This window comes from Chelmon rostratus, chromosome 21 (assembly GCF_017976325.1).
Source record: "Chelmon rostratus isolate fCheRos1 chromosome 21, fCheRos1.pri, whole genome shotgun sequence".
NCBI classification, from domain to species: domain Eukaryota; kingdom Metazoa; phylum Chordata; class Actinopteri; order Chaetodontiformes; family Chaetodontidae; genus Chelmon; species Chelmon rostratus.
The window spans coordinates 17,774,387-18,053,465 of NC_055678.1; the positions used below are offsets into that span (position 1 = coordinate 17,774,387).

General features: G+C 43.2%; 9 protein-coding genes across 19 annotated transcripts; 6 read left to right on the forward strand and 3 right to left on the reverse strand.

Annotated features, from left to right (window-relative positions):
- The first annotated feature begins 51,036 nt into the window (after window positions 1–51,036).
- LOC121625126 (glucagon-like peptide 2 receptor) lies at window positions 51,037–58,942 on the forward strand. Its single transcript, XM_041963186.1, has 13 exons — window positions 51,037–51,126; window positions 52,804–52,894; window positions 52,972–53,076; window positions 54,118–54,239; window positions 54,386–54,492; window positions 55,959–56,115; window positions 56,224–56,383; window positions 56,868–56,928; window positions 57,023–57,089; window positions 57,403–57,491; window positions 57,851–57,989; window positions 58,075–58,116; window positions 58,574–58,942. Exons 1-13 carry the CDS (start codon window positions 51,037–51,039, stop codon window positions 58,940–58,942), a joined length of 1,599 nt encoding a protein of 532 aa, XP_041819120.1.
- A 5,146-nt stretch (window positions 58,943–64,088) lies between these two features.
- pts (6-pyruvoyltetrahydropterin synthase) lies at window positions 64,089–67,626 on the forward strand. The gene is made up of 6 exons (XM_041963078.1): window positions 64,089–64,216; window positions 65,038–65,117; window positions 65,245–65,267; window positions 65,444–65,500; window positions 66,755–66,825; window positions 66,920–67,626. The coding sequence occupies exons 1-6, from the start codon at window positions 64,125–64,127 to the stop codon at window positions 67,041–67,043; spliced, it is 447 nt and encodes a 148-aa protein (XP_041819012.1). The 5' UTR covers window positions 64,089–64,124; the 3' UTR covers window positions 67,044–67,626.
- A 7,117-nt stretch (window positions 67,627–74,743) lies between these two features.
- LOC121624808 (putative uncharacterized protein MYH16) lies at window positions 74,744–123,089 on the forward strand. Of its 3 annotated transcripts, none has more exons than XM_041962718.1 (24): window positions 74,755–74,886; window positions 81,686–81,844; window positions 90,344–90,571; window positions 93,125–93,229; window positions 95,722–95,808; window positions 96,570–96,715; window positions 99,170–99,260; window positions 109,095–109,151; window positions 113,849–113,935; window positions 114,676–114,921; window positions 115,040–115,157; window positions 116,151–116,278; window positions 116,396–116,592; window positions 116,679–116,811; window positions 116,898–117,114; window positions 117,679–117,815; window positions 117,998–118,101; window positions 119,466–119,658; window positions 119,739–119,942; window positions 120,044–120,169; window positions 120,256–120,426; window positions 121,032–121,232; window positions 121,319–121,465; window positions 122,288–123,089. In XM_041962718.1, exons 1-24 carry the CDS (start codon window positions 74,803–74,805, stop codon window positions 122,438–122,440), a joined length of 3,519 nt encoding a protein of 1,172 aa, XP_041818652.1. In that variant the 5' UTR covers window positions 74,755–74,802; the 3' UTR covers window positions 122,441–123,089. The 3 variants fall into 3 exon arrangements, with proteins under 3 accessions (XP_041818655.1, XP_041818652.1, XP_041818654.1); XM_041962720.1 differs by having other exon boundaries at window positions 81,686–81,823; XM_041962721.1 differs by lacking the exon at window positions 81,686–81,844 and having other exon boundaries at window positions 74,744–74,886.
- On the reverse strand, window positions 122,200–178,569 carry gas7b (growth arrest-specific 7b). Of its 2 annotated transcripts, none has more exons than XM_041962723.1 (14): window positions 178,173–178,569; window positions 158,692–158,809; window positions 149,107–149,184; window positions 147,659–147,747; window positions 145,887–145,940; window positions 142,484–142,573; window positions 140,531–140,646; window positions 138,871–138,945; window positions 134,743–134,821; window positions 130,749–130,877; window positions 129,948–130,071; window positions 125,913–125,992; window positions 125,627–125,725; window positions 122,200–125,392 (listed from the first exon to the last, which is right to left on the reverse strand). In XM_041962723.1, the coding sequence occupies exons 1-14, from the start codon at window positions 178,350–178,352 to the stop codon at window positions 125,279–125,281; spliced, it is 1,425 nt and encodes a 474-aa protein (XP_041818657.1). In that variant the 5' UTR covers window positions 178,353–178,569; the 3' UTR covers window positions 122,200–125,278. The 2 variants fall into 2 exon arrangements, with proteins under 2 accessions (XP_041818657.1, XP_041818656.1); XM_041962722.1 differs by having other exon boundaries at window positions 145,887–145,943.
- Window positions 178,570–186,534: 7,965 nt separating this feature from the next.
- Window positions 186,535–201,546, reverse strand: LOC121625321 (myosin heavy chain, fast skeletal muscle-like). Its single transcript, XM_041963404.1, has 38 exons — window positions 201,343–201,546; window positions 201,119–201,262; window positions 199,142–199,298; window positions 199,024–199,051; window positions 198,809–198,923; window positions 198,587–198,679; window positions 198,434–198,497; window positions 198,252–198,350; window positions 198,010–198,113; window positions 197,786–197,924; window positions 197,553–197,671; window positions 196,769–196,918; window positions 196,526–196,696; window positions 196,125–196,431; window positions 195,941–196,035; window positions 195,724–195,811; window positions 195,514–195,631; window positions 195,321–195,444; window positions 194,883–195,019; window positions 194,500–194,755; window positions 193,731–193,973; window positions 193,475–193,651; window positions 192,430–192,575; window positions 192,252–192,342; window positions 191,785–192,174; window positions 191,569–191,695; window positions 191,360–191,478; window positions 190,874–191,070; window positions 190,615–190,798; window positions 189,683–189,848; window positions 189,334–189,458; window positions 188,939–189,247; window positions 188,650–188,853; window positions 187,809–187,934; window positions 187,457–187,627; window positions 187,159–187,359; window positions 186,938–187,069; window positions 186,535–186,552 (listed from the first exon to the last, which is right to left on the reverse strand). The coding sequence occupies exons 1-38, from the start codon at window positions 201,544–201,546 to the stop codon at window positions 186,535–186,537; spliced, it is 5,838 nt and encodes a 1,945-aa protein (XP_041819338.1).
- A 5,657-nt stretch (window positions 201,547–207,203) lies between these two features.
- rsph1 (radial spoke head component 1) lies at window positions 207,204–210,277 on the forward strand. The gene is made up of 8 exons (XM_041963406.1): window positions 207,204–207,254; window positions 207,441–207,554; window positions 207,987–208,092; window positions 208,184–208,274; window positions 208,505–208,640; window positions 209,204–209,275; window positions 209,854–209,962; window positions 210,222–210,277. The coding sequence occupies exons 1-8, from the start codon at window positions 207,204–207,206 to the stop codon at window positions 210,275–210,277; spliced, it is 735 nt and encodes a 244-aa protein (XP_041819340.1).
- An 800-nt stretch (window positions 210,278–211,077) lies between these two features.
- On the forward strand, window positions 211,078–214,104 carry adprm (ADP-ribose/CDP-alcohol diphosphatase, manganese-dependent). The gene is made up of 3 exons (XM_041963004.1): window positions 211,078–211,850; window positions 212,232–212,354; window positions 212,903–214,104. Exons 1-3 carry the CDS (start codon window positions 211,277–211,279, stop codon window positions 213,226–213,228), a joined length of 1,023 nt encoding a protein of 340 aa, XP_041818938.1. The 5' UTR covers window positions 211,078–211,276; the 3' UTR covers window positions 213,229–214,104.
- An 809-nt stretch (window positions 214,105–214,913) lies between these two features.
- On the forward strand, window positions 214,914–228,187 carry map2k4b (mitogen-activated protein kinase kinase 4b). Of its 4 annotated transcripts, XM_041963288.1 has the most exons (13): window positions 214,914–215,076; window positions 216,897–216,932; window positions 218,625–218,657; window positions 219,864–219,966; window positions 220,547–220,721; window positions 221,882–222,001; window positions 222,115–222,234; window positions 222,332–222,383; window positions 222,570–222,697; window positions 223,364–223,441; window positions 223,574–223,722; window positions 223,881–223,926; window positions 224,916–228,187. In XM_041963288.1, the coding sequence occupies exons 1-13, from the start codon at window positions 214,965–214,967 to the stop codon at window positions 225,027–225,029; spliced, it is 1,266 nt and encodes a 421-aa protein (XP_041819222.1). In that variant the 5' UTR covers window positions 214,914–214,964; the 3' UTR covers window positions 225,030–228,187. The 4 variants fall into 4 exon arrangements, with proteins under 4 accessions (XP_041819222.1, XP_041819223.1, XP_041819224.1 ...); XM_041963289.1 differs by lacking the exon at window positions 218,625–218,657; XM_041963290.1 differs by lacking the exon at window positions 216,897–216,932.
- A 1,847-nt stretch (window positions 228,188–230,034) lies between these two features.
- Window positions 230,035–252,867, reverse strand: myocd (myocardin). Of its 5 annotated transcripts, none has more exons than XM_041963285.1 (12): window positions 252,681–252,867; window positions 247,406–247,471; window positions 238,098–238,282; window positions 236,730–236,834; window positions 236,262–236,590; window positions 235,358–235,514; window positions 234,718–235,251; window positions 234,084–234,581; window positions 233,312–233,452; window positions 232,766–232,894; window positions 231,410–231,467; window positions 230,035–231,166 (listed from the first exon to the last, which is right to left on the reverse strand). In XM_041963285.1, exons 1-12 carry the CDS (start codon window positions 252,733–252,735, stop codon window positions 230,628–230,630), a joined length of 2,796 nt encoding a protein of 931 aa, XP_041819219.1. In that variant the 5' UTR covers window positions 252,736–252,867; the 3' UTR covers window positions 230,035–230,627. The 5 variants fall into 5 exon arrangements, with proteins under 5 accessions (XP_041819219.1, XP_041819217.1, XP_041819218.1 ...); XM_041963283.1 differs by having other exon boundaries at window positions 230,035–231,244; XM_041963284.1 differs by lacking the exon at window positions 247,406–247,471 and having other exon boundaries at window positions 230,035–231,244.
- Window positions 252,868–279,079: the final 26,212 nt, after the last annotated feature.

The following is a 279,079-nucleotide window of genomic DNA, read 5'->3' on the forward strand; positions in this document are numbered from 1 at the left end:
CAAGGCTAGCTGTGTTTAAAACCCTGAGTGTGGAGTGGAAAGGAAGTATATCTCAGTACAGTATTTGGCTGTTTTTGTGTTGCAAATTCAAGCACAGCTCTATTACCGTAAATGGAACCCCAACGACTCCCACTGAGCCATTACGAATCAAATGAGTGAAACAGCGGCAGAAAATGGACCTCCAAATGACTGAGAATCAATTTACCCTGCGTGTGTTATTGGTAGGAGCGTGCCATGCCGTATAATTAAATGCCTGCGTTTTAGATTTTGAGAGTGTGATGACAGAGCTCAACAATCAGGTGAGATTTAGCGGAGGAGCATGCAGAACAGCGGGCGGTCCCGCTGAGGGCTCACTGCCGCCGTCGGAGGCTGCGGGGGTCGACGGGAAATCTCAGCTTGTCTATCTGAATCCCAGTTGTTTGTTTGCTCTAGTGTTCGTTCCCTCCCTCATTTAAAACGAGGGTCTGATAGGAATCCAAATACCTGGCCGGTCACTCACTAGCTGCTGCAGCCGGCGCTAATCCCTCACAACAAAGAGGAATGTCGGAGTCGTGGTGTTTTAGCAAAGGCAGCTTGGTTTGTTGAATGTTGACTATGTGTCTTAGTTTTAAAGCAAATCACAAAAAACAATTAGCTCACTCCTACCTAAAGTCATCGATCCATGCAGATTTTTTTATGTGTTGAGATTTTGAAATATCACAATACAGGTGAATTCAATTACATGAGTATTATTATCTCAGAGCTCAGTTTTACATGATATGATCTATAAATGTTTAATAGAAAAGAGTTTAATCGTAGAAAAAACTGTAGACGCTTCTTGTGTTGTTTTTTTCACAGTTGTGTTGAAGTAAAAAGTGTGCTTGGCAATGTTTTTTGGTTGAACTGGGACATTGTTGCTGAAAAGTCATGTTGATGATGTGTTTTTCAATGCGGAACAAACAAAATTCCCTTCACCTCCATTGACTTACTGCAAAACCATAGGACATAAAACCAAAACTATCTGCACAGTTCAGCACCACTATCGGTATGTCAGATATTTGCGTTTGCTTTCTTTCAGGTGAACTGTCCCTTTAATGATGAGCGGTCTTTAAACGGGTGAGAGGTAGAATGGTAAGTGCATTGTGTTTTATACAGCGCTTTTCTAGTTAAGTTACCTTAACACTTCAACATGCAGACTGGAGAGGCCGGGGATCAAACTATTTCAAAAAGCCTCTCCTCCTGTAAAGCTTTAAAAAGTTTCTGATGACTTGTTATTAAGCTCCGGGGAAGTTGCATAAATTTATCCAATCATTCAATCATCGATTTGGGCAATTAGCTAATTTCACCATGTGGCCTGCATAGACGTGTTTGTACGTTGCCTTGGCTGTGTTCAAAAGTTGCAGCTGAGCTGATGACTTTATTAATGTTATACATCACAGGCCATCATTAACAACAACTTTCAGATGTCAAGCTGGTGCTTATCCTCTGGAATGATTTGCTTTGTCTGTTTGCCTCTTCATGAAAACTCCTCAGAAGGACAGTTTGACAACTGGAAGTTGGGCACGCTCTTGTTGTTGTTGCATTTCTGTTACTGTGTGGCGTAAACAACAAACCACGTGTTAATGAGTCAGCCTTAGAGGTGCTGGTAGGCAGGTTTTTTAGCTTTGAACAGAGCCCTGCTGGATGCTTCCCTCTGCTTCCAGTCTTTACCTGCTCTAATCGCCACAACAACAAAGCCCATTGGGGCAAATTGTGATTTGTGATATTGGACTTTATAAATAAAATTGAGTCAACTTGACTCCTGGCTGTAGTTACATACATAGTGGGTGAGACATCCCCATATAACTCTCTGCTAAAAAGTAAATAAGCAGATTTCCCACCGTAGACTAAATTCAGCAGTGTGTGTGAGAGAGAGGAGCTGTGCTCACTCAGCCAAGAAGACTCTATTGCCACTGCCATAATTTCAAGGCATTAGTTGAATAACGCTAATGTTTATCCAGGCAACAACACTGGGGCAACTGGGCTCTTATGCCTGGTATGAGACAGCATACTCCAGCCTCTGAATGTAGAAACACACATGGAAACAACAAACTTGGATGCATCTTGCTTGACTGAACGGTGCTGCTGATGTATCTATGCAAAAAGATTTACATGTTAAATACACTAGTTTTTAATAGCTTTTTCAAGTTTTAATAATGCAACAAGATTTAGTAAATCCTTGGTTTTAAGAACTCAGGAAGCTGGTGCAACCCAATCTGGCATTTCGCTAAAGTTTTATCTTTCTCTGTGTCTCTCCAGCCCTCCTTCTTTTCTCCCCCCCTGGCAGGAGTGACACTTCTCCTCCCATGCCATCCTTAGTGGGCACCTGACAGGCCCAATGAGAGGCAGCCGGCAGGACAGTATTGAAGAATGAAGTGAATAATTTATCTGAGCATCTGGGCCCATGTCCCTCATTCATCTCGGCCCCCCCCCTCCTCCCTATCTTCTTCATCTCGCCCATCTCTCTCCCACCCTCCACCCACACATCCGTCAAGACGAGCTTTTCTTCTTCTCTTTTTTCTTTTTTTGGACTAAAGCCTAACCGGGGGCCGCTCTTCTTCTTCCGTGTGCTTGCCCTCACCCACCTTCATTCTCTTTATTTGTGTAGGTTCTCTCTGATTATTATAAGCAGATATTTATGAAATCATCAATGAATTGGCGAGCAGTGAACATTAATATTCACTGAAATATGACTCAGATTGTTTTTAAGGTCTGCTATCTGACTGTTTTGGTGGTTACTCTATGTCTGCTGGATGGATTTAAAGTTAAGCGTGGTGAGTTAGAAATGTGTCGCTGCTGGTAGGTTTCTGTGAGATGTAATTACAGAACGTGAAGGTGCATTCGGTTTGAATGCAAAGCACATTTTCACCTTTACTCGCGTGAATTTGAGTGAATGTTTTCAACCATTGCAATGGATTCATATTTCTACATGTACTTTTTCCTTGGTGGCAGCTTAATTTAGATATATCTCATGCAGTCCAAAGAACAAAAGTTGGTATTCTGCATTCACAAAAATTTTGCATATCCTTGGCAAGAGTAAATACAACAACAGAACTTGAAGCGTGCGGCAGCGGAGAGCAATGGAGAGATCCTGTGAGGACGGACGACTAGGGAATGTATTAACAGCCTGGAAAGTTACGGAGGGTTGTTTTTAATCCCTCTGCCTGGTTTCATTAGAGCGTGCCGTCATTCGTCATCGATCACTGGTTGTCATGGAGGATATGTGGCAGCCTCGAGCCCATCGGCTCTGTTCCATTCTGAAACATGCTGGGATCTTAATGGAATGATTCACTGTGAGAGGGACAGACAGACGGGGGAGAGAGACAGTCACGCAGACAGAGAGAGGTCGCAGCATTCTTTCACCCCTCTGGCTAACAGTGAGACAGTGAGATGATATCGCAGTGTGGCCTTAATGGCTTCGGCTGTTGTGGAGTGTGCCGTCGGACAGTGTTGAGTACATTTCCTTCACGGGTCAGCAACGCAACAGTCCTGAGTCTCCCAGTGGTTTCCAGTTGATCATCTACCAGCTGTTTATTCTGATAGTTCAGCTTCATTGAAATGAAGCTGCAGAAACATGGCTGCTAAGGCTGCTTGGACCTGCAGTTCATGGGATGTAGTGTGAACCAAGGAAAAATAAGATGCACTGCTGTATTTTACCACTGGTGCGTTTTGTGCTTTTGCAGCTAAGTTGCTCTCATTTGTCCACTTGGAGACACCTCTTCTGTCCCCAGGTAGACATTACAGACGTCAGGTAGACGTAATATCATGGGCGGGACAGTTATTGTGTGGTCATTGTGTTTCACTGACATTTTAATGACGAACTACCAAAACACTGAAGATTCCCTCATGTACTGCAATGGTGTTGCCACGGTAACCAAGTGATCTTGCATTAGCCTGCATATATTGCTGTGCTGGCAGAAGGATTTTACAATTTGTTTTTGAATTCATGGTAGAATCACACAAAATCTGTTTGGTTGGTTGGTCCACATTGCTTTCACACCACAAACACACTTCTCAGGGGGTCTCGATATGGCACAATATGATTGTTGGGCCAGTTAGGTCAGACTGATAAGACCAAGTTGGAACACAACTTTTTCAATCTGGTTCAGTTGGTGTTGAGTGTTGTTTTTTTTCTCTGGTAATATGAATTGAAATGCTTGATTGTAAAGTAAAATCAACCAATCCAACATCAACATTCTTGCCCATTGCTTGGTTTGCATTTACCTGCCATCTAGCTTGTTTTACCAGCATTTACTCAGTCCTTCATTAAGTGCTACTTTCTGACTGTCAAGAAAAAAGAAAGGCCAGTCTGTCCTGATCGGCCTTTTCATATGACAATGGGAGTCATCCCTTTCTCCCAGCTGTCTCTTTACCTCACTAATGATTGTCACTTTGGCCGCACAGTCCAGCAGTGTGTTTTTATGATCTTCGCAGGAAGAGTCGGGCTGCCACTTCACATGAACCCCGTAATGTCAGGCTGCTGTTTATATACCTGACAGCCAGCCACAGCCTTGGATGGGAGATAATGGTGCGGCTAGGCTGTTCAGGAACAACAGGATCAATAATCTGTCTTTTTTGACGGGCCTAAACGGAGCGGAGGGGTGGAATGAGAGAAGATAAAGGGAGGAGGAGGGAAAAATGAAAATGAAAACAAGCATAATAGGATCAGGGAAAGATGCAGGCCAGAAGAGTTACAAACTTGGCTTTTCCTCTCATCATACATCCTTATTTAATACCCGGCTGGCAGCTTGGGTAAATATTTGTGTTTTGTCAGCCAAAGGAGCCGACAAAGAGGCTGCGTGTCAAAGTGTAATCTCACCTGTCAGCAGCATGCCATCAGAGGTTAGAAACACTTTGGAAAGGAGGGTAATAGAACATATTAGCTTGGCCCTCAGGCATGTTTGGTTGCTTTACATTTACTGTATGACTAAATGACAGTCGGCTTGATCCAGCCCTGCATTTATTGTTCTAGCGCAACATTCACTGACGCTTACAAACTGAAGTGTTCAAACTGTAGACTTCAAATTTGTGAATGATGGTTCATCTCAGAAGCACAGGACTCTCCTGGATAATTTCATTGAAACAACTTAAACGTTTTTCTTTAGTTTCAGTTTGGCAGATGGCTCCAGGTCATCTACTCATCACCTTTACTGGTCTTCACTTTGTAGAAGTTTGTAGGTTTTTTTTATGAACTGGAGACTATGGTTACAAGGTATAAAGTATTTAAGTGCTTTCCAAAGGCAAATGGACTTGCTTGAGGTTCTAGACGATGTTTAGCCTCTGATCCAAGAGGCTTCCTCCGTTCTCACTGGCTGCTGGGGAGTCCCAAGCCTTTATCCTGTTGCAGGATCATTGACCCACCCGCCTATCATGTGAGTCGTTACAGTCCCATGGTAGGGATGGTGAGGCGGGCAAAGGTCCAAACCATGGTAGACAGGGTCTGGGTCTGGGTCGACTTGCCGTATTGTTTGGATGTGGACTTTTGAGCCCTGTCCTAGAGCATTCCTATGTGACCTTGGGTATTCTGATGTTGCCTGCGTTTCCTGTAAAAAAAAAAATTCTGCACTAATTGTTTTTGTGCCACTTGGGGGCAGTAGAAGCAAACTATAGAGACAAGATTGGGTCCGGCACTACAAGTGACCACTTTCACATATGTGTAGTGACCTAATTATTAATATAAAGATATTGATGACAACTGCTTTGAGTATAACTAAGGATCACACCCTGTTATATTTTGGAGCTTGCTACATCATAACCGTGTGAACTGCTCTTTAAACTTCTATTAGAGAATGAGTTTCAGCCACCTTTTTATGTGAGCAAGAGATAAGACAAACCACAATCTAGTATCTACTTGAGGAAACAGTCATACATTATCAGACTGACCTTTTCTTTCAAGCGGCCTCGCCAGAAAAACACGGCATCGCAGTTGCTAAATTGACCTAGAATTCAAAAGCGAATTGATTTAAAGGAACAGTACTGTTTTATTTTTATTTTTATTTTTTTTTTTAACGAGGGGTTGGATGTACTTATCTACCTGTCTTGTGCATCATTTTGTGCATATTTCCCCAAACTAGAGCTTAACATATTCAGCTTTTTGGGAAACGTCGTTCTCTCCAATGAATTTCAAATATGGCTCTGTGGGTTGGAGGAACGCTTGGCTGCACAGCATGAGTATGTGATGATGGACCCACTGGTGGCTCTGGCAGGCCTTAAAAAATCAACTCAGTCACGTTCTTTCACAAAGAGAATGCTGTTACTCTGCCACACAGGGCTGTTTTTTGGCATATGCAAGCTTGGCGGTCGTCTAGGGCACCACCAGCTGGATGATAAACAATGATCTACACCCTGAAATTAAAGTATGGACCCATTCTCGATGGGTTCGTTAGAAATTATTATACAAAATATTATAGAAAACAGTGTCTTTATGCAGAGCTGAACAGCTTACCTAATTTCAACATATTTAAAATGTGCAGTTTAAGTTGTAAAATAAAGGAAAAAATGGTCAAAAAGAGACTTGAAATAAATACTGGATCACAAAACGTGATGAGGACAGCCATGAATAAAAGTCCCGTACTGATAACAGCTGCAGCTCAGTACAGAAGTGACAGAGAGTGTTTGAGGAAGCAGACAGACACAAGACACTCCTGCACGGATGCTCAGTGGCCTGGATGATGTTAGAACCATACAGAGATTTTAATAACCAGGTTGTGTTGTATATCATAGGCTGAATATCATTAACATCAGTATAAGTTAAAACAGCAACTAGTGTTGTGAAATAAAGACACTACATTAAAGTTAAATTCACAATAATGTAAAAGTGTTGTGAAATTTTCCTGAAAAATCTTAATGAAAAGTCAATCTATCCAGAAATGATCCCTTTGGACATGGTCTTTGCACTGAAAAGCAAGAAGAAGCTGAACACATCCTTCAATAACAGCCCAAATCGCACCACTTCAGATGAAACATCAGGTCTGACCTGCAGCATGTGGAGTCAGAGCTGCAAATGCTCCACTTTCCGTCTGTGTCATAAAATATTTCAGCATTCTGGTGAAATGTGACCTTGTGTGATGAAAGCGAATTAAAATGCAGTATAGATGCTGGTAATTTACTGGTGGCACAATATAACACGTGTCCCCATTTTAAAAAGCATTATATTATACTGTATGATATTGATGAACCCTATTCTTTACAGGAAGTATGTAGGAGATAAACAGAAGAGTCTGACAGAGGGTGACTGAAGGCGGTGGATGAGAGGGTGCTGGGAGCCTCTGCGCAGTGAAATTCAATCCCTCACAGTGAGACAAATTGTTCCATTAGCGACTCGCTGTCCTTTCAATTTCTCAGCCTGTTGATTAATAGCTAAAGAGCACTGTCTGTCACAACGGGAGTCTAACTTGGCATGTCTTCCCGGCTACTCCTCAGCCAAGGCCCCGTATAATGAGCCTGTGCTCTCGGCGCCCAGCAGCAGATTGCTTTGATGCCTATTTACCCAGCTTCTGTTGGCTTACCATACAGAAATGCACAAATCCACCCACTCGCCCGCCCCTCCGCCTGAAAATTAGAACAGTACGCTGACGGTAATGGAAAAAAAATGAGATAGTACCATCACTACAAATGAAAATCAGCGTGGTATTGTCACTCACTTTAATGTAATGCAGTAAGACGTGCATTTCCAATTTCCATCACCCCTTAGTTAGAGTTCTGGTCCTATGGCTTGACTGGGATCATCAAGAGCTTTTACTTAGAAGATGGACAAACCCATGGAGCTGCATATTTCAGCCGTAAGACGAAATAAGAGAATGGCAGCAAAAATCAATTGGCTCTGGCTGAGACGTTCAGTAATGCCTCAGTGTCGGGGTGGAATGCTAATGTTGTTCTTGCTCTTGATCAGTGCCCTGTGGAGACGGACAGCCGGCTTTCTCATCCTCTCTTTCCCAATTTTCACTGGTTTTATTCCCAAGAATTCTGACTTAAGTTGCAGACTGTGTCACATTAAAGGTGATTTTGCATATTTTAGCCTACATTTAATTTAATAACGTGAAATAAAGCGATCCGGTCCTGTCTCAAGAGCTTGTCTGCAGAAATCAGCACGAGCAATGAAGATGTGTCATCAAGCTATTTGACAGTCAACAAATTAAAGGGGCTCTCCTGCAGTTTAGGGATGCACTGGCATAAATTTGGGGGACTCACAAGGGACAGATTAAAAAATAAAGAATCGGAGCAGCAAAGGCTGAGATATGCTGACTTTTTGTCACAAGAATGGGTCTCTGAAAATACATCGCCTAGAACTCTTTCTCCTGAAACTTCTGTTTACAATAGAAATTTATCACCAATCTAATTAGTGTTATTTTCTTATTTTCTTTTGCATCTTGTGCCCTGTGTGTGAGAAAGTTTGGCTTTTAATTACTAAAATGTTAGTTAAATATTGGAAAACTAAATGTGTGTTTGGTGCTTTAGGGAGTTCCTAAGAAGAACAACAGGACTGTTTCAATCGTTTCAATTGTTTATGTTCAAGTGACAAAACCTTGTGAGGTCGGGTCGGTCGACAAGATGCTGGATTTTAACACTTAACCAAGTGGTTATTAATGTAACCACGGATGCAGGTCCCCTAACCTTTAACAAAATTGTGCTTTTAACCCAAGCCTATGCCTAACCAAGACATTTTTGTGCCTAAACACAACCAAACTTTGTAAGTTGTGGAATGCACAGACAGTGACATCCTGCTGAAGATCACAAAACGAAGCTCGAGCAGAAGTTCAGTCAGGAAGACTGTTGTTTTGCATGTTTAGTCATCGTCTGCAGCTGTAGAGTGACGCACCTTCACTGTTAGCCAGTCTTCTCGCTGCTGTTATTTAAATATGATTCTCTCTGCCTTAGTTCTTTCGTGCTGCCCTCCACCCCCCCATCACCGCCCAGTCAGCCACCACCACCGGTACCTGTCTTGCTGCTGCTCAGGGCGATGCCCCTCGATTGCAAAGTCTCCCTCTGAAGTCTAAGTGTCAAACACTTTCTGACGAGACTTAATCATCACAAATCATCTAAATGTAACCTTTTCCTCAGTCTACTCGGGTTTCTATCAGGTCCTGTCTATTCACTAGTTTGGGTAAGGAGATTGGCAGTAGCACTGAGCATTTAAGCAACTGATTTCCAACCCACACAACACGACACACAGAACGTAGTTTAAATGTTAATGTTCAGGTATTCAATTTCCTTTCCTTCAACTTAGAACATTCAGTTTCCACACATTGAACGTTTTTTTTTTACATGAAATAAAATTAAATTCACAGTATCAACTGAAAATTACCTGACCGGTATATTAAGAAAATAAAGACAGAAAAAAAAGGTTAAAAAAAAAGAAAAGGCGTTTCTTTCCCTATAAATGTGTTAAATTGTCCTTTTTATTCCTGGTTTTTCATTGTTTACTCATTTATTTATTGTCTTTCAGGGTCTTCCAATGAGAAACAGGTTTACAGCAGGTTGTCAATCAGCTTTGTTTTAGCACAAATGCCAAAACAATTTGAGAAAATGAATAATAAAAAAAATATCTCAGAAAATAAAGTGCAAATAAAAGGTGTCACTCCTCAGGACTGAGCCTGTCCTACCACACTGGTGTCCACACTGTGATCCTGTTGATCCAAGAGCCTCCGTGCAGCATTAAAACATAACCACAAAAATGCTTATCATTCTTTTGTTGTCACAGTACTGTAAGACAACAAATATGTTTGAATGCCTCGCAGAGCGTTGAGTACTAATATCTCATGACTTGGCAGATATGGTCATTTAAAATGTGGCCCCATTGTGGATAAAAAACATAATCTGGATGGTACTATTTACAATAAAAATGTTATTTTTCCACATAATGTGACCTTTCATTTGGTCCTCCCTGCTTGGTAAATGTCCATCTCTTTATAACTCAACACCTTCAGTTTGTAACACGCTTCCTGTTCGCAGTTTCCAACCCGCGTAACCCCTGATGACGTAATGAGGGTCAGTTTCTCGGACTTGACTGTAACTGGCGGACTTAAATGAATCTCTAAATCACCAACTTGGAAGGCCTACTGTGATAATCACCCTCTTCACTCAAGATCAGTGAAGGAAACATGCAGATGAGAGGATAAGAATAGCTCATTTCCTGTGTCCTATCTCATGAAGAAGTACAGATCCTGGGTCAAATTTACTGACGCCAGGTCCACTCCAGTGCTGATGTAATCATAAGTCAGGGATATAGAAGATGCAGAGTAAGTTGGGGGGTGCATCTCAATTCCGCCTCACTGTGGAGTGGGCCCAGTAATTGATACATTTGTAACTGTGGCTGTCTTGGAAGCCACATCCAACCAGATGACAGCGGTGACATGTTTCATGCGTCAGAGAAATGACACGTGCAGTGTTAAGACCGCATTGCTGCCGTTTGCGGTCTGTTGACTCTACTCCAACAGATATGATGTGTGCATGCGTGTGTGTGTGTGTGGACAGGAAAGGGAAGGGGGGTGTAAACAATTGTTTTCATGATTTCCCCCATGACAACTAAATGGAAAAACCTCCCTGATTGATTGCAGTGAAATCCAGGCCCTTACAGGCGGGCACGAGCTGTCAGCCACAGATAAACTGTTCTTACTCGCCTGAAATGGAAATCTACTTGACAGGTATCAGCCGTGAATTAGGTCGTTTCTGTGCAAAACAGCCTGCTTTTCGAAAAAGCCTTTTGAGGAAAATAGATCATTAAAAAAAACACCAGGAAAAGCAGCTGGGTTGAACTGAACTGCAAGTGTGATGTAAAGTGGGCTAGTGTGGCTAGCAGTCAAACCAGTGCGACGCGTGAAGAAGAAGGAAGAGAGGCTCATCGCTCCGTCTTAGCGGGAGCGCTGAGCTGTTTTGCAAGAAACTGAATAATAAAAAGCTCTGATAAAATATGGATAAAAAGCAAAAAGGGGGAGACTTTGAAAGAGTTGGAAATCCAGTGTGTGATACGACTCTCTGTGAATAAAAATGCTTCCGTTAAAGAAGCTTGTGGGAGCGGCGGCGCCGACTGTGTTTCTGATGACATTAGCGCTGGCAGGCGGCACGTCTCTGGTGAGTTACGTTTTGGGGGAAATTACTGTCAGAGCGCACTCTGTTATGCGGCATAACTCTAATCTCCGCAAAATCATTTCATCTCATCACCTGCGTCATAATCGACCATAACTTTAAAGCTGCACTAATCAATATTTTTATGCTAACAATTAAAAAATGACGGCAAGATGAGCTCACAAAGAAATATCACTCGACTCAGTTCAGTTCAGTTCAACTCTGCTTTTCAGCTGCTTTGGTTTTATTACAACTTAAAGATGCTATCGCTTTTATTTTGACGAAGGGCCACGTAGATTTTTTGTGTGTGATGGACACACAGATAATCATCACCCATCTCACCAGTTCCCCTCAGCTCCATTGAGCTTTCAGTTGGTGGTCCACGTAGCGACGCTCGCCGCTGGAGCTCTGTTGCGTTTGCTCTCGTTTTGATTTGGTCGTGTTTCAAGCCCACAACTTTACCATGTTGGTTCGGTGTCACTGCCGAAGAGTGAACTTCCATTCACTTCAGAAACTCAATGCTAATGTTGTCTGCTGAATGTGTAAATAGGCAACTGTTGGTGCTGGTGTGGCAGTAAGTACACCTGCACTGTGTAATGATTGAGGCACAAACCAGCACTCTTGCATCCAGCTTCAACTTGCCCTGAAAAAAGCTCCACAAATACTAAAAATAAAAGAAAAACAATAGGCACGGTCTCTGTCACATCACCCACAGTTTTCTGAACAGCTACTGTGAAGCTCAGTGACAGTAGCTCCAGCCATCTTGGCAGTGCCTGACTCCACCAAACTCCCAGCTAATCCAAAAATGGGCAGAGAGGTGGGTGGAGCTGAGGTGGGTCAAATGAGGCCAGGTTGCTGAAACCTAGGGGCTAGTTGTCACTCAGAGTGGCCATGCACATAATTATGCATAAATGCCTTAATATAATTTAAATTAGTTAATTCTATAAAAATTCACCACCATACAGTTGTCATGAACAGGCAGAACTTAGCTATAGAGACCAAAACCTTTTTTTAGGTCAGCCTGTAAACATGTTTATTCCTGCTGTAAAGTTGGGCACTTTAATATGGGGGTCTATGGGGATTGACTCCTTTTGCAGTCTCAGCCTCAAGTGGCCATTCAAGGAACTGCAGGTTGGGCACAGCTGTCCTCCTGATCAATCCCGAGCTCCATCAGAACTGTCTTAAAAACAAGTTTATAACTACACTTTCTAGGTTTGCACCGCTACCAAGCAGTTGTTGATCACTTTCGCCCCCTAGTGGCTGGTTAAGTAGAATGAGAGGGCAGCAGTCAGAAGTGTGTTTCCATCAACGTTTTTTATGCATATTCTGAAATATCACAGAAAAGCTTGATGGTAATGACAAAATTTGAAAAAGTTAAATTTTGGACAAAGGCGGCTTTTGCATTTTTCAAAAAACTGTTAATGCGTTAAATAAGAGATGGAAACACCTTTGCCAAATAAGTTCTGACGTAGCGAGCATAGCTCACATGACTGATCAGTTGTTTCCACTGCAAAACCCAAAGAAGAAGAAGCAGCTTCTGCTGTCATCTTCGTCTCTGGACAGCATGAACCACAGTCAATACTAGCTGACATGAAAGAACAATTCCAGCTTGCTCAAACAAAACCAGTTCCTGCAAACCTCCATTTTTCTCTCAGGTGTCTCTGGTTTTCAACATTCTTCTTCTTCTACTTTACTTCTGCCTAGTTTAATCGCTCCAAACCAGTTCATGGAAAAGTGCCTGATTTGCATTTTGTTGGTTTTGGCTTGACAATCGATGCAAACGCAGCTATTGTCGCTATAAAACAGAGCGGCCAATAAAATAGGTTTGTCAAAAATTATTCATCACCACAATCTAGAGAGGTCCTTTAGCATATATTGGGCTGATATTAGGTCCTGTAGTATCCCTGATTTAGCTTTGAACACACACACGAGCATATGCATGATAACTTACATGTACATGAAAACAGGGGAGCAAGCTGCACTACACAGATTTCTGACATGGTGCTGCAAGAAATCAGGAAAACATTCATGTACGCAAGGTCAAATATAATTAAGTTTCTCTACAGACAACCACTACCAAAATGAAATGAACAAAAACATCCTTATTGATTGACTGTTACGTAGCTTGAGTCCAGCCTGTTTTATGGAGACAGGGTTCAGCAGACTGGTAGCACGTTTTGGGGTGCGTGATATAAAATACAGCAGGGATTTTAAATAAATGAAATAAATCTGCCACACTGGCACGTTCGCCATATTCAGTTTTATGAGGTGATAAAATGTCGGTTTAATGCAGGTTTAAGCTACTTGTTTAATAGCCGTACAGTATGTAAATATAGCCTGGAATACTTTATAGTAATCAGTTAGAATATATTTTAGCTGCTGGTCATACGTCAGTCCACTGTGGGTCAGCGCCTGTCAGGTTCTGTGCTCAGGTTTAATTTAGCTGTTTTCTGTCATGCTTTCAGAAAAGAGTCAGAGGCAACATCATTAATCCACGGATGGAGAGGTCATGTTTACCGGCTACAGCGAGATGCTTGTGCCGTTCCCAGCAACAAATCATCCTCCAAGTCGCTCTAGAGTCACATACCAGGCAGGCAGATTTAATGAGGGATCTCTTGGTATATACCATTTGTGACCGACCGTCTGATGATTTACGGAAGCAGGAGAAGCAGCGCCGCTCAGGGGGGAAGTTATTCAGCAGGATTAAGTGACGGATCATGCTTTTTGACTTGAATTTAATAATCCACGGAACAGATTGTGCCTATTGTGCTCACCATGCCATAAGTACTGATTCTCAAATGTTTATTTTTGTAGTATTATACCATTATTTAACTCAGTTTCCTTCCCAGAAATCAAATCAATCAAAACAGACAGATACAGTTCTTACTGTTGGTTTTGAATGGGGCTCTTCTCAACATGTGTGCAATTTGTTACGGAGCGCCCAGGAAGAGATTGACTGGATGAGAAAGATCTGTGAGTGTGCTCTGCCATATTAATTGCATGGGTAAACTCGCCCTTAAAGCCACTGTGTACCAAAGCTTTATGGATTAGTTTGCTGTCACTTCCTCTTTGGAAAGCCTTCCATCGCGGTTAAGGGGATTAGGGCTCGGCTGGCATTAAGAACACTTGTATATTAATAAGCAATTGTGCCAGCTCGGCTGCAGTCGGAGCCCGGCATACACACTGAATTATAACTACACAAATAAATCAAAGGAAGTAGGTTACAGGCGAGACTGGGTGCTTTGTTTGGTCTTAATCTGACCTAGAGCACCTGAGGAGTGTACTGTCTCAGCGTCTGCCGCCCAGGCATCCTAATGAGCGTCAAAATGTCACAGACAGCCGAGGAGAGGATGGGAAAGCACAAAAGGCTGCTGGTATATCCGCATTTAGTATGCATCAGAAGTTCCTCCATGTGTCTGGGGAAGCTTCAGCTTTTAACAGAAGGTTGAGGGAAATGGACAACTTACACTGACTTGTAGGGAATCTTTGGCTGTTTGTGGAGCAGTTTGTGGTCAGGTAGATTTTTCTCTCTCAATGCATTTTTGTGCTGTAAATGTAGCATGAATGCAGTTCAGATTGACTGATGCCGCTTGTTAGTATAGGTGTAAATGTAAAAATCAATGAATTGACTGATCCATTAAGCCTATTTACCATCAACTGCGCCTCATCATGGATATGCACTTGCTATGATTAACAAAACAGTGAAAACAGAGAGAGCAGGGGATCAAATGGAATGTTTTCTAATTTGTGTGGACTGTCTGGACAGGCACTGGCAATCAGAAAAAGCAGATCAGAAAATTCAATAGCGGCTGCACAAAATGTTAACAACAAATTAGGCAAGGAAGTAAATGCAGGTGGCAGCACTGCAGGAAAACATGATGCACAATTAGACTTATTAAGTATTGATTTGGTTCAACTTGTTACACCATTAATAACGAGAGACGAGAAAGAGGCAAAGCATAAATACCGCTTAATACTTCAGCCCACTTAGAAGAAAGGAAATTAATAACTGACAAAATGACAGCAACCATAGCAAAATGAAAACACTGTTCAAAAACGAATAAATGAACAGTTGGATAACTGCCACTGAATCAGCAAACTGGGTATTTGTTAGACCAGATCTGATTATGATTGTTTCCACATTTATTTTAAAGTTTATTTATCATACAATATTTTTTAAGTTGTGCAATTCAATTTTATATTAACAAATGGACTGTAGAGATTATAATGACTCTGCAGTTCCCGTACTCTACAGAGTGTTATATCGTCTTTCAGCTCATTATATACTGTTCTGATTCTCTCTTAACAGTCTCAGGACAATGAGTACTGGTTTTAGCTGATGTTAGGTTGGTTTAATTGGTTGACCGGGCTGGACAGGCTGGTCAGGTTGGCCTTGCTGGTTCAGCGGTATTCTTGGCCAGCTTGCTAGGGGCTAAGCTGGTGTCTGCTGGTCAAGCTGATAAAGAAAATTAATCATTTTTAGAGGATTCACAAGGACTGTCACAGTGGCTGTGATCCATTCACCCCATGAAAAACAATAAAAATATGAAAAATAAACTGAGATACATGAATAAGCAATAAACACTCAGAGCCAAACAGCAGACAGACTCAGACTATGCATGAATAAAATGCAAAATATCTGTAGAGTATTTAACTTTAATTCTAAGCATAAAAGGAATTAAATGGAAATGATTCCACCATAATGTACCTATAGTATACAGTTTATTCATCGTGTAAGTAATGTAATGAGGCATGTGAGTAACTACTCACTGTGAACAATGAGTTACTCATTAGAAACATATTTTAAATACTGAATGTAATGTTATATGTCACTTGCGGAGGATTGTGCTGGAGCTGACTTCAAATCGGTTCTGACGCAGCGCTTCAGCTGCAGTTGACTGTCGCCGTCCCGCAGGACCACCGCCACGCACCTCGATTCTTCAGACGAGCACAAACACCCCACATCTGAGCAATCAGTCACACGCCACATTTCTCCACGCTGCTCAGAACGACTCGAGTCTGCCGTTCTTTCAGGAGGCTTTTTCTGAGTTCCTTCACCGAGAGCAGAGAGGCATCGTGTGGCATCTCATCTGGAATCAGGAGAGAATAAAGACTTTTGAATCCACTCCATCCCGCCATGCATATGGAGGAGGCGAGGTTGCAGATCCACAGCGCTCCATCATGTCCTAAGATATGCGCTTCATGTCAGTCCTTTAAACCAGCGCTGTAACTCACAGCGTGACAGCGTTATTGTGTTGTGCCTCTGCTTCTGATGCCACTTCACTGCTGCAGACAAATCAAGTGTGAAACTAATGTTCATCTTTCCTTCGCGATTCAAACATTTTCTTATTGATGACTTTGGGTTACTTCACTTACTTAACTACTTACTGAGTAGTTTGACAACTTTGCACTGGCAAAATAAAGAGAAACATGAAATATAAGCAGGAAGATCAAAACAGGCAAATTTATCCAAAACAGGATCAGACAAGTTTTATGCTGCAGGGCTGATGAAGGAAAGTGGGAACAGGTGTGCAGGTGACGGGGGATGGTGTGAGAGGTGTTGGCTAGTGGGTGGATCTGGAATGACAGGAGAGATTTTTTTAAACGCTTTCTAAAGCTATATTTTGTATATCCATGTGTGCACGTAAAACATGAGCTCTCACAGAGAACAAAACTGCACCTGCAGCACAAACGGATGTAGCAGCACCATAGGATGAGAGGTCAGAGATGGATGAAGCCGCACAACACCGGAGAAGAGCAGGACTGCAGTTTTTTGCAGGCATGCTGAAATTAACCACTTGTTGGAGGACAGGCTACTGTAGGAGGAGCTCTCCCAAAAACGAGATGGATGAGCCTGTCTTGAAAGATGATGATGATGATGTCAAGATCAAGTCCTACGCTGGTTTCCATGGTTTGCTGCTGTGACGGATGTGCTGATGCAGCTTCTTCTCTGCCTACAGAGACAGACAGACAGGCTGAAAACGTTCTCCTGTTCAGAAACGGTGATGAGCCTGACACTGAATCTGCCCGTTTGGCACATTGCACACCCATAGGTGCATTGTTTACACACCTCAGCCCTATGGTGCACTGCCCAGAGATACATTGCCTCCGAGGCGGCGTGCCACATCAGTTTATAGAGGCGTTTAGCAATCGTGTTGTGGTTATTGTGGACTGCTCTAAAAGCCAGAGCTCAGACATTTTCCCACTACAAACTCAAGCGAGCACACCATAAAGTACCTCACTGGCATCACACCACAGGGAGCTATCGCTTTCATTTCTAAAGGGTGGGGAGGTTGCGCCAGTGACAAGCATGTGACTGAGAACACTGGCCTTCCTCACGATGCCTGGAGGCTTGATGGTGGCGGAGCGGGTGATTGGGTAAGTACACACGATGTACATCATACCAAGTGAGACCAGCGAGCATCGTGCACCCATGTGAAGGCGAGGACATGATTTCCCATGACAAGATTGTGTCTGTGTGCTGTGCATGACTAATATGTGCCGCTGTGTTGTCATGGCACAACGTAGTTAAACTGTACACTTTGTGTAACATAATCTTGATTCATGCAGTGCTGAAGTAAATATGTCTAATGCTCACAGTACCACTGTAGGTGAGAGAAGTAAAGTGGCAGAGAATACTTCAAGTACTGACATTTCAGATGAAACTGATATTAAGAAAAGGCAACGATAAAAACATCAGTGACTGTCTTGGTCCCTCGTATTCACTCTGCTTCTCCAGGCTTTAAACAGAGGAGTCCAAACGTGTGCAAGATCTGCACCATGCATCTGCAGTGTGCACACTCCACCCAAGGCTTGGGCGGAGGTTCACTGAGGTGTTGACAGCTTAGATTATAGTGCAAAAATTATGCGTGAACTGCCGATCACTAAAATACTGGATACATGTGGAGACAAATATTTGCAGAGTAAGAAGAAAAGCTGTATATATTATATATTCTTTAATCAAAGTCATGTTGCTGTGCATGTGCATGTGCATTAAAATGATCATTAATAAATACCAACAATACCCAGGATACAAACTAAAAAAGATAAAATAGGAATAAAAAGTGTCTAAACTCAAACAAGACGTCTGACACAGTCATCATTAGAGTACACAAACTAACCACTGCGGCTGAAGTGGGCAGCGCTGGGTTCGTTTGCCCTCAGAAACTCTCTTCTCGCTCCCGTCCTGGAAATGCTTTTCATCAGCGCGATGTGGGATGGTGTGCTTGGTGCGTGTTTGAATTAGAGGAACCCCACACTGTAACGCACAGCTGCAGTGTCACATGACGTGTCTGACAGAAAAGTTACATTTGTGCGTTGTTTGATGCCGCGGGCTGTGCACCGCACAGCGCTTTAATTGGAAGTTTAATTGGAACGGGAGCTTGTTACGTCCTCTCAAGATGAACATGATGAAATGATGCGTTGTCTGTATGTGCCACATGTAAAGAGGATCCATGCTATTAAAGCCATATCAAATCTTGGCAATTTGACATGCTGATAATGTCTTTACAAGAACAAATTAACTCAGGCACAATATGGACTTTGCAACATGTATTTAAACTGACTTTTTAAAAGAATTGTAAGGAAAACAGTTTTTCATATTTGTGTGAATTCCACTGTGGAAATTATGCTTTAAAGCCACCAGGCCCCCGTGGGCGTATGGAGAATGACTTGTGCTGGTTCAAACACCGAGCTCAGCGCGGCAGCCTCGGAAATAGCGTTCAAATTCCCAACACAAAAGAAGTCGTGTCCTTGTGCTTCCACTGTAATGAACACCATGCCTCCACACGGCTCCGAGCTGCTGGGGATTCTTCAAGTTGCAAATTCTCTTTCAACTTTACTTTCCCACAGACTTTCTGCCACACAAAGGTGGACTGTCACTTCCTGTCGTGCTGATCATTCAGGTCTGAATGTTGAGCATATAGACAAAATATCTGCTGACGTCTCTTCAGGAGAGATGTGGACCTGAAGAATGCAGCACTTCAATGGGGGGAACCCATGGTGATCTTTAGTTTTGATCTGGATGGAGTCCTGATGGAGGTGTGGAAGGTTGGCATCAGCATCAAGAGCAGCACGCTACAGGTGCTGCTAACTGTACTGATAGAAAAGTGAAGTGTTAGCTTTAGCCTTACAGATTGAACTGAACTCGGAGGGAGCGCTCTTTGATTTTGAATAGAGGGAAACGGAATATATGAGAGGGTCACGACAAAGAGGCCAATACAGATGAAAAGAAAAAGCCAGAAATGCCCTCTGCATTACTGCGCAGTGTTCCTGTCTCAAATCCTTTACATTGAAAGAAATACTTGCTTGCTTACTCTGCTTATTTGCTTTCTAACGGACAGACAGATGAGAAGCTTGACACTCTCATTTTTGCATTAAGCTTGGAGCTACAGCCAGTGGGCGGTTAGCTTAGCACAAAGATTGAGGTGAGGGACAGGAAAACTAGCTCGACCAACCCAGAAGCTTTTGCTTTTGAAGTCAAACTTCCAGATGAATGTGTCAGCATGTAAATTTGAAATTCAATATGCTTCTGAACATATGAGTGGTTTCTTTTCAGACTAGAAACGGGACCCCTGTGTCTTGCGTGTAGAAGTATCATACTGGTTTTGGAAGTGAGATCTGAAACCTCGAAGCTTCCAGTCTATGGACTGGAAATACCTGCTGACCATACAGTCGAGGACTGATCCTCATTCTGCGACTGATTCTAACCTCAGCGTCTACACCTCGAACTTCCTGTTATAGCATTTTCATGTCAGCATTTAGATATTCAGTGACTGCACTTCTTAGATATTGTTGGACATTGTTGCTAATGAATATTAGATATAAGTTATCAAGGCTATTCAGATTAATACAATGACATGAATATGGTGCACTATTTAGCATGAGATCATTATATACGCTGAGCTTCTCTTAGCACCCCCAGATGACGCTCAGGTATTATGTCTTTCAGTTCCTGTTTCCATTCATTTTTCTTCCTCTCCACTTATTTTAGCTTTTTTGAAGAGATGGAAACCAGAGCATCAGCTCTACTCCACCCAGATACCCGTGGTGATGGTACAATAGAAAAACAGCATCAGTGTTTTCAGCTCTTATTTATTGCAAGAAACTCAACTGCACTCCCCTCCTCTTCTTTTTCAGTGATAAAATTTTAACCACGACAAAACAAGACATAGCAGAATAAGTGCAGAAAAAACAGAGTTTTCCCTCTACCCAGTAGAAAACACTCATTCAAGCCTATTGGAAAAATTTGCAGATGTTTGAAATAAGCGCTTTTGTAAATAAATGTTCCCCTACTGTACTGAGTTCAGCTGGAGTCAGTTTAATAGAAGCTTCAGAGCCTGTCCGGTGGACATTATTTCCTGGTTAGCGTTTAACTGATCATCTTAATTATAAATGAATTAATCTATCCATTATTTAAATTATTCATTAGTCTTCATTTTGGCTGCAACTGAGGATTAAAGTCATCATCAATTAATCTGTCACCTGTTTTCGTGAATGATCTGTTCTGAATTTGTTTACATGTTGGAAAATCGTTCAAAATGTATGACAAAGTCTATAAGACAAAGAAAAGCATCAAATCCTCACAGGTCTACAACCAGAGGACTTCTGGCTTTTCTGCTTATAAAATGACTGAAACTATTAATCAATGATCATCATAGCTGCTGATTAATTTTCTGTGGGTCTTCTATTATTCAACTAGTCATTTCAGCTCTGTTGATCCTGACGTAAAAATATGTATATGTTCAATAAAAAATACAGGGTTGTTAATGAACTCCTTAATGCCCAATTACTCACAATAAGCAATGGAAGCAGCTCTTAAAACTGAGAGGGAGCTTCTTGTGCATCATACTTGATTTCCAACTTATCATTTGCTTTAAGTTGCCAGTCATGATGTACAATTAGAAGTTAAGAAAAGAAGTGTGTTATTGTTTATTTATTAGCTTCCTCGGCCTGACAGATGAGCGGCTTTTTCTTTGCACATCTTGGAGGGAGGGAGCATAAAAGAGTTATTTTCATGTGGAGTGGAGATTGATGGAGAAGCTCCAGTTTGGAGACTCTCGTGTGGATGAGTCTCTCCTCTGAAGTCGACATCTGTGGGCACTGCTGGGCTCTCTTCCTCTTCCTGTGGTGGGACTGGCAGGAGGGGGGGGGGGGTGGCTGTGGCCCTCTGAAAGGGCCTGGTTGGGGGTCCTCCTCAGCTGCTGCTGTTGAAGGATCTGGCAGGCTGGCTCAGTGGTACATGGCCTGATTTTGGAAGATGTTCCTCTGCACTCTATAAAAGGTTTAAGAAAGCCAGTGACAGCCTCAGAGCTCTACTGCAGCCTTCAAACGGCTGTTCAAAGTCAATATTGCACTTAAGAATATAACATCATGTTTTAAATAATTGAGCAGTTGCACTTTATGAGGAAAGTAGCCATGACTTTGACGGACACCATGATTGCCCACTCTAGGACTGTGCACTACTGTATAATTGCCAACATCAAAATGTCAAAATGTAACACATTTTCTCTCAGGATCAACAGATTACCTCAGTTTTTCTTGGACAATTATAACAAACATTTTTCTGACACATCTTCTCTTGTGCTTTTTACAGGATGGAGGAAAGTAGATGGAGATGAGACGAGGGAAAAAAACATAGAAAAAAGCATTTTACTGATTGAGTGATTTGTTTTGTTTTCATTATAATAAGCTGTAGAACACTGTATCCTGTATGTTCAGGAGTAATGTAGTCGTCTAGTGTTATAATGTGTCGACCATGCTGGTTATTATTATACTCTGTGAAAAGCTTTGCTTTGCTAATAATGTACTTCATTATGATTATGACAATACAATTAAATTGAATTAATGATCAAGTTATATTAAGCACTCTGATCATGTGTGATAATGTTGCATGTGATATGCTTGTAACTAAGATAGTTGCTTCTTTCACAGCTTAGAAATCCCAGAGTTACCTGGGCCAGTTGATAACCAGCGTCATGTTACCTGATATCGCCAACGTTTTGCTCGGTGAAGCTAGATAACCCAGACTAAGACTACATCTACATGAAGCCGTCTAAAGTATTTGTGTGAAGCCGATGTGCGACCACATCTGCATTTCCAGGTCATTTTTGCTCTTTTCCACAGTTGGAACACCTGAGCAATGAGAAAGCTTCAGTTAGTTCAGTCAGTCAGCTGACCAACAACAAAACTGTTTCACAGCCCACATCTGGCATGGAGTGACACATGCAGCCCATCTGACCTGATCAATATTTCATGGCTGTGATGCCTTTTGACAAAATCAACATATAGCAGCTGGTTACAGCTTGTTACTCTGCAGAGAGGCGGCACATTCAGTTCCTTCCTGCTCTCTGTGGTCACTGTCACTGTGTTTTAACTCAGCCAAACTCACAGTATAGTTGTTTGCATTTACACATATTTCTGATTCTGCTGTCCAAATATGGAACAAGTATGAAATAGTTGTTCAATCATGGCTCATAAACACTACCTGTTAACCCAAGCTGCTGCTCTTTCTCAAGCCAAAATAAATCCAGGTAAATGACAACAGCTATGTTTCTTTGGATAAATTGACATTAGAAATGACAGAGAAAGTTAGAGGTGACCAACGGCATACTTTTTAACATCACAGACACAAAGTATGTAACTCTCACTGGGCAGCGTCATTGTTTGGTGAAAGCACTGATTTACACACTCTGGCAACCATTTTGGAAAAACCCTGTTTTGGAGGGAGAAAAACTCTGTAATCTGGATGGAGGGCTGAAATGGAGAGAAAAAGATGTGTTTACATATTTAAGTGGCTTAATATGGACATACTCTCAGTTGAACTTGCTTTGTGATAAATGCCCTAGGTTTACAATATATTAGCATCATGGATTGGATTGTTTATGTAGATTTTCTTGCCTCTTAGTGATCTAAGAAATATCATGGTTTAGTTGATGATGGCACTTTTAGTCAGGTGTGAGAGGACCTCGAATGCAAAATGCTACTGATTGAGTCAGTTCAATGAATGTTTTATTTGTATAGCACTGTCTTATACAAGGGCAGTTCAGTTCAGTGCTTTAGTTTGGTATTAAAAGACCACAGTGTTGTAGCAAGTCTAAGATCAGTAAACAGACTGCTTCATTCCTTTGGTGCATAAATACTGAATACTGTCTTAGTGGTCGTTGGAAATGCTCTTGGCACAGGGAGGAAACTTCCACCTTGTGACCGAAGAGATCTGCTGGGATTATAAACTGACAGCATGTCTAAACTGTATTGTGGAGCCAGAGCAGCAAGGGATTTGTAAATTAAGAGGAGGATTTTGAATTGTATTCAGCAAACAATGGAAAGCAAATGCAGGTTTTGGAGTATTGCAGTTATGTCATCTGATTTTGTTTTCCTGTTAGTATACATGCAGCTGATTTTTATGCATATGTTGTATGTGCATGTGTTAATTTGTTCAGTAGACCCATAAACAGAGAATCACAATAGTCCAGCCTGCTCATGACAAGTGTGTACATGAGTTTCTCTGAGGCAAACAGAGAAAGAATTGGGAACAGGGAATCTATGGGTTGCAATTCATTAGATTGTGAAATAAGAAGCTACGGGTTATTGGCCATTATTTTGGTAGCTAATATTTGTTGATAATGTAGCTAAAGGGGAGCATATAGGTTGAAAAAAGAGGGCCCAGGATGGAGCCCTGCGGAACCCCATATGGGATCCCACGATCCACTGTGTCAAAAACAGAGCTGAGGTTTTGAGTATTACGACTGAGTTTTTTTTTTTTTTTTTTTTTTTTTGTCACTGTTGATCCTCATGTCATTAACAACTTTTAAAAGAGCGGTTTCTGTGCTGTTAGATGTGTGAAGCCAGACATGAATTTAACAGTAATGTCATTATCTGTTAGATAGCAGTTCAGTTGCTGGTATACAACCTTCTTCATAATTTAACTCAAGAACATGAGGTTGGAGATTGGCCTAAGTTGCTAAGTACCTTTGGCAACAGCAATGATGATTTAGAGAACCTAGTTCAGCTAGAGTATGTTCAGTCAATGCAGTCAGTTCTGAATGTGACCTATAAAACTAAAAGTTGCTAGAGCAACCAAAGACAACACACTAACACCATAAAGACTGCATTCAGCATAGTCATTCATCATTTTATTCAAGGGAAGACACACATATACACAAACATATACACTCTCTTTCTGTTACGCATTCAGCCAGACATTTGCCTGCACCCCCAGGGCAACATACTCAAACCTGACAGAGTCTACATTCCATGCACTCTTACCCACATCTTAACACATCCACAAAGTAAGAACAAACAAAAATAAAAAGAATGGGAAAAAATATCGTATATAATCAAAGCATGCCAAAAAACCGACTCAAGGGAGCTAAACAAAGGGAAAGCTGTTCACTAGCTTATCACAATTCAGGGCTTGAGGTTATCAAAAAGGGGTGAAACAAAGGGAAATAAAGGGAAAAAGTTGTGACTGTTGTTTGTAATTTCAAAGTGTCTGACCCAACTTCTTGGGGCTTATTGGGTCTTATTTTGTTCTTAGGGCCTGTTCCACTCGGTCAAAAGGATGAAAGAAAATGCAAACAACATAGCAGTAAACCTCTCTATGGGAAGAACTAAGTGCCCTGTGCTGAAGTCAGTGATCACAATTTTCTTCTGCAGTCCTCCCTCACCATCAATTTCTAACCCACTCTAGCTGAATTTAAGAACGTCTGTGTGTTCATGACTGCTTAACTTTTTGGTCTTTTGTGATTTAATTAAAGCATCCAAAATATTAGATATGACTTTGCAACAGTTTACAGCGGCTTACAATGGTCAGATGTCGCCAACAACTTATTGTAGAAGCTACTGTATGTTTTCAGCCATACAGTATACGCTGTGTAATCTAAAAAGTCCACTTGAGTAAATGAAAACAAAGCAGGGTTGATTTAAATCTAATGACGAATCCAATTACTGAGTTTAAAGCTGCAATAATAAATATTTTTAAATTAACAATGAAAAAAATGACTATGCATAATGTGAATGGTGTGAGGTGTAGTGACAACAACAACAAAGCTAAAATAATTAATACTGGACTTACGATACATTCACAGCTAATATTGCTTTTTGTCCAGTGGATAATTAAATGGCCAATGGTTTGTGAACATGCTCATCATATAAGGTGATAGTATGTCAATGTTTGTGTTTTTCAGAGACATAGGTTTCTGCCACTTAACGAATTAACAGTTTCCGTTACAATGTAATTTCCCCACGACGCTGTTTATATGTTTCTAACCTTGGTAACAGATATTTTGAGAACAGCAATGTGCCCAGAGTGCTTTCAGGGGAAAATAGACAAAAATCCATTAATCTTCTTCTTGCCACAGGTATAAACAGAACACTGAGAATACTTTGTGTTGGCTGATGTTTGATTAAAGGCCTGCAACCACTCCTTAGGGAGTGCCAGATGACATAAAAAATGTATCTGTATATCAGGGTCCACATGAGTAGTTGCTGTCAGAGCATGCTGACGTTACAGTGACGTAGTGAGAATGCTTTCCTGCCTGCACGGCGTGTCCTTGATGTGGAGGAATAATCACAAATCAATACTCAACTCTTCTCAGCAGAAAATGGGTCTGGTATGACTATATCTGTCAGAGTGCAGTGCACAGCCAAGCAGAGGTCTGTGTACAGCTGCTAAAGGAAAATAACTGAGGTGCTGGCTCGTAGATCATTGCCTCTCGTACAGCTACCATTTACCCATTACAATTACAAGTATGTTGTCATCAACGTGAAACCAGAACATGTTGCCTTGCACCAGGTCTCACACCAAGGTTAATGCATTTGTGCATCAAAAATGTTATTTGCTTAATTCTAATTAAATTCACACCCCAAGATTAGACTAATGTAATGAGGAAGATAAAATTCATACAGTATGCTGGTTCATGGGAGAAATGGGAGAAGAACCTATTTTGGAACGAGACAACAAGGTTAAATAATTGTTGGCCTGTGTTGTGTCTTCAGCATTTCTCTAGTGGCTTCTTGCAGCCTTTGTACCTCTGTGGCTTCAGCCGTGAGTTTGATATGTAAATTACCTCCTCTAATGCACCTTGACACTGTGTAGGTGTATGGCTCATTCGCTGTCTCTTTGCCCCTGAAGCACACTCCCTTTTTTATGCTAATCTTTTGGCCAGACACTCACAAGATCCCCTGAGAGGATAACATGCACCCAGAAGCAATGCATGGAAGAACAGCAATACACACACAACAAGCACCACCTCCACTGGCTGTGTTGCTTGTGTCACTGAAAAGAAACAAAGGCATCAGAAGATTTTCATGAGGGATGAGCATTGAAAGTGTCTCAGATGCTTTGCTTTGGTTAAAAGCACACGTTAAAGTGTGATAATCTCTGTAATTGTATTTTTTCTTCTCCTGTCTTGGAACCTTTACACCGATTTTGTGTTGTGGTCCATTAGTTGAGTGTGTGTGAGCATGTGCACGTGTATCTGATGATGATCAAATGCCTTTAAAATAAAGAGATTCATCTAACAACAGTGCGTTCTTCAGGTCCTCTCTTACAAAAAGGCATATATTGAGGCTTTGACCAAGTTTAGGGTTAAAATTAGAACACAGTCTAAGCTTGAATAAATCAGAGGTGTAACAAAATAATTTTTTGCTGGTCACAAGGACGTCTCAAGTCCTTGCTATAAGTCGCAGGTCAAGTCCCAAGTCAAAACCAACAAAGTCCCAAGTCAAGAAGCATCAAGGAGGTCTATAATTTAATAATATGGGAATGATCATCTGCCTTTACAGGCACATACAGCTGAGGATCATCAGCATAGCAGTGGAAATTAATTCCATGACTGTGCATAATTTGGCCAAGAAGTGAAATAAAAGACAGAAAAGCAGATTGCCAAGAGCGGAGTCCTGAGGCACTCCACAAGTCAGTCATAGTTTTACTATAGGAAACACGTTGCGTTCTTTCAGGTAGACAAGATTGCTTGATCCTGCCCAAGAGGCAATTTATAGATGCACCATGCAGCAATAAAGAAAATAACATAAAACAGTAAACAAGCACGTTCTTTTGAGCAGTCCCTGAACGCAACACACGTAGCGGTTGATATCACGTGGCAAAACATTAGTAGAGATGCTAAGTGGTGCACTTTTTAGGATTTTTTTTGGTGTTGTTGAAAAGGCAAACCATTGTGTCTGAGCTAGTTTGTGGGGACGAGCCAATACCAGTATAAGCAGTTTTGTAAGAACAAATTAATTTTGTAAAACCAATTCTGCAGATGTAGCTGTAAAGGAGAATCCCATAGCTAGTGCTGCTTTGAATTTCTTGAGAAAATGATCTGACACTTTAGATGTGACAGGAGAGACAGTCAGAGCAGAAACCACTATTCTGTGTCATAGAATCAAGTCAAGGGCGTTAACACTGCAGTGAGTGGGTTAATGCACAAGCTGAGTAAAACCAGAAGTATCAGAAAGTGCCATTAAGTTTTACTTAGAATTTCATGTAATGGTAAGAAAATGTTTGGTTTAAGCCATGTTTAACATGTGCTGAAGAATCAAAACATGACCCTTCAAAGAATAAGTAGTTATGGATAATGGATGGCTTTGGTAGGCAGTTATCTGACATTTGTTAAACAAAATTTGATAGTCTTCTTAGAGCAGCTGTTTTCATTAATAGAAAGAAAATAACATAAAACAATAAACAAACACATTCTTTCTTGCAGTCCCTGAACACACACGTAGAGTTTGATATCACGTGGCAAGTCTATGCAGAGTGATGCACTTTCCAAGAAAAAACAAAGGATTATTTTTTTTGAAAAGGGAAACCAGTGTGTCTGAGCTAGTTTGTGGGGACGAGCTCACAGTGATGAAGCTACAAACACGCTAACCTGCATGAGCTACAATGAAAAATGCGCTTGGATAAAGTTCACGTTCTTTGGTGGAGATTGGCTGCCCAACAAGCAGCTTTCACAGATCACAATCTGACATGCAGATGGCGTTCTGCAGGAAGGTTTTGACATCGAGTCGACTAACAGCTAAGAAGCTGAAACCTAATTTAGGAGTATTGGCTGCTAGAGCCAGGCAAAGTAAAGTTGTCCCAAAGTCAGTTTGTCTTGAATAATTCATAGAGATGAAGGAAAACTCAGTGATAGCAAGTGTCTGTGTGGCCTTCATGATGGACATTACCAAGAACCTCTCAGAGCTGATCCTCAAGCTCCAGCCAGCTTCTCAGATGGTAACACTGTGCATTTTACTGCTCTGGCAGAAGTAAAGCCTGCTGTGGCATCTGAATATGCTGCTGAGTGTGAAAACACTTGATGAGAGGTTTTAGGACATGAAAAGTAAACACAACTGAACATATGTTCTGTTTAAAGTGGAACCAGCTGATGACCCTGACAGCCTGCAACATGAAACCTGTAGAGCAAAGTCCTGCTACTGTGAGCAGCTCTTTTCAGAACTGACTCAGTTCTGCTCAAGACTGACTGACCCAAACCTGGAAAAACCAGCTGCGAGTAGCATCATCATCACCACTATCATCTACCAAAGATAATAAAGCTAGCAGGCTCTCTCTAATCACCTGCAACCTGCCAAGTGCTACAGTCTTTTGTGCAGCCTCAGAATGTTGAATAAAAGTTAGATGTTGTTGCATCTCTCTCATTTGGGGGTCATTTTTGTCACATCCTCTGCCTCATCCCAGCCAGGAGTTTTCTCTCTCTCTGAGTGTTGTGGTCTGATTGCAGGACTGGGATCAGCTGTGCATCTGTCGGGTGGCCAGCTGCTCATCATCTCCAATCTTTTTTCTGCGTTTAATACCAGGCTTCAACTCCGCCATGCGGAGAGATTGTAGTCTCAGCTACACAGCTACACTCATTCCAGCCGTCTGCATCACCTTGCTTTTGCGAGGCCTTGTTTCTCTGTGCCTGCAGCCTCCATGGTCTGACTCCTGCTTCCAACCCACCTTCTTTAAATGAGTACTCTCCTCCTGACATTCTGCACTCTCTTTGCTCAGTCTTCCCATGCCAGTTCTTCTGCCTTGCCTGGCTCAACCCTGCAGCTCACAGCTCATCACCAGGTCTCCCCTGGCCAAGCGACTGCTGCCCTTCAATGAATATCGAATGTTTTAAAAAGTCCTTGTTGCGCCTATCCATGTCCTAGCTCCTGTGTTCCACATTTGGGTTCATACAGTCAGTCCCATTTAACAAATTTACTAGGCTGCTTTGATGAACTAAACAGGAAGAAACTTCTGTTCCTCTACTTTAAACAGAGCTTTAAGAGTTTTGAAAGATTTAGATATTGGAATTGTATTATGGAAAGCTCACATTCACCATATGCTTGTCTCATGCGAAGGAGGAATTTGTCGATACAGTTACATAGCAACATGTTTTATAAAAAACGTGATCTTAATTTTGATCAGCTTTAACACTTACAAAAATATAAGACAGGAATTACCTTGACAGAGGAAAATAATGCTGCCCAGCCCCTCCAGCAAGTCACATGTGCATAATATGCTGAGTTTACATAAATATGAAAGGTTCATTTGCAAACTCCATTTTCATTTCTTTTCCGAATATCGATGTCAATCTAATCAAACACTGTTTTAATTATTAAAACAGGATTGATATGGAACTGAAAATGTTAGGGCTGCATTTGGCCACCCCCACAAAGAATTTCACTGATGCCTCGTATGTGTTTGGGAGAGAAGCAAACTAAATACTGTTTGTATTCAGTAAACTTTTCACCTCGGTGCTTCTCACTCCATCAGATAAGCACTCAGAGCCATGTAACATCTTGGAACATTTCCCGCCTGTTTCCATGAGGCTGTGCTGCTGATTTCTGCTTTATCTCAAGCCTGAGAATCATGGTCCAAAGCTTTGGAAAGGAACTCTTTTACTGCTAGGAGCTATGTGCTGCATGATGAATGAAGTTAAGGATTGTATGTTGCATTTTTCAGATGGTTCATGCTAATGACTTACTGCTGCCAGTCCTAGTTTTGCTTCTATATATCTTCCTTATCCTTCCTTGTCTCACTTCCTGTCTCGCTTATCCTTTTTTTTTTCTTTGCACCTCTGTTGCTAGTTCACTTAACTCGAGACAGTTTGCTATAGGTCATGCGTTTGTAGTTTAGCTCAGAAATGTACTTCACCCTATGAGCAAAGCCACTAATCACACTAAGCACTGATTGTGCTGCACAATTGTCCTATTTTAAAAGCTGGTGTGATCCAACCCCCTTCTTAGACGCATTCAAAGCTCTGGAAAAAGCTAATAAGTAGCCCTTAAGGTCACAGTGAAAAGGAAGTTAGAGCATTTTTTTAGCTAATGTTACCTTAATGTGACATATTTTTAAATGAAACTAATTATGAGGGGTGAGTTTAATTAAATGAGGGATTTAAATCAAATAGTCCATATTTAATTGAATCGCTCAAAACTGAGCTGGGCTTCATACAGCGTGACTCTGAGCTTGTAGTGAGAAATGGAGCTGTTTGCCAAGTAGGACTAGGAAAGAGTGTTTTTTTATTATTTCACTGTGTCTTTTAGTAGGTATTGTTTTATCAATTCCAGAACTGTTTGAGTACTTGTCCTGTCAAAATTGCAATTTATGGCCTCAGTTACATTGCAATGCAATGCCAGCTGCCCATGTATTTTTTGTAAATTTTTGTATCTTGCAAAATAGTGTTCATTAAGAGACATTTTACAGTTGAAAAGAAGATTCAGAGGTTGTTAGCAGCAATTGTAATTCCAACCATAGAGTCAGGATCTTTTTTATTGTTATAATTAATGTAAATGTGGAAGATGCATGCAAACCGCCTCCATATACAGTAAATCAATATTTGATGAAGCAATATAGAGTTCTCCTCCTTGTTGTTATGAAGAGCCATTATTCTCTTGTAGAAGTTGCTTCATTACTGGCATCATGGTGCTACACCCACATCTGAGCCTTCAACATCGCCACACACAGAAAATTAATGATCTCAAATGCAGAGGCGGGAATATAGAACTCATAAAATCTGACAAACGTCGTGGCAGAGCTCGTGCTTTGTAATTCAAATTCTCGCCGTTAAATCTTGAAGCGAATGCATTCCTAAGTGATGCAATATTAAGAAGAGTTTCAGAAGCAGTAATAGCTCAGGAGATGCCGTTCATCATTTACATAACATTTCAGAAGCTCCTATTCAAAGGCTGCAGATGACTGAGATGTATGTCAAAACACGTTTTGTGTTGCATGTCAAATGTTGACACTGTCATGGACACACAGCTCCGACTCATCATGCCTCCTTCTGATATCAGTCGAGCAGTCGGGGAAATGAAGAACGACTGCAAAGATACTTATGGTTTTGTGTATGAAAAGGCTGGCTGACAAATGAATGAACGACCCATTTTCCAGTCTAACCTCAGGGAGAGTTCCCTGATTGTCTCTTGACCTCCAGCACAATGTGGTCTGATTTCATTTCCCTGCCTCTAATTGTGCATGATGATTGAATGGGTGATGGAGAAGGAGTGACCTGTAATCAGGACTGATTCCAGGGGCAGGAAATGAATTTGTGACAGGATTTATTCCTCTGATCTGTGTTTCGTATCACAACAGAGGACTCTCACCTCAGTTCAACTACTGTTCTGTGCTGATATCAGGCAGACGGCCTGTGGCACATAATTTGTGCTGCATTGTTGTCAGTTGAGAAACACATGCACCAGTCCGTATCCACAGGCAGACGGCGTCTAAGCCAAAACCATCATCATCAATCATCGAAAATGCTCTCAAAAAGTAGACGCTGTATTGATTTCAGTGACATATCAACTGTGCACAAAGAGCAGAAACTGTGGGACTGAAAGACTTTTAAATAAGCTTTTTAGGAAATGTTTGATTCGATGTCACCCCTCAAGAGGAACAACAAGCTGTGAGCAATGATCAAAACATGCAATTAAAAAGTTTGAAATCACTTTAAAGTTTGAATCATTCCACATTAAAGTTTGCCAATATAATAATGCACCAAAAAGGGCGGGTCTGAGAAATGTCTGCAGTTTTTCCATTTTCATGTTATTTTTGCGTAGATGTTGGAAACGATGCGAGGTGAGGTTTGTGTTGAAATATATACAGAAGATGGAGAAATTTTGAGTGTGCTGATGCTCAAAATTGCGTATCCCAGCTCCCAGCCAGTGCTGCATTGTTGCCAGGCATTTTAAATATTACATGCATATTAGTGATGGTTTAATTTATATGCAGTCTATCTAGATACATATACACTCATTGGCCACTTTATTAGGTACCTTGCTAGTACCGGGTTGGACCCCCTTTTGCCTTCAGAACTGCCTTAATCCTTTGTGGCATAGATTCAACAAGGTACTGGAAACATTCCTCAGAGGGTTTGGTCCATATTGACATGATAGCATCACGCAGTTGTTGCAGATTTGTCGGCTGCACATCCATGATGCGAATCTCCCGTTCCACCACATCCTAAAGGTGCTCTATTGGATTGATATCTGGTGACTGTGGAGGCCATTTGAGTACAGTGAACTCATTGTCATGTTCAAGAAACCAATCTGAGATGATTCGAGCTTTATGACATGGCGCGTTATCCTGCTGGAAGTAGCTATCAGAAGATGGGAACACTGTGGTCATAAAGGGATGGACATGGTCAGCAACAATACTCAGGTAGGCTGTGGCACTGAAACAATGCTCAATTGGTACTAAGGGGCCTAAAGTGCCAAGAAAATATCCCCCACACCATTACACCACCACCAGCAGCCTGAACCGTTGATACAAGGCAGGATGGATCCATGCTTTCATGTTGTTGACGCCAAATTCTGACCCTACCATCTGGATGTTGCAGCAGAAATCGAGACTCATCAGACCAAGCAATGTTTTTCCAATCTTCTATTGTCCAATTTTGGTGAGCCTGTACGAATTGTAGCCTCAGTTTCCTGTTCTCAGCTGACAGGAGTGGCACGCGGTGTGGTCTTCTGCTGCTGGAGCCCATTTGCCTCAAGGTTCGACGTGTTGTGCGTTCAGAGATGCTCTTCTGCATACCTCGGTTGTAAGGAGTAGTTACTGTTGCCTTTCTATCAGCTCGAACCAGTCTGGCCATTCTCCTCTGACCTCTGGCATCAACAAGGCATTTTCGCCCTCAGAACTGCCGCTCACAGATATTTTGTCTTTTTTCGGACCATTCTCTGTAAACCCTAGAGACGTGAAAATCCCAGTAGATCAGCAGTTTCTGAAATGCTCAGACCAGCCCATCTGGCACCAACAACCATGCCACGTTCAAGGTCACTTAAATCACCTTTCTTCCCCATTCTGATGCTAGGTTTGAACTGCAGCAGATCGTCTTAACCATGTCTAGATGCCTAAATGCATTGAGTTGCTGCCATGCGATTGGCTGATTAGAAATTTGTGTTAACGAGCAGTTGGACAGGTGTACCTAATAAAAGTGGGTTTATATACAGTATAGCCCTTGAAGTAAATCATAGCTGCATGAATTCCTTTATTTTTGAACACAACATATTATTATCATATAAAGATATTGATGATTAATGGTTTGTCTCTGTCCACTTTGTTCATCAGCCAAGTGCAAACTTGTGTCTGGTTTTAAAAAGCTCTGCAGCGCAGAGATGATGAACCTCTCTGGGTTCGTTACTGCGAGCAACACCTTTCAATCAGTCTTAGTGTTAACAGAACATATTCATGGGTGCTGCTTAACGACCTGTAAGCCTGGAGCTTCCAATTAGCTGAACCTTCCAAAAGTCGCGTTTTTGGCTCTTCGTGTGTTTCCACAGTGTTCTAACCCTGACCCTAATCCTGACAGGGACATTTCCGCAAACCACACTTCATTAAAATGGAAACAGAGGAATCAATTTGTTTCAGATTTTTCTCCCTGCTCTGTCTGGCTGGTAGATCTAACTCAACTGTCACTCCTTTCATTATTTACATCTGTGCTTTTCAAACTGTGACACGCGTCATGGTTACAAATGATGTTTTTAGGAAGCTTATGCAGTCTTAACTGTCAAATACAACGATAAATTGACAGCATTTATTATTGCACAGGCACAAATTCTTGTGAGATCAGACTTATTGATCAACTGTACCTCTATTTTGTGTGTGTGCTTTAAGTATTGGCCTCAAGCTGACTTTGATCTTCCCATAACTCCTCCTCAAGTTTGAGTAAAAGCAGTATATTTCACATCGTCAGTCCACCTTTTCCCCCATATTCTACATAACCCTTGCTCAGAGCGTCTTGCAGTGGTTTTGCGCTCATCTCTTGAATTTGAAATCTTGTTTTCAAGCAAAAACAGCACATGTGCCAAAATTGAAATCGCTGTGGCGATACGATGTGAGGAGATACGAGTGATTCAGAAACAATTAGTTCGGCACTATTTCATGCTGATCAGCTGGAAGGAAAGCATGCTGCACGTTCACGGCCGCGACGCACCCGCACGCATCTTCCTCGCAAACTGCCTCGCTTTCCCTCATCTGTCATCCCTTTTTCTTTCATTATCCCTGCAGCCACCCAGAGATCAAGTAATTACACCTCCAGAGCAGCATGCTAACGCCCCCGCCCCCCCTCCGCCCACAAATCTTACCTCAACCTCAGTTTATTCATCAAGTGTCAACATTTACCCTTTTATCAGGTGCGTGACTCTATCAAATCCAATATTCTAACACAGCAGGGATATTCAATTACTTCACCCTGTTTCCTGTCTTGCAGTGTGTTTACTTGGTTTATCTTGAAATTGCATCCTTGCATTTCACTTTACTACCTACAGTACATGTGTTTACTGAGGCATTGCATCTATTTTGAGGAGTACTTAAGATGCGTGCTTTGCTGTTAATTGTAATGACTACAATTAAAGCAGCGGGGAATGGCTTCACGCTGCAGCTTCAGTAAACTCACAGTCTGTGTGTCACTGATGACATTGCCTTTGATAACTTCCCGAATCAATGTGTAATTACTCATTAAGCCGGCTTATTTATACATAATCAAGTGCTGGTAATTTAAATGTCAAACTGAAGGGCAGGGGAGGGAATGCTCATTTTATTTTTATAAGTTTGGTGAAGTGACAGCAGCTAAATGTGGTGACTGTCAAAACAAACTTTGTGTGTGTGGCAGGTACACACTCCCGTCCTGCGTTCAGACTGAAGGCAACAGGTGCAACACTGCCCCCTTCAGATCATATCTTTGTCAGCTGGCTGCAGGCGGAGGAACAGCTCACACACACTCACACACACACACATGCACAGAGTTGATACGGCTGGATCATTTTGGTTTCATCAGTATTTCGTTTTCTCTGTGTTTGTCTCTTTGACTTGTTTGTCTTGCATTTTAAATGGACAAAAAGAGGAATAAAAAGGATTTCATTATCCATCTGTTCGTCTTCTATACTCCCTTTTTTGGGAGAGCTGGAGCCTTTGTAGCGGAGGTGGATGGTGAGCACATTCAACCCCAGATTGCAAGACAAAATCAGCATAAGAAGAGGAAGAAGAGAATTAGTGTGCACGCTGAATGTTGGGACTGTAAAAGCATGTTATTGCTGAACATCTCAAATGCGTGGGCCTCCACTCTACTGGGAAGGTCTGGCTCACAGTTGGCGTTCCAGTTCGTCCCAAAGGTGTTAGATGGGGTCAAGGTGAGGGATCTGCAGACTGGTCAAGTTCCTCCACATCAGACTGGAAAACCATCTCTTCACTGAGCTGGCTTTATGCATGGGGGCGCTGTCATGCTGAAACAGGAATGGACTGAACACAAACTAAGTTGTAAGCACACTGTTTCGAAAATGTCATTGTAACCTGGAGCATGAAGATTTCACTTGGCTGAAAATAAGGGGCTTAGGCCAAACCTTGTAACTAGAAACAACAGGACTCAAATGAATGCAGTGGAGTAAAAAGTACAATATTTGTTTCTGGATTGTCGTGGAGTAGAAGTACACAGCAGCATAAACTGAACCACCACTTATTTAAATACACTTAATTACTTTCCACATTTATATACACAGAAGAAAACAGCTCCCCAATCGCTAATTAGCAGATCACGTGACACCAAAAACAAACCATAAGCCACAAGTATTTATAACACACATAAAACCACACTGGACTCATCTTCAAATAGGTGTTTAATACATACATATACTGTGATCAAGGGCGTAGGTTTGCATGTAGACAGTAGGGAAATGTCCCTACCTATATTCTGGGAGGACAGAATTGTCCCTATCATATTTGAGTGAACTCACGTGCATTATCTTTGGAGGGAAGTTATATTAGATAAAACCGACGTGCCCTCCCTGAGGCTATAACTCCAAGACGACCAATTCAGGCACGCTCTGCTATTTAAGCATGATTGGCTGAAAGGGAAGGGGGGTTGAAGGCTCAAGTCACATGCACATTTCATATTTGAAATATCAACCGCCGGACACGTACATCCAAATGTTTTACTTTGTAGATATCATGGATGATGATGAGAGGGGACACCAGGAGCCGTTTCACCACCCACAGTGTAACTATTAGTAAACTAACTCGCCAGTAGCCAAAGTTGATTTTAAATGAAAGCCTGTTAGCTACCTAGCAGCACTAGCTTTCCCACTGTGGAAAATAATGTCAACTGGTGTTAATAAGCTAGGTAGTTTAGTGCTAGTTAACGCTAATGGTGTGGGTGTTGAGACCAAACCTACACCCTTGCATATGATACACATATCTGATAAAGATGAAAGAAAATACAACCATACAAAAATGTGTGATTAAGCGGGGATCAACATGAAAGGCTGCAGTGGAGCAGCCTCGGAGAGTCCACGCGAGCAGGAAAGAACGCGCAAATGTCAAACAGATTTGCATTATTATAACTCCTTTTCTCTCTTTAATCAGGCAAGAATCATCACACACAGCGTGACAGTGTTTCGGCCACACCCACGGGTGGTGTACTGGTAATTTGATGTCCTCACATCTCGGCTTCCATTCCACCTCTGCTCTCATTTAGGTTTACATGCAGCTACGCTCAGTGAGCACAGGATGAAGAGCAAACACTATTTCTTTGATTTTGCATTTAGGTTGTAATCATGTTTCACAGTACATTATTTCCTGGACGCAGGAACATAAACTTAACTCTGTGTTTAATGTGCCTTAAATTTGTTTTATTTACTGCCAAAGCAAGGGGAGCTTTGGAGAAAGGACACTTTTGTTTGTGTGTATTAAATAATGTGCTCAAAGTTAATAATGGGATGTTGGCCCAGTGGTTACTTGTAGTTATTATGTACACTCAGTTGCCAGTTTATTAGGTACACCTAGCCTACAACAGCCCTACTATAATACATACCTTTATTCTGTCTACTCCATGTAAATAAGAGGGTTGACTGAACAGCAGAAACTTGTCTATGTTTAATGCAGCACAGTTGTTATTTAAGTCAGTTGTTAGGTTTCAGTTGAGTTTTGGTTAAGTGAAACCTACATTTTGATTAGAGGACACTGAGAAACAAAAAAGTAAGTTGCTTCAGACAAAAGAGTGCATCAAATGAATATAATCAGATGATTTTTTATATGTTTGTCATTGATAACATGTTGGTTCATAGTCCTGTTCTGACTTTACAAGCCAGCACACAGAACAGTAGGTGGCACTGCGGTCCTTGATATAACAAAGATAGACATGATCCCAGAGAGTTCAAGAGCCGCGTGAAGTAAATAAGACGAGCCTGGCTGACCTTTGAGTGATGCCATGGGAAGTCCTCTCAGCTGACGTGAAGCCTTCACAGCTTTCACTGAAGGTTTTGTTTGAAATCAGTCTTTTTCCACTTGAGCAACAACGTGTAAAAACCAAGACCACTGTGAACAAACAGTGAGACCTACCACACTGCTCTTAGCTAAATTAACATGGCGGTGTTGCCGGTTGATGCAGTGCAGCGCCAAGGGACTGTTTGGGAGGGTCGACCGCTGACATCTGACACTGTTACAGGTCTGCACATCGTCTGTGTGAACATGTCTGTCGGCGTGGGATTTGTCTTCTTCTGTAGGAATAAAAAAAATGCCATTATGTAATGGGAACGGGCCCTTCACTGGATCCTCAGTGTGTAATCCTTCTAGGAAAAAGAATGTGGAGTCAGCTGGAGCTCGGCCCCACCTTCCAGTCTAAATGGAGGGATTCCTGCGAGTAGACACGTCCTTAGTCATGTCTGTAGTCAGGGTCATGTTCTGGGACAAACTGAGGTTAGTAAGAGGGATTGAGAGAGAGAGGCTTCTTCCTGTTTCCAAATGGGAGACACTTGTGGCCAAATCTGGGCAGGATGGGAGAAACGGCACAAACAGACCTCGACCACGGGGTTTGGACCCCGGCCCGAAAACAGAGACCAAATTGATAGTGTTTATGTTGGGGAATTCTGCAGGGATACAGGATGTGTGTTGATTTGTATCAACATTTTTCCTGAACTGTTTTTTTTACAGGGTGTTCATTCAATTCATCTCCAGTGACAAAGTTGGAGAGCTAATCAAAGAGGAACATGAAGTGCTTACATATATTCCGACCCAGAGGCCAAAAGTTCATCTTGATCACTGCGTCTAAAATTAGAAGATGTGGGCCTTTTGGGCTGAATAGCATCCTGTTGTTGAAACATCAGCTCGCCACGTTTTGTCTCTTACCTGTAGTGGTAAGCTATCCAGTGAAGCAGATAGTTTCAGGTTTAAGTGCCAAGGTTTTAATCTTGACAACGTTGAAAAATTACATTTTTTAAAACTCAACAGTAGCTTGACCTCCAGGAACTCTACTCTACTACTGAAGAAGCCTCCATCATAACTGTTGGTTGCTAAATAACCCGGAGACTCCAGGAAGAGTTTTACTTGCTGCAGAACAAAAATTCCACTCATCTTCATCATGTTGAGGAACGGGCAGGGGTGAACAGGTCAGAACTTTACTACATAAAATCACACAGTTTCAGTTAAAGAGCCAGGCATTTCCCTCTGGAGCTGGTGGAGACCAAAGCAGAGTTAGGAGGAAAGAGAATACCTGACTTGTATTTGTCAGCTGGCAGACAGACTCCAAGTTAATGCTATTGTTGCTGTGTCTGCTGGATGTGCAAATAGGCAGCTGTTTTCACTCGGCTGCGACTCGGCGGCCAGAGCTCAATCGCAGCCATTCCAGACGATACTTTTGATTCCAGCAGAAGCACTGCAGCAAATTTAAAAAACAGCCCTCAGCTCTGGGCCATGGAAAACATGCACCTAGTCTATATTTGATGGAAGCCGTATCAAGCTGCACAGAGGGGACTGGCCAAGAAGTCAATTTTCAATCAATTAATTTTCAAAACAGAACACCATGTGCCGACTCACGATCTTTGTATCAACGATAAACACCAACACCACAAACATCAAGGAAAAATGACCACATCGACAAAATATGAGCCACCAGAAATAAGTCAACAAAACCAGATGAAACGCTCCCAGTGGGGTATGAAGCTGTGCAGAAGATGGAACAAAACTGTGTTGCAGCTGCAACGTAACCCAATCGAGCTGGAAATCTGCAACTTTAAAACAAAAATCTAAGCCTGAAATACCAAACTTTGTGATGTAGTTCAACAAGTAGGATCTCAGAGGCAGATCTGTATGTACAAACAAGGTCTGAGACTCTTGAGCACTTCTAAACTCACCCGCCACTTGAGAGAAGACCATTAGTTTACCGGTGTTCTGTGAAGTAATCAGTGGGCATTGAAAAAGAGAAATTGAGAAATTTGTCTTGGGCAAATACCAAGTTTCCCTGCTAATTTGGTGTTGTCAGTGTAAGACATTACCTTGTGCAGCTTTAATGTCTCGGGCTCTGTGAACTGTTAACTGCCAAAGTAATAAAATAAAACCAAACTTTGGCTGCATCCCTGTTGATGTTGTGGTTTCTCCTCTGTGATGCCTGTGTTTGACAGAGCCTCTGGTCTCTCTCATTGTTAAAAGCGACTCCAGGCAGACGCTCCGCCGTTGCTCTCAGCTCTAAACCCATCGCCGTGGACACGCTCCCCAGTCTCCGGAGTTCATTGGCCGTGGAGATGGATGGGCCTGGAACGGTTTCAGTCATTAGCGTGGACGCAACTGCTGGGGCCCCGTGTGCATGGGCTGCTGCATGTGCGGGAGATGAACGCTGGAATGATTATTTATGTTAGCAGAAAGCAACATCAACAGCTATCTTAAGCAGAGCGTACAAACATGGCTTCCTCTGCAGGCCGTGCACAGAATCTTTTTTTTTTTTTCTCTTGGCTCTACCTGAAACATACTTTGTTCATTTTGTGACAATCTAACTCAGTCACAGAGTCCACGTGCAATCTGTCTTCTCATTGAAGTGAATAAGCTTATTCCGCAACCTATTCCTGTAGGGACATTAAAGTGATTGTGTCAGATTAGATGTTTTTTCATGGTGCAATCATAACACATGATTATTGTTATAGCCCTCATTGGGCCGCAGTGACCTTGCACTGGCACGATCATTCATGACTTAATGTTGTGTTTTCTCGGTGTCTGTTTGAGTCTCTCCTTCTGCATCCTCGTGCTCTGGCATGACTGTTGTTATCGTTCACTTAAAGAACAAACAAAACAGAGAAACTTGTGCGATGAAACAGCAGCCAAAAATGTCCAGCCCTGTCGAGTGTGTGTATACGGAGCTGCCACGAGGAGTAGATAAACGTTTGAAATATTAATTATTTGATCGCTATCTGCCAGCTAGGGCCAAACAATCTCCCTCCATTAGCGCGCTTTCCTGCTAAAGGGGGGAGAAAAAGACATACTTGAGGAAAACTGGAAATACGCAAAGCAACGTGACCACAGAACTTTGATTTGTTGACAGACTTGAGGATTTTTCAGAATCAAGATATGAGGAATATTTGAATTACCTGTCCAAACATCACATCAGCACGACCCCTCTCATAAATATGAACCACCCAGATGAATAAACATGTTTGATTACATCATCGCTAATGCTAATAAATGATCACTGATGGTTTTTAATCTCAGAATGCCTTTTTTAAGATGCTCATAATAAAGTGCCTTTCTTTGCTCATGAACCCGCTACCGTGTGACAACACGCTGATGGGAAGTTACAGTGGAAAAGTTCAATTGTATGTGTGACCGCGTGAGGTTATTTAGGAGTCTTTGCCCTGTGTTTAGACTGTGGTGCTCAGTGTGTGTTTGGGAGAATGTAAATGGATGATAAATCTTTGGGGTGCGGGGCCGCCAAATTCCCCCCTTTCTGTTTTCATACACCACAGCTAATCTCTCTCTCCATCTCCAGCAGGGAATCCTCCAAAAAACACGCATGTCCGTTAACAATATGATGTGCATTAATTGTGACATATTAAAAAGTCACATTAAAAATGATTAAAAGAAGAGAAAATCCGTTTGAATGCGCGGCAGGGGAGGAGAAGCATGGGGGGGGGTGCGAAGGCGGATGATGTGCAGCATTAGAAGCATCGCTCATTCTGCTTCATCCAAGCCTAAGGACATATAAAGCTGATGAAAGGAGAATTAGAGGGTTGAGTCCTGTGTCACAGCCCTGTTAACCTCCTCAATGGGCGATATTATGTCCCGCTGCAGGAGCCCGGCTTCAATTGAAAAGCGCCTTCAGCTAGTTGGTCAGAAAAGGTGTCCATAAGTTAGACGGCAAACCAGCACCGATGGAAAAAACTGTTTGAAGCAGACATTTCAAGCCGTTATCACACCCTAACTACTAGTGTATGATGCTGAAAGATGGCAGCCGTTTACATCAGCGTAGGAAAAGTACCAACCAATCTGTGCTGTATATTTAGATCTTCCCTGGTCCTCCTACAGCGTTGTCATTGCACTTTATATTTACTTATCCTGTGCTGCTAATGAGTCAGACCAGGAAATGTGGTGTCATGACTACGTGAGTCAGAGATTTCTCTGTTTGCTTGGCCTTTCATCTCCATCAGCTCATTCCAATGAATCTCACAGAGTGTATCTGTGCAGCGTGTGTTTCTATATAAAGCACAAAGCGTATGCAGGTGAAGGCCAAGGACAAGGCAACGGCGTTGCACGGCCACGGACAGTGAATTCTTGTGTCCATGTGGCGTTCCTGCTATGGCAGCCGTCGATGCAATGCTCGAAACACAAACGTCCTGTCTTCTTACAATAAAATGCTGAATAAGCAATAAAGCTGACACCCAGCTGGGGGGTCTGCAGAAGTTGCATTATGGGAATGCAGGAGCGTTTTTGGAGCTTGACTCATTCTAATCTCAGCCTCTGCTGCTTCAGTCTTCACCTTTCTTATTTAAAATCTGCCTCTCACATGCTCCACAACATCGAGTGTGAGTGCAATACTAAATCACTTATTTACACCCTTACACCCACCACCAAAATGATTTTCCAAACATTTATTAAAATGTATTAAAATCTTTAATCTCTTGATCATTTTTCCCAGTCAATTAGGAGTAAATATTTGTGTGAAAATACAGAATTGGTTAGTGGGGGATTCATGTGTGAAAACCTGTTGGCAAACCAGATTAAAGGGACAACATGCAGCTGCAAAGCCTCAGTTAACAGATCGAGCCACTTTGATGTCTTTCTCCTGTACGTTGCTGCTTGCCTGGAATCATACGGAAAACAGCGATTTCCTTCTTGCACAACCCTCAGGGCGATCACCACCGTGATGTGGTTCTGATGCCGTTGTTTGGCTACGGAGCGATGCGGTGCCTGGAGCAGTGTCTGGTGTTGACCCAGGCAGACCGGTGGACAGGATGTTCCTGGGCGTCCCTGGGCTCCGGGCTCTCTCTGTGGCCCTCAGCCTGTTTGTTTTTCCGGCTGAGAGCTGCCATTCGCCCGCCACCCACGCCATTACTCTGCCTCGCCAAGAATGTAAACACGTGGAGGATACATGCACATGTTCTGTATGTGCTGTGTATGCATTTGTTCACGTACAAACAAACGTACAGTTTGCACAACACATGAGTGCAGATGTCAAAAAAAAGGAAACATTTAGAAAATGATTGTGAACTTTTCTGCATCCTGCTGCTCCTGGATGAAGGTTTGGTCCCCTAATCCAACAGGATAGGACTGTACCGTAATGATTTAATAGTATTAATGGTGAATCCATCAATACCCAACAATAGTATATTATCTGTGTTTTCTTGTCACTTAACCTCAGCCACTAATACCTTTACAGCATCTTCAAACCAGGCCGCCTCTTTACCAGGAAGTGTTTGTACTCTTCACCTGAAAAACGACCAAAGCTCCAACTCCCAAACACAGCAGGGCAGGCCTGCAGGCATCAGAGACCCAAACAGTTTATGCACCAGCACCGCAACCTGTTTAACCTTCCACATAGCACCTGTCCTGTCCGCTAAACACTTTCTAACCCATTTGCAGGAGATCGTAAACATCTGCAGCGCTGTGTTTACCTAATACGTGTAAGAACACCACCCCCTGTGCTAACTGAGGATGGACCTGCACTGAGGTGGGGTTCAGTGGAGAGATGCGCGCTGGCATGTTAGCGCTGCTGACCTCTTTCAACTTTCACTTGAATATCGCTGAATTTATGGCTATTTGTGTGGGCTGAGGTGAACTTTGTGCAACATATCCATAACAGAAGGTCAGTTTGATTGGTGGGAAACCAGAGGACATTACATAATTCTAATCCAACTTCACGAGCATTTTCACCTGTTCTTTAAAAGGTCAGTTTAACGTGACTTTTAAAGGTAAAATCCAAACAAAAAATTGCACCACCGTTAAACACCTGCAGTATAACTCACGAAGAAGAAGAAAAAGAAGAAGAGCCGCAGGTGGAAGAGGCACTGACACCAATTTCTCCACCAACAGTAAACCCCAAAAGAGTGCCATACAGCCAGAAGATCAGCAACAAGTTGAGGCACTCGTTGGATAACAAGCTTTATTTATGAGGCCACATGTCCGTCTGAAATTGAAAACAATGCATTTCTGACCTTGCTGCAGGGGTTGTCAAAACACTCTCTGAGCAGTAAGAGCAGTTCATCAAGGTAGATGAGGTAACACCTCATCTGACAGCGACCCCTGGAATGCAGTGAATAACACAAGACCAATGATATATAACCATCTGAAAGTTGAGTTTCCTTTAACATATTAATCATGAGAACAGTTAAACACACAGGCACGCAGTGTTTCCCAAAGAGAGCCCACCAGTCATTGTGTGGCATTTTGCAGACGAGCAGCAAACCTTACAACAACATGAAATTTAAAGCTGCGCTGCTCGTTGGTTTATGTAATAGCAATGGATCGAGTGAGCAGGTGTGATCTGAATGGAGGCGTTCAGTGACAAAAACATGAAGGATTGTCCCCCGACACCACCGTTCCTCTCAGTTCTGCAGAGCGCTTTGGTGTCTTTCAGTGGATCGTTTTGGTTTTTGCAGCTCTTCACTGGGTTGATTTGGTTCGTTCTCACTGCTCTCAGAGAGCTTGTTTCCAGCCACACAGGCAGCAAAAAAGCTCAGAAAAACTGAGTAAAGCTAAACACCAAAACACAGCTAAAGGAGAGTGGATGCTGGATTTAACATTCTTCATATGAACGCTAACCCTGCCCTTTGTCTGCTGAATGCGTGACACCCAAACCGCTTGCTAGCGTGTTAGCAATAGCAAAAGGCGTTAATATGTCAGATGTGTCTTTCTTTGTAGCAGCTAAATAAACTAAAACTTAAAGATTTGTAATTCTTTGAATCTAACGTTTGATTGTTTTAAAGCAACACAACAATGCTGCATCAACTGTAAGGTGATCAAGTTTCATTGTTGTGTTTTCAGCTCCTTCTGCTGCCCTCAGGTGGCTGAAAATCAACTGATGCAGCTTTCAGGACTAGCTAAGAAAATGAAACAATCGTCTAATAATTATTTGGTGGTCACAAAACCAATTCTGTGCTCATTCATATATATTTTCATTTTATCATCAGATTGGTTAGAACTGAAGAAGAAATACAGTCACAGAAATTCTTATGCGCCGCTCTCGACATGAAGGACATAAAAGGAAGCTTGACTTCAGTCCTGAACTTTCGTTTCGTTCGATGTCTGGCTCCTGTGTTTATCTCCTCTGGCAATTATGTATATACATCTTAACCTATACCACTGCAATACACTTGAGAATTAAATACTGTTTGGTATGAAACCGCTGAAGTGGAATTTGACTCCCTGCTCGTGCTTCTGGATGTAATGCAGCTCAAGCATGCAACTATACAACTGCACATTTACACTGCAAAGGATAAATCCAGGCATTACAATCTGTGTGGATTTAAGTAGCAGAAATGTATGAGATAGAGGTATAATTTAAGCTACGTGTGAATCAGATGTATCTGCAGGCATGTTTTTAATGTGGCAAACAGAAATTGTTACAGCCTTTTTCTACTTGACTTGAAATCAGCTCTGCAGCTGGTTAGAAATTGATTGAAATTCCTGCTCTTAATTCTTTTATAATGACAAATCACTTTGTCCAGGGCATCTTGCCAGACCAGCTGCCCTTTTTACTACACCGTCTCTGATTAGGTCTGCTTTTATGAGACAGTAATCTGTTTTATTTATAGCTGCTGTAACGAGTAGAAATAAAGACCTGTGTCACTGTCTGATCCACTATGGCTGACTGATACTCACACGGTTTATGTCACCGCTTAGCTCAACATACTTAAGATGACATTGTTGAGTTGACTCACTTTGTTGTTTATCAATCTCGATCAGCTGCCGCCCCAGCTAGCGTAACTCGCCAAGAAACTTTCTCTGTTTGCTTACGCTATCACGGCCTTGGCACGTAGTTAGCAGCCCAAAGATACTGCCTGTGTCAAAAAGTATGTATATACTTGATCACCTGGGGGCAGCTGAACATGTGTAAACACAACATTGACACATGGCAGCAAAGAGCCACCTCTTCCCGCACTCAGCAGACATGGAGCATCACTAGCATTCATTTGATGCAGCGTTTCTGACCAAGCGAATGAAAGACCAATACTCTACTTTCAGCTCTGTTTTGGTCTCCATCAACCTCTGAGAAAAATATCAATCTCCTTTAGCGTTTAAAATATGTACTTAAGTGTAATTGAAGTACATTTAAATATTGCATAAGTATTATTCCCGTACATTTATATAATGTGTACTTATTTTAAATAGATTGAAAGCCTACTTTTAATAAATACACTATATTTTTAGTGACATTTAGGGTACATTTTGAAAGTGCACTTTTAAGATAATTGCTGTCAAGTACTTTTCTAGTATATTTTCAGTAAGTGTGTTAAGACACTATTAGTATAACAGTGCACCTAAAATGAATTTATACAGATTAAAAATATATTGATTTCATGCTGTCATGACTCAAAAGTGTATTTTCACTTGCTAATCTGTATCTACCTGTAACCATTCAGTGTAGCTCAGACAGATAAACAACAGCATGTCTGTAGAAGGCCGACCTCACACATAAACCTATTTCACACTTCTGTCACCAGACAATGTTAGCGTCACATTTTTTAAACTTGTTTTATTCATATCTTAAGATCAGACATCCAGAACGCTGCATCGTGCTGTCAGTGAAATAGGAAGTGTTGGAAGAATATTTTCCAAGGATCAGACAATGAGAGGTGCCAAATATTTCAGGGACAGGCAGCCATTAGTGTGCACTGAATGCACCATATATCTGATATATGTTCAGCGCATCCTGTTCATCCTCAGTTTTCAAGTCCACTTAAAGTGAATTGAAAATGTTCAAGAAGTATGTAAAACTACACTAGTATCCCACTGTAGATGTATTTGTAATTTATTATTGTTAAATTTAATGTACACTCAAAGTACAACTTAGATTACATAATAAATGCATTTCAGTTGTACTTTAAATTGAAGAATAGTGCAGGCAAATATAAAACAATTAGCATATTTGCAGTATATTAAGTATATTTTGTCAGGGGGTGGGGACTTAGGGGAACCCAGATGCAGACACAGGGGGGCGAAGATTCAAAATAAACAAATTTATTTAACACAAGGATAACTCAAGACAACCAAAACTCAGGGGACTTATGGCTAAAGACACACAAGGGAACAAGGGTTCACACAACACGACACAACACAGGGAATGACAACACATGAACACAAGACACAACTGAGATAAGGACAAGACTATGAACTATCAAAGTATAGAACAGAAAACGCTCCCGAAGGAGGAAGAAACAAAACGGCTAAGAAAGGCCTAAAGAACCTAACTAACAAAACAGCAGAAACAAACATCACTCCTGAAGAACCGGAGGAAAATATCACTACTAAGAAATAAAAACTCAACCAAAGAACAGTCTAACAAGGAACTGAAAACCGGCTCTCAAGCTGTAACAAGACAACAAAACTAGACTATAGAAAATACAATAAAAGGAAAACTCACAGGGAAACACGGTACAGACATGGACGCAGACAAACCAAGGGATAACTCAGACATGAACAGAGACACGGACATGAACAAAGATAATGTAATAAAAAACACTCACTGAAGGACTATGGCTATGGCTATGGCTATGGCTGTGGCTGTGGCTGTGGCAAGGGAACACAGACAGCAAGAAATCGCAGACAATGACCCAACAAAGACAGGAGGGAAGACACAGACTTATATACACAAGGGAGGAACACTTAATGACACACAGGTGAACACGATCAGACAATCACAGGGGCGGGAAAACACAGGAAGTAAAGCAACCAAAGACACATAAAATGAATCTTCAAAATAAAACAGAACGTGACGAAAACCAGACAAAGACAACACACAAGGGGAAACTTAACAAAAAGCCGGCGTGCATGGCACGGGTCATGACATATTTAAAATAGTCCCATTTTAGCACCTTCAGGTACTTTTTGTCCAACTTAAATACTGTTTCAGTGTAATAGGTATAAAATAAGTTGTTCCAATTTAGCACACTTTAAGTACACTTGTACTATGCTCAGCATACTAATATTTAGTATATTTTAATGTATTTTTTTTCATTAGTTAGCTGGCATTTGATGCATCGTAGGTAGGATAAACTAGATTTGTCAGGGCTTTATTTTATGCAAACAGCAGCTTGCTGTGGCCAAGAGGCCTTCAGTTGGTTACCATCTGCAACATCACAACCAGATGCCTCTAAATCCTACCAGACCTGTCAGCCCTCCCGTTTTTCCCTGGATTCTCCTGTATTTTGCCCTTCTCTCCCACTGTCCTCCCATTCAAATGTTTTCCCATAAATCTCTCGTCTATTAAAAAAGGTTAAACGGCTAACAGCTTAAAAAAGGTTGGCTGCTACGTTGACGGGAGCGTAACCCCCAGGCTCTGTCTGCCGTGTTTGCCACGTCCCCCTCCGGTAACGCAGGTGGCAACATGTGGAAGATTAGCTGTAACACAGAGTGACGAGAAGTCATTCACTCAAACGGCACCCGCCAATAGAAGAAGAAGAAGAAGACTGATGAACGTGAGAGGGATGGACTACCTGCTGAAACGGCTAAAAGTCACCAAATGGGAGAGGAGGTTCACCTGTCAATCAAAGGCCTGCTTTTTGTAAAACATGCCACAGCAACGTGAGTGGGCAGAACAAATCTGCCAAGTATAAGAGGCTCAGAAACATGCTCCATCAATGACTGCAAGGTTGGAGGGCAGGGTGCTGGAAAAATTCCCTCGTTTTTAAACCAGATGTTATCAGGTATGAAACCTACACACTGGAGCTTGACAGATGACAGCTGAATTGCTTGGACTTCCAATCTGTGATGACTGAGCTTTTGGGTTTACGTCTAACGAAGCTCAGATGAATATACCTTTTGGTAGCAGAGCGCGGACCTGGGAGGGGTTTCCGCCATCAAAAACATTATCTGGGTTTCAAATGGGCCCACTTGAAACCTCACATCACCTCCTCGACAGCCTCTTCAGCCTCTTTCCTTCCTGCTGAGTCCGGCTTGAAATGAATCCCACCATTCAAGCCCCCGGAGGCCATGTCTGCTTCAAAGTTCTTTACTGCCATTTCAATCCTTTCAAACCACAATGAAATCTTTTGATATATGTTTTTTTTTCCCCTCTGCTCTAAGCCTCATCTTTACTGTCTGTTAGTTAAGACACAATGTGGACATATGGCCTGTCACGGCTGTATATTGTCATGCTTACAGAGCAGAAAAAAAATTAAATTTCACCCCTTCTTTCGTACATCACAGTCACACATAATGGCACGGCTGGTGGACTATGAGGTCCTGAAACACAATAATATTCTTTATATTTTCTCTGCAATGGATTCTGTCACATTCATACCACGGGGACATTTGAAAGCTATATCACCACATAATAAAAACACAATTACAATTCCACATGATGCATCACTGAGCTCTGCTCCTGCAGTTCAAAGCACTAAGCATGTCTCTTCATTTCACCTACCTTTTCATATTGCAGGGTGCTTATGTCCTCTAATGATTTTTTTTTCATTGGCAATGATGATTTCCTAGATTGAAAAGCTGCTATTTGCTGTTGGCAGACCATTATGAATTTAAATGAGTTTTTCCTCACACACAGCTGTACTGTAAATGCCCATGTGACTTAAAACTGCATTAATCAATATTTTTATCTAAACATTAATTCAAATAGCTGCATGCCATGTGAAGCATATTGCTGGTAATGATCCTTCTAGTAATAATCACCTGCAGCTCTGTGGAGCTTTGTAGCTCATTTTTTCAAGTTTTTTCAACAATGAAGCTAGAGGAGGAGTGAATATTGGACTTACTTACATCAAGGATCCAGAAACACAACTAGAAATGAATTCTAGTTTTGCCCTGCGTCTGCTAGACGTGTGGACAGGGAACTGCGAGCACATTAGCAGCTTTGTAAGGTAATTATATATCAGATGTTGTCAATAGTTGTTTTTTAGCTTGTGCATGTCCCCCAGCTAACCCCCAAACTTCCTGCAGAGCTTTCTTCAAGGCCATAAAACAGACTTTCTGTCAATGAGTAGTTTTTTTGATTTTAGTATCAGATAACAACTGCAACAAAAACCTTGCCACGCCACCATTTCCTGCTATCAAACTTTGAAATGAAATGCCTTGAAAGACGTATTGAGACAGGTGTTATGCAGGGCACGAGGCTTGTGCAGGCAACTTTGGCTCCTTCCTCTCCCATTTGCTTGCCTGTGTTTGGTTTCAGTGCTCTTAGTTTACACTAGATCCCCATTAGTGTCAGAAATCCTGGGTGATGCCCAGTTACTATGTGAGATGGCTAAACAGAAGGGAGGGGTCAGCGCCTTCCCTCTCTGTCTACAGTACAGGTGGTTCACTGTTGCATGTATGCATGGATTAGGATTTTTTAATATATGTGCTTATGTCTAAGTGCGCATATGTGCTCTTAATGGCTGTTCATACATTACACCTAGCCAGTGTGCCCATTTGCTCCTGCGTGATCAATTTTCCTGGACAACAAAGTTAGCCCAGTCATGTAGCCGGCTCTCCCCGGGCCTTATCTTGATTGGTTAGGGGAGGACGGGGTGGGAGAGGCGATCTGTCGGTGAGGATCCACAGGCGCTCTCAGTTGGACAGATCCACCTCCTTCACAGCCAGAGAGGTCCTCAGATCGGAGGACTGGAACTGGAACTGCAGCCGAGGATTTCTTCACCTAGGATAACCCTCCAAATGAGAGCATCAGGAGGTAACTTTTTAGACAAGTCAAAGGGCAGTTCATTCAAAAAGCCATATAGTAGCTTGGATTCTTGGAAAATTGTTGGAAAAGAAAAAGAAGATTTTGAGCAACATCAGTGAAATTGCGGCAAACATCACAAACTGGAGAAGAGCGACTTCTATTCCCGCAAATCATCTTCCAAATTCATCCAGCAAACCCTGAATAAACCTTCCTGGAGCTGCCTGCGAGGAGATCAGCTGTATATGGTGTGGCAGGGCGAGGGGAGCAGCGCTGAGTGTACGTAGGGAGATAAAACGAGGATGAGTTAGGGGCCTTGCGAGTGCAGGGGCGAGGTATGAGGTGGGAAACCAGCTGAGAAACCAGAAACCAGCTGCTCTCAATGTAAACACGCAGCACCATGCCAACCCCGCTGCCAACCTGGCACAAGAGGACCACGGCAGGACACACATTCCTGCTCTTGCTCTTCCTTGTTATCTTCAACCACCAGGTAAATTATTACTTAACGGACACACACACACACACACATTGGGCCTTTCAGTTAACTTACATTCAAGTCAAAAAAAAGAGTTTCCCATCTGATTTACTGTTTGAGGCAACTCAACACGCCACGTATCTCATGACACACAGCAAAGACCTTGCCGACAGTTGATTGTGGAGAAATTAAAAATGCAGCATGTAGCCGATTCTTTTTATTTGAATTAGTCTTTTTTTTCCATTTGGAGTTTGGGCTGCCAGAGGTCCCACTGCTCATGTGCATGTTCTGCAGTATCCACTTCTGAAATCATTGAAAAGCACAGTTTAGTGACATGCTTGAAAAACAACTTGGTATCTGTTTTGAAGATCAAATGAGGGAGATGTTTTTCTCCAGGGATGAAGGAAAGAACTGAGAAACGCTTCAAATATAAGACAAATAAGATCACAGGGCACTTACAAGTTTTGTGCAAATTCACTTTCATCTTCGACATTATAATACAGTGAATTATCAAGGGAGCTGACTCTGCTGCTGGATTCGAAACGGGCTTATTCTCATTTATTCTCATGGGAGACAACAGAGAAGACGGGGAGACAGCATCTCTTGTCTTCCTTTCGCTGGGGATAGCGATCTGGACAGGGTCTCGACGAGGCGCGCCCCAGTGGATTGAAACGTCCTCCGTCAGCCGCCTCGCATGAGAAATCTTCGTGGCACAGGTGGCGGATAAGCCACAAGGTAGTCAAATGGACACAAAGAGGTTGCAGAGTTCAGCTGCTTTCTCACTGGGGTGTGAAGCTTGGGACTGTTCGGCCGAGATAGGGGAGCTGCTGTCCTCGTCCCTGGCACTGAATTATTGAATGGCAGAGACGGCAGCTGGGGTCTGCAGTTTGCTTCTCAAATAGAGGAAATGGCAATTTGTTTCACTAATGACAGCAAACAAAGGAAGAATCATTCCTGACTGAACATTAATTAATATGATAGCTGTCAAATACAATAACCTTTAGCCAGGGACACACCCACAGACAGTTTGCCTGCCGCAAACACAGTGTGGCACGCATGCAGAAAGCCATTGATAAGTTGCCTCTATCAATTACAAGATGACGCTCAGGTGAAAGTATCGCCACTGTAAGTGAAGGTGGTCCTTATTAAATACTCCCACCAAGTGGGTAAATACAAATACTGCAACATCCACTGCTCATCACGGCCATTCAGAGGCTGCAGATACAGTGAAATGAGTCTGGAGCAAATGCACTGAAAACAAAAATGCTAGAAAAGCGACTCCACAGAGAATTATCACCCGGCTCTGCAGTTTCCTCCAGCTCTGTGCAGCGTTTGAGCATCTTTCAGTTCATTGTTGTGGTTTCAAAGCCTGCAGCCTCACTGTTGATAGAGTTTTACCACTGTCATATCAAGCTGATTTTTCCAGGTTCCTACCTTGAACGTCCCCTCACACTGAGTCGAATGACCATATCTAATGCATAATAGGTCGCTGATGAACCAACAGAGAATTATGACCCAGCTCTGCAGCTCTACTTAGGATTCCCGTAGGATAACCAAGGAGTTTGGCTACCAAATTCCACTCTTCTCATTGTTTTTAGCGACAGGAGGCTGCTGCGTTCGCTGCAAAGCCTTTAATAAACCCACTGTAAACTACCAACAACAACTTCTCTCGCTTTTTAAATCATCCTGCAGGTAACGGGCTCAGTGCTCGAAAGCCTGATCGCGAAACGGACCGAATACTTTGAGAACTGCAACAGAACTCTCAGCGCACTCCCAGAAACTGGTGAGCCTCTGTTTTCTGACGTTAACTATCGGGATTGCTGTTGCCTTTGTGAAATCCTGATCATCCTTGTTTTACAGGAATCTACTGTAAAGGAACGTTTGACGTGTTCGTGTGTTGGCCCCACTCATCTCCTGGGAACGTGTCGGTCCCCTGTCCTTCTTACTTGCCATGGATCGGCGAGGGTAATGTCACGTTTAACCACCGCGCTTAAAAACTCAACAACTCATGTATGAGGACGTAGATTAGAAATACAGTAAATGTCATTGTAGTTTTGACCATATCACACAAACGGCCCCTTGTACAATTTAGACGTTCTTTGTCAATCCATTCATTTCAACTGACTTGATCACTGAGTGAATCACAAGACTCATCACAGGATGAGGCACAGCGCAGTTAAATGTTAAAACACTTAATTTTGCAGTCATGCTTTAAATGTGCTGCAGCAGTTTGCCGTTAGCCATGTCAGCTTCAGCTTAGAGAAGAACTTCCAGCTCTGAGGCATCAATTATCAATTCTCGAGCACTTTTCTCAGCAAAGCTCGCTCACCACGAGGTAAAAAATCGCAGCGATGACCTGGACACTGTCCATCCTTTTTGAATTTCTGTATCGCTTTCGCGTCTCTGGTCTGACTTAATAACCACGATTTGCTAATCCTCTTGTAACCTTGTCCTATTCCGTGCAATGAAGTAATTCTGCTTCTCAAGCCTCCAGACAACTTAATTGATGCCTCTGTTTTCAGCACTAAGTCCGAGAGTGATTCAGTGAGTTCAGCGCCATTTTAATTCACGGCTGTTCGAGTGCTATGGTTCAACAGACCCAGCTAGTGATCAGCTGCCATTGACGTGTTATTTTGTAACTTTCAGGAGCGTGTGCTCTTTTTTGCAACATAGCCTTTCAACATTTTGACAAGAAAGTCATATTTTCCTGTTTAGCATCAACATGTATCACTGCTAACTGATACAGGAGAGTTGCAGGGACATTATATCATATGACTCATTCAGTAAAGCCAAACTATGTGCTGTGCTGGCCGTCCCACCAAGAGATAGAAAAGGAGGCAAAAAGAATCGAATATTTGTAGAAGTGTGACAAAACCCATCCAATTTTGGGACATTTAATAATGTAAAGTAAGTAAAAAACTTACTGGCAAAAGTTAAGCTTATTGCAGCTTAAGTGCATTGAGGTAGGAAACCATGCATGCTACTGTGTCTTTCAATTACCTGCAGACGATTCCAGGAGGGCACACCGAGAGTGTTTGGAAGATGGGAGATGGCGACGGAGGGAGAATTCCTCCGATCCCTGGAGGGATGAGTCAGAGTGTAAGGAGGATCATTACTTCAAAGACGAGGTGAGTTACAGGCGGTTAAAGTTTCTGCTCCACCCGAGGGTTGGATGTGAAAACCAGGTCATTATTTGGTGATTCGTGGATTGTTTTCTTGACAGCTGTCCCAGACTGTCTCTCTCTGTGTTCTGTTCATTAATGTGTGTGTCCAGGAGGACGAAATGCATCGCCATACGGCCCTCAGGCTCATCTCCGTCATTGGCTATTCCCTGTCCCTGTCCTCCCTCACACTGGCCACTCTCCTGATGGGCATTTTGAGGTCAGTGGGTGGGGGTATAGAGGGGTTTCTGGTGGTCTTGCAGATGAATGTGTACAGTTTGTGTGAAGAATGGTCAGAAAAAGGATCATTTTGCTTCATTACGAGGTTGGTCTTATTTGCGCAGCTTTGGGCGTTATTGCTATCCGTAGCGATAACATCATACTCACCAAAGTAATAGCTGAGGTCTGAGAAAGCAACAAGAAAACCAGACCAGCCAACAAATACGAGCAGTCTGGTGATCAGACAGCTGTCCGTGTGGTAAATGGATGGCTTTTCCTTACACTAACCGGAAGAAGATGACTGTTTGTGGTTGGTCGCAGGGGGCTTTAAGCATTGTCGAGGTGAAGTTTGACAGCTTGGGGATTAGTGTTATCTCACAATCATGTTTGCATCGAAAGAACTGTTGTGTGTCCCACCATCTGAACACCAACTAAGTCCACAGGTGCATTAGATTGCATGTTTGAGAGGATCACCAGCACCATGTTGCTGCCCCCTGCTGGCCTGGAGTACAAATGCACAGATACTCACGTTAAGAAATGAAAACCCCCATACTGGCTCTAACATCATCCAAACCACTAAAACCTCAAGTGAGCACACCCAGGATGTTGAGAATGATCCTTCACTGCACAGGAAAACTATGGCAAGTACAGCAGGTCAAACTAGTCGACTGTAACCTGTGGGAAGAATCATTCACCTTTGTTTCCTCTTCCCAATAAATTTGCTAACCTGGAGTTTGGTTGAAATCCTGTCTGATTGTCTGACTGCTTGCCCCTACTTCTTTATAGTGATCTTAAGAATTAATTTGGTGAGTACCATGTTATTATTAGGATTGTGGCCAAAACTACTTACTGACCAAGACCCAGGTTTTAATAAACTGGAATTAACCCTTAACCCTTAACCACTTTTCCGCCCACCAACTGTGAAACAGTTGAATGTCGTGAAACCGTAGACGAATGGCATGAGATCCAACCAAACAGACATGCAAGCTTCAAAACAGAGGGTACATTTAAGTCTGTAAAAGGGGATAAAATGTGTGAGTACGTTTACAAGTACTGAAGTTACAAGAACTAAAGCCACCACCTGAAGTTACACTGACAGTTGAACACGTACTTGCCCTTCATTTTGGCCTTCACTTGTTATGATGCAGCCTCTATTAGTCATTCTCATAGACAATCAATAAGGCATGGGGCGGATTTACTGGCTTTAACTACGCTGATGATATGCGTGGTTTCACAGTAATGGATGGCCCACTAGGAAGAATGGGCATAAAGAGATATTTACAAGACCATGAGGATGAGCAGTCATTACAAACGACATTATAAAAACCAGGAAGCGTTTCCATGTAGTTGCATGTGTCTAGATCATCATTCATTCCCCTAATGTTATGACATATGCCCTCAGTAATGCTTTTACAGTTGCACAGGAATCAATGCCTTCCTCAAATTGCTCCTGTATCTGCTTACCAGGAAGCTCCACTGTACCAGGAACTACATCCACATGAATCTGTTTGTGTCGTTCATCCTGAGAGCCACGGCTGTCATTTCGAAGGAAATCATATTATACATCATGTATTCAAACCTACCCAAGGACGACCCTGGATGGAGCTCCTACTCAAGCTCTGCGGTATAGAAATAACTCCCATATTACCTGATACAGCAAAGCACCTGTGAATTTACAAAAGTGGGTTGAATCAGTCAAATTATTTGACTAATTTAACATTTTCCTCAACAGATAGTGTTTATGTGCAAATTCTCCAAAGTGTGCATGGAATACTTTGTGGCCTGTAACTACTTCTGGCTGTTGGTGGAGGCCATTTTCCTCCACACGCTGCTCTTCACAGCTGTGCTGACCAAGAGGCGACTGCTGAAGAAATACATGCTGCTAGGATGGGGTAAACTATGAGTGAATTGTGTGTGTGTGTGTTTATTCGTGCATGTCAGGGAGGATGATGGTGCAGCTTTTAAGGGACTCAGGCTTTCACAGTATATCTCTACAGTCATTGAAGGTGTTGGTGGGTAAATGCAATCATACATATTGGTTTGGTGCTTAATGAAGCTTCAATCCAACATCCCCACACACAGCTGAAGTGTTGTTCTTACATTTTGATGCAAGTAAAAAGTATTGAAGTTGGCCAGCAGACAGAAACTCATAAGTATATTTCACAAAGTGTACTCAACACATACTTCAAAATTAGAATTTGAGCAAAAGCATGGAATGTATGAAAATCTGAAAATGTGGCAAATTTTCAACTGAAGTTTGGCTACAACTGGCTAAAAGTAACATACAGATTATATTATGAATGATCTGAGTGATATCAACATAATGCACACATTTACAACGGCTCCGTTGACGGCAACATGTCGCTGCATCCTCAGGAACACCTGTCTTGTTTGTGACACCGTGGACTGTGGTCAAGATTTTATATGAAAACATGGGGTGAGTGTTTCATTACGTACTTCCATAATAAATACGTTGCATCAACTCAAATGTGCTTCATTGCTTGACTTTTTAAACTTCTTTTACTCCTAAGATGTTGGTCAATTGTGAACAGATGGTTCTGGTGGATCATACGGGGCCCGATCACCTTATCAGTGCTGGTAAGTGATGCTTCTGAACCAATCCTTGAAAGCCTTTCCAAGACAGTCGCTCAACCTGATGATCCCGTGAGCTCCAGATGCATCATGGTGCTCTCTGTGAGCCATCATGTCCATTTCATCCTGCGTTTAACGCTTCCTGCCTTGTGAGTGCATGTGATGTTGAAGCTGTTGTACACTGTAGCAGTCGGAGGCATGACGCATCACTAGTATCTCCATTACAGGAGCATTCTCAGAAATTTCATCTTGTCAGCTCCTAAGTCGGCAGTGTTTTTGGATGCATTTCCTTTAAGACTACACTGCATGTGTGTTGCAGGTCATTTTCTTCATATTCATCAAGATTCTGATGCTGCTGCTGTCCAAGCTGAAGGCAGATCAGGTGAAATTTACCGACTACAGATACAGGTATTTCCCCCTGCCTTTGCAATGTAACTGCTTCCAAATCCAAAGGTCAGGGAACATGTTTGACCTTGACTGCTGTTTCCTAAGTGGTGTCTTTAAACAGTACAGTAGATTCCTGGTTTAACATTTAAATGTTAATCACTCCCATGTTCAGCACAAATTCAAATGTCACCCCCATAAGCTCTGACCTCTTCACGCTTCCATAAATGTCACCACCGGAGGGAAGCTCATGCATAAATTTACAAACCTCTCCTTCCTCCTCTATTCTGTGCTTCGCTCTTGGAATCATGTGCCAGAGTAAATTTTACAACCCAGCAGTCTGTAATCACGCGCCACCGTATGTTTTCATGAACGCCCTTCAGCTTGGCCAGAGCGACACTGGTACTGATTCCCCTGCTGGGCATCCACGAAGTGGTCTTCACCGTGCTGATAGATGAATGTGTGGAGGGCAGCAGTCGCTACGCCCGCAACTTCATCAATCTCACCCTCAGCTCGTTTCAGGTAACACCTGGAATGTTCATTCCGTACCTGACACGAGTAATTTTGATCTGAATCCATTTTAACCATGAGTTATAATGTTTTTCAGGGGTTCTTGGTTGCAGTGCTGTACTGTTTTGCTAATGGAGAGGTATGTTTGCTGTACAATCATAATTCTTTATAACAGGAATTGGAAGCTTGGGAACAAGGTGAAGAAGTCATTTCTTGTTTTGTTCTCACTTGCTGCTTTGGGCCACCAATGTATATTTTTCATATTAACTGCGGTTCAAATAACTGTAATGTGATTGCATGAGTCATTGAGACAAATTCACCGAATTATCATCTAAAGCTGCAAGTTCCCCTCAGCTCCACTGAGCTTTTTACACTCTTTTTCCACTCATTGTTGTGGCTTCAGACCACAAAGTCCACTCCCATTGTCAAACAACAGACAGACAAAAGCAGCAAGCATTTAGCAGCTAGATATTTTAGTCAAGAGCTCGAGACCAAAGCAGAAATAAAAGGAGAGTAAATACAGATGCATACCTACAGTATGCACATCCACATGTGATGGTTTAAGTGGTGACATTTCTCTTTCTGCTGGATCTTAGGTCCAGACTGAGCTGAAGAAGCGCTGGCAGCTCTTCCTGTTCAACAACCACTTCCAGGTCAGGAGCTGTTTTCGCGGCGTTCCCCTCAAGCACCTGTGGAAGTGCACCCAAGGGCGCCGGCCGCAGTGCTCTCGGCAGAGCGACTCCTACGACGAGGGCGGCATCTCGGCCGCGCACCCCCACCTGCTTCAGGTGGCTGTGCGTGGGGGAGTTGGGGGGCTTGGACTGGGAGAGGTTAAAGGTCAGGGGTCGAAGGGGTGCGACACAACAGGGCTCGACTTCCTCACCAGGAAGAGCCTGTCCAGCAGCGATGGAGAGATAACGCTCGGGGAGACCATGGAGGAGATTCTGGAGGAGAGCGAGTTCTGATCCTCTGTGTCGGTGCTTTTATCACCACACACATGGGTGGCTGCATTCGCTGACAAACACATGACGAAGACTGACAGTCTTCCAACGATGGATTGCCAATTGGGCAAAAGTGCCCAGGGTCCGGACCTCCAGGTGCCCCAGGTGCACCAGGTTTATGTTGTGTCAGTTAGTTTGTGGTCATTTGATTAACTGCAAATTTGTAAGGAATTGAACCACTAAAATGCAACTTCAGCTAAGTTGGGTCTTGTGGCCCTGTCCTGTAGATGGGCCCTGTATTAAAATGTCAACCTTCATTATTGTTTGCATTGCGCTCTGAGGGTGTGTGTTCCCAAGTAAAGCTGCCTGAACCTAGCTGACGTACAGACAGACCTAAAGGACAGGTTACAGAGAGGCCCTGCAGAGGAGGCTGTGATGGAGGGCTAACACAGCCAGCTGTTTACTCCCCCGTGGGGACTGTACATACATTTCATTCCAAAGTCATCTCCCAGCTTGCCAGGCTCTTGCCAATCACAGGGGTGTTCCCAGTGTGAAATGGTCAGCGATGGCATGTTGAACTCCAACCTGCAATAGCCGATGAGAGCTGACAAAGAAGCGTCACCAGCCGCATGTTGTTGTTACTTACCTCCAGTTTGAGCTGCAAGCTGTTTAAGCAGTGTTGATTCTTCTCAACTGTGACTTCATTCACCTTTTTTTCTCTCATTGTATTGATGCAAAAGATGTATTTGTACCATCAACTCCTGCCTAAAAACTCAGAGGAGGGTTAGCAGTCAGCACAGTTTGCTATGGTTTGTCCTGCTTCCCGCCTCTCCAGTCCCCACCTGATCTCACCGTGTGTTCATCATCCCCGGAGTCTGGTTGTGAAATGGCCTCTGTCGGTCTGGGAGGATGTGTTTGGTCCCGGTGGGCCGTGTTCACAGGGAGGCTGCTGGGCCTGGGCCCCCTGACAGGTTAATCCACCCATGCATTCTTCCCGCTGTTGATGGATTTTCTGAAACATCATGCAGTTTAGCGAAGTGAACTCCAAACTGGGAATGCTGAGAATTCCAGTGATTCTCTGGGAATATAAGAGAGGTACAGAACATTTGGCCAGTGGGTCACTTCACGTGAAATCATCAGAATGTATTTTATAACTTTTTGTCCACATGAACTGTTTGATCATAGACCTGTCTGATTATTGAGACAAGGGAAGGAATCAAATGCACACTACAGATTAAAGAAGAGATTAAAGTTTAAAACAGAAAGTTACAGCATTTTCTCTCTAAAGCGTTTCTTTTTGCAACAATCCAGGACAACCATCCATAAAGGCCTTATTCAAAAGTTTTCTTTGATGAGTTAAAGCATAAACATACAATGATTTATATACAATTACAGGCACATAATGTTCACTTTGTGCATGTGTACGTGCAGTACAAATAGGCTGACTAAACCTCACAGTGATTCTCATACTAAACAAATGCAACAGCAGTGTAAAGCATTTTTCACCTTTTTATTTACCATGTAAAATATAACATCTTACTATGTCAGGCCATTCATAAATATCCATTTGACTCAACATCTGGATTGAATTGTGCATATAAATACAATGTATTTGTGGTCTGAATGTGAATAATGCAAAGGCTCTATGTGCAGCAAGTTTTACAGGCTTTTCATGTTTTCTATTCTCCTGAAGCTTGAAGTGTATCGACAGCATTGTTGTACAGTTAAAACCATCAAACTATTTGTACATGTAGTCTTACAACAATGTATGTGCACATATTAAACAGTTAAACAGGACTGTCTCCTTATCTCCTTGTGTTCCTCCTACTTTATATGGACCTGACAGACCAACAGCAGATAAACTTTCCATACAGGTTTATTATACCCACTGGCCGCCGGATGAAATGGCTTTAAAAGCCCTAACAAAAGCTTTATTCCAGGTAGGGATCTAACGAGTCCTGCTGGATCTCTACAACGCAATTTTGAAAAATAACATCCTAATAATGTACTATTGCAAATAACTATAGATTCCCCACCAGAGTGGAGGCAAACTGGATTTTCTGGAGTCTGAATGCTGTCTGGGTGACAGTTTCATGTCTGCTCCACCTCTGCTGCTTGGTGTGATTGGATGTGCTTTGTTCTGACACTCCCTGGTGTACATGTCCGCGTCACTGCAGTAAGGTGAAAAGGTAAATTACTAAACTAGATTTTCAGGAATCATTCAGTTTCTCTTTAATAAGAAGTCTCTGCTTCACCAAAGCTGAATACCATTTTATAAACACAGTTTAAAAAAAAAAAAAAAAAAAAACCTTAGAGCTTAAAACAGCTCTTGTTTTGAAGTTTGGGTTAGGGGGGTATGAATAGTAAACCTTATACTCAACAGGAAAATCACTGTGACTAAATCTCATGATTTTTACAAAAGGCACAGCCACTCCTCACAATACTGAAATGAACTAACTCATCAATTTTACCATAATTCTGCTCAACAATGTCATTAACAATTTTCAATTGTTTTTAATGAATAATAATGCTTTTAAACACTAATTGAATAAAAAAAACATCCAATTACTTTGCTCTGGCGAGTGCAAACAGCGATGCTAAAGTTTTTTTAGCTGTAAGGACATATAGGAGTGCTGAAAATTGCTAATAACATTATTAATCAGAACAATAGTCTGTACAGCCCTGATGAAAACTGTCTGGCTCAGTAGGGTAAAAACATCCTGGATGAACAAAAGTTTTACAATCGGGGAGGAACAGAGCAGTGACACATGACCCTCCTGTTCCCCCCTCTGCACACAACTGTCTGCTCACACCGACCTGCAGGGGGCACTACAGCAACATTTTGCATTTAGGCTGACAATTTGTAGCTTTTGAACCACTGGATAGAAAAAAATGGAAAGACTGAAAAAAAAATAACTGCCCAGTTTTTTTGTTTTTGTATTTTTGCTATATTTCTGGATATATTTCTCTGTTTTCTCTACCTTTTCCATCTCATTTGACTCTTCCTGCTTGTGTAAATGTTTGAATCGCAGTAAAAAAAAGCACATGCCTCTAGCCACCAATAAATACATTTAATATGCCTGCAAACTCGAGATAACTGATATTTTATCGTAGTAGATCCGGTTCTTAATCACATTGCTCCCGGCACAAAATCCAATTTGTACCAAATTTCATACAGTGCTGCTTCAACAGCTAGACGGCAGGCAGTAGTGTTAGCAGCAGGTTCCCCTTGCAGCAACATTTTCTGCAGTTTTTCCAATCATGGTGATTGATGGCGCTCAATGAACAACCCCCTGCTTTGCTATAAAAGCTGAGTTACCTTCAGTTTGCCTGGAGCATTGCTCTCCTCACACACACACACACACACACACAGCACTGAAAGCAGCCGTTGCAAATCACACCATAAACAGGCAGCGCAGATACATCTGATGACATGGCTTCCAGTTCATTCAAGCATGCTAACATGCTCACAATCGCACTGTTAGCATGCTCATGTGGCCACTCGTGTTGGAAAGTTTGGGTGGTCGGTAAGGCAAGGAAAGCGCCATTGAAAAGCAGCCCATGTACTTACCGTTGTTGGTATTTGCATTAGCTCACATGCTAACATTCGCTAATTGGCAATAAACACACAGCACAGCTGAGGCTGAAGGGGAATGTCATTAGTTTTGCAGGTAGTCGCTCATAAACCAAAGCACTGGAAAACACTTTGTCTTTATGATGGTGCTACATGGAAACTGAGGGGATCAGTTCATCCTGAGGGGGACATGAAGAACAGTCTACGCAATATTTGTCTATATATTTCAAGGTAGGCCAAAGTGGTTTTCATCCCCAGAGCCATGGCTTGATTTATAGTCAGGGAACTTGGAAAACCATCAGCTACTGAACAGAATAGTAAATGACTTATTATGCCTCGTCTCAAGTGGCTCTTTAACTCCGCCTCTGCAGGTTGTAATAAAATATTACAGGTTTTTTTGTTTCTTTGATCTACCAGGAGAAGGTCAGGAGCAGCGCCGTTAAAGTCAAACACTCCACAAGTCAGTTCAAGCTCTTTCTTGCACATAAAGGTGGCTAGAAGTTATTTTAGCTCCCTTAATGGGCCGCCTTTTCTACCCTCCACCATCCATCATTTGACTTCCTGCGTGCTTTTTTCTTCCTCGGCTGTCCTCTTAACATCTTCAGAATGTCTGTATCCAGATGTTTTATGAACTGAGCATCCGCGTGCTGCAGCAATGAGCAGAGACTGCGGTGCCTTATTTACCCAGCGTGGATTAGATCGAGCAGACCGCACTGGGGGATTAGACGTACTAATTAATCGCACACCTTTAGCTGACATGGCTGGAAAGCTGCTTGATGCAAACACACTCACAAAAACATGTTTCGTGCAGTATCACCGCAGAGAGTGAAGCCCTGGAGGATAGGCCTAATATGACACTCACACTTCACAATGAAGCAGATTTTTTTAATATAGTTTCTAAGCTTTGGGTCACCCTTTTAAGGTTTTATTCTAAAGATGTGCTGCTCCCAGCGTGCCAGATTAACAGACGGATAACAGCATCTGAACGTATAAGCTCACTCACTGTACTGAATCAGCACAAATGAGGCAGATGAGCCGAGAGTTTCAGGCTTTGTCCTCAGCGGTGTGTCGTTTCAGGACTAAACAATATGAAAGTGGAGCAGAGACACTGATGCAGACAGGCCACAGTCAGGAGCCGGAGTCTCACACCGTGAACTGCACCACTAATACCTGACACAGTGAAGTCTCCTCAGATTTAATTATTACAGCAACTCCTATTTACACATCGTGGTGCTTTTACCACTGAAGCTGTATTAAACAAACTCAGAATATCCCAAATGGCATTTTAAATGCAGGGATTTTGTCATCCACACGTTTTCATCTAACACCATAGAGCTGATTATGTTTTGAAGCACTGGTGCAGCAGAACAATAAAGAATATAAGCAATGCTGCTGTCTATGAGAAAGCAACGCATTTAGTTTTGTATGAAGCTGGCTCTTTGCTGTTATACCTCAATCCGCTTTGTCACGCGTGTTTCTGGGACATGTGAGTCGCAGCTCCTTTACGCCCTGATTTGAGCCAATGGCAGGCGGCGTGAGTCACGGGGGCTGGAGCTCGCAGAGGACTGCTTCATGCCTGCTCTTTCCGGCCTCTCAGCACGGCTTTCCCCGTCCTCCTCTCGGGTAGCGACCATGGCCGGATCCTCTGGCAGCGGCGGCGCAGCGGAGCGGGTCGGATACATCAGCCGGGTGCAGAGCTTCAGCGCCTGCCACCGACTCCACAGGTACCCCGTCACCCGCCGCGTAATACACAGCCTCTGTTTACTGAGCCTGCCCGCATCAGCTGATACTGGTCGATGCCGACAGAAGCTGAGAGCAGTGTCGTAGGGTTTGCATGTTATAATCAGCTGGAGCAGTTTTTTATAAGAGTGAAAGATGGTGGATATTCGACAGATACTCGCGCTGCCGAGCGCCACGGAAGACACGACGCATCCGATCATTTAGAGGGATTTACATTTTAAACGACTAAAACCTGTTGCAGTAGCAGCAGTCCCCGTGGGATTTGTAGTTTATTTGATATTCAATGAGCCGAGTCGTTGTGCGAGCGCTGGTGCTGCCTTCAGGTGCTGCCTTTAAAAAAATATATATCCGAATGGCCCATATGAATTCACATTCTCTGTATCAGCGAGTACACAAACCGTAAAGATGTAGAACAAACACAAAGTTACATACAAACCAATAATTGTTGTGTGCATAAAGTTTTTAAAAAAGACGCTTTTTGTAACAACCACGTGTACAGAGGAAATAGCAAAATGACAAAGCTACAATAGGAAAATAAACCAATAATTATCCTATATTGCTACATCCTAGACTGTTAATGTTATATGTTATATCCTATTATATGTATTGCATTTTCTTTCTATGTGATTATTGCAATTTACATCTTGTACACTTCCAAACATGCGTGTACGAGGTGTACGTGAAGGCAGCATGTGTCAATAAACCCTGGGCACACTGCTCTTGTTTGACTTGACAAACACGGTTGAAAACAAAGAGACAGTGCTGCAGGTTTTGATAAATGCAAACTTCCTCGACTTCTTTCCAGCATTCACTTGAGTGATGAGGAGAACAAGCGAGTTTATGGGAAGTGCAACAATCCCAATGGCCACGGACACAACTACAAAGGTTAGTCTCGCTCTTTCATTCACCCCACATAACATGTACTACATGTACATAACATGTAGTGTGAAACACTGCACAGCTGTGAGTTCACTGTCTCCCATTCATTCAATGCTCCCTTTTCTGTCCACAGTGGAGGTGACAGTGCGTGGAAAGGTGAGTGTCTGTCTTAGTGTGTTCTTGAGTATGAGGTCACTGATATCTGGACTTGTTGTTTTGCTCTTTGGCACATCTTTTAAAAAAAAAAACCAAAAAAAAAACAAGCTTTGCTTTGACTCGTTATCTGCAGAGCGCTGTCATGTTGTGAAGTGTGTGTGTGTGTCCGTCCACAGATTGACCATCTCACTGGCATGGTCATGAACTTGACAGACTTGAAGAGGTGCATTGAGGTGAGATCATCTCAACAACACTGTTTTCTGTGGGTTTTTTTTTTTATCCAGGTGCTTCAGGCATAAAATTAAATGGGTCCTTAATCTGCTTAATGAGCACTTTTCTCTGAATACTTTGAGTCCATGTGAACTTTTACTTCTGTAGTGAAGTACTTTGACTTGTAACAGTATTTTTACACTGTGGTATTACCTCTTTTTCCCAAAGCTCTGAGTACTTCTTCCACCACTGCCTGGAGGTCATATGAAAAAAATAAAATGTATATTATATATAACATTATATATATACACACACACACACACACACACAACAATCATAACATCATGTGGCGTGCTTGTTTTCGGTCTAGCAGGGTCAGTATATGAGATATTGTCGTATTTTTGTCACATGCCAAATATCTTTGTACCGTACGACTCCTGTCGGGCCCCATAGAACGCACACCGGTGTGTTTGTGCAGAGGTTAGGCCGGTTGTATTAACATCTGTCTGTCCACAGGGAGCGATGACATTTATAATGTGAAGTACAAACTGTCTCCTGGACACCAGTGAGTTAGTGTGGCTTGTGAAATCTGGACTAATCATTCTGTCACGCTCGAGACTGCTGCATGGATCAGTATTTGCTCGTCTCTTATCGTAGACTTGTGGTGCCTGGCCTCACAGCTCCTCTGCAAGAAGTGTGCTACTGTCCTGTTCCAGGCTACACATTTTATTCACCGCTGGACATTAATAGTAAAAATGCATCAGTGTGTGGATGCTTGGCTGAGATTTATCACCTCAGGTTACAACTGTAAATGGCAGAGTCCGTATTTTTGGCATGCACATGAATATATGGGTATACTGCAAGCTGTAATCTTAGTGAAAAGCACAACATTGCACAACTTTTTAAGTAAGGGGCTGCAAGCGTGCCTGTTGCTATTTGTCGATGTGGGGGCGCTGGGCCTGCTGCTGTCAGCTAGGCCTCATGAGAAGTGTAGCATGATCATATTAGGAGAGTTGTTTGTCAGTGTTGACAATGCCTGTTTGACACTGAGAAGCTTTGTCTCTGAAAGGCCTTCGTCCTCTGTGCAGGCTGTTAAACATTATTCCGTCATCTAACTATTTTTCCTTCACTTGGAAAAATGCTGTGTTTGTGCAACTTTTTTCTATCACATCAGCTCACATGTCAGATTCCTTATACACCTGCTGGACTAATGCAGGCATTATTGAGCAACTCTGCACTGACAGATGAAACGACTGATTGATTGATTCCTCCTGCAGGACGTCATCATGACTCCTCTGGACCATAAAAACCTGGATAAGGACGTCCCATACTTTGCCGACGTCGTCAGGTGAGCATTCTTGTATTCGCGGCACTTTCCGCACGTTGTATGAACATTTTTTTTTTACTCCGATTACTTCTCCATTTCTTCTCCGGCCCATTAGCACAACTGAGAATGTGGCTGTTTATATCTGGGACAACATGGCGAAGGTGCTCCCGCCCAACCTGCTGTACGAGATTAAGATCCACGAGACTGATAAGAACATTGTTACATATCGAGGAGAGTAGACTTCTGAGTGCTGATAGAATGAGATGTTTTATGTGGCAGTCCTGGATATGCACAAGTGCCATTAATTGCTGTTAATTTAATTTCGCTGTTTGCCCACTGATGACTGCAGGCTCTGGTTAGTCAGACTGACACAGCATTATGAACGCTGATCGGTGATATTTTGGGGTTTATATTGTTATATTTGTACTTCATAGACCAAAGATTTTGTAGCGAATTCAAATGTCCTGTATTCTTGTAAAGGTGGAACATTATTTACATCAGTTACTCTCAATAAACAAAGCTCTGTCCAGTTGCAAACAATACTTACAGTTGTATCATTTTTATTTTCAAAGGCCTTAAGAAATTAAAAGACAAAACCTTTTCTTATGTTTAAATTGATGCACTTTGTTTTGCAGCACACATCTGCTTTTTCTGCTTCTCCTCATGACCCCTCAAATGATCGACAAGCATCATCTCAACCCTGCATGTTTGAATCGATGTTTACACTCAGACCACCAAACACGTTGTCAGCTGGAAGAATAGTGACATCTAGTGGTACAAAATTAAATCTGACTGACTGTCGCAGTTTTGCCAGTGCTGTGATCAAACTGTCTCTTGTAAAATAAAAGATGTTTTTTGAAAAGGAGTGAATTAATTGTTTGTCGAATGGTCTGATTGGTGGTTTTGTGTCAGATCATGTACATGACCCATGAGATATTCTGACTTTTTCCTACTGTTCCCATGATGCAACACAATGGCATCATTTGTCAGACTTAATACCCTCCAAACTTAAGCCGCAACATCATCAGGGTGATTTTAAACTTTGGAAGCTCAGTTTTACTAAATTTGTATATTTGTATATCATATGTTCTTAAATAAAAGGTTCTCAATGGTGTGGAGGGATGACGGGGAAAGGTCTGGCCGCCGCTGCCGCTCCATCCTCCAGCCTGGTTTGTCCCTCAGCTACAGCAGAGTTTGGTGACATGGCTTGCTAGAATCTAGATACAGCAGTAATACTTTTAACCCCATGCCGGTCCAGTAGTATCAGCAGCTTATCCACATCAGACACAAAGTACACTGAAAGCTGTTCTTTAACCCTTTGAAGTACATGCATGGTTTGGTTGATTTAAAGGTAGCATTCTGAACTTTAATCTCCAGCAGTCAGAATCAATATAAGTGCTGCTGGAATTGAGTGATAGAAGTTTAAACACACACTAGTAGACAGGGTGTCTGCAAATGGAGGCTTGCAGATGATTAGATCTATGCCCTGTGAGCTGGAAAACACAGAGGGACCACAGCATGGAGCCTTACCTAAGTCCAAATTCAATAAAAACTGATGACAGTACCACAGAAACTGAACTTTTTCTCTAATAGTATATCTAGGCATCCTCCAAAAAAGGCTATTTACTACAACCCACTGAAGTGGTAGTCAGTGTTTTCAGAATTTCACTGGCTGTTCGAGGCTTCAGTCATTTGCAAAGTTACTGTTGTAGTGACATTGCCACAGAGGCCCTATTCAGCACTGAAAACACATGTCGACACACTTTATATTCATATTGAAATTCTACTTGTTTGTCAGTCTGTTTTGGGAGTTTTTAAGAAACCAGAGGAAATGCGTGCAGAGCACAATCCAAGAAAATGACAGCGGCAAGATGATTTGCACTGGAGAGCAGCAGCATGACCAAACAGGCTACCTGTCTCTTTTCATAAACTAAAGTTTGTTAGGTTTGATCATTTGTTGCTCCTTAGCTGACACTCTGTAAATGTTTTCAGGGACATGTGAGGCAACAGTAAACATGTCGTCCCCAGTAATGATGAATCCCCTTCTAGGCCAGCCACGAACAAATATGTCACCTTGATTTAAGGTGTAATTGCAGTTTTCCCCTGGGCCTCTCAGTTCCATTTAGTAATTCTGGAATGGAGCCATGAGATGCATGAGTCTCAAAATGTCAACAAAATGTAACATGTAAGCAAATGCTGCGGCAGTGTGACAGGCATCCCCCCCCCCCCCCCCCCGCACTGTCATCAAACCTGGCTGAGAGCAGAGTGTAGATAGAGTTTGTAACGGACGGATACACAGACCGGAGCTGATCCAGGGTTCTGTTTGTTCTGTTGCTTTACGAAAAGGCAACAAGGTGTATCCGGTACACACTGAAATCAAAACAATCAACCCATAATGAAGATTGATGTAGCAGGTTTCCATTGCTGTGCTGTTTTTCATGCCATGCCAAATTTTCTATTCTATGCCTGTGTGTGTGTGTGTGTGTGTGTATGTATATGTATGTGTGTGTGTATACACTGGTCAGAGATGAGACATACATAAATACAATATATAAGGCTGTGTAAGGCTGAATGACAGCGTTAATATGGTGTGTAAAATAACAGTAACTTGAGATGAAGGAAAAAATTAGAAATGAAGATCAAAGAAAAAATAAATTTCATTTCTAAATAAACGGAAAATATGTAAGAAATAAGAACTAAAATTACCCAGCTATCATTAACATCACCATGTTAACACTGGATGTTGCAGGAGCACATGATAAGACAAGGCTTCCTGGTTGGAGTTACACTAATACGAAGTGGCCACTAGATGGTGCTGTTCTCCAGGTAATTCATGCTATCTGGGCTTTGCAGTTTACTCCCCCAGATTCATCACCTCAGCAGCCTCTTCCTCAAAGTTAGCCAACCTGAACTCACATTTGTAAGACAATCACACAATTTACTTTTTTTATCCTCCTGTAGTGCCTAAGGATTTCAAAAGCACCGTGACAAAGACTGATCAGTGTCTGCACCCACTAAAAGCACTTATTTCCACCAGGAACAGCAATAGTGTTTTGCTGGCATATAAAATGTCTGCAGCATGAATGGTAACACGTTTTGATTTCGAATTTTGCGTATGATACGATCAAACACTTAAAAACAGCTGCTAAATGTAACTTCAGGCGATATTATTTTGTCTGATGTATTGTCTATGATTAGCCACTAGAGGGTGATATATCCACTTCAAGGAAGACCCTGCATTGCTTTTGGGATTCAGCCATGATTGACAAACCTGTATCTACAAATGACCTCAGATTTCCGTGTTGAGTGGAGTTAATGAGGTCAGATAAGCAGTTTCTTATGTAGCAGCACTGACCGAACGGAGAGGGTTACATTCTTTATCAACAGAAATGTGCTCCTCTAGAGATGTGTCTGTCATTTTCCACATGTCCCAGCAGCCTCCACACATACAGTACATGTTCCATCCTTTAGAAAGAGATCCATATGATTTATGGAGATCAGTCTCGGTGTTCTGTAATGCTGGTGCAGAGCAGCCAGTAGTAGCAGGCAGGTGCTTTGTCTTCCAGACATAGGATAACATAATGCAATCTGATTCATTACCCAGGGTCCAGCAAAGCAGACGTGTAACTCTACTGCCGTCTCCGAGGGGTTTGAAAAACTCCAGTGACAAATCACAATGTAAACAGAACTTATCGTGGAGTGTATGATGCATTGGAAGTTGTGTTATTATTGATACGCTGGCACAGGCCATTTCTCAGCCTTACAATAATATGAAATTCCCTTCAGCGTTCCAGCGTTGCATATTTTTCCACCTCCACTCAATCTTTACTGAAGACCCAGTGATAGTTCAACATTTGTAAAAACAGATGAGATGATAGATACCACTTCTATCTGTCCAGTGAATATGAAGCTGCAGCAAGCAGTCGATTAGCTTAGCTGAGCGTAAAGACTGAGAGTCTGCAGCCGTGCTTGCAGCTCTGCGTGGCTGCTCACAGTGACAACGCCAGCGTCCTGTTGTTTTAGGAGGTATAATGTGTACGATGTCCACCATCTCAGTTTAGCATGTTGGCATGCTAACATTTGCTACTTGATGACATGATGACATGCAAAGTACAGCTGAGGCAGGTGGGAAAGCCACCAGATTCCACACTTTGAGGTGGTGGTAGATCAATTTTGTTTCCGTCTAGACAGACCCAGGTTAGCTGAAAGCTAAGATAGCTTTATATTTCACAGATACAGTGTTATTGACCTTCTCCCAGCAAGACCGCACATAAGAATATTTCCCAAAATGTCAGCCTATTGCTTAACCACTCCATTAGAGATCTGCCTCCTTGCTCGACAGGGTGTCGCATGATCCCTTTAATGCCTTCGTGAACTTAGACCACTACATGTGTGCATTGTCACTGGATCCACATGCATTGCCTGATAAGAAGGGGGCCCCCCCTTTTTTTTTCTGCCAAAGTTGTAATCTTTATGTCAAGATTCTGCTGCCAACTCAAACCTTTAATTAATCAAATTCCACAAACATGTGTCATGCACAGGCAGACAACCTTCACGAACAAGCCGGAGCAGGACAAAAAGAGGAGAGATGCCCCCTCATGACGCTGATTCCAGACCCAAATCAGCCTCTCTCTTCCTCGCCCTTTCTTCCGACTGCAGTGACGGTTAGCTGATCCCAGATCTGCGCCCAGACACAGCCATGCAGACAGGCTTCTTAGTGCAGTGGGTAGATACAAAACAAATCAAACTCTATAATTACGCTCTGATAGAAGGCAGCTGGATTACTGCAATTAACAGGTAAAAGCCAGTGGTTATCCTGCTGCTTCATGGAAAAGTATTTTTCACCTCATCATCCTGAATTAAATCTGCTTTTATGTTCTGACAGGAGCAACTCTATGCTTTACTGTTAAGTGTATTTAGCCCATAGCAAGGCAGGTGGGTCAGATTAAATCCCATTATTTGTCTTGGCAAACATAACCACAGATCGAACCGTGCCTCAAACACAAAGGCTGCTCTCTGTTTGCTTTAAGTAAGAGTCCGCGGATTACAGTGTTTCCAGGTTGTGGTGGTGGTTTCGCAGCGGTTTTCATCAGTGGCTGTCTGAATGGCTCTGGAACTACCACCCTTCCTACAGCTGTAGGTGGCTTTCTCTGACACACGACACCCCGCTAGAGTAAATCCCTACCAAAGATGAGCTGCGTTGAAAAAAGCTGGATGCAACGCTGCAATGAGTGTTCATCTACAGCCATGTTTCTAGTCTCTAACTCTGCGTGTGTCCTCTGTCTGCTGCTGGAGCATGTGGCTTTTTTCAGATATATTGACATATTGTTGCAGTGAACACGCCAGCAAAGCAGTTGCCAGCAGACACGGAGCAACATTAGCAATCGTTTGGAGCCTCTCCTGTAAAGGTACTATGCAGGAACTGTTGGTTAGGGTTTGCAAACACATCATTTAACATTCATTCTGTTATTGGCCGGGTGCTGCACACCCAAAAATAGAGGCAGAGGGCAGGGTCTCTGCAGATGAATGCACCGCCACACACTTCTACTGGGTCATAAGTGATGACTGATAAGGAATTACTGTTGTATGAGTCTACACATTGTTTGTAGGAAAATTCAGAGCAGTGTATCTTTAAGCTCTGTTTTGGTCTCCACCAACTCCAGCGAAGAATTTATCAAAACGCGTTCAGTGAAAACAGCTGCCTGCTGCTCAGGCCAAAAAGCTGAGGGGACTCCTCAGCCCGAGGCGAGCTGCACAATTGAATGGAAACTCTGTGCAGATTTGTCACGATGAGTGACCACTTTGAGCTTATACACGGGCATTTGATCCTTCGCTAATATAAAAAGTGTGTAAGTGCTGCTTTAAATAGAAGGTGGGAGCCTTCAGACACCAGAGGTGACGAAGCAGAGTGTGACAGAAGCATCTTAAAAGCACAGGAAATGCTCAAATATGGCGTATTTTTTCTGTCCTTTCTAATGTAACTGTGAAACTAAACAGAAATTTAATATGACCTGCAGTGGCGTGGCACAGCTTGGTGAGACTTCATACTGTATATACACGTAAAGAATAAATTGACTTTGACATACAGTATGTTTTTTCATGAGCATGAGGTCAAATTCTTGAGCTCTGCACACATGCTGACATCCGCTCGACTTGGCGCTTTGTGAAACACGGGCCAGAAGCCGACTGTCATCTGATCCCCTGTCAGACAATAAGCCTGTAAAAATCCCAAGTTTCCACTGCCAGCCTGATTAAAAACTTAAACGACCTGCTCCCTTCATATCCCTGAGATCAAACGAGATGAATTACCCTCTGCTGTCACTTTTCCTCCGTTGCGAGGTAAACATATCATGTTGAGCATGACTTGGCCCCGCCTGCGGCCGGCGGACGCCACGGATCCTCAGTGAGGAGACTGCTGACTGACACATTGGCACATGCAGGCAGATAAGCAGGGTGGGAAGGGTTAAGAATTAGGGGCTGCCCATTATTTGATGAATCCTTTCTGAGACCTGCTAATTCCACATGAATAATCTGATGTCACAGGCTCCAACAGACTACTGCCTCAGCAGAGTCGGCCTTTTTGTGTAACCTGCCCTTTTGTTGATGCCGTCGAGCTCTTTGACTCCTCACGACCGCTGCAGTCACTGAAACGCACCAAACCCTTAAGAACAAGATGTTTTCTCTTTTCATGGAGGGAACTTGAATGGTTTGCGTTTTAAAGCAGTTTTACGTGTCAGTTGTCATCTTCTCTTACATCTTTAATCTCGCACTTAAGAAAAAAGATGTCCGCTGCTGCTTATATGTGTATCTAACAAAGAGGACTTTCCTTAGAAAATAAGGCTTTTATCCACACTAGAAATCTCTCTCTGACCCCTTTTTTTCCTTACAACACAGATGAAAACAGTCTATGTAAGAGACAAAAAAACCTGTCTGCAGAAGCGTCATTTATCTCAGTTGGAGTGCAGTGACCTTCTTTACCTCTGCCTTGTTTCAGGCTACAGTCACTGGTTTTCAGACCTCAAGCTATTTGTTCTGGAAAGAAGCTAAAGTGATTCCTAGTTATTCAAAAATGTTTTAATTTTCTGAACCTCACAAATTCATTGACAGCAATAAGCCCAAACAAAGTCTGGGCGATGGCAGCTAGCTTCTTATTTCATCTAGCTTCATTTTGCTGATACGTGGCTGCTGTATGTACTGGCCTTTAAGGAAAATTCTGAATGCAGGACTTTTTATACTGTAAAAACTACAGGATGAGCTGTTTCCACCTGAGAAAAATACATGAATCCTGATTTTTTTTGTTTGCTACGATTTTCTATGATTAAATGTTTTCCCTTGTGCAACATTTTGAAAAAAAGCAAACACAAGGTCCTATTTTTTGATCAAAACGTTGTATTTTGGTCTAACTACCGATAGAAAGCAGGCGAGCTGTCAGCGTTCATGCACACTGACACTGACTTTGGTGATTTAGGTGTGTTCGACATATTTTGGTTGCAAATTAGCTCACCTTGGAGCTCTTTCTCTGCACAGGAATGCGCTTTTTTTTAAGGTGAGGTGTGGATGTGTGTGTGTGTGTGTGTGTGTGTGTGTGTGTGTTGGTGGGGGTTGCGTATTGTTGCGCTGGAGGCTGACAGTCTGTCTCGCAGTGTTGCGCTACTGTCAGAAGGTGGTGTGGCTTTAGGCAGGAGCGAGGAGAGGTGTGTGTATGCATGTGTGTCTGTGAAGGTGTGTATGTGTGTGTGTGTGGGATTGGAGGGGGGACTGTTCAAGCTCGTTGGTGCTTTTTTGTTTTTTTGCTCGTCGCCTCCCTCCCTCCCTCCCTCCTGCTCCTCTCAGGGTCAGGTAGCAGGCGTAACACACGCTCACACACACTTACACACCCTCTCTCTCTCTCCCACACACACACACTCCCACAGGCTCAAGAGAACGCACGCACATGCTCCACTTCCTCCCCAGAGCCCGCTCGGGTGAAGACAGCATGGGCAGCTGCGAGCTGTGAGGATGGAGAAGAGAGTGTGTGTGATCCAGACTGACTTCCACCAGTACAGACCCGCCATCGCTCTGCACAGCAGATCCCTGGCACATGTAAGCAGCCTGCCTCTCCTCCTCCGACACTCTGTTTCTCCCTCTTTGTTCTCGTCCCTCACTCCTTCTCTTCTCCCTGTTCCATCTTCATGCTTTAGGTTCTTCCTGAGCTCCTCAGCATGTTGCAGGGCTCCTCCTCGCTGCGGGCCCTCACCTCTGTTCTTTTCAACAGGGGGCGTCAGAGCGTGTAGGATCAGGCGTTCGGTATCTGCGTCTGCTAAAGTGGCTGCCTTTCACTCTTCTGACTTTATGGTTTTTCCATGAGTATTGTTCCCATAGTTTCAGCTGTCAGTAAATCGGTCCTAAAGGTTTGCTAATATCATACACTCGCCTCTGTTTTGTCTCTCTCTCTCTCACACACACACACACACACAACAAAGGAATGCAAACACAGACAAGCATCAGCACTAGAACTGTAAATTAATGCACAGCTGAGAGGAAAACTACACCCATGAAGGTCGCCCTGTGCCCGGCACGAACCAGATACCACCTGCTGGGTGAACCTCGGGAAAAGTAGTTTTTGACCTTTCAGCCACATCTTCATCCATGTGGTCTGAAGTTCGCGCATGCATATGTCTCAGCTGTCATAGGTATAAAATTTGGTCACATGATCGCAGGTGGTCATATATCTCTATATGGCATGTGGAAGGTTGGGGGCGTGGAGGGGCATCATTGATCTTTGACCAAATTCCAAGTTTTTGTGCAATAGAAATCTCAAAAAATACAAGTGAGCGGTAAGAAGAATATGTTCAGGGAGAAACGCTGGATTCATGTCCATGTTGGCAGTAAAATGGAATATTTTAAGGACACGGAAAATCAGAAAAAAGTATCAAATACCATCTATATTTTGTATTAATATTTAATGTATTTAAATGGTACAATTTTCTTGCCAAACATTACAAGAATTCAGTGTTTTCTCAGAATTTAAATGTAAGATTCAGAGCAACCATTGGCCCTCCTTAAAAATCCACTGTGGGTTTTAGCTTATTAATGCAGCTGCTCAAGGGGTCAAGATAATCACCGGGTAGGGAAGCAACAGTTATTTGCATATTTCATACCGTCTTCTGTCGTCTAACATACTGGTTAGTTTTACCTCTTAAAAATGATTAAAATGAGACGAGTGAGTGAGTTTAACTTATGCAACCAAGTTAAGAAGTGTGACTGTGCAAAGGGTCGCAAGCCAAATGTGTCAGGAACCACTTCTGCAGTAACCTCCATTCCACTCACCGTCACATATTTCATCTCAGTCCAGCAGCCAATGACAAACCGGTGTGTGTGTGTGTATGTGTGTGTGTGTGTGTGTCCAGCTCACAGCTGCGTGTGGCACGCTTGGCTATCTGTCTATCTGTGATATATGACTCTGTGACGTCGACTGCCTCCCCTCCGCTGCAGACCGTGATGGCTCTTTCAGTAGATGCTGGCCTGATCTCTTGCTCTTGTCTCCCTCTGTGTTTTCTCACCCGCACACACATGCAGCACAAACACACAGGCACAGCTGGGTAAGCCAACAAAGACATGAAAAGCTGTGTAGTTTTCTCCTTTGATGATGCTGCATGTGGGTCATTATTACACTTGTGCGTTTTCAGGGGTCAGAGAAAATACTTTGAACCTTTGTGTGCGCTTTATCTTCTAATACATTTGAAAGGTGCTAAATTGAAAGGAATCCCAGTGGTTTGCAGATAATACTATGTTTGGGTCTGTTCAGTACAACATAACCACAGGCACTGTTGTCTGTAATCTACTTGTACTGTAGTCCGGCTATGTCAGGCATTTCAGTCAGCACCACCAGGACAATATCTGGCGGTGAAGACAACTTATAATGTCATTATCTCTCCTGTGCAATTACCCAACAACAATCATGTCATTGATATGATTCATAAGCTGCTGCTGTTGTGCCTGACCTGCAGCCAGTCGACCACATGAGTGTAAGTGAACTGTGAGGTGCTTCGGTGATCAAAGCCTGGCCGTGCCGTCCTCCGTGACCTGGATCCAGAGTTCAGCCAGAGGCCAGGCTTCACTCTGCAGTCCATTCACCTGGGAGCAGTTTGCACAGAGTTTGAAGCTATCCTGTACAGTATGAACCATCCCCGGCACAAATGGACACGAGTACCTGCACAGAAACAGGAACACGCGTGATTGATGCGATTCCCCTCTCAGACCTCAATTCTCAGCCTGTTGCCTGTGCCACCAACAGGCTGGAACAGTAGCAGCTGTTTAGACCAGCAGATGCAGAAATGCTAATGTGTGCCATCTACAGGCTGAGAAAATGACAGCTACTGCAGTTGTGAGCTGTAGTTTATGCTTTTTTTTTTACTACAAAAAGTTCACTGTGGGAAAAAAGAAAAAGAGATCTGTTTTATTTATTTTACTTGATTTATGAGAGCAAATAAAAAAAAATGTAAAACTAAACTTAAAAGCTTTGTGTTAATCCAGAGTCAAAGAAATGGAAACAGATCAGTTTGCAGACAAAGCAGGTCTAAATCTGTGCAAATCTGCCATGTCGAGTTCACGTTTGGTGATGTTTGATATGCAAATTGGGACTAATGTCCAGGAACTAACCATCTTGACTGTGATGCCCTTTTTATATGTGGAGCCAGAGAGGAAGCTATCGTAGCCTGTTAGCTGTATTGCAACGTCCACTTTGATACGACTGTGCTCTGCTAGAGAATAAAGTGCTCCACTGAAGAGGCGTCGCTCTTAGACAGTAAAGAGACAGGAGTCGAGTGGTGCAAACACCTTTCTCCAACAAACAGTGTTAAAGTTTCAGCCATTTAACGACCTAGCTAGTTTAGCGACAGATTGTAATCCAGCTTGCTTGGAAAGCGATGTGATGAGCTAACACATGTTCCCAGGTGGCTACTTATTAGCAGTTAGCTCGCGAGCTGCAGTGATCTGTCACTTTCTTGTGTAACCAGACATTTAAATTATCACACTTGTTAAACTCGCAGTAGTTATTACTTTCTTTTCCTGTACGTGGGAATATCACCATGTATACGTCTGCATGTCGGTACTAGCACTTTCCTGTAGGTGGCGCAGGTTGGGATCTGGGGAATCTGCAGCTTGCTAAAAAAAAACTGTTGGTTTGTGACTTTGCTAGCATCAAGACAGTTCCAGCCTGAAAGCCAACTCTAGCTGAATTGAAATATATGCAAACCTTTGAACCAGAATCAGACTCTGCGTTAGCTTTTCATTTCTTTGTTCTAAAGCCGTTCAGCTTGTTGCATGGTGGTGTGGCGTAGGCTCTGTGTGGGACATGTACACTCGTAGCCCACATCGCTCAAGGACTTGAACGTGCAGCCAGTAGCAGGTGTGAATAGGAGTTGAAGTAGTGAACAGCTGTTGAAATAAAAGAATGGAGATCATGGGATTAATATCCCAGTTATATCCACTCAGAGTAGGAATGTCAGGAATTAGAGGAAGAGGGGGGTTCTTGAGAAATTGCTGCATTGCTGCATTTAGGAAAAATGCGAAAAAAAACCACCATATTTCAAACTCACTAGAAACAGGTTTTGCAGAGCCGTGAATCAGGCGGACAGTTGGAAAGTTTGTTTTACTGGGAGGAGAGGCGCAGCGTCTGTTTTGCTCTGCCGGTTTGATCAGACAAACATCTCCGAGCTTCAAGTCAAAACAGGAAAGCTTCGCTTGTAGCTCGCATTCATCATGCGAAAAAAGGGATTGTGCTGCAACAAAGAGGGCATTTGATATGTGCATTCTCAACAATAGCGCTGGCTTAAGAGGTTGAGCCCTGTGATCATGCTAAAGGTGAACCATTGATGTGTCACAGTTATCTTCCTCTGCTTTCTTGGCGTCAGCGTGTGGATTGATGTTGAGTGCGATGGTAAATCCTGCACTGACAGGTGAATATATTGTGTGTTCAAACTGACTATAGGCAAAGGAAGTTCAAGTGTGTCAGCAGGCAGATCCTCATCGCAGTTAAAACACACATGTCCCACATTTTATTTGGACAACACGGCAATTACCGCCGCACACTTAAGAAAGATGATACCACATTTCCCCGTCTAATTTCCCCACTGTCAAACTGTCCAGGTTGTCAGGTTTGAGAGGTAAACTCGCTGTCAGGTTTCGCAGAGCCGAGCTAATGACGGCTCTTTTCCAATGGCACAGAAACCAACGCTCAAGCAGCAACAGGTTTCTGTGTGTGTGTGTATGTGTGTGTGTGTGTGTGTTGAATGTCCTCCTGTAACACAGCTCTCCCTTTCGAACCTCTTCGCCTTCAGATCTCACTGTGGAAAATCGGCTCACATCTGTTTTTCCAGGGAAGGAAACTGCATTTTGTCATTTCGCTTTGGAAGTAAAGCCAGATTTACTTGTAGGATCTTGTCAGGTGTGGAGGGAAATAAAAGAAGCCTGATTGAACGTGGCGTGGAGCGCAGACGCGTGCAATAGACAGTGGCTCTCTGCAAGGCACATTAATTGCTTTGGAGAGTGCATTTAGATCACGGCTGGTAGCTGTGTAAAATGCATCACATTTGCGTGTGTACGGTCTGTAATATAAGGAATTGAGTGTGGGCAACACACACGGACCCTGCTGACATTACCATCTACATTAACCTATGCATGAATACCCTTAATCTTCCTGATCTTATATGGCCCTACTCATGTTGTTACTCACCAAGTGCTATCTGGATGTGTTAAGGTGGATTTGTGGTAGACAGGATCAGCTGCTGTGATTGGTTGGTTCACTGCCAGGCATGTAAAATGTTGCGTCTTGATCTTCAGGGCCACTGTACATTTCAGTCTTCCTGAGTCATACTTGGGAATTTGCCTTCAAAATGATGAGGTTTGGCTGTCTGTATAGAATTAATCCTGCATTAGCTGATTCTTTTGGGGATAGTTGAAAGAAGTTGTGGGTTGTGGAGCCAAAACAATGAGCTGAAAGATGCTAAAAAAGCTCTGCAGAGGTGAGGGACACAATCCATTGTTCGTGTAGATATATTGATTAGTGTGACTTAAAGAAATGTGTTTTCTGCAGTCAGCTGATCACAGAGACGCTTTTTTACTGTCATGCTGCCCCATCATCACTTCAGCTGTTCTATTCTGTTTTATCGCCAACGAGACATTTGACACTCATCTGTGCTCTTTGTATCACAAAGCTGGAAGGATTTCCTCTGTTAAAAGATGACACATGTCATGATATTCATTTATAAATCTCTTCTAGCTTACAAGCTACCTCACACCTCCTCTCTAATTTACATCTTGTAATTACAGTACACAATCTAATAACTACTTCATCTTATTTATACCATATGTATGCAGTAATTTTGGCAGGACTGGCTTCAGGCCATACGTACTTTTGAAGGGGAATGAACTGTAAACTGCCCTCGAGCTTCATTCTTTCAGTCCCCCTTTTTAAAGCTTTAGTGCCGGCCCTGTTTATGACTCTTGTAATTGATATTATGAATTCTATTTGTTACGTGATTATCGGTTGCCTGGCTTGGTTGTTTGTTGCGTGCTGGTTGTGCTGTTGACTATGAATATTTCTTGTTTTCAGATATCTCTTGAAAAATCCAAAATCTCAGATCTCAAGATGAATCTGGTTTGCGTCCCGGTGTGTACAGAACACTGCTGCGTTTACATCAGCCTGTCTGGGTTGACAGACGTCTGTTTAGCTTGCGAGTCTGTTTCTATGCGATCTGGTCGACTGGCGAGGTACTGCTGACAGGAAGACGACTGCAGAATCTTTACGTTACCGTCTCCCTCTGATCAACCGACCACTGCAGGCTGAACTCTCCCTTTGATCTTTGGCCTCTGTGCCATGTAGTGATCAGGTCTGGGTGACAGAGTACTTTACAGCCTCTGCTGTAACTGGCTTGAGGTGGCTTAATGCTGTGGCTGATATATGTCCGTTCTATAAAACAACATATGCGACCATTGGAAAGTACCAGCGATTTGACAAGTTACAATAATAAACACTGACAGGTCTGATATTACAGTAACTCTACCTGCACCGCTGCAGTGGAGCACTGACAAAGATTGGGGGTCTATTAGGGGGTTGGTTTACAGTAAAATACATAATCAAAAAGCAAGTGTTGATCCTGTTTGCATTTTCATAAGTAAGGTGCCATTTTACACCAACGATTATATGTTAGTATAATAACTATAAGCAAAGGGGCCCGTGTTGGTGCATTCAACAGATGCTTTTTTCCAAATGCCACAAGAGGAAACCACATGACATGTGAATGGGGCCGCAGAGAATTTGCTCTGTTTGGCTCGACAGAGAATTTTAGCATGTTTAAGCTCATCGCGTTTTACGGCAGCACTAACTCGCTATCTGGTTCGCTTTCATCACCCTCGTTAATTTCATTTCCAGGCACAGCAGCCAGCTGTTTCCACTTAAAACTCTCAGAAACCTGCGGCACACTATCTTATCTACCTGGCCAGGCTGGAGACTGCAAACTTAGTTTAGCAGTGCAGCTACAGAGGGAGAAAGCTTGACATTGTTTTAGTGAGGGAAGGCCAGCAGGAGGCCAGTCTGGAGAGAGGGGAGGAAATGTGGGCACATGTGCGTGTATTCATAAATGCATGTGAATGTCTTTTAAAAGACAAAGCTCTTTGACAGAGAGAGAGAGAGAGTGTGTGTGTGTGTGTGTGTGTGTCAGAGGTGGATGGAGGAGAGAGGGGAGAGCTACAGTGCAGACTCCAGACAGAAGTGAACAAACGTGAGAGACTCAGTCAGAGATCAGCCAGCCGAGCTGAAATATCAGGCTTTCCCTGTGTGCATGTGTGAATGCGTGTGTGTGTGTGAGCGTTGCTTCAGCTTGGGTCTCTGTCGTTGCAGCAGCACATTCACGCACAGCCGGCAGGGATGAGGGAGAGAGAGGAGCTGAGGAGAGCCATAGAGCAGAGTGACCGACTCCTCTCCAAGGTCCGCGAGCTGGAGGAGCAGAACAGCCAGCTGAGCAAGGAAAAGAATGAGGTGGCCACTAAATACCGAGCTGTAAGTCTGCTGCTCTGCTCTGCTGCAGCTCTCTCTTTGCTTCTCCTTCTCTTTTCTCACTTTTTCCCTTAAAAAAAAAAACTCATTCCTCTTTTGTTTCCCTGACTTGATACTCTAGAACTCACATGATTTGTGATTCAGCCTGAATTTCTGCTCGATAAGGGATTTTGAACGTGGCCATTATACCAACCCCGGGTGGATGAAATTAAGTGGATAATGACACCCTAGCAGGGGGAGGGGGGAGATGCAGCCACCACGGCAGTCGCTGTGTTCAAGCTTGTTTTAATGCTGCATTTCTCTCTGCGGTTTTTACTGCTGTGTTGACCGTTTTCCAGCTGATCGTTTTATTTGAGAGAGCAAGTACAGAGCTCTGTTTTTTACTGGGGCTGCTGTCACAGCGCTGGGAGGCACCACGCTGTTTCCTGGCCTGCGGCGCACTGTATGACTGATTGGTTTACTGCAAGGAGGGCTGTTTGAGTGACACATCCACTGTGGTTGGGAGGCGGTGTTACCACAAGTTTTGCTGTGAGAACTACAAATCCGCATTATTCAGTCCATAAATGCAGCCAGCCGGCCGCCACACTGCACACATAGCTAGTCTATCTGTTTACCGTCCCTCTCCGTGTGCCTGTCATTCAGGTGCACATGAGAGCATGCTGCATGTTCCGGGTCTGGGCTCAGTGGCCAATCACAACAAAGCGAGCCCCCCACCACACCAGGGCTGTATTTTTTTCACAGTACGCCCCTGAATACAGCACATTTGAATGCTGAAAGGATAATCGTTTTAGTCTGCCTCTTGCAATGTTTATTCATTAAAATGAGAACTTAAAGCTGTACTAAACAATATTTTTATATGAACAATAGATTAAATGACTGTGTAATGTGGGAAGGGATGCTCGTAGTGGTTGGTTCCTTGGTTTCTTCTGGTTCAGTCTTTGCGCTCTCATCAATCTGCTTCCAGCCAAAGCAAACTTTTCTGTGAGAAAGTTCTGATAAACCCAGTATACAGCAGCTAGCTGGTGAACGGTGTAGGACGTAGTAGCTTAAGAGGAGCCAAATATTTCCCTCAGGAGTCAGTAGAGACCAAAAACAGAGCTAAATGCAAGACTGAATATTGGCCTTTGCTACCAGTTTTTAAAGATTTATCTCCTCTGTAGCAAATGGGCTGATGGATTTGTGCTGCAGACAGGTTAGGAAAATCAGAAAGTACTGAGAGAGTTAGAATGAAATTGTCGTTTTTGCACATACGTCAAATCACTCAGGTCACATGACCTCATGACCAAATCTTCACAAGATAGCTCTGCAATCTAGTCAATAGATCTTCTGATCTTTATTTTGTTAGGAGGTCAAAAATGAACATCCGTGCTCAAAGAAAAAATGAAAATAATGCCAGACTTACCTTTTAACATCAAGCCATTTGTAGATATCACCATCTAACCATACATAGATAACTAACGAGCTTGAGGAAAAGACTTCATGCTGCAATTGAGTTACTGCAGAAAAGTATACCTTTTAATGACATGTTTCTATTCTCACAGTCCTTTGCTAAATGAAACCACATCAATCCCTGTTTTACCAAAGTGTCCTTCTGGCATTTGGTGTGCACACCATGCTGCACTTTGGAAGCGAAGAATTCAAACTCCAAATGCAAAATTATTGCTTTCTATATTGCAGTAAGGGAGTGCTTTATTCAGAGACTAGTTGAACTGCAACACAACTTTGCAGCTTTGGCATTGATGATAGTCATCATTTTGTTAGAGCGGTTGTCTCATTTTCCGAGAGCGAGTGGATGTCCCACTTCTCTCCGTCTCTCCTGGAGGCAGAGGATTTAGTGTGAGAGTGTGTCGCGGCACCGCTGTTGCCAGTGTTTGTGGAAAGCGCTCCGGGGTTGCCCGCGGGATTTGGTCATTACTGGTGCTGAGCGCCTTAGCAGACTCCTCAGAGGGCTTCGATGGAACACATTGTAACCCGTCACTCTGTATTTTACTGCCGTCTGGATATGACAAATTCACGTGTCACTGCTGATCTTTGTCTGCGTGTGCCTTTGAATACGTTGACCTTGACTCTGTCTGCGCCGTCGGTTAAAATCAGAGTGGTAGTAAATAAGGGGATTTCTGTACAATGACTTATAGTTGATGCTCGTAAACCAAACAACTACTGTCAGGAACCCCCTGAATGTGTGCTTTTTCCTTCCTGACATCATAACAAATGGGTCTAAAAAGTGGGTTTAAGATTGTTAAAACTTTTTTTCCCTCTAGAACCCACATGCTTCTCTCAAAAAGTATTTTATTTCAGCAGAGGTAAAGTGTTAACACAATAACTCCTCGCTCCTTTTTAATTACCCTTTTACCGACAAAAAACCCCTTTTTTTATTGAAATCACCAGGTGTGCTCTGGCTCCGACGGTTTCTTTTCTTCACTGCTTAGATTAGCCAACCATAAATAATGAAGTTAATCTGTGGAGGAGACAGATCAGCCAGCATAATTCATACCTTGGAGCCCTTCTGATTTGACTGCAGTGAGAAATGTGACCCCTTGTCAGAGCTATTTAGTGCTGCTGCTGTCTGTAGGAAGCCTTCCAGTTTTCCAGAGGAAGTTTGTCCCATTCCTCATTATCCCGTCGTTTGCTGAGGCTGGAGGGATACTTCACGCGTCTCTCAAACAGGGCACGATGAATTCCTGCTTCTTAATCAGCCTTAATGCGCCGCTGCCCTGTGAGGTCAACGCCAACCTGACAGGCCGACATTCTTTTGATTTACTGTTATTAAAGGCGTGAAAAGTAATTGATTTCTATAAAGGAAAAAGAAAAAAAAAGATTTCATCAAGCTATAGTAATATAATCCAGGCTGTGAAAACGTTTATTAGCGCCTGGTGTGTTGTAGGTCTTCAGCGCTGGTTCACTGCATCTTATGATTCCAGCTTTAAAATCCCAGAGGAAGCGGCTAGTACTGACTAAGAGTGCTATACTTAGGAACAGCAGTGCTTTGAGATAAATGCTAATGCTAGTAAGGCAGCATTCTTGCAATGACAGTGCTAATTTGCTAAGGATTAGCAAGCACAATGTGTAGCATGCTCACCATCTTTGTTCAGTAGCATGCTAACATTTTCTAAATACAAAGTACAGCTGAGGCTGATGGGAATGTCATTAGTTTTGCATACATTTGGCCAAATTGCTGGACAAATGCAATTTTTTAGCTGATGATGCTGCTAGGTAAAAAGCCGGGGGTCAAAGTTATTACAAATCATCCTGAGGAATTGTTTTGGCCATCCATCCAATAGTAGTTGAGGTATTTCTGGCTGGACCAAAGTGGTTGCCTTCCCTAGCCGTGCCGCTAGCACGGCTAAAAAAAAAAAGTACCACAGAGGGCAAACTCAGAAAAACCAGATACAGAATAGCACCGCTCATTGTGATGAACTAGTCGCATTCGGAGGTGCAGCCCAATAACACCAATAAAAACATTTAAACTGAAGGAGAAATTTCAGGATAATCACTGCAAGAAAAAGGGGAAAGGAAAAGATTTTTCTTGCTTCCACTGATGTTCCAACCATCTTTGGTACAAATGGATATAAACAGAGAAAAGCCCACTGTTTACCCCTCAATTACTGCTAATGGGAAATAAATGTGGAGTGTTCCCGCAGAGCTATCCAGATGCCCCAGTTCTGCATGTGGAAAAACTTTCAGTCTGGACGGGCTGTGCAGTTTCTGAGGCCCAAGGCAAACTGTGGGACAAAAGACTGGCAGGGAGAGATGGATGAGGGTGAAGAGGGGAGGAGATGTCAGGGTGAAGAGAGGCCAGGGGATGGAAGACTGACTCGATGTTCAAGGGCGAGGGGAAGGAAGCAATTGAATGTATGAACAAATTGGTCAGGAGAGATAAACTTTGAGGTGAGTTTTGGGTGAAAGTCTCGGTCCGAGAAGTTCTGGGCTTTAAATTCTCCAAACTGTTTGTGCTCCGTATGACTGATTGCTCTGCTTTGAGCTCAGGGTTCTTCTCCGTCATTAGAAAAGAAGCTTTATGGCTCAGATGGTTCATTGTCCTGTATCTTATTTTTATGTTTTTGGCCAGACTTGCAGCGTGACGATGCAATGTTGCCTGTTTGGTTGGCCCGACACTTTAATCCGGACAAAAATATCTCAACAAAGATCGGATTAATTAAAATGCAGTTTTGCACAGATGTTTAAAATCGACGATGGACGGTGACGATGGATCCTGACGGAGCCTCCATGAGGTTTAGATTTTTGGATTTTGACAACTATCAGAACACCATGGAAACGTTTAAACGCTTGTGGTCTGTGTGTCGTGTGTGTACCGCGGTGAGCCACAATAAAACAAGTTTTCTGATTCTGATTATGACAAACTGAGGAAACATGGCACTTTGTACTTGTGTTTAGCTCTAACAAACCAAAGATGGTGAACATGCTAAACATCAGCATGTTAACCACATCGCTGTGAACATATTGCCATGCAGACAATAATAATTTAGCCTCACAGAGCCACTAGCATGGATCTAGACTCTTGGTCTTTTTTTTTACAAGTCTCCATGGTAATATCTTAGATTAAAATCATCCGGCAGCTGAACCCGCAACCTCCTCTTCCCTCCGGTGTTATCATTGCCTTGAGGAAGTTAAAAGGCAGCTGACAATTAAATGCAAGGCTTTCTACCTCATGGAGGTACTATTATGAACTCTGGCTCTCAGAATATGGGTTGCATTTAGTATGGAGCAGTCAAACGTAGAGATCATCTGTTTAACCAGAGGGCTTTCCTGTAATGCTTTCATCTACAGTAACCGTGACCTTACATTACCTTCTACCTCTGTAATCAGTATCAACTGCAAGTCAGATCTCTTAATGAATGGATGAATAAGACTTAAGAACAGCAGTGTAAACAGGAAATTGGCCTTCCTTCATAGTGTTTCTTGGTTCCAAGCCTTAGAGTTGCTATGATGAAAATCCGACGCACATTTGAATTAGTCACATATCTGATTCTGCGGCGGCCTCCTTGTCAGATAAGAGTGTGTTGGTGTTGGACATGAGTAATGTCTGGAGAGCCAGATCAAGTGGGAGTTGCATGAACAGCCCTCTCTGTGCTGCCTCTCCACACAAGAACCCAGACCACATTGTCAAAATAAAACGATCTGAATTCTCAGAAATCCTGTTCATGGGTTTTGGTTAGTTTCGTTGTTTTGCGACTGGGTGTCGTCCGCGGCTCACTGGCATTGGCAGAGTGCTTATCCCCGCTCATACGACTGTGTCCGCTTTTGGGCCGTTTCAGATTTCGTGTTATTTTCACTTTATGTAATTTAGAAAGTTCACGCAAGGTTGCTTTGCCACAACCTTTTGTTTAGAGTGAGACTCACTGCTGTCAAATGCTACGCAATGAATGAACTGGAGTTTGTCCTGGTGGCATGTGCAAACTGTATGCAAAACATCATTGCACCTGCGTGTTGGTTGCCATTTCAGCCACAGATAGCCTCTCTGTCTGCAGTTCCTGATCAAACGGATGGCTACCACATGTTCTCAATTCTGCACATTCCATACACATTGACAATAATTCAGATAAAGTGCATATATCACAAAGGTGGATAGTTTTTAAAGTACGCATTATATGTCTAGAAACCCTGTAAAGCACAAATGTATGGCTCTCTGTAGACTCATTCATCTGAACAGAACATCCAGTAGCTCTTTATGGATGTATATTGCCTATATTTTCCACTTAATTTCTCATGCTACATACTTCACATTCTTTTTGACTAAGCAACCCTACAATTCACCAAACAACAATAATACAGCTGGATAAAAAAAAAAAAACCATTCCCCTCAGCATGTTCTAGTACTGAAAGTATTTTCTACTGCAGTGGCTACATTTCCTATGGGAGCATCAATTTCCATCGTACCTAATCATGATCCCATCTCGCGACCCTGCTTGATGTTAACTCTAGATAAGGAAATGCTTAGTCTAGCCTTTGTGGCTTCATTCAAGAAAAACTTCCACACTTGAATCTAAAGCACAATATGCCTCGTTGTTCTTGCGTAGATGAATGCTGCAGCATTGTGGAGGGACCATGTGGGCGTGGGCGCACAAGACATTTATGTCAATTATAACGTAGACTGAGAGGAGAAAAGGCAGTTTGGACTATACTGCCCTTGTTTTCCTGTCTTTCTGTGGTGTGGCTTCGACAGCGAAGGGCAGAATCTGACATCCAACACCAAGCGCCATCCCTGTGGGACACCTTTGGATCCCTTCAAAGTGGAGAGAGACACCTGTTTCTGGGGGAGGAGACAAGTGTGAGGAAAGAAGGCAGGAGAGGTCATTGTGGTGAAACGCAGCGTAGGAGTGGACGGAGCAGTGGATGTCTGCAGAGGGTTGCTAGTCTAAGCAGCAGGCTGTGGGCAGGCCGGGAGCACGTACGGAGGAATGTTTGGATTTGGTATACCAGCACACTCTACAATGAAACGTAGGTGAGTGGCTGATTGAGAGGAGAGAGAGAAGAAAAAACTGCAAAGGCTCCCGGAGAGGATTAAAAAAAAGAAGGCTGACAGGTGAAGTAGCACGAGGCAGGCAAATAAAGGTGAGCAGAGCTGCTATCGAGTTGGGAGAGAGAGGATGTGCCGAGTGGAGCACCCTCACTTAGTGAATTAGTACTGTTCCTCCTGCTGAAGTCCACCTGGAACAACCAGAACAGCTGCACGCCACGCAAAGAAAGAGGCAGCGAGGCGGCTAATTAACTTTGCAGGAGCACGGAAACACTGTCGGAGCAGGCGGGTGAGCTGCTACACTGCCAAACAGGTGAAGTCGTGTAGACCGGGGAAAGTCGAGATGATGTCTGCGAGGCACCGTCGCCGTTGCCACTCCCTCTCTGATGAAGAAGCCAATGGAAACCATGCAGATCCGGGACCAGAACCAGAACCTGAAGAACTGGATTGGGATAGCTATAGCACCACACTGGAGCACAGACTAGCAGCTGTGGGTAACTCTATTTACACGTTGTGCAATGTCTTCTGTGAGAAAGGCCTGTGGTTGGAGCCAAAGTCCCAGATCAGACAGCTAGCCAGTAAACACTCTGTATCTTACTGTAAATCTGAAACATTAGCATCAAATGATAAAAACAAGGCGATGTTCACTGTGCAGTAGTCCTTTGCAAAGGTAACCCTGCACATTCAAAAATCTATTTTTCTTTATCACCCACCTTCAGGCAATGCTAATGTGTACCTTTTATAGCACTCTTACTGGTCATAACAGGAGAAGCACAGGTGTGTTTATTATTTCCACGACAGCACTACACCTGGTGTGTGTTTGTACAACACCGACCTCTGCGTCCCTCCACGTGTGTGTCTTGTATGTGCACGAGCACTACGTACAGACACGTGCATGTCTCTTGTGTGTGGTTTGATCTTCTCTGCTTGCCGTACCTGTTAACACCTGCTCACCTATCACCCTGTGAAAGTGTTAAAGGTGCAAGTAACTGAGCACGAGGACACGAGCGACGAGCGGAGGCTCGGGAGAGGCAGGGAAAGCAACTCAAACCAAGTACTTTTATGGAAATAAATGCAGATGGAAATGTGGTCGCCTGATCATTTCGCAGATGCCCAGATATTTGGGTATGCTATTAGCTCCTTCCAAATGCCTTGCCCATGAGGACTGGCCCATAAGAAAGTAACAGTAACCAGAGCAGGCTCTCACAATCAGGTCTTTTCACTCCTGTTATGGCTGGCTGTTGACAAAGTGATCTGGTGTTTGGTAGAACTTGCTTATCAAGTCGGCGCCGTACGTCACTGCGTGGCCTTTTCAGCTGCACTATATTAAGGCAACTGCAAATGAACAAAGGGAAGGTTTCTCCTGACTTGAGGGAGGATAAGTTACATCTTGTGGCACAACCTGCGGTAAGATCCTCTTTGCATGAACTAATTGTCTCTCTTTGCTTCAGCCGCTTTTATTCAGCTCATCCCTTCATATTAATGTTTCATTCCTTCGCCTTTTAGTAAATCTCTCTATTTTTTATACCTCACTTGACCTCACTCTGTCCTTTTAACTCCGTTTACTAGCTCCCCCATTACAGACAGGGTTGCTGCTTGCAGTTTGCTTATAGTCATGCTAACAATAAAATGACACAAGTATAATATTTCTGTTGCAGCCGAGATATTTTTATGTTTTTGCACAAAGCAAATAAGAGTCGTTTCACTGAAATGCAATGTGAGTTGTTGTAGGCTGAGGGCTTTGAAAAGCATACAAGCAAGAGATAAAAATTTTTGTTAATGAGAAATAGCTCTATTATAAATTTATAAATAGCAAAAGTTGGGTTTAAATATGGAACTATCAAGATGCATGCAGGGACACAGATTTAATGATTATATGTCCCGCACAAAATGAATTCCAGCCAATCAAAATTCTGAAATATTTGGTGCATGAAAATGAAAAATATATGAAATGTTGTGGGTAGCAACTGTATGTGACACAACGCTGGCAATAACAGATGCACATCCACACGTCTAACCTCCAGGAGCAGGAGAGCGCCCAGGCGTCCGAGCAGCACTGCGCCCGGCTGGAGAAGGCCCGGCGTGAGCTGGAGCGGCAGCTGTCGGGCCTGTCGGAGCGTCTGGAGGAGGAGGAGGCCTGCTCAGCTCAGCTGGCCCTCCACAGGGACAGGCTGGACACCGAGTGCAGCAGCCTCAGAAGAGACCTGGACGAGCTGGAGAGCGCCCTGACTGTGGCTGAGCACAGCAAACAGGTAGAACATCATGTGATCTTCACCACAGGATAACCTCCTGGAGCTGGTGATGCAGGCCGATGACACTGACGGTGTTATGTCAGAACAATGGTTGTGCTAAGCTAAGTTAGCTTGTTCTTGGTGTTGGTTTCATATTTAGCATAAAGGCATGAGATTGGTCAGTCTTCTCATCTAATCTACCGAGGAGGGGGGTGCATCTTCAGCTATTATAAGCTTAAAAGGATGAAGCAAATGGAATGCCAATTTTTTTGCCCTTGTTTTTGCCTCTCAGGCTATACATGGCTACCTTACCTCATATATGCATTAACAAGCAGTATTTAGAATATGGACCCCACTGCCAGGCTGATGCTGACAAAGTCCACACATCCCGCTAATCAGAGTGTAAGCCCTGCTGCTCAGAATGGGAATCCTGCACTGCAGCCCAAACATGGTTCCCAGAAAAACCAGCCAAAGACAATTGTGCCCAAGATGTACCAAGAGCCGGCCAAACCACCATCCGAATTGGCCAAGCTGGATGAGCCACAAAACAAACCTGCCATGACTCTACAAACACTTCTCCGTCAAAGGAGCAGTGGAACCTGGAAATTCTTGACTGGCCCTGAAGGTGATCTTCAAGAAGCAGCTGGAGAAGGCTGGGCTAGACCTCCAGCTGAGCTGATCAAACCAGACAACACCTCCTCCAGAAGATTCACAATTTGTGGAAGTAGTTGCTTCTGGAGATGATGGATAATATTACTGCTGGAGCCAAAGATTTGATTGCCAGGCTGCTAAAACACACTGAAAGCACTAAAGATGCATCTAATAGCGCTCATATATTGGCCAATGTTTGTTTTCCACCTGCTGCTGCTGGCTCCCACGTGAACTCTGACACAGCTGATCAGGCCTTACAGCCGCTGACGCTTTCGCTACAGCTGGGAACAACTTAAGACAGCTGAGGCAGATGAAGACATCAAAACCACAGGTCTTAAGTGATTACCCTCCAGTAGCCTTAACGTCTGTTGCAATCTTGAATCGAGTCTTGAGAGGATAGTGTCCTCAGCCAGGTGCAAAGCAAACATACCCGCTGCAATTTGCATACAGGAGGGGGAGGAGCACAGAGGAATATACTTTCATGTAGAGCAACCAAAACGATATGTCCATCAACCAAAACGATATGTCCATCTGCATTTAATAAGAAAAAAACACATTTCCATTGGACGGCTGTGGTGGAATCATCAGATGGGCGGAGTCCTTTTTGACTGAATGCTGCTGTGTCCTCCCCTATTATTACCAGTGCTGGGGCCCCACAGGGGACCGCTTTGTAGTTTAGATATGAATACAGCATTATTTATGTTAAAGAATCAGGTAGGCCAACCTACAAAGTAAACTAAAAAAAGGTTTACGTATTACAGCACAGAGAACTATAGTCTGTCCAACTTCTGCGTCATGAATTTCAAGCCTTCCTGCTTGATGAAGGAGGTTTTCCCGCCGCGGTGAAGCACCGTCTCCTCTGTGTAGACACGAACAAGCAGAGACTGCTCTGACATCTCCATTACAGCCCCTCACCAAACCCCTTTATCTGTCCCACTGAGGTGTATTAAGGGATTATGATGCTATCTTTGTTCAGGAATGCCACAAGAATGTACTGTACTCACAAGAGTGCATGCGAAGATGGAAATGCCGTTTTCAGTGGTGCAGGGCGGTGTTGATTTAGCCTCTGCAAATTTACCCTGATTAATTTGATCCGGGTCACGTTGCTAAGAAGCTGATACTCTGGGTATATGAAGGTTTTCTTGGCTAATTGGTCTCCCACGTGGTGGCAATACTGTAAGAGAGAACTGTGAAAGGACACCAATGCAACAAGCCCAGACCTGCTTGATATCAGAGTTGACACAAGGCTTTGAAAGAAAATGACGTGACCCCGTCTAATATTTGTGGTATGCTGTCATAACAGTCATTAGGACTGTGTTTGATCCAGAGGAGCTATAGAGCGGAACCTACTCATCTGAAATGTACTGTAAAACTGATATTTGCTGCCCCTTTCGAAGAATAGGCACACAAACTGACACCGCCATATATCTTTCCCCCCATTCTGCTGGTTTGCATTTTCACTCCAGAGCTCTAACAGATTTTAAACTATCACACTTGTCTCATTAGGTCCTCATGTCATCAATAGGAGCCAGGATTCCACATGCAAACAGAGCTTTGATGTACATGAGAGAGAGGCAAAATAATGACATCTGTTTCTGTCATGAAAGGAGATAATTGTTTTACGGTGCGGCTGCAAAGTCTGCAAAGAGGCTGCAGATTGAAACCGCTGTATTCACAAGCCATCATGGCTGCGTGCCCAAGAGGAAAACATTAATAACCACAGAATGAAGTGTTTTAACAGAGGTAGATCAGAGCTCTATCATTTATATGCCTAGAGATGTTACCTAGCATCATACTTTTGTAGTGATTTGTTTGGTGAGTCAGAATACGTATATGATATGTTATCTAATACGATGTGGAGTCACAGAAATGACCTTTTTTTAAGTGGATTTTTGTTCATGCCCTCTCTGTCTCTCTTTCCAGTCATCAGACAGTGAGGTAAGGCGGCTGTCAGAGCATCTATTTCAGAAGGACGAGGCTTTGCAAAAGCTCCAGAAGGAGAAAGAACATCTGGTGGAGCTCAGCCAGGTGAGAAAACAGTGAGTGTTGTTAAGGCTCAAAGAAGGATATTAATGTATAATATGCAGAGATACAGTATCACTGGGCCACCGTATAAAGTTAGGGGACATTAGAAGGACAGATGGACAAAAGAATGGTCAAAGATGAAGCAACAAAGGTTGAGATTCCTGACTTGTAGTCGCTAATGTGGCTCAAAATGCAAACATATTTTGTCAGACTTGGCAAAGCTCTTCCTGAGCAACAGAAGACATTATACAACAGTCTTCACAACAGACTGCGTCAGGGCTGGGCGATATATGAAATAAGTTATAAACTACCAAAGTAATGCTTACCTTCAGTGTTTCTTACCAAAACACATTGCATTTATCCTTGAGGTCGAACAAAACTGTTTAATATATTTCTGCCCTCATAAAACATCTGCAAAGCAGATTGCGCGCAAGCACAATGCAGAAAACTTTGCGGTCCACCTGTAAAAACATGCCTTTAAAGTTTGTTGTGGTCAGAAACTCCACATGGTGTCAGTAATGCCATTAATTGAGATACATTCGCTGTGCTGAGTTCCAGTATTTGCCCATCCAGGCTGAATCCAGTCTGTTGTGACTGAGCAGCTCTAAACATGGGATCTACTTGCACGCGAGATGGTTCAGTCAAGTTTGAGTCTTCCTTTGAACACAGTCTACGTAAATCTATTAAAATCATGAATTGTCCAAAGCCTGAATAAAAGTCCCAGTTTGTTTATTTGTTTGTCACGTCAGGCCCAGGCTGAGTAGTGCTCCCCAACGCTCGAAAAATGCCCCTTCAAACAAAGTGCAGGTAAACTCTGATCTGCTGTTGATGATCACTATGAGGCAGGCAGCCACTTATATGAACACGTGCTGTCACGTGACCTACTGTCTCCTCTGATGAAGACAGTGAGATGTGCTTGAAAGGTCCGGAAACAGCTAGTTAGTAGACGGCGAGTTTAATTTTTCCCTTTAATTTACGACTGTAACAAACACCTCATAGTAATGTTTTACTGTAATATACACCTCAAAGTAATGTATTACTGTAACATATAGCTCAAAGTAATGTATTACTGTAACGTATAGCTCAGAGTAATGTATTACTGTAATGTATAGCTCAGAGTAATGTATTACTTTAATATATAGCTTAAAATAATGTATTACTGTAACGTATAGCACAAAGTAATGCATTACTATAACATATAGCACAAAGTAATTATTACTGTAATGTATAGATCAAGGTAATGCATTACTGTAATGTATAGCTCAGAGTAATGTATTACTGTAATATATAGCTCAAAATAATGTATTACTGTATTATACACCTCAAAGTAATGTATTACTGTAATGTATAGCTCAGAGTAATGTATTACTGTAATATATAGCTCAGAGTAATGTATTATTGTAATGTATAGCTCAAGGTAATGTATTACTGTATTATACACCTCAAAGTAATGTATTACTGTAATGTTTAGCTCAGAGTAATGAATTACTGTAATATATAGCTCAAAATAAGGTATTACTGTATTATACACCTCAAAGTAATGTATTACTTTAATGTATAGCTCAAGGTAATGTATTACTGTATTATGCACCTCAAAGTAATGTATTACTGTAATGTTTAGCTCAGAGTAATGTATTACTGTAATGTATAGCTCAAAGTAATGTATTACTTTAATGTATAGCTCAAAGTCAGCATTAAGATTTATGTCATGCTCAGTGTAAACTATGTGAACTACACCAGTACTTCCAGAGCATGTCATGCCGTTTGGCTTTATTTGTGTTTATTAGTGTAATCGATAGCCTTGTCCCATTTATCAGCACATACAGAGATACCTCACTTGCTGCCTGACTGAGAATCAAACACAAGTTCAGGAAAGTGGAACCATATGGGCCGCGGACCTGCCAAAAGTGGCAGTCGTGATAAATGTGCTCACCATCAGACACACAGTGCTCTGGACTTTGAAAGGCAGAGCAGATGCTTTGAAATCTAAAGAAATCTTAACCCTTAACAACCTCATCGCACCCCATGGCAGCTATAAGAGCCCCCACTCACTAATTTCTGCCAGATGCCTTGACCAACAGTAGCAATAATCTGTGGGAGCAATTTAGCATCAGGCCTCATTATCTTCCCGCTCTCTGTTGAATATGTGTTAAGATTATTGATTTAGTCTGGAATAGGAAGAGACGCCTGTGAAAAAGCACGAGATGAATGGACTTGGCGTTAAAAGAGCTGTTTGAGTGAGTTTAGGCACGGAGTCGCCGAGTTTGATGTTCCAACACGTTTGTTCCCAGTCGATGGATAAAACAGAGAGAACATCTCTGATCCGTCAGATCAAGCTGGAGATGACTTCTGACATTTTCCTCGCAACTAAACAACTCCTGTCTTTCCAAGCGCCAATGTGGCGGACAGATGGATGTGAGGCAATGCTGTGGAGGATCAGTGATTGAGGGACACATGTGCAGCCCAGGCTCTGAAATCTTGTTTCACCCCAACAGCAGGCCATTGAGGACCTGCAGTGCGAAGAGGAGAAGGTGAACCTGCTGACCAAAGAGAAAACCAAGTTACAGATGAAAGCTGAAGATGTAAGTTCATGTTCTGCATACTTCCTGTATTATTCATAGCATGTAAAATGTGTTTTCTTCTTCTATTTTTAACCTTAAATGTAGCATCTTTGTCAGTTTAGATTGGGATATTTCATATTTCTGGGGGTATTTGATATCACACTAATTACATATTAAGTGGTATTATGCCATTAAACTCATCTTAACCCAACCTACAGCTGCACAGTGTGTGTGATGTGAAACCCACACACACGTTGAAAACGGTGACAATAAAAAGTTCTGAGTGATGTCACGTCGTATCAGATATCACAGACGATACTGACATATCTGATTTTTAATGAAAGGTCAGTATAAGACCAGTGCATTCCTCTAACCTTTGCATCCAGCATAAGCACACATGCTGCACACATCACATACTGTATTAGCATTGAGGTCATGAACGGACTATTTGACAGTAATATGAGCAATGGAAACTTCAGGTTATTTGCCTTAATTGTTACCCTGTTAGCCAGTAGGCCTTGGCAAATCTGGAGAAACAATGAACACATGTAATTTTATGCATAAAAATGGTCAAATGAAATAAATGGTCAATATAAAAGATATTGATTACTGGCACAAAATACTCAGCCATTGGCAATTATAGCTCATGAAATATTGGTGTAGGTACCAGCCTTCAAAAACGCAGCTGAACCCTCCTTTGAACGGCACCTTTTACAGCTGTGCTGCATCGTGATCGTCGTGTTTTGTGTCTCGCTCTTCCCTTTCGCGTCGTGTGCGCTCAGCTGGAGTACCGCCTGGAGCAGGAGCGCCGTCAGCGTGGCGAGCTGGAGAAGAGCAGGAGGAGGCTGGAGGGCGACAGCAGGTCCACACAGGAGAGTCTGGGAGAGATGGAGAAGAATCGGAGCGGGCTGGAAGACCTCATCAAAAGGTCAAACACACACACACACACACACACATTTAACAGTGTATAAAAAAGTGTTGTTATCGGCTTATATAACAAAATGGAGAAGCAAAAGAGCAGAAATTCACATCCAGCCCAACTACCATTTGGGCCTAGAAATTGAATTCTGGTCTCGATCAATGTTAAATCTATCTTTAGTCCGCGACGTGGTTTTAGAGATGGAGACACTCGCTCAAACACTCCAGGCTGAAATATCTTGACAGCTACAAGATGGATTTCCATGATGTTTTTTACACACATCAGTGGTTCTCAGAGAACACGTCCTCATGACTTGGCAGATCTCCTGACTTTTTATCTAACGCCACCAGCGGGTCAGAACGCTTTACTTTAGTCAGTGAAATATCTCAACAGATACTTCGCGGACACCCATGATTAATCAAAATGACTTTTAGTGATCTCAACAGCTATTTGATGGATGGTCAAGAAATTCCCCTCAGGATAAATTGTAGACACTTGTATTTTTTTATCGAGCACCTGCAAATACCTGCAAAACCAATGACATTCCCATCAGCCTCAGCTGTTTGCATGCTAACATTTGCTAACGTTAGCAAAGTAAGATGGGGAAAAAAAACTAAACTACCTCTACATTTCCTGTATTTAAAGGGTTACCATTTGATTCTACATTATACCTCTAGTCCACTCCATAGCTTTGAAAACTTAAAAATTATACCTGCTAAACATCCGCACGTTAGCATTGTCATTGTACTGCAAGCATGTAAGCATGTAGATGTTAGCATTTGACAGCCTCAGAGAGCTGCTAGCACGGCTGGAGACCATTAGTCTTGTTTTCCTTCCTTTTCTCTTTGATATTCTTTCATATTAAATGATAACAGGCTGATTATGAGCATGCTGTGTACAGTTTACTGAGCCACATTAAAGGATTTTTTCCTTTCTTTTTTTCAAGTTTAGATCATCATTATTGCGTGGAATTTTCTATAACTTGTAATCAGTCATGAGATGCTAAAAAGGCGAACCATACGCTCCCAGTCATTGATCAGAAGGGAAAAACACCAACACAAACATGGACATTTTCAGAAAGTAGACATTTATTCCATTATGAAATAGGCTTTGAAGTTAACTCATAAACATTTCTATCAGCCTACAAAAGAATCGAACTCTATAGAACTCATGCATGTGACAACAGGTCTGATCCACAGCTGTCTATCGATGCTCCATTGAAACGAGAGCTGCAGCAATCAGATCTTTTAACCCCAGGAAAGAGACGATCTGTTGGACTTCTGAAAGTTCTTGACATCCTGATAATACACTCTTACCCTACAGCAATAGAACTTGGACTGTGAGGCTGTAAGATGTAGCATACCTGCTCCTCAGTCCAGTTACCGTCACTTTGAGGCGTACACCCCCCACTACCCCACCCCAGGGATTCACTAACATCCCGACATGTAACTATCTGCCCTCGCTAATATGAAAGCAAATGAAATCATGCACTGCACTTTACCTCGCAGCAACAATAAATTGAAGACAAGAACCGATTGTCAGAAAACACACACGCATGCATGCATACACGCCGATCACTGGGCAACAATATCCCCTTGATGAAGTCAAAACTTGTTCTGTTTGGCACCAAAACTGACGTGATTCTCTTTTCGCTGTGAACACCAATAAAGTGCATGATTCACCTTGTTGCTAAGGTGCTGTGTTTTCCAAACAGAGGGTATGAAATCTGTCAGTCTGACTGCTCCAAACTCAGTGATGCTTTATTGGCATGATGTTTCGATCAAAGAACATGCTGCCAAAGCGCCAGCTCGTTACTGATGATTCTTTAATACAGAGTACTCAGAATCAGAGGATGGGAAATTGTGTGCATTCCAGTATATATAGAATTAAAGCCTAAGGACTCATAAAATCCCCTCGCATGTGTTATTGCATAAATGATTGCTTTTTTTTCTTTGTGTGTGTGTGTATTCTGTCATATCACACAAGCATCGTGTCTCGAACTGTCCTGGCGCGCCTTAATAGACTTAATAGACATTTTTGTGTACTTTTGGAGAAACTTTAATTTCCATTCTTGAAAGAATTCTTCTATTTTTTTTTTCTGTGGTGAGCTGCCAACCTGTGATCACTACAGCTGGATGAATAGTTCTGCATGAAGAGGTCACTTTGTAGCTGTCAATTGTTGAGGGTGAAGACGACATTAAGCAAGTTGATGAAAGGCTCTCCTTTACAGTAAAACACATCTAACGAAACCGTAACACTGCAAACCTTCAGCTTCCTGCGATCACAGAGTAAACACAGTGATTGCACGGTGATAAATCCAGTTTAAGATTTTATTCGTTTAAAATTAGTTATAATATTGGGATAGTTGAAACTGTCTTTGAAGAGACCGATGACGTTATAGTTTTGAACTGACTGTATCTGATTTAAATCGATGCAGTGTTTAATATCTGTTTCTCTCTGAAGGAAGGACCTGGAGATCAGCAGCACCAGCTCCAAGCTGGAAGCAGAGGAGGCCCTCAACATTGGACTGCAGAGGAAGAGCAAGGAGCTGCAGGTCAGAGCACTTCGTATGTGTACAGTGAACGTGGTGTATGGCTCGCGCTGCGGGGACAAAAATACACGCGCACAGACACATTGTGGGGACTCACCTCCAACCTGGGAACAAATAACTTGTCCATGTCCTTCTGGTAAAGGTTAGGGTAGAGGTTAAGGCCAAAAGAAAGAAGACCAAAGTCAACGATGTGTTAGTCCAGTACGTGATTCCAACCCATGATGTAAAAAGAAGTTAAAAATGCACAGTTTCACTCAGGCTCAGTAATTCGCTAAAACAGCTGGACCCTGTAGTTTTTAACAGCTGTTGCTCAAACAGGAGGAAAAAGTGCATTTGTTGGGACTGTTTTCAATGGTGCATTAATACACATTTAGTGCTCCAGTGAGGTCGCAGCAGAATAGTGTGTGTGCAATTGAGTTAAAATCAGCTACAGTGTGTGTGTGTGTGTGTGTTCACGGTAATGAAGGAACATGTCACCCAGTGCAACAGTGTGGCTCACTGGTGCGTTTTTTATGGCACAGTGGGACTCTGTGGCACAGAGGAATAAGATATATCAGGCTATGATAGGAAGACTTGTTAGTGAGACCTATAGTTAGCTGGAACTGTTTGTAGAATGTGCAAATTCCTTCCCTTTTTGGTTGATAGTCATCTCTGGGGCATCAGGGCTGGTATGTGCCTTCCATCTGCAGCCTCTAATTTGAGAGATGCGGTGAATATTTTCAAAGAGCTGCGCAATTACGCACGTCACATCCAATACGGGGGCCTTGATGAAATGTTGCTCAACCTGCAGCTGGCTTTCAAGATGAATCAACGCACATCACCGGGAGCACTTATGGCTACATTTTGGGGATATACTGGGCACAGCAGCTCCATGGAAGATGACCAGGAAAAGGCACAAATTTAACACACAGTGTCACACTGGGAGGGAGAGTTGTCTTTGAAACACTTCACAGTAAGGAATAACTACTCAGTGATTATAATTGGATCGTATTTGGTCTGGAATGACAATCTGCTATGTTGGCAAAGGAGAGGAAGAGATTTGTTTCCTTAGAGTACGTGCAGGGGGCTCAGCTACAGCTTACAGAAGAGTGGCGAGATGCATTCCTGCCTTTCAACAGAGCTGCTGGGCTCTGCTCCGTGATTGGAGCAGTCACTTCACAGCTCCATGTCTGTCAGGAGATGGTTAAAACACACTGCCTACATCCAAACTGATAACCATCTCCTACTTCCCTCTGATGGTGTGACTAGCAGCAGTTGGGAGAAGCTTTGCTTTCTTTTTTTTTTTTTTTTTTTGCTCTTACAGTTGTTAAGACTGTGGACATCTTCTTCAGGTGTGGGGTTCCCTGTTATTTTTTTCAAACATGCAAGTTTCTACCTCAAAGGATGTGTTGGTGTCGGCAATATATACGTGGAACAAAGGCATGAAAACTATGAGTTTAGTGATAAATTAGTGTTAATGGGGCACTCCAGCAATTTAGTATTGTATATCTTGACCTATATTGGATGGTTTGCCATGAAACTGTGTATGGTGGTTTCCAGAAGTGTATGTCAACAGTGTTGTTGATCCCAAGGTTAAAGGTTAAAGTTGTTGCCATCATCAGGTTAAAGTTGAAGGTTATCCACCACTTTGTTTTATGGCCAAATGCATTTAAAACTAATGACTTTCTCTTCAACTATCAACTTTGGTTGAAGTGAATGGAAAAAACTGCAAATATACCAAAGATTACAAAGATTGCCGTTTAATGTGATCATGCTGATAGTCTTGTCATGATTTCATTTGTTCCTGGAACCCTAAACTTGTTTTATACTTGTTTGCTCAACGCTCCCTGGTATTTCTCTACAAAAGACCGTGGTGCATCCCATTTATGTGTTGATGACAGTTTTAGAACGACAGTACATGAAGGTGAGTTATGGCACAGTTAACCTATTCTGGCTGTTATAGATCTTCTCTCGCTCACATCTTGACCTGTCACAGCAGGAAAAACACAGCTGCAGCCAATAACATTATCGATGGCTCCGTTCCACTGAGATGTTGCAGTAAATCATGCCAGGGATTCAGGATGCCAGGGCCCTGACAGTGAAACACCTGAGTCGGACCTGGAGTCGTTATTAATGGTGTTAGTTACACCGATGTTTCACAAGTAAAAATCTGCCATGACAAAGGTGTCTCGTTCACTCATGCACATACTGTCTTATGTAGATGGATCATATAAGTTCAGACACTATTTTTGTTCTTCTGCCAACCTTGTTTAAAGAAGTTAAATCATGGCAACAAACTGTTCAGTCAATCCAGCGGTGGGGTTTGTGACATTGTGTGCAGCATTACGGAATTTGATGGTTTTATGTGAACATAAACATGCTGGTGTCGACATACAGCACAGTACAAGCACCTACTCTTAAGAAACAAGAAAATAAGTAAGTAAATCTTGTGCTCGTTGAATGTATGTTTAGATTTACATTAAATTATGTCGTCACTGTAACTATTTTGAAGCCAGTATGTCTGTGATGATACATAGCACAATCCTACAGTTCAGCTCTTCAGTCTCAGGAGCTGGATTTCAATTTTCCTGAGTGGAAATAACAGAAATGTGAAGAAATCTTAACATATCGCTAGAACATGTTTGTGCTTGGCTGAGGCTGATTAATCAATAAAAAGCTAAGTGCAATGGAAACAGACTAAATGAATCATCATGAATGTGATGTATGTGACTTAGACATGCACTGAAGCCTCTGGTCCAAACAGCTGCAGACAAAAATATCCGAAGCTTTCTGGAGCGATCAGGTAGCTGTTCGTCAAATTAATGCATGAAACAGGCGTAAATGTCGAATTTCTTTCTCACAGTTTGATCTTTGCCTGTCACTCATTCATTTTCGTCAACTGCATCCTCTTCTTCGGCAATGGTTTAATGGTGCACTACTGGAGAATTAGCGCCACCAGCTGTTTATCTTGATGAATTCCAAAGAATCCCATAATGGTAGTCAACAGAAACACATATTAATTAGCATTTTCTTTGGTTGATTTTACTGTTATTGTTGGTATAGCAGGGAAGCTCTGTATTCTAGTGCAACACATATGCTGTTTACGATAACAATGGCAAATTTGACCCTTGAGATTTGATTTCATACAGAGGTAGACCAAAGCAGGCCCCTCATTTTTAGTCTGGAACCGTTAGCTTTACCAGATAATGACATCTATCGTTAGCTTTCTATATCAACCGTATAGCTAGCTAGCTAGTTATATTTCTGTCAGTTAGCAATAACTCTGTGTGTTGGTTTGAAACTATCTTCAGCTGACTTTTGTTTTTGTTTCCAGCTGACTCAGAAGAAAATAAAAACCATGCAAAATGGCTAAGATAACGCTAACTCAACGCTAACCATGTAATGATGCAGTATTAAAAAAAACACACCATTTTGATGCTTGTTATAGAAATATGTTGCAAAACTTACTCAAACAAGCAACACAAAGCTAACTATAGAATTATATACTGTGAACATTTTTAAACTATATATTTCACTTTGACATGAGTAAAAGCTATGAGGATGCGCCATTGAGTGACAAGGCAAACGTCACCAAATTCAGGACAGAGCTGCTTACTTTACCCTTAATTCAGATAGTAGCAGTTCTGAACAAGTTTCTTCTAACATAACCTATAACAAAGTAATGGAGTTAGCTAATTGTGCTAACTCTTTAGAAATAATGCCAGCTAGGTTACTGGATGCGGTAAGCTAGTTAGCCAGGCTTGCTAGCATTAGCCAGCAGACGTCATGTTTTTGGGTTTGTTGTAGCAAAAAAAGGCCCTCAAAACTTTGAGTGTTTAAGGCGAGTAGAGCCCCAGTTACAAATGTCAGCATGTGGAGAAACCCAAAGCCTGACAGTGCTATCAGTGACTGTGACTGTTGTATTGATGAAAACCACTGTGGCCTTTACAGTGGAACAAAAGAGTGCCGCTTAACTGAACCTCAAATCACAACAAAGCAAAGGAAAAAGTAATTGCAGTAGTGGCCACACTGATTATAAACAAGTCATTTTTTTTGGTGTGTGCAGTGGAAATCACCACAGCAACGACCACCAAAGATGATCCCAGTTAAAACACCACCTTCAGGGTGACGCTTTTGAACGTCCCTCTAGCATATGTTTATATATTTATTTATATTGTACATTTGAGCTTGTACAGCATTATCTATTCGGGTTATATTGGTTTTAGCACACTTTTTCCTCTAGTGTTTAGCCTGCCTCTGTATACAGAGAAGTTTACACTGAGGCTTCTCCTGTGAATCTTATGTCGTCCAGATAGAATCGAGCAAGTCTGAGAGCTTTTATCTATGCCACTGGTGCAAGCTGCAGATAACGTTTTGTCTGTGCCCGTCCCTTCGATGGAGCGAATGGGATGAGAGGCTGCTCAGGTGGTGCTTCTCCGCTCCGCCGATGCCTCTGGGAGCCTGATGTTTCATCCAGAGGTTTGTAAGGGGCAAAATAAAGAGCGCCTTTGTCTCTGATTGGAGGAGTGAAAGGCGATCCGTGTGTCTTTGAGGGTGGGCATGTTTTCACATTTACTGTAGCTTTGGCATTCTCCCTATCTCACAATGAGGCCATTATGTGTGTGTCCCTGTGTGCCTGCATGTGCGTGGACTTTTCTGCTCCTCCCACTGATAAAGATGCAGGTGGACGGACAGCCCAGCTGACTGCACGGCCCATCTCTTTTGTCGCCCACTCGCGTCTGGGTTTGACGTAAAGGTCACATGAATATGTCCGCAAACTTGAGTGGAATCAGAGATAGCTTTGTCCTCAATCTTCAATGATGAAGCCGCCTCTGCATCTCCGCTGTGTTGTAATTTAAAGCGGTTGACTTGAAGGGGGTCCAATGGGGGTCGCAGGCCTGCAGTCCTGATTTCTTACAACAGCCCGATGCTCTTAGTGGTTTTATTACATGGTTGTAAAGCAGTTACTAACAGCCACAGTGCTGTTAAGGGTCATCGCATGCTGAGAAGATAAAGCTATGTCTTGCCCTGTGGCCTGTTTGCTTTATACCAGATGTTTCTCTGGAGGTGTCGCATCAGAATGTGCCACAGAGGGGGTCATAGCCTAACATTCAGGTGATGCCTTTAGTGATATCCAGCCATGCAGATAGCTTTGGAATCAATGTATCTGCCGCTAAGACTTCTGCTTAAACCCCAAACAAGTGGAGGTTAATGGAAGTTTGTTTGTAGTAATCGTGGCAACAAATTCAGCCGTAACTTTTCTCTCCAGAAACAACAGTGAACCCTTTTCCTGTCACAATCCACGGTGTCAGCAGTTTTTATAGGAACTATGTCTTCTATTGAAAGTTGTTTCAATATGTCTTTTTTTAATAATGTGGATCAGCTGCATTAATTATCTATTTGGAGCCGGCACAACAAGCTGCAGACACAACACAGGCCTTGAAATGCACTACAGCCAACAACATCTCCACCAAAGTGTTTTTGTTGTTACACATGAAAAAAAGCTGTTCAGTGAACACTTAATCCTGCACTTAAGCACTACAACATATTTGTACTTGGGCTGAATTTATTCAGTTACAAGAATAGGTCACTCTTTGGGAAATATGCTGATTCAACCTCTTTCCATGAGTGAGATGAGATGATTGAGATCAGTGTCGGGTCTGCGAGTCGCAACAGGTTAAATTTATCTTAGCCCAGCTCGGCCTGAAGACTCGCACTGGAAGCAGGGCTAAATGGCCCGGCTCTATGTAGAGTCAAAAATACAACTACCAACACCTGTAAGCTCACTAATTAACTCTTCCATACACAAACAGGAATGTGAAAACAGCAATTTTGGGTTTGGGGGAGCTGTGTGCTGGAATTCTTGGGGCAAGAACCATTGTTCAAGAAGGAGTTAAATATCCTTCCCCTAAAATTAAAAAAAAAACCAAAAACATTTCTGTCGTGCACAATTAAACACACCAGACACAACATGCTAATTAGTGAACGTTTTTCACTTCCTGTCTCTCACACGTTGGGTTGGACACAATAGGTTTGCTTCTATTTTATTCACTGCAGGCAGAGTGACAGCACACTTTTCCTGAAGGAGATCTACCATCTTCCATTTTACATGTGTAACTGCACCGAAAGTGTGTTGGACTGAGCACTGTGACCTACGCTCTATACATGTCTGTGAACGCATCCTGTGTATGAGCAGACGCCGCACTGAAGCTGCCTTTGCTGCTCACGCTGTGTTACGTGGTATAACTCCAAGAAAGAAAGGAAAGTTACACAAAACGCTGAACTTTTGCTATGAGTTAATTTAATTTGCGTGTGTCCGCGCAGTCCTGGACCCTGGCCGTCAGACAAAGACAAACCAAAGCTGTTTTAAAACTCAGCTGTGGACAGTGAACTACAGTGAGCTGGGAGGAAACACTAGGGATTTGAGCAGAGTACTGGGATCTGTAACAAATCAGGGAGTGTATTGTAATAATGTATTTCCTGTAGTTTGTGTTGAGAAAAACATGAGTTAGTCTATCATATGAATTCATGTCCAGAGTCCCCTCCACAGAGTGGCCAGCTTGTGATGCAGAGCCATGCGTGTCTCATTCAAGTGTCTTTGTCTCTCTTGTAAAACGGGCACCTGTGCTGAGCAGGCGTCACGTCACTTCTAATACCACTCATCTTTCCTGCGTCATCGCCTGCGGCGCGAGGCTCTGACCAGGTCAGCAGTGCCCTGTCGTCGCCCGGCCAATCAAACAGCCGTGACTTTTAATGTTGGAAGCTGCACACTGCCATCTGAAGGCATTTAAAAGAACAAAGCGGATTCCAGCCCAGTCGCAGGGACCTGAATTATGTGAGCATGTGTGGGCAGTATGGTGGACTCGCGTCAGCAGGGGGTCTGAAATGCTCCGCGTCTGGTGCAGAGGCAGGACTTGCAATTGTTTTGGCTTTGTTTTCCCCTCCGACTGACATGGGGGGATCTCACAGGATATAACTGCCCACGCCGCTGAATATCCCCTCAGACGCGAGCGGGGAGACATCAGCTATGAGGCCACATCTGATTGCAATTTATGGACAATTATTATGGTTTCAGAGCTCAGCAGAAAAAAAAAGAAAGCTAAAACTTTAAGCATATACAATTATGGAGATCAAACCCTGCAACCATTCTCAGCAATGATGGGCTAATTTTGTTATTTCCCCATATGACTCCAAGAGTGCCCCCTAAGTAGAGAAGATGGTGTGGGATCATTTAGAATAAATGTCATTTATAAAAGTGCACAAAATCAATGCATAAACTCTCTCTGCCACAGATGAGTAGTCCAAATTGTGTTTATCCATGCAGTCTGGCTCAGACATCTTAACACTGTTAGTACACTATGTTTTCTACAATTGTATTACAGCCACAATATTTATTTTGAGGCTGGTTTGAGGCTGTGGAAAGTAGACGTTTAACAAGAAACAGATATGTGAGTGGGGATCTGCGAGAGACAGAAAAAGGCTGGGCATGCATAAGGGGGTGTGGACAGTAAAATGCCGGAGGGGATCAACAGTGGAGCAGCGTGTGTGCGTTTGTGTGTGTGTGTGTGTGTGTGTGGGACAGTCAGTCAGTCAGTCAGTCAGTCAGTTGGGCTGCTGCTGCCTCACCATGGCTGTTCTCTCTGCAGACGTCCTGCGCTGGCATGTGAGTTTTTATTCCACTTTTCTGTCTTTCTGTTTGTGCTTATCCTTTAGAAATAGTGTTGAAAGAGGAGTACAAGTTTACGTCTTTGTGTCTTATTTTTCGTATCAGGCTGCGACATGTCTGACCCTGCTTTTGGGACATTTCTAAGAAATGTGGACAAACTCGTCTTGCATTAATTGCATTAATAATAAAACAATGATGGTTCGACTGCAAGGTAGTTCCCTGCCTGTGTGTGCAAATCTTGCCCTAAAGTATCTGATACAGTCGTGCTCGGGGAGCGTTGTTTGCCGTGTAGCCGGCGAGTGGCTTTCCCCACATCAGTGAGTGTGCTGTAGGTGTTGTTGCTGTGAATGGCCCTGGGCTACATGCCATGTCAGACACACTTCCTGACACTGAGACACTGATAGAGTTGGAGATAACGCAGAACATGACACAACTTGGACGGGCGCAGCCATGTTGGGAAACTAGCAATAAATTTTTATTAGCGGGGCAAAATGTGGCTTTGGCACAAGATGAGTGGCACAGAAATGAAGTGCGGCTGACTGATTGATGTTGGCTCATTCTGATTGTTTCGACTGTTTGAGCAGCCTTCAATCACATAATATCAGGAGCATTAAGTCATAAACACGCAAGTGTGTAAAAATGGTTATAATATTATAACAAGTGGAGGAGGAAATGTTCACATTTTCAACAGTAGCAAACAGTAGTAACTACTCCAACGCAATTTAACACTCTGCACTGAGTACTCAGTTAAAAAAAATGGCTCTTGTGAGTGTTCTACTATTATATTTGATATTATATTATCTTATTATTATATAATGCATTATTGTGTAAGTTGCAGTTTACTGTTGTAGGTAATCTAGATGGAGCTCGTTTAACTTTCCTGTAACTATACAGTACATCCTGTTGGGTAATTCAATCTATTTTATCAACTGATCATATATTTTGGATGTAAAATCTTAATTTGTAAAGTAGCTAGTCGGTATAGCTGTCAAATTAATGCGGTGTCACATGAGTAGATGTACCTAGTGACATTCCCCCACTGATTGTAATCAGTAGTCTTCAGTATTGGAACCAGCAGCAGCGCGTTTTTGTTTTGCTGCGGACGAAATGGCAAAAGAGAACGTAACGAAGTCATACCTGAAAAGGACAAATTGCTCTTTGGGTTTTGGGTGTACAAAAAATGTTGTTAATACTTTATTACGACCCCCCTATTTAGCATTACAAGCAGTGTATAGACCATTTATTAATGATTTATAACATGCTATAAAGTGGTTGTAAGCAGATAAATGAAACTTTATGAAGTGTTTATTAATGTATTTGTCAACAATTGTTGAACATCATTGTCTATAAACAGCTAATAACACATTAATAACCTTAATCATTCATTATAACACATTATACATGGTCTAGCATAGGTGGTGGTGTTTATAAACATCGTTAAACGTGTGAATGATGAGCACATCTGTATAAACCTTTTTTTGCATTGTAGAATTTTCTGTCACAAAAATACTGTTATTGAACCTTTTTGATATGTAACTTTATTTTATCAGGTATGGTCTCGCCGGGATTTTAAATCTCTTTTATAGGCACAGTAAAGATAGAAGCACAGCAGAGAACATAAAGATTACACAGACAGGTTGATTGCCAAATGTCTAACTCAGTGCGTAATGAATGAATAAATCACTTTCACGGCTGCACTGTCGATCCAGTCCTTGATGCTTCTTGGGAAATGCATCACTGACTCCGAGCCAGAACTGTAAAACCAAGAAAAAGCAAAAACATCACACAAATTCCTCGAATGTCATGAAAATGGCACCGATGCTTTTTCGTCTCTGGGACCGGACATAGCAGACCCAGCCCTGGGTCAGAATACAGATAATGATGGTGAATACAGACATTCTTGCCCTAAATTGCTACCTGAGGAAAAAGCCAGAGGCGTGCCAAATCCCCAGAGAAAGCCGAATGTATGAAACGGCCTCACCACACACAAGCGCTGCCCTGAAATAGCAAACAATCTGTGGAGGTGCCGCCCCATTTGTTCTGTGTCAGGATGATATAGGCACTGTGAAACCAGTGGATAACAGCTCAGCTTCAGATATCCCGGTCAAATGTTATATTTTAGCGAAGGCAGACTGTTATTCTTTTAGCCGTTTCACTGAAATCCATTTCAACATCGACTTTTCTGTCTTTAGGCTCGCATCGAGGAGCTGGAGGAGGAGCTGGAAGCCGAGCGGGCCATGCGAGCCAAGGTACGGTACTGTAAGGCGCTGTCTAACATCTGCCCTCCGCGTAAAATGAAAGAAAGAGCAGCTGAGCCCTAAATCTGTCCGTCAGGCTGCAGGGCAGATAAGAGGATGCCAAGCAGTTCTGGGATCAGCTCGGTTCTGTTGTAACATTCAGGCCCGTGGTGCTGTGAATTGAAGGGAACATTAAAAGAGGGGGAAAAAAATACAGAAGATTGCTGATCTGTTGGCAGCCGGTGGGGTAAGTGTGTTGGTGCTGCGCCTCTGGTCACCCCAAACCATCTGCACCTGTGATAATAAACTCAGGGGGGAAGGACCTTGTGTTTCTGATTAACATACAGGGCAGCCCCAGAGGCGTAGGGACCCCAACATCCTTTTTCCTCTTTCTTATTTCTTATATTTCCCAATCTTTCTCTTCCCTCTCTCTCTCTCTCTCTCTCTCACACACACACACACACACACACACACACCAGTGCACCTTCTGTTTCTTGTAATAATCCCTTCGCCTTCTCCTAGAAGCAGTTCACAGGAACAGGACATTTTTTTTCCACCTCCCTTCGCTCTGCAGCAAGGCTTCCAAGACATCTTCTTTGTGATGTTAAAGGGTTTTAAAACATGTCTGGCTCATATTAAGATAATCTACCAAGGTGGGCGCTTTAAGTGCTTGTTGTTTCAAACAAGACACTCTTAAAGCATGTGTGTATTTAAGCCACAGAACCTGGTTGCCCCTCTTGAGACCTGATGGCAGTTTCAGTGCTACAGTAGGCAGAGGCAGAAATGCAAAGGTACATATTTCACCCTGAGTGTTGAATAGAGTGACAGCGGGCCCGAGGGTGTGTTTTGCACACTTCTCCCCACTCTGGGTGGTATTCCTAATGGTGCTTGCTGGGTCTCCCCCCCCAACCCGCCGGTCTCCGAAACCACAGAGCGGTGAAAGGGGCAAGCAGAGACATGCAGGTCTTTATCTGTTCCGCTGCCTGTGTCTTCAGGGGAGCTCAAATACGACATACCTCTGCCGCAGACAGGCTCGCTATTGTTAGGCTCTGCTCCTCAGGTCGCACAGGGGAGATATCATCAGGAGATAGAGGCTGACAGACAGCGCTATTTTCCATCGAATCTTCTCCCAGCTGGAATGCCGGCCGCTGTCTCTCTCTCTCTCTCACACACACACACATCCATGTGTACTCTGGAGTGTTGTCGCTCGCTCAGAAACACACACACACACAAAAATACAGAGCAAACAAAGCATCCAACTAAGACAAATACAGATTTGACATTAAGATTTTGAACTGGACCATTGTTATGGTTATCAGGATGGAGTTGCCTCTGACACCACATTCAGTTATGTAGCATCAAAGTTCTCCATTAAGACCCATCCTAAAGAAAGAGAAATCTTAAAGCTGCACTAATATTTTTAGAGGAACAATGGCCCAAATGACTTTGTAATGTTACGGAGATCCCGAAGAGAGTTGTTACCCACCCTCCGCAGCTCCCCTCAGCTCTGCTAAGCTTTCCAGCTTCTTAGCTCATTGTTTTTTGCTCCACCACCTCAAACTTTAGACGGGATTGGACCAGATCAATGTTTTGATCTAGTCTCGTCAACAGCATCTCAATAGCGGGCAGCTGTTTTAAAGTGGAAACTCACTACCCCCCCTAGTGTTTACAAGGGGTATTATTGTTGGCGCCACCGCCGCGAAGACACCTGGATCGCTTTCCATTTTCCTCAGAGCCCTGCAACCACCGAAAACACAGGACACGCTGCATTTGTTTCCAAATGCCTGCGAAGAAATGATCAACACCACGTAGGAAATAAGAGAGAAGAGAGACACAAGTTAAATTGTCCTAATTTTATGTGCAGTTATAACAGTTTGAGTTTTGCTTCATGCAAACAACCACAGCAGGGGTTGGTGTCTGGGTGCAGGGGAGATGTATAATGGAGGCACGACGTGGTGCCAGCCAGGCTGCATCTCCAGTCAGCCGTCATTTTCCTGGGAAAACGAACCTTGTGGCCGATGCTAACACATTCATCATATCAACTTTATATGGTGATAATATGCTGCTGTTGTGTGAACAGCTTGTTCTGCTGCCGGCAAGTGGCACACAAGCTTTATTTGATATATTATGGTTTGTAAAGTTGATATGGCTAATGTGTGAGCAAACAGTTGCCTACATTTCCAGCAGGACTAGAGCAGCATGAGCATTCATTTGGTGGGTCGTGCCTGTGGTGGCTTCATGCTGCTGCTGCTGCTGCAGAAACATGGCTGATGAGAGCTGGAAGACTCAACTGAAATATTCATGAGAGCGGCTTCAGCAGTTCAGGAACAAATCAGCACAGGATGATTAGTCATTAAAGCCTCAGTTCAGCCGTGTTAATGAAAACACACTCTCTCACGCACCTCCAGCGTACCCAGCCATGCAGATAGTTTGGGCTTTTATTTGCATGACTTAGATACCGTCCTCCTTTCCAATGCAATGGAGGTGAATGCAATTTTGAAACACAGCAACAAAATCCAGCTACAATGTGTTTGTTGGGGAACAATGTGCTTGATCTAGATGATCATCACAGCACTCTGTGGACAGCTCTGAAGACGGTCTGCATGATTAGATACTGGTAGTGATGCTGCTGGAGGACATTTACCTTCCAGTCAAAACCAGCCATGCTAATTTAGATCCACCCCACACTTCTATTGATGTTAACCACATATTTAAAAAGCGTAAAATCCTTACTGGGTTTTTTTCTTACTGCCTGTGGTTTCTTTGAGACCTTGCCAACACTTGTATGTTCTTTGTGTACATACTTTAAGAATGCAGTAGATGGCGAACATCTCATGAAACAAGGCGTGTGTTGGTTTTTTTTTGTTTTTTGTTTTTTTTACCAGGTCCTGTTTTTATTATCATCTTATCATTTGTATCAGTTATAGTGACATTGAACTGAACTCCTGACATGTGGGATCATGGGAACAACCGTCATCTAAACCACTTATTTGGAATCGGAAACATTAAAGTCACACAAACTTAGCCGCAGCTACGCAACACTGTTTGTTTTAGCATGGGCTAAATTGTGATGTCATGTAGCTGTGGTCAGGGGAGAGCCTCCATCGCGCTGAGGACATGGATGGATACTGGAGAGCACATATGCAAACACAGACTGGCCGGTATGCACAGACTGAACAGACACACTCCTTCACACTCTTGTGCAAATGAAGATGAATGTTCCATCTTCATCAGGAGACTCTGTGGGCACTGACCCTCTGTTAGCATGTGAATGGGGGTGAGTGGTCTTGGTTGGTGCTGATCCGGAGTAGCTGTTGACTCAGTCAGTAGTGCGAAGGAGAGCGACGAGTGAGCTGAGTGCTCGCCGCTCACCCTCCACACAGAGCGAGGTTGTCGACCTAGAGGGTGGGGCTGTGGGGAGGAGGGGAGGGGGCCACAGGTTTTTAGAGACGGAGCTGTGGGTGTGGGAGGTGAAAGAGGAGGCCCCCAGTGAGTATCATCTGTTTTCCCTTGTTCTGCCTGAGGTGTGTTGATGGCTGTGGCTCATTGGTGCTATCAGGGAGGCCTGAGACTCCAGCTTTTACAGACCAGTCTCAACATCCACGGCCGTCTTTAAAGCAGCTGTAAAAGATCGGCGTAAAAACAACAAGTGCTTTTAACTGCAGAGCGCTGGCTGTTTGTGCATGTAATGGCCCGGCGTTATAAACTCTCTCCATGTGTGCTGCACCATGTCAGAGCGTGAGAAGGCTCTTTGACGACTTTGCTGAGGGGCTTATCATCATCGCTCATGTATAAGCATTTCTGAAGCTTTACAGATTTTATTTGCTTTGCATTTATGTGCAACAAATGAATTTTGTATTTCTTTTGATGAAAGGTATTAAGTTTTATTATACTGCATATTATGCCAGTATTAAATTTTATTATATCAGTGAAGCCAGGGTGTATTTTGAGTGTGATCCAGAATAAATATATACATATATGTAAAATAAAGCACTTATTTGACATGTTCTTAGCTCCCACTGCCGTTAAAACTGCACTAATCCATATAGTATCAAATGACTGTGTAACGTAGTGACAAACCCCCAGAGGCTTATCACCTGACTCTGCTGTTCCCCTTCGAGCTTTAAGCATTGTTTTTGTCTCGTCAAAGTAGCCAAAAAATCATTTAATGTAGCTTTAAGGACCATTAACAGCTTGCTCTATCGTCTCTGTAAAATAGATCAAAACCGAGCATCACATCAGCAAAAGCAAGACTCGAAGCAGACGGCTTCACTTTGTCGGATGTTTGGCAGTAAACAGCGTTGGATCACTCAGACAGGAAACAGGAGTTCACACATAATATTTGGACTGTGTGACAGCAGCTAACCCCTGTGTTGCTCTGATTGGATACCAGCTACCCTCCTGACTTCTGACCTCAGGAAAGATCACTTCCCCCTGTGGGCTGTCAATCATGCTGATCCCCCAGTGGTTAAATATCCTGTCCGGGGAGGTGGGACAGCTTTACGCTCAGAATAGATGAAGTCTTCTGCCTGAAATTTAATAAAGCGGAGGCTCTCATCAACACATTTATTTGGCCCAAGCCAATCCTGAACTCATGAACTCACTTCTCGCCAAAGGACTTATTATTTACTATACTATAACTTGCTCTCTGGTGGAATGGGAATATACAGTGCATTAATACCATGCTTGTACTGCTCTGTTTTTGACAGGTTGAGAAGCAGAGAGCAGATCTGACCAGAGAACTGGATGATCTCACTGACCGACTGGAGGAAGCAGGTGGGATCACCGCCTCACAGGTGAGCTGCGTACATTCTACCAGACATACACACATTTGCACCATTAGATTTTTTAAAGGTTGCGCTAGATTTAGGTTGTATGCTATACGCTTTCTTGCTGAAAGAGAGATTCTGCAAATGAGATAAGCATGAAGCCTTGGAAGTGGGGCCAGCTAGCCTGGCTCCATCCAAAAGTCGCAAAATCCACCTACTGCCACCAAGTTCACCACCGAGACACCATGATGTCACTCTCCAGGCCAAAAATCGCAACAGACAACCTCCTGTCAGCCTATTAAATAATGAGTTTTAGAGGTGCAGCTAGGAAGATTTTGTTGCTAAGGCAACAGTCCCCTGGCTCCAGCTTCATTTTCACCAGACAGTTATCAGATAGCTCTCAGCAAGGAAACAAATAAACATATTTTCTATATTTGCATTCTATTAATTCCTTAATCTGTAAAGATGCCGAAGATTTAGCCACAAGAGTTTCCAGGCTGGATCTGTGTATTCTAGCATGGATCATTTCCACGTAAATAATATCGAGAGACAGCTTCAGGTTGAGTATGTTTGGGAATGGGGAGCTTGCTGGCACGTTACCATCATCTCGGTTTTTAAAAGTTAGAAATCTAAACAACAGTCATTCAGAATTAGTAATTAGTGCTTTAGGACAGAAGTTGCAGTTTGGCGAGGATACAAGTTTGGCACCAGCACACTGTGCAGCCTTAAACACAGAACTTCACATTCAGCCTGCGTGTGATTCACAGATGGAGGTGAACAAGAAGCGAGAGGCCGAGCTGCAGCGCCTGAGGCGAGACCTGGAGGAGTCCTCGGTCCAGTCAGAGGCGCTGGCCGCGTCTCTGAGGAAGCGGCACGGCGATGCCATGGCAGAGCTGAGCGAGCAGTGTGAGGCCCTGCAGAGGGTCCGGGCAAAGCTGGAGAAGGAGAAGCAGAACCTGAGGATGGAGGTGGACGAGCTGGCCGCATCTCTGGACAGTCTGCAGAAAGCCAAGGTCAGGGAGTTAGGTCACGTGCTCTGAGGATCACGCTGGCCTGCCAAACGAACAAGTAATGCCGGGCGTAGGCGCTGCTCATCATAATGTGTGCTGGCCTGTTTGTGTGGTGCTGCAGACGTCCTCAGAAAGCCAGATGAAGAAGCTGGAGGAGCAGCTGTCAGAGGCCAACAGGAGAGGAGACGACCTGCAGAGGGCCCTGACTGAGCTCAGCGTGGCCAAGAACAGACTCACAGGTACTGTGCACCTGAAAGAAGCTCGTATCTCCTCATGTTTTGACGCAGTCACAGCGAGTCTTAAGATCCCGTTTGTTCAAGTCATCTATCACTGTTTCTTTCGTGTCTGAGCCAGGGTTGTGTCATCTTTTGCATTTTTTAAAGGCCCCTGAAACCTCAATTTCAAATCTTAAAAGTATTCTAAATACTTTTAACTGAACAAGCAACAACTAAAGTTATTTCATGTTGGACCCCAGAAGAAGCTGATTGAAAATGGACGTTTTAGTGCACTTTAAACTTAAGACATAACAGAAATATCGAAGATCTTGGTAGCATTAATGAGCAGGAAACACGCAGAAAGAGTGACATACATGTATTGACATACATGAGGGGGCAGACTATTAGAAACACTACACAATATAATGCAGTCCAGTTCAGCACCATCACTAACTACGACTTTACACACACTGTAATTGAATTAGCAACAAAAACTGGATTTTATAGTTCAGTAAATACTGTATAATCTAGTATGATAGTATAATTAAAGCAGAATAATTACATTGGATTGCATTAGACAGCACAGGTGTACCCAATAAAGTGGCCACTGGCTGTATGTAGTGTGTCACCCTGTCCAACCCTCACAGCTAACCCACAATCTATAACCGCCAAATAAAATCGAGATGTTTAGGAGGTTAGAGAGAACGGTAGACACTGCAGAATGAATGGATGAATGAACATCTGCCTCAAGAAACCTGCCTGTTTATTCACCACGAAGCGAAAGCAACAGACACAGATATGATGTGATTAACTGGCAGATGAGTCACTGACGCTCCGTTCAGTCCTTGCTCTTCAGGTGCATGACACAAACCACATCTGCAGAGACAGTCACATCAACACGGCGAACCAGTCACATTGTTGTCCTGTTTTTTTGCCTGTCGCCGCAGAACCTGGCAAATGCACGCCTACTGTGTCCTCCAGTGTGTCGATAATCAGTGTTATTGTGTGTCCTGTCAGCTGACAACGCAGACGTGGGTCGACAGATGGAGGAGGCGGAGGGCAGAGCCATCCAGCTGAGTCGCTCCAAGACTCTGCTCCAATCCCAGCTGGAAGAGCTGAAGAAACAACTGGACGAGGAGGTCAAGGTTAGTGTGCGTTTTCGGACTAAGACTGGGAGTCTGGAAAATCGAATTTCCAGTGTGTTAATGGCTATAATGTGATTGCTCCTACGATGACATGTGTCTCTCTGGTGCGGCTGCCAGTGTAAGCAGGCGATGAGCAGCAGTCTGAGCTCAGTGCGGCAGGAGTGCGAGGTGCTGAAGGAGCAGCTGGAGGAGGAGCAGGAGAGCAAGCAGGAGCTGCAGCGCCTCGTCTCCAAACTCAACAGCGAGGTGACGCACTGGAGGAGCAAACACGAGTCCGACAGCATCCAGCACGCCGACGAGCTGGAGGACACCAAGTGCGTTGCGTTTATACTGGCGGCCCGAGTCATATATGACACTTTGAGCGTATGTCAGTGGTCCAACTCACGTGTGTGTGTCACAGGAAGAAGCTGGCAGCCAGGCTGCAGGAGGCCGAGGAGGCCGTGGAAGCCACCCAGGCCAAATGTTCTTCGCTGGAGAAAACCAAACAGAGGCTGCAGGGAGAGGTGGAGGAGCTCTGCATGGACCTGGAGAAGGTAGAGCAGGAGACGTGGGTTGCATGAGCGCCGCCGTGCCGTGAACTTCCCTGTTGTTACCCTCGAGCATGTGTTCCCTGTCGCAGGCCAGCAGCTGCGGCCAGGCTCTGGACAAGAAGCAGCGGATCCTGGAGAGGCAGCTCGGAGACTGGAAGCAGAAGTGCGAGGAGCTGGTGGCCGAGGTGGAGGGCTGCCAGAAGGAGAGCAGGCAGCACGCCAGCGAGCTCTTCAAACTCAAGACGGCGCATGAAGAGTCTCTGGAGCAGCTGGAGGCCCTGCGCAGGGAGAACAAGGCCTACCAGGGTATGGAAATGCACAAAATGGGGGGGGGCTGATGCCTTGAGCAGGTTTTATGGACCAGACTGACATTTGGGGAAAAAAGTTGAATCATTTCTTGCTGAGAGTCAGACAATACTATTACCACATTCATATCTGTTTGTTAAGCGCTGCACAGAAGTGGAGCCAGGAGGCTTTTAGCTTAGCTTAGCATAGCATAAAGACCGGAAGCAGGAGGTAACAGTTTACCTGACTCTCCCCAAAGTCACTATGACTACCAACCCCTGTAAAGCTGGCTGTTTTTTTCATGCGTCTTATTTGTTTTTAAATTTCTGTTTGTGTACAGCATACAAATGTGCTAATCACTGAGCTTTAGAGGTGTTGGCAGGTGATTTCTGAACTTGAAACAGAGCCAGACGAGCTGTCTCCCCTTGCGTTCAGCTTTGCCACACATCTTGCTTTGCCAAGAGTGGCATCAATCTTCTTGTCTCGCTCTCAGTAACAAAAAGAATTTGCGAATGTCAAACAGTTCCCGCTTGAAGAGACACTAATAGTAAGCGTGGCTTAATGAGACTTTTCTCTGTCTGACAGAGGAGGTCGCAGACCTGACAGATCAGCTCTCAGATGGAGGCAAAAGCGTCCACGAGCTCCAGAAAGCAAAGAAGAAGATTGAGATGGAGAAAGAGGAGTTGCAGGCCTCACTGGAAGAGTCTGAGGCAGCTTTGGAGGTACGCAACTTCAGCAGATCTGCCTGTTAGCTGTGATATTCAGAGTGTAGTGTCGTCAGCATGTGCTATATCCTTTCTCTTAATTCATTTCATTTTATATAGCTTGGATAACTCCACACAAATCACACTGGTCCTGGTCCTTCCTTCCTTCCTTCCTTCCTTCCTTCCTTCCTTCCTTCCAGGCTGAGGAGACCAAGGTGCTGAGGCTGCAGCTGGAGCTGTCTCAGGCTAAAGGAGACCTGGAGCGCAGATTTCAGGAGAAGGAGGAAGAGACCGAAGCCACCAGGTACCTGAGCTTCCTCTCAGTCCTTCATAGTCCTCATCTCTAAGGCAGACAGCACACCTCTTTCCTATGATACGCACAACTACTATAGCTAAACTAAAAATCTGGGTGTTCTTTTATTTTTTTTTTTACTGCGGCTTTAGTCCAGTCAAGTGAGTAATATCTCCAGAATTAGCTCAGTGCTATCATTTTGTAACACACAGAGAGTGAAATGTGTTTTTCTACAGTCATGCCTGGATTAATGTAATGCCTCATTTACTCGTCCCGAGGGTCGAGCTATGGAACAGAGGAAAGCGAGGACCCCTCCATCCTTCGCTGCACTGGCTGCCGTTCTCTTTTACAATTCACTTTAAATGACTGTTAATCTCGTCCAAGGCCTCGAATGGTCTGGCGCCGGACTATATAACTAAACACATAACCCCTTAATGTCCTAACAGCCTTCAGTTTCTCCTGAGTACAAGTCAAAAATATGAAAGGTGATGCTGTATTGGCTGCTCGGCTCCTAAAACAGTCTTCCACTTAGCATGAGGTCAGCTGAAACTGTCTCACTTTGAAATGTTGTCTTGAAGGACGAGTTTCACATCTTGGAAATGTGTTTATTTGCTTTCTTAGCAAAGGACTGATGCCATTCTCACATTTTTCCTTTCAATATGAATCTGCAGCCAGCAGCCCATCCAAAGCTCACCAATTAACATGTTATGTCTCGTTTGTTTCATCCGTACAAAACCTGACATGTAAAACACACGAGTTGTGGTTGTACAGGGGTAATGTATGAGACTGTTTCTTGGCCAGGCAGAGTACTCTCTGGAATCACTGCACTCAGCCAGGAAAGAGTCCTGCGCACATGAAACAAATGAGATTTAGCACTCTAATTGGTCAGCTTTAGAAGCGCTGTTGGGCAGAGTTTGTTGTTGAGCCGCTTCCCCCGCGTTTCAAGTCTCCGTGCTAAGCTAAGCTAACCAGCTGCTGGCTGCTGGCCTTAGGCTCGTACTTAACAAATATAAGAGTGATATCGATCTCATCTAACTGTCAGCAAAAAAGCAAATGAACTTGTTTAACAAGCAGATTTTTTTATTAACCCATGCATTTTCTTACCTTTACTTTTATTTTCATTTTTTTTCTACTCTGGTCTGATTGTTTGCTGCTTTTAAATGCTGCATACGCCCTGACATTTTCTTGTCTTGCTCTGTAATCCTTACTATTATTGTTTTTCACCCTGTCTCTTATCTCCCCTTATTCCTTCAAAAGTCATTGTTTGTTATCTTTAGAGGTAAGGCCTGTTTCATTACGCTCTCTGCACCGTCTCTGCAAGGATACATGCAAGCTTTGTAATACCCCGATCCATCCCTCTCCTCCTCCTCTGCCAGAAAGAGCCACCAGAGGGCGCTGGAGTCCCTGCAGGCCAGTCTGGATGTGGAGGTGAAAGGCAGAGCAGAGGGCCTGAAGCTGAAGAAGAAGCTGGAGGCCGACATCAACGAGCTGGAGCTGCAGGTGGACCTGCTCACCAAGAACAATGCAGAGCACGGCAAGAACAGCAAGAAGATGCAGCAACAGATTAAGGTCTGATGAGAAGCCACAGGATGTTTGTTTTGTTGTTTTCCTTGGAGACTTCCTCACACAGTTGCTGTCCCCTGTCCCAGGAGCTGCAGGCTCAGTTGGAGGAGGAGGTCCGGAGCCACGAGGACCGCAGGGAGGAGCAGGCGGCCATGGAACGACGTTGCGGCATACTGGTCAGCGAAGGGGAGGAGACTCGCGCAGCCTTGGAGACCGCGGAGAGGGCTCGCAAGGCCCTGGAGACCGAGCTGCAGGATGCCAACGAGAAATACAGTGACCTCAACAACCAGGTGATGCATAGAGGCTCTTTGCTTTGGGGCCCTGCAGAGGCGTCAGCTAAAACTCCAACGTAGACTCATGACTCTCTCAACGTTTGCTCTCATGTGCTCAGTTCCAGTCGGCTCTGAGCGGGAGGAGGAAGCTGGAGGTGGATCTCCAGACTCTGCAGCAGGAGCACGAGGAGCTGCAAGGAGAGCTGAGAGGATCCACGGACAAGACCAAGAAGGCCAGCTGCGAGGTAGGAGACAACTGGTGTCAACCAGGATGTTGTAGCTGCACGGATGTAAAGCATGCATTTTAAAGGGATGGTGTAATTCTCTAAAGTTGGCGCGAGTCGGGGAGGAGCTGCGTCTGGAGCAGGAGCACACCCTCCACCTGGAGAGAGTGAAGAAAGGTCTGGAGGCTCAGATCAAAGACATGAGCGGCAGGCTGGACGAGGCCGAGCAGATGGCTCTGAAAGGAGGCAAGAAGATCATCCAGAAGTTGGAGGGAAAGGTACAAACATGTCGTCTGGTTGGTCCAGAGCAAGACATTTGCAAGATGCATGTTTCTTTTTGTGATTTACTTTGAGGAAACAAATACTGTATATCGAACATCTGCATTCATTGGACAGAAAATTGCTGAGTGGATTCCAGGACCAGACTAACTTAATAGGGGTTCTTGGGGGGTAAATGAGCTCTGTCCCTGCCCCCCCTTCAGTGCCATCTTAAGGACAAACTTTACATTTCATTTGAAGCCAAACTGCTGCTAAAACTCGAAGAATAGCAACACTGAGGACATTATACAACCTTGAAACAGGTTGTATAATGTCCTCAGTGTCTCTGGAGGCGCTTTCCTAAGTCTGACAAAACAACCGTGACGATGCAATCCGCTTGGAGAAATTTAAAACAGAAAGTCTGTTTACGAAGCGGTGCTGCAGAAACGTTACCAGACAGAGATGATCTAATGACATGCTCGCTCGTTGCATTACTGCACTGCACAGCCCCACATCGAGCGCTGTGGGATACAGCATTCTTGAGCCGGAGCCACAAAACCCAGCTAGCAATAACACGTAACACTCGCTGAGGTAAAGTCACTGCTGCATGTGTGTGTGTGCGCAGGTGAAGGAGCTGGAGCTGGAGTTGGACTCGGAGCAGAAGCGGCATGCCGAGACGGTGAAGACGCTGCGGAAGAACGAGCGCCGGCTGAAGGAGCTGCTGTTCCAGTCCGAGGAGGACCAGAAGAACCAGCAGAGGATGCAGGAGCTGGTGGAGAGGCTGCAGAACAAGATGAAGGCCTACAAGAGACAAGTGGAGGAGGCTGTACGTCGCCGCGCCCTCTCACAATCACACACAGCGCTCGATGACATTCGCCTGTTCTGATCACGCACACACTGTCGTTACTGCAGGAGGAACAAGCCAACATGAACCTGGCGAAGTACAGGAAGACGGTCCACGAGCTGGATGACGCCGAGGAGCGAGCTGACATCGCTGAGTCGGCACTCACCAAGATCAGGACCAAGAACAGAGGCAGCTTCGGCAAAGGATACTCCTCTGTAAGTAACCGCCATGCTGCTGGAACATGCATCGACCGGGCCTTCAGCTGGTGACCACCCGACGGCCCATAGCTGCTTTTTTATTATTCAGAGTTAGTCCCAGCAGTTGGGACGTCTATGCTTCTAGCAAATAAGCGACTTTCTTCCTATAATTTTCAGAAATTATCCTTTACACTATCAACAAATTCATTCAAATTCATTTCCCTCTAGCGCCATCACCAGGTCAAACCGTGTATTCGTCCATCGTATTTGTTTATGAGCAAATACCTGCCAAAACAATGGCATTCCCATCTTTTGGGTGTGGCGCTAACTAGCAGATTTTAGCATGTTAACATGCTAATCTAAGAGGGTAAAAATGATAAAGATTACAAATGCTAATAATCAACATGTTGGCTTTTTCGTTTGTCATGGTAGCAAGCTGAACTCATTTCGCAGCAGCACTGTGTCACGGTGCAGCCTCACATGCTGTTAGCATGGCTGGAAACTTGTTGTCATATGTTTGTAGGTAATTGTCACTTTTATTAGTGGCAATGCAATCTCTTATGCACCACTGAGAAGAAAAACAAGTTCAGTGTTCATATGGGCACCTGATTATTGTTTTAAGACAAATACATTTCATTTAGCTCTCACTTGCATTAATGGACAGTTGAAGACGTCATTTATGATGAGTACATTCAGAGCCAAGTGTGTGATCGTGATTTTATTACAGGAAGTGAATAAATCTGCAGAATAACAAAAGATGTTACATGAAAACATGAAATCCCAGAGGTGGTGTTTTTCTGAGTAATGAGTGAATAACGAGGTCTGTTTGTGCTCCACCAGGGTTATAGCACCCCGTACCCCCGCCTGGTCAGGTCACCCAGCTCTGTGGGCTCAGAGGGTAGAGGAGAGAAGATCCTCAACGACGACAACGAGTCCGTCAGCTCCCTCATCCCAGCGTACCTGGACTCCCTCAAGAAGCTCATGATTGACTAGAAACCCGGCTGAGGCGGCGCCGACCCGCTCTGGGCGCGCCGTCACCCTGGCTCTGATGTCTTTTGAAGGAGCGATGCGCGGTACAGTATGAAGTGAGGCTGAAATCAGCTTCACAACACATTCAGGTCAGAGACGAACCATTCGGTGTGCGTCGCCTGTCTGTGCGTACTGTACGTTCCCATTCAGTCTTTCTACAATGTACTCAGCCCTTTCTCTCTTTGTTATGACTGCACAGCTTTAATAACACACTCCAGCTTTAATCCAATACACTTTTTATACACTGCATAATGTGATATTTGTATGTAAAACTGATTATATGTGGAAAACTGTACTGGAACAAGTCATTCAAGAGCTGTCAGTGAATTATGAACAACAAATTTAATCTAAATTCTATAAAAGGATTGACATATATTGAAGTGATTTGTAACTGACTATCATGAAGCGTTACCAGGTGAGATATGCAACAAGGTGCCGTCAACACATTGGTTATTTTAGGCCAATAATAAGAAATGCAGTGTCATGTATCCAAGTGTATCTGTCTGAACTTTAACCTCATCTGTATCACTGCCTGGACCTGTACCCAGGCTTGGCCCGAACCATCTTAATGTTGAATGTGTTTTTTAGGGAATAAAAGACTTTTTATCATTTATGACACGTTTCTCTTTTTCCGCGCAAAAGCGTCACGCAGGAAGCCGAAAACACACCAGAAAGGAGCACGTTGTGACATAAGATACATATTTTCCTTTTATTAATGAAAAACGCCAACCTTTAGCTGTTAATGTACAAAAGCGTCTCAGTCCTCTTCTCTCAATAGTCAAGTAATGCTCGGCAGTAATACTGATCAAGACGTGGTGGTGAAAGAGCAATTTGTGCAACACTGAACGCCTGCAGGCAGCAGCACTGACACTGAATCCAACTGAAGCAACTCAAACTGTAGATACTGAAGTAGAATACTGCTGTTTCTACTGCATATAAAACACTTTGTACATTTCATATATTAACAGTACCAAACTGTATACCAACTGTCTTTGTGTAAGATTCTACTCTTTATTGTATTTTACATCCTTCACTCTACTGCCTCCTGTCATTGCAAATCACACATCCCATATATTTACACCAGGCTGCCTGTGAACATAACCGCCACACTCCCAACTCAGTAATAAAATGTGGAACAAAGTTCTCTTTAGAATAGTTTCCATACGAACAGCAACTTACAGTATATCTATTAAAAATCATTTGGGTATAAAGTGCAATTGTATGATTTTCAGATGTGATTAGGAATGAAGTCAGACGGGTGGAAATGAAACTGAGTGTTCTCGAGCTTTAGATTTCATACGTTTTTCAGAGATGCAAATATGATTTGTGATTTTCGTTCTCAGCAATTGACCATTTGCTAGACCCCAAACAAATTTCTGTCAATCACTGACAATCCTACCGTAGCAACCGTAGCTAAGGCTGTGAGGAATGGATTAAACAGTGTGTTTATCTGCTGTGGTGTAAGCTCCAACCTTAACGATGTTACTACCTAACGTTGGCTTTAATACCCCCGGTAGACACGTGGCATCATTTCCATAAACAAGGGGCATGTGATTAGCAAATTCTGCTGACATGTAATTTTACAGGTGGCATTAGAAGAACAGCTGTTCAGGACCGGAATATCCACTTCAGTGGTGCTACTGTATCAGAATTTAGAGTAAGGTTAGCAGCTCTTCACATGTTTTGGGAAAGTTTGCACTCAAAACAATCGAATCAAACTTGTGTTCTGTATGAAACCTACTGTTAAAAAAAACTTGTAAGCATCCAAACCATCCAAGGCTTATATTGAAACGAATCATATTTTTTTGCACATGCTGTACAATTAACACTTTATTTCAATGTTTTCTACATGGATCATGAGCTTTTGAGGATGTTAGCTTTAGCCATAGCTCTTTTGACATCATGTATGTAGCCATCATGTGCGCATTTAAGACCCTTTGAGAGGCTTCTCTTTTTAAGACAAATTGGAAACTTCTCAGTCAGCTGCTGACAGATTTTTATCATTAGCAGAAGCTTACGCAAGCTAATTACAGCAAATGAAGTCTGCTAGCAACAGCTGTCATTTCAGTTAACGAAATTCACAAGTTAAAAGATTATTTTTTATATTTTTGGAAGCTCCATCTGTAGCGTGCCAGAATGGCATTCTTGACAGGCGTAGCAACAGTAGCCAAGGGGTGGGGCTTAGCAAAATCTCAATACCTGCACATGGTGGATATTAGTATTAAAATACTAAAATACTAATACTAATAGTCTTATTCTGGGACACAGTAATGTAACACTCTCAGCCAGAATGCTTCTTGCTTAGCAGCATCTGTTAAATATTTTTTGCCAACAACTTGCGGTTCTGAAGTCACATGTGCATCAACACACAAGTGAACCAGAGAATTACCCCACAGAGCAAAAGCACACACAAACTGCAGCTTTACACTGCTGCATGACATAAAGCTGTTCAACATTTACAGGTGTTATATGTTCATTGTTGTTGCTTCTTGATCAATCGCCTCACAATTCACACTCATAGTTCCCATTTTCCTGCGCCGTCTCAGCTGGGCATCAGCATCATAACAGGAAGCTACGACCTGTCGTTATCTGACATCTTCATTCATCGCTCAGGGTTCTCACTAAACTCCCCAAGTACTGACATCATCCTCAGCAGCTTGCTTTTAGGAGTCACAGGTGGATCAGTGGGGGGAGTGAGGATCCCAGCACAGATTACAGGCATGTAGCCTGCAGGTCCGTGTGTCTGAGTGTGAGCTCGGGAGTAAAAGTGTGCATATGCAGAGCCGTCAGACAGCGCTGAGGTCAGATCTCTATGTCCACTGGCCTGATCTCTCCAGTCTTATTCTCCCGCACCCACAGCTCTCTGTCTTTGGCCGGGTCCACGCACTGCAGGAGTTGGTCCACCGGCTCCATCGTCTGGACAGAGAGGGAACAGCGGCCAGTTGAAGCATCACAACACACACACTATTCTCCCACAAGGGAAATTTTGTTGCTTTTAATGTACAATATATGCATAGAAGATATTAAAACAAGCAACTGTTATGAAGTGGACAACAGTGGGCAATAAAAATGTCTACAAAGGAGTTCTCCAGCCCGGCGTGACACACTGTTTCACTGCAAATACAAAGAGTGAGCTGAAGTTGTACTTACGCTTTGGTTGAACATGTCCGTCTCATGCCGAAGGGTGGTGTACTGACACAGATGCTGTCTGATCATCTCCACCCGCTCCACCTCAAGACGCTCCAGCTCCTGACGAGAAGAGCAGTTTGTAAGGCTGAGTCATAGAGAAACCTTTACACTTCCATCTGTCTCCACTGAGCTGAGACAGCGGTCTGCAACGCTAACAGCTAGCGCTAACAAGACTCAGCAAGGTAATAAAGTATTTTACAATTTTCATGGACTCTTGCGTTAAACGCACAAGCTGATGATTTCTTACCAGACTTGTGGTGACCATCTCCTCAAACCATTTGGACTGAGACTGGTTATAAAGGTCGACGCAGCGCATCAGATCGTCTCCTGTTAGCGGGAACGAGGAGAAAAACAGCAAAGACTTCAATGAGCACACAGGACAACAACAGACCCGACAGAACTGCTAACTTTGTTTCTAAGAATAAACTGATGTACATTAAACTCTGTGGTGCACAATTCCTCCACTAGGTGGAGCCACTGCCCAATTATTCTCCAACATCAGACGCTTCACTCTCACAGACCTGCAGTATTTGTTCCACCTCACTCAGCTGATAGGATTATCTCAAACAGCGCAGACAGTCTGGACTGATAATGGATTTCATTATGATACCATGAGCAATGATGAAGAGAAGGGTCTGATCTGTCTTTCATTAATGTTACAGCCTGTATCCTGGTGACAAGGAAAAAACCAACACTAATCGCCCACGAGATTAAATCAGAGAGGAAATGGCGCTGTGAATGACTCTCCATCGTCTGCAGCAAACGTCTGCTCATACACCCGCTACTTTATTTTCACATTAAATTTATACACTTCTTTTAGTTTAAGAGAGGCCCCCAAAAAGGGCCCTTCAGAGGGTCCCCAACATGTCCACCACAGTGCTAACAGTTATGCAACTCTCTACCAAGTCATGTGCATTCATTTACAATCTATAGAACACTTGATGTGTATCTATATGTATGTATAGCTATTGTGTGGTGTTGTTGCTCTTTCTATATGTTGATATATACACATATTCTCCACCTACTTGTATGTATGTATTCGGCATAATAGTTCTATGTTATCCTATTATGAGAGCCACTAACACCAGTCATTCTTCCTTGTGTGTGTATGCATATTGTCATGCATATTGTCAACCAAAGCTGATTCTGAATCTGATCAAAAGGAACACATCTATTGTAAAGGTTGCAGTATTTGCGGCACAGTAAACGGGGTTTAGCTCAGAATATCCTTCTATAATCTAATAAAGATGCTGTTCATGCTACAGATAATCCCTTCACATCAGCACTCCAACCCTTAAAAATCAATACCAATAAACTCCCTTCTTTTAACAGAAAAACCGAAAGTAATGAACTCCATAAAAAGCTGATCATGGCCATACGTAGTTGGTATCAAAATATTAGGGAATCGCTGTTATGCGGGCACATAAATGAGCAAATGCTGTGTGCAGTCCATGCAGCGAGCGCATGAAGCGATAATGAGTCTTTGTTATGAGCATACAGATGCTGCGCTTTAGTTGTTTTGGCATCAGGCACCTCTCTGCTTCCCTCACACTGTAGTCATCATCACTGGCAGCCAGACGCTATGAGCACCGTCAACAACTGCTGCTGTTTTTCTCCCTGGTTGCATAAGCAGCACGGAGGAGGGATGACTGTGTGTGTGTGTGTGTGTGTGAAGAGAGCCAGTCTGGATGGAGAATTCGTACTTGTGTGTGACAGCATGTGGTCGTGCCTGGTTGAGTCATGACATCACACTCAGAGTCTACATCTGTTTACTCTTAGCCAGTCACTTTCCTCAGGTCGCAAACCTATTAAAGACTTTTACAAACCCACCCGGCTGCTGCCGCTAATGCTACTCCTCCACCACGCCTCTTTTTCCCCTCGTAGCCGTGTAACATGCACACTGTTCCTGTTGTCCCTGTATCACAGCTGACCTGAAGAACCCGTCCCATCGAGGCACTGACAGTCGACACAGAAGCTGCGGTGGCGGCTGCTCGGGGCGCTTAAAGGTCGCCATGTCAATCAAATGTGGGCAGCGGTTCTAAGGTCTGGAATCAGGTTAGGGTGAACTTAAAACAGGCATGTATCTATGTGACAAGCTTCCACGGGGCTGAGCCATCGGTCGAAAAGCTTTTATCCATATATACATCTGCTGAGTTTAAGGAATCACTTAAGCTTGAACTTCCCTCAACTTCCGCATCATCTTGCAGGTTTGTTTCTGTAATGCGATTGGTTGTTTGGACATTGTCAAGCAATGTCACTTCTGATGCTCTAATTGAGGAAGTGTCTCTTTCAGATGTTCGTATTGGTTCTATCCCCCAAGACCTGAGCCCACTGTGTCCATTACAGGATGATGCTAAATACTAAAGTGCAGTGTCACAGTAGCACCAGCAGGGAGGAGGCAGCCAGCTGACTCAGTATTGAGCTGCACCACAATGTCTCTGTGAAGTTTGCTAACGTTACCACCACCAAAAGATACTCGTCACACCACACCAAGTGAGGCTGCCTTCAGATCCAATTTTGCTTTGTGTGGAGAAACACAGCCCTCTCACTCATTTCAGTTCATTCAAGTAGTTTTTAAAAACAGCAGAAAAAGTCTGATCCCCCCAAAAAAATAGAAATATTTCCTCTAATTTAAAGAAAAAACAGCTTTTCCCACCCTGTAATCTCTCTGATAGATGGCCTGACTTTGTGTGATGGATGTTTTTTGCAGTCAGATTATTTATGTGCATGTGTGTGTGTGCGTCTCCCTGAAGGACTGTGGAGTTAGTCCACGCCCACGCCTCACTGACAGTCTGGTGTGAACGCAGACTAGTCGAGCAGGGAATGTTTCTGCACTCCCCCCCTTCTTCTCTCCTCTCCCATCCCTCTATTTAAAAAAAACAAAAAACTACCAGTCTGGCTCGAAGTGCTGATAAAGCTCATGACTCATGTAAAAAGATAAACAGCATCTCGGTTCACAGCCGATCTCAAGTGACCGCACAGATGAAGGGCTAAAGAAACACTGGATGAGGATACAGAGCCATGTCCAGAAAGTTAACCGTTTACTGAACTGATCAAATTCTGCTGTCGCTGGAGTCTGATTTGTAGCTGGACTGAGACAGAAACCGCTGCTGACCGTCCTCAGATGGTCTCTGACGACGCAGAGTCCTACATCTGGTGCAGAGGGACTTGTCTAAGTCGAATGATGAAATCCAGATCCACATATGTGCTCTACAGAGCACCGCTGCCTTCCAAACAGTATTTTCTTTGCTCATTGGATTTAGTAATTCAGCTTAACATAAATGCTGGTGCAAACTGATTTATAGGCAAGGACAAACAACGGCCCGTCTAACATATTTTGACTTGTCTGACCAGACTGCAATGCAATTCATGGTCTCCAGAGGATGATTATCAGTGATTCTGGTGAACCCCTGACCTTTTGTATAGCGCCACCTTCAAGTCAGAATGTCCCCTTTCCCAACACTCTGGAACCCCTGAAGATGAATCCTAATTTTTTTGGTGAAACTCCTGAACTGTCTTTAAGCACAGAATATGCAAGGTGGACTACGAAGACATTTACTGAACACACTGGCGAGGATGCACTCTTTCCATTTTGAACACTTCATGAGCTTTCCTCTAGTGCAGGCATGTCAAACTCATTCCATAAAGGGCCGTGTGGCTGCAGGTTTTTTATCCAACCAAGGAGGAGCAAACCAGGCCAACCAATCAACATCAAGGGATCACTTAGTTATCAGCTGAAGACTGAGATCAGCTGATTAAATGATTCCAGCCTGGTGTGCTCCTCCTTGGTTGGAACGAAAACCTGCAGCCACACGGCCCTTTATGGAATGAGTTTGACATGCCTGCAATAGTGCGACTGATAAAAATGTCTGTTCACAAAATATCTAATAATCCAGTGCACAGAATTCTATAAAATCAACTAAGCACACTCATGTTCCACAGAGGATGAATCCTTTTGGTTTTGATGACCCCATCCTCTAGCACCACCCTCGAGACAAACGTAACATTTTTAGCTACATTTCTTGTTTATTGTGGGGTGTAATAAACACTGCATCCTCTAAGGGGCACCAGCAGGGCTCATCCACCCATCCTGATGTGATGGCTGTGCTAGAAGGTCGGTGATGCAGTGACTATTTGCAGGGAGTCATCAATGACCCCTTATGTTTTACAACATGTGAGAGCTTGCTGGGCGGTGCTCGCTCCTGTCTTCAAAAACAAACACCTGAGCGAGATGTGACCCCACAGTGGCCCTGCAGTTTGACCTCTGACCCCTGGCTCTGACCTGCTTGCGTGGATTTCCTGCGTGCCTTCTTGATGTCTTCCTCAATCTTGTTGCTGAGCTTGATCTCCAGCTGCTGAGTCTTCAGCTCCAGCTCCTTCTGTCTGTCGGCCAGAGCTTTACGGGCCTGCCGCAGATAAGGGACAGAAGTCAGGGACATGCTCAGATCTCACCGCTGCACATATAGAAACCTCTTTATCCAAAAGCTGCCCTCTTATTATGCTACTTTTAGCAAATGAGCTGCTTTTAGGTTTCAAGCAAGGAAACCTTTTCTTTAACGGACATGTAGTGCCCTGGAAATAAACATCATTCTAATTAAAGTCATAAAAGTCTGCAGCTGTTATAATATTACAGTCTGCTTCCATTCATCACAGTGATAATACAGTCTCCTACAAACTCTCTCAGTAGTCATCCATCATCTAGTGTTATAGCTGTCCTATGTCAGCCGACATGACCAGTATCTTATTTCCTGTCCTGCTTTAAATGCTCAATGCTCCATCAGATGAGTTTAAAGAGGAACTGTTTTGTGCTCTTCTCCGAGCGAACGCTGCTCAGATGACAGATGATGTGAGAAAGATTTGTAGTTGCCTTCGGGCCTGAGGTCATTACTTTTCATTGTACATATACAAGAAGCAGGAAACATTCCGGGGACGGGAAACAGCCGTCTGCTTATGAAAGAGATGTGGAATTTTAATCACCAGCGAGATGATTCCTGAAAATCTGCTGCGGCCCAGTGAAGGGACAGAACAGCGTCACCCTGGAGTTGCTGTGCTTGTTCTTCTATCTGTATAAGATTGTGTGTACCTTCTCCACGGCTGCGTAGCGACCAACCAACTGCTTCCGCAGGTCGGCGATGTGATGGTCGAACCTCTTCATGTCCTTTTTAAAGTTCTCCCTGAAGGTCAGAAAGGGCTTCTCCACTTCACTCTGGAGCTGCTCAAACCAAAAACAATCGTCAGTTCAACACTTTTCATCAAACGATGACAGAAGGCTAGTGCCATGACTGGAAAAAGCATGAGGTCTCCTAGAGTGAGAGGTGTCATGTCTTGTAATGGCTAAGCACTTTCCTCCAAACAACTTTATTAAATGAGATCAACAACGTCCAGAGAATTTTTATGCTCAGGACTTAAAGCAGCATTAGCTTTAAGTGGGTGAAGTGATGTTGAACAAGGTAACATTAATAAATCCAGGACTATAAAACATGCGTCACAGATTCAAACTGAAAGCTCTGTGTGTTGTTGATGTTATAAATGCTAGAAATGCTTTTTAAATGTTCCCTCCTTGAGATGAGAGGGTAACCTTTCTGTAATTTTGGGGGGCACTACATCACCTCATGCAACAAGCTAATCTTCATAAGCACATTGTCAATGATGTGTGTGAGGTGTCGTTACCTTCTCACCCTGAGCTAAAAGCGATTTATAAAACAGTGAAAGTAGACTGATAATGTCAAGGGAGCAATGGAAGTGACACTCCAAGGCTGTGGAGTGTGAGGCAGTTTTGGCATGACACACTTCAAAAATACTTTTTTTCTGCTGTTACTACAAAGGAAATGGATGTAAAACAATGATTATTTTTTATGTTACAAAACACTCCAAAATAGATCTACTGTATCTATCATCACAATTGATGATCAATGAGCAATAGGTTAAATAATAATTGAAAAACTTTTATTGGATTGAATGGGGTGCCATCTTGACATCCAGTGCTTCTAATGCAGCCATGTGTCATGTCTCGTCAGATTTGTTAATGTGTTTTGTTCACGAGCGTCATGTCTTGTCTTGCACTTCCTGTTTTATTGTGAAACCCTAACTCTCCTCTCGTTTCAGGCCCTTGACTTCCCGGTGTGTTTCCCGCCTGTCTGATTGTCTACCCCGCCTTAATTGTCTCCAACTGTTCATTGTTACCTCGTGTATATATACTCTGCGTCTCCCATTGTCTCGTGCCTTGTCCTGTATTTGCCTTGCTATCTAGTTTTCATGATCCTTGTCTCCTGATACCCTTCTAAGTCTTGTCATTAGAATAGTGTTATACCTTTTGTTTGAACTTTGTTACCTTGCCTTAGTGAATAGTCTTGCCTTGCGTCTTTTGTTGATACTTTGTTATCCAGCCATAGTGCCTAGTTTTTGCCTTAAGCCTTTTGTTTGTTACTTTTCCTCCTAGCCTTTTGTGTCTTAGTTAGTTTGTTAATTCCCAGTCTTTATTATCCTTAGCGCCTTTCATTGTACTTTGATTTCTTGCCTTATTCATTTTGTATTTCATCCTGAGCGATTTCTGCTAAAATAAATTATTCTTATTTTTTGAAGATCTCGCTGCTGCATCCTTGAGTCCAGAAACCTCGTGCCTCCGGGCTTGTCACCATGCTTCACTCTGGAGAGCCTGGCCTCTTCTCATCGGCTCACAGGCCTTGTGTTCCTCACAGTGAGGCCTGCAGTTGGACTCTCTAGTCAAATGCAGGTCAAAGTTTTGCATTTTGAGGCAAAAACATCGTCAGTATGAGCTTGTTGGCTCACACTGATGCTGGAATAAAGACCAGAGCTGCATTCAGCTCCTTAGTTTTTCATATTCAGCTGAGCGGTGAGGAAAGCCAGTTTGCAACAGGACAAATATAGAAAAGAATGTCTCAGAAATGTCATTTCTACTCAAGTCTACTGTTTTCCCCACATCAGTCTATGGCAGGATGGAAAAATATTAATCATTACCGTACTGCATAAAGCTAAATTTTAATGTGGTGTCACTCGGCGATGATGTATTGCGTTCACTGCCCAGAAACATGCACAACTTTTGATTACCTCCTGATATCTGAAAAGAATAAGTGTTGAATGACAATGTAAACATAACTCTCCATTCATATACAGTGGTGTGGAAGTAAAATGACTTCTTTTTCCAGCAGTAACTCATGAATAGAATAATATTCAAATTTCAGTAGTGATAAAGCTGTCAATCAAAAAGAGAAATCACTTTAATCCCCCTCCATATATCTGATTTAATTTTCCAAAACCCATAATTAGCTGCATGCCCTGTAGTTGCTTTCAACATTATGTCATCATCCTCACACACTGGGTTAGTTATGATTAGAAATGGTTTGATTTTGGAGCCAAACAACATCCAGAACATCAGATATCCACATTGTTTAGCTTCTTTTTTAGATTCTTCCTGATTCTAAAGGTAAATGACATGCAGCGTGACAACTTACTGCTCCACGAATGGGACAACATTATTTTTGAAATGAGTAACTTGTGAGTGGAAAGTGGTTATTTGATCCTAATAAGCTCTGTGGTGTTCTGGCCCAGCCGTCAGTGATGAATGAGATCTGCAGCTCCCTCCCGCAGTCACATTGGAAACCATCATTCAAAGTTCATTTCCACTCAAATCCTTCCGTCTCCTACAAGAACCTGGAACTGTGCCGCACATCTGTGCATCTCTGGAGGATAACATCACCGCCTCCATTTCCTCCATCGGCCCAGCTGTAATCCTGGCCTCTAACGTTCGTCTTCCCGCTCTTAACTCTCAGGACGAACTCATCCAGCACTTGCACTTCACAACCCTAAAACCCTAAAAAGAGCAGCTCCCCTCAGAGCCAGTGGTGGAGATGAAAACTTGAGCTGAGCTCTTTGGCTGAGATCGAACTTTCAGCCTTCCTCATTAAGAGGGAGTCAAGACTAGAGTGAAAAGACGGCGGGTGATGAATGTTGATTCAAAGCCTCAGTGTCATATGTATGTGCCTCAGCCCACAGAGCCATCATGAAGCCCTTCACTGCATCTAATTACATTTGAAGGCAGTCTGTCTGCCTAGTGAGTCACGTGCTGTAGGCTGCAGAGCCCACAGTCAATATGGAATCACATTCTGAACAACCCCGATTCCAGAAAAGTTGGGGCGTTGTGTTGAACATAAATAAAGACAGAATGCAGTCATTTGCAACCAAACTGTGTTGACTGGCAACAGTTTTACGAGCACATATAGTAACATCCTTCATACAAACATGTGTTTCACAAAGTGGTGAACTCACTCCATCTCCGACGACTGAGCCTTTTGAGGATCTTTGGCTGGATCTATTGGTCATGATGTGACAAATGCACATTAAATTCAGTTTGTCAATCAGATTCTGGTTAATTGCCACGTAGGTTTCCATATTCAAGGAGTTTTTGCTTTAGTTTTAGTATGTCAATCAGCTGTAGTAACACTTCATTCTGTGAAAAGTGAATAAAACGACAAATAGGGACAAACAAGGTTTCACAAATTTTGTTACAAACTGAAATCATGACATGAGCATCAGGCAGTAGCTCACATTTACACTTCACTGCATCCAGAAGTAACATGAAGTTGTGTTCCAGACACACAAAGTGAAATTTAGAGATGCAGGATTGCTAAATATGCAGCATTATCAGTGAACACAAACAGATCTAATTTTGCTTGAGGCGGCGCAAATTGAAGCAAAGATGTGTCAATATTTCACCTTGAGAAAAACATTCACACCCACAGTATCCTGACACTTTCTCCAAATCATGAACATCCACAGACAAGAATGCAAGGAGAAGATATAACAGAAAGAGATCCTCGGTGACTTGCCTTTCAAACACAGCCAAGGCACGCTCCACACACACGTGTGGCTGGTGTTTGTATTGTTTACTAGTTACAGCTAGCGTCTGTAGAGCTGGTACACTGGCTGTGTAGAGGAAAGTAAGCATGGACTTCAAAAAAGAGTCAAAAGCGCTTCACGTTGAATCTTGACTGATATGCATGAACATAACTTCAGGCATGGGCAGCTAATTAGAGGTGTAGAAAAGCGTGATGAATTACCTTTGAGGAGAACTTTAGGTGAACCTCAGCCTCGTCTGCCAGGCTCTTCTTCAACTGAGCCCAAGCCTCCCCCAGAGTCCTGAGAACAGATAAGAAGGAGAGTGAGGGAGAGTGTGTGTGTGTGTTTAATATCCTCCACAAGAAAGGACCACACACACTTCCACATAAAGACATCAGGGAGGGCAGAAAGTGTTGGGGAACAGACACACGCACGCACACACACATGCACAGATGGGGTTCAGCAGCAGAGCCAGTGCAAAAGTTCACGGATACACAAGTAACCAGTAAATCTAGAGAGCTGAGCTGAGGTCCACAGCCAGTTCAACAGATGATTAGGATGTATGGGACATGAGATATGGCTCATCTTACTCTCTCAGCTCTGAGTTCAGCTTTCCAACACAGCTGGGGGCAATAGCACTGAGAAGGCTTGTATTGTGTTGTAGCCTTAAAATGAAGTTAGCAAAGGCACATTACGCAATAATTATCCAGCACTTGCCTTTTCATTAGGCCACACATTTGTTTGGATTTGAAGAAAGAGGATGATTCATAATCATCCCTGACAGAAGTGGAATGAGGCATAAAGCCTCTTCACATTTCTTCAAGCTGAAGACTGTTAAACAATCATCCAGCAGGCAGGCGGTCACAGCCACAAGGCTTTGGGTCCGAGGCCGACAGTCTTTATGGGTAAGCGGGTTACTTCAAAGCGTCGCTCTGAATGGAAGACATGTGTGGAATTCCCTCAGACTGACATCCAAAACATTCCTGACACCGTCAGAGTAAAGTCTAGCACCTGCAACTCCACGCCATCAAAAATGGGTCAACTTCAGTGTCACACACACATACTTGAGCATTCAATACTTTCCTGCACTCACACAAGAGACCTACCTGTTGAATGCACTTTTGCACGAATAGTTTTTAATTTGACGTACAAAAAAAACTATTTTCTACAAATATTCTCTCCCACGTTCACACTCCTCTCTGTGTCAAAACAGTGACAGACAGTTGAAACTGATAACCAGTGACACTGACAAAAACCTGTCACTGAAAAATAACACTGACAGCGTAAAAAGAAACCATCATGATGAAAAGATCTGATGACGGTCATTGAAAAACTATCAAAATAAGATGAATTAAATAAATAATATCTGTGTTTCATGTTTCAGTGGAGCTTTTCCAGTGCTGATACTGGTTTCAGTGCCAATACAATTTTTCCCAATACAAGTGTTTTAATGCCAATGTTTACTTTTTCAACGCCAAATTTTACTTTTCAATGCCAAAATTTAAAGTCACAGTCCTGGCTCTGTCCCGAAATATCATTTCCTGGAAACCAGTGAATCTTTAATGATGATCTCCTCTGGCTCTAGTAGGTATGAACAGAAAATGTAACCACTAAAGCCATCATAAATCTTTAAGTAGTCCCACCCTGGTACCCCTCCCAAACTAATTTTCTCTCTTTAACTGATGCTCCATTGGTTAACTGTGTTATGTCCTGCACAAACATGTTGCAGTTCAACATTAAGCGGCTTTTTCCAGGTGTCTTTAATATGGCTAACTCGAGCTAGCTTCTTTATAACTCACGCTTCCAAGCATTCACACCCAGCAAATGACATCTGGCATGTCTCTGCAGTCTTACAATCCCTAGTGAGAGACAATCGCTTGCCAACAAAATACTGTATTTCCAGAAAAAATTCATCTGCTGCCATGCACCCCCCCCCCCCCGATTCTACAGAACTGATACAGTGACATTCGTAGCAATAAAAAGTGGTCACACGCCTCACAGCCACATCTCAACCAAACAAATGGTAAATTCAGGAATAAATAGACGGCTGGTTCTAGGCTGCGGCTGGTCGGACAGTAGGAACCGACCAACAAAACAGTGATTGTCCTGTCTGACAACAGAGCTGGCCTGAGGGAGAGAATAATGAAAGTATTGTGCAGCACTTTTCTGGGTGTGGGCAGACTGAGCCGGCTGGCATAATCTGGATTCTATATAGGACAATTCCATCCCACTCCAGCCCTCTATTACCATGCTAATATGAAGGGGGGTTATCTTATATGCACGTAAACAGTGCAGGGGAGGGTAAGCCTCGCTAAGCCTTGTTTTCACGCTGTCTCATTTGCACTGCAGAGTGTGCCCACTTTTTTTGGTCTGAATGTAAAATAAAGTGTCCACACTAATCATTTCCTTTGTGCACCTTCATGTATTTAACTGAGCAAGGATGTGTTTTGTTGCTCGGGAATTCAATTTTTCCGCTATTACATCTTTTTCAATAGCTTTATAGTTCTGCTTCTCAGAAAACTGATTACCACGAGTCTGTTGCACCAGCTGTTCTGCTAATAAGGCCTACTTCTAGAATGATGGTTTTACTAAGTAGAAATTCAAAAACTGGAAAAAATTACATTACAATATTATTCAGCAGAATAGCCCAATCAAGTCTAGGTCAAAGTAGTTTAATAAGAAACTTCCCACTCACTCCAAACTTTTGAATTTTAAGGTTCCAGGTAAGTTGAATATATCAGTTGGCCTCTTGAAACTGCTCCCTTTGAAAGTTATGTTGGCGCCTGTGATGCTGGGTTGACATTTTGTCACACTGCTACACTCTCTCTCTCTCCGTCCTCGTGGAATCTCTTAATAAGGATGAGTTTAATGACGATGCCGCGGGTGGCGTCCGTACAAATCACAGCTCATCGTGGGTGTCTTTAGCTGGCCGTACCTCTCTGAGCTTCCTGTCCGTTTACTTTCCATGTTCCCGTGTCCCCTCGGAGAATCAGACAAAGCCTTGCCCTCAGCATGATATTCCCTCTGCTGTCAAACTGGAGAAAAAAGGAGTGGCTGCAAACTCTCCCTGCAGGGTTTCCCTGTATTCGCTCTCCCCGACAACCCCCCCAACACACAAAACTAAATGCCTGCCTCCTCAAATCTCATTGCCCTCATCTTCACTCTTACCCCCCTCCTTTACTTCTGTACCTCTCCTCCCTCCCTCTGCTCCTCTGCTCTCTCTTAATAGCTGAAGTATGCTGCAGGACAGAGATCAAAGCGTCCGCTGATTTACAGGAAGGCCATACTGTTTCACAGCATCACTGACAGCGCCTCCAGACCCAGACTCACGCCGGGACGCCTCGCCTGGTTGGCTGGCTCGCTCACTGAGGAGCTGTCTGCCTGACCGTCTAATTGGCTGACTGATTCAACATTAGCGTTTTTTTTTCACCAACCAGAATCAATCAGAAGAAACTTTAATGCTAGATTATGTAACGCCTAAAAGACAAAATAGCAATTTCTTCCTCTTATACATGAAAAGTTGAATTCACGAACAATAAAACACATTCTTGATTAGCTCAAGCAGCAAAACCCCTCAGTGCGCTGAAGGGTTTTGCTGCTGTAGCCTTACTTGACCAGTAGTTTATGATGGCTAATGCTGCTAATGTTAGCAAACTTTTTGCTCATATCAGCCTCCTCCACATCAGGTTCTCTCTATGTGATTCATGATAGCCCTAACAAGAATACACAATATCACCCAGAGGCACTACATGACGCAAGTTAGCTTATCTGTTTCTGTTCTTGTCGGCCTGTTTTTCTCTGGCTGTCTGTGGCTAAAGGTCGATTGTAACGTTACATAACGTTAGTAACGCTACTTTTCAACAACTTGCTCTCATGTTAGCATACTCGGAAGATAAATTACTTAAATGGTATATTTTTTAAACTAACTAATCGACTAGTTATTTAGCAGTAATTTCCACTCTCGTGTTGTTTCTATTTAGCCATTTGTGCCCATGTTGTTGCTCATCTGACACTGAATCTCTACCAGCTTCATGGCTGTTGTTCTGCAGCTGACCTTTGACCTTGCTGGGAAGAAATATGCCCTCTGTGGTGCTATAAAGTATCATATCAATGTTATTACAAAATCTACTCCAGAGGAAGAAGCCCAAAAACACATAATTTACAGCCTCCTCATCTCCAAAGCGGCTGCATAGTGGAAAGACTTCTTTTCCAAGTGTTGACGTGTATTATTTATTTATTTTGAATGTTGATTCACATCTTCCATGCAGCCATCTGTGTGACAAGTGACTCCACAGTGAGAGGGGGTTTGTCTTTCTCCTGAAAATGCTTCAAGTGGGAAGGTCACTCACCCTTCTTCCTGGCTCGCTAGAGGGATCTGGGAGAGCTTGGAGAGATTCTTGGCATACTCCTCTTCTATCTTTATCCTGAGAGGGAAGTAAAGAGTTTCATTACCACACAGCCTTTATGCAATGTGACTGTTTCCATGTGCATTTTCTGTGTTGTGCAACACAGTGATGTACATGGATGAGCACAAAAAAGGGAAATGGTTTGTTTTAATGACAGCTGTATGGTTTTCATGGTAACCACGGGGTTCACCAACTGGTCGTTGCTAAGCCTGATCCTAACTGTTAGGTCGGTCTTTGTTGAGACCAGTCTTCAGAATGGACTTAATGTCAGTTGCACCAACTAAACTCAAGCCTAGTCTTAACTATGTCCCATCTTAGCGATGCACAACCACACTGATGCCCATAATGCTAAGCCACTAGGCTATTTCCTAGCAGTATGCGTTGCTAGGACACATTGTTAACGATCTACTGCTGTCTTGCTAATATGCAGCTAATCATTTTCACTTTGCATCAATGTTATGGAGGATCAAAGAAAAAGAAAAGGCAATTTCATTCACACAGAGATAAGACTATTAATCGAGCTTTGCAGCTAGCACAAGAAACTGCTGACTGCCAAGCAGTCCAAAGTAATAATAAACAGAAGAAGCTGTGATCTTGGAGAGAAATAATGGAGGCCACAAATGATTGTTCAGATAAAACAGATGGACAGATGTTTGTGAGGAGATTGACCGTTTTAGCTGATTTCGCCACTGAACTAGTCACTGCAATACCCTCAGACTCTAGTACACAAGTTTGAGCATTGTTGAATTAGAAGGATCTTCATAAACTTCGCACAGTGGCTAAATTTGCAGTCATTCATGGCGTCTGGTCTGTGTCAGTTTGTCGATGCATCGCTGTACCAACCTGTCGGCTACTCCGTGTCTAAAGTGTGTCGTATCTGCCATGAGCAGGCGTTGTGAACACACTGTTTCAACTGATTTTGCTATATACACCATATTTGTGAAAGAATTCATGCATTTTCTTGAAGCTAAACAGTAACAAATATAACAAATTTAGTCCCCCAAATTCGTAATTATTTGTTATTATTTGGAAAAGTTATTTATTTCTTTGTATAAAGAACATCACCTGTGTGAGTGTTGGCTATGTCTCCATATATATGAGGCCTCATTTATGTAACATAACCTAACAGAAGATAAAAATCAGCTGCACAGATCAGTGCAGCACACACCGTCTCCCACAGTTATTTTTTTTACTAACTTTCATTCATTTCCCACCTGTATTGCTTTGATTTTCCACACAGTTCTGTTAAATAACAATCTGAAATTGAACAATAACCTATAGCCTAAATTATGTTAGCTAATGCATTAAAAAAAATAACAATCTGTATTATGTAGCCTATGAGAGCTATATATCTGTGTTAATCAGCCTAGGTTTTGATACGGTGCCTGCTGATGATGAGGTGTGAGATTTAGACCCAGTCTGAGCGAGAAGAAGGCCTCAGCCTAGATGGTGCAACTGCAACTACCATTAGGTTGGATTTAGAACGGCAAGTTAGGACAGACTTAGCTTAAGACCAGGCGTAAGTCCTGTTGGTGAAACTGGCCCTTGAGGATGAAGTGTGAAAAAACAGAAAAGGGGAGATGGCTGATGACGAAGCTGATACCTTTCTCGTATGAACTCGGCCATCTCTTTCTGCATCTGTTTCCCCTTCAGCTGTTTCTGCAGCAAAACCTCAAATCCTGTGATGCAGCCATTGCCCTGGGTATCCCGCTTATCAGTCTACGAGATAAACAGAGGAAGCACCAGAGACACGCACTGAACAAACACTTCACAACAAACATGAGAAAATCACACCTTGGCCAAATAGCTCAGAGAAATACGACACCTTCAGCATGCTCCCTCAAACACAGAGGGAATCCAGCAACAGCAGATAAAGGCTGAATTAACTGAAGCATTAACAGACAGTCAGGCACGTTCACCTCTCATATGATGGATGTGATGTAGTTGGCTGGAGTGAATTATGTTGGTGAAAAGAGTTCATAAAAAATTCATAATTCACCATTTAAACGATTAATTGATCAGTTAAAGGTCAGAATCAGTCAGTGTTTACATGCACTGTAGAAACCAGGTCACTGTGAAATTAAAAACAAATTAGATTAATGCAGATGGTTACTTGAGTGCATGTAAACAAACTGATAACAAAGCTCATAAACTCACATTAGTCAAAGTCCTCAGAGCAGAGGCCAAAACGAGGAGGTCTGAGAGTTGCACGATTCACCAAAACTGACTAATTTTACCAAAACCAGCCATTCCCTGGCTCTGATGTCCACTTTTACCCACTGTACTGTCACCTCTGTGTGTATGACCACAGTGTGTTGGGCCCACACACACCTGGCACAGATTACGCTGCAGGGGTGGAAGATGTCCGAACAGAGAAGCAGAGGCCAGCTGGCTCGCTGCACTTCAGCCAGTTAGATGTAAAGTATGATCCTACCGCGCTGTCTGGTGGATCTTATTAAAGCTGAGGCTGATTCTCAGCGTGCAGCAAAGCCAGTGTGAGATAAAGTTGGTGTCATGTTGAAAGATGAAAAGGATCTGGTGTTGTTTTTGTTCACATGGACTCTTGGGGATGTTCATTTAGTGATATACTGGAGAGAGCAGACATGTCAACAGAGGCTGAATCACTTTTTGAAACTGTGTTTCTGTCTTTGGTTGCCACTTAATCACATTCAACAACTGCACAGCTCTCAGAAAGTGTCCTCATCTAGACCTTTTCTTTCTTCCATTTTGCATTCAGGGCACAAGCTAATTTACAGGCTTTCAGCATTGTCACCTGGCAGTAGTTTACTGTTTCTATAGGACAGTGATTGCCTTCCTACAAAGCCTTTTTTCTTTGTAAATAAACTGGATAATTTAACTACCTTATTCAGAACATACAGTACAGACATATGTATGTGTATATGTACAGTATACATTCTTTACACTTAAGCACTGTCAGAAATGGAAAAGAAATGTAATAGATTTAGTCACTTGATTGACAGAATGGTTCCTTCTTGCTTTGAGTGAAATAAACAAGAAGTACAATGTTGCCATGGAGTCAGTGGCTGTGTCCAAAATAACCCCCTAGTTTCACTCATTCGCCGCTCTGTGTAAAACATTTTAATAGCTCACCTTATAGCGAGTGGTAAATGGAGATTTGGCCACCTTTATTATTTTACATCATTACTGAGAGGCTTCCTGACTGTATTTTTTATACAGAACTGCATTGTGAAAGGAGCAGAAAGTAGCACACATGCCACTGACATTTTTGGGCACTCTATGTATTAATTACACACTCACATCACTTTATTCTTGAAAGATAAAAAAAGGTTTAAATGTGATTAATGTGAGGCAAGATGTCAAGTTATGCGTAGCATCATCAGAGAAACTTATGTAACTGGACACTCTGAATCCAGCAGTCTGCATATGACCACATGCTGCCTGAGAAAAAGGGTTGCAATTCTTTGGTGTCACCGTACTGGTCTGGATCTACCGCTTCAGATATATTATAGTTAGTTTTTGCTATGGGGCAGTAGACAACAAATTTATGGTCTCTTAAATATTGAGGTGAATTTACCCAGAAGTAATCACAGTAGCTCCATTCGTTTGGTTTCAGCAGCTGTTGCTCCGGCATGCACACAGGAGATGGGAACGTCACACAGTTAATCTGAGAGAGGGGGAGCAAGAGAGAGGGAGAGAGAGTGAGAGGGAGAGAGAGAGAGGGAGAGAGAGAGAGAGAGGGAGAGAAAGAGAGAGAACCACAGGGAGGGCAGTTTAATGGGGCAGTTTATATTATCATGACAGACAACTTTGCTTTGATGCCACTGTACTGTACAGCAGCCCTATTACTGCTCCATGTGTTGACCGACGGTTAAGTACACTCACACACACTCACACACACACACACACACACACACACACACACACACACACACACACACACACAGACTTCTGCTCTGGTATTCAAGGTAGTCTGCACTCTGTTGCTTTGGCAACACTCTCATCTCTGCAGCTCAGAGAACGCACCAAAGTAAAGAAGACATTTCCAATCGACCCATTGTTGTTCATTCACTTTTCTCTAGTCGCCCAGTCCTTGGGGACACTGTTGTCAATACAGAGCCTCTGTGGTTCTCAGCCTTTTGGGGGATTCATCGTTCAGCTCTCTACCACAACACTCTAAACTTCTACTTTGGCCCACAGCAATCAGCAAAATGGATTCCTAAACATTGCCTTTAATTATCTTAACGCAGTTAATTGTGTGCTGCTCATTCTCCCAGCAGCAGTGATATTGAACCCATTGGCTTCAGGGCTCTCTGCTGTGAGCTGCTTGGTTCTGCTCTGGGGTTACGCTCAATAGGATGGCATGCAATGCATGTCACTCTAGTACTTTCTGTGCTCAGGGGCTTAGTGCCGTGCTTCTATAATTTTCATTTAAACCTCTAGGAAGGTGGGGAAGGTACAAGACAATCACCTCTAACCTCTGCGCTTTATGAAACGCAGTCACACAGGATAATACAATTCTCTGACATCAGAGCTGCTTTGGATACAACTGCACAAGTCGGATCAAAACCTTTGGGTTTGCCACGAAAATGTAAAACTTGCTCCATAGATTCTTGCTGCCAATTCAATTGTTCCCGACAAGGAAAGAAGAAACGACATAAAAAGACAAAAGGAAAAGAAACTAAATTAAAAACCATGTCTTCACAATAAAGAGATACAGACAGACCCCAGGTTTAGCACAAACTCTAGTGCAAACAAAAAGAGCTTTATTCTCTCTCACATTCATTCCAATTAACCTCAGGAGGTAAACTGCCTGCAGCAAGGATGCACTGTTTCTATTTAAAAAACTTCAGTGGCACCAGAGAGCACCCTTTTTCTAATGCCAAAGCCTCGCCGTTCAGAGCAAATCGACAAATGCGGTTCAGCTGATGACTTTTCCAGAGCCAATATTCAGATTGAAATGCAAGAAGAAGAAAAAGGCCTCTAATTCAACCTTATCTTGGCTTATGAAGCTTATAATTTGTTTGAGGGAGTGACTCTCTATTTAATCACTGCTGAGGTCCAGAGGTTGACAGCAAGCAGGGCTTTAAACTGACCCCCACTTCCTCTGGTGAAGATGAGGGCAAGGCGACTTCTAGCAGTCTCCTGTGAAGGGCTTAGTTTGTTTGTACTCACGCCCACACACTGCTTCCAGCACTTTCTTTCCTGACCTCTTGTGACCTCGATCAATTGACATTCACTAAACCCCCTCCTCCTAACAGTGACTGTCCAATATTAGCTTAACACTCGTAACAGGGCACAGCAGGCTTGCCAAGCTTTGGATCTGTCCTAATATTGAAGGGGTGTGCATAACAACAGATATTCAGTACCCGAAGAGTTTGGAAGGTGGCGTCTGTTGCCTTTCAAACATCAAAAACACAAGAGTGAACTTGCAAGCAACAGGTCCCAGTGTGTTAATTTGCTCTAGCATAAACTGCAAACATTAGCATGTTAGCTACTACTCACAACAGTGACCTAGCGTTACCTTCAAAGCAAAGAGGTGGCATGTCATTAGCAAACTTCATTATTTTGCATGGTTACAAGTTATGTTAGAAAATGCCTCGTTCAGGACTGCAACATTCGCTAGCTAAGCTAAACAAGCTAATCATGGGTGCTACTGTATCGCATCTTAAGATGACGCTAGCAGCTCTTAGGAGCTCTGTCCTTAGTTGGATTTGGGGAAGTTCACACTCGAGCAATCTCAGCCAAAACTTATCCCAGTTAGTGTATGTCATGCATTTTCAAACACTATTTGAAAATATGAACAATAAAGCAGAAATCTAACCTTTGTGTTGTTTGCCCAAATATATTTTTCTATAGTAAGCATCCTTTTTGTCCTAAATATTGTGCTACAGACCAGCTAACTAGCTTACCTGCATTAGAAGAATGCTTTTGAATGACTTTTGCCTGACATGTGCTGTAACTTTAGCCTCATTTTTTAGCTTTACAACATGTATGTAGCCACAAACGTTTTTCATGATTCTCACCAGCCGAAGACACTGTTTCAAACTAACTCACAGAGTTAATGTTGGTTAGCTAACGCTGCTAAAACCTGCTAAATACAATTATCTTTTCAGCTAGCGAAAGAAACAGCTAAAAATGAGAAGCTGCTTTTGTCTACTTCTGTCTAAAATAAATAATGGACCCATTATTAAAAAAGTACTGAAAATTGCAAGTCGTAAATGTGCTCCTTTAATTATAAAATGCATACACACTTTGTTAAAATTAAAAAAAGGGCTTAGCCAAGGGTCAAATGATCTGTTCAAGTCTTGGCCTTTAGCATACTGTATCAGTAGCAGTTAAACTGGCACCCAGAGTAGCTCTCCTCACCTCTTTCTCTCATGTTTTTTGCTATTACTATCAATAGCATCACCCTGGTTGCTATGGAAGCCTAGACATGCCCCCTGCCCCCCGAATCTCAAGCTTGTGGTTTTAAATGCATAGTAAGAAAAAAGGTCCTGAGAAAATAAAAGTCAGAGAGAAAACCATAACGTCAGAGCAGCAACACCTCTGCTGTTTACTGAGCGCGAGGCCCAACAGGATGCAACGACCTGACAACAGAGGAGAAATCATCTGGATGCTGGATAGGATGATGTCACTGTGCATCTGTATACTAGCAACTGAAAACAACACTTCTCACAGCAGTGACAGAGCAACACTGAGGAGGAAATTCAGCACATTTACAGCTCTAATATAGTCAAGGTTTAGTTTGTTTATTATCACAATGTGTTTAATATATGAATTCATGTATTTTATGAGCACAACTGATGCAGCATACATGTACCTGGAAAAATAAATTCCACCTGGGCAATCTGTATTTTTCCTATTATCATTTTCCAAACTTGAGGTACAAATACTTAAATCTGGTTGTTCAGGGCTACTGTAGAGAGCCGGGGTGAGTTCATGGATAGTTAAGAGTTCCCATCAGTTGCTCCACTCACCGTGACCGTGGTCTCCTTGTTCTGTTTCCTGGTGGGCGACGTTGATCCCGGGCTCTGCTGAGAGAAGAAGGACGCTCCGTCAAATCCACCGTCCTCCGTGTCAGACATGACTGCTCAACATACACACACTGCCACTCGCACACACACAAACACAGTTGTTTTCCTGGCAAGCGCTGTTAGCGTCTGTCTGGTGCTGCCTCTGCTTCTGCTGCTGCTGCTGGTGTGTATGTATGTGTGTTAGTGTGTGTGTGTGTGTGTGTGTGAGTGTTGCTGTGCAGAGTAGGGAGGATAGTTCTGCAGAGCAAAGCAAACCATGGTTGGCTTTCGCTCTCTTTGTGTGTGAGTGTGGATGTATGTGTGTGTGATTTAACACTTAAGCTTAGAATAGAGAAATTTCCAGTGTACTGAGATTAACCAACAGTGGGAGAGCGTATGGAGGGCACAGAATTTCAGAAAGGAGCATAAATATGAAGCGAAATGAAGTGTATAGAGAGTACCACATTTCCCCTCCTGTAAAATTAAACATATCAAAAGAGCAGGACCTCGAATCCTCCATAGCAAAAGCTGTTGAGATTATTTGAATGGGTGATTTGGGGCACGTGCCTGCACAAGTGTAAGATGCAGAAAAGGGGGGAAATGAGGAGACAGAGTGAATAAGTGGTGGGTGGATCCTGTGTAACTGCAACCTGACTGCCTGGTTAATTATGATCAAGGGAGCAGATACTGTAGGAGGGATTAATCTGCTCTAACTGCCATCAGCCTCTCCATTAATAATGAGAGGCGAAAGAGAGAGGGGTTTGATCAACTGAAATGTGGAAAGACGACATCATCATCATTATTATTATCAAAAACAGGCTGTGATTTATTTTTATGACTGTATAAAGATGCTACAAAAGGTAGAGCGAACCTTAAAGCTGCATTAATCACTACTTTATTTATGTCTAACATGGATTAAATGTACCAATGTAATATGAAAGGGGGAGTGTGCAGTTGTAGTGTTGTTGTGTTGTAGTGATAAAACCACAGAGAATTATCACCCAGCACCGTCGTTCCCCTCACCTGCAGGGAGCGTTTTCATGACTTTTAGCTTATTGTTTTGGTGCTACAGGCTGCTGCTAAAACTCTCAGCTCTCATCGACTTTACAGGAGCAGCCGGCAGCTGTGTTTAGCAAAAAAGCTTCAATAAATGTACTGTGCACTACCTGCCCATTACCAAACAGCAGACGTTTAACGTAAGGTCCCAGCTGGTGAACATTTAGCAGCTAGAGTCAGGCATTTTTCACAAGAGTTGGTGGAGGCCAAAACAGAGTTAAAAAAGAGTGTAGGCTAAACCTACATTTGTCAGGTGACAGTTGAACAGTGATATTGCTTTGTGTCTGAATGTCTAAACTACACATGACTGGTTAAAAAAGCTCATTTTATTCTGGGGGGACCTTCTCTGTCCCATCCCATTTCCTGTCTCTCTACACTATGACTGTCAAATAAAGGCAAAAACTCCATGGTCCACCCTCACAAGTGTTTTCATTCAATTTTCCGTCAAGGAAGCTCTTCTCAGCTTCTGTCTCCTATTAGTTTGATGGCATCAGGGGTTAATCTGCGTTTGCAAAAATGCAAATAATGTGTTCTGTGCACGAGGAATGACTCCGATGTGAAAAAGTATGACATAGCTCAGTGGAAACTGAGGTTATGCTCGCTCGACGAATTTTCTTGACTGCGGTGGGTGTGCATTACGTTGTCAAGGAACAGGAATAACAATAGTCAGACAGCTTTACCTGTGGCTCCGTACTGCTCTTCCTAACCAGACTGTTGTGTGAATGCTCCACATGATGCAAGGGGCTACCACCTGAGTGAAATCCATTCACTGGAGAGAAATGAGAGAAAGAAATTTCATTAGTTTATTTGGTGTCTGCAGATGAGCTGCAAACCTACTTTGTCTTTATAAATCAAGCCAGTCTGTTTGAACTGTTTGTTTTTGTAGCTTGATAAATGTCTTTAAAGGGACGAGCTAGTCAAAAACAGAGATCTGTATATGGTTACACAAGCTACATGTTAAACCATCACTAAGTTTGTGTGTGAAGTGCTTTTTAAGTTCATAGTAACTGCTAGCTAGTTTTAAACTAGTGACTTACAAAAATGGGTTGCATCGTTAAAATTTAACGCATGTCTTAGTAACCTGCAAATAATTGTTCTATGAAACAAGAAGTTAGTGTAGCATCATAAGCTGTGATTCAACTGTAATAAATTATAAATTAAACTCAACTGCCATGCTTGGTAAATGTAAGTATGACTTTTTCTATATATGCATATGGAGAAATAAATGTTTTAAATTTGCCATTTTTCATGCAGTTTAGAACAAGCAGGAAATGTCCAATTACACTAACCTAACCAGCATTATTTGGTCAGTTGTGTTAATGCTAATGTTAATAGCTTAATGTTTTGTAATTTGAGGCATATGGTATCCTGTGTATGTGTGTGAATATGAACAAAAATAAAAGTTTCTTTCAGTCTTCAAACTTAACAGGTTACATAAGCTAACGCTAAGTTTTGCTAGGTGGTTCAGTAAGCTACGCAACAGTCACAACTCCTGTTAGCTACACAGCTGTTACTTGGTGTATTAGCAACAACTCAGCTCTACATGCGAATTAGCTTTTTGTGGTGTATCTATTTAAGTCATTTAATTTTGTAAATCTCCACTAACTAAACAGTTACTTTATAACTAAGCAGCGTTTGAGCTGGAGAACAGCTTTCACAACAGGCTCCTGAGCTTAGCAGAAATCTGTCAGCCAACAAGAGGAAGCACTTCCCCGTTCCTTTACGACAACTTTCCAGCAAAAAGCATCGAAGTGTTTGTAAGAGATTTTGCAGCCTGTTTTGATGCAAAACTAAGTAGCTGTTTATGGTAAAAGTGATACAAATGCATGAGGGCCGCTTCCCACATTTGAGCACTCAGAGTGGGACACGTCCCACAAACCTTACTGGCTCCCTCTGTTTATCTGCCTTTAGTGCAGGGCCAAAAGAAAGACAGAGGAGGCCTTAGTTCTGCAGTGGAGACGACAGATAAAATTAGTCACAGGAAGCGTCTGTGTGTGTGTGTTTGGTGTGCATGAGCGGGTGCTTTGTGCCACCGTGGAATCTTGGGAGAATTCACAGCCCGAGGGCACTAAAGCTTGAGGAAGCTGAAGTGGTAGAGTTCAGATGGAGAGTGATAGATTTGTAGTACCTGCAGGCAGGGAGTTCTTGTGTCGGAGGGACATCTTGGGAGTCCCAGGCGTGCTTGACGGCCTCTCCCATGTCGTCTCTGATGGGGTGTTCAGAAGGAGAAGGGGAAGAAAAACAATGACATGAGGAGAGCAGCACCAGCTGTCATGTTCTTTCTGTCTTTGTTAACAGTGTTGGAAGCATTTGTGGGCAACAATAAGAAGAAGTGAATCCATCCACGGGTGCAAATTTGGCAGTTGCTGCAGTCAGCAGTTAAACTAAAGCACACAGTATCTTATAGTATCTGACAGTACTTGTTGGGATGACCAGCCCAGCAAATAGACTGAAATGGCATTTTGCTCATTTATTCAAATTCATTCATTCATTGAGTTCATGTTTTGGAGTGGCGCCTATTAGAAAGTGCTAGAAGTAACGTTTGGCATGACAGTCAGAGAAATATGTCAATTGAAGAGTTATATTTGTAAGTCAACCATGCAACAACCTGTACAGCTGGTAAATTTCATCCACCTCTCTCACCAATTTTGCAGCTATTTTTCTGTGGCTTTTTTTGTGTAGCTCGATAGCTGGCTAGCTTTGTAGGAAGATGATTATTAATCACCCTAAAAAGCTCTGGCAGGTTTCCCCAACCTGCTGAAATAGCCACCATTGAGCACAGTACCAGAGCAATCTGAAACACTGAACCAATCTGCGATACGGGGGTTCATTCAGAGGTCTGGACTTTGGCTCGGCTGTCATCAATCACTAATGTCAATAGCTGTCATGGCTCCCAAGTTCATCAACTGTTTTCAACTTCTTTAAGATAAAGTTACAGGAGCTGGCTAACATTAGCAGAAGTGAGCACATCTTACAGCATGCACAGCTTACACGGCCATGGGTTTTTGTTATACATCTGTGTTTTTAGATGCTTAAAAAAAAAAGAATGAATTACCTCCACAAACCTCAGCATGTGACAGCAAACTGCAGAATGCACACTCAGTTAGTTTCCAACCATCATGGCTAACAGCTAGCTTAAAAAGTCTGACAGTCACAGTGGTTTGCTGTGGTCATTTCAACAAGAACTCTGCCTTTATAGTATTCTTTAATTTTGAGAACCTTACTTCCTCATATTGCTCTGTTAGCTACCCATGAGCTACCGGACAAGTGTGTTTGCTAGTTAGCTAGCTAATCACATTTGATTGGATAAATCTGTCCCATGAGTTCAAAATTTCATCCCAACTATTTTCACATATAGGAAAAGAAATAAGAAAGATTTAAATACATAAGGACAGAAATACTCAAAAGTGATTTTTATGACACATGCAGCACGTAAGAAGGGATAGGCGAATAATTAACACATGGTCACAGGATACACGTCACTGTGTCTTAATAATAAAATAGTCATTTTGGGGCATGTAAACTTGATTGACAGGTGTTTCAGCCAAGGAGAGTCACCTGTGGTGTCCAGTGTGCCCAAATTTGGATTTCGTGGCTCCACCATCAGCAAATAACAACTTAATATAAAATGACTTTCATTACATCCAGACCAGCGTTCTGAAATAAAAGATAAAAGATATTCACTTTTGTCACTTAAGTGACTCTGGATGAAGTCTGTTTTTTTTATCAATCATCTGTTGTCACTGATGCCAGCTGAACAAGTATGTGCTTTAAGTTTAACTGAGCTCACGAATCAGCTCGCACTGAGCTGATAAAGATGCTGGAGGACGAGGATACAAAAAGCGTGACTGACAATGACCCTAATATAGAAGGGCTCTTTGATTTTTACTCTCCGGTGTCCATTCTCACCACAGAACTGAGCTCAATTAGCCCTTTACTGTCAACATGGAAAGAAGAGGCACAAACATGCAAAGAGCTCTTATTTCATTTGGGTCTTTTTGGCTGGCTCTGCTCTGTTTGGCGCCGTTTAGCAGAGGAGACAACTGAGCCAAGCCCATCAGCTCAAATGACACGCATGGTGGGGATAACTGGCAGCAGGCTTATGGACAGAGGCTGTGCCTTCACGTTTGATGTACGACACTAGTGCACAGCCTTGACTCACCGGCCCTAAATGCCTCAATTTCCCTCTGTCGGGTTGTCATAAACAAATCGATACTGTGAGAAAAATAGGATATTAATGCAGAAAAATACAGCTTAATCTACTTAGCTCTGCCCTGCCAAAAGGATAGCAGTCAAAACACCATTTCAAAAACGATTCATATTACATTTATTGTGTGGATGATACAGATTCAAAGCCAGGATGCTAAAATGTAAGGGAGAAATTAAGTTAGAATATCAATACTATCTTAAATTTAACATGGCCTTTAATATATTTTTGAAACAGCGATTTTCTGTTTTTGTTTTATGAGTGACTTTAGGTATGAGATGTGAAATCCCACATATTTACTACAATGTTTGACAACCGAGTGGAACAGGTTTAGTTTCTAGGCAACTGGCTCTTGAAATTCAGATTGCTGATCATGTCTGTCAAACAGGTTTTTATGCAGGTGAGAGATCAGACTTGGCACCTGCCAGATGCATACCTGCAGATCCAGTGATACATATGCAGGAGCAGCAGGAGTGACTCTCATCAGTCTCATTGTCAGTGCCGAGCCGAAGGCTGAAAAGTTGTCAGTCACTCTAAATCGCCTTGATAGTCTTGATTGTGGAATATAAACCCAAGTCAGATCAATTTACCCACTTTAACATTTGTGGAATAATTCATCCGCCCTTTTCAGGCCTGTCATGGCTCGTAATGATGTGAATTCATGATATCAATGATTCGGTATGAATGATTCGAGCTGCATGAGGATACGGTCTTTTATGGAGCATAAAAAACACCAATTAATGCTTTTCTGATTCAGAGTCATCGCTGGATCGCAGCTCAGTGGCTGACAGCGGAAGACAGCAGCTGCAGTGTAGCAGATGTGTGTAAGCGAATGCATGAATGAAAATAGTCAACAGCAGGTCTAAAAACAAAAATACTCTGGCATCAGCTTACTGTCCGCCAACTACACCACAAGTGAGACGAGACATTGCTGATTGGAGAAGAAGAAATGCCCTAGTTAGCTTTGACACTACTATATTTTATTCATAACCATATGACACTGGTCCATGATGCACTAGCTACCTCCTGTCTCTGTTTTTCATCAATCACAGCCCATTAACACACTGCATTATCCCAAAGAGGAAACGCCGGTGACAGACAGACAGAGATCTCAACACATCTCCTCTCGTACTCATTAAGATACAGCAGAAGAAACACGCTATAAGTTAGCGTTTACAGTTGCACGAGACTACGCCAAGCCTCTGAGGGGGCATTTTGACTGACAGCTGAGCCCACAGTAGCGTAAAGATGCAATGTAAACGAACCTCTTCTGGACACTCACTTACAAGCCAAGGACAGGCAGCATTTTCTAACCCGTGGTATTTAAGAATAAGGGTCATCACTTAGCATCTAACTGAACAATGTTGACATTTGCAGGAAAGAGAGCTGAAATGAAACCAAACCGTCTGGGCTCTGCTACGCAAAACCACACTGACATTTGTCATTAGCCGTGTTTGCACCAAGGTGTTTTTATTCATTTCATTTTGAAATATTGCATTCAAAAGCTTGACAGTTTTTGCCTTTTTCAAAAAAATGTTCCTGCAGATCTCTCTCCATTTTTTCTCTCAGGTGGGTAAGGCGACTCAGGTTGTTTCCTGTTTTCAATATTTTTCTTCTTCTACTCTGTTTATTATAGTCACGCGTAATAGCTTATATCACCAACTTCTGATGAAACTAGCCTAGTTTAACGTGCCTGATTCGCATTTTCTTTTTCTTTCGTGCAACATTTCAAAATTTCACTTAAATTTCACTTGACAATAGATGGAAACATGGCTAATGTATGTTGGCGACACAAATTATAAAAATCCAGCCATGCAGCATAACTTTCTCAACAGTCCCTAAAGCAAATCACTAGGATGGCAGAGTAAAAACAAAACATTTATGTAATATTGTTATTCACATAATGTTTTGAATATTTATTTTTACAGCACTAACAACAACCTTTTCCCACAAGACCAGGACCACTGTGGGTTTAAGGTCCAATTTGACAGACTGAAGCAAACGATGAGCTGCTGCACCATGATGCCAGGACAAGTAGCTGAATGGGAGGTACGTTTTTTAGACATTACAGTTAAAAACTTTAACGACATTAGAAGGACATTAACAGATTTACAGAGACACAGGCACAGTGGTCACTCTCTATGTGCTACACCTAACAAGATAGCATATTTAGCCTGTAAAGTTTAGCAAGTACACTTCACAAGAGTGGATGTTCTGGATACGTGTTTGTGCTTATACTGTGGAGAAGAAGAAGAAATTTGTTTCACTTCACTTTTAGTGGACACGTGACCAAAAAGAGCCACAGACTCTGAAGCAAAACAAACTATATGAGCTACAAAGTGTGTGGCTGTGTGAGCTGTGGGCCAGGCTAATCTCTGGCTGCGACAGGAGGGTGACGTTACTGCTTTATGCAAATATAGGTTCAAATTAAATGATTCAATTTGCTCTGTGTAAATAACTCCAACTAAACCAGGACATGTAAAATATAAATATAAATATGTGCAGATTTCTGTAAAAGCTGTCACTTACAGGGCTGATCTGTTACAGTTACAGTCTACAGCATAACGTCATTTATAAACAAGCGAGACGTTTTTATCGTTTGACTCAGACTTCATTCAGAAATACGCGGTAACCGAGGGGACTGTGTGCCTGCTGTAAATCTACAGTATGAGTGCCGGGACTGTTGAGTATTTGGTTTGGTGTGTTTAGAAAGGAGGCCGCTGGTCAGGCTGGGACGGGAGGAGAGTCTTAGGAGACGGCTGGTGCAAACCACAGCACCCTGCACCGCTGCACCCAGCAACACAGGAAGGAAAACCTAAAAAAAAAAACAACAAAGCTCTGACACAAGGACGTGCAGGCCTCACCCACGCACACAGCTCCGTTACTATGGCGACGCTGAAACACAAATGCACACACGCACAGGACAGCACCTAATCGAGCTGAACTTTAGAGTAACAAAAGGGAGGCCCAGTGAAAATAGCAGGGATGCTATAAATACCAAATGTTTCAGAAAAAATGTTATCAGATGGGTTTGTTTGGAAACAGATGCTGCGGTGGTGAGTTTGAAAGAACCGCAAGCCTGTAGTACAACGTGTGTGTTAGGACTGACCGTTCTCCAGGCTTTCATTTAGTCATCATGCAGCGAAGACACGGAAAGAGAAGTCCTGGAGGCTTACTGCGTCCTCAGAGGCCACTTTTACAACACCACAGTAACAACACTGCTTTATTTATGAGCCAGGATACAGATGTTGTTTCATGTGCAAGAAGTGATGAAAAATTCATCATTTTCTCCCTCAGCAAATACTGTGGAACTCAATATGATCAGTTTTAATAGTGAAGAAAAACCTCCACACCCTGTCGCATGAAGACAAAACAGATCTGTCATATTCCCACAGGAATATCATGGAGACTAAGAGGGAAGAGTCAAACGTTTTGATCTTCACTGTTGAAGCATCTAACGGCGACACATTCGAGATGGTCAAAAATAGAGAAGGAGCGGAGGAAAAGGAGGAGCGACTCCCCCGGTCTCGTGGATGGGTGGAGCCCTCATCTAATTCTGGATCCCCTCTCATGGCCACGATCTGACCGCCGCAACCATGATCAGAGGCGAACATGATGTGAACAGCTCTGATGTGAAGCTGGTTACACTCTGAAGTGACTGCTAAGCCACAATCCCTGTTATATGAAGGCCACAGGTGAACAGAGTCACTGAGCCTTGTTCGATCAGTTCTTTAAAGAGTGATTTAAGGTGCTTTCACACCTGTAGTGCTACTCGGTTTGGTCTGTTAGCTCATTCATTGGTTTTGGTGATGTCATCCTGCATCTACATGGACTCAAGTCAGCAAATACATTTCTGGTGACTGACAGCGAGTCATGCAGCACTAACTGTGCTTACCATACGTGTTTACTTATTTTGTCTGGTGTCACAAAGATCTCACAAAGAAACAACTGACCATGCATTATTAGTCGTGACCATATTGCATATAAATAGTACGAAACAGATGGAGAGAGGAATTTTGTACTGGAAAATAATGGGAAGGTAGTTACTGTATTACTGTTTACAGGTGCAAGACACTCATTTTCACATTCTACTGTATTAGGGAAAATCTCCACACTCATGCGCATACATGTTACCATGGTTACCAAATGATGTTGCAGAAATATTGGCAATAGGCTCTTACAGAGATCGCTTTGTTAACAAGTCACGATCAGCAGATGGATTTAACAGTAGCTTGGCTTTTGAATTCATGCTGAAATCTCATATTGTATCTACTGTAATGAGCTCCTGTGGTTGGTCTGCTGTGCTTTCACAACACAGTTCAACTGGAAGTGGACTGAAGTCCTCTTTTCACAGCAGGCTCAGTCCGGTTGTCCACGGCCTGCACCTTCTGTTAGCAGACACCAGCTAGCATTACTCTCTGCTAACAAACCCACAATGCAATGTGCCTCCTTTTACAGATGAGAAAAGCTGTCTGTGGTGATGCAAAATAATAAGCAGGTAGTACAATGCATACAATGCATCATTTGAAGAAACTCAGTGAGTGACCTGAGCTAACATGTTCTTTAGCTTAGACAGCCCCCCCCCCCCCCCCCCTCCCCTTCAACAAAACTCTCATTGAATAAAATGATGTGGAAACCCAAGAACAAAATGCCAGAAGGGCTTAAACAGCAGAAGAATGACAAATAGAAAGAAGCTGTGCCTGACTAGCACTAGTGAGTCCCAGCTGGCTAGCATTAGCTCAGCATCCAGCCCTGCAAATGGTGCCGACATCTCACAGATGAATTTTGATGTGACGCACCACACAAGAGACTGTATAACTGTGTAACCCCCCTTTACCCCTTCCATTAAAATGCATTCTGGGTGACCCGATTGCCATCGGATAGTGCTTGACCACATAGTAAATGCACCCAAAACCCATTGACATGCCTCCGGAGGTGGTCAGAGACACACTGTGACCTTGTTGAACACAACTGCAAATGCAATTGTGTTTGTGTTCACACACAACAACTGCGTGGGTGGTAATAAAAGCTGTTGCTCGGTACCAAATGGTCACCACAACCCTCTTCTCCAACTGTTCGGTCGAGCCCAAATGGGTGTCTCTTCTGGATAACACTGGTTGCAGTCTTTCACAAATAAAATCAAACGTTTGACGGCCATAAGTAAGCTTGACAACCAGTCTTCAAACATAAAGATCTCCATCACTATCCTCTCCCAGCAGTCTCCACTGCATTCCTGCATCCAGATGGTCCTCTGGACAGTGGTGCCACTGACCACAGCTGGAATAAAAGCAGCTGCATAAAACAACATTCTCCTCTGCTTTCATCTTCGGCATTCCGGTTGTCAAAGACAGCTTCTTCCCTGCTATGAAAAGCAATGAAAAGTCCACGCAATAGCACCGCTTCCCAGATGGCTGCCATCTTTGCTTTTTGTTTGTTTGTTTTACCGTTGTTTTTTTGGACCCACCCAAACGAGAGCAGAGTGTAAGAAGAACAAGAACATGAAGAAGAAGCTGGACAGAGCGGTTGGATCTCAATGTGGACCCTGAAGACACATAAAAACACCAGGCGTAGATGTAATCAGGTTAAATTATATCCCAATACAATCTGGATGAAAGAGCCACTTTAATGTAAGGTGTAAACAGGTTGTGGGAAACCTGCACTTTCAAACCTTTATTACATCCTGAAGGCAGAAGCACATGAGAGCTGCCAAGACACGATATTAGTATCATCAGTCAGGTTTTACAGTGAGGTCACCCAGGGACAGTAAAGACAGACTATGCTGCTATGTCTGCGGAACAGAGGAGGGTATTAAGCTGTGTCTGTGCCAGTGAGTGTGTGTATGTGTGTGTGTTTGGGGAGACACTGAGCGGTGATTGTGTTGACAGAAACAAGGCACTATCAGCAGTATCAGTTCTTCTACGCCCTCTGTCTCTCACTGGTACCATCACCGCTGTAGAGACGCAGGCTCGTAACCGTTTAACTCGATTACTGTCGGGCGAAACCGCTCCGGTGTCGTCATTCCTCCACGGTAAATCTTTTATGAAAAACATTGTTTTATTTTTACAATCCAAAGTGTGGCTGGGGAGCAAAGAAGGACATCTTTTTGTGCAAAGTGACAGATTAAAACTGGAGAATGTTTTAAAGCAGGTCTTTCAGAGAGATGTAGACCTCTCACAGGTACGCGCTTTAACTTCTGTGTGTGGACCCACAATATAAAAGGTGCTGATCATCCTGATTGGGACAATATGGATTCATCCACAGTGTAATGTGCCTCTGATGTCAGGCTCCACACACAGAAGGTTACAAAATGCAAGAAGATCAGGATTTAAAGCAGTGCTGACGCTAAACAAAATCCTAAATTGGGTTTGCAAAAATATGTGAGAATAAATCCCATTCATTACAACTTGGGTGTTACTTTAGTAGTTTGGACCATCATCTCCATTAGTCTTTATGAGCTATTTCATCTATCAGCCATATAAACCACTTTAATTGGAGAAACCAAAACAGAGTTTAGATAAAATGTCTGTGATGATTCCTCACTACAAAGGAAAACTGTGTGCACACAACTACAGGAGGTACGGTATGTAAGTAGGTTAAACTACTAAAAATGCTGAACCACTAAGTCTTAACAACTATGTGTTTCTTGCCCAGTTGGATTCTCTTAGTGATGATGCCAAAACTCCACATCTTAGCAATGAACTTGGTGAGTACAGTGCAGCTATTAAAGATGGTTATGACGGCGAGAATCCAAAAAAACCCACATTGTAATGAACCCAAATGATCCTTTCAGCCATGTTGATTACAGAGCCCGCTTTCCTATAAAGAAATTCTGTTATTTCCTCTCACATTGTGGCAGATCAGAGATTTTTAAACTGTGAGGCGCACCTCCCCAGGGGTGCGTGGAGAGAGAGATGTGAGACAAAGACACTGCAAGAGGTAAAAGGGAAAGGTGCATGCTCATGTCCAAAAAGCAACAGGAGGACTTCAATTTGCATAAAAAAAGGCACTCCTCAGAGTCATAACACACATACCTGAAGACACAGACATGATGCGCATATTTTTAGATTCAGTGTGACTTACACTTGCAGAGGATATCATAATAACCATGTCCATCAGTAGTAAATATCCAGAAATCTGCTCATTGAAAAAAGATGCATCTTTTAATTCCAGAACTTGCCTGATAATTATGTTTTCTTCTGTCCTTAACTATTTCTTAGTGAACAACAGCAATGACTATGACTAGCTTCCTGCAGCCTTGTGATCACTGTTGGTTGCCTGTTTGTGTGAGGGTTGTGATCACTGTTGGTTGCCTGTATGTGTGAGGGTTAAGTTGTGTAAATAAAAAAACTCTGATGAGATGTACAGAGTCAGGTGAGCAGTTTTCCTGAGCTTAGTTTTATGCTAAGCTAAGTAAATTGATACCTGTAGTCACAGCAGTTAAATAAACTGTGCATCCCTGTTCAGAGCAGAACGTGTCCTGAACTGTCAGATGTCATTGGCTCTTACCGTTGCTCGTGGTGTTGACGTAGTATCGCCGCCCTTGTGGAGACATGTAGCACCTCCACTGAGGAGGCAGGGGGTCTCTGAGGTCCTCAACAGGGAGCTGACTCAGAGATGCTGTCCTCTGTCAAAACAGAAAAAGCAATAAGAACATCAGTACGTGTCGGTTACCATAAACAGGCCCAACACCACAGTGGAGGCTAATTTAAACACCAAGTTAGATCCAAAACAAAGATTTATGTCTCAAGGGTCTGTCCCAACTGAAACAACTGCTGGAGATAAACAGAGAAAAGAAGATAAAACAAAACCACTGAAGATCAGGCTGCACAAGAGATGCAGCAGAAATGTGCAGCACTCAGCTCGGGTTCAATGAGGTTCTCATTTCCTCAAGTATTTCACAACCGGCAACCAATGACATCATAGCAGAGCAGGCTGAGCTGCCGCTGCTGCCACACAAAGAACAACAAGCTGCCTCTGCAGTTGGACTGAGAGCCTGAGCTCCAACATACACGAGAAGACCAAACTGCACACATCTGCTCCTGATTAGCCGGAGAACAACAGGCCGAGACCATTGTAACACATTAAGGAGATGCTGTTTGGAGAGCCAGATGAAATTCTATATCAGCTATAGTTTGGTCATAGGGGTCCGTGGCCACTCATTCAGGCATCAAGAAGAGGTTGGCGTTAGTAAATGCAAGGAAACTCAATCCGGTCTCTGCAGGCTAGATGCGATTCAGCTTCGCGGCAATCAGAGACACACTGTAAAGGACCGTTTGCTAAACCCCGTCTCTGAAGAGCGACTGTCCAATCACAGCTTTATGATCATAACTGGGCATGGAAGGCCTGCCAAGCTTTGGCTTTCTCTGCAGGCTGAAGTGCTGCGCATGGCGCTCGGAGACATACTCAGTATTTAAAGAGTTTGGAGGGTGAACAGCTCTAAAGTAAGCTGCAAATGTCTGGCTAACTATCTTATTACCTACGATAAAAACATCACGGCCGAGGAGAGTTTCACACTACGTTATGTTCTGGGTTGCAGGCTACATTAAAAAGCCTGTGTTCTCCACTAGCGCACTCACTGTGGGTTGCAGTCCTGCATGCTATCAGAGTGTAAGCTGATGTTGGCAGCTGCGTCCTGCTCTGTATTAGAGTTTGGGGGAGTTTACACTCCAGCACCCCCAGCCAAACCTGTTGCCTGTTTTAGCATTTAGCACGCTGGTTAGTCCACATTCTCAAAGCTTTTTGTTATGTCACATTCAAACTGAAACATACCGTGAAAAATATCCAACTTCTGTCTTTGACTTGCATCTGTGTGAGCAGCCAAACATCATCATCATCATCATACTTACCAGCACTAGGACTAAGTAGCTCCCCAATGCAATACAGGAACAATGCTGTTCCCTTTTTTCCATTTCTTGTACATGGCTCATTAAGTGGTGGACTTAATGTCTAGAATATGTAGCTTCGGCATCGATGTGTTAAGAGAGCTGGGTACCACTCAATTTGTCAGTTTCCCATAGATCCCCATTATACATCAGACATCAGTGTGGAAAACTGTTTGACAGGACACATCAAACTGCAAACAAAGTCAGTTATTGCTGTTCCTGTGTTCTTTGTGTGTGTGACGCAGCCTGGGACAAACACTAACGTACACGAGCATCATCTTAAAATCAGCTGGAAATATTAAAAAGTCAGCCAGGGATGGTCTCTTCACTGTGCTAAATTTAGCTTCACTAGCTTGCAAACTTTGGCTGATACAGTCTGTCAGTGACAGTTCAACGGTCAGCGACAAGCTATGCGCTGCATCCTGGACTAATCAGTGCGCCGTGGGTCAGTTCGGCTGTTTGAGAACAGGAAACCAGTAATCAGTGAATCTGACTGGCCTGAGTTCTCTTCTCTGACTCTGAAAAGTGTCGGGAGGCCACGGCGGAGACGTGTTCGGATCAGGGTGGGTGAGGGGAAACAGGACCGCTATTCATTATCATAAGACACAAGAGGAAGAGGATGGCGAATACCAGCTCTAAGGCAGCATCTCTTCGCAGATATTTACCATCTCATCACCCACTTCTTATCAAGCAGTATTCAATTTAAGCATAAACCAGCCCTGGAGGTAAAAGCTGCATCACTGGAGGAAGAAACCCAGAGCCCTCTGGTCTCACAGGAGGGAGAGTATGAATGCATGTCAACCCCGGGTGACTTATGACTACATGTAATTACATGTCTCTGACAGCACTGCAGCAATGTTTTCCCTTTGATGGCCTCAGTGGTCACTTTTATATTTCTCCTTCGTGTGCCTTTAAGAATCGGATTTGCTTAAATAGTCAAGTCATTTCCGACAGCAGCGAAAAGTAGTCATGGATGTAACAGTGGATAAACTTGCACGGCCTTAAAGAAAATCTGAGCTATTTCCAATCCTGCCGGTGACACAGGATCACATGCTTATGGACTGAAAAAGAAATGGGAGAAGAAAGTCAATAAGGCGGCCAAACCACAGATACAGTTAGAGAGGAGAGGCAGTGCACATGAGTGTGTGCAGCCCTTCAGTTGTTCCACACATGTTGCTCCTAAGTCAGAAAACATGACTTGTAGAACATTTGTTTTCACTGTTCTAGTGTAGAACTGAGTGAAAACAGCAATAACACTGATCTGCTGAGGGGGGCCCCCAGAGCAAAAATGAGCCGCTGGCCCCTATTGACCCCTCATTCCTCCTACTCTGTATGTGAGGGAGTTTATGTGGTTTATATGTAGCCTGGAGTTGCATTTACTCCGTCAGTCTGCTCAGCTTGAACACTACCTGCCCCTCTGTACATGGTGTCAGTTAGTTTGAGGTATTTTGCTTTAAAGCAAATTAATTTAAGAGTATGCACCAGTGAAATATCAGCTGATAACACACAGGTGTTAACACAGAGGGGCAGACAAGACCGGAACTAATGATAGTGCAGGAGCCAACTTAAGGTGGTCTGTGTAATTACATTCATGGCTACACAGATCTATCACTGATCCAGGACCATTATTCTGTGTGTCATGGTTCTGGATGGCTAACAGGAGCAGGTGCATCATACTGCATGTGACTTTTTAATACGTACACAAACAATTAAATCATTCTAATGCTTTTTTTCTTTATTACATTTCTGCTCACATGCATATCACCTAATAACTGAGCTTTAAACGTATCAATAGCGGAATATTTTCACTTTTGACAGAGCCAGGTTAGCTGGTTACTCCTGCTCCCAGTGTTTATGCTTAAAAAAGTTCCCCAAATATTTCAACAGTATTACAGAGTCTCTGGCCACCAGGGATTTTACATGGTTTGCACTGACTTTAATGGACACTACTCAGTCAAATTAATCAGTTATCGTCATTTTAATCCCAGCTAATGGTGTTTCTTCTGTCTTAGAATCTACCTCAAAGATTGCCTGCTGAGTTTAGAAAAGGGTGATATGGACAAAATGCTCTATTAGTACTTTAGTCTTATATTGCGTTATTAAATATAACATGATATCGTCAATTTTTGCCCAAAAATTAATTGAAAACCTGTTAATGGATAAGATAGCTCAACAAGAAAGTATGTTTTTGGCTAATCGAGCAAAATAATTCCTGGCAATTTTGGGTACTTCATCATATTGAATAAAAATCCAATATTATCAACCCTAAGTGAGTTTGTATAATATACATTTTCCCATAACAACCAAGTGGCTGAAATGTCTGGGCTCCACCAGATTCAGATCCAGGATCAGTGCTAAAGTGTGCCAGTAACAAAAGGCACTTTCTCTGCACTTCCTGGTAACTTTCCTGTTGCTTTCCTGCAGCCTCGCTGTTGTTTGGTCACGTGTTCATTATCAGTGAAATGATACCACAGTATTGTTTTTCTCTGGGCTAAGCAGAAACGGCTCTCAGAAGCAGGCAAAGACAGATGGGAGTGGGAAGGACACTGATAACGTGCAAAAATCTTGGACGTGAAGACATTTTAGGTTGTTGACATGGTTCATTTCCAGTGCTGCAATCAAAAAAACAAAAGTGGCTCCAAATCTCCTGTGCAAGTTTTGGTCTGTTGAGACATCCAGAGACCTGCTTCAAACCGAGACACGAAGCTTTGACTGAAATACTCTGAGCCACTGAAATTCTCCTCCCTGACAAAAGTTTGGGACAGCTTTGACAGTCCCGTCTCACACACACACACACACACACACACACACAAAACAAACATGAGCGAGGGAATCTGGAGCACCTTGGTGGCGAGGAGCGCGATGAATCTCAGAGCCAGCTTGTCTCGGCATATGCAACATTAAATAATGCACCATTCCAGATGGTTAACCTTCTAAACCCCAGACTGCCTTTGGCTCCGCGTTCACAGCATGCCAGAAAAGCCCCTGGCAGAGAACACAAGGACTCATCCCGGGCCGCGATGACTGAGGAGCGACCACAACAATCACTGCTGCTGTCTGTGGGCTCCACAGACGCTCCCAGCATGTCTGCACGTCGCTCGGAAAGATGAACTTTTAATTCGACCTGCGTTAGTCATAACAGCAGTCATTTGAGAAACATGAAGATAAGATAACAGAGTCTAGGAGCAATATTATTTTTACCAATAGATTGTGAGCCTGTGAAATGTGCTTTAATTACAACATCAGCATCAGACGCTGAATATGATCATTATGAGGGACATGTTTTTCTAAGAAGGACCACTTCCAACAACCTTTTTTACATCTCTCGCTAACTTTACATGACAGAACATAAACCTGTCGCTCGGTTTATGAAGACTGAAGCATCTATGATTGGAACTGCATCCGGCAGGAAAAATCTGTGTTGGTGGACAAGCTGAGAGCAGAGTCTCTTACGTGATGCACCTTGAGGAACAGCAGTGCAGTCACTCTTTGACTGTGAGGGACTGGTGTTTGCTGTTGATATGAACATGGTGTTGTTACGACTAAAATCGATCAATCAATCTTTGTGGTCCCTGAGGAAGAAACTTGGCTGGCGGTCAGATGACAGCAGCCATATAAACAGGAGCAGTCGCAACAATCAGGCACTCAACATAGACTCAGACTCAGTTACCACGGACACATCAACACCATCCTGAGGTAAAAAATACGAGAAAAAGTGGGAAAAAATGCAGCCGATCCAGATGATATTCATGATTACTTTCCTCGCTGCTGAACAAGGAAGCAAGGAGAGGAGCTTTTTTGCACATGAAAAGCTAAAGGAAGCTGCTCTAATCAATATTTTTCTACTACAAACGGACCAGCTGATTATGTGTAATGTGAAAGGCATCGCTGGTCGTTACAAATCTGCAGAAAACCTGCAAAATTAGCAACAAAATGAGCGTAAGGGTAAACAAGCTTTAATAGAGCCACTACACACAACCTTCCCAGTGACAAACAGCAGGTAGCGTTAGCGACTTGCTAGTAAACATGATGGAACTGAGTTAGTGGCTAAAGAGCCAGACAGACAAATAACCAAAACAGAGCTAAAAGGAGAACATTAAATTTGTAAAGGGACCAAAAACACAACGTCAAATGAGTTCTCCTGTTGCTCTGCCTCTAATCTCTGTGCAAATAAACAACTGCTTACTATATGGTGAGAATATACCAGCGCTGTGTTTCCAAGTGCCACAAAAAAATCATTTGCAGGCTTGAGGACTTGAAGTTTAACATGGTTCAAATGCAACACACTTTAATGCAAAGCCTGATATGTTGTAGAAGCCAAAAACATGAATCCAGTTATTTTACACTGAACCGCTGAGTTCTAATCATCGGCTTTGGTCAAATTCTTTAGGATATTTGGTTCCTTTAATCAAAGTAAGCTTGGCTTCAAAAATGTTGTAGCCGAAGAGGAACTGTAACATGTCAAATGTTTATGATGCTAAAAAAGAAGAAACCAAATACTTCACTGGTATTATAAACAGATCCCAGCATTTTCTTTCTCAGATTATAGGCATTTCCCACACATCCCCAAACACAGGCAGCATCTCTTATTATGGAAAACAAAATACCTCATGGTCTCTCTATTTCAGTGACACTGGCTCCCTGCCTGGAAAACCAAGAATAATTTGTTAAATTCCCTTGGAAAATGCTTTTAAATAAATAACCAGTCTTGCTTTCAGGTCAGTCACAGAGTAACAGTGTAGTAAACTTGGTCGTTGGCCCTTCACCTGGATTTTAACAGCCACAGCTGAGACCTGCAGCTAAGATTCAGCTTGTTTCCCTCTTACAGACATTAAAGGAAGTTCAAACCCTGGGAATTATCTAACTTCTAGTAAAAACTGTCTTCTAATTTAAGGATTTACAACTAATGATCACATTATTTAAAACAAATCCACGGGACAAACAGAATTAATCTCGAGCTCAGCAGGCTGTAACACCCTTTCGAGTTCATTCTTCCACTGACGTCAGAGAAACAATTATTTTTAGCAGTTTCCACCATTGAGCAACGACTAAGCCCTGAGTCGTCAGCTTTCAGCAGGTTAGCGGCGTTACTACACAGACGTGGATTGTCCCGAAAAGGTGAGTCATCAGATGCAACCGTCGCTGTCTGAGATCACATGGATTGTGAAATGCTGGTCACCCACTCACTGGCTGTGTGGAGGAGGACCAGTGTGCAGCCTCAGTGGTCCACAGTTTCAACAGACTGGATTAGGACTAAAGTAGCTGTCCTCACACATGCCTGAGTGACTCAGTGCCTCATGACTTGTGACAGAGTGAGTGTGTGTGTGTGTTTGCATGGTGTAGTTGCAAGTGTGGGTGTGAAATAGCTTTTTTGCCTTGTAGTGCTGGGTCTCGCTGCTACGTGTGTAAGCTGAATTTGACCTCCGGTGACCCCTGTGGAAACATCTGGATTCGGGAAGGGGAGAGTCTGTAGGGGTCAAGGTCTGTCGGAGCGGCTGTCCAGTTTCCAGCTGGAACGATCCAGAGGTTCCTGAACATGAACATGAGCTGATACTTGAGCTGTTAACGACGTGGAAACGGTCCTAGACTACAGCACCAGGGGCCATGTATAAAATACTCTTTATTCAGTGTGGTTTTATACGAGCTGGAGGAAAGCACAGGTTAGATCTACGTTTTCAGCATCAAATACTTGAAAAAAAAAAAAAAACTTGGATTCATAACCGTTGGATCCCAATTGGGAATATGTCAAAACATCTGAAGTAGCTTTGCCAATAAATCCCACACTGTCACTCCCTCATATATCCAAAGCTCTGCTCACAGAAATACACATATTTAGTAATTTATCTGCACGTTTTGGCAGAGAAGTGGATTACACTACAGGAGTGTTTCCTATGGATGATCTGTTGCAGTTCAACACATTTTTGCAGTCACTATGAAGCCACTGCATTACACTGGACAACGGTAATTCGCGGCTGCAGGCTAGAAAATTTACCTTTAACCCTAAAGGCAAAGCTTTACCAATGGATTCACCGCATGATCTCATTTTAACAGGCATAACTGGTCACTCAGCCTCTGCTGCGTTTCAATATTCTAAAGTTAAATCTGACATCATGTGAGAGAGCTGGATCAGACTGATAACGGCCTGACCTGACATAAACGGGGCGTTGGGAACAACAATGAGCACAAGGTGTGGTAAGTCCCGTATATATATATATATATATATATAAATGCCTTATGATGGCCTGTCCTAATGTTTTTGTCTGAGTTCTGTGACAGTGACACGGAGAGTACTCACAGACTCGCACAGCACAGAATGATGTTGTTGGTGCTGTCAGGTGGAACGGTGAAGTCTGTTCCTGGCAAATCATACAGATCATATGTGTCCATTATCCAAGTCAGGGAAAGACACCAGGCTGTGACTGGCCGGAGCAGCGCAGTCTGCCATGAACCTCAGCTAAGTCATGACAGAAATGTAAAACTGCGATCGCCTAATCTGACACAAAACTATAAGGTCTCAACATAAAAATGGTCGAACACGTCTTTCAGTAAAATTAGATTTTTACCAGATTTAACTAATTATGTAATCCAGTGATATTGATGATATGTTGTTCCCTTTATGAACAAACTGTGAGCTCCCTACGTAACTGCTTGATCATATTCTGCTTTCATCATTACCTCAGATGAAAATCGTCAAATGAGGCCTGAGGGATACCTGCAAGATGTTCTGAGCGCAAACCTAATCACGTCTCCACTTCATTCCAATTAGTCCATCCTGAGGAGAGCGTGTGTGGCATGCTTCGTCTACTTTTCCACACTGTGAAGACGATTCATACTGTATGCAGGCATGCACGTCCTGAGGAGAAACCAAACAAATTCCAGCTGTATACATACTGGAGCGGAGCTGTAAACAGCCACGAGCAAGCGCACAGCCACAAACACAAAGTCTCTTTCATGATCAGATGCAGACGCAGAGCGCAGGCCATCTCTAGTCTAATAAAATAGTAGCGAGGTGCACAGTGGATGCATGCTGTGATGTTTTCTTCCCCGCTCGCTCCCTCCTCTGCCTCGTCCTGTCAGAGGAGCATGGGAACAGAGGTGTGACAGACGGGGGAAGTGTCTGTTTCCTATTATTCCCTCATAAATACCTCCACCTTCCCTTTCTGTGGCAACACTGTCATAGCTGCACAGCCCGGGTCGCTGGGAAGTTCACACACAAACGCTGATGCTGGCGTCTGCGCCAAAACAGACGCAGCTGCCCAATCAGCAGCGTGACGCTGGAGCAAATGCTGATGTACAGATGCAGCACCTGCAATTAAAGAGCTGTCACATTATCCGGTAAACATGGAGTTCTAAATGGACTATGATATATATCTTTATCTTACCAAGCCCATTGTTTGCCCTGATTGGGAATGCCATTTTGGATCTAGTTCCACATTGGAAAAATTAATTAAAGTGTCAATATGAATTTTTTGAAACAAGAAACAGAACACAAATTTTATTACAAATGAAAAGTTGAATTAATAAGAAACAAAACGCACTCTCGCTCGATTCAGTACACTCTGGGATTTTGCTGTTACAGTCTGACGTGGTCTGGCATGACCAGTAGCTCATGGTGGCTAAAGTTAGCTGACTTTATTTTGATATTGCTGTGTGAAGTGTTCATGACTCTTTTCCACTTGTGCTACTGACACACTAGATCCAGCAAGGTGCACAGGCTTGCTTTAACCCCGAGTTTGGCAAATCTTTAACTAAACGGTGATGGTGAACATCACTCAGGTTGTCGTTCATCTGAATAGCGAACATGCACTGTATCTGGAAAAAACTTGAATTTGCCACCAACATTATATACAGATACAGCAGCTCTTTGGGCGTTAATGTTTGGGTTTTAGTTCATAAAAAGTTAGTTGTTCATCACTCTTTATCACTATGAACATATGAGCTGAGACAATTAGTCGATTAATGAATTAGTTAATGGACAGAAAATATATTCATTGACTGGTTGGTCTAAGTCATTTTCAAGCAAAAAATGGCAAGTTCAAGCTACTTAAGGTGAAAATGGGGATACTCCATTTGATCTCTACGTGCATTTATGGACATTTAACTGGAAAGCTCACTACTCACTCCTTTCTGACGTCTGTGTGTCCTGGTTTGACTGAATTATGACACTGAGAAGAAGCCACCAAGGGTTAAAGTGGAGGGGTGCTTTGTTGACTTGACTGCTATTTCAGAGGCTTTTCAGAAGCGAGAAGAAGCTTTTGAAATTTGGAAATTGGATTACTTCTAATGCAGAAATACGACAATACTGGCGCTCCAAATCCCTCCAGTGACCCACACAAAACAAACACACTAATGAACGTAGAACTCTTGAGAGCAGCGTGACTGCATCTCTGTTGTCGGGCCTATTATCAGCGGTCCCCAGCGAAGACTGTAACGCTAACCTCTTTCCCAGGAGGTCTGGAGCCGAGTCGAGAGCCCTGCGGGATCACTCAGTGGGCGTTCAGACCTCATGTGAGAAATGCAGCCGGGGAGAAATTTCTCACACGTACGCTTTGCCGCTAACTACTAGACCTAGAGAGAAGAATGTGTCAAGATATGGCAAGAGTGCGCTGGAGTGAACGGAGGAGGGGTGAAAGAATGAAACAGTCCTTGGAGGGAGACAGAGTGAGACAGGGAGAAGGGAAGAGGGCGATGGGGGCTGTGGACCGTATCTTTATTTGGGAGACATTGTTTTGGTTTGGGCAGATGTGGGAGCCTGAAGCGAAGCCACATTCCCAGATGCAGACACTCGAAGAAGAGGAGGGACGCACATGCGTGCTTAAGCGTGCACTCTGTCGTACATACATACTGCACATGCACACGCACTGGTTTCACGTGTGTTTGAGTGAGCACATGCAAACAAAGCCTGTTTTGTCATGTCCCGTTCGTCTCACCGTCCGTCCTCCGAGCTTCTAAATCAGCCACACAAGTGATGAAGACGGGGCCGCTGTAGCACACACCGTGCGCCGCATACAAAGAAGTGTGCGCGGCAGTTTGCAGATCTTATCTGCGCAGGCCTGCTTATGTTCTTGGCATCAGATATGGCACAATGTCAATCCGCTGTTCTGCTTTCCACCCAAGCACTAGACTCGCTGAGCGCTCCACAGTAACTAATGCATGTCACCGTGACGAGTCAACAGCCATTGCAGCACAACGCCACGAAGACTTATCAAAGCCCGCCTGCTTCACCCAGCTGCTGAAGCGAAATTTTGCAACCCCAGACGTCCGGGTTGTAACCACGTGAGTCAGTACAGCGTTAAGCTTCATGCACACTGTCCTCCCCCAAAACATAAACCTCTTTGAAACAGATGCAGCTTAATTCTTGAGTGTGCATGCCAGTGGTTAAGACTGTGTATATACTGTTGGGAAATATCAACTGGTAGACTTCTGTGGTTCCGCTGATACAGGCTTCCCCACCTGATCTGGATTTCCCCCTCCAAATGTCCCACACAGCCCCCTTTCTTCTCAAATCACCAAGCTTGTTGTGAGTTATGAACCAGACGCTTTAACGCATGGAATATTCTGATCACTGTTCGCTGTAGATGAAGATCTCACAGGGGTTTCCAGTTTACTGCTGGACTTCCGCTGGTTTCATCGGCGCGTGGCCTTCAGGGGAGCACTGCAGCAGTTCACAGTTGGGTGTGAAGCAGCTGGAATGACAGTCAGCCTCCATGAGTCTGGGGCCGTGGTACTCTGCCAGAAAATGGCAAGATTGGGAGCAGAGTCGCCGCCCAAAGTGAAGGACTTAAAGTATCACAGGGTCTTCGTCAACAAGGTCGAATGGAGCATCAGATCGAAGGGCAGAAAAGGTCGGTAGACTGCTGTGGTGGGAGAGGGAGCGAACCACAAAGGATGCATGTCATACATGGATACACTGATCCACGTCTGGAATGCTTTTCACCCCGCCTTCAGCAGGCCTAAGCACTTACACCTTTAGACGTGGTTGGACAACACTTTGCATGAACATGTTTGTTTTAAGCATATCCCTGATCCTCAACCAAACATTAAATCTGTCTCCCAAACACCAGCTATCAAGCTATCGGTAGCAGCTGTATTTGAACAGCCTAGCTGCCTCACAGAAGCAGTGCTGTCTATTCTGAAATGCCCTTAAACTAAAAATCAAACCATATACCAAAGATGGTAAACATTTGATATACTCTCACCAACTCTACTGAAGCCATGTGGGCGCTCTCCCAAGTTAGCAGCCACGATAATTAGCTCAGATCCAGTGTACTGGTAAATACTCTGCTGCTATTGAAGGCCCTAAGCTCTACTCTGCCCTACAGAGCTGAATATACATGGGTGATTCAGACCTGAACAGACCTGCTCCATCAATTTTGAGCATCCCTTTGCCCCTCTGAACCATATTTCAGGCCACTGATCCCTGCAAATCAAGATTTACAGAACACTACAGAGGAGTATTTCACCAGCGTTTGGCCAAATTCCACTGGTATGCAGGAAAAAAAACGGGAAAATGAGGCCCAAGATGAAAATAACTGCAATTACTCTTAAACTGAGCAAATGTTTTTCAAGCTATAACTCAGAAGTTCAGACACTAGGACCAAAGAGATGAAAGCTTTCCTCTCTCTGAACCCATGACCTAAATCTGGTAACAAATTTGCTTTATTATATTAATCACACTTACTTTAAAAGCCTCCTGAACTGACTTGCTGCCACATAACACCACCACTTTTTGAAAGCATTTCTCCTCTCCTGTGCCCGTCGCTATGTATCGAGGCATTTATGTCCTTCATCACAGCCCTGCAAGCAGTCGTGTGAAAACCTCAAACCTGTTCTTCAGTGTCACAACAAACAACAGACTGTGGTTACTTTCAGAAGAGCCACAGCGGGTGCTCCGCAGTCATTCAGCTCATGTTTCACAGCGCGACATCGGGACGTCCCACGACAAGAAATGACTGTGTTTTGACTGACGTCACCGCAGGAGGGGTGGTGTTAGTTTTCCGGCGTGCCGGGGAAGCACCTGGCTGTGTGCTGGAGGCTCTACAGCCGTGGTCCTTGGCATTCCACGACAGAGATTATGCCAGGCTAAATCACCATCCGAACCTCTGCTAGAAGGCCCCCCCAGCTCGTTTTCCGCTCTACAGTTTCATAATAAACACAGCTGACACTCTACCAGGAGACGCATTAGGGAGACAAAGTGGTTCTCCATAATTTACAGCTCACTGGAAACTGCTTACAGTAGTTCCCCTGACTACAGAGAGGCATCGTGGCACATGGTAATTCACACTGAACAGAAACAATACATGATGCTATCATAACAATGTGAGCCCAATATTACAATTTAGGAAAATCAACATTACATCATCTTCAAATTGACTTCAGATTACTGGCCTCTTCAAGTGGAAAAAAAAAACCACACTTGATTGTATAATATGTGGCAACCTGCTCTCAAATTTCTCATCCATGTGAAGGCGTTGGGGTGGCGGGGGACTCCCTCCAGATGGCCCCTGGCAGGCCCAGCTGCAGGGCTTCTATTACATGTTAACTGCCCATGTTGATATTTCAACACTTGTAGGGGAGTCCTGAATTATTATGGGACTGTCAAATGCAGCCTCAGAGCAACATGAGTGTGTAACTGCCCCCTGACCAATTGCTAAAGGCTTTAACCCAGTGTGTCACCAGTTCAGTGATTGAAACTGGGCTTACTGTGGGCCCCAAACAAGGCTTGGTGCCTTGCACTTCCATATGAACAGTATCTGTTCATATGGAAGAGCTTGTTTTGTCAAACCAACAGTAAATAACCCATAAATCTTATATTTAATCATTTTTAAAAGGAAGCTTAAAACTTTTATCTTTACTTTAGTCTTTAATTGGTTCCTGATACAGGTCTGAAACGTTTGTGCTTTGCCTTGTGCTCACACACTGCTGCCCTTCTTTTAAAATGTTGTATTTTACTTGATTATATGCATCCTCTGTAGTCTGTTTTTACCTATATTTCATTATGCTGTGATTTGATGCTTCATCCTTATTTTCATTTTATTTTATTGCATGGTTTTATGCATTGTCTTCATTTTCATCTTTATTATCATTATCAAGTGGGTTTTATTCCCCATCTTATTTTGCATTCATTTTTTATCTGTTTTTATGTCCATTCTGTCTTTTCTATGTGAAGCACTCACTTGGTGATTGCTATTTCTTTCTTGTAAAGCACTAGTAATATTATTATTATTAAGTCAGCATTATGAGATGCAGGGCCCCATCTTAATAGCGCAGGATCGAGCAAAGCTGGACTGTGTGGGTGTCTCCAAGTGCACCTGGTATCTCGGTTCACGAATGCGCACCAGAGCTGGTGAAGTGGAATATACACCAGAGGGTGTGCCGATTAATAAATACACTCTCAGCCAATCACATCATTGGTCTCATCATTATGAAACAGCTGAGCCAATCGCAGCAACACACGACAACAACAGCTAAACAAAGGGTTAGGAAATCATATTGTTGAACACACAGCAGTACAATGACGATAGAAATAAGGTAATCTGTCTGTGAAGATTCTTCTACTCTCATGTTGTAAACTCTCATGTCATGTCGTAAAACAGAGCAGCACTTGCATTGTAATGTATTTCAAGAATAAAACATGAAACACAGAAAAAAAGCTGCAAAGGAGGCAGTGACGCACAGGATGAATGAGCTCCGGTAATCTCCCTCACGCACAGCAGGACAGAGTTATACAGTGTGAAGGTGTGTGTGGTGACTCTGCAGCGCCCCGGTGTCGTTTGCATGTGATTTAATGAAGGTAAACACACCACGCGCTGCGCTCTGGCACGGCACGGCTCACATCAGAGGCTGAGGACATATTAGCACACGTGTCCTGCTGCCTTCGGATGGATGCAGGGCTTCGGTGAACTCACGGGGAGTGTTTTCATCCAGTCAAAAGCAGCTGTGGACAGCAGACACTGGAGGAATCATCATTTATAGATCCATGCAGGCTGACAGTCCTGCTTTAGCCACATTCAACGGTCAGTTTTGATGCCAACTTCACGTTTCATAGTTTGGATTTGCTATGTTGCAATTTTTACTTAAGATTTCGGTTTTGATTCAGTCGGTTTATGACTTAGTATCTCATAACTCTGACTCATAGGTCAGAATCCTCAGTTAGCATGTCAGGTTTTGAATAAAAACAAATCAGTCAGTCAATAATCTGGATTCTGACTCGGTTTTCCATCATTGTGACTTACTGTATTTTTATTATTCTTTTCTCTTTTTCCTGGCAGCGATGATCCTCCATAGTAAACCTAAATGTCTTCCAGACAAGCATTTGTCTTTAGCAGCTAATGCAGTCCTGGTACATAGTTTGGATTAAATCAAACAGACTAATTGCTGTATGATGCCAAGAGGCTTTGAGAGACCTGCCAATGTTGATGCGGTGAAAAGCAGCAACCAGGTGGCAGTCTGTGCTGCTGCATTCAAAGACATCAGCCCTCCCTATCACACAAATCTTCAGTTATTTATCGACCCGGCAAACCGTCCTTCCAGGTTCGGAATCAAACTTCTATTTGTTTTATGGCTGTTGCTAAAAAATAGAAACTGTAGAAAGGTGGAAATACCAAAGTGGAATAAACTGTTCCTTGGACCAAGCCCGACCTGGTCCCAAAATGTCATGAGTACTGGAGGCATCCCGCTGTCAGGAAAAGCTCGTAAGGTGAACAAATATCCTCAATGACGTAGGTAAAGACTGAGGCGCCCACCCAGCGATAAAAAGAGATGGAGCGCAGTAATAAGACATTACTCCATGGAATGATGGAGTAGAAGAGCAACAGAGAGCCAGACGTGGTCACAAAGAGCTCCACGGGGTTTAAACATCTGTCTGGAAACAGCGAAGGCAGCTCCGAACACCACAGGGAGGCTCACGCGTTCTTTTCAAGGAAGCAGGTTGATTGCATGACTGACTGAATGAATCGGTCCAGCTCGCCGGTTGACAAGAGCTCCTGAGCATCAAAGCGTTCGAGGCTGTTGTGGACGACACGCTCGCGGCCGCCGAGTCATCGCTGCCGGCTTTCAGCTACTGCTTTAACCGCCTTTTGTTCTCGGCGGTTTCTCCTCATTTCCTCCTCATTAGGCGAACAGTGAGCGCTAATGAGGCAGACACTGACATGACTCAATGACATTATGACTCAAGATCCTCTGGTGGTACGAGTCATAATTACCCCACAAACACAACGTTCTCCTCGAGTGAGTGAGAGGACCTTTCATACCGAACGCATCACACTTCAAGGAATATTTCAGCATGCTTTTAAATACTCTTACAGGATTTCTGCCTGAAACTGAGATGAGACGACTGATACAGCTCTCATGGCTTTTTAGTACAGGAGTCAGGAAGTGGTTTGGGGGGGAGTGGCTAGCCTCTTTAACTTGAAAACTTGCCCACTGCATCTTGCATCTTGCAGAAAAAAATGACAGTGTGTGGTTTCAGGGGGAGCTACGTGCAGCAGCTCTGGTGCAGGACCATCCTCATTTATTACACTTTGGGTCTTATTTTGTAGTTTCGGCTGTCAGAACTGTAGCAATACGGTTCAAGGTTGCAAAGACTAGATGTGGGGAAGATGTGACATCGTTAAAAAGCATTTTGATGGGGTAACTTGAGCAGTCAAATGTCCCGAGTTAGCCAGATTTGATGATCAACTGATGAAATAATGCTTACAAGCACAAAAAAAGACCCAAGTTCTAGTAACTGGACTTTTCATTCAAAATAAATGAAAATTTGTCACAAGTGACAACTATTGGACAATGGTAAATGCTAAATCATAGCATAAAAGAGTTGGAGAACTGAGGGAGTAATAGCCATCAGAGGCTAATGTTGATACCAGATTAAGTAAAACTGTGGTGGGCTGAACTGAGCAGACAGACCTCATTGATGGGAACTTTTTGTTTTCAAAAGGACTGTTGTCTTCCTTCAGAAGTTGCGCAGTCTAACTTTAAAGGTCCAGTGTGGAGGATTTAGGAGGATCTGTGGGCAGAGACTTCAAGTGCCGGTCTCTGAGAACCAGACTAAGTGTGCGACGCACCAGGCAGCAACAGGTTCTGAGTGATTCATTATGTTTGGAAGAATGGAGCCGTTTGTAGAACAAAGCCACAGCGCTGAAGATGACAACAGAGCCAGATCAGAGCGGCATTGTTCACCGTGCCAACCGTAGAAATCCCCATCTAGGTGATTAACGCACATCTGGCTGAATTTATGATCATTTACAATAATGAGAGTGAGGCAACGGAGTTAGTGCGCAACAGCCTGGAGGAGGGACGGCAATTTCCTTACGCAGGCCCTCCGGGTTTGAATAAATGACCAGAATGAGGAATTAGTGATTCTGTGGCATCCTGTAGCATCCTACACCCTCCATCTGAGCAACCCACAGATGACACATTCAAGGACAACTGGGGGAAACCTCCAGTTTCATGATGTGTAACTCGGCCCACGTGAAGTAGGAGGTGAAGCTCTTTACTCCAGATTGGCTGTGCGACTGATACTGATACCAACAGGTAAATTCCACCAAACAATAACACACATCACAGTTATTGTATCTATGGTGACAGGAAGCTGCAGGGCGTTTTGGCAGCTTTTTGCCATATATTTAAATTCATCTTTTCTCATAAAGTAGTGTGACAAAACGATCTTAACTCAAGCTTTTTTTATTATACAGCAGCTTTATGCAGAGCTCTCACTTGAATAAAAAGAGGATTGTGAGTTAAGATTACTTTGTCAAACTACTGTTTCCAGACTCGCATTTAGTACGGTTTTGGTTTGAATGTTAGAATTATTATTATAAATAAAAAAAGACATCTGTACTAACTCACATCTTCCTCACAAAATGTTCATTTATACTACATTTGTATGCTAAAAATAAATGAATTAATTACTATAAATTAAAGCATCCATAGAGTTCTTGCTGCTATTGTAGGAATAGTTTGACATTTTTGGAGATATTCTATTCTTCTTCTCTTTCAGGCAGAGAGTTTGATGATAAGATCAATACCACTGTGTCTTGCCATTTGTCTGTTTAATAGAAAGCTAAACGCCACAGCTGCTTAGCTTAGCACAAAGACTGGAAATAGAAAGGAAACAGCTCGACCACAGGACAATCAGTCCAGGGCTGAAACCCAAACTGGGACTTCCTCAGAGCGGTTTAGGTGCATATGAGGGCAAACCTGCATCAGTTAGCGTCTCAATAGAGATGGAGCTGCCGCGCTGCCCGGTAGAACAGGTACAGCCGGGGTTGATGGTGCAACACTGACCCAGCAAAGCTCATCAACGAGCCACCACGACCCTCTCCCCACTCCGCCTCCGTCGCACTTTCGCTCATCTTTACTGGTTATGTCGTGTGCAGAGAGCAGTGCAGAGTGACAGGAAAGGCGGGTTAGCGGTGAGACTGTAGATCTGAATCCACAACACCACAAACATCCCACACAGAGGCCCAGCTTCCCCCACATGAAACTGAGGAGAATCTGTCTGTGACAAGTCAATAATAATGTAATTTAGCCTAGCTTAAGGGCTGAGTCCGTATCTAGCTTTGAATCAGTGTTTTATAAAACGTGAGAGGCAGTCAGCGTGACAATGCCTTCTCCCCCACGTCCACGTACTCTCCGTCTTCTCGCCATTGGGGCTGCAGCTAATGATCCTTTTTCTTATCAGTTCACCTGATTATCTATGTTTTTCTCAACAACATGAGTGCGTAAGTTTGACCTTGGGAAGGGCAGCTTGACCCGCCTTCAGCTGCAGCCTCCGGCCTCCTGCAGATAGACTGCGGAGGCGACAGGCTGCATCGGCTGAGGAAGACCATGAGAGGTGGCTCTAACTAGAAAAAGCTAGTAAGAGGAGCTTGAGTTAACTAATTGATTTATCACTTGGTGAAGAAAAAGCCTGAAAATTGTACCAGAGCTCTTCAAATTAAGCCTGGATGATCATTTTTAGGCTGAAAAAAAATGTAATATTGGTTAATATTAGATTTAATGGCTGATACATTACTTTTGCTTCTCCGTGGGGCGATTTCTTCTCACCTTTAGGCCAATAAAAATCAAATGGTTTACCTCTGCCTCATGAGCTCACCTCTCTTAAGTCCACTACAGACAGGTCAGAGCTCAAGCTCGAAAAGTTCAGCATCTCACTTTCCAACTTCAACACCTCTGCAGGGTGGATTGCTTGATGAAACCGAGAGTCCCGGCCTCTCTGCTCCCTGCCCCACCCGGCAGCCCCATTACTCAAACCGGTCTCAGAAAAGATAAGGGACGCCGTGCTCGCACCGCCACAGGTTTGTGTGATCCCACAGAATCTAAATCAGCAGGAGGCAGGAGCTGTGGTGCCGCCGGGCCACAAATCACGTTACTGTTTATATCTCCTCACATTCAGAGGGAAGACGTGACAAAAATGGCAGCACTGGTGCCACAGCAGAGAACGCTGGCGCCGTGCCTGTCCCTCTTGGATACAAGCTGATGAGAAGAAACCGTCAGCCTACTGGGCGGTGTCGCTGACACTGCCACCAACTCCAACCGCCTCGATTCGCACGGCCCATTGTGAGAGAAACACATGTAAAAAGGAGAAAAGGTGGAGATCTCTTTTGTAAGTTGCAACAGAAGAGTGTGAAGTGAGCGGAGGAGCCAGAGAGGGAGGCTGGGTGGGGAAGGGAGGGGTCGAGCATGAGGAGAGGGAGCAGCATGTCCTGTGCACTCAGGCGCACAGACTGGAGACCTGAGCATTTGACTGGAATGCTTGTGGAATGAGGAAGTGTGCAGCCTCAGCCAGCAGGGAGCTGACTGCTGGGAAGGTTAGAGTTAATCTGATAAGCACAGCACGGGAAAACCATTCATTAGTGCATCTGTCAATGCTGTCTTTATGCTGTGTGTGTGAGAGTGTGTGTGTGAGGCAGAGAGAATAGAAAACACACTTTTTTAAAGAAAAAAAAAAGTGTTTTTCATTAACAGCAAAATCATTAAAAAAAAAAAGTTACTTAAGCAAAATCACCTCCAATTAAGATGCAATTAAGGTTTGAGTTGAGTGCAGATAAAGTAGTGAGAGGACAGAAGAAGACATGAGCTGTGTGCAGAGCCACAGAGCCTTACCTCCAGGACCTGGACATAACTTGACGGGAACCATCCCCTGTCTCCATCCCTCTCTCCCTCCCACCAGCCTCCGGGCAGAGCCTGGACCACTTTAATAATGTCCCCGGCCTCGAAGCTCAGTCCCTGCTGGTGCTGCTCCCCGCTGAACGGGTACAAACTTTTGCAGTACGACCCAGACATCGCCGGTCTGCGCAGCTCCTCGGCCAGGCGGTGGTGATGGTCGGTCCGCTCCTCGGAGGTAAAAAGGGAACTTTTAGAGTGAAGTCGGGGGTGTTTCTTTCGGCGGTGTCGGCCGCGGCTCGTGGAGCACAGAAGCGGAGTGAAACTTGCGTGAAGTTGCTGAGCAGGTTCTCCTCCTCCTGCTGTCAGGACGCCCCTCTCCGCTCTGCTCCTCCAGCCTGCCTGCCAGCCTCTAAGCACCGTGTGAGGCTGCAAGACCTGCGGCAAGCTGCACGCAGGAGGACTGAGGTAAACAGGAACAAGTATGAATTTGATTTCAAAATTAAAGCACAGAGCGACAGGCTCTCCTGTAGGCTATCCTAGTGACAGCTGAGCAAATTCAAAGGTTGACCTTTCATAATCAAAATGTTTTTTTGTTGTTTTCACTTTGAACTTTGCTTATTTTATTTTAATCAAACTGCTCATTGTACTATTAGCATTACTATTAGCTTCGGTCATTGGATACAATTAAAATCACACCTGTTATAATAGTGGCAGTAATATTTAGCGTTCAGCAACGAAAGCCATGGAAGTACCAGCTGTCCTTAAGAGCAGTGATACCAAAATGAGTTTCACTGCTCCTACTGCTACCATCAGTTATTAGCCCAGGTAATTATGTCGTTCTATTAGTTTTGAATTTCCTTCAAACAAACGTGTAACGTGTACTTTTATAATCATCACGAGGGAGAACTGACAGTCCCCATTGATTATATTATGTTAGAATGATTACTAAGGCTTTTAGGCAGAAAACGTTGTTTTACTAGCCGTTTTGTTTTTAGGCGGCCAACCGTTTTATTATGAAAGGTTTCACCGGAAACTCTTTCCGCTATTGTCGTGGACTTGACTTGCGCTGTGGAAATGAGCAACTCCCCTCCAGCTCTTCTTCACTTTCTCATCCGCTCATTTTACACGCTGCTGATGATTTAATGTCGAAACATTTGTCCATTTTATGATTCGCTTTTATGGCCACAGTTCACTGTTTGTATTACCACAGTTTATTATGCTGTTTATTTCATCTTTATTTACTCAGTTGAGTTTTTTTGTCTTTTATGAGGGGCATTGTAACGATGATGATGATAATTAGACTACTATAACAAATGGAAGTGACTCTCACAAAATAAGGCTTGAGAGGGCATTGGATATAATTAAGTTAGTCCAACAATAACACAAACAATAACAGTATAAAGGCTGAAACAAACACACACTGATGCCTTTAAAGCCTTTGCTCTCATTTTATTCAACGACTTTTTGATGGTATCTTATTAACTGTCAACCTTTCATTTCAAATGATGCAACATTTTCAGAGCAAAAGTTCAACCACAAATTTACCCAAAATACACTAAAACTTGATGGTTCCTCATTTGCTCTGTTGCTTGGTATTATGACAAATCAACAGCTATCGAAATGACCGATGGCTCAAACCACAGTGAGCCATCAGGAAAGTTTTGCCACTGTGGCGGTTATCAGGCGCATATTTTCTGTTTCTCTTCATTTGGAATCAATAAAAGCAGCGATCACTCGACGTTGCTGTTTCGGATCATTCCATGAATACGAGGAGCTCTCAGCTTTGTCTGAGTCCCACCAGTGTGATATGAATGTCTTTTTGTCTCTGAGGAGGTAACTCATTCAAATGCTCATGCGTGTGACATATGATTGAGACATGGACATTGAAAAAGTAGTCAAACAGAAACTTAAAACATAAACTGGATAGACTAGTGAGGCAAAAATTCTAATTTAAGCACCGTAAAGCACCTTGATCCCCAATGTCATAGTGAGTAAACTTTTCTCGATGTGTAAAATCAGCAGTGTGTGCCTTTAAAGTCAGTGTAAACAACAATCTGCACGTAATTGGACTCAGAGGCAAAACTGATGAGTAATCTGGGCTAATGAATGACTAAAATGCAGCTTAAAGTAAAGGGTGATGAGCGTCACACCCATCGCTGCCACAGACTGCAGCTTACTGAGCAGCAGTGAAATGACACAGAGCAGAGGACACACATGGAAACAGACGTGTTTAAAGATTCAGGCCATATTCCCTGGTAACATTGATGATTATATATAGAAATATTATATATGTATAAACCTGAGGCCATATTTTAACCAGATTTGTCTATAATCGGTGGTCACTTCACTTATTGTATGAATAATATCAATTCACTGCCCTCTCATGTTCCTGTAATTAAACTTTATTGAGACAAAAGGCAGCAGGTAATCCAAGATGAAGAACGAAAACAATCACTTTGTTTTCTCTTGAGAGCGAGCGCCACGGTCGCTTTGTAGCCGAGAAGCATCAGAATGATGCAGACGACGGTCGACTGTGCGGTCCAGGTCAGATTCTCTGTCTGCGTCATCAGAGCAATCGGCTTTCCAACCATCTGAAAGCACATCTTCCTTCACGACAACCGCGGCAACTCTATCCTCGTACCAGGTATGTAAAGCCTTCATCAGCGTCTTCATCAGAACAGACAACCTGCAGCTCCTTAAAGTGAAGTTATTTTCTGACAAATCGGCATGTTGGCGACTTTTTTCCTCCAAATGTTGCTCAGTTTAAAATGTATTTGGTCTGGTGCTCCACACACATCTAATCTAATCAAACAGACAGACTGTTTATACCAATACTGAGAAAGCTCTACTTCATTAGTGTTATTGTCCTTATCTCCCACTGAGGGCCGGTTCAGAATGCTTCATTCAAATGATGCGGTAAAGCTTTGCTAACAGCAACAACCACGTCGTAAATGTCGGCGCGTGTCATGCTCTGCTGATGCTATGCTATCTAAATGAGTGTTTCCTGCTCTTCTTCAGGAGTTTGACCTCTGTTCAACATGGACACTGACTTCATCCTTGAGCAAGTTCAGCACATGAAGCCGTCCTCTTTCTCCGCGAGGGAGCAGCAGCGCTACAGAGCGGAGGCGAGTCTGGTCGCTGTGAGAGGAAACATTCATTGTTCACACTGAAGTGCGTCAGCTCGTTCACACCGGATCTGCTTGCAGAAGATGCTCATGAGGCTGTTTGTGCTCATGAAGCTGCAGAATCAAGTTCACGTCGATCTACTTGTTGGAGACATGAAGAAGTGGCTGCTGCACGGAAGAAGCTTCCTGGAGGAGTGAGTCCACTGTGGCATTTCAGACCAAAGCTCACTGCAAGTGCGCAAAAATTTGACAACACGAATAACAAAATCTTTCTTCGCTTTAAAGGTTCCCGGAAATAGCAAAAGGGTCAGAGGCAAGAGAACTTCTTCGGGCTGAACTGGTGAATACAACATACTGACTGACTGATACGGCATGTAAAAGCACATGTAAAGCTAGTCTATGTAGCACGCTAATTACAGATTTACGGTCAATCTTAGCATACAGTGAAACAATAGCACCAATACATGAGAGTCATGAAGTCAGCAAAAATACGAATGTTTTCTGAGTTTGCTAACATTAGCTAACATGCGCCACCATGAGCTACTGGTCATACCAGAACAAATATGGCAAAACCCCTGAGTGTATTAAACTGAGTGAAGCTGCATTTTATAGCTTATGAATCGAGCTTTTATTTTGTAACAGAATTAATCTCTTAAACTGGCAAACTGTACGTAGTCTCACAGTGGATGTGATAGCAGTGGATGTGATAGCAGTATTTCTTTTCCAAATGTTTATAATGCCTTACAGTTTTGTTTGCAGAAAAATGAGCCAATCCCAGGGTTACCGTGCATTTCTATTGGTGCAGTTCTTTAATGTTACCTCTGGGGGCACCAGAGAGGGGATTTTTTTTTTCAATTCTCTGATGCAACAGCTTTAAATGTATAATTTTATCTAGTAGCAGTGGTAATTAACACACATGTATAGCTATAATACACTGTAATGAGTACAATGAATTTGTAAATTAATAGGAATGTTCCTAGAAAAAATTAATTAATTAAAGTTAATTTTGGTAATTATAGCAAATTACTCTTACTCCACATTTCTAATAGGGCACACTTTATAAAGTAGTCATGAATGCATCATTTGGTCACGATTTATAGATCTGCTGTAAGGCAGAAATAAGAGCAACTTTTGAAAGGGTGAGAACATCTCTCCACATGGTAAGATATTGATAGTCAAGTCATCAATAAAAAAGTTTCCGACTTTAAAGAGTAACTTAACAGAAGGCTGTGAAAGAGTATTTCACTGTCCTCTCTGGCTGAGAGTCTGCTTCACCTCTGACCACAGCCAGCAGCACTGATGGCTGTGTGTCACAAGAGTGCTGTGTCGCACCTGTAACCACACCCAACAGTGATGTCACGGTGCACCGAAGCACACTACTGCATCAGTCCAGCAAGGTGAGGAGGTAAAGTACTGGAGGTGAAGTGCTTAGTAATGGAAACAGATGTATTAGGTACAGAAAATGATTTCCTAACATTAATAAAGCAGTTGGTCAGGATGAGGAGAATTCACAGCAGCAGAACAAAAACTGATGCATAGATACGCTTTAAAAAGCTGGAATACTGAATAAACATCTAGGGTAAATGGTAACTATAAAAAGGTGTGGCAAACTTTGTGCAGCCAAACATCACAAATAAAGTTCCAACTAAAAGAAGCCTTATTAAAAGATGACATCAGAAAACTTAATACAAACTGCCATCTCCTTCACTTGAGATGATTAGTACAGTCCTGTGGTACCTCTACCAGTTGAGTCTAATACTGAGTGATGTGTTCAGGCCTGGACATCAGCAAGGCAACTCTGTGTAAATCAGATGGAGGAAGAGATGGGAGTCATCACCGGACAAGTTCCCAAAACTCCTGTGTTTCTGTTCACCCTCACTGCTCTCCTCAGCCTTGTTTTCATCAGCAGGCAGCTGTTTTTAGCTCATAATACTGACATACCAACTACTCAGCACCAAACAGCAGTTAGCGACTGACATAGTGGCACATTTAGCCGCTAATGTGCCAGGTATTTTTCTTAAATGTTAGTGGAGACGCCAGTGTTGCTGCGTGTCTGTTGGATGTGTAAAGGAGTTGTAAATAACTGCCAACATGTTGGCATGTCAGCTTTAAATAGTGATAATGTGTGTAATGATGCTGTGTTTGCAGCGCGTTGTGTTGCACCACCCAAAAAAAACTCAACAGTGCAGGTGTATTTTCCAAGTTAGGGCAATAAACACCTCTGTTGAACTCATCCATACAGCATCCATACATTCAGACTGGATGGAGATGAATGGAATGCAAACATAGCAATAAATAAAATAGCAAAACTGCACGGAAAAGACAGACGGAGCGTGAACAGCAAATCAGTGACAACATTGCTGTGATAGTCTCTCACTCTTGCTCGAGCCTCTCTAGCATCTTCAGGCTTTGCCTGTATGAGCTCTTCATCTTGAGAAGCTCAGAGACTCTTTATGACACATGCACCTCAGGTTATTGTGTCTTAATGTGCCTTTAGAAGATATACAGAACACAACTCCATGTGCAGCCTGTGACGGATAATAACAAGAAAAGGGTTTTCCAGGTGTGTAATGAAATTCTTTGAACAAGCTTAATCCTCTTTTGGGTCTTTCTCCCTCCAGGCTTCTCCTCTTGATCGAGGGAGCCCTCTAGCTGCTTTTACTCTATTATTACAGATGGCACCAGAAAATATAACGGCGCACTTGCATGAGCTTTATAGCACAAGGTTAATATGAAATATATGCAAGTGTTAATAAATCAACCAGATCCTTTTAATTTACTTCACACTACAGACTCTTTACACAGATCATCCATGCTGCGTAATGGTGTATGATACAGAAACCTGACTGAGCTTGGCCTTCACCGCTGTGTCCTCATTCCTGTCAAACTAAAGGGCCGTCACAGCTCATGTTGTTGCACTTTAAACACACAATGACAAGAGTTACAGCCAATCAGATTACATGTCTCACACAACATTAAATTTCACATGCAAATGTTTTAGATAGGTGAAATAGATGCACAGAAAAGTTCAATATTAGCTCTAAATGAACATCATAAAGACTTTGATCTAAACATCCAATAAACAGAGGACAGAGCTACAGAGATCACTTCAAGTCATGATCTATATTCAGTCCCTGAGGTGACCGAGTCCTCACACTGTGAATCCAACAGTGTTCCCTCCTGGACAGTAAGACGTCCTCATTCGCTCCTCTTGGTGGGACTGATATCTTCTCAATCACAACGTATCTTAGAGAGGAAGCAGGATGATTCAGTTCAAAATGTGCTGCTCCTGGATAATTCCTGTCTTCGCATCTAATAGTACCTCTGTGATTTCAGCGCTCAACTCGTCTTTCCAACATATAACTGATCACAGGGGCATGTGATCAGATAAGTGACTGATCTTTCAGTCTCCTCATTTAGTACCAGCTCAAGCTACTTTACCATCTATCTCTGGTGGTTATAGTCACAAACATCCTCACACAGGCACTGTCTGTGTTGGTGAAGACGTTAAGATCACTGATATTTTATTTCTGTCACCAGCAGCAGCTCTTTTGTTCAACCAACAATCGTTAACATCAGGATCTCACTGAGATCAAGAGTCCAAACACGCTTACTGAGATCCATGTTGTATTTTCACATTTGATTATTCATTTTAGCATTTCAATAATGTTCTTTTTGCCAATTTCCCCATCTTCATCTTTCATCAGAATCACTGGGCCTCAACTTTTTAGTGCTGTACTTAAGTACTATTCTGAGGTACTTGTACTGTACTTAAAATGTTTGACAGTAAATGTTTCTGTCAATGATTTCTGAATGTTATTGTACTCAGTGATGGTCTGACAATTGTGCAATTGTATCTGTTTACAAATTTCTGTACTTTCTGTCTGAAAATGTGTAGACTGCACTCCGGTCCTGGCTTGTTGTATTATTTATAGTGTCTTATAAGCGCATAGTTGTACACTGTATAACTCCATGACACAATGGTAAAAATAACAATAATAATAATTCATTCACTCAATCCCTTCATTCATGTCTATTTTGCCAGGGACAGCCTAATGTTAAATCCATTTAGCCTCAGAATCAGACAGAATCAGAATCAGACAGACAGATTGTTAAAAAATCGAATTCCTGAATCAGTGCCAGAAACGGTGTCTATAGGTGAGCTACAGACCAGATCAAAAGCTTCCCAGCCTTAGTCCTTGTTTTAAAGTTCCAACAGAAATACATTTTTACAGTAATTACTTTCTCTACAAAAACTTATTAAATGTGAGAATGCATTTAACATTTTTGTGGCGGGGCCCTACCACCACCTGATATTTACATGCACTTCTGGAAGATTCTGAAGACCCATTTTTAAAAGGTGAACTTATTTACATTTCTGCTGTGTTTGAGTAAAACATCAACACTTATCGGCTGTTGCAGAATATTTCCGGCCAAATTTTCCTTTGAGTTCCTTTAGGAATGAAAGACATGCTGATGAGTATTATACTTCCATGCAACACTTCAACCTCTAATCTGGGTCTCAGACAAATGAAATTCCTGTAATGATGAGGACAGTGACTGAGAAACAAAAGAAAACAGCAGAGAATACCTCTGTCTGAACTGCTAAACAAACAGGCTAGAGGATGGAGTGACACAGCTAAACACACGGTTCATCTTGCCTTTCTGTCCATATGCTCCTTTGATTATACTGGTCTAATCGTGCTTAATCCACTTCTCTCATGCTAGCATTAGGTATAGTATGTAGATGAGTGACAGTGAAGAGGGCGGCTATTTTAATGTAAATGTCAGCAGGCATTCTGCTGGGATCTGCCCTGATCTCTGCAAACAGATGCTCAAATTAGACGCAAAGTGCACACACTGAGGGGGGCTCCTATAAACTGAACACTCCTTCTACGAAACTGATTATCTGTTAGAGTGACTCCTCTGACTGGCTCATTAGCACTTCAAAGCTTCTACTAATCTGCTAATACACCAAGAACTATGATAAACACTCAGTTTCCATTCATTTGTGTTGCTATTCAGAAACATGGTTATGTTTGGCTGTGCGGTATATCTAATGAAAGACAATAATGTCTTTAGATGTGGAGAAAAAACAGACAAAGGTGATGCTTCACACCACTTTATTCTGCTACAGTCTCACAGCAAAACAATAGGTTTTGTTAATTCTGGTCAGTTTCTACTTGTACTGAGAACTTGCATAAAGGACGTCCTCTGATGCATCACTGCAAGGTCTACTCAGATTCAGCAGTCTAGCAGAGGACAGGACAGAAAGGAAAGGAAAGGAAAGGAAAGGAAAGGAAAGGAAAGGAAAGGAAAGGAAAGGAAAAACAAACTCAACAGGTAAATGGGAGGAAGTTACCTCATTCGTGATACAAAGCAGCACAGAAAATGAAGGAAATGTTCTTGATTGCAAGGGGAAAAGAAGGAGGAGTGATGTGATCAGGAGTGACTGTTAACTATTGTGTAAATAAAGTAGTATATCTACTAGCTGCTTTGTATTGTTGTTTTATTCATGATTAATAACTGCCTCAGATGTTGGCCATGTATCAAACTGTTCTCAGACCCCAGTAAGATTAGCCAACAACTTAACCAATAAAGATCCAAATAAACCAAAGTCAACTATAAATGTATTACCTTTCCAAACTCTCTGCTCTTGGTCCTCAGCTTATTGACTTGGGACTCTGCGATGTCTGCCCGCTCCTGTGCCTCTTCCAGCTCATGCTGCACCTTCCGTAGCTTCGTGAGATGAGCACTGGCCTGCTCCTCCTGCAGCAGAAGCAAACATACTAAGCTATAATCATTATTTAAAATATCAACAATCGTTCCTGTTTTCCTGGAAGTCAAAAAGATCTTACAGCTTCTTCATTCTGCCGTTTGTATGCCTTGACTTTGAGTTGCAGCTTGTCCACCAGGTCCTGCAGTCTCAGAACAGTCTTCTTGTCCTCTTCAGTCTGGTAAGTGAGCTCCTTCACTCTCCTCTCGTATTTACGGATTCCCTTGATGGCATCAGCAGCTCTTTTCTGTTCACTCTCCACTTCAACCTCCAGTTCACGTACCTAAAGAAAAGAAAGTCCAAACCACACAAACACAAACTCGGTTGTAATTGTTGTTTTCTGCAATGCCACATTAATCTCATTTGGGCAAGTGTGATACCCGAGTTTCCAGTTTCTGGAGCTGTTTCTTGCCCCCCTTCAAAGCCAGGTTTTCAGCCTCATCCAGACGGTGCTGCAGATCCTTCACAGACACCTCCAGGTTCTTCTTCATCCTCTCCAGGTGGCTGCTGGTGTCCTGCTCTTTCTTCAGCTCCTCTGCCATCATGGCTGCCTGCGGTGTAATATTTGTCATTACAAATACCTCATCAGTGCTCATCATCAAGCTGACCTGACAACAGCATCAACAGAGGCAACCAGGCTGCTTAACAGTTACCGTGGTTTCCTGACGTTACTAATCATACTATTATAAACCTGTGAGCAGTACAACTAGAGGGAGAGTTCAGAGCACTTACATCAGTGATCGCCTTCTTGGCTTTTTCCTCCGCATTGCGAGCCTCTTGGATAGCATCCTCCACCTCGCTCTGCAGCTGGCTGACATCTGCATCCAGCTTCCTCTTGGAGTTGAGGAGACTTGTGTTCTACAGCCAAAGGATGGTTAAGAAACTGTAAATAAATGGTGTCTAATGTTTCACAAAGTTATGCAACATTAGCATTTTGGCTTTCTGGGGACCTCACAAATTCACAATTCAAATTATATTATTAATTTTTCTTTTAGCTCTGGTTTTGGTCTCCACCAACTCCAGAGAAATATATCTGACTCTTCAGCAGTAAATGCTCCACTATGATCACCAGCTAGTCTCTAACTTTGTCATTCGGTTGTTTGGTGCCTGCAGGTAGATCACAGTGGGTTTATCAATGAAAACAGCTTCCTTCTGCAGCTGGAAACAAGGCTGATGGGATCAGTGAGACTGAACCACGTAAAACCAAAACAATGAGCTGAAAGAGGCTACATTGGTTCATAGAACCGCAGAGAAACCGCAGAGCTGGCTGATATTCCTCTGTGTGTTTGTCACTTGTGCAGCTTTAAAGAGTAATTGCCAGTTAGGGGCAGGGAATGTGTGATGTAATGAGGTGGGTGTGTTGCATAGTCTGCATGACTGCTGATGGACCCTTTTCTTTGGCTCTTTAAGCTCAACTTTTGACAAACAACACAGACAGATCAAGTAACTGTTGAGATATTCTTCATTAGCAACCCCGACAGATATGCAGGATCATCATCACTTGTTTGTTTTGAACGATCATTTTCATCATGGTGCTGTCCCCTTATCGATACACTGTGATAATGTCGCCCACCTGGGAGTGCAGTAGCCCGACTCTCTCACAGGCATCAGCCATTTCCTGTTCAGCTAATTTGCGGCTTCTGTCTGACTGTTCCAGAGAAGCCCTGAGCTCCTCCACCTCTGCCTGCATCAGGCAGCTCCTGCGCTCCACCATGGCCACCTGCTCCTTCAGGTCCTCTTGGCTCCGCAGTGCCTCATCCAGGTGAAGGGTTTGTTCCTGCAGAGAGGCAAGCAGATTTCCGCAAAATGGGTTTTAAAATCTAATATTCTTGTGTTGAAGCTGCCACTGAACAATATTTTACTTTGAGGTGGGCTTGGATGTTCCTCAGCTGCTTCTGGGCTTCAGCTGCCTGCCGATTGGCGTGGCTCAGCTGAATCTCCATCTCATTGAGGTCAGTCTCCATCTTCTTTCTGATTCTCATGGCATCGTTCTTGCTGCGTGTCTCAGCATCTAAGGCGGACTGCATTGTTTCCACTACGCGCTGGTTGTTGCGCTTCATCTGCTCGATCTCTTCATCCTTCTCAGCCAGCCTGCGATCAATCTCTCCTTTCACTTGAGTGAGCTCCAGCTGGACACGCAGAATTTTGGACTCCTCGTGTTCCAGAGAAGCCTGGAGTAGAGATGAAAATAAGTATACGCTGATGAACGTAGGAATGTGCCGCGGTGTAAATAATTTCTTGATATTTCAAAAGTTACCTCAGCTTCTTCCAAAGCTGTCTGAATCTCGGTCTTCTCCGTCTCAGTTTGTTTCTTAATCTTCTCCAGCTCATGGATGGCTTTACCATTCTCTCCGAGTTGTTCAGTCAAATCAGATATTTCCTCTAAATATGTAAACATGTATAACACTTTCTCAATTAGCAAACAAAACAAACAAAAATGTGTTGTCCTAATCATGTCAGATCTTTGAGGTATGCAACATAAACTGACATATGAAGTGTTAATTTATTGGTGTTCATTCAATATAATCTGATTAATTGTCATTAAATTCCCAGATGTCCCTTCCTTTTAAGAGAACGTAAATTTTTTGCCAGTATTATGTACATACGTTGCAGGTTTTTATTCTCTCGTTTGAGGACCTCAAGGTGCTCCAGAGCTTCCTCATAAGAGTTCTTTATTTTGAAGAGCTCAGTGCTGAGGGATCGAGACTCCTTCTGTGCTCCATCCAGCTCAGCTTGACTCTCTTCATACTTCTGCTTCCACTCGGACAGAATCTAAAGAAGACACCAATGAATGGTTTGGCTATGGATGGTTTGTCTGATTTTGTAAGTGATGCATGACAGTTGTTGCTCATATTAACAACCCAGTTCTACTATATTCCAAATTAACTTCTGTTGCTGTATGAAGTGGTCACCCAACATCAAATTTTGTCTGATTTACCACATAACAGGTGCAGCAAATGTGCAGGCTTTCATTACACTCCAAGCTAGATTCCTGGCTGACTGCTTTCAATCTAAACAACTGCAGATATTAGCTGCAACCTGTGCAGGATGTGCTCCCTGTCATTTGGCTGTTTTGACTGCTTTCTTTCTTTTCTGGCACCCTGATTTCCCTTTTCTGGGTAAAGACATGCCTCACAGCACATGCTGGTGCACATTCCAGCATCAGCAGGCCGGCTAGATCAAATGCATTTAGAGACCAATCCTAGTGCGTGGACTAAACCATTTTCTGCCTTTTATAAGGGGTGAGAGGGACATTGGAGAGAGCTTCCACAATTTTTTTTTTTTGGTACAAAGTTCAGTCCTTCAACTGATTTATTCAGCCAATTTTATTTTAGTGAGGACAATAACTGCTTGGACTTCTGTTTGGGTCCAAGTCACTGGTATGATCTATGGTCTGGTATGGTCTATATCAATCAACAAAAGGGACAAGCAAAACAAACCGTTTTGAGAACGATAACGTTGCAGATTTGGACTGTTACAGCTTGTGTGGCTTGTTGTGATTGTCTAGCACAATTAATATGCAGGATGTCTTTGTTACCTTATCAAAGCTTCTCTGCTTTTTATCCAGGCCAGCTGCATGAGCATTTGCCCTTTCCACATCAGCCATGAGGTCCTCCACCTCTCCTTGCAGCCTCTGCTTTGTCTTCTCCAAGGATGAGCACTTGGCATTCACAGCCTCAATGGCCTCCTCAGCCTCCTGCAAACGTTGGGCAAGCTTTTTCCTGAGCAGAACAAAATGAAGTATGAGTAATTATTGTCACTTTTATAATATCTATGTGTGTGTAAACAACTCTCACTTGGCCTCCTCCAGTTCATCATTGCGCTGGATGGCATCAGTCTCATATTTAGTCCTCCACTGGGCTACCTCACTGTTGGCCTTGGACATTGCTCTCTGGAGCTCAGCCTTGGCCTCCTGCTCCTCCTCAAACTGCTCCCTCAGCAGATCACAGTCGTGTCGGGCAGATTGGAGAGCGTGAGCGAGGGCATTCTTAGCCTAACAGAGAGGCAGGTTTGGATTTTAGCTGTATACACTTTGATATGGCTAAAGCAGCCTTTATGCAAAGACTTAGGTGATAACATGAAAAGATCCAGTCTTCATGTGAAGCTAAGCTAATCGCTTTGAGGCATAATAACTTAGCCAGGTAACATGGTTGCCTAGCTGAGCTTACAAGTTCAAACCTTTCTAGCTGCCTAGGGGAATGTTAGTTAGTTAGTCTACTGACCTTCAAACATCATTGATGTCACAGGCATTGTTTATTGTACAGTGCAGTAATGCAACAAACCTTTGTTTCTTCTTCAACCTGCCTCTTCAGTTCTTCATTCTGCTGTGTGGACGCCATCTTAGCCCTCAGCATCTGAGAGAGTATCGCTTCTTTCTCCTCAAGAAGACGAGAAAACTCACCTGTTCAGAGGTTTCAGAACACAATGTAAGAAAATAGAGAAGTATTTGACTCCAGAAGTCCGTTTAACAAGATTTAATTGTGCTTCGTACCATTTTCATTCTGAAGCTTTGCCCTTTGAGCATTTATTTCAGTGATCAGACGAGTGTTCTCATCGTATTTTGTCTTGTATTCACTCAGTTGGTCTTCCAGAGAGTGACACATCTTCTCATAATTAATCTGTAATAATTATTAAATAATTGAAGGTAAATTGTTACTTTTACCTTGACATATCGAATATGTATACTATCTATACTGGTGTAGCTTACCTTTGACTTGACCATGACCTCTATGTTGGCAGACAGATCATCAATCTCCATCTTGAACTCACTCTTCTCCTTCTCCAGCTTCTGTTTGACCCGCTGAAGGTTGTCAATCTGCTCTCCCAGCTCAGCCACACTGTCAGCATGTTTCTTTCTCAAAGCTGCAGCGGTGGCTTCGTGGTGGAGGGTCGACTCTTCGAGGTCGCGTCTCAGTTTCTGAAACTCGACCTCTCGCTTCTTGTTCATCTCTACCTGAGCAGTGGTAGCTCCCCCGGCCTCCTCCAGCCTCTCGCTGATCTCCTCGAGCTCCCTGGAGAGATCGGACCTTTGCTTTTCCACCTTAGCCCTGGCCACACGCTCCACTTCGATCTCCTCTTCCAGCTCTTCAATGCGTGCCTGGGTAAAGCGGGAAAAACCCAAGATGATTCCTTGACTTGGAGCACAATATCAGCTGAACCTCAAGTTTCAAGTACCTGAAGCTCCTTGATTCTCTTCTGAGACTGTACAGCCACACTCTGCTCATCCTCAATTTTGCCAAGAAGTTGGCTGAATTCAAAGTCTTTCCTGTCATTCAAAATGAAAGCATGTGATTAGAGAATAAATTAACTACTGTACTTATCATTACGCTTACACTGCTGCACCAATACATACTTTTTCAGGTGTGCCTCCAGCTGTTGCTTGTCATTTTCCAAATCCATTATGGATTCTTGAGTTAGTTTCAGATCTCCTTCAAGCTTTCTTTTGGCCCTCTCGACATCCATCCGTACCTTTTTCTCTTGTTCCAGAGAGCCTTCAAGCTGACACATTGACGCAATTTCAGTAAAATTACCAAATCCTGCATTTGTTGATTTCTTTGGCCACACAGCACAACAAGCTCTAAACACAACAATGATAATCTTTGTACCGTTGATATGGTGACACAGAGCAAGTAAGTCAAACATTCAGTCTTATTTCTGCTCTGTTTTGGTCTCTACCAGCTCTAATATGAGCTGAATATTTCCATCTGCTAAATCTCCACATGTTCACCAGCTAGTTGCTAAATTTTTCTGCCCGTGGTTGCTGGGAAGGTCACACACAGTTGGTTTTTAGAGCTTTTTCACTCAAAACAGCTGCCTGTTGCAGTGGAACAATAGTGATGAGAAAACAGTGACAAAAAAAGGAAAGTTGTGGGCTGTACAAACCAAAACAATGACCTTAATGATGCTGAAATTCTCTGTACAGCTGAGGGGAACTGGAGTGTCAGATGATAATTCAACTCCACTGATATCGTCTTGTTCAGTCAACACATTCTTCCTTCAAAAACCTGCACATACAATACCCACAATGCAACTTGACAGCCAACAGTCCACAGAGATTCTGGTGTGTTGTGCTAGTAGTGGCTAATGTAGCCGTGAACTGGTAGCCTCAAGCAGAGATGAGTCGCACACTACAGAACTCTGGTTAGCTCACGTCTTTCTCACTCAACACCTTAAATGTTCTTTACTTTCAAAATCGTAGTCTTCAGCCCCAACTGACATTTATCAGACTTCATGGAGACACAAAAGGTTTTATACAACTCTTTTTACATAAGCAGCAGTACTCCCTAACACCTGTAAACAGACTTTGATGTGTACAATTGGTGGAGTACCCCTTTAAAAAAGAGCACCTTTAATTTACACTTGCTATGATTTCCAGAAGGTAACTGCCATACACTTACATCGTCAACTTGTTGCTCCAGCTTTATCTTGGCTTTGGTCAAAGAGTTGACTTTGTCTTCCTCTGCTTGCAGGTCCTCCAGTGTCTGCTGGTGGGCCTCCTGCAGGGCTAACTTCTCCTTAGATAACCTGGTGATGGTATCATCAAGAGTAGACATCTCCTCAGTCAGATTCTTCACCTGCATGTGAAACAAAAAGTAATTTGTTAGTGTTTAAATGTTTGGGCTTGGTGTTCATGACTATGCAGCAGATACACACCTTGTTTTCAGTGGCATGTTTCTCCTTCTCCACTTTAGCCAAGGTGAGCTCCAAGTCATCAATGTCTTTCTTCAGCTCAGAGCACTCGTCCTCCAGCTTCCTCTTCTTGGCTGTGAGCTCAGCGTTCACCTCCTCCTCATCTTCCAGTCTCTCGCTGAGTTCTTTGGCCTTGGCCTCCAGCAAAATCTTGTTCTTGATCAGGCCCTCACATCTTTCCTCTGCATCGGCCAGACTCTCACTTTCCTGTTAAATAAAAACACAATTTGCATTTATGTAGCGTGTAGTTCTACTATAGCCAGCTGCATAATGCATGTGGTGGATTCTGCAAACATGCATGCATGCCTGCAGGCCCCCATAAATGCGATTGGTTCACGGACCTAGAACATGCCTCTCAAAATCTGCCTATGGCTGAGATCACTGCACAGCTACTTGATGATGATTGGCTCATTGGTCAGTGGGAATCTAAATCAAACACTTCCTTTTCCACCTCCTTTCAAAAGGAGCACAAAACAGCACATGTCCTTGTGTAGTGGTAAATTCAGCAACTGAAAATGTTTTAAATAAAAACCATCATTTTCATCATGTCCTGCTTTCTTCTTCTACAGCAGCATTGTTGTGTGCTTGCTGTAGACTGGTCTATAAGAATATGTACACATAAATTGTTGTGGACAGTGCGCACACACCTGCAGAGGAAATCACACCACACGAAGCATGCAGGAGCCCCTACGTATGACGTTAACAGCAATATGTAGTTTATTTCTCTACTTACAGATTGAATCTGCAGAGACAAGTCATTCTTCTCCTGAAGTAGGGAAACCATTTTGGCTTCCAGTTCCTTCCTCTTAGTCTCAGCTTTAGCTAAGTCCTCCTTACACTTGGCAAACTCGACTTTCATGATGGCCATCTCTTTCTCAGTCTCAGCACTCCTCAACAGTGGCTTGATCTTAAAGTAGAGCTTCATCCATGGCCAGTGTTTCACATTCATGAAGGAGCGAATGTTGTACTGGACGACATAAATGGACTCTCTGGAAAGTGATGGAGTCGTTTTTTAGTTTTTGGGTTCAAAGTACATTCATATACTGCAGATCTATGGTATCTTAATGTACACATGACCGATGATCTTTGATTTGGATCTACCACAATTCTGATTACCTCCTCTCCATCATCTTCTGAAACTCCCTCCTTCTGAGGAAGCCACGACACAAGGCTTGAGTAATGGTGATGAGAGAGGCCAGTTTTTCATCCCTCATCTCTTCTAGTAGCCCCAGAAGTCCAGCTTTGAAGAACACCTTCAGGAAATGGGAATTTGGGTATATCTTGAGATACTTATGAATGGACAGTATTATGTGTCACCTCAAAAGTGTTTACATCAGTTCCGAATGGCTCTCTCCTTCATTCCATTGCACTCACAAAACCTGGCTCATTCTGACACTGCCACACACCTGTTCAACCACTGTGTAAAGTTGGGGTCAGATGGTCTGTTTCGCGCAGTTAGTGGAAATTGATGGATTCAGCCAGACAGTCAGGTGATCCCACATGCACTACAGTTCAAACACAGTGAGGTCCTTAGCCATATTCAAAATCACTTACCTTGGTATGTCCAAACTTATACTGCGTGTGATCCACATCAATAGACCCCAAAAGCTTTTCAGCAGCTTTCTTGTTGTCAATGAATTGTCCCTCAGGTATCACACTAGCATTCAGTACTTTGTACCTACAAGAAAAACTCTTGTCAGAGAAAAGTTTTTTCAAACTCTCAAATCACCAAATCTTTGCTTCTTACCTTTGCTTGAAATCCCCGTACAGGATTCGACTGGGGAAGCCTTTCCTACAGATCCTGATTCCTTCCAGCACACCGTTACATCGCAGCTGATGGATTACCAGATGGTGCTCCATAATGCCTAAAGGTCAGCCGGAGCAACATTATAAACTGCCCAACACACTAATTCAATGGTGTGATGGGAATGTTCATAATATGATGTTGCTGAAATACCTGGAGTTTTAGTTTCATTTGGAATTAGACACCTGACAAAATGAGGATGGGTGCTCTTGAGATTTGTCATTAGCTTTCCCAGGTTCTCCTGTTAGAGATAATAGGGTCATTACTTTGTGAGAGAAAAGCAGAACTTTTGTTGATCTACTTTATTATTTGTCTCAAAATCACTTATAGAAAGTTAAGAGGATTGAGTATAATTTTAGTATGGAGTTACCCGGAAGAGAGCTGACACAGTCTGGAAGGACGAGCCCTTCTTCTTTGCTGCTTTCTTAGTAGCACCAGCTCCGCTACTTCCTCCACCAGCAGTATCTAGAACAAGAAATGTTTTCATCCACATCATTAGGCTGAACCTTGAAATAAAAACATTAAGACAGTGTTCCCCTGTCTCATATTCTTACCCTCAGATGCAGAATAGGTAGAATATAGGAAAGCCAATAGTTTGAGGCAGGCTTTCTGGTAAAGCTGGACGACAGTATCATTCAGCGGGTCCTTGTTCTTGTCCAGCCAGCCTGTGATGCTGTAGTCCACAGTGCCAGCATAGTGCACCAGGGAGAAGTGAGCTTCAGCCTTGCCTTTGACAGGCTTGGGCTTCAGGAAGTTGTTGGATTTTCCAAGATGTTGGTCATACAGCTTGTTTTTGAAGGTGGTGTCTGATGCCTTGGGAAACATACACTCCTCTTCAAGGATGGAAAAGATGCCCATTGGCTATTGAGGAAAAAACGCTTTGTTTTAACACAAAAATTCACGCTTTGTAGGCATTTATTTCAGTGATTTTGTATCATCATCTGTACGTACTAACTTTTTCAATTAGCTCGATACAGGCAGCTAGGTCCATCCCAAAATCAATGAACTCCCACTCAATGCCTTCCTTCTTATACTCTTCTTGCTCCAGCACAAACATGTGATGGTTGAAAAACTGCTGCAGTTTCTCATTGGTGAAATTGATGCACAGCTGTTCCAGACTGTTAAACTGCAAAACAAACTATTTAGAGCATGACCATATTATAAATTCCAGTAAATACACTGTTTAATGCAAACTTACATCAAAAATTTCAAACCCAGCAATGTCCAGGACCCCGATAAAGAACTGCCTGGGTTGCTTGGTGTCCAGCATCTGGTTAATGCGGAGGACCATCCACAGAAACATCTTCTCATAGACTGATTTGGCCAAAGCACCAATAGAATTGTAGACCTGCCCAATAACAAGTGCCAGTCAAATCCCAACAAAATAGTGACCTTTGAATAATAAAACAACATTCTATGCCCAGTATTACACTGTAAACCATGAATGTGCAATTGTTTTGTCATGCCAATCTCAGTTTAAAGTAGCATTCACTGATTTTTTTTGTGAAATGAAGGCAGAGGAACTTAACAGGCTGAAATCACAGTCCAGCAGACATCGAGCAACATTAACATTCATTTGGAATGGATTTCTCTCCACCTGATGTATGTAAGTCCATAATTCACCCTCCTTTTAGCTTTAGCTTGTTTTCATCTACACCAAAGAGCAACATCTGGCTCTTTAGGAGCTGGCTGTTCAACTTTCTTCCTCAGCTAGTCGCTAACTTTGTCTGCTGTTTGGTGCTTGTTAGGTAGTGCAGTCATTGTGTCAGAGCTGTTTTGTTGAAGACAGCCACCTGCTGTGGCTGTGAATGGGCTTTATAAGGGTGGAGTTTGTGGGCCAGAAATCCAAAACAATGAGCTAATGAGAGTTTCGTAGAGCTGCAGAGTTCAGAATCATAGCTGAAAACAAGTTTATTGAGGTTAGCATTAAATATTATAAGGAGTGATATACTTTTGTAGTAATATAAACACGTAACAAGTACCTGCTGAACAGTTTGCCCTTTGGTCACATACTCATTCCCAACCTTCACTCGTGGGTAGCACAATGCTTTCAGCAGGTCTGCAGAGTTCAGACCCATCAGGTAAGCTGCTTTGTCAGCCACTGATAAAAAAAAAGTAAGACAAATAAGACAAATATAAAGCACACTGTGACAGAAGAGAAGAAAATCTATGCAGACATTAAAAGATTAAGGTAAATCCAGTAAATAACAGCTACCCTCTGTCCCATCTGGCTCTGCTTGCTCCTCTCTCTGCTTCTGCTTGAACTTCATATTCCCATAATGCATCACAGCACCTGTAAGCTTGTAGATGCCAATCCTCTCCTCTCCAGTGAAGCCGAGGGTGTCGATAGCGCTCTGAAAACACACCATAACAAGGTTGATATAAGGACCAGTGAATGCTAGCAGTAGTTAAAAAGAAAACATTGCAGATTTGACTCACATCTGTGGCCATCAGCTCTTCACTGTCATCAATACTGGCCACGCAGATCTCCCCCTGGCTAACAAATGGGTAGTCGTAGGGGTTGGTGGTGATGAGGAGAGTCTCTGAATGGAAATAATAATGTGGCAGTGAAATGAGCCTTCAAATATGAACCATTTCACTTAAGATGTACATGTACAGCTATTGCACAAATTTACATGTGACATGCAGTGACACTGTAACAGTGATCTCCTTCATGTTACCTATCAGCTCAGGCTTCTTGTTGGACATGATCTGGTAGAAAATATGGTAACTCCTCTCTGCAGCCAGCTGAAAAGTTACTCTGGATTTTTCCAACAAGTCTGTGATGAAAAAATAAATGAGTTTGAACAAAAGCCTCCAAAAACTCAACTGTCTGTATCTATTATTCTGCATTTTAACTCACAAGTTTCAATATCAGCAGAAGACAGTTTTCCTGTGGTACCAAAGTGGATTCTTATGAATTTGCCCTGAAAATGAAAAAAAGAATCAAGGAAACAAGGTGACACATCAGTTATTAGCACGAGCAGAATCTCTATCTTATCACTTTATCACTCACAAAACGTGAAGAGTTATCGTTTCTGACAGTTTTGGCATTTCCAAAGGCTTCTAGCAGTGGGTTAGCAGAGATGATCTGGTCCTCCAGATTCCCCTATCGAAACAGATAAACATAGTAAATGTAAAAAGGCAGTGATTTGGTTACAAATATATGCACTGAGTGGGTATTAGTAGACTGCTTGAGGCACAATTCTAAAAAAACATAAATTCATTATAACATTACATGTAATTTTCCAGAGACAGCAGTATCTTTTTTCCTGTCTCCAGAGCCAGCGATTGTCGCAAAGTACTGGATGACCCGTTTGGTGTTCACAGTCTTTCCTGCACCAGATTCTCCACTACAGAAGAAGATAAACACACCAGAAATGTTTCCTTTTTCCTTTTTTAATAAAAAATATCAAAGATAGGCTGTAGCATTTGCATCAACATGCAGCTTACGTGATAAGGATGGACTGGTTTTCTCTATCTACAAGAAACAACACCATAGTCATGTTACAAATGTACCATGCATTGCATCAGAACCTTGTAGAAAACTGAACAGAACAATTCCGTTTACCAGTAAGCATGAACTGATAGGCGTTGTCGGAGATGGAGAAGATGTGTGGTGGAGCCTCCTGGCGCTTTTTGCCCCTGTAGGCCAGAACCACCTCTTGGTTGTACACTGGGAGCCACTTGTAAGGGTTCACGGTGACACAGAACAGCCCAGAGTAGGTCTGAAAAATGTAAAGTAAAACATTTGTTGGAGGAGGGATTGGATGATTTGCATGTCCAAATATGTTTAGAAGCATAGGTTAAAGTCAGACTTTTTTATTTGTAGGAAAGTGGACCCAAACCATGCCAAGCCAACTACATGGAAGCATCTCCATTATTGGTTTCCCCTCTCATTTATTTAGGTTTTTCATCTCTCCAGGCTAGTGGCACGGGCATTATGCCCATAATGGACAATTACTGTACTGCAGGAAGTGGAGTCTGACTTCCATGCAGGAGACCGGATTTCATATCACAGACCATCACATCCAACTTTTTATCAACTGTGTGTAACTACAATCGTTCCCTGACTCTCATAACTCTACCCAAACAGAGCCACAGTACTGTTAAACAGACAGCCCCCTCACAGAGGACAATGTCTGAATGTTCAGCTTTACACCCCACATTCCAGCTCTAAGACAAAGCCGCAGTTTGCATGGCTTTAGTTGGCAGAGGCACACACAGACCCCACACACGGCCACCTTGCTCTACAATTTCACACATTTCTCATAAATGATTATAAAATGTATTCATCAAACATGGATAAATATTACATTACTGAATAATCCATTTATTTCTATGCATTATTAAACACTTTTAGCCATCACACAGTAGCAGGAACAATACAAGTGTCTACAATTGAGAACAGGCATTTCTCTGCAAGTCGTTAATTATTTCTGATCAATTTTGCCGTCACAGTGACAGGATCGATCAGGATCTAATGGTAAATGACATTTTGTAGTTTTGTACAAATCATAAGATGGATAGAAGATAAGGAATTAAGTAATCAACATGCATGAATTTTTAAATGGAGAGCACAAATGACTCATTTGAGAGCACAAATTATTACACTGAGAGCATAAATTAATAATTCGATTTTTTTTTTCCACACTGACCCCTCCCAGGCTCCGCACACTCAGAATACCTCACTGGATTCGAAACATCTCACTGCCGTTAAAAAATGAGACAGCTGGCTAACACTGGCACACAAATATAGAAATAAATAAATGAAATGAAATATTATACAATTTGAAAATTCTTTAAAACACTAACACTAAAACACTGTCACTGCACATAGTCCAAGGTTTCGCAGACACTGTCGTTCTTGTCTGGCCATAAGGCTGATCTGTCTGTAGGTTGAATATAAAAGCTGTTTCAGCAGCCTTTCAGTGACTGTATTTCATCCTGTAGTAAGGACCTCCATCACATTAAAATACCACAGTTTAAATACTGTGGACTACTACTGTGGTTATATCATATAACAAATACAATAAACCTCTAATGCCAACTAGGAAAGTGAGTCTCTCCTGATGTATTACTGTGCAGAAAAACATTTGCACCACTACTCTTTGCAGCCAGCTATTCAGTGGTTATTTCATCTCATTGAGATCCAGTGTATGCAACAAGCTTTATGTGCAGATTGGAGCACAATATCAGCTTGTTTAGATTCAGTTTGTTCATCAAATAGCATTATACATTACACAGTGAAATGCGGACACACCAAAACACTGCAGGACTTCTATTTTGAAAATATGAAAAGTATTAAAAGATGTGTATATATACATATAAATTTAGGGGATATAATTTCACAAAATCAAATCCTTAGTCTTGCCATTTGACACTTAAAGTGCATAAAAAGTAGCTACTGCTTACAGCCTTTGTCAGGGCAGATGCATTTTCAGCATCATACATACTGCAGCTCTACATGGGCTCTGATTATCAACAGCTCCTTTGGCATTGTATTGGAATGACCATCATCAACTACAGTAAATGCTGCATTACTCACATAGATCATCCACGCTGCATAACGCTCTTTGAGGTTATACAGCACAGCGGCCTCATTGAGGTGGGTCATCATGGCCATGTCCTCGATCTTGTCGAACTTGGGCGGGTTCATGGGGAAGACTTCGTCATCCTTCACTGTTACAACCTGCGAAGAGAGATGTGTCCTTCAACACTGAACAATATGGAGAGCGTATGGATGATTTGCCTCACCTCCAGCTAACGTACCTGTCCTGCATTAGTCTTAACGGTTGCTTTGCCACCGTCTTTGCTCTGCAGAGTGCCTTTGACAAACAGCTCCTTTGGATCCACCACAAACACTGCACTTTTAGCATCAAAGGGCCTGTTTTGGCATTCGATTCTCTCTCGTTCAGGTCTCCGCAAGTACGGGGCAGCCTCCCCAAACACACTCATCTCAGCATCAGAACTCATCTCTGCAACACACCCCAGAGGGGACTGAAAGGTCCAGGGTTAAAGGTTAGAACAGTGATTGTAACAACTGTAGAATATTGATATCAGTCATCATAATCAATACCAGCTCTTACCTCAGCGGGCTACAAAAGGTATGCTTACGCAGCCTCCACCTAGACACCTGATTCAGAAACAAAGAGAAATCCTGCCAGTTAAGTCAGTACCACAACCACACAACAATGAAACAGAAGCATGCCCTCACCAGCAGAAGTCCCAGCTGAAAAATGTGGATGGCTTTGACCCTTACTGCTTTTATAAGGTCCCTCTTGGTGCATTAGGAGACACAGCAAACACCTATATTTAGGTCAAAGCCTCTAATGAATGTGGGTGGAGAGAAGTGATTAGTTTGGCATGCGATATCATGGAGATGTCAATGAGCTTTTGTTATAAATCCGTGGCAGGGAGCAACTGCAGCTCAAGAAAAGGATGAATGCCAAAGGAGGGTGACCTCTGCCAGAGATGCTGAAATGTTCCAAGCACGCAGAGACCGGCACGCTGTTTGTTTAGCATCTTCAATGCTGTGTTTGGAAGATTATAACTAAATGGTACAATTAAGGATGCATCTCTACTACAAGCTGCTATTATAGAATTTCAAACTGACATATCCACCATATAAAAAAAACAATTTGTACATGTCAACATGTACAAGTTTACACTGGTTTACTGACACTTAAGTTACAATGTGAAGCACCCAACATGGATACGGATCATGCAATATATTTTTCAAAATCTCTTTTTTGGAGAAAGTGTTAACCAAAATAGTACAGTAGTACTAGTACTGCACACATGAACCAACACAGAACCTTTATGTATGTAAAAAAAATGATAAACAAATTAGAAATTATTTCAACACATAACCTCCCCTTAAACCGGAAACTAGCAAATGTGTTTATGCTAAAACAAATGGAATAACTTATTCATGAGTGCTGAAGGTATTGAAAACTTTCTTGCTGTTGTTTAATTCCTGCTTTGGTCAAGTTAGCCGTTTCCCAGCATTTCCAGACTTAATGCTAGGCTAGGCTAGGCTAACCATGCACACCCCAGCTCATCTGGTATCAATCTTGACTTCTAATCCTCAGAAAGAAATTGACAACTCCAATTAAACTATTACTTAAAGGTGTACCTTGTGTGATATTTCTGGCCTGATACTGTACATTATATATTTTGCCTATTTGAACAGACAATATTGGTGTACGAAGTCTTTTATCTTGCATGTCATTTTCATACAAAATTCAGGAACACTAAGCTGGAATATACCGGTATGTGTCATAGCAATGGCTTTGACTTGATAAAATCCTAAAATATATATAGGCAAGGATAAGTAAAGGTCGCTACAATCACTTTATAGGGGTCAGTTATTGTGTTCAAATGCATACATATTACAGGAATTTATTTCAAGAATACCACTGTCGCAGAGGCTTAAAAAGTGTTTTGAAATATTACACAAAATGCATCTGTGACCTCTATGACTGCTATGACAGGCTGATAAACAAAGGCATAGCTGATGAATCCCTCGATAGAAATTCCCCCAGGATCCTCCTGGGACGGCTTTAGAGATTACAGTGGACTAATGGTCGTGTCAGAGATTTGGAGTCCTCTCTTTTCTGCTGTCATCATTTCCCAAAGAGGGACACTGCAGGACAGTGAGGCCAATAATGGTCTGCTACTTTAATTAATAATACTTAAAATAAAAATTAAACAGTCCTGCACTATATGAGATGATGAGAAGATGGTATCACTCTCAAGTCAGTGCATTAAGTACAACCCTGATTCCAAAATAGTTGGGACGCTGTGTAACACAAATAAAACAGAATGTGATAATTTACTGATCCTTTTTGACATAAACCCAATTGAAAAAAGTGCAAAGACAATAAATGTAATGTTTTATCTCATCGACTTCATTAATTTTTGTAAATATTTGCTTATTCTGAATTTGATGCAGCAGCATGTTTCAAACAAGTTGGGACAGGAGCAACAAAAGACATGGAAAGATGTGGAACGCTCCAAAAACACCTGTTAGGATCATTCCACAGGTAAACAGGTTGATTGGTGACAGGTGATAGTATCATGATTGGGTATGACAGGGGCATCTTGGAAAGGCTCAGTCATTCACAAGCAAGGATGGAGCGAGGTTCAATACTTGATGGCATAAAGGATATTACTACATAGGATGAGGAACCTTCGTAAAACCACTGTTGATTAATACAGTTTGCTTGCAAATGCAATTGCAAATTCTGTTTTTATTTATGTTTCACACAGTGCTCCAACTGTTTTAAATGGGTTGTATTCAGCTGAAGCCAGTATGTGGTTAGCTCATTTTAGCATAAAGAGTGGAGGAAGTGGGATGCAGCTAGCTTGTCTGTGTTAAAAAGATAGACCAGCTACTCTTAAGCTCCCAACCAAGAATGTGAACTGAAATTGTGTGGTTTTAGGGGGAATTATCCATCCACACAGTATTTCTGTGTTACTTATCTGGCTTTAGCATGGATTATCATACTGACAGTGAACGAGTCAGTGGCCACTGAGGTTTTGGTGTAGGTTAGTGTACAGGTGGGCTCCTCTGAATTGTACCTAGCAGCCTCCGAGTCATGACAAGACTGTACCTGTCATGTCCCAACTCTTGACTCAGGATTAAAGCACAAATTGTCACTTTTACATTTCTATTTGTGTACATATTCAACACACTACTGTATGTGACAAGTAATGAACTTTAGAGGTGTTGGTGGGCACTAGTTTTGAACTTGGTGCGCAGCCATGCTAGCTGTTTCCCCTGCTTTCAGTCTTTATGTTAAGATAATGGCTTCAGCTCCATATTTAACACACAGACATTAGATTGATATTGATCCTCTGATCTCGCAGAAAGCAACTAAGCATATTTCCCATCAAGATTATCTCTAACCAGATCTGTGATTCTTAAACCCTTATTCTTTCTGGTATTGGCAAAATTGTATCTACATGCAGAGAGATGCTACCAGCCCGATGTTACACGTACCAAGACAACAAGACATCAATATGAGTAAACAACTCTTAAGTGAAGTGATGTCTTCAACCTGTCACTCATCAGTAATTTTCATGTCATGAGAGGGAGATTAGATGCTTGTAAACTGACAAGAAGGGTGCTAAATCATGAACAAGCAGCCAATGAACCTGCGGCTTACACCGCCTCCATCTTAAGTGTAGGCTACTTTAGGGAATTAATCAGGAGTGAGATATTCTTAGGGACTGTCCTCAAAGGGACAATGATGCAATGCAGATTATCACTGCAGCCACAAACTGCCTTTCATTTGCCTTTTTTAACTGGCGTGTGTGTTTCTATTGATTAAATAACTGCTTCAGACATTTTGAATATGGCCTCCTCACGAGTCTCAGAAAGCCAAAGTGAATGCAGTGGATTGCAACCAGAGTTCATTTTAATCTTTAATGCAACAGGTGGCAAAATCTCATGGCTTACAAGTTAATGTCAAGTCAAGTTCAAGTTGTCTAAATAAAGGGCTGCTAAGTAAAGGTCACGCAGTCCATTATCTGTCACAGATGCACTTTGATATCATTTAATGGACAGCTGTTGACAATTACTCCTCTCTGGGCTACAACTCATTAATTATCATCACTAATATATACAAGATATACATTTTGATATACTGAATAGATTTATGTAATGTATGTAAATTAACTTTAGCCATGCTGCTTAATCAAATAATAGATTAGTCTACATTTATTTCCACTCCTGCATATTGTCATTGTCTGACACTGGATGGTCTTAAATATTTAGTGGTTCATCTTGGATAAAGTTAAAAGAACAAAACTAAATTCAAGCTTTAGAAGGAAATTACAGCATTATAATGAATTTTCCTTTCCAATGAAAAGCTGGACCACAGCGCCCTCCAGTGTCACTGCTGAGAAACCACAGGTGCTTTGCGTCAAGACAGCATCATGCATTATGTGAACAGCACATGCTGCACCCAGGCAGCGGCAGACTCAAGCTGTATGAGGGCAGGGTGAAAGAAATTTTAAAAATGGCTCTAATGCACAGGGAGTTGTGATGAAGTTATGGAGAAACAGTTCCAAACTCCCTTAAAACTGTTCTATTACGTGCCTCAGATTTAAAGTATGTCTACTACACCTCTGTAATGAAACCTTTGCTTTACATACTAAATGAGTATATATTGCAACATTACAAAACACAAATTTTCCTTAAAGGGCATTAGGCACCTTCTGTCCACAGTCCTTCAATTCAACAAAAAAAAAACAACCCTGTAACAGTTAATAAAAATAGAAGAAACCTCAGGAAGAAGAACAGGACAGACAGACATGTAATAGATGTTGTGTGTACAGAATAGACAATAGTAAAATTACAGTTTGCAAAATCACATTGTTAGAACAATTTGTTATTCTACTACATTTATCTAGCAGTTTGTTTTAAATACAAAATGCATGCTAAAAAATAAAGATAGATTTCAGTTATCCAGCAGTCTATAAAGTGAAAAAAATGAGCTCCACTTTGAAACGACTGAATATATATGTCCAATTTGTCAACAATGCTTCTGTACTTTTTGCTCAGTGTAATTTTGAATGGAGGAGAATTTACAAGTATTTTCACCTTGTGGAATAAACAGTCCAAAAGACCTGAGTAGCCCTGCATCTTCTTCCACTGCCAACACCAACAATCTAAACTGGACACATGCCAGAGTCTCACTGAGGTCCCCAAATCACCAAATCTGCCCCTGTTCATGATCAGACAAACTCTTACTACCTGTTCCAAATGAAGGAATATAGTAGCCTGACACTCAGTTTTAAACATTGCAAATTCCAGAAGTCGTCAATTGGACGTAGCCTTAAGCTAAATTTGACAACGTTATTGGTTGATAGTGGTAATGAGCTTGTGAATCTCAAGATTCAAATGCTTATCTAAAATTAAGGAAATGTTCATGTTTAAATGTTTTTAGACTTCTTAAGTATCACTAGCTGACTAGCTCACAACTTCTGGCTTTCAGTAACTAGCCTGATATTTCTTCCATAATCAAGAAGCCACTTCCGGTCTGCCCGTGAGTGAGCGCGCAGGGCTAATCAGTCTGAAGCTAGTACACGTTTGTCAGCATCATACAACGAGTTTGTTAAACTATACGAGCGTTTACTTTGGGATATTGCCGTTCTGTGCTTGCTAGAAAGGGGTTTCTGTTCGTATATAAAAAAAAATAAAATCCAATTAGTCGGGAATATACAGTGAAAACGATGCTATGTAGCCCAGTTTCTCCAAGTTCTGAGACTTGAATTTTTAAGCAATGTTGAAGGATTACATAGGCTGAAAAAAGATGCTATCTCTTCTTTAAACCTTCACCAGGTAATCTTAAAGATGTACATACACCAAGCTGCAGACGAGGCCCTGAAAAGCTCACATTCTGGATAGGCGGGTTTGGTAAATGACTGCTCAGCTGGCAGGATGACTACACCACGAGCAACTCTTGGTCACGTGCGATTGACAGTTGTCATGGCAACCGTAAACTAGCAAGTGTTCGCTGCTGGTTGAGCCCCTCTTCATCTTGTAGCACTCTGTATAAAACTAGACTAAACTAACTAACTATAGAACATTACATTTTCTGGACTTGGATATTGACAGAAAAATGTCCGATGCAGGATCTGATGAGTTTGACGACGAACGCAGTCAACTCGGGGTGAGAGAGTATAGTTAGCTGGCCAACTCTTTTTGTGTAACAACGTTAGCTGGCTGAGGCTAGCGTTAGCATTGCCACCTGTTAGCCGTCCGTGTGTGTGTTTGTAGGCGGATATGTGGTTGTCTGTTGATGTGTGTTGCTTCCTCTGTCTTTTCACAAACCTTTCTGTTTGTTTGACTGACGCAGGAATATGAAGGGGACAGAAATGAGGCAGGAGAGAGACACGGAGTCGGTAAAGCTATTCTGCCCAACGGAGACATTTATCAAGGGCAGTATGAGAACGGCAAAAGACATGGAGAGGTACCTAGACAAAAGAGGTGCCTTTACTAAGTCCTTAGCAAGACAGTCCAGACTAAGGGTCCAGATAAGACTGAGGGAACACTTATGCCACAGCAAACCTATTCCCACTCATGAAAAGTGAACATTTAAACATAAAAATAATAATCATGGTGCTTCTTGTGTAACAGTAGCTCTCTGCACCCTTCTGTGCCTACCACATTCACACCAATTAGCCCATGGTGAGCAGAAAGTGTGTTTGAAAATAACTTTTAAATTAAATTTATTAGATGTCACTGTCAAAACTGTATTTTAAGAAAAGTTTTTTTTTGAGTACTTTTAGATCTATATGCAGTCTATGATGAAAACAATATTTCACCTCAGAGGTTTCCATTATGTTACTGAGCAAAGTATTGTCTCTTTGACTTATCTGTATTTGACTATTTTGTCTAATAGGGAACATATCGCTTCAAGAATGGGTCGAGATACGTTGGAGACTATTACCAGAATATGAAACATGGACAGGGCACCTTCTACTACCCAGATGGCTCTAAATATGAAGGTACAATAAATCTAAAGCATATCAACTGAGATATGCCAACTCTTGCATCTCAACTCTTGGCTCTTTTCTGTTGCCTCTGTTTTTCTGTCAGGGTCGTGGGTTGAGGACCTGAGACAGGGTCATGGTGTCTACACTTACCCCAATGGGGACACGTATGATGGAGAGTGGCTGCGCCATATGAGGTATATCTACAGGTTATCACTGACATGTTTGTAGTTTTCATCTCTGAAAGCACACATTCCTCTGCCTGTTTGGACCACATCCTGTATTCAGAAGCAGCTTTCTCCTGTGGCTTCTTCATGTAAAGCCTGCTCGATGTCTTTTATCTAAACTCTAAATCTAAATTCATGAGAACATGATTTGTATGGGGAATTTTAAAACTGATTAAATCCTGGTGTTGTTCAATTGTCAGGCATGGCCAGGGCATTTACCACTACCATGAAACTGGCTCGAAGTACAAGGGCTCATGGGTGAATGGCAATATGGAGTCAGCTGGGGAGTACATCCACTCGAACCACAGATACAAGGGTAACTTTGTCAACAATAATGTAAGTTCTACTTTGATTACTTATTTAGGCTTGGCCATTTATTAATGAAATGATTTAATATCTTTTACTGTGGCCTGATTATGGTGTGCAGGGAACAATAACAGTCCAAATAGTCTGGTTCATTAGGCAAGATAAAGCTCTGTCAAAGAAGTTATATGGCAGATGGGTTAGTATAATACAAAATACTAGTTATCTCAGCTTTCAAATTGATCAGACATGTTGTAAACCCTCAGATTAGCTACACATATTTTGAAGAGGAACAAAGAAGAGCAACAAATTTATAAAGCAAACGTTGCATTTCAAACATTCATCACAGTTTTCAGACAGGGATTAAGAGGAAGCCTTGTTTACAACCTGTCTGATGTTGTGCCTGCTCTTGTTTCCTTGACTAATTTTTAGCAATGTTGCCTTGTTCCAAGATAAACAAAAATAAAATCCAAGTTGCAATAAAGCATAGTTTTAAATCGGGGTAGTTTTTGTATCACAGTGATCTGTAACACTGTCTATCATCAAAGAAGACTCAGTTTTAGACCTGTCTCTGCCATCCCATTCTTATTTTGCAGCCGTGTGGCCCGGGGAAGTATGTGTTTGACATTGGGTGTGAGCAGCATGGTGAATACCACCAAACAGAGCAGGTAATTCAACATCAACACAATCCATTTTTTTTAATGACTTGAACTAGATATGTACTTAATTTGCTCACAATAATCTGGAGTCAGAACACACTGAATGAGTACCAGAACGTAACCATGACAACTCTCCTGACTAAAACTCCAGCAAGCAACCGTTGAGGAGAACGGTAAAAACATGAAAGCACAGAGGTTGCCCTACCCAGGTTCCAGGGAGGGTTATCTCAGCTCAGGAGGAGCAGAGGAGGTGCTGCCACAGCCTTTATAGACGTGTCTGTGTCTGTGCATGATTATCTTGTGTTTTTTCATACACAAGAATTCATTCTTGTTGACCATACTGCTAGATGTATTATTCTTTTTACTGTGCACTTTCCTGTTTTGTGTGTGTCTTTGACTTAATATGCATGATGTGATCATCACCAGTGACTATATAAAAGCTTCAGAATGCATGTTGAAGAAGTATGTTGGAGAGATGCAAGTGTTTTGTGAGCCTGGAGTTTGCACAACAAATACTGAACACAGTGAGGCCTAATGTCATTTATGAAAACATCAAGTCTCTCACTCTCTCTCTCCATTATTTTCAGGACCAAGCGGAGGGCAAGTGGGGCGAGATGGCCTCCACCCCAGTCCTCAGGTGGATTCCCAAGTGCATCACAGGCCTGACGCACTGGACTCCAGGCCAAGAGACTTCAGGTGAACTTTACCCACCCAAAGTAACAGCCAGGAATAACAGTAGAATCCAATTATTGAAATGCCTTACAATATATTGCAAGACTGCTGTAAACATAGCAATCTGCTGAAGTTCAGTGTTGTAGCTGTTCTGTGCTTCAAACACAGAGGTACCAATAGGCCAGACAGGGTGGAATGAGTCCTGAAAGCAAACCAAGGGAAAAGAGAAGGGATCAAAATCTGTACTTAAGTTTGTGTGTGTCTGTGTGTCTTCTTCTGTCAGCTGGAGAAAAGAACACAGCTTCAGCAGAGGAGGTGGCAGAGAACCAACCCGTGTGATCAATCCACAGTCCTTCATCTTTCAACCTTTGTCTAAAAAGCAAAAAAACATAAAGATGTAAAAGAATCTGTTAAGATTGTAATGTCCTTGTTTGTTTGTTGTTGTTTTTATGTTATGAAGATGTATGGTTGCAGCAACAGGAAACTTCCCATTGCATACTTTAATTGTATCATGGATGTATACAGTACATAACCAAAAGCAAGAAACCCTCATCACAAGTTAAAAAGCAGCACCTGCAGGGCCAGTATAAACGTTTTTGAGAGCCTTAGCATATTTTACTTGGGGCTCCCTCCAAGCTCCTCAGTTGACTTAATATGCCTCAGACTGCTGAGGAGTCTCTTCTTTTTCCAATCTGCCTTTCCATCACTCTGTTAAACGCACTCCACAAAGTTACATTCAACAAAATATGTTTGTGAAAAAGAGCATAGGAAGTGAATTCAGTGAATCAAATAAATGTATTGACCAAGACGTGTATGTGTTCAGCAAGATCAGGTTTGCTGCTGTAGCTGCTCCGCTCAGTGTTGTGACAGAGAGAAACGACTTGAGAGCCTGAAGGAATGACCTGGTATTTGTGACATTCATTTCTCGGCATGTAGGTAAAAGGTAGGAACTCCTGTCATACTTGTGACAAGCAACCAAACAAACACTTCCCTGGGTGAGCAAGCTACGTTTGAATAAATGGGCGGCCATGTTGCTGTACCATATCCACTTGTTTTCAACATCCACGGTCTCCACCGACAGGTCGTCTGACAGCATTATTTTGTAGGATACAAGCGGAAGTCGTTGCTTTTATTGCGCTTTATGTGCCGCTAGTGAGCTGTCATCGTGTGGGACGACAGAGGATATTCGACACTACATGAAACGGACTGGCTGGATTTCATCATGTAAGGGGGTTAAGAGTCGGCTGGTACCCGGTTATTTCCTCCTGTGCGGTCAACTCCCTCCGCAGATACAGCAGACAAACTCACTCATCGGCTAATCCGAAGACAGCGTCGAGAATGGACGACTGTCCTCAGCAAACGCCCCTGTTTACATTCGGCGTGATCGCGGACATTCAGTACGCAGATATCGACGACGGATACAACTACAGCCGGACGAGGAGGCGGTACTACCGGGGCGGCCTCCAGCTGCTGAGAAATGCCCAGGAAAGTTGGTCAGAGTCGCCTGTCAAACCCGAGTTCATCCTCCAGTTGGGGGACATTATCGACGGCTTCAACAAAGACCACGGCGCCTCGGACCGAGCACTGGACACGGTGCTGAGAGAGTTCAGCTCCAGCGCCGTGGAGGTCCACCATGTGTGGGGCAACCACGAGTTTTACAACTTCAGCAGGAGCGCGCTGCTGCGTTCAAAGCTCAACAGCAGCCCGCACGCCGACAGGAGCCTGAGCGGAGCCCTGGCCGGCACTGATATCTACGCCTACCACTTCAGCCCGTTTCCCGGCTTCACGTTTGTTGTCCTGGACGCGTATGATGTGAGCCTGCTGGGCAGAGAGGAGACCAGCGAACAGTACGGCGATGCTTTGAGTCTGATAAGACAGTACAACAACAACGAGAATCTCAACTGCCCACCGGGTATGCTAGCCTGCTAACTAGTCCGAATTTTATTTTATATCCTCTTAATATGTAATACAGCATCATTTTACGAACAATTAAAATAAATACTGTATTTTATTCAAGTATGTAGCTAATTTATGAATATTTTTAACGGAAGATTGGAAGACGGAAGTTGGCCTCAGTAGTTAACGCGAGACTTTGTAACTTAACTTCCTTTCACAAACGAGAAGCTGAAGTTTAATGTGAAGTTTAATATACACTGGAATTGTACCACCCTAGTTTTGATCATTCACTGAATTCATTCATTCACATTCCATCATTCCACGTTAGCCATTCCACAGACACCAGGGTGAAACACTGCAAACAGTCCATTCTGAATTTCATGTGTTTGTGTTTCAGAGTCTGAGGGCCTGCAGCAGAGGTTTTCAATGATCAACGGCGGGTTCAGTAAGGTCCAGCTGGACTGGCTGGATTCTGTTCTGTCCTCGGCCGACGAGAAGCGGGAGAGAGTCACAATCGTCAGTGAGTAAAACCTGTCGCTTTTGGTGGAGTCAGTAAATATGTGATGTAATTTTTGTGATCTGCTCCTTGAAGCATTTGTAGAGATTTCAGTTGTGTTTTTGAGACAGAAGACAGCAGATTGGCTGGATGCATTTTAACATCCTCACGTACAGTTAAAATGAGCAGGACCACCAGGTTTTGCGAACCTTGTTTGACAGCATAATCCAACTGTGTTTTCACCTCACAGCTCAGCCATACTGATTTTTTTTTTAACTAGCACCTATTGTGTGGTGCAGGGTATTCAGCCAGCCATTTTTCAACCAGTGAGCTTTGAGTACCTCTCAGGCGTCACTGATGCACCTGCTCCAGCACATCAGCTCAGTGAGACGTTGGACAAAACAGCTCTTCTTTCTGTGATCTCTGTCATCTGTTTTAAATGCTGCTGTTTTTTTTATTTGAATTGCAAATGTACTATTTATCTAACTCTGACTAACTAAAGAGCCCAAGTTGGTAATGCTTCAACATATACCAGAAATCTTAAATGGTTTTTTTTTTCCCCTCTTACCCAGGTCACCTCCCTGTACACCCCTACTCCACAGACCCCATCTGCCTCGCCTGGAACTTCAACGAGCTCCTGGCCATCATACGCTCCCACAGCAGCGTGGTGTGTTACATGTGCGGTCACGACCACGACGGCGGATACCACCGGGATAAAGACACGGGGGTGCACCACCTGACGGTAGAGGGGGTGATCGAGACTCCACCTGATGGCAATGCCTTCGGCACGGTCTCTGTGTACGAGGACAGGATGGTGCTGAAAGGGAACGGGAGGATTGCAGATCGAGTGTTTCTGTTTCCAGGGTGCCAAAGTGACGCTGATCATAGGGAAAAATGACAAATGCTGTAATTAAGATTCGTAGAGTACTGATCCTGTCAGAGCATGGTTAATGGAATGTCTTGGAACATTTAGAGGATGTTGGTTACATTCTCTGAAGAAGTCAGGGAACTTGATACGAGTTACTTAAATATACATGCAGCTGTCTCCCATCCCATAGCAAAGGGCTTTCATACCTAAAAAAAACACATTCACAAATGAAGATGGAATGAAGTTATGGTAATAGCAGCAGTCCAGTAATGGTAAAGTAGTATGGTTTTCTATTCTTTTAGTTCTATTTAAAGGCCAAGGTGTGAATATATTTAAAGGTGAAGAACAGACAATTTGTATGAAAACTCAGACCCACTTATGCTTTTTGTCCACTTACCTCAGCAGAACAATTACAGTACCTCACATAATTTATTGCACTTTTGAGTTTGGGTTGTTTTTTTTTTTGTTTTTGTTTTTTTTTTTTTGTTTTTTTTAATAAGGACAAAGTGTGATATACACTATATGCTGGTCGTGTTTTAATCTGGAGGGCACATGACAGAATTTGCATATTTATATGCACATGTTTTAAGAAGCAAGTGATTTTCCCTTGCAATTGGTGCCTTTTTGCATGTTGCATATTGCACATACTGTAACTGAGTTTGTTATGCTGATATTTCCTGAACAATGTTTTGTGCAATGTAGTGAGATATTTGATTGGTGCAGTGTAACAATAAGTGATGTACTAACAGGTTTTCAGGTGATAAAATCAGCAAAAGATGAGTGCAATCTGTGTGGTTTGCAATGTAAAACAATACAGTGAATAATAAACATCTTTGCAACTGCAATATTTGCACAGTTAAATGTCCTGTAAATGTCTCTGGAACCTTATGCTGCATTCAAGTTATATTAAAAAGTGGTAGATACAAACTTCAGAACATTTCACAACTTTTTTTAGAGAAAAATGTCACTTAGGGTTGGATTCTGAACCCTTGACACAGTGATAGTACATTAGCACTGTAGTCAAATACATCTCACTGTTCATCAGCAGGTGGGGTTACTTCAGGATGGACATGCAGCAACTGGCTGTTGTAAATGGCTTTCTCTTAAATACACTGAATAACCATCTCCATTACATTTGAGCAAACTCCATCCACTGACAGACAATGAGATGTGGTTGAAACCTGTGATTTAAGTAGGAAGTAGACCTTGAGTGACGGTTATTTTGTCCAACTATTATTCCAAAGGGTAAGAGTGAACTTTGATGTTAAATGCTATACCGCATTATCTTTGACAGGACATCTAACAGTGGCAAGAAAATAACTGAAATGTAGATGAGATATGAAACACTAATATGCTAAATTGTGATTCAAACTACACAAAAAACATGAATGAGGAGAGAGAACATATACACTAACAATGGAGATTAAAGGAGCATACGTACTGTTGTGTTCATTAGTGTGTAGAATCACATAGTGAGGCGTTGAGTTAATGCAGTATAAACAATGTAGTACGAGGGAATATGATGAGACAAAGACGGCGGTATAATGTGCTGATTTGCCTAAGTGATGGAATTATGTGAATAGTTGCGCTGGGAAGTCGTGATTTTGCAGTATTTCCGACAGGCCGTGAAGGCAGCAGCGGCACAGACGTGGCCGTGGTGCAGCTGCTGCGTTCAAGTGGCGCAGTGTCCCGACTGGAGGCAGAGAGGGCGAAGTTTCACTCTCTGCATTGCAGCCTGAGCGCTGCTGCCGGAATCCAACACAACAATGGCGACTCCCAGTCCTGACAGCAACTCCACAAGCTCCAGCAACAGCAGCAGCATAGTAGGATCCACGTCGCACCATTTTCACCAGCAGACACAGAGCAGCAGCATGCAAGGTAGGCGCAAATAGCCTTCATTTCACATTTTTCTGTTTCAAATGAGGACACTGGAGTTAGTAGGAAAAGATAGCTTGTAGCTTCCCATAACCAGAAAAACCATTGTTAAGAGGAACAGAGCATTTCAAATTTTCCGGTCAGAACTTTCAAAATAAAATGCGCGTTGTCCGTTAAACATCATATAGATTTTTGTTGTTGATAAATTCATTTGAAAATTTACTCCCGTAAATTAAGGTTTTGGACTGATTATAAACTGTATTGATAAGGAAATTGAAATGTAAAATTTCGGAAGAAAATTCTAATTTCTTTGTTAATAAAGTACAAAGTGAGGTGGGCTACTTGTGTAGATGTAGCCTAATTAGTCAGGATAATGAATGAGCACTAGCAGTCCTATATGGAAGGTTACTCATCATTTCTCTTGAAATAATCTTTAGCCTGTTTTTTAGCCACATACTGTGTAGTACAATTTAGTGTTAGACTGCCGTTTTACACATTCTGTGTCGACAAGATACAGTATTTAATATTTAGATTTTAATATTTAAGTATTTATAACCTAGAGTTATTGTTTACTAACAATACAATGACGAATTTTGATTGCAACAGCGTGATGTCTGTAGCATAAACTTTTTGTCAAACTGCACGCTTTAATTTTGAAGGCTGAGTTACGCAGTTTCCGCTAACGTGCTAGCTTTCTTTGCGTAACTTGATGTGGCTCCCTTAAACTACACGGCTACCAGGTTAGCAGTGATGAAGTCGCCCCTATTTAGCTTGAGAGCCGACATACCTGTAGTGGCTCAGTGAAGTGTTTTCATTCGTTCAGTGTGACATGAGTCTCATTATGTACAAATCTTAAATCCTAAAAGTGTGACAGTGTAAAGATGCATTCAATGAACGTCTATTCACCGATATTATTAGCACCAGGCTGCTACAAGCACCACCAAGGCCTACGGTGAAGTGTTACTCTCTCCTAAGTCAGGCCACTGTTTGAATGCACTGCTGCAAAGAAGCTACACAAACAACACTGTTAAAGTTAGACGTAGTAGTTACGTCGACCGTGCCAAAATTGATTAACAAACGCTGATGAATTTGCTTCAGTCGCCTCGTTCAGTACGTTGTTAGTTCTGTCGAGATATCAGCCCGATAAATAATGTGATGACTTAGAATAAACACCTCAGTGTTAACCACTACTTCTGTCCTGAAGCAACATGTCTGTCGCTTGTTATCGTCATATAAATCAGTACATTTCTAGCTAGCTAGTGTTTGCGGTGCAACCTAGCCTCTGAGTCCACACTCTAAATCCATTATCGGACGGAAAGCCAAGTCTGGTCGTCACCAGCACCAATAACGTTAGCTAGCTGACCTTTTTGACTGTTTTATTCTTAGCTGTTTTCGGTAAAATGCTATGAGCTAACTTAAAGCAATGTCTCTTCATACAAGTCATAACAAAAAACTCTAACGCACCAGTACCTGCGGTTCAGACTGTGGTATGTAGTGTTAGCTAATTTGGGATTATATTCAATTTGTAATGTCACTTATAAATGTTTGTATGCAGTCAAATCAGTTTAAGTACAGTAGGATGTGTGTCCCGTGTGATTTGCCGTCTTAATTTGATTGGAAAAACGAGGTAGAGCACGTCGCGCAAGGTCGTGTCCGATAATGGACGTGTTGATGTTAAAGGACGGGATTTCCATTGATTTGATAGACTTAAACATCCCGTAACCTAATGAACAGTCATGTGTCCTGTGATCAACAGACCTGAGTTGCATTTTCTCACTCTGTGGCAGATGTCTAGTATCAAATGTTTTATTTAAACCTTACAGAAACCAACACCTGCTGGAGATGTCAAAATGAAACAGGTATTCACACTTACTTTCCTAGGTTTCAGTCTGCTGTTGGGGGTTAAACTGTGTTTGTTTAGGCCACATCTTGGCAAAGGAATTCTTGGAAATGTTCCCAACCCACCTCCTTCTATTGATCATTGTTTCTGTTTGTTTCTAATTTTCATTTATATTGTTTTGTGTACAAACCTTCATTTTTATTCACTTCTCTGCATGTTTTACTCGTGTTAGAATGACTTTATGTAGACACAGTAGACAGACCCCATGTGATGAGACGCTGCATCGGTCCGGCCCGTCAGCGGGTGTTTCAGATATTAAAACGTGGCTGCAGCAGTGGCACCTCTCAGCTCTTTGTGGTGTGTTAGCTTCTGGTATGCCGCTGCTGTTCTGCTGGCTTATGGCATATGTAAACAGAATGTCCGTCCTGTTCCACTGGTGAATGCCACTTCCTGTTAGCGTAGACCAGTTCTCACTGGCATATGCAGCTGCTGGTTATGGTATGTTGCTGCTGTGTGCCACCTATTAACAGCTTGTCACCTGTACTCTGCTGATAGATGCCACTCTCAGTGGCACATACCAGTCATGTGCCCATTCTTAGTGGCATGCCACTTTGGGTATTTTTTTTCACTTTTCAATTGCGTGAGACGTATAAAAATGATATTTCACTTGTGCTCCACTGGCATATGACATATTCCACTAATGATATGCCAGACATAGAGCCCAGTCAGAGCCTCAGAGTCCCACATCATTCAGCCAAGAATAAGATAACTACTTTCTGCTTCTTTTTCATAAAGAATCAGTTCAGCCGTGTTAGATCTGCTTGTTTCCTTTCGTTCAGAGAGTTAGATGAGGCTCCAGTCTTGTGTGTACAATAAATCCAAAGCTACTGCTAGCATCCAGCTAACTTAGCACAAAGACTGACTGAAAACAGCCAGCCAGGCTCTGTGGAAAGCGACCAAAACTCACCAACTGCCGCCTCCAAAGCTCCCCTACCACATTCTATCTCGTTAATAAGTCATGCAGGGTATCAAGGGGGTAGGAATAAGCTTGGATCGCCTTCATGACATCAGTGACAGGCAACCTGTTATCGTTATCTTCCACTGTGATGTTATGGCATAAGCCACCAATTGTACACAGTATCTGCCAGTGAAGAGTGGCACCTGTCAGTGGAACATGAGTGGCATGTCATTATCATGTGGCACGCAGCATCAGGATTCCAGCCGTCAGGCAAGTGAGACTTATCAGATGCTGGTGGGGAGTGGGTCTGCCAGTGGAACATGACTGACATACTGTTAGTGCTTTATGCTGGAAGAACAGCAGCAGCATAGCAATGACCAGCAGTGATATACCGCTAAGAACTGGCATATGCCACTAAAACAAGAGGCAAAGCATCAGCCACCTCTCAATCTCAGTGTCACTCATCTTGCTGTTTAATGTGAAATAACATTGAAGTGATAACTGCTGGGTAAAGGAGGGATGAACCAAAGCAATCACATCAAGTTCCACATGCAGCTGCATGGCAGTGCACTGAACCAGACCCACCAAAGTGTGGCGCCACTCTTTACTGAGCTGAAGCACATTCAAAGTAACCTGCCCTCTATTCCACTTTCAGCATTGGCTCTTGCTGGGATGGCGTTTGTGAATCATGACCCACTCACACTTAAACAAGCCGCAAGAAAATGTAGTAAAATGTTTTTTCCTTTACTTCAGGGTTTCAGATAAGCCTGTCTGGAGTGTCCCAAAGTAAGCAATAGACTCACACACAAAGCACACCGACCTCTACTCTTTGTGGGTACACCTCAGTAGTCTAAAGTGGCTTCCTCTCCTCCCGGACCATCACCGAGACACGTTTCTGTTCAGTTGTTGGCTGACGACTGGGCGTACAGCTGCCCAGTGATTGGTCAGCGTTGTGATTGAGCTCCAGATTCTTGGATGTTTTTGTCACGCTCATGTTTAATTGAATAAAACAGGTGAAAGGAAGCCACTGTAAACTATTGAAACAGCCTGTGCGGTGCTCTGGTAGTTGGGGAGTCTGTCCACTGTTCACTGCTATTGTCACCAATTCAGTTATGGCCAAAAGATTCATTTGCACTGGGGCTTAAAGGTTAAGGGACCTGTTTGCGCTCGAGAGCTGGTTGAACAGGGCAAAGGCGACTCAACACTTAAACTCACCACTTGGCAGAGAGGCTAGTTTAATTGGCGGTTATATTCTGGAGGTACACCCTAATAAACACTTACAGGTAACAGACTCTGTGGACTTCTATCAGTCTTAAATTGGAATCAAGTGCTATTTAAGTGTTGGGTCACTTTGGTATCTCAAAGGAACTGTTCAGATTTTAATTGCAGTTTTAAAAAGTTCTTAATGGAAATGTTTTGGACAGGGATTTCCAATATCAGCATCCTGCAATCCGGCTCTTTTTGGCTCTGCTGTGGCAACAACTGTGCCAAAAACCTGAGTACATGTATGGTTTGGATGCAAAAAGGTCTCACATACGCCTAAAAGAACCGGTGCAGTATCTGAGGATTGGGAACCCCTGTGCATCACTGCTTGTGTTCAAAATGCATTTTGCGCTTCCTCTGATCTTGAGAAGAGCTTGAGATAACCTGAAGGTCAGAGTGTGGATGAAAACAGCTGGTAATAGACTGGATCTTTAAACCATGTTGATGCCACAGCCGTTTTCCCCTCACTGTCCTCTACTGACCTGTTAGCCAGGTTTCATTGTCCAAAGCACACACTGTGCATATTGTGGCATGATTTTCAATATTGCTTATTGCATTATTAATTACATTTAAAGGCTTATCTCAAGTGCGCACAGACATTAAGTTGTCAAGGTAAGACAAGCATTTTATCACAGCGTGTGTGTCCTCCGTTCGCACCAGCTGGTTGAACCCACGGTGTGGTGTGCATGTTGTGGGATCCTGGATCTGTGTCTCTCTTTGTCCTGCCAGGTAAACGTAAAGCTCTGAAGCTGAACTTCGCCAACCCTCCAGTGAAACCAGCCTCCAGGCTCCCACTCAATCCAACACCTCCCTCTTTCCAGAACCCTCACATGTGAGTAGAGGCGGCTGAGATCTCATGTTTTTGGTTTTAGATTTTAAAGAGGCGTCAGACTCAGGGCTGCAGAGCAGCGTCGTGCTGCTCTCTCTGGTTCAGCTGAGTAAGCATCATCATACGAGGGGATGAGGACAAATCTGAAGAATGCTGTGACATAATGGCACTAATAATGAGGAGGAGCAACAACAACCCTCAACTTCAGTGCTACTGAGACAATAACTGAACAGCATTAATGACTAATAAGAGTCAAACATGTAGAGTCTGATCTTTTCTTTTCATCCTCAGCTACTTTGGCAGATGGATGCAGGAAGCTTATAAACATGCTTTCAAATCAGACAGAGCCAGATCACATAAGAAGGCTCAGATTACAAATCCACCTCATGGAACCTTTAAATGTTTCAGATTAGGGAATTACTGATTAAATATTAATCACATCCACATGAATCTATAATGCATGATCCTCTCGCGGCTCCACGCTGTCCTCTTTCTCTCTCTTCCCCTTCCTGTGGCCACTTCCTCCTACTCTGTCTCGCACGTTGCCTCGTCCAACCCCGTCTCCTCTCTCCTCTGCCCCCAGAGAGCGCCTGCGGACGCACAGTATCGAGTCGTCGGGGAAGCTGAAGATCTCTCCGGAGCAGCACTGTGACTTCACCGCGGAGGATCTGAGGGACCTCGGGGAGATCGGTCGCGGGGCGTACGGCTCCGTCAACAAGATGGTCCACAAACCCACGGGCCAGATCATGGCTGTCAAGGTGACCTGCTGATAGACACGCCTCACCTGAGTTCACTATTAGTCACTTCAAAATGCTACCGTTGCCTTCAAGGCCGTGCAAATGCAACCGTTCAGGGGAAGCAGCTGCAAGGCACACAGAGGGCGCAGCTTTGAAAAAATCTGCGAACCTGTAATTCATAGAAATGTCTATAGAATCCAGCGAATCGTCAGTCTAAAACTGTACAATACTGGAACAAAAGGCTGTGATGCTAAAAGGCTGGCTGTGTGGTTTTAGGCTGCCCCAAATGAAAGGGAGAAAGGAGAAACTAAATCTATGGTCCCCTATCCAGTGCACACGTGCTGGTACAGTCCGACCCACATTTACAAACCAACCAAGTGGATTTGGCATCAGATGACACGGGGTTTCCCACGGGGTTTCACGGTGGAGCCGCCCCGCCTGGCTCTGCCATCATCAGAGGAAATGATGTTTATGAAATACGACCCGCTTTTTAGTCTTCAGGAAAGCTAATTTAGTAAGAGAAGCAACTGTTCAAACCACCATCTAGTAGCTACATTATAGTGTCAGCATCTGCGGTTTAGCTCATCGGCTGACTCGTACAATTGCTTTGCAGTAATTGATCGTCGGAGCAGCGCAAACAGACAAACAGCCCCATTGGTCACAAGCAGGTGGAAATGTCGGCGAAAAGCTTGTTCCCACCAGGAGGAAGTTAGTTTGATAATCACCAGTGGGATTTATAGTTATACATGTGATCTGCAACAGGATGCTTCATCTGGACGTCTGATCCACTTTGCATAATCGTCCTCATTTCCATTCTGCCTGCATCGTGATGAGATCTCAGCATCTTAAAAGTTAGCACTGACCAGCTAGACTCGTGTCATCAGTGGCTGTGATCCGGTGGAGGGGGCTGCGGTTCATCAGGTTTCCACTGCACAGTCTGACATGTCTCTAAATGAATTTTATACACAGATCAAGCTTTGACTAAACATGACACAGTGACATGCAATGAACCCACAGGATGGCACAAGGTGTCTGTGCTTTAAACTGACCATAGCAGCGCATAAAAGAACACTGCAAAAAGTGAGGAAACTGCTAATGATGACCGGTCTGATAATGAGTCGTAGCTGAGCTTCCACGGTGCGGAAAGTGAGATAAGTGTTTTGGTGTCTTGTGTCTCTCAGAGGATTCGCTCCACCGTGGATGAGAAGGAGCAGAAGCAGCTGCTGATGGATCTCGACGTGGTGATGAGGAGTAGTGACTGTCCCTATATCGTTCAGTTCTACGGCGCTCTCTTCAGAGAGGTCTGATTGAAACTCGCTGACCTCAAACGCACCACATCAAACTTTGCCTTTTAGCGTTGACTGTGGTGGAGCATTTCCACTACAGGAAACTAACTGCTGCCTCTTTGTTTCAGGGGGACTGTTGGATTTGTATGGAGCTTATGTCTACCTCATTAGACAAATTCTACAAATATGTATATTGTGCATTAGATGATGTCATTCCAGAGGAAATATTAGGCAAAATAACATTAGCGGTGAGTAGAGGATTCACTTTTGCGTCACGCTTTTGGATTTCATGGCGTGTGTATCGCAGAAACAGAAGTGATGTGTGTTTTTTTTTGTCTTCAACAGACCGTTAAAGCACTGAACCACTTAAAAGAAAACTTGAAAATAATTCACAGAGGTGAGTTCATAATAATCGTACAGTTGAATTAATCAAAATTCAGATCCGGTTTTTATGGAATGTTGAGTACGAGCCATGTTATTGAATTTAAAGATGGCTTTTAGAATCTTACGCTCTCTCTTAAAGGGATCTGATCAGTTCTGTTCATGTTGCCCCGGATGAAATGGTCCTTTCTTGTGATTTCAGACATCAAACCTTCCAACATTCTAATGGACCGAAGGGGTAACATCAAGCTGTGTGATTTCGGCATCAGCGGCCAGCTGGTGGACTCCATAGCCAAGACCAGAGATGCAGGCTGCAGGCCTTACATGGCGGTAAGCAATCCAAAGTGTAGAGTGAAAAACTCAAACATTCAGATATCAGGATGCTCCATCTCAAATAGTGACGCCACAGACAGTGTGATCTGCATACATCTGAGGTCATGAAAGCTAATTCAGTACGTAAAGCTAATTCCAAACAGAAAATGACAGGACATTGATTCATTTGTGTCCGGACGTCATGATATATTAAGGAATGGAAAGGAAGGACAGATATACAGATGGAGGACAAATCAACAGATGAAAGCTTTTCCCCTTTAATTTCCCCTGACTGTACCAAAACATTACAGAGGTAAAATAGTTAGTAGTAATAGTCATATAGTCATATTTGTGCAATCATTTATCATGAAGGGGATCATCTATGCATTTTCTTTTTGTTTTTTTCAGTGTTTTTCAAGAATGTTTTTTGCCTAAATTAGCAAAAATGTTGGTGGTTGTCTTTCATCAACATATATAAGACAAAGAATGAGGATGAAGTTTCCTAAAGCTCATGTCCTTTTGATCTTGGTACTAAGAGGAAGTCAAAATGTAAGAATACCTGACAAAACTGATTCTAATAGCAACAAGACTGAGAGCAGAGCAGCTTCAGTGCTCCTTGTTCTTGAGCCTGATCTTTGACCTCCCACATGTCAGTGCTGCAGAGTCTTCTCTTGTGTGTTCCAGCCTGAAAGGATAGACCCCAGCGCTTCCAGACAAGGCTATGATGTCCGCTCTGACGTGTGGAGCTTGGGAATCACCCTGGTAAGACAAACCATGTCGTCAGCTTTAACTTGAAACCTCACCTTTTGTTAAGTGTGAATGGACAGAGCTGTTGCAGTGAGGGAAGTCCAGTCCGCAGGTGCGTCAGAGTCGCTGGTTTGTGTTTGCTTTCAGTACGAGCTGGCCACGGGAAGGTTCCCCTACCCCAAGTGGAATAGTGTTTTTGATCAGCTGACGCAGGTGGTGAAGGGTGAACCTCCCCAGCTCAGCAACTCAGAGGAGAGGCAGTTCTCCCCCAAGTTCATCAACTTTGTTAACCTATGGTAAGCACCGTTACATTCAGCCTTACATCCAGTCAGTGAAGCATTACAGTAATAATTTTGTTCAAAGATCCTAATGAAAACGTATTAAAGCACATCACGATCCACTAACTAGCTTTCATTCTGATGGAGTTATATTTTGTTTGTGTTTTTCTGTCCAGCCTTACAAAGGATGAATCAAAAAGGCCAAAGTACAAAGAGCTTCTGGTAAGTTCTCAGATGGTTCTTTAGTTTTTATGTACATCTCACAAATCAATATGTCGCATGAAGTGCACGAGCGTGTGAGGAGCGTCCTGATGCTGCTGAACTGATAGTAACCTGGGGAAATGAGCTGCCAATGCTACGCACACTTAGCAGAGCTTGCTGCATTTTATGCCATGCATGAAGTGACGAATTAAAGGTTTGCTCCTGAGCATGGTGCTCACACCAGTGTGCCAATAGCTAAATGACCCTTGGCTAAGAAATCAACTCCACTATCCCGAAACGCATGAATTTAACCTTAGAACTGTGAAAGCTGCACCAGCTATAGTGTAAACAATAGATCAATGCTGTATTGTGAAAGGGGTCACTCACAGTGAAACACCCACTGAGAGTTATCACTCAACTCTGCAGTTCCTCTGAGCTCTGTGGAGCCTTTTAGCCTCATTGTTTACGTTTTCCTGCCGCAGACGCAGCTCTTATCAACTGCTTTCCAGCAGCAGTAGGAAAGGCTATGAAACGCCCCCTGCACGCTGTTTTAAGCCACTCCTAACATAAACTCAGCGATCAGCTGGTGAACACAGTCAAGCATCTTGAAAGCCAAATTTGCTAGCATGGCAGATATTTCCCTCAGTAGTTGGTGGTGACCAAAACAAAGCTAAAAGGAGAGTCAATTAGATTTGTTGCGATTTTATGGCGATGATATGTCAGTGTTGTGTTTTCAGCTTGTTTCGCTGCCCCCATGTGGCCAAAAAAAGGAACATTTTTAATTGTAAAAATTAAGCAAGGCTAAGTATATTCTGCCAAATGAAATGTTATGGTTATCGGGTTATCTCATCCACCTGGAGACACATATTTGAGGATTTAGGCTGTACAGTGCCTGAAATTAGCTGCTCATCTCAGGAAACACTATCTGCCGTCAGTGATCTTTTTATGAAATCAGAGAGTTCCTCAGTGTCGCACACGTCACCCTGAATCTCACTGTGTCTTTCCTCCAGAAACGTCCCTTCATTCTGATGTATGAAGAGCGTTTCGTGGACGTCGCCAGTTACGTGTGTCGCATCCTGGATCAGATCCCCGCCTCTCCCATCTCTCCCATGTATGTGGACTGATGGAGTCGGGCCAGGGAGTTCGGGGTGGGGGTGGGGACACTAAGCTTTGTGATGCAACGCTTGACATCTTAGCCCTCAGAGTTATGTAGGATCACCTGTTTATTCACACGTTCCAAAGAACAGAGGAACTCAGTCTAAATTGCCCGGTGCAATGAGATGAATATTGTTAAGCAAACCCTTCCACCTCCCATCACCTCATGTTAAAGTCAGTGAAATCTAAATATTATCATCCATCTCCACCCAGAAAAACTTGAAGACATGACATTGTCTTAGTAAAATGCAAAGCATCTGTTTATGTGAGGAAAAAGGAATAGAGTATATATATATATATATATATATACTTGAACTCTCCATGTACACATATACAGAATCTACCAAATAAGATGTTGAATAGTGACACTCATGACGTATGAACAAAAATAGCCACCTATTGGATTGTACATTGTGGACTGTATGTATGCATATGTTTGTTCACCTCTGAACTGTTGACATGTACAGTGTCTGCAATAGACCTACTGTCTAAACACACCCACACACACTCTTTCACACAGTTTGTTGTGGGCACCTTCACTCATGGTAAATGAGTATGCAAAAGTGTTTTCTCTTCGGAAAGCTCATGGATTCGGTAGCGTGGCTTTACTTCTTTTTCCAATATGCAATCTGTGAGAGTTTGTCTTGACACATTATTGGGACATACACATTTCTCACATCCAGTGTTAGTCCCACTTTGGACCTCCTGTACGTTTTTCATTACATCTGAGTCACAGAGCAAAGCATGTGGTTTTGTAAAGGATAAAACTCTTTGTACAGCACAAGACTAACATCAGTGTATTCAAATGCACCTGATAGTAAAACATGTTTCTTATGTTTTACATTGTGTCATTTCTAGCTATCATTAGCATCTTTGTTCGGATTAGGAAATAAAGTCTTAAAGTGTTTTTGGTTTTGTGATCCACATGGACAGAAGAGTCTTTGAATATTTTAGAAATGCCGTTAGAACTGCAGTGACCTTCTGTGTTTTCAGAGATCATCAGTGATTTATCCTCCTTAAAAACTGCCGAGCTCCTCACTCAAACGTAATGACAGTCCATAATAGGCACAAAGTGGGGCTAATGCAGCGCTACTTTGCCTGATGTAAAGTTACTTTAGGACAGTATGTCCGCTGATGTAAATGTGTATGTATATAGTACATCTAATCTGCTGTTCCCGGTAGGTTCTGCTTGACCGTTGAGCTCATTCCTAAACACAGAGGGTGGGATCAAACAGTGAGGAGCTGTGTGTCTGTGTGTTTCAGTTTGAGAATGAGCCCTAACGCTCCTCGGCAGCCTGTCGTAGCACTGTACAGTTAAACTGCTCATCCACACTGATCACAGATCCACCGTGCTGCCATACAGAGGCAAACAGTAGTAACTGCATTTTTCAAAGCCCTGGCAAGGGTTCCCTGTTGAGAACAATGACACCCAGAAATGCTGCTAAATGACATAATTCTGTACCAACCACACACACACACACACACACACACACGTGTCGGGAGAGGACGAAGATCGCTCCTCATAGTCACTGCTCTTTGACCTGTAAGGACTCAGCATGTTCCTCCGTGACTCGGCATGTCTCTCTGGCTTGCACTGATGATAGAATGTTTCCCACACCAAACCATGTATTACACTCGTGATGCATCTCCACAGTCTAAAGGGCTTTCCCTCACCTGGCGCCATCCACCGGCGCTGATATACCCCAGTTCACCAGGTGAAGCGGAGGCCGCAACTTGAGACTATTGAGATCCATCCGTCGTCATTCCCTCTCAGAAAGCCACGTCTACCAGGCGCAACTTGGGAGTTAGCTACTAAACCAAACTGTCTGTGTGGATGGTGGTCCTTCAAGACTGGGACACTGTAGAGACTTATAATGGAATAAGTGACTTTAAATGATAAGGATGGCATCATTTTCCTTAAATCCCAATAATATATCATTGAATATTGCCAGCTTTATCCTTTAATCGAGCAAATACTAATAATGTAATTTAATGTAACATAGCCTATACGATAATAAGCCATGAGTATGCAGTAACCTCAGTCAACTGGTGACTTTGTCCCATGATGCAACATGATATTGTACGTGTCTGAGTATTACTGTTATTGTTACTCTTTCAGCTTCATGCGGGAAAATACATTTGTAGACTGTTTCCAGCACTGACTGACATTGTCACAGTTCAAGGTTTGATTGTATTTTTGGCTTTGTTTTCCACTGTATGCTTTATTACATTTAGTTTCATTGCATTAAAGGAACTGCCATGCTTAAAGGGCCACTCCAGCCATTTTATCAGTGTACTTTAATGACGATGTGAGAGACAGATTAACAAAGAATGGTCCAAATTCATGCAGCAGAGGCTTAAATCTCCTGACTTCTAGTCCGTTGAGTGGGGAAAGCTGCAAAACCAAAAAGACTCATCTTGCTGACATCATCAGGTTATTTTTTCTAAGACTTGACAAAGCTCCTCCAGAGCCACAGAAGACCGTATACAAGTGTTGAATAGTACGCCTGATGACCGCTTAATTGACATATGTGTAAAATTCCCTGGAGTTCCCCTTTAATGTTTGCTTTAAGATTCTGTGACATAGGCCTCTACAGATGTCAGCCATGTTGGAAAATGGCCACCATCATCGTTAAGGCTTGGGGACAGACTTGCTGGATTATTGGGACGGGGGTAAAACTCAATGCAACCAAGTCGGTGGAGATGCAGTGTAGACCGGAGGTGATTCTCAAACAGAGAATCACGTCGGCTCTGTTTTTTTCCCCCATTTCTGTACCGGGAAATGGTGCAAAGCCCTGAGAGAGCCCACGGTGTCATGTGACACAACAGACAGAGCCGCTTCACTGCAGACCGTCTCCACGTCAGATCGTCTTTTATGGGATACATTTCCAGGAAGCTAACTTGCCACTGGTGACATGAATCTCCAGGGTACATGTTGTACAAATTGCAATTTACTAGAATGTTCATATTAGATTATAAGATAATATTATGGGCGATGAATATTATATTGTATCTTTATCAAGGGTTACAAATAAAGTTCCCATGGAAAAGATCAAAACGCTGTATTGTGTGCTTCTTGTGAATTGAACATGAATAAAAAGTAACTGCGGAAATGATTTTGCTGTGATAAGTTTATTGCTCTTCGTTCTGCAGTATACAGGGATGCAGGCAAATACTGGTTTTACATAGTAAAGCAAGTCTGTGGCCAAGCAACATGGAAGCTTCTGTCAGGTGTGATTTCCTTCTCTTGATTAGGGAAAATTATTGCAAAATGAAGCCCAGATAAAAAGGCAAGGAGATATTCTTTCAACAGTAGAGAGGAAGGTAAGAACATCAGCTTCGTCATATAGTCAGGATGGGCATTAATAGCTTCCAAGTAACCGTAGAACCCATTTAACAAGTGCAACACTTCATAAGTAACAGGAAAAAAGCAATATTTGGTCTAAACAAAACAAAAGGACACCCATGTTTACAGAGGACATCATTGGAAAGACAAGAACTGAATTGGCCGATGCGCCTAAAGCAACAGGATTGATGTTTTGGGAAGTCGCTAGATGGGACGACTGACACCGCTCTCGTGCTTGTTGGATAAATACGAAGCTGGAGCCAGGATGCCGTTAGCTTAGCTTAGCACAACAAACAAGCAAATAACTATCCTGACCATGAGGGCGATAAAATCCGTCCACCATTACCAATGAAGCTCCGTAATTAACTGTATGACAACCAAATTGTGTGTTCATGTGTGAGCGTTAGAGAAGAAGTAAATCAGAGGTGTTGGTGGGTGGACTCTACTTTCAGACAGAGGCAGGCTAGCAGTATCCCCATTTCCAGTCTTGATGTAAGTTAAGATAACAGGCTGCTGGCTTTTAGCCTTATACAGTATTAGTGTATAGATATGAGAGCGCTGTCCATCATCCCATCTAAGTCCTATAAGTTTGTGTCAAAAACAGACAATTCCTGACCAAAACTGGAGCCTTAAAGGTGTTTTGGGTCTGAAATTGTCTCATTAGTGTAACTACTGTGTGTATAGGCTGGCTCTTGTACAAGTCTACTCCGTGGTAATATGCAGTATTCACAGTAAAGATCAGAATATATTACATTTTCCTATTCACAAGTGCTAATAATGGACATTTCCACTTCAAGTGATTCTTTAAAGAGAAGTGATTTAAGAAAGCATGGCTTTTGGAAGTGGTTCCTTCACTTTGTCTCACATTTTTAAGAGAACTGATTTACTACGAAATGTCTGTGGTCAAAATGGCAGCACTGGAGTTTTCCGGTAAATCAGTGAGCCCCAATTTATTAGAAAGGAATGTCAGTATAAATACAGGATAAAGTATAAATATAAAAACACAAAATAAATAACTGTGACTGGGAATAGAAAGGGTGAAATTTGAAAGGACAAAAAACTACTTTTTAAGAAGGAATAGAGATGAAGTTGTATTTTTCATTAACGTTTGTCTGATTTTGCAGCTAAAGGAAAACTGACTTCTGTTGGAGCTCTCGAGATCAATACCTCAAAGGTTTTCAGGGAGTAGAAACGTAATAACATTTTGTAAAGGGGGCAGAAACGGGTAGAAAATGTCTTCAATAAAAAGCTGTTGCACAGTCTGTCTGCTGATTAAAACCCATAAGACCAAAGTTTTTTCAAAGACATTCATTTCTCTCCAGGATGTCATTCTGTGGATAAATACGCCAAATAGTGTAAAGAAACTTGTATAAAAAAAAGGGTCCTTCAAGGGAATGACAACTGTTTTTACACACATACTCTAAGCTCAAGCAAACTGTGAAAAATGTGTATTTAGCTAGAGGTGCACAGTGAGATTTTTTTTGTCATATTTACATCAATCGATGAACTGATTACATAATACACTTGATTTGTGGTTTGTGTCGTCTCCCACACCACTGACAAAATATGCAGACGTCAACTTGTCTCTGTCAGTACAGATAGTTAAGATATTTACAGAATGGCCGTGCTAAGCAATCCAATTCACCTTGTAATTCCTCTCGTTTTTTTTTTTCCAGTAATACAAACATAGACTCCGAAAATATACAATGATTGTCAAAATGTGTCTTCAAGTCAAGGTGGCGTAACACTGATACTGCATAAAGTGTTGGTATAAAGCACTGTAATCATGTATCTCCATTATCTAGAAAAGCCTTCATGTGTCCACTCTCATACTTATTTGGCTGTTGTGCCAAGTAAGTAGTCCAGGTAGTAGTCCAAGTTGTCCAAAACGGACAAAGATCATGTCAGAAAGCACCTAGTCTTTGGATTCTGGGTTTAACGACAACACGAGAACCTCATTTCAGCCAAGTGGACAAAAGAATTAAAAAATATAATGTAATTCTGTAGTTCAACCTCTGACTTAGCCGTCAATCTTTGGATGTAGGCTGCTTGATGTCACATCCCACTGTATTATACAAGAGGCAAATTCCGGTGCTTGGACTTAAGGTAGGATTCAGTAACTCTTTGGTATGGTCATAGCTGATATGAGCGGACCAACAGCTACTTGCGAGCTGGTGTCTTGTGTTTGACGGCTGATGGCACTTTGGTGGCGCTGATGTTTTCACCAGTGCTCCAGGTGTAAGTCCATGGCAGAGTTCAAGTTAATGTCTGTGACATCCAGGAACTCTGTGTTGAAGATGCTGGGCCCACTGGGTGGGGCAACACTGAAGGCCGTGGCCGAGCTGGGCGGCGTCAGGTCCAGCCACTCCATCGTTTCCCACGGCGTCTCGCTGAAAGTCATGCTAACCATCCCCTGCACCTCCGGGACGGCGGACACTTTGGTGCTGATGGGCGACAGAGGGGTGTCCATCAGATCTCTGTTGGTCAGAAGTTTGTCCTGTTGGGGATGATGAGGGTGACGGTGGTGGTTGTGGGGGCTGCCGTACCCTTCGGCGTCTCTGTTTCCTTCATCTTCCAGCCCCCCGTCCTCAGTACCCATTTTAAGAAGGGCCGCCTCCCCTCCCCGGCCGATTGGACTTCCCAGCAGAGTCTCCAGGTGGCTCTCTGTGGCGTGATTGGTTGACTGGTCGTAAGGGAGCGGGGTGTAGGACAGGTATTCGTAGTGTCTGTGGAACCTCGGGATGAGGAGGCCGGGACACCCTGGGGACACAGTAATGTGAGGCACAACTTTGGTTACAGAGGACCTCTCCCTCTCTTCTCTGGCGTTAGCTGGCATCTCTTGAAGAGAAAGAGGAGAGGAGGGAGGGTCACAGCAGGTACTGGGATCTGACACCACTGCGTGGGACGAGACTGTGATTTCAAACCAGCGCACGTGGTCATTTACCACCTCTCAACCATCTTGCATATGCATGCGCAGTGCTAGCTATGCTAACATCAGCTTACCTCCACTCTCGATGAGCACATCCAAAAGCTCGTCCATCTGCTGACTTCTGGTCAGTTGCTGGAACAGGAATAAAAAAGTACCTCTTTTATTTACGAACAATTAAAACTTCAATCCAGTTATATCAAAGGGTTTTACATGACAAATATGCAAGCTTTCAAGCAGTCTACAGAGACTTGCAGAATAGAGTTTTGGTAATACAAACTTCTCCTGGAGCCAGACCAGTTTATTGGAGATAAAACTCTTTACCTAGCTTTTCTAACACAAGATAGAAAAGAGAGTGCTCAAATGGATCGCAGGATTAGGGTTAGCAACTCTTAGCACCTGGCTGTGAACAGTGTTCGTGGGAAATACTGCCACTGTCTTTCGTTTTCTTTGTTGCCCTATCTGACACAGCATAATGCAACTGTTATACAGCGACATTAGCTTGTCACACATGTTAGACAGTGAAGGCATCGCAAACGTACCCAACATCAATTCTACAACATACTTCAGGGTGAGGCTAAGCTAGGCTTCGAAATTCATTCAAAGGCTGGTTAGTTCTAATTGGTTCATCATCACCCCATTTACCAAAGCTAGCAGTTAGCTAATACACTGCAGATAAGATAGCTGACCTTTCCAGAGTTAGTTCTTCTAGGTAAGCTAGCATGCTAGCAGGGCTTGGTTATTTTCCAGTGTCAAACTGTGTTCAGTTGAGCTAGTTGCTAGCTTGCTGTGTCTGCAACATCATCAATGTCACGGTAAAAAAAAAAGGTTTTCATTCATATTTGATATATTTTGACAGACAGAGAGGTTGCTCTTCATCAGGTAGCTGTTACAGCCCGACCGAAACCAGATTTTTGAGATGGATACCAACGTCGCTATTTAAAAAAAAAAACACACTGACCAATATTTTTTAGAATAAACTCACAACAATGGTTTTTAAGAATTGTGACCAAGATACATGTTGAGCAGGACAATTTGGGTGAAAAATGAACTTTTTAGTGCTCACTGTTGGACAAACTATCATAGATGCTGTTTGTCCAACATATCTTGCTGTTACTGACATATTAGCAATGAGCTCATATCGGCTGTTCATATCAGCCTGGCCGATTAGTTGGTCGGGCTCCAGCAGTAACTGCTCCAGAACGTTTGTACAACTAAAACACCAGTCTGCTTTGGACTTGGTAAAGGGTGGAAAGTTAGTGCAGTGAACAAAGCGAATGGATGAGTCAAAGAGGTGCAATACAGGTGATGGACTTCAAGAGACAAAAAAAAGGAGACAGGAGGAAAAGTGGAATTCCAGCAACGCCGATAGGTAAAATAAAATCTCTGGACAGCCAATCTCTACTGAATTTTTACCATGATTTTGAGTTTACCTGCTTGACTGCATCCTCATAGCATGGGGGCTGTCTTAAGTCAGATGCATCTGAATCTGAGCTACTGAAGGCAGGGGGAGGGACCTGGCACTTTTGGCCAACATGCCGAGGAGAGGGCAATACTGACATCTATATGAGAAATAGGTGAAAAGTGACATTAGCCCACCAATTAGAATAAGGGAGCTTACCAAATGTGAGTGAAAAAGCAAAGAGAACTACAAATCAGGCCCTGGTGATCGAATAATCTCATCACATTAAATATTTTACTTTACGAGGAGGGTTGGCGTTGTGTTCTTGTAAAGGAAAAGTCACCAACATGTGAAGGAATGTGTGATGAAAACAGATGAACTCTGTTTTAAAGAGCAGAGCTATGACAGGAGTGACAATGAACCTCATAACAAAAGACAATTATAAAGAGTCAGAGACAGAACACGAACACAAATGAATAGAAAAGAGAAAAACGGTTACGTGAATGTGAGGTGACTCAGATGACGTACATGACACTGACATGACAACACTGCAAGTGCCCTTAATGCTGACACTTACCTTTGGTTGCAGGTTCTGGTTCTCAGTCTTGGCTGAGCCACCGTGGCCACAATCAGTTGAGTTGGGAAAGACTCCCTGAAGGCCTCTTTGGTCAGAAGGATAAGAGCAGTTCCCCGCCTGGCCACCGTTCTTCTGCTGCATCTGTAGTTAGCCAAAAGGCAAACGTGACCACAGATATGTTAGAAAACAGACAAAAGACATGATAAACATGAAGGCAACAATCAATTGTTTTGTGCTAGTAATGTGTGTGGGAGGACCTAGACTGAGATATTTCCATAATCGATGAATTTGCTCCATTAGATTTATTCCAAAACAATTAAATATATGGGTTATTGTTTTGTTCAGAATTGTGGTTTTAAGTTAATTCTAACAATGAAAAAGAGGATCAGAACAGAGCAGGTAGGCTCTGAGGCTTCTTCCCAACACCACAGGGCAATCCCAGGGGTCATCACTGACAGGTATGTTCGGTTGTCATGAAGGTAAATAACAATGGTATACGCAGAAATATTTGCAGTTGAGCTGCATGTTTGTGGTATACAGCATGTACATCTAAAATGGACTAGTTAAAGGCTCAGATTGGTGTCAGACAATCAAGCTCAAGTCTACCCTCACACAGCCGCTGGCGTGGCTTAAGAAAGGAATTAGAAATAATACAACATTTACAGGTTACCCACTTCTTTCTTTCCAACCTCAGTATTATTATCTTAGATACATTGACTGACTTCTCAACAGAATATTTAAGAATGATCATCTGTCCATGAATCCATCATACCTGCATGTTGCGTGCTCTGCTATTGCCATGGGGGTGGGGGTGACCGCAGCCGTCTCTTCCCACTGGAGGTGACAGCAGGTAGGGGTTATTAGGAGATGAAGGCTGGGGGCTGCTCGAAGGCTTTCCAGTGGGGGAGTCTTGTGGTGAGCACTGTGGACTGAGGAAAGCCGACATTGTGGAGGGGCTCCCAGAGGACGGGGTGGTGTCCATACATTGTTGTCCACCGGGGGCCCCCATATTGGAGAGGGGGCCGTTGCAGTGTCCCATATCCTCCATGCAGCTGCCAGGAGAGCTCTTCAGCTGTTTGGGAGAGGACAGAGGACAGCTGGAGGACAAAGACATCGGCTCCTGCTTGATTGTCACGCCAAAGAAGTGCTGGCCCATCATGGGTGGAGTCTGCTGGTGGTGCATGGAGGGGTGAGATGGAGGGGGGATGGTGTCCTGTGTTGCTCCATAGCAGCGTTTTCTCTTGTGGAGCTGCATCTTCAGCTCTTCAACCTAATACGAAAGGTGACAAAGGTCAACATGCCGATCAAAGAAAAACTTTTAAAGATGTTTGCAGCTTTAAACTTCAATGTTTCGTTCTTTCACATCGTGTCCTATTACATCCCATGATGACCTGAACCTTGCTCACCTGTCTCTGCTCCTGATGCAGCTTCCACGTCAACTCTTCAATCACCTTCTGCTTTTCTACCAGCATCTTATCTTTTTCTGCTTCCACGCCATCCATACCTCTACCCTCCCCCGCCCTCAGTCCTCCCCCGCCCAGGCCGCCTCCTCCCAGGCCGTCCTCCATGCTGAGCTGGGCCGGGGACGGCTGCAGGGCGAACTGCGTTGGTGAGGACATGGGCACGTCGCTGAAGCTGTCGGGGAGCGAGCCGCTGAGGGACAGCTCGGAGGAGGCTGGAGAGATTGGAGGGGTGGAGGAGGTGCTGGGGTAAGGGTAGTAGCCTCCCTGGGAGAGGGCGCTGGAGGAGGACGGGGACTGGTAGGAGGACAGGGACCCTGTGGGTGTGACAGGGAAGGTCACTGTGGTGATGTCAGAGGAGCTGGAGGGCGAGGAGCCGGCGTTGGAGTCCTTGAAGGGTCGGAGTCGCTCGATGAGGGCCGTCTTGGTGCCAGAGACGGGCATGCCGCGAATACGCAGGTGCTGCCTGAGCTCTGATACCTTACAGAGCACAAAGAGAGGAGTCAACATCTACCTCATATAGGTCTTCTTATCATATCTCCAGTACAGCACTGATCTGTTGTTCATTTTACTTTGTAACACCTACTTTTAGGTCATCCAGATTAGCTGGCAGGGGGCCAGGCTTGACTGGTGAGATGTTGCTTTGGTTGGGATATGTGTTCTTGACCGGGGAGGAGGAGTTACTGTTGGTTTGGCTGGATGGACCACTGGAGCTACAAGCTGATAGCTGCTCACTGGCTCCTCTGGAATGGGAGAATTCAAGTGGATTAGTGAACATAGTGAAGTCAACATAGCAGTAGTGGAAGTGATGATGATTCTGACACTGAAGGCCGTTTGTAGTTTACCCATGAATGTACAGACACCTAGCACTGGATTACTTTACTAGATTGAAGAAAACCGAAAAATGTGATGATTCCGGGTAAGTTCTGAAGCTATAAGGAGCATTTTTCTATGATTTCTAAGCAGATTTATGCATTTTGTTAAGTGCTTGAACAGAGAAGCATAACTCACATTGAATCTAAAAAAGTATGTCTGTGTGTTCAGATTTGCCTGAGGTAGGACTCCAACAAGGAGTAAGTATTATGATGCAAACAAGAGAAAACATTTGCTGATCTCTTGGCATTAGTAAATCATTTATTAAGCATTAATAAAGCCATTTGTTCATACTTAATACCATACCCTTTATAATAGATGCCTTATTAAATACGTGTATCATTGTATCATCTTGGGCAGAATAGTTTGATAAAATAGTCTAAACTCATAATTTAGTTCCACTTATTAGCTTTTTCCACAGCTTTCAACTACATCTCATGGGCTTCTCCAGTGAATGGTGTTATTCACTCGTCATCATGTGACCTTTCTATGGACCTCATCAAACTACATTCACTGATGAAGACCGTAAAATTACGTGGTTGAAACCACCAGAAAAAGCCAGTAAGGGGACCTTGAGTGAAGATTGGTTCATCAGGTTTCTTGTGAGTGTGGCTTACTTGTGGGTGTGGGTCTGGGGGTGAGGCTGGTAGCTGAAGGCGGGCTGCCGCTGCTGAGCCTGGGCCTGGGCCTGCGTCTGGGGAGCGTGTGTGTGATGCTGTGATGGCTGCGACTGTGGATGTGTGTGAGCGTGTTTCTGCTGGCTGAGGATCTGCAGCTGCAGGAACAGCTGCTGCTGCTGGAGGAGTCGGGCGTAGGCCGAGTCCATGGGCGGAGGGGACTTCTCTGCCTTCTGGTCCGGAGGAATGTACTGGTGGTACTTGAGCTTCTTCACCTTTGGCTTCACATCTTTGGGCTTCTTGTGTCGGTTTTTGTCTGATGTCTTGGACTGTTCAGAGTAAGGAGGGTGAGATAGTATGAGCGTGCAAGCCGATGGTCTTAACTAGGCACTGGCAAAAAAAATAACTGTAAATGCCCTTTATTTTTGGAAAGGGAGGATGGAAGTAACTTCTTTAAATGTTGCTGACCTTGACAATAGCAGGAACAGGTATTGGGGGAGTAGCCTGGCTGTTGTTGGCAGCAGACAGGCCTTCCTCCTGGCTTTGATCAGGTGGATCTCGTGGTGCGCCTCCCTGTTCACAAACAGAAACAGCACACTGTATACAGTCCTCTGCATGTCCAGTCACAGCCACTCGAACAGACAAATGTGTTTGATCATTCAATGATCTAATGTACATTTTGAAAATCAACTGCTTGAGAAACAATACTGTCATCTGCAGCCACGCTAGAAGCTTTGTGAGGCTCTGCTGTTCACAGCGATGCTTTGGTGCTTGCTAACATGCTCACAGTGATAATGCTAACATGCTAATATTAACAAGTAAATGCAAAGTGAAAGTCTTGGTTTAGCATATTGGATTGCTAACTTTTGCTAAGTAGCACTAAACAGTAAGGACGATGAAGAATGTCTTTGGTCTTGCAGGTAGTATTTGATCTATATTAGACCTGAAGGTGGCACTAGATGAAAAGTCAGGGGTGACCAAAGTTATTACAACTCATTCTGCAGGCAGTGGTTTCACCGATTATATTTATTAAACTATTTTCAGTCATGACATTTTGCTGATAACACTTCTTCATTTTATTTTCACATTGCAGTGGCGGGCCCACGGTTTCATACCAACATCATATCAAACATATGTGCATACTAAAAATGCACTGGTTACTCCTCATGTTACATTTGGTGTGTTTAGAAGCTCAAACAGGTTTATCCAGAGAGCTGTTTCATGATTCCCGCCTTGTACAAACAATACTAGTCTGAAATGATCTGTTTTCTTCACCTGCCTGTAATACTGATTTCTCCTTAAGGATTATGAGTTTGAACGGAGGAGGTATGGGGACTGCTCACGAGACAGTCAGTTTGTAATCCAAACGAAATAATGATGCTCAAAAATGCACATTTACTGATGTTTCATTCGAAAAAGTATTGCAAAAAGCTCCAAACAGCAATGAGACAGTGAGAGTTGGTGATTCAGTTGAAACATTTAAGAGAGAAGTCCAACAGATGTAAACAATCCTGTTCTGGCATGAAGTTCAATCGAGCGACCGTTGCTGATGGTGACCGTTGGAATGAGGTCATTATGAGTGAAAGGTAAGCACTGAGGAAATAAAGGCAGCTGTGCTGGTGGGACGGTTCGGCGTGCAGGAATGTGACACCTGCGTAGTTCAACTCGGTCCAACGGTCAGTGGAGAACAGGGGAGGCTGAGACTGTGGTGCAGTACACTCTGCCACCACAGGAGGGCAGAAGAAGAAAAGCAGTGGCAACACCTGCTAGAGGCGCAACAATGTCGGAGTGAAGACAGATGGAGGAAAACAGAGAGGAGACCGAGGCATCCTTTACCTGTCGTGGGCTGGTGAGGGCAGGTGAGGAGGAGGAGGACGGCGCGCTGCCGACAGCCTCAGACGAAGGGCAGGCAGAGCCCTGCGACTCATCACTGTGGTGCTGCTCTGGAGACAGACTCTCGCTGCTGCTGTCCTCCTCAAACGCATAAGAGTCCTCCTGCTTAGGGAACTTACCATGGTTTACTGGAAGGAGAGCAAACAGGGAGACGAGTGAGTGGTCGGTATGCATGACCTCAAGATCAGTGAGAAACGGTAGAGGGACAACAGAGCATGCTTCTGATAATTCCAGTTCGCTACAGCTTGCAAAAGTCAGATGGAGCAAGAAACACCAACAGTCAGATGATCAGGTAGGTTGTAAACAAGCCAAGACTTTATCCAGATCATTTAAACCACCTTATTTGGAGGTCAAAGTGAAAGTGAGCACACCTAGAATGTCTCTAATAATCCCTCATTAAAGAGGAAAACTGAGTGCACACAACTACGGCAAGCACAGAGGGTCTGCAAACCCTGACTGCTGCCCACAACTGCATATAATTCTCCCATCTAACCTGTTCCACTGGTTGTGACTGCTCGTGTTTCTTGCTCGGTCTGAATTCTTTTTAGTGATCGCTTCCAGATCTCAACAAATAACTTGGTGATTGTCTGAAAATCGCCAAAAAACTGCTTACTGAGTATAATCTTAAGTGTACCGATATCAATTCAAATTGAAAAGTATGGAAGTATGATCCAAGTTCAAGACTCGATTACCAACCAGGCGAGGTGGCAACTGTCCAAGACCATCAGAGGGGCCAAAGCCTCCATGTTTAATGCTGTATACACCACAAGTTGCAACAAACAGGAATCATCCTTTCATTTCTGACAGAGGTCACAGTGTTGTTTATGTGCAGCTCGCATGCATATTGCAAACCGCTGCACGTTGTACACAATGCATGTTCCCCATGTGACCAGTGGTATTCACACACAGCCTGTCTGTCACTGACACCTAGTACGACACTCAGCCCGAAGGTGTTACGCTGCGTGGGTGAGAGACCGACACCGCCACTTTACGTCCACCGCGCTCCTGATTGGGTGTTCTGATAGTGACTGCAGCTTTCATTGGAGGAGCTAAGAGAGGCTATCTAACAGAGCTGAAGGGACAGAGCCAGGGGGAGGGAGGTGGCAAAGGTTGGTGTGTGAGTGTGTCGTGTGTGTGCAGAGGTATAAGATTCTCTTTTTGTATCCAAACATGTGACAGGCAGGAACAGACCCTGGTTTCAATCACAGCACCAGGCCCATGTGCAACTCAATGACCTCGTAATACACACAAACGCGCACACTCCCAGAGCTCAACACACAGCTTAGTGCACGGCATTGTCCTAAATGCCATTTCCTCCCACCTGTTCACCTCTGCAGTCACACACACACCAACACACACTCTGAATGGGTCGTGCTGGTCTCGGCGCAGTTCGCCTCTGCGACATGCAGTCCAGTACATGCTGTTTCCATGAGTCTTTAAGTCAATTTGATGTCACCAGGAGATTGAGACGGCAGAATTGCAGGAAATCTGCGAGCTGTGCGCACTTCCGCTTTCCAAGTGGTTGGTTTAGAAGTTACGGCGGGTCGCATAGTTTCCAACATTACTGGACAGAGGTTGAAGCAATCGTTGGGAGTGCTCTGTACGGGGATATAGAGCTTTAAGGTGAGGGGTTAATGCTGCAGGCGAGGGGAAGGCAACAGCCTGGTCCTGTCACAGAGCTTTGTAGGTGGCTGACTGGAGCTGAACTGAGGCCTGTTAAAGCAGAGACAAAGCGGGGCAGAGGAGGGAAGGGACAAACATACACACAGGTACACCCACACATACACACAAGGATGCACTCAAACTCAAACACACATCGCCACTTCTAAAGAAAAAGGGTGGACCCAAATACAGCTGCTGTTCGTCTCAATAAACGGCGCTCCCCTCCTCCTGCAGAGGTAGTGTAAACCAGCTGACGGCAGCCCGCCGTCTCCTTTACGCAACATGTTTACTGGAGGCTCAAGGGGGCAAACATAAAACTGCTAAAACACCACAGTCTAAAATACACTAGTTGCACTGCCAAGAATGATATAGAGAGAGTGAGTAACATGTTGAGCATTAAAAGACAAACAGTGCAAGGACGGAGCGCCACAGTTGGATGACTCCGCCCGATCCTTCGCACAGCGCTAAATCAGCTCAGTGTCTAAGCATGCATGTTGTGGATTTCCTTAAATCAAACCCTGGAGGAGGCGGAGGTCTCCAGAGGGCTCCCCATACACCTTAGTCCACTATATACATTTGTGAAGACAACTTCCAAAGCAGATCTTAGAGATAATCTGCCTTTTCAACACCACAATAACAACATTCTTGGAGATCTACACTGGGTTTAGGAGATTTTCTGCAAAAAAAGCACGATGTTCTTAAAGAATGTAAATAACATTCTCTGTGCAGGGAATACAAATAAATACATCTCCCTGCTAAGACATGTGCATCACACTAAGAAGGAACAACAGGAAACACGGGCCGAGGGAGTCCAGTAGAATGTGAAGGTGGGGAGATCAAAACTCACCAATTACTTTTCTTCTGAGTGAAAAAGTCATTTGTCAATTTTAATTAATAAACATTTACCAATGCTTTATAGATCAGTTATAAGCCTCCAGTAAGAACCAAGCATTCCTCAGCGGTCATGGGTGGCTGGTTACTATCTTTCTATTTGGTTGCAATGGAGTTATAAATGTTGGTATCCGTCAATAAATAATGCTGGAGTCATTTATAAAGGGTTTATGCAGTTGGCAGTGTCAATAAGTTGCTATTAAATGGATTTAACTCTCAGTATATGGTCCAGCCACTCAAAGGGAAAACCTGGCAACACAATTAGTTCGAATTAGCGAAATGCGCTCTTTGGAGTCAGTGTTTGGCTGCTCTAGGCTTCCGTAGAAACATGGTGGTGCAACGTGTTGGACTGGAGGAGGACGTGCGCTCGCTGTAGACATGAAGAGCTCCTTCTAAGGTAACGAAAACACAACAATTCAGATTTTCAGGTGATTGTAGACTAATGAAATCATACTTATAAATACATTTCATTTCTGCCATATTCTGCCAGTCTTACACACTGGACCTTTAATGCTTTATAACTAATAAACCCAATAGTGACAACTTATAAACATATATATAAAGGGCAAAGCTTCTAAACTAAAAGCTAAAAACACACTTCCTGTTTTTCATGTCGAAACCTGTGATGAGTCTTCTAACATGAACGGTTAGTGAGGAAGAACGTAAGTTTTAGGATGCGGGGGCACAGTTAAAGTATCAGATGTCTGATGTTCAGTCATTCGCAGGGTAAATGTAACGCCATCATGCTGGTGTTACAAATGTTTTTGTGGCGGAGCAGCAAAATGTTGATAAATCTACAATAAACATTCTCTGTGCTTGTTTGTCAAAATGATGTGAGCGTGTTGAAGTCCAGCACTGCAGTCATTAAAGTACATGCTCGCATGAGTCGATAACAATCTCTCACGGAGTGCTTTGTACTGCTTAGCTTATGACTTGAACAATGGTTTGTTAATACACACACACACGAAAACACACAAACAAATCATGAGGGAGGCGTGCTCTCCTTTTCATGAAAACAAACTGATGCTACTACCAAACACACACGTGCGGAGTCACGCAGCCGGGGGGGTGCAGCAGGTGTTAAAGGTAGGTCACACGGCGCGGCAGCGTCTCCCTGCTGATACCTGTCATGGTGACGGCAGAGTCAAGGGGAATGATATTCTTTTGGACCAGCTCCAGTGGCCCCGGCCTGAGAGCCAGCTTCTCGTTCAGGTCCTCGGCGAGCCGGGCTCGCTTTAGCCTCATCTGGGCCTCCAGAGAGGAGCCGTCTGAGGCCGGGTCTGCACAACACACAGCGGCACCACACCATCAACGACATGGGACACACCGGAGAAACACCGCCTGCACACGTCTGCACACACTGCAGTACATTTGCTCAAGATTGCATTTAAGCATGAACGCTGCACACAGAGTGTAAGTAATAGGAGATTCTGTGATTGTTTTTACTCCATTTTAATCCATAATTAATGTTTTTCCATTTTTCTTTTATCTTATTCAGCATCCTGCTGTTTGCTTCAACAATTACAAAGTTTCCTTTAATATCAGGGCTTTCTATCAATGTCGACACCTTCAATCTAGAATATCTCTCTGCTACATATGGTGTTTTGTTTTTTCATCTCATTTTATACATCTATCACATTATTCATCCATGCAGTTTAACCCTGCTGTATTTATAGCTGACATTTCCCCAACAAACGCGATGCACATGACTCCCCTCAGCCATCAATAATCAATATTTCTGTTTTAGATCTAATATCTGTTCAGCTGCTCCACTCCCGGCGCAGCCAGACACTTTGAGTGCTAGAAAAATAAATGGAGTGGCTGTAATTAAAGGGCTGCATCGGGTGAGATTTTCAACCTTCCACAATCTCTCTCTGCTAAGTCCAGTATAAATAATCAGGGCCAGAGCTAACCTGGCTTGGCACACAGTCGATCCACAGCACTCACAGGACTGATTACCCAGCAGTGAGGAGAGAACACCACGTCAGTTTGATTATCTGAGAGCAAGAAAGAGCAACAGCACTTATTTGGTCAAATATAATTTTAGTGGGATATTTCTGAGGGCTGACACGGGATACGGTGCCAAAATGAAAGGAATGATATTGAGCTTTGTGCTGGACAACTCAGGTGGAGTATTACTGTCTGATGAAAAATGGAGCTGAAATGTAATACTTCAAAAGAAACGTTCAAAAATAACTTAAACATCAAAACTAAGTTAAGATTAATGTGCAATATTGAGCATTTTTTACCTCCAGATACAGCAAATATTTATCTTAATGCCTCACTCAAATTAGACACGTGTTATTCTCTATGAAACTTAGAGGACGAGGGAAAGGAGGACAGAAGGGTGTCCCTGAAGGACGAGGAACGGAGGGAAGAAAAAACATAATATTTGGGTGGGGGATAAAAATGAAAGACAACATGGAGGAAGGAAAAACAGACCTATGAAGAAAAAAAAATAAAGAATGGGTTGAAAGGTGATATGTCTATGATGTATGCTGAACGGGATCCATGAACAGAAAATGGATGGATGGCTGGAGGAAATGAAGAAAGCAACGTGGAAAAAGAGACTGAAGAAAGAAAAAGAAAGAAATAATTTTTTGTGGATAGGAATTCATGTGTAAAGAATGACAGAAATGCAGATGAAGGAAAGTGTAAAAGCTGTTGGAAAAAGGACAAATAAAAGGAATGAAGAGAAGAAAACAAGGGAAGGAAAGGAGTGTGATGGGAAGGAAGGAGGACCTCTGAGGAGGGATAAATGGATGCAACGAGGCACTGAAGGAGTGGACGCCACACAGATGGAGGACAGTGGATAAATCAGATGGTGCAGTGTGGCAGCCTGGATCAGTATGGTGCCCTTCCCTCCTCGGGGAGGGGAGGCGGGGAAGGATCAGCTGCCGGTCACGTTGGCGAGCCGTCGCCGTCCACCAGCAGGATGACATCATCATCTGTTTATAACTCAGCGAACCCGCCGAGCCCCCCGCCTCACCTGTCATTGGCTGGCCTGATTTAAGACCTGATTTGACATCGCGGGGACACACGGAGCTTTAAGTGTGTTTCAACTGTGTAACCAAACTGCCTGAGGAACGTGTTCGGCCGTGGCCGCGCCGGCCCGCATGGGCATAATGTAACATTATCCGGTGTGTCTGAAGCTGGCTTACAGACTTTTAAACATTCTGCAGCAGAATTAAAACACACGACGCACTTTAAACCTACTGTAATACATATACCTGCTGACTGTATCTGTCAAATGTAAACACTACGCTAAGAGGTAAGACATATGGTGCTTTAGGCAGGAATTATTCCCTTTGTGTTTCCATCCACTGAGGATTAAAGCACCGCTGCCGAGGGGATGAAAATGGGGTGTTTTTATGCACAATCGCTTGCAGGAAAAAGCACAGTAAACCTGCAGCTACAGCCCTGTTATCTTTATGAGGAAATATTAGATTGTATGTGTGTGTGTATTCAGACCTGTGGCCAGCAGGCAGACAGGGTGCTCCTATGCAGGCCACACGCCAGTCAGGCCCGAGAGGCTGGGGCGGATTCTTGACTAGCCTAATAAACACCAGATGTTCACTGGGTAATATATACACAGACCCTGTGCCGTGTCCATCTCCCCAGCAGGAATAACACAGCCAGGCCGAGCCAGCCAGCCTCTGAGGGATCGCATCTACAGCAGCATGGAGGAGAAGGATGCTGAAACAGCCTGAAAATGTCTTCTTTTTGGACGCGAGGAGCCGGGAGGGCGAATGATTCTTGCTGCTTTAGAGACATTTAAGACATCTAGTGTGTGGGTGTAAGTATGTGTGTACTAACAAACGCAGGTCTTTGAAACTCTCTCCCATCTGCACCACCGCCTGCAATCAAGAGATAAACAGCCAATTGAAAAAGCGCTCGGAGCCACGCTGGCCAATTGCGGGTCTCCTTGCTACCTTATCTGTGACAGACTTCTAGAAACTGATAGGGCCTCGCCGGGCCTCTGGATTCCGTTCCCCCGCACACTTACCAGCAAGTTTATCTGGAGGCTGGAGCCTCTGTGAAATGGCAAACGGTGCCAGAGATATCATTCAACAAATCCCTGGCCTGCAGTCCCCGTCCCCTTGTTGTTCCTGCAGGCGACTAACCAGGGAGAAAAAACACTACACGCTGCACACTGGCATCGCTCACTGCTCCCATGTTTGCCAGTGCTGCAGCATAAGGAACTGATAAGATCTTAGTTTATAAGTGGCTGTCTGCTGTGTAACGTCTCACGCTAAACAAACTTTCTTATGAATATTTCAAATGCAGGTTTCCAGGAGTGCACGGCAAAATGACTCGCCTGTGCATGACACTCGGGGCATGTAGCGTGTCGGCAGCTGAGGCTGAAGGAGATAGCTGCGAACATTACAGCGCTACCATGACCTAAAGAACGCGAGAGGCCGTTAATCGTAGCAGCAAGGATTTAAGAGTACGCTCAGTACACTCGGATCCACTTGTTCTCATCACCGTGTCTTAACGTGACATTAGAAGTACAAAGCCTCCGTCTTATAAATGGCAGCTCGCGCTCCGTGTTGTTGTGTTTAGGCGTGCCTCTGCTTTGATGTGGCGCTCTGCAGGCGCTGTGCTGTAAACAGGTAACGTCTCTGTAAATCTGGCGCTGATTCTTCTGAGGCCGCGAGCCTCTTCCAGCACGAGAGCATTCCTCGGCGGTCACTCACCGACCTGTCTGCCCTACTCGCTGGCTGCGGGCGCTATCTGCCTGTCTCCCTGCCTGTCGGGCGCATGCTGTATATCCACCTGCTTCCTCCACGTCCACCTTTGTATCTGCCACTACCTGTGGATTTATCCGTCTCTGGAGTCTGGATCTGCTTGTCTTTAGACCATCTGTCATCTTCACTGTTTTCTTTTCTCCCTACCTGTTTCTCTCCGTCTGCTTTCAATGCTTTAATCTGCAGCGTAAGTCTTTTGTTCAAAGACAGGGTTTCTAAGTTGACCTCAGATTTAATGCATGTTGACGTTTTTCCTCTCAGTGAGGAAAGTGCAAGAAAAACTGTGTGCAACCACTTTGATTCCACAAAAAGAACTACAGCAGCTGATTTCGCTGATTGGCTGCCTCGTTCTGGTTGGAGTTCATCAGTGAAATCATCTGCTGATTCCTGAGTCTCCAGCCTTCTTTCTCTTCCTCTTTTGTTCCCTTACAAGCAGCTGGCATCTGATTTAACTGTTTCATTTCAAAACTGCAACAGATAATCACAAACCAGTCCTACCTTTTTCTTTTTGCATATCATGTCAGACTTTATGATCCGATTTATGTGAAACGAGGGGAATTGATGCTTCGCACAGCTGCCTTCCAAGATTTTTTAAAATAATACTGATTGAGCCAAGGGGACCTAGAATCAAAGGGCAAATTGGAAATATCTGCTCATATTTCCCACACTGGGCTAGATGCTTAAACCTTTACATCCATGTTACTCTCAAACTGTCAACACAAAGTAATTATAATTACATTTCTCACCATACAATATTATCTCATCTTTATTTGTCTACTTAATAGCTAATTGGACCATTTGTGTATATAAAGTTACACTAATCATCACTTTTATATTAACAATGAAACAAATAACAAGACTTCTTTCAGCTCTGCACGGCGTTTTAGCGTCTTTCAGCTCATTGTGCTGTTTTTTACAGCAGCATTACTGTTTTGGGTCAATGTCACAGTGTGAGCATTGTTTCCAGACACAGCAGGCAGCTGTTTTCAGTAAAAAAGCTCTGATAAACCCACTGCACACTACCTGTCCAGCACCAAACACTGAACAGACAATGTCAGGAGTCAGTGAGGAAGAAAACAAATCCAGCGGTACTTTTCATTTTAACTGGGTGATGCTGTTGAATGTGCTCGATGTGGAGCAATGCTAACCTGCACTGTTCCCGACAACTGATTTAACGGACGCAGGCGAGTCTCCCACCGCCGGCGGTTCATTTGCGCTCGCCATAGTGTGACTGATTCACACACCAATCAGCTTGTTGTGCTACCCATAGCACCTTAGCTGTTGCTAACGGTGTACTACATGCATTCATCTACATGCCGTGCAGTCTGCAAGCATTGTATCGTGACTCCTGTACAGTTCAGCAGGAACACACGAACCGTCACAGCCCAACACTTTCGTCTAAAGTATCTGATGACAGAAATTGTGAATAAAACATATTTCCTCTCTCACTCCGAGTATCTGGTATCTATCCATGAAAACAGTTTTGATTTTGTACGTCTCTGACGCTTCAACCTCCACCACAACACAGACGAGGTGAGTGGGATTGTGTTTGTGGTGCTCACACGTCCCCATTACTCCGGATAATCAGCAAAACCAATGGCGGACAGTTTCTGTAGGGACTATTGCTTCAGTAACAAGACTGTTACTGTTTTTGCATCGGGTTGGAGGCAGAAATGTACAAATAAAGACAAAACTAACTGCATTTTATGTTATTTGGGGTTTATTTGTATCTTTATATCTTACTACTAATTATCCCAAGGGTGGATGTGTTCCTGTGATTGTTCGTTATGTGTCTCACCCTTTCCTTCTGTCTGTCTTAGTCACACTGCTGACTTAAAGCATGTAAGTGTGTGTGCATGCGTCTTTGTGTGTGTGTGTGTGTGTGTGTGTGTGTGTGTGTGTGTGTGCGCCTGCACGTGCGGCAGCTCGGTGTTGGAAGGCGTTACTCACGAGGCATGATGCCTTGGTCTGCCAGCTGCTCTCGTGTCCTCCTCTGCTGAAGTCTTAACTGTAGGACTGAAGTTGGAGGGAGGAGGAGGGTGAGGTGGATGGAGGGGAAGAGTAAAAAGAAGGGGAAAGATGAGAGACATGTGGAAAGACAGGTAAGGGACAGGCAAAAAGCGGGAAGAGGCTGAGAATTCAGCCCGCTTTAAATTTCACAATCCAAACTTGTGGTCGGACCTGACATCATTTCACCTCGAGGCCGATTCGAAACGAGCTGCTGATGCACTGATTCACAGACGCACGTGCTCGTATGAATCTATATCTGCGCATGCACGCAGGCAACACAGAAACAAAACAACGCTGCTTGCTCACAAATATTTCTGCGAGCAGGATGTAGGGAATGATAAACACAGCTCCTGGCTTTTAAACAGATCTGCTAGGCAGTGTGTGGTCCGCAGCGTGTGTGTGCGCACGTTTCTGCGTGCTGCCTGTGTGTGTGTGTGTGCGTGGAAGTGGTCTAGGTGGGAGTGCGGGGCCATAAACATAGAGCCTCCCCCGTGTCTGTTGGTCTGCTTGTGTCTGTGGCTCTTTTGCTTTCTTTCTCTTTCTTCGTACACGAGTGTTTCTCCTCCTCGCTGTTATCTGGCCGTCTCTCGCCGAGACCCTGGATCTGACACACAAGCATGAAATGTTCCTCCTTTCCTGCGAGGCCCTCGTCGCGTTCTGCTCGTCTAATCTCTCCTTAATTGCCTCCATCAGGTGGTTCCTGTTCCTGCGGACTTAGCTACATTCAAGCACTTGATGAATTTCCGTAAAAAAACAACCCAGAAAAGCTTTGATGTGATCACTTTTTTCACAGTCGCTCTTGAGTGTCGGTGCGCTCGGGTGCCGCATCGCAGCGCACTCCGGGGAGAGCACCTCCGTTATGTAACAGCAGGCCCTTCCCTTCATCTGACATCTGCTTTAGTTTACAGTGAGGGGGTCGTGACCTGCTGGTCGCGACATCACAGAGAGCAAACGCAGGCATCAGTTCCCAACTGAAAGCTGAGCGAAACATGTAACCGATACAACCTCTGACAGGGGAAGTTTTTTGTCATCCCCTCCAATAACGAGCACCCGTCCATGCATGCAGGCACACAGAGAGGCAGGCTTCGCCTCCTCTGGCAGAGAAAAGGCAAGTCACAAATGAGATGTAGCTGCTAGTTTTGACTAATTCTGCAGAGAGTCTTTGATTTTTGACTCAAGGGATGGCTCCTCGCTACTCTGTATTATGTCTGCTGTAAGGGTTATCAGTAAGTCTCCGAAAAAGCTACCATATAATCTGCTCTTTCTTCTTTGAAAGAGCAAAAGTTGGAGTTTTGCCGCTCACAAAGAATAACATTTAGGGCTGACAGTTTAAAAAAAAAACTAATTCAAACAGTTTATGTGTACAAATTCATTCTAACCACCGCCTTCACACAGCCTACCCTCTAAGCCTGAATTATGCTGCAGATCTGGCCTTGTTCCTGTCATCTGCGGCGCCTCCACTGCTTCGCTTGAGCGACAGACGTTATGAGAATGCAGCTTCGCATTTAAAGTCCCGCTAACAGCCTCACGTTTACACAGGTTTAGTCGTTTCTGTCATGGAAAAAGCGAGGTGGCAGTGAATGTAGCTTTGATTTGAACTGAGGGGACGGCTCCTCGCTGCTCTCTGTTCTTCTGCCTGGAACAGCACAGAAGCTGCAAGGTGATCTGCTTTTTTTTTACAGCCCAGTAAGCAATTTTGTGCATAATTCGTTACATTTAATTCAGCTACGATCCACGTAGCCACATCCAAACTATGCTGCAGGACGCCGTTGTTGTGTTCACGAGCCAGTGTGACAAGGTCACATTACAGCGAGGCATGGAGAAAGAAGAAGGTGACTAATTGAGCGTAACTGTTACTGTTGGCTCGTTCTGCAGAGCTGCTTTGATTCGAACTGAAGGGACGGCCCTGTGTTTACTGAGAGCTTATCAATAATTCTGTGGGAGGCAGCACAGCAGCTGCCGTATCATCTGCTCTCTCTCCCTCAGAGCAGAGGCTTGTCCATCCTGACTGCCGAGCGAACGCGTTACAGAAAGAGGACCCGAGCCAGGCGGCGTAATCACAGATCACTGAACCATACGATACTCGGCCTCCCTCGCTGTTGACTTTGAAACCGAAGACATTTGTTCTGACTCGGGCTTTCTTGACAACAAAGGACATACAAATCCACAGCCACATTTACAAGTTTTCAGATTTATAGTGTAAATAAACGATCATTTGGCCTGGTTTGCACCGGTGAAGTGGTGATTATTACACAAGCCGGTGTGGTGATATTCTGATTTACGGTCGTCCTGCGCCTCGCACACATTCACAGCCACCACACGGAAAAGAAACAGGCTAATAATAACAGCACGCTTTCACGCTTAAACTCCGGCAAAAGAAACTGGTTGCGTTTGTTACATGAATTCTCCTGAACTTTCCCTCCGCTCTCGCAGGAATGTGTCCGCGACAGATGTATGAGCGCGACTGTATAACTTCTAATAAACAGGTATCCCTAAATGAAGTATTAGGTTTATTTTAGTGTAATACCTCGGCATAAAGTGAAAATCTACCTTAAAACGCAACTCACATATTTTATTCCTACGGTCTTGGACAGTTCGAGGCAGATTTGTGAACGTGGGCCAGAGCCAGACGCCGGAGAGCCAGCGGTCCACCATTAAGATACAGTTTCTGGAGCGGCTCCATTGACGGTGACTTATAGTCAACAGTGGGATAGTAGGGTGATGAGGAGGGGAAAAAAAAAAACCCAAGAGTGCACAAGCCAACCAATTCCACAGGTAAGTGCTTTTTTATCTGCTGCCAGACGGCCATTCAGTGTCTCTCATATTATTACTGACGATGTCAGAAATATTAGTAAGGACAGAATCGGCCAGGATGACCGCAGTTAATATGAAAAGCACACAATGAAAGCAGTCGAGGCTGTCACTTTGTCAAAAATAATTAGTAATTAAAGTAATTTATTTGAATGAATACAAAAACAGCTCATTAGCCTGTTGCTAAAGCACGCTGTGAGTTTCTGTTGTTTCTCACTTCAGCGACATGCTAACGTCATATGCTAATGTCATGGCAAGGAAGTTGCATTTAGAGCCTTTTTTAGTCCGTTTTATCCATAATATATTTAGCTGTGAGATAACATAATTTTCCCCTTTGCAAAATGCTTCCTCATACAGCGTTTTGTCCAGTTTACTTCAGCGCAGGGGACAATGGCTTAGTTAATTCGTTGGGTGTGGGCTCTTGTGTTTCTGCATGTGCATGATGAATTCACACATCACTGCAGATGCAATTAGCAAGTGACAGCTAAACTGACAATATATGAAAACAAAAAGATGTTGAATGTTATTAGCCACTGCAGAAAAGAACTAGCATTAAGAGAACATGAAGCTCAGGTGAAATCATTCCGTGTTGGCCGCGGACGCTGGTACGAGCAAGGAGCTTCGTACGTACAGCGGCTTCGCGTGGCGCTCATTTACTCTTCAACCAATGCTTGACACCTCGGAGCGATGACTCCTATTTGATGCTTCTGTCAAACGATTACGTAACGTCAGCGAGCCAGAGAGCGCCGGCCACGGCCCTTTGAGCCGTTAATCAAACCGCCATGAGAACAAGTCAGTAACATACACACTCAGAAAACATTCGGCAGTCCGTGGGGAGCACTTAAATGAGATCTTTATCTGTCCCTTTCGCTTCGGCCGTGCAGCAGCAGTTCCCATGGCTTTGACAATACAGTACCAGCGTGGTGCGAAATGAGCAGCGATGGCTGGTTTAACCGCAGGATGTAACCCGAGCTGCTGCGGCTTAAAGAAAACTGTAAATCCTGGACAACCTGATTGTCTAAGACTCCCCCTGTCATCAGCGGTTATCACAGAGAGATTTACGGGCAGTTTTACTTCTCTTACGCTCAATATTTCACTCACGCACTCATAAATTCACTCAACCGGTCATGTCGGTTGTACCTCGTATCACCCCACATTAATCCCTGTTAAATGCCGAGCAGACCTTTATCTCTGCATCTGTGCCATATTAACCAGCAACCCAGAACCGGAGCCACCTTGGCGAAAAGCCTCCTGCTGCTTTTGAACAGGGCCGTCCCAACTCTCATGTTCCCCGGAGCACTGGGGTGGGGGTGGGGGGTCATTTCCCACCCTGCCGATCTGCTCTAAACAGCTCAGAGGAAAAGCATCATTTACTCTGCCATTTCTGGTACGCAATTACAGCTCCCCACCGAGCCACCAGCTTGTGCGCTCACAGCGGTTGGAGCGCTGCTTTCAGAGGCTACATCGAGTCTCACGCGCTAGAGAGCAGGATTTGAGCTCTGCTGTTGCCGCCATCAGTTACATTTTCCTCAGGGAGATGGCAGTGTTGGTCAGACTACACACACTCCAGCAGCACGGTGCACACACACATGCTCGGCCTCACAGAAAGTGCCTTCAAACTAAAGAAGGTTGCTCAGAAAGTGGGTGTGTTGGAGAGAGTAATGGAATTAAAGTGTGTGTGCGTGTGCGTGTGTGTGTGTGTGTGTGAGGGAGATAGATGAATACAAAGCCCCAGCAGCTGCTGTGTGTTAAGAGGAGTTTAAATCAGTGCTGTGGTTCGTACCCTTCCTCCCTCTTTGCTATGCCCGGGTCACACACACATGCGCGCACACACACATGCGCGCACACACATACATACACACAGGCCTCCAATTCAGCCATATTAAGATAACCTCTGACCTCTAATCTCCCTTTATCAGCGAGCACAGGGCGAGGACGTCTCACTGGCTCGCCTCAGCAGCGGCAACAGGTTGGCGTCTGGCACGGAGCAAGTGCGCCAACCTGCCGGAGACAGCACCCTCCACACGCTGCGCTTTTACAACATTAAAGAGCACACCCAGCCGTAAATCCATCACCCCCGCGACAGGGGCCTGTTGTTAGGGCTCGGCACTCGGGAGGATTTCTGACTTAGGCTGGCGTCCCTCTGGCATTCCTCGCACCGTCACATGCCGGCGCTGCATCACGCACACCTGTCACGTTGTTGCTGAGGAGCGCATCATGAGTGTCAACACAACTCATCCGCGAGGACGGATGAGTGACATGATGTACACAGCGCAGCCTGTGAACGCCGGGCGCTGACAGACAAACTGTTTGCGAGAGAGTAAACACAGCTGTCCGAATGACAGCGCACACATACATCCAAAAAGCGCAGAGCAGTCACATGTCAGTCATCGTTTTGGCTTACCTGATCTAAACTTGCTTCGTATCAGTATGGAGTGCTCAGAGCCCAGAAGAGTCATAATGCTTAGAGTACAGTTCCAGTGGTCAAGATTCGCAAAATAAAGTCGCGCACACTCGAGAAGCGGCACACACTTCGACCCCCGCGGCCACCTCTGAACGCCAGACTGAGATGAGATGGAGCTGACCCAGCCTGCCTCATCAAAAGCTCTAGAAGAACGCTAGTCTAACAAAAAAAAAAAAATCACACACACACTTTCTCTCACACACACACTGGCTTTCGTGTCTGCCTCGCAGCCAGCGCGCACCAGCAGCGGCCCTGCGCTCTTCCTCTTCTCTGCTCTCTCTCCCCCAGAGGCTGATGTGGGAGTGTGTGAGTCCGCTGAAGCTTTGGTCCCATCTAGCTGAGAACTCTGAGCAGGGCCAGGGACGGCGCACGGAGATATGCCCTGCTCGGGGAGGGGCTAACCGGCCCAGGGTTTCCTCTAAGTCCCGCCTGCCGCAGCCCGGAGGCTGGACAGGGCTTGGCCGATGACTCCTTCCTCCCTCGCCAACAGTGTAAATATATCTGCCTATCAGCCCTGCCGACTGTCATTAGAGGAGAGAGAGGGAGAGCGAGATAGGGAGGGAAAGATCAAGATAGAGACGCAGAGGTTGATAGTGGAGCAGCAGTACAGCCAGGAGGAAGAAAATGGGAAAAGCAGGGATGGCAGCAAGTTTCATTTCTCACCTCGTGCCAGCTGAAAAATAACCTGCACATCTAACTGCTGTCACATCCACATCTAACATGTGATACATTCAATTAACATATGCTGCTCACACTGGGCTCTGAGCAGCTTTTCCAGGCTGTGTCGAAAACAAAACAAAATGTGATCGTTTGTGAATCCTTTTACACATTTACTCAATTGAAAACAGCACAAAGACAAATTATTTAATGTTTGACCTCATGAGCTTCATTGATTTTTGTAAATATCTACTTATTGACTTACTGAATTTGATGCAGCAACAGGTTTTAAACAAGTTTGGCCTGGAGCAACTAAAGACTGAGAAAGTTGTGGAACGCTCCAAAAACCCCTGTTTGGATCATTCCACAGGTAAACAGGTTGATTGGTAACAGGTGATAGTATCATGATTGGGTATGAAAGGAGCATCCTGGAAAGGCTCAGTCGCTCACAGGTGAGCTTCACCACTTTGTGAACACATGATTGTATAAAGGAGATTACTGCATGGGCTCAGGAACACTTAAAAACTGTCAACACAGTTCATGCGAATGATCGCTTTCTGTTTTATTCATGTTTTACACAGCGTCACAACTTTTTAGGGTCAGGATTGTGAATCAGGGCTTCAGACTATACTTTGTGTGGGCAAATTTCTTCATTCAAAGCTGCACGAATCAGTATCTTTATAATGTTTTTGTCAACAATAAATGAAAAGACTACATGCAATGTGACAGGTTCCTCTTGCACTGCCTGACTCTGCAGACTCTGCAGCTCCCCTCAGCTCTGCGGAGCATTTTAGCATCTTTCAGCTCATTGTTTTGATTCAGTCTCACACTTTCATCTACCTCGTTTCCAGCAGCAGGTGGACAAAGTTTGCCACCAAGCAGCTGAAGAGACATATATTTCTCAGGGAAATAAATATATATATATATTTTATATAAAATATATTTTTTAGGGAAACCAAAACAGTATAGAAATAATAAATATTGGGCTTACATCCATCAAGTGGACATAACTCTAAAAGTGGACATAGAATCTATTGTTTTCCTCCTCCATGTGCTTTGGCAAGACAAACTTATTTACAAATCATGGCATGGCAAGACAGCAAAAATTAAAAAAAAAAAAAAAAGGATGGAGATACTCATCATGAAGGTCAAGAGTTTGATTTGAAGCTTCGAGGCTTCAACAAGTGCAACATGCCTTCAAAGTTATCAAAGTGAGATTCAAAAACACATAGTCCTTATAATTGATTTAAGGGTACGTATACACCCAATCACAAAGTATGCTTCTGTTAATGTTAAAATAGGACACAGAGGGTTTTTTTATGGGAGAAAAACGATGCAATGAGTGCTTAGATTCTAGATAAAAACATCCTGTGTTCATCTCTGTGACCTGGATGTTGTCTTTGTCCACTCTCATTGATTGATGTAGACTACAGTGAGTGATCGGCTGACCGCAGTCAGTCTCACAGCAGCTGAGAAACAGCAGGTTTGTCTTATCAGAATCTCCAGCCTGTATTCAACACAGCATCCCTTCCTCCAGCTCCCACACAACCAGGCGGACATTTGTCAGCGTTAAGGCAAGCTGTGTGCCCGCTCTCCTCGGATGGGCGCCGTCGGCCAACTGCAGCTCCCGCGCATCACAGAGCCTCCCGGACGTCCGTCAACACAGGACGTCAGCTGGACCCGTCGAGGCTTCCTCTGCAGTTGCTTATTCCCAGGCTTGATTTGGACATGATGTGGAATGTGACGCAACGCTTTGAAAGCAGGCACAGTAGAAACGCACCAAAAGCATATGTGGTGGGAATTTAATTTACAGTATGTGTTCTTGTTTTTGTTGCACAGCAGGTGTCAAAGTGCGATGGCTACTGTCTCACTAAACCCTTATTAAAGGGTTCAGCGGCTACAGCTGAGAATGTGGGGAGGCTAAATGGTGAAATACAGTATGCATCCCTGGACAGCCTGGCTTCCTGTCCCTACATACACTGTGCAAAGGCCAGTTCAAGAAACACATTGGTTATATTATTCAACTTATGTGGAGGCAACTGTTTTTATTTTAAGTAAAATATTTAATATATTTTTCAGCAAATGTTGATACAGAAGGTCTGAAAGGTGGGGAAATTAGTTTATTACTGCAGAGAGTTATCAAGTCTATATCTTAAGCATGGAGCTAGAGCCAGGGTACAATTAGCTTAGCTTAACAAGACTGGAAATTGACGACCAAATCCATCTACCAACAGCTGGAAAGCTCACTAATTCACAAGATTTTTTTTTACATTTTCACAGTTAAACAAACAAGACGTGTTAATTAGAGACCTTTAGAGGTGCTGCCTGGCATATATCTGAATTTTAGAGGCTAGCTTGCTTCCCACCTGCCTCCAGTCTTTATGCTAAGCTAAGCTAATGTCTTCTTGACTTGGGCTCAATACTCAGCACGTCATGAGAGTGTCCTCTTCTTATCTAACTTCCTGCTAGGAAGCCAATTAGCGTCCCAACACGTTGAGCTATTTCTTTAAATGAAAGCAAGATCTGCTGAGAATAAGATCAATCATATAACAAGAAAAGACAAGATGGCACTATTTTTGTTTTTTTTTAAACTGAATTTAATAAAGATGCAAGAACCACATGTACGTATATGTAAGAAAGAATGTTATATTTGGATTAAAAGCAGATCGCTGCATTGGTGCTCGAAAGAAGTGGACTGAGCCTTTTTTAGAGTGGAGATTTGTGTGTTATAGCCTTCTGACCACCCACCAGCTATGACTAAGGAGAAGAATTCATGTTTTTAAGAATACATCTTCATTTCGAGAAGCTTTCTCATGAGGTATCATGGCTTACATCTGATCTTATACAGTATATTATCAGAAATAATGGGTCGGAGTGGCCTGATTTCCATGCCATTTTCAACAAATTTTGTACTGACATTTCTGTTTTCCTCGCTGGAAGACTTCTTTTAATGGTGACATTGCTCTAGATCACACAATATGTTTTGCTTGTTCATACAATGGACTTTTTGCAGCACTTCCTCTCCATCCTCGTGTCATTCTTCCCTCCATTTGATCTCAATGCCGCTTTCCTTTTTTAACTTTGTCTATCTACCTTTTGTATCGCCTTCAGCCCCATCTCCGGCTAGACTTTGTCCCAAACCCATTATTCCCTTAAAAATATCCACCAATTTCCTACCCTGCCACCTCACAGTTTGCTACTGTAAATAAAAAGAATCCTAAAGAGAAGTGTGTGATTACTGCAGGCCTTTTCTCCACATTGTGTAAAAACTGCAGTGACACAGCACTAATCAGTCATTGAGAGCTCTGTCCAGCAACAGCTCACTGCTTCTGCCTCGCCGCAATCCATTTTAATCTCTTCACACCATAAACACTGCTTGGCTTTTGTTGCCGAGGAGCCTCTACACACAGCGGCGAGATGCACACACCAAAACATACAATAATTTAATCTAATAAATGACACCGCCTGTCTCTTTGCTGTAGCTCGTGCGCTGACGTGCACTGGAGTGAACTCCAGAAAAACCCATACAATGCTCAAGTCAAATATTTACATAGAAGCCTCTCGAGCTGCAAATCTATCGCTCACATTCATGGTTACATCTGTCTTGTTTGCACGGTGAATGAACACACACGCACAAATTACACAGATGTACATGCACACACACACACGCGCGCGCACACACACAACAGCCCTGCGTCTTAATTAGCAGGTGAAAGTGCTTAAAGGGAAGGTCTGTCAGAGGGTTTGACAGTGTACACACAGCGTCTCAGAGAGATTCCTGAAGAGGTCACCCAGCCCTGGCTTAATCCTCCCCTTTAATTGGGCCCTATGTCAACGGACGTGACAAGTCTCATCTGAACTGTCTGGAGCGTGTGTGTGTGTGTCTGTGTGTGTGTGTGTGTGGTGGAATGTGTTTAATAAAAAGAAAAAGACAGAGAAAGAGCTCACGCTCATACACCGATTAGACAGATTGGAGTGCACATTTTGAACATTATATACAATAGCGTGCAGCAGGGTGTCATGGTCCGTCTCTTTTCACCCTGCCGCATGATGCATGTGGCAAAACAGCGCTCGTCTCACGCGATAAGTCAAGCGCTTTTGCACAGAGCACGTTAAAAACACACATTCCATAATACAACAACCGAGCACAACGTGTTTATTGGCCGACTGCGCAGACATCTACATCAGAAAAATGACTGTTAGTGTTTTGTGTGATTTCGTGTGTTTTAGATAAAGCAGATGTGACTAGTTGAAAACCCGAACTGCACAAAATACCGTAAAAATAATGTTCAAGTTCAGTGAGAGTCAAAAACATTGATCACAAAACACCAAAAATAGGATCGTTGTCACATCGTCGTTGTCATCAGTTCCAATAAACGATGCATCAGTGCTATTTAGTTCCCCTGAGCTGCTGATAGGAACAGACACGTATTTGAAATGCTTCAGATGTCTCTACTCATTTGCCATCCGTGGAATCCAGCTGTCCCTCAGCCATTTGCCTGAGAGAGTGTCACAGGAGGAAGTGTAGTGGAATGCACTGTAGTATGAATGGAACATGTGCTGGACACCACAGAGCCGGTACTCAGCTGTTATACTACAGGAAATGAGGGGAGACTTGAAGTTTTTATTTCCTTCATCTCTTTATCTTCATCCTGCCTGCCTGCTCCTGTCAGAGGAAGGACAGAGGCAGTCCTTCAAACCAGGGGCAAGGCTGGATTACCAACCAGGCGTGGGGGGCAACCAGATACCCCAAGCAACCCAGGTTAACTGCATGGCAATTGGTTTTCAGTAATTTGGTTAAAGATTTACACCAATTCTACTCCAGACCTCCTGGCTGATGTGTTAGGTAATTTGAATAGGTCTGAAATTTGGCCTTTTTGATTGCTGTTTTCTATGGCTCTGGAAACAATCAGCCAATCAGAGGTGGGTAAAGCAGGATTAAGAGTGAGAACGCACTGGCCCCACATACTGTAGCTAGCTAGCCACCTGGCTGCATAAATGAAACACAGCAACAGAAAAGCGTCAACAAAAATCGACTGATGCATCATGTCGGCACAAGTCGACAAACAAACGCTTTTCTTTGAACAGCATGAAAAATGTTGTCGGCCTCGCGCAGCCTCTGCATCGACTGAAAATGCAGATGGATCAGTGTCACTTCGGCTACTGCTTGTTGATCGCTGATTGATTTTGGAGCTCTATAGCACAGAGGAATAACACACAATGCTTGTAGTTGGATACACTGATTGTTGGTTTGGGTCTTTTCAGTGAATTAGCTGATGTTAACAAATATAGAGCACGATTTGAGGACAGGATGTAAAGGTATTTGAAGAGGTAGTAGGAAGGTGTGTGTGGGTGGGTGGGTGTGTGTGTGGGGTGAGGTTGGGATGAGGCAAGGGCATTGCACCGGAGGAGGAGGATGGGAGATAGAGGGTTGATAGAGTGCGGGTAAAGAGTTTGTTTGACGACAAGAGATGAGTTGTCAGGTCAGGAGTGCACAGGATATGTGTGGGGGGTCTTGGAGGGCACTGTGTGTGTGTGTGTTTGTGTGCATGTTTGTAAAGGGGCAAACATAGCGGCCTCCGTGGCCCCACCAGCAGCAGCAGCTGTGTCCTATCAGTCTGAGTGCTGTCTTGGTGTTGTCTTGCAGCTCAGATAGCAGCTCTGTTCACTTTCCCTGAGCAGGTAAACGCTGATATTTAATCAACCAATCACGGTGCTGGAGGCTTCACAGAGCTGTATTATTGAGGCTGAATTGACATTTAAACCACTCCCCCAAAAGCCACTGTCCACCCCTGGCCAACCAACCAGACATGGGCTAAGCAAATGTTAAGCTAACTACTTATAGCAGTGACTTCCAATATCAAGCTTCTGTAACTACGTTATTTTGTGCTGTTAATGGCTACGTTAAAACATCCACGGTAGTATTTCCTCATTGTGTGGGAGCTGCTGCTACATCAGAGTTTAGGTTAGCGTCAGCAGCAGTTACTTCAGCCTATCGTCACCCTAAAAGCCTTTTCTCTTTCAACATTAAAAGTGAGAACTGCTAAATGTGGACAATACAAGCTAATCAGCCCAAGTCACCTATGTTAGGATGAAACAACAGTCTGATCTCACATCTTTACTTATCACACATATAATGTCATCTCTGCACTGCAATGCAAAACAACAGCGTTTCTTGATTTGCGTGCTACGTGAGGATACTAACTGTTTGTCTGGGAGGATCATATCACCTCTGTTCCCCTTTTCTCCTTTAAAACAAGTCAGCTGTAAACAATAAAGCCAGCTGGAGATGGAGATTTCAACCAACTCATGCAGCCAAAGTTAGCTTAATTAGCTAGCTAGCTACAACTTTTGTCTAGCCCTCTCTGAAATCATGACCCATTGCTACAAAAATGAATTATCAGTTATTTCCAATGATCAGCATTCCATAATTATTTTTGCAAACTGTGCCGTGGCCAAATGATAAGCTTGCTAAGCATAGCGACAGTAACTAAGGGGGGCTGGGCTTAGCCAATAGTCAGCTGCCATTTGACTGAAAAATTGACTTCATCTGTTTCCTTTATGTAATCTGCATCAGTGTTAAAATGAACTTGAGGCTGTGTTTTTGTAAGCTATTATTTAACATCTAGCTCCACTGTAAAAAGAGTTAGCAAGTCAGTGGGGTGATGCGGGGTTAGATGATGGAAGTTGGACTCGTCAACAGAGAGACTTGAGAGTGATTCAGTCCTTTATCAGCACCCAATCAGTCTTATCAGAAAACCAAGGAGTTTCTCACGGCACAAACCGACTGGCTGAACACAAAAAGACGGGAGGGAAAAGTGGAGATCATGGAACGCAAACAAAGTGAGTGAAGTATAAAGAATATAAGAGGACAGAGAGGAGCAAGGGTGGAGGAGCCAGAAATATACTGTGAGAGGAGAGGAAGAGGTGAAGGAGGGTGGGAAAGAGAGAACGAGACGTGGACGCAGCCAGACGTGGAGTCAGGTTCGGCGCTTCCCCTCTGCCTCCGAGCTGTAGTTTATAATGAAGAAGTTCCAGGGGGAGCGAGCCGAATCCAAACCAGAAGTGACAGAAAGACGAGGCCGAGCCAGCGGCCTCCCCTCCCGTCTCCACATACGTCCCTCCTTTGTGCTCTCCCTCCATCTTTATCTCGTCTGCTGCTTGGTCACCTTCGCGCCGCTCCCTCTCCTCAGGCCTCTGAGGGCTCGTGGGTCCGTGGCCCGTCTGCCGCCGCCGTGGAGATGTCAGCGGATTTAAAACAGCGGCGCTGCAACCAATCGGAATGGAATCCCAAAACACAACAAGAGCACGAGAGAGATAGACTGTCTCCACATCATGTTAAAACGGAAAACACGGGGAGATGCTGTTTTGTGTTTTTGTGGTTGTTTAGATTTCGGCAATTGACTTTGCCTCCGCCGGAGTCTGCAGGCGCTGGCGGGTGTCCACGGCGGCGTGGGCAGGAGGCGGAGGGGAGGGCTGTGTGTGTCTGTGAGGCTTCAGCACAGAGACAGGCCTGCATCACCACAGCTTAACTCTAACTCCTGCCTATTACCAAGGGCTATGGGCTGGCTTTATGCGGTATTCCCAAAACTTCACTATCAGAAATTTAATAACTCAAAGTCTACTTTGTTGTTGTTAATGTGTGTGTCCGTGACTAACGGGCCAGATGAAAGGCACATCAAGAGGAACAACCATCTATGCCAAGCAAATGTCTTTCATCATGCTTGACGGGGTTATAAAGAGAAACCAATTAAGTAGAAATTTGTGAAATTGAAATAGAATGGCTCAATGTTAGTTGAAATAATTGCAGGGAAAGCAGTATGGATTCAACTGTGGCATGCCACGGCCGGTTGTGTTTATGGTGACTGGTGGAGAGATGATCTGCCATGTCAACGGGAACCATAGCCTTAAGTGAGCCAGTGTATCAATGAGTCTTCACCGGTGCAGAATCCAGTGAAGTGTGCTACAAATTGTACCTAAAAGTACATGTTAGTCATAGCTGTCGAACCAATGTAGTGGAGAAGCAGAACATTCCTGAAAATGGAAACGCTCCAGTGAGGTACTAGTACTTGAGTGAATGTAGCAATTGTGAGCTTTGGCACTGCAGTGGTGCCACTATAGCGAATACAAATGGAAATTTGTGCTAAACAGCTCATTTACTAACTCCATGTTAAGGTTGCACTTCCTGTTTTCATGTGCCATGATGAAGCACCATGAAAGCATGATGGGAACCCTGGTTCTGTTCCATACAATTGTATAGCTCCTTTTGTTTTATATGAGGAAAAGGCTTCCTCTTTTTTTTTTTTATTTCACAGAAGGTCCCATAAACGTAGTTCTTATATCCCTGGAACACTGACACGCTCTTCTATCCATTCATATTCAAACTGCTGCTCATAGCAGCTGTCCTCGAACACGTACAGTGCCACTGACACACAACTGATGGCATCTCTGAGCAGCCTGATTCTAAAAATAACACACGTGTAGCAACTACTCCACAGGCCTGTAAATAAAGGGCGTGAAAACTGAGCGAAAGCATCATCGGGTTCAAACTATTTAAAGAATGGCTCTCTAGATCTGCATCTCCATCACGGTGCAGTCACAGTGATGCAGGCCCACCATTACACAATTCATAGAGGACATAAAGAAAAGACCCAATCGTGCAAATATTTAGCTATCTGGATCTCCCGAGCTGGTCCAGCACTTCCAAATGGCCTGGCTGAAATGGCCTGTCAGCCAGCACATTCTTTCTCTCAATGAGGACCGACCGGAGCCATGTTTTTGTTGGTATGACCCCACCCCAGCGACCCTGTTATCCCCACAACCCCTCCTTCCACCGCTGACGTCTATTTGACAGAGTAAAACATGCTGCCCCAGACGCTGATACAGGGTCAGATTCGAGTTCTTGCATAAAAAACAGTTTTGCCGAGGTTCCACTGCTGTGTAATCTGATCTGGGTACAGCTTTTGAGGCGGTTGACAGACAGAGTGCAGACACAGGGGTTGCCACGGGCCACAGACTGATCCCTGTGTACAGAGCTGGTATCTGCTGGGCTGGACTCCACTTGACCCTACAGGACCAAAGACTTATTTATAGGACTACGTCTGTGTGTGTGTGTGTGTGTGTGTGTGTGTGTGTGTGTGTGTGTGTTTATCTGTCCGTGTGTGCACGTGTGTCTTATGTGTTTCCACACTCGCCCAGAGGGGAGTTCGTCTTATCAGCACCACGGAGCATTCATCAGGGGTGACATTTTCTGCCATTCCACGTTCAAACCAAACACATGGCTACATGTGCTATCTCCACTCCGCGGGATGTTGAGAGGCCTGACTTATGCGACTTGTCAGTAAGAAATTACACTATCGTCACGCCAACCCATCGATTCGGTATGTTGCCTTTTTTATTATTTTTCCTGTGATAGGTAATTTGGTCGAACAAACCTTTCTTTCTTCCTTGCCCGATTCTGAAAGCTGAAACAACAAAGGGGCACCAACAGCTACACGGTGCTGCTTGTTTTTAACACCCCAGGGACCCTCGGTGGGTCATGATCAAATGTTGTTCTAGGGTTCTGAAAGGGGCTGCATGTGTGTGCTTCTCAGTGTCTTTTTTTCCTACCTTTGTCTGCGTGTGTGTGTGTGTGTGCTAACCCCCCACACCTTTCCAGGCTCGGTGGGTTTGGAAACTTGTAGAACTGTCGTGATTGAGAGTAATAGGATAAAGCAAAGCTGATGCTGTTGACTCAGCTAACAGGATTGTGAACTGTGGAAAACTATTGCCTTTACCTCATTGGTTATGGCAATTTTCATGCCCTGGAGGCGGCCTGGGTACCGAGTGGGGTGGACGATCTCCACTGAGGGCAGAATGGAAAAGACAAACCAAACTGAAACAGAACATTAAGAGAGAAACTCAAGGTCCAATAATTAGCTTTTTTTTCCAGAGCTTTCGATCACATCTTGTGATCTCCCTCAACAGAAGCTCTGTTGTCACTAAGCCAGCTCAATTACATGACCCAAGGGTGGATATACAGTATGACTACCATGTACAACACCATATATAACCACTTGTCATGATAGCGATGCTGATCTGGTTTGAACACTATCTCACTTTGTGGAACTCGCTGGGATCATTCTTGTCTTTTAGAAATCTTTTTGGCGCATGTTCATAAGTAGCAGAGCGATATGCAGCATGCAACGTTTCAAAATGACTACCCAAATAAAAGTGGTCAAACGACTGAATCCAAAGGCGAGAACCCACGTTACGTTCAAGATGAAAACAGCGGTCGCGTTACTCCAGATCCAAGAGATCCAGAGAGGTTTCTCTGAGCTCTGCTGAGCTTTATTTCACTGCAGCGCAGACAGCTTTGAAGCACAAAATGCTCCTATATCCTGTAATAATCACCCAGTGTACGGTCACAGTGTCCACAGCGTTCGCTCAGGACACCGTCTATGGATTTACTCTGCTGAAATGACAGTAGTTCTTATTACAAATGATTCTAAATGTCACACAGATTAGAGATGGGAGCGTTGGCTCGTTTGTTACTCGCTTTTGTATACACACGCTCTGGTGCAGAATGAAACGCTCCAAGTGAGAAAGATCCATTTAAATATATTTGTTTTCAGATTCTGAATTCTGTTATGAGTGTGTGTTTTCCTTCACAGCCTGCTGATTATGGTTCCTAACATTTATTACAGAAATCATATACAATAACTTTCTCTATATGGTCCAAAGCGGAGTTAGCTTGACTAAGAGAGAGAGAGTAAACTGAAAGGTCTTTGGATTACCTTTACAACACACACTCATAACCACAATTAGATCTGACTCACATCGTGAACTTGGTGGGTGAGACAGATAGTGTGTCACAGTGACCAGAGGTGTCACTTTCTGCCCCCCCCCTCCCAGATACACATATCCACGGTGAAGTATGATGTCATTGGCTGCCTGTCCGCTGAGTCGTGGACCAGCGCCATGATCACAGACTGAACAACTCACAGGCTCCACACGAGCCGGGAGGACGAGGGGGAGACAAAGGCGAGGGAGGGGGAGTAAATGGCAGGAAGGATGGCTGGAGACGACTCCACGGTGTTCTCGTCTAAAGAGAAACGACGCTGGAATCAGAGAGACTGCCAGTGATTCCTGTTCGGCAGCGTCATCCGCCCCCCAGATGTGATATCATGTTTTAGCCTGTTAACGTGTGCTTTACATTACTGCTCACCATATTAATCAGTCCCTGAAAGCAAAACAAGCAAACGAGGACACTGTGCAAAGCGCAAAGAATTTTGAATGTTTCATCAATTGATCATTTTTTTAGGTTTGATTAATCTTTTTTTTTTTGTGCCTTCTGTGAGCTTCATGTTTGGAATTTGCAACCAAAAAAAGAAAAAAATGCAAAATTTCTCCGTGCACACGGGAATGTGAAAAAAAATGGCACATGCTCAAATAAGCATGCCCGGCCAGTAGGCGGCGATAAAGTTTACTTCAATGAAACATGAAATACCAGAGAAGAACTTTTTTTTCAAAAAAATCTCTGTTTTGATGATCCTTAAAATGCTTTTTGAATGTAAATGAGGGGCTCAAACTTTCGTCTTGCGATATATCTTTGGATCTATGGCTCTGATCTAGTTGATTCTACATCTCACGACACGACTCATCCGTCGTGTCATGTTATATATAATATATAATACGTTAAGGACATCGGTCACATGCTTGCCAGTCCTCTTAAAGCAGCACTGTAGGCGACGGCTGTTTGGTCGAGACAGACGCCTGGATTAAACTCACAGGCTTCCACGTATGTACACGCACACAGACACACACACCCTCACACACCCAGATCCCTGTCAGCCGTGTCCTGTATTTGCGTGTGATGGGAGACACCTCAGCACCGTGCTGACAAGGAGGACTTTCACTCTCTGCATAGTTCACACGAGCCTGCAAACTGTCCGCCGCTCCCCTCAACCGTTCATCAGCTTGACTGACAGCTCGCGAATGTTTGTGCTTCTCGACATGTCCGAGGGCGCAATTTGTCAGATAAACAACTCTCAGAAGCAGACAGCAACCGGCATGTCAGACGAGGAGGCGGAAGAGAGCAAATTGGAGAAACTGGATGCAACAGAGAGGTCGCTGGTGTTATCTCTGTCAGTGTGTCCTTTTCACTAATCAGGCCATTAGGGAAACAGATAACTGGAATCTTTCTCTCTTGGCTTCTGAGTGTTTTCACCTTTTCACTTGCATGGAAAAAACAGGCCTTTTCCTTTCTGGGTGAAAAAAACACAAAGCATCACCATCACCGTGTTGTAAAAGCTTCAGAGTTAACCTGTGGGGACATGTGCGGGACGTCAAAGATTTGACTGGAAAAAATGAGCTGGCCGAATCCGGCGAGGGAGCCTTTTTTCGAGTGTGACCTTGTATTGTGCTGCAGGATTTGGCCGCATGGTGATTGGGAACGTGCTGCCTGGCGACTCTTATCGTTCCTGTCTGTCAGAGACGGGAACACTCATGGCCTGTGGGGATGGCTGCCTGAAATTCTCTGGAGAGGGCTGCTGTTGGCTCAGACTCTGCAGGTCAGAGATCACATCGGCCACCGGCCACATACCAGGGAGACGGGAGGCAGGATGGTTGAGGTTGTGAAGGTACTACATGGCTACAGTGGGTGTGCATTTACGGAGAAAAACTACAATAATATGATGTATTTAAATGTACTGGACAGGTGAGAGATGAAGAGATAATGTGGCAAATATAAGTGAGACGGGAGTAAAATAGACATGTGGGTAAAAGGAGACAATCACATGGAAAGTGAATAATATGATCATAAATTTGGATAAAGAAATAGTTGCATGTGGAGAAAGTAGCATGAGGGCCAGGAAAAGTACGATTTACATTGACGTACATTTGAAGCTAATTAAATATGGACTTGAGGTATTGCAGGCGTGTGCCAGCTCAGAATCCCATGAATTATGGTCATATTGGACGATTCAAGACCGAATGTAACTAATTTCCATCCTGTGCCAACTTTCAGTGCCAGTGCAGGATGTACAGTGCCCTTCATGCAGTGGAAAGTAAGGGTATCAGTATGCTTCAAAGAGCTTTTTGGATTGTCTGATGGCACCTATCCCACCTTGGTGTTGGGAGGGGGACTGGGGGAGCAGGAAAAGCTGCAACAAAACCGATAATCCAACAATTATGCCCACATTACGCAGGGACATGCCAGGTTGAGGCCAATCAGTTGCATTCATGCAATCACAGTGTGACGCCAACTCAGTTTTACTGCCACAGCAATGTCTGGCCTCAGGTTACATAAAAAAGATTCAGTTTTTAATCAGTAAAACGGGAAAAAGGAAAAAGACAGCGCTGGTATTTGATATTATCACCGGATACCCTGAGCTGAGATATTATACTCAACATCAGGAGGAAAAAGCTAGATTGTTTCTTAGGTTTTGTGTTTAGATGTGGTCGGATGACATGCTGTACAACCTAGTTCATTTTAAGTATGCTGAACCTTAAAGGGAAAACGTGCCAATTTTACACATCAAAGTCCGTTTATGAGTGTTAGGGAGTGCTGCTGCGTATGTGAAAAAAGTTGTTTAAGGCCGTTTGCGGCTCCTGCTGTGTGAAGCCTGAGAAGTGTCCTCACGTGATGTCACTTGAGTCAGCCTCAGTTGGCGCTGAAGACTGCACGTAAGAAACTGAAAAAATCTGCAGTAAGAAACGTGCCCTTACCAGAGCCTCCACATACACCGCTCCAATAACAGTTAGCATAGCATAACAAACCTGAATATCCGATAAAACTGTCGCTGGTTGAGCTGCATTGTGGGTAATACAGACACCAGGTTTTGAAAAGGAAGAAGAATGTGTGGAATAAAAAAGACGATGTCTCTGCTTCTTGCAGAAGAGGAGCATGCTGGGAAGGCTCCATGGAAAGAAAAGGTGTCTAACATTTTCCCCTACAGATTCCATAAATAGACAAAGCAGATATAGTTTGAAATAAGTACATATTTATTTTTCTGTATTAACATAAAATATAAAATGGACTCCTTTCACCCCATTCTCCCCATCTTATTAGATACAAAGTCTCTCTTAGCCCAGTCTTTCCAGTTCGTAATTTAAAAGTAAAGCCAACTAGCACAATGCCTAGTATCATTCGACAGCCGTCTACATCAAACCAAAGCAAACAGTGGATCAAAAGCCAGATACCTGTTGTAGCTCTTCTTCATTTTAATGAAATTTCCAAGGTGTATTGAAAATGAAGTGCAGTGTACATAAACAGAGAATGATCAGACTAGATTGCTGTCCTGAGCGTTAATTGAAGAACATCTGTAATGAACTCATACCTGACCCCTGATAGGATCTCCATACAATTGGCTCGAGCGTGATCTCAATATAAAAGTTGTTGTTTTTGCTGAAGCTGCTTCCCATAGCTCCTGGTATGTCAGCTGAAACCTTTGAAAATATGACCCTCTGTGCCATGTTATACTTGGCCTTTGCGATAGGCAGCGTTTAGCAGACATTTGGAGGTAACATTTGATGGATTCCCTGTTCCACACTTTAATGAACAACACATCTAGAACAGGGGAAAGGCCAGAATCTGAGCATTAGATAGCGAGGCTTATCAATCACAACACTCAGTCTGCCTGCGAGTAAAGCCCACTATCACATGGTGAGCTGGAATTATCTTGCGTTGCTGAACAGACACAACAGTGAATCATATGGTGTGAGTCCATATGTTATGTTGTCGTAACACTAGATTCAAGGCTTGAACTTGCTTTGTCTGTGACGATTTGAAACCTCACCAACTGCACGTTAAAACTAAAATTTTCCAAAACCTGACGAGCTCAGCCATCTCGCAAGACAAGTGGAGGAATACCGGAGTCAGTGACATCCACACTGTCAGTATGATGGATGGTTTTTGCGCAGTCCAAAGTTTCCAACACTAAATTCAGTTATAAGGTACTTAAAGGATCAGGTTTCATCACTTTGCTGGACAAGCAGCCGGCATGATAACTGAAATGCTAGTTCACTGCAGTGCACCCTCTCTGGCTTCTGCTCCTAACAGCACTGAACAGGAGAGGTGGTGATCACAGTGGCGTGCAGCAGAGGAAGCGGTCATTTCCATTGTCTGCTGTGCTTCAAGTACATCTGACTTGGCAAGCATTCCTCACAACTGTGTGTTGGTTTTTACGGAGCTTCAACTCCACCACTGGGCTGAAAAGTTACACTTGATGGGACATTAATGTGACCTTTTCTGACAGGTCACACTGGTTTCTGCATGTTTTCCATCCACTTTCTCCTTTTTCCATCATAGTTACGTCCACACTCACTGTATGCACTGAAGCCTCTGCTTAATTAGCCATGCATGTGGATGGTCTCTGTTCTCATTACTCAACATCCCAAAAATGTGGCATAGCCATTAGATACATGGCTTGATGACATGTCAACTCATTATCTGACACTAAGTAGCATTTTGCTTTTTAGCAGCTGCGCTTTATATAACTGCGTCGTCTCGATCTACAAAACAAAAACCTTAACAAAAAGCTGATGTTTGACAAATCAGTTTTACTCCCAACACCTGTTAAAGGTTTGGCTCCGACAAACACATGAAATTTTAAATGAATAACACCTCAAAAAACGCTGCATTGTAAGCTCTGTCGAGGCCTCTATGAGAGAAGAGCAGAGCTCTGCGCTCAAACAAGCCCACATACTGAGAGGGAAGTAGTAAAATAAATTACATTATAATTTATGGAAAATATGCTCTTTGTATGGAGATCCCGCCCTGTCCATCAGCGCACTGATCTGCTCATAAACACAGTGTACGTATGTGTCCTCGGTAAGCCTGTCCATCAGCCTGTTCATTAAAATGAATCCTTTAGATCTTATAAATGTTTTTATTCTGATTTGAGCCAGTGTTGTTCTGTCCATTGTGCTCTCCCTGAGCACAGCCCAGTGTGTTTCTATCATCCACAGCATGGCCCTAATCACAACCAGGTGCCTCCCATTCAAATTAACATATGGTTCTAACTTTCCCCCTGTTTTGACAAATGCATACCTGGGTTGCTGACTAGTAAAACCGTAAAATGAATTCTTCTTTTTTATTATTCACAACACATGAGGATGGTTGAGAGAGCAAGGTGGAACAGAGCTGAGAATGATTTCACCTTGCATGCAGCCCTCCTCTGCTGGTATTGTGTACCTTGATACATGACTGGGATCGCAGTTATTGGAAGCAGGACCTGTTGATGGCTGATCCAAATTCTTGTTTTCATTAGTTTTTAGTATTTGGGTTATTGGAGGTATTTGAAGAGCGCAGTAACGCATGAGCTGAAAAGCTTTAATGTGATATTTTGATGATCTGCGATTGCAGTTTAACAGATAAGTTAAAAGCGACGCTGCAGGCTGTGTTTTTGTACTGCAGCAGCAGCAAATGGAACTGACAGGTGGAACGTTTAAACGTCAACACAGATGCAATGTGGCGTCAGAGCAATGCACGCAGCACGCTGCTGACCATTAATCCTGCATATTATGGGACTACATCTTTGCAAGTCACAAGTCTCTTGGCAGTTTTAGCTTAGACAGTTTAAGTGCCAAATCGAGTCCCAAGTCGAGGCCTGGGTCAAGAAAGTCCTGATTTAAATCCTACATCAAGACATTTACCTCCCAGGTCAAGACAGTTAAATCCTGAGTCTAATCCCAAATCAGGACAGATAATCCCAAATCATGCCTCTGTCGAAAAACAGCTTTTAGCCTACTGTCACACACATTATGTCTAATAAGATATTTGATGGCAAGACTGGAGATCCTGATACAGAACTATTATGTAAACGATCTTAATTGAATATTTCATATATTGATTAATATCATATTGAATATGATGTGAATTAAATCGTAACTGGGAGGTGTTTTGAGAGCTGATGTGCTTCACACCTGTGTTTCACCTTCGGGCTTGGAGAGGATACAAAGTCATTCCAGGGCAAAAGGCTAAAGTCTAAGTGGAGTTAAACTCGAAGTTCAATTGGATTTTGTCAACTCCAGGCATGACTTTCCTTTAACTCACTTCAGATTTAAGTCCACACCTCTGCTCTACGCTGCAGAAGGCTGGACGCGGCAGTAACTCAGATCTGTTTGGTTTGTATTTGACTCACTTTCAGTGACTAGTCTCGTTAAACTAATGCCAATATGACAAACTGATTTGTAGGGATCAACCGCTTTTCACCGTTGCAGCTCCACTCATTCATTCAGGCTGAAAATGCAGTGAGGCTGAGACTCATTTTGCATCAGAATCAAAAGCGCATGTGGCACTTTTAAGCAGTGCCAATGAAAGCAACACTAGATGACTAACAGCCCAGGGAAGGGCCGATGATGACAGAGCAATATGTAAAAAAAATGACAGGATGGACTAAGATGTCTTTTTTATTCATATTTATGTCAGGGTGTCAGACGGTATTATTAACAGGTTTGAAGGGGAGAGGGGTTGTGACGACCTGTAAAACCTTTATTTTTCACAAGCTCTAATAGCTCCCATGGGAATATACGGCACCGACTCTCTCGAGCCCCCATTCACATAAATGCCATACATGTGATCGATATCTGAGACTGATCCGGAGCTGGATCTCTGGCTTCCTTTCTCTCGGGTCTGGAATGCGGTCCTGCTCTCGCATCTGAGCCGTGAGCCGGATCAGAGCTGTATATTGTGTGACTGTTTTCATTTCTACCGTGAGGATTTCTCCCCTTGGTAAAAATTCACCGCCCAAAGCTCTTGTATCCACAATACAACACCTGGAAAAAGAAACTCTTCATTAATCTCCGCAGCCCTTAAGAATCTGTGGTTTTAAGCACTCCTGTTTCCAAACCACATGTGAGGCGGCACAGCGGCTGGTCGGCAGAGCCTTTGTTTTAGAATAACTCTGGGTTATTTTCAGGTCATTGTGGGCGAGTGGTTTCTTAATTGAATTTCTAAGCGTTTTGTTTAATATGCCACCGTTAAAGGGCTCTAAAAATAGCTCGGTGGATGCAATGACCTAATCTTTTCCGGAGTTTTGGAGAGATAGATAATCCTAGACGGTCTTTATCTCTCCGACTAATAGCTGATGAATGAATTATTACAGAGGGCCACAGATCAGATCGCTGTCGGTGTTGTTCTTAACTTAAGTGTGCTACATCATGTGGTACTGCGCTGATTACTAATACCTCTGAGGATATCGCCCATATGATAAACTGTATGGACTTTCTTTTTCCTGTCTCCCTCAGTGTGTGTGTTACTGTATCCCTATTAATTCCAGAGAAGCTTTTAAAGCTTTTATAATAAATACGGTTGGTATCTGTGGTGACAGATGATAGAGGGCACTCCTTTAATTGCCTGCCTTCGTGAAGACTGTAACGAATAATGAAAACTTTGAATGGAAGCTTCTGAAGTAAGCCCTTTAATTCCCTCGATATTACATTTGTCCTTGCTCATATCCACAGCGCATATTAGCGACAATCACGGAAAGTTTAATAGCCGCCCAGCTGAGTTTTTGTTTCCAGTGGACAGTAGCTTCAAATCTGAAAATCCTTTTCATAATAATAAAAGCCATGAAATCATAATAACATCTATTCGCCCTCAAAAACTGTCCAAATGTGAGTCAGCCAATGAGTTTATACAATGTCATTTCTCATGCTGCCTAAATATGGAGCCCCAACGTATTTAATGTTTAATAATCACATTAATACATTGTGTGCAATAAACAAATGCACCAGGAGCCTTTTTTCTGCTATTTGCTATTGTACATAACGCAGACCATGCCCTTACCTTTTATTACAACAAGACTGCAAATGCTATTTAGTTAGCCGGCTAACTGGCTAGGCCAAGCTTATTAGTCAGCATCAACCTATCATCAGTGTAAGGTCTCATGGATTCATCCTCAGCTCAGAATAACATCTATACACTGTCCTACTTTGTAACACTGTGAGTCTGTGGACATTAAGGCAGCTATCATCCAGCCCCCCCTGCACTGAAACATGCACTGCACATGACTGTTATAATCACTGTTTGAATAAAAGACGCTGATCCATGAACAGTCATGGTGTGACTGGTCACACTGATGGAGGAGTCCTATCACAGTTAGCATCATGCTGCACACACCAACATATAATCATTGACTGCTGTTAAGCAAGAAGTAAAATAGTCATCTCAAAATGTACAGTCAGTTTGAACCGAGACGCCGTTTCTACCGCACATCACCAAAATCACTACTGGGTGAGAGTATGACTTTACAATCATACGTCCATAAGTAAACTATGTCTTATCTGTTTGATCCATATTCTTTAGTTTCTGTTTACTGCATTTTGTCCATTAAGCCTGAATGAGTGGACTATGCTGAATAAAATGCAATGGATTAAATGGAGGCTCTGCTCTGTATTTACCCGTTGCCATGGTGAATCATAGTACCAGAGCTGCACTGACGATGGATTTTTCACATTCCCGGTCTCAGGGTGAACATACTCAGGTTCAGGTTTAAACTCAGAGTTTGTTAAACCTACTTTCCGAAACAGACTTCTAGTAGCAGCTGTTGAGCTTTCTCGCCTACTAAGCGATTTTTTTGGCCACTTGGGGGCAGCAGAAGCTCCTAACACAACGCTCACATAGTATCACATTTACAGTTGATGATGAACATGTTAGCCAACTGTTGTCTCATCCACCGCGTCCAACAGATAGGGAGCAACACCAGCACTCGTTCTGAGTCCTGTCTCTGGACACCTTAGGGATGTAAGTCCCATATTCTTGTCTTTTAGCTTAGTTTTTCCTTTTTATTCTGCTGTTGCAACAACTGAGTTTCCCTGGTGTGGGATCAGTAAAGTCTTATCTTATCTTGTCTTATCTTATCTTTTGGTCTCTACCTCTTCTGGTAGTTCAACAGCAGCTTTTTCTCCACAGTCTTCAGAAAGGAGGACAGAAAGACAGCTCTTTCAGACGGTCCAGAGGGAACAAAACATTAGTATGACTGATAAATTGACGCTGAGCAAGAGCAGTGAGCGGTATCTCCTTTTCTCAAGACTGAAGTGGTACTTTCAAATGTACCTGTGTGCAAGATAGTCGGACGTGCAAATATCTCCTTTGAAAAAAGAAGGTTTTCTTCTCCAACAACACTGACAGTGAGTGACATGATGATTCTTTGTGGGTTTGTGGGTATGTGACTGGCATCAACACCGCTGTCATGGTAAGAGACATTATGAAATAAAATGTGACGTGTAATTAAAGGGTCTTTTGGAAAAATGCCATCTTGAAATGAACTCCAGGAAAACTGAATAGTTATCAGTTTTTTAATTTAATATTTCTACATATGACACACTCGCACAGTGAAGTGCTCTCTGGGAGGTGTGAGTGTCCAATAAGCAGCCGCTTTGTCACCGAGGATCACCGACACATTGATGTGTTTTCAATGGTGACCTCATATTCTTAATTACTTGTCAGTGATCGAGGGCAGGAGCAGAACACACACACACTCACAGATTTATCAACATAAAAGCTAACATGACCACCTTTTACTTCACTGGAAGAGCCTGTGACTAAGAGTTGCTCGCACTCCACACAAGGGCCTGCCATCTCTCTGCACTGCAACAGCCGCCGCCTGTATTTATGTTAGCTGCAAAGCAATTTTAACTGTACATTCCAGATAGGTGAACAGCACTTGGCCCAGGCGGGGGAATATTTCAAAGCTTAGAACAAAAAAAAAAAAAAAAAAAAAAATCAGCAATCAATGTCCAGTCAACAGAGCACTTGGCATGAGGAGGTGCGCAGCATTTTTGCAACAAAGGTAACAAAGACTTATTTATGTGTCTGAGCTCACAGAACCCTGGTATACCTTTCAGTAAGTTTTACTGTAGTATAACTAAATATGAAACCAATTACGAACTTGGGTCGGCACTACAAACACAGTCCTTGGGTTGAATTTTTTTTAAACCTTCCTCTTGAATACACATATTTATTTCGTGCTCTCCCATTTGCTTTTTCATCACGTCACGCAGGCTGGTTTGATAAATAATAAATCTGTTTACTGCCCGTGTGGACTGAGGTAATATTTGCCCTCAGAAATGTTCTATCCATCAACTGATTCCCGACTCGGGGCCTGTTGCTCTCGACTTCGCTCGGATGATAAATGAACATGTGAGTAATTTCACGGATGAATTAGGAGCTAAAAACAACAGCAGGGAAAATGCGTCGGCACACATTCCACCTGTTGCCTAATGCAAGAAAAGGCAGGTTTTTGTTATGGTGTTGAGGTTTTATGCAGATCGTGGCTAAGATAGAACGCCTGGCAGGTCTGCAGAAAACACTTTTGATAATGACAACAGAAAGGTAAACATTTTTGTCTCTCTGTATTTACAGAACAGGCCGTTCTTATCATGTCCATTACATTCATTTAAAGTCTTTTTAAACTCAACTAAAAGTTCAAATACTCAGCACAGGCATGGAGTTAAAGCTTTTGCGCAATGCATGATTGTCTATAATCAGAAAGCTAAGTTAATTTCCCCTGATGAAAATGAATCATGTCAGTTTAGGGGCACAGCGCTACATAAACAAGCGAGCCGAGTCGATGTTAACCGGCGAAAAATGATGAAGTGTTGGGCTGATCATGTCTATCAGCATCACTGACTAATCTCCTCCAGATGAGAGTAATCTCCTCACTCCGGCCACCATCAAATCAGTGTGGAATCCGCTCGGCGCGCAGGGGAAAGGTGCTGCACGGAAAGCCGGGCTGGAGCAGCGAGGGTTGTTTTTACTGCAGGTGTTAGAGAGGCCTGAGCTGCCAAACAACCCTCTTACCACTCCGCTGACCAAATGAAAAGAGCGCTGCCCAGATTTGTATCAGGTAAATCTCTGTTTTCATGTTAAACCCAGTAAATAATTATAGTGGTGTTGAGCCACCTTCAGCTGAACCAATCAGCATCTCTGATGTGAGGCCAGTGAAGTCTGATTGCATGTTTTCTGCGAGTTGTTCATTAAAGAATTTTCAGGTGATTACAGACTTAGCTCAGGGACAAACTGATCAATCAGTGAATGATTTGAAAGAAAGGAAAAAAGGACGAACATACTGTGCTTTCATTTCTTCTCTGCCTGTCTATCCCTGCATGTTCCTTCAGGTAAATAAAGATCTTTACTGGAAATTATATTTGTCATTGCGTCATGAAATGTACGTGGAAATATGAATCCAAAAGTGTTGGAGGAATACTGCTCATTCCAGAAAGAGCAGGCTTTGAAAGTGTAAGCACGCCCTGGTGCACTGGTAACACCTCTAATGGCAAAATTGTGTTAATGATGCCATCATGTGGACTCTTGTAAAGCTCTGGGAATCTTATAGTGAAGAGATGTATTGTCATTATCACCGGGCAACAAATCAGGAACATCTGAGCTGAATCTGAATCTGTAACCCTTTGCACATTTCAGTCAGTCCAGTCCAGTGTGGCTCTCAGTTCATTTCAAACACAGCAATGCTGTGGTGACGGCTGAAATCAGGATCGGTTTGAAGCACCGCAGAGAGAAAACAAAGCATCAGTGTGACAAGACACCAGCTCTCAACATTCGCCTCTGGCAAAGAACCACGCCTGAAACTCCTCAGTCCGACACCTCTGGGTGCTCTGTTCGTTCGTTTCTATGCTATTTTGTATGCTTTTTACACTATTCTGCTGCCTTACCACTCACCTGAAAGCTATGCTATCACCTGCTGTGACGCCTGCCGTCACTGCTGCTATTCACGCGTTCTCGAGCCCCGTTTCCACCCCAGCATCTATCCCAGTTCCCCCCTCAGCATCATCATCATGGCATCATCGGTTGAGCTGGCTGACAGGAAAAAACAAGTGAGAAAGCATTGCTGTAGCTTGTGTGGCAAAGTCAAGGATAGATTGATGCATACAAATAGGTAAGTCTTCGGTTACAGGCTGTTTTGTGCAGAAATCCATTAAAGATGTTTGTCACATCCAACACAGAGCAGTAGCCAAGATTGTAGAAATACTTATTCATGAGTCAGAGTTATAGTTTCCATAAATTTTATGTCTCAATATGCAGCTCTAAATGGAATAAATTCACTTATGTTTACTTAAATATATAATATTTAAATATGCTGAGTCTAGACATACTAGAATAACCAAGAGTAAAGCTTTGACTGTAGGACGTCCCCTAAACTCCACAAACAAATCCTTTGACCTCATTGTATCACAGCTCACTACTTCATCTCTATTTATTATGTGTTATCATTTATTCTACATATGTTGTTTAGATTTTTTAGTGATACCAATTTCATTTTATTTGTCATTTTAAGTATGTCACGCTCTAAACAAACTTGCAGCGTCCTCATCACAAATCTTTACTAACGTTAGAGACAGTGAGAAATGATGAGGGAGGAAGGGAGTGACAGGAAGATGGTTGAATTTTTCCTTTTGCTGAACGGAGAGTAGTCTGAACTTTTTGGAGTTGTATTTCTTCTCTGCTCCAGTTTCCATTATTTTGTTTCTTACCCTGGGAGGGCCTTGCTTTTTAAAAGAGATTCACACTCCCCAGCCCAATAACTTTTATACAGTCCCTTGTGTTTTTCAATTGAAAGCCTAATATTGTACAATATATATCATTTATAACTCAGGATTTTCATTTCAGACTTTAACTTTAAAACTTTAATATTGATGTCGGCCTGAAAAATCAGTCAGGCTCTGCTGCGCAGTGATGAAATGACGTTCGTAGGGTTTGAACAGGATACTGTGTTTCTAGCGTATCCCTCAGCAGTAGATGAGGAAAAGGTCCCTGTGTCATTCACAGTCTTATCTTTCAGTTGTGTTTGCAGTCTGTCATGTGGAGTTTGGCAGGAACACGAGGAGCCACAGTCTGGGCTCCTCACTTGTTTTGCTTCTCTTGTCCCTGACGTCTACGGGCTGATTTGAGGAATAAGGCGATTAAATGAATGGCTGAATCCGAGGAGATTCCAGTTTATGTTCATGTGCCTCTTCAATTACTCTCACTCCCCCAGCACACATGACATCATGGAAAACTTTGTAGGGTCTAGGAGTGCAGAGGGAAACGCTGCGTTGCTCTCACTATTCTGAGAGTCCGTGGGGATACATCGGTCTAAAAATACCGATTTCAATCACAGGATTCCTCGGATACTTTCACCTTCAGCCCTGTGATGCGAGTGGCATTTAAGCCAGGCTGATTTGGGCTGTGAAGCTGAAAAGCAGAGATATTTCAGAATGGATTAATCATCAGACGGATTCAATAAAATGTTCAAACGACCTTGTTTTATCTGGCGTGGGGACGTTCTTGGCAAAGACGTGCGGCTTGCATTCTTACCTATTTACCTGCCGTATGTATGTTGACTGAAATAACACTTGTATTCGGGGTTTTAAAAAACTCTTCGAAGGATAACAAAACAATCATGTTCGTATCAAATTGAGGTGCGCTTGTTTGTGTTTCACTATCTGCTTTTTTAATTGATTTAGACAGCTTCATCAATCATTTTTAAGGCACCATTATTGTCCCTGAAACTATGAATGTCCAAGACAACAACAACAACACGTCTTTAAGCAAAAGTGCAGCTTATACACAGTCGGCTGGATAAAGGCCAAGTCATTTTAAGTTGAACAGCAATCCTGAGAGGTACCAATGTATGATGATGACATGCAGATCACTGAGAAATTACTGAAATCACATGGTAAAACCAAAATAATAAGGTTATATACTTAAATTAATCACGACAATTAAAATAAATACATAATGTTGCTTATTCCATACAACTTCTCACCTGCACGATTTTTAACCCTGTATACAAAATCTACAGTGGAAGTTTTGGCCTGGATGTGGACATTGTGTGCTGTGGTCATTTGCTGCCTGTACACTGTATTCATGTATGTTTTCTTACATAACAGCCATATACGTTGTTTGCTTATCTCAGTTTTTGTTGTCCTTGCACAGCGGTGTGTGTTCAGTATGAGGATCCTCCTGAGCATTGTTCATGGCACTGTGTGTCAACACTGGAAACTTCTCTTTTTCCTTCTGAAAAATGCCAATCCAAATTTATACTTTGAGCAAAAACGACACAGTCAAATGAAAGTTTTTAATCTGTGCCAGAGTACTGGAAACATAAATATATTATGACATTAAAACATTAAAATGTACGAAATGTTTGAGAGATCTTTTCCACTGTTTTCATTGTGAAGAAGGAACATTTGCACAAGTGTACGCGGCTGCATTGAAAAAATATTGGTTTATTTAGTTATAATTGAGTTAGTTTCTTAAATTATAGGTAAACTATGTAAGATCGATCAATGAGCTCACTTTGTTTGAAGTGCCTTGAGAGATGTGTATTTCTGGGTAACGTTAGATATCAGTGGCTAAATGAGCAAGTTTGAAATGCCTTGAGAGATGTGTATTTCTGGGTAACGTTAGATATCAGTGGCTAAATGAGCAACAATCAAAGTCACAGTTCTGAAAAAAAAAAATCCATTAAAGTGACATCTTTTAAAGGAATGTCACTTCAAAACGCAGCTGCTTTGTTTCATCAGAACAGCGTTGGTGCGCTTTGATCCGACTGGTTTGAGAAACCAAGCAAACGATCTCAGAACTAGCACCAGATTTTGTTTTGAACATTGCTAAACTCTGATCAAAGCGTGGATGTAAGCGACACATTACAAGCCTGTGAGAGAAGCACGGACAAAAACCGAAGAGGACAAAAGAAGTG

What these genes read in the sequence shown, in the direction of transcription:
- LOC121625126 (XM_041963186.1), top strand. Translation starts at nt 51,037, where the DNA reads ATGCCAACCCCGCTGCCAACCTGGCACAAGAGGACCACGGCAGGACAC. An exon ending in CTCCTGATGGGCATTTTGAG is followed by an intron (nt 54,493 to 55,958) that starts GTCAGTGGGTGG and finishes TCTGCTTACCAG; the next exon opens with GAAGCTCCACTGTACCAGGA. An exon ending in GCTCCTACTCAAGCTCTGCG is followed by an intron (nt 56,116 to 56,223) that starts GTATAGAAATAA and finishes TTTCCTCAACAG; the next exon opens with ATAGTGTTTATGTGCAAATT.
- pts (XM_041963078.1), top strand. Translation starts at nt 64,125, where the DNA reads ATGGCCGGATCCTCTGGCAGCGGCGGCGCAGCGGAGCGGGTCGGATAC. An exon ending in CCACGGACACAACTACAAAG is followed by an intron (nt 65,118 to 65,244) that starts GTTAGTCTCGCT and finishes TTCTGTCCACAG; the next exon opens with TGGAGGTGACAGTGCGTGGA. An exon ending in TACTTTGCCGACGTCGTCAG is followed by an intron (nt 66,826 to 66,919) that starts GTGAGCATTCTT and finishes CCGGCCCATTAG; the next exon opens with CACAACTGAGAATGTGGCTG.
- LOC121624808 (XM_041962718.1), top strand. Translation starts at nt 74,803, where the DNA reads ATGGAGAAGAGAGTGTGTGTGATCCAGACTGACTTCCACCAGTACAGA. An exon ending in GACGAGCTGGAGGACACCAA is followed by an intron (nt 116,593 to 116,678) that starts GTGCGTTGCGTT and finishes TGTGTGTCACAG; the next exon opens with GAAGAAGCTGGCAGCCAGGC. An exon ending in TCGGCAAAGGATACTCCTCT is followed by an intron (nt 121,466 to 122,287) that starts GTAAGTAACCGC and finishes GTGCTCCACCAG; the next exon opens with GGTTATAGCACCCCGTACCC.
- gas7b (XM_041962722.1), bottom strand. Translation starts at nt 178,352, where the DNA reads ATGTCTGGGTCGTACTGCAAAAGTTTGTACCCGTTCAGCGGGGAGCAG. An exon ending in ACAAGGAGACCACGGTCACG is followed by an intron (nt 142,574 to 145,886) that starts GTGAGTGGAGCA and finishes CCCCTCTCTCAG; the next exon opens with ATTAACTGTGTGACGTTCCC. An exon ending in CGGACATGTTCAACCAAAGC is followed by an intron (nt 125,393 to 125,626) that starts GTAAGTACAACT and finishes CTCTCTGTCCAG; the next exon opens with ACGATGGAGCCGGTGGACCA.
- LOC121625321 (XM_041963404.1), bottom strand. Translation starts at nt 201,546, where the DNA reads ATGAGTTCTGATGCTGAGATGAGTGTGTTTGGGGAGGCTGCCCCGTAC. An exon ending in CTGTCTCTGGAAAATTACAT is followed by an intron (nt 198,680 to 198,808) that starts GTAATGTTATAA and finishes CTGTTTCGATAG; the next exon opens with GGGAATCTGGAGGACCAGAT. An exon ending in AAAGCTTCAGAATGAAAATG is followed by an intron (nt 191,479 to 191,568) that starts GTACGAAGCACA and finishes ACCTCTGAACAG; the next exon opens with GTGAGTTTTCTCGTCTTCTT.
- rsph1 (XM_041963406.1), top strand. Translation starts at nt 207,204, where the DNA reads ATGTCCGATGCAGGATCTGATGAGTTTGACGACGAACGCAGTCAACTC. An exon ending in GAGTGGCTGCGCCATATGAG is followed by an intron (nt 208,275 to 208,504) that starts GTATATCTACAG and finishes TTCAATTGTCAG; the next exon opens with GCATGGCCAGGGCATTTACC. An exon ending in AATACCACCAAACAGAGCAG is followed by an intron (nt 209,276 to 209,853) that starts GTAATTCAACAT and finishes CATTATTTTCAG; the next exon opens with GACCAAGCGGAGGGCAAGTG.
- adprm (XM_041963004.1), top strand. Translation starts at nt 211,277, where the DNA reads ATGGACGACTGTCCTCAGCAAACGCCCCTGTTTACATTCGGCGTGATC. An exon ending in GAATCTCAACTGCCCACCGG is followed by an intron (nt 211,851 to 212,231) that starts GTATGCTAGCCT and finishes TTTGTGTTTCAG; the next exon opens with AGTCTGAGGGCCTGCAGCAG. An exon ending in GGAGAGAGTCACAATCGTCA is followed by an intron (nt 212,355 to 212,902) that starts GTGAGTAAAACC and finishes CCTCTTACCCAG; the next exon opens with GTCACCTCCCTGTACACCCC.
- map2k4b (XM_041963288.1), top strand. Translation starts at nt 214,965, where the DNA reads ATGGCGACTCCCAGTCCTGACAGCAACTCCACAAGCTCCAGCAACAGC. An exon ending in CCTGTCTGGAGTGTCCCAAA is followed by an intron (nt 218,658 to 219,863) that starts GTAAGCAATAGA and finishes TTGTCCTGCCAG; the next exon opens with GTAAACGTAAAGCTCTGAAG. An exon ending in CTTGAAAATAATTCACAGAG is followed by an intron (nt 222,384 to 222,569) that starts GTGAGTTCATAA and finishes TTGTGATTTCAG; the next exon opens with ACATCAAACCTTCCAACATT.
- myocd (XM_041963283.1), bottom strand. Translation starts at nt 252,735, where the DNA reads ATGACTCTTCTGGGCTCTGAGCACTCCATACTGATACGAAGCAAGTTT. An exon ending in CTAATCTGGATGACCTAAAA is followed by an intron (nt 235,252 to 235,357) that starts GTAGGTGTTACA and finishes GTGCTCTGTAAG; the next exon opens with GTATCAGAGCTCAGGCAGCA. An exon ending in ACCAGAACCTGCAACCAAAG is followed by an intron (nt 232,895 to 233,311) that starts GTAAGTGTCAGC and finishes TTTCTCATATAG; the next exon opens with ATGTCAGTATTGCCCTCTCC.